At 40.2% G+C, this 267020-nt stretch overlaps 4 protein-coding genes across 5 annotated transcripts in view; 1 reads left to right on the top strand and 3 right to left on the bottom strand.

Moving 5' to 3' along the window:
- The window catches only part of ZBTB35 (zinc finger and BTB domain containing 35), a 20977-nt gene extending 8755 nt beyond the window's left edge, over nucleotides 1-12222 (bottom strand). Inside the window, exons 1-5 of one of the 2 annotated variants that reach the window (XM_086771144.1) lie at nucleotides 12142-12222; nucleotides 8286-8424; nucleotides 6702-6803; nucleotides 5719-5863; nucleotides 1889-2577 (exon numbers count right to left, since the gene is read on the bottom strand). In XM_086771144.1, the coding sequence (XP_086627270.1) occupies nucleotides 1889-2577; nucleotides 5719-5863; nucleotides 6702-6803; nucleotides 8286-8409 (1060 nt within the window). In that variant the 5' untranslated portion in view covers nucleotides 8410-8424; nucleotides 12142-12222. Of the gene's footprint in view, nucleotides 1-1888; nucleotides 2578-5718; nucleotides 5864-6701; nucleotides 6804-8285; nucleotides 8425-11191; nucleotides 11498-12141 lie in introns of those variants that run through there. The other variant, XM_086771143.1, reaches the window with a different exon arrangement.
- Nucleotides 12223-23671: 11449 nt separating this feature from the next.
- On the top strand, nucleotides 23672-31921 carry SELENOP (selenoprotein P). The gene is given in 5 exon segments (XM_010121001.2): nucleotides 23672-23878; nucleotides 25318-25521; nucleotides 27257-27469; nucleotides 29160-29277; nucleotides 30175-31921. Coding segments are annotated over 4 exon segments (1128 nt in total). The 5' UTR covers nucleotides 23672-23878; nucleotides 25318-25330; the 3' UTR covers nucleotides 30781-31921.
- An 89-nt stretch (nucleotides 31922-32010) lies between these two features.
- On the bottom strand, nucleotides 32011-45323 carry CCDC152 (coiled-coil domain containing 152). Its single transcript, XM_010121002.2, has 8 exons — nucleotides 45237-45323; nucleotides 44162-44267; nucleotides 36699-36767; nucleotides 35781-35845; nucleotides 34475-34577; nucleotides 33638-33765; nucleotides 32675-32761; nucleotides 32011-32134 (listed from the first exon to the last, which is right to left on the bottom strand). Exons 1-8 carry the CDS (start codon nucleotides 45321-45323, stop codon nucleotides 32012-32014), a joined length of 768 nt encoding a protein of 255 aa, XP_010119304.1. The 3' UTR covers nucleotide 32011.
- A 15933-nt stretch (nucleotides 45324-61256) lies between these two features.
- On the bottom strand, nucleotides 61257-191262 carry GHR (growth hormone receptor). The gene is made up of 10 exons (XM_086770495.1): nucleotides 190947-191262; nucleotides 146028-146112; nucleotides 129505-129584; nucleotides 77296-77425; nucleotides 74689-74849; nucleotides 73468-73646; nucleotides 68172-68343; nucleotides 67081-67171; nucleotides 64325-64394; nucleotides 61257-64065 (listed from the first exon to the last, which is right to left on the bottom strand). The coding sequence occupies exons 3-10, from the start codon at nucleotides 129572-129574 to the stop codon at nucleotides 63106-63108; spliced, it is 1833 nt and encodes a 610-aa protein (XP_086626621.1). The 5' UTR covers nucleotides 129575-129584; nucleotides 146028-146112; nucleotides 190947-191262; the 3' UTR covers nucleotides 61257-63105.
- Between the last annotated feature and the right edge of the window lie 75758 nt (nucleotides 191263-267020).

The following is a 267020-nucleotide window of genomic DNA, read 5'->3' as shown; positions in this document are numbered from 1 at the left end:
TAGCCTATAATTCTCACTTATACACCTAAAGGCTACAGAAAGATGTTAAATGGTGGGAACATTCCCCTTAATGGTTTAAAAAATGGTATGTTTTTGGAGACTGTTGTACAGTTAATGCAGAGGATGCTGAACTGCCATCAGTCTTGCAGGTCAAAAGTCATAGACTTTGCAACCAAAGGATATCAGAGAGCAAAACTCACACCACAGACCTTCACATCACCCATGATCTGGTCACATTTAAATAGTTATTTGGACCTAGGCACCAGTCAAGGGCAGATTTATTCTACTGCTACTCAAATTCTTCAGTAGTCTTCAACTTATTCTGGCAAAAGTGTCTGAAAGTGACAATTCAAAGATAATGGCAGCAATATCCAAAGGCCAAAAGACATTGTGTGACTTCTTGCACAGTGCAAATGAATGATGTGACTTCAGCTACACCTGTCACAGCAGTGATGGAAAACACAGAGAGTGTGCCAGGTGCCTTCTCTTCTCCGAGAAACACACTGGCAAGCTGGGGGCTAAACTCCTCTGACAGAGGTGACAACTTGCTTCTCCTCCCTTTCATGTGATCCAAGTATGAGTTTAGTCTCATACACGTGAGATTTTATGAAGATGGAAGACTCCACGTGTTATACTTGTTCTATGAATATGTATTTAGCAAGTACTTTGTACCCCCTGTGACATGCTAAGTTGCTTTGTCCCCAGACTCCTTCATCGCAACAGCAATCAACGTATTGTGGTATTTGGGTTATTCTGTTAATCTGCCACAAACTGTTCTCTGGAAGACTTTTGTTAAGTAGCTTGTATTTGGATCGTGCATAATGGAGAAACACTCCCTGCTTCACAGGGGATAAGGACTTGGCAAAGACTGTTTATAAATGGAACTTCTAAGGGGCTATTTGGAATAGACTGCACACAGTGTCATGTATCAGTACTCAGCAGTTCCATACAATGGTACAAAGGAGTTTGAATTAAAAGGCTTTAACAACAGTAAGAAGCTGTGAAAGAAATAGGACTGCTACCCTCCATTAAATTCTTACTGATGACTCACGACTGACATATTAACCAAAAACACCTGGAAGATCAGGACCGCATACATTCTACATTCAGTTATCTGTATAATGCTCAGTATCTGTTCAGATAGTAGACTTTCCAGTGAGATGAAGAAGGAGCATCTTAACCTCCCATATAATAAAGAAGGAAGAAGGAGCACAAGTCATTTTGTACTCAGAAGATGCTATCCAGCTTTCAAAGGGGCAGATTTCACAGTAAAAAAAAAGTGTACTATAGTCACTAGAAATGTTTTGCTGTGTTAATTAACAAAGAAAAATCACATAATAGATGAGCGGTCAAGAGCAAGGGGAAACTTTCCAAACAAGATGGTACAAGAGAGAATTGTTAGGGGATATTTTATGCCTGATGCATTAACAGGCATTTGCTCAGAAGTTCTGTTAGACAGAGAAACCCTCTAAACTGTATTCCACTGAGAAGCTCACAGTTCAGATCATATTTCAACTAGTAGAATTGTGAAAATAAAAGTAGTTCCTCGGTTTGATAATTTTGAAGAAGAAAACATGCCATAAGAACTTATTCTGAAAAAGTCTTTAAGATTTAGTAGATTTAAGAGAGAATCTTCATTAGTGCTTTTGGGTTTTAGGTGCCTGTATTTAACCACCTCAGTCCCTCAAAAGTTTACATTTGTGGGAAACAAAACAAATGAACAAACAAGAAGACAAACCAGCATTTTAGTTCTAACTAGAAGACAAGTATTTCTAGCACTCAGGACTCATGTGTTCTCTTCAGCATATTCTCCATTTCCCCAAAACATGCAAAACCCCAAAATGGTAGGGCCAAGGCCACAAAGACAGGACTATAGCAGTACTCTTACCTGTGTGCTTCCGGAGGTGCTCTTTAAAATGTCCAAAGTGGTCAAACTGCTTATCACAGTACTGGCATATATGTATTTTTTTGCCAGGCCTTTGCTTCTTGCTGGCACCACCTTCATCAAGGTGATAACAGGTGAGATGCTGTTTCAAAGCACTCTCTCGTAGGTACCTTTTATTGCACATGTCACACTTGTAACTCTCAGTAGAGTGTGTTTTCATGTGTTCCTTAAAATGGTAAAACAATTTAAATGAACGATTACATTTCTCACAGTGGAATAAATTGTTCACGTGTGACAGCTGAAGTTCCACAATTTCAATACCTTCTACCTGTTTGCACGAGGGATCAGTTGCACTATCACCTTCTTCTTGAATCTGGCATTTTCTCTCTCCCTGACGATACTTGCTGGTGATATCTGCCAACAGAGCCAACGCAGATTCATCTGATGTACCCGTTGTCTGTATGTACTTTATGGATTGCTCTGCAGAAGCTACTTCTTCAAGTGTTTCGATGCTGTCATCTTCCACTTCAATTGTCCCTTCAGCAATCTCAACCTCAATTTCAACAGGCTCAGATTCTGCAGATGGCAGTGTTTCTGTGATAACATTAGAGGTTTCAGCGATCTTCCTCTTTTTTGGTTTATTTTTGCCTTGTTCTTGATTTGATTCTAATGGTGATGAATTTTCTTTGTTCCTGTAAAGCATTTGCATAAACATAGTTAAGATCCATAAGCACTGACATAATAATTCAACGCCTAATACTGAGCTTCTGCATCCAACACTAGCTGCTTCTCAAAGAAGCTGAATGATGAATGACCATGTAATGTGTGTGCATGTCAGAAGCTAATTTCTCTGTCATCTATGCTCCTTTCAGCGTGAAACAGAATCATAGAATCAAAGAATAGTTTTGGGTGGAAGGGACCTTTAAAGGTCATCTTGTCCAACCCCCCTGCAAGGAGCAGGGATATCTCCCACCAGATCAGGTTGCTCAGAGCCCTGTCCAACCTGACCTTAAATGTTTCCAGGGATGGGGCATCACCACCTCCCTGGGCAACCTGTGCCAGTGTTTCACCACCCTTACTGTAAAAAAATTTTTCCTTATATGAAGTCTGAATCTACCCCCCTCTATTTTAAAACCATTATCTCTTGTCCTGCCACAACAGGTCTTGCTAAAAAATGTATCCTTGTCTCTCTTATAAGCCCCCTTAAGATACTGGAAAGCCACGATAAACTGCAGAGCCTTTGACATAGTCTTTGACATAAGGCTACTAAAGTGTTTTAAATAGCTCTGCTTGAATGATACAAAGCACCTACCAAAAAAAAGGCCAGTTAACCTAATCACATAGGTTTACCTAAGACACTTGTGAAATTCTCTACGTGGTAAAAAACTTCCCCGAAGGAAGGAGTTCTTTGGCCTGCCTGCTCAGAAATACAATTCAAGTCCTCCCTACGCTACTCATCTCTTAAGCTCTGGAGTGTATGCAACTGCCTGCAGCGCTTACAGCTTGTTAGAAAACATTACAGCTGTGACTTCACACAAGATCATTGTAACATCTCAGTTGTAACATACTTCAGGAAAGCACACAGCTAAAGCTGAGGTAAGATCAAAAGCTACTGGGATGTGGAAAGAGTATTCTAGTTTAACTTTTTAGGCATAAACACAACACCTAGCTCTGTTCCTGTTCTCCCTGCATCATACACACAGAAGCCCCCTCCTCCAAGATGTCAGGGATAGCATGCCATCTCAAGCACAGACAGAGCTGAGTAGGCCAACGCTTTCAAGTCACAACCTCAAGATCATCCGCAGCACTTATGTGCTTGGGGTTTGACTACTGATTATCAGTTTTGAAAATGAGTGGCTATCTTTCCCTCAAATCAGACTGACAGAAGTTGTGCTTTTACCTTCCTTTGCAGCCTGATGAATCCTTTCACGTAATCTACTCCCTATCACTTTCATGTTTTCTAGTAATAGGAGAGATAAAGCTTCGGCCCAGTATCTGTAAATCATATCTCAGAGATGTATAGCTAATGATCTAATGCAGTACACAGCTTATTAACTTGCTCAGACACAGGAAGACAGAGTAGCTAAACTCACAGTTTCATCTAGCCTGGAATAACAGATGGTTGTTTTCGTTCTAGTCTAGATTATGTGATGTGCAACTCCAACGTATTATACAAATAGTCAGGTCTATAATCATCTCTATTTCAGCTGAAGTTTCTGAAGTTTACTCCTTTCAGTCAAAGCTCTGACTGAGGCACTGTATTGCAATTCTTCCCCCTCTTACTGTGGAGGAGAAAATAGACACTGACAGTGGTACTCGTTTGCCTTTCTCAGCAAAAAAAAAAAAACCAAAACAAACCAGAGAAACCTCCACAAAAAAATCTTTTCAAAATCTAAGAAAAATGGAAATAACTAAGAATAGACTGGCTTGCATGTCTGTTCTTTAAGCAAAACATTTGTTTCCTTGTAACGTAAGAATTACAGCATTTACTAGTGATGCATAACCAACAAACTGCACAGACATTATACAACAGTGGGAAATAGTTACAGGCGGGATGGACCTGAATCCTTATTCAACAGCTCTACCAGTGCACACTGACTCAAAGTGATACTGAATAGAATGCACTTTTTCAGTTTCAATTTTCTTTTAAAATTCCTTAAGCAGACAGCTAAGGTCTGCTTTTTTTCCTCCTGAATAATAATAATAATAATTGAAAAATACATTATTTTGGTGGTACTATGCTTAATCCTAACAATGTCAAAAAAGAGTGTTTGTGGGGCTGGAGAGAAGGACTAGAAATGCACAATCCATATCTTTCCTATTAAATAAAACCCCATACTTATTCAGCTCTGCTGCCAATCTACAGAATAAGCACAGCATAAGTTAATTCAGAAATGAATGCTGATGTTGAAAACCAAGTTTCCAGTGTACCATGTCACAGAGGTTTTTTTTTAAATAAAAGTTAGCTTGGCTACTAAAAGAACTTGGGGCCAAGGCCACTCTCCTTGGCTAACCTGCCTATGGGGAGATAAAAAGGAAGCAACAGTATTTCCTTAGCCTGCAAAGACTTTTCAGCAGGTCTAGAAGAGAAAGCAAGAAAAACCTCAGTGCTGGGAGCATTTATTGCCCCTCCTTCTGCATCATGCCAGCAGAACAGTGTAGCACACAGAACGAATGAGAACGTGACAGCACTTTGTGAAGTGAAGGACGGGAAAGAAAACCAGCATGATGGGACTGGCACCTGCTTTTCTCAGTTTGGAGTTTGGTGATGGAGTACAGCTCCTGGTACTGGATAAAAGGTGCCACAGCAACATTTGATTAAGTATTATCCCAGGTAAAACTGATTATAACAGAGAAATTCATTCAAGAAGTTTGAGAAGTTAATTTTGCAGCAAGAAGTTTTAAGATCACTGCTTATTCTCTCAAATATAGCAGAAAGATGCATGAAATCAAAACACCAGCACAAGATTGTTAATGTGGTTTAATTACCTGAAGCACATTGTCACCGTACACCCAGCCGTCAATCAGGTGTGGGCAGTCAGATAGCACAGAGATCTGCTATTAGTTACCACAAAGTCACAGCCCTACTATGTCTGCAACATTTACCAGCCACGTCACTCGTCATTGAGTTCCAGCCCAAAGAATGTGACATTCATTTTTCAGCCTGTGTAATTTGGACCCGTGTCTTATTGTAGAAGAGTATATGGTCCCACACAAGTTTAGGAGGTGCCAGAATAAGGAACAGCACTGCAAAACAGCAGCCAGCTCTTTTAAAAGGATTCATGTGACTCTACATTTCAGTGACGGGAAGAAAAAGAGACTTATGTGCTTACCTGATTTCAAGTGCTTTGATCGCTTCTAACATCTGTAGATACTCAGCTGCTTTCCAAACATCATTTGCTTCTTCCTCACCTTGGACCATTAGTTTTGCTGTATAGGTGAACTCAATAAGGTGACGAAATGCCATGTTACTTACACCTGTATACAGGCAAGAAAAACAAGTTTCTTTTTAGCAGTTCCTCAGTCTCATCTATCTGATGAATCTTACACCCTTGCTAGCTCATTATTTTGCCCACAGTACTGCAGCTGCCAGTTTCATAACAATGACACCCTTAAAAGGCTCATGTTAGAATAAAAAGTCTATGATAGAAACATGTGAATCTGGAACAAGTACAGAGTTATGCCATGACGAAGATAAAAGGAAAGTTACGATGGACAAAAAGTTGTTTGAATAATAAAAAGTATAGATTTAAACACAAAAACAATATCTCTCTCAAGAGATCTCTGAGTGGCAAGTCACTGGAGACTGAAATATTCCTCTAGGAATTTGCTTCCTGCCTACCAGGCAAGTATTGCTCCATGTTTATCCTGTTCTTGCATCCCAGCCAAGGCATCTGCCATTGGTCATCACTAGCATCCTTTTTCATCTGACCAGAACGGCTGTAGTCAGGGAAAAATTGTATGTCACATTGCTAGTCCTAAAAATATACAGCACCTGCCTGACCTCCATTAGCCAGGTATTGGGAGTAAGAAAGAAAAAAAATAAAAATAAAAAAAGGGAAAACACCATGCACAGAACCTCACACTTTCTTGTCCAAAAGATTTAATTCAAGATTGTTCTTTTTCTTTTTAATTTTTCTTCAGGGGAAGTTTTTTTCCTAGTGGTGGTAGGTGCCTTAGAACAACTCAAGAGCTGAGATCTAGAAAGCTAAGTGATATGACCAAGTGTGTATGTAAGCCCATACCAAGTATACTACATTCATTTCCAGCTTGGGCACACAACTCTGAAGGTTTTTATTTGCACAAACCAAATTACCTTCAATCTCCACCAAGGGCTCCTGAGTGAAATCTTGAAAGAATTTGTAGAAGAACTGGCTACAGGCAGCAAGAACAGCCTTATGAGCTTTGAAATGATGACCTGCAAAAAGAGATAGAAATTTTAGTCTAGGATGACACCTTCCTCACTTATAGTGCAGAATAAGTGAAGACGCAGAAAACAGACCACCCAGTCTATAAATCTATTCCAGCAGCATATAGTTACTTAGTATGTGTCCTTGTAACGTGATACCACCACAGCTAGCCTGTCCTATCTCACACAGACCCTTGCTGACATCACTGACCTTGCTAAGGCTCTGTAACTCAATCAACTGAAGGACTCACTCTCTCCAGTGTTTCTCTTTTCAGATATTTAAGTTATAGGAAATTCCTATGCAAACTTTTTCCTGTATGTCTTGGGCTCAGCTGTCAGGTTTTATCTAGGTTTACCCTTGGTTTTTTTTTTGCTTTTACAGACTGATATATTTTATCACTACTTCCGCCAGCATAAACACCGCTGCAGAACAGAAGCAGTTCTGCTCTGTTCTTCCTGATTTCCAGACTGTGTATTCCCCATCACTTTGTTGCCTTCTCCCTGGCACAAGCGTGAACATTCATAAAGCTCCGTGGGACAGGGATAAGAAAAGCAACATAGATCAGAACTACACAGCTGCACAGGAAACCAGCTTTGAGCTCAACACACGGATTTGGTAAAAACAGAGCAGGAACAAACACTCAGGATAAGTTTCGTGCAAGCGCTGTCAGAGAAACTATGACAATTCCTAAAAAGTAATTTTTTTTCTTCATTTGCTTACTTTTTACTAATCCAGGCTGTGTAGGACCCTTTTCCTTCAAGTGAGTTCTTGCTATCCTTTTAAAGATCAGGTGGTACTCCTTTAGCTAAGTCTGTCCTAGCGGACACTACCTATTTTCCTTGAAGTCCTCACTGGTTCCAAGATATGTTTGGGATAAGAAGCAATATTAGCTGATTTATCAGACACTACCTTTTCTAACGAGATAATAAGCACTTATTATCATAAGTGCTTTTAAACTAAAACTTATGTCATCATCCTTTTAAACTAATACTTATGTCCTTAGAACACATACAAAATAAAAGTGAGTGCTCCTACTCTATTTTAACTATATATTAAAATAGTAGGCAGATACCAGAGAAGCAAGAAGTAAATCTTATTTCAACGTGGTTGGTTTTTTTTTAAAATGCAATATTTGTACAAGTTCTCTGCATGCAAACAGTCAACTCCAGTTAGGGAAAAATATTTTAACAGTGTTTTGGAAATCGTTAGACAACCTGTTAAATAAAGCACAGCAGTTTCAAAGTGGGCTTCTATCTGAAAATATTTAGCCCCTTGTCTAGAAAAGCAGAAGGAAAATTATTAGTCACTGCTGGAGACACTGTTCACTCCATGATTTAAAGTGAAACTCTGTGAGTAACTCGCACAGCAGTACAGAACCAAGAATTTGTTACCAGCCCAGTTTGACAGCTGACCTGTGACAAACCAAACGGCTTCCCAGCACAGCTTTGAAAATTCTCTGTATACCAACTGGTTCTCAGGCTTGTACGTACCATCGACAATCAGAGTGATATCTGTAAACTGATCCTGCTCACGTTGTTCGTTCAGTCTATCCAAAATAACTTTATAGTGTTCAGGGAATTCCTGGATACATTCCATTGTTTCTTCGGCTTCCATAGTAAAAGGACGAGTCTGCAAAAGATGTAGTATTAGAGTAAGAATAGCGTGCCACTCAGTACATACTATGTTCAGGCAAGTTAGTACACAAACATGAGCTAAGTCACACTTTTCAGGAACTACAAAACCAACAAAAACACTACACTGTCTTGATTACAGGTTTACCCACTTTTAGTTGACAGGTGGGAAACGGCAGGGCTAATGATGTGGAATATCGCCTCATTTATACACATGAAAAAACAACCTAAGTGAGTAAGTGTATTTCTTTATTCTACAGATTCAGCAGGGATCCACCCCCCTCAAAGCAAATACTGCAGGGCTGTTAACACCTCCACAGGTAAGTATACAACAACATCATAGCAGCATAATGTCAGAATCTTCATACAGTTACTTCTCTCAATTCTACCAATGCACTTGGCGGAAGAACAGTTCTTAAATTTTTTCACATTTGTCACCTAGTAAACACAAGATGTTTACTTCCTTTAAATAAGGATGTAATAAAGCAGCACTTTTCAGCTTCTGAGTACATAAGAGTTGCCAGTGATTTCCTGTGCTGTCACACCCAAGAACAAAGAGCATCTTATTCACACAACCTACTTACACTTCTCCCCCTGCAAGGTGAAATACTCTTTGCCAGACTTTTGAAAGAGACACATATATGTAATCTGATGGCCCTTCCTCCCTCACTTGTACCATAAACATAGATGGGGGTGGGAGCTGCAGAGGTTCTCAAACCTGAAGAGGGTTAGCAGAACTTTGCCTGTAGATGAGATGCAGATGCTAGTTTGCTGCTTATGCAAAAAGAACCTTCACAGAGAGTCCAAGTGCTTCAATGAAAGCATTTCACAAATTAACTCCTGGCAAAATGACTTCAGATCTGTGCAGCACTCATCTTAAACTCCCACGTTCAAACACCTCACACTGAGAATGCCACAGAAAAAGCAAAGACATTTCAAAGTCACATTAGCACAGAAACATTGTTTATTTTCACAGTCTAACTCACTTTGAAGAACATGTGGTTTCTGATCAGGCTTGAAGGAGTCTTAAAGGAATTTGAGACATACCCTTCACCATACTGTTACACTTAGTATGGACAAAAGGAAGAACGCTAGTAGAGCAGTTAGTATCAAACCAAACACTGAATATAGAGACGGAAATTTCAGAAGTGGCAAAGAAGCAGTTTTCTTCAGAATGCTAGAAGAAACTAGAGAGCAGGTGCTCCTTGATTTCCAGGGCAGATTCTTTTTGTGTGCGATTGGAATTGGAAAGTCCTGAGTGCAAAACGGTTCCTTACGTGTACTAACCACATCTGAGATGATGCCACCACACTGGCTAACTCCCCTGTGCAGCTGTGTAAATTCTACTTCACTTATAAGAAACACACATACGGGTATGTGAGCTTTGAAAGAAGTAGAGAGGAAAATTACAGAGTTAAGATAAAAGCAAAATAATTTTCTTACAACTAATAAACATCAAGAAAATTGTGGAATTCCTATTTTCACCACAAAACACACTCTTTTTATAATGAGGGTGGTGGAACCCTGGCACAGGTTGCCCAAAGAGGTTGTTGATGCCCCATCCCTGGAAACAGTCAAGGCCAGGTTGTACAGGGCTGATCTGGTTGGAGATGTCCCTGCTCCTTGCAGGGCGGTTGGACTGGATGGGCTTTAAAGGTCCCTTCCAAACTATTCTATGATTCTATGAGTCTTTCTTGCATCTCAGAGAAACCGACCCATGTAGAAGTCATTTTGCAAAGAGCATAAAAAAAGAAGAGCAGGAGCAACCTCTTATAGAAGTCTAGCTCTACCTGTTGTTACTGCTTTGCCAAGCAGATGCTAAAATACCTATCAGGGTCTTAAAGCAGACAGAGGAGACCAGCCTGTGAGGGCAAGGGAGAAGGTGAACTGGAAGGGAGTGGATATTGCTGCTGCATTCACTTCACCTCATCTGTCATGACGGTTCTAAAACAGATGACCAACAGCTCCAGCCGTTCTTCTGTCTTCTATCCCACATAAAGTCTCACACGGGAAGTTGTTAGCCATTTACCTGGCTGTTTAATTATTCTTGCCCATTTTTGACACATAGTGAAAGGACAGATGGCTTGCAGTTACAGCATAATTCCTTAAAATAACAAAATTTTGACCTCCTACTCTCATGATTTCCACCTACCCCAATACAATTTACTTCCAAATTGAGTATTTATAGGGATATATCACCAAAAAAGTTTCAAAATAATACAGTAACCTCCTCCCTACCAAAATCTAAGAAGTTTTTTAAAGTTTCTGTCTTTCTCAGAACACTCAAAAAACATGAGTAAGAAAACACACCTTATGATAGCTGGTTTATTGTCATGAATTAACATAGAACTAATAAAGAGAGTGAATTTATCTAAATGCAGTTGCAACACTCATTGAATATTCTAATTTTAAAACCTCAGTGATCCTGCAGAAAAAAACTCCAACAGAACAGCACATATTCAATAAGAATGACTACTTTGGAGGAAGAAGTGGAAGGTACAGTCGAGAAAACCAAGAAGCGAAGGAGGGCAGACAGAAGTGATCCACATTGCTACTCATTAGTAGGCTAATAGACGAGTGATGGAAACTGGACTACTTCAGTTGTTTTCCTTTATTTTCCTGGAAGATGCAGTCAACCACCAACTTAACCTCATCAGCTTGAAACACCGGATGCATCTCCCGTGATGCTACGTGCAGATCTCCTGCATACTATGTGCAGATCTGTTTTTATAAATCCACCTCAGTGAAGCCATCTTATTACCAACCTCCTGGACTACAACAGGAACGCCCTCTATTTCAGGCACTAGACATTTATTTTCTTTGCCTACACGGACCACACACCAATGCAGGCCGAGCAGCGCTACGGCAGTTCCGATGACCCGGCGGGGCAGACTGAGCGTCGGCCAAACCGCCGCCATCTCCGGGAACGGGGTACTGCAGAGCTGTCTGGCGGCCATCAGCTGTGGTACCTTCCAGGTACCACCGGAGCGAGGAGTTCTCCCGCACTTTGCTGCCTGCTTTTGCTCACAAACGACAGCGGCGGAGCAAGGCCGGCTGCCAGCCCCTCGGTGCCCCCCCGCCCCCGCCCCCGCCAAGGCCCAAAGCGCCGCGGGGCACGAGACGCCTCTGCCCCCCCCCCCGACAGCGACCGCCAGGCGGCACCGTCACCCGCCCCGCCAGCACGCGCCGCCGCCCTCTCGCCCCGCCCACCACCCGCCGGCTCCGCCCCCGCAGAGCCCCCTGCGGCCGCGCGCGCGCGCCTCCTCCGGGCTACAGCCCCGCTGCCAGCCACTGCTTCTCGCAGCCCAGCCGCAGCCCCATTGGCGGGCGCTGATAGCAGTTAGCGCGATCTCCGCCAATCGTAAGGCGGAGCCAGAGCCCGCCCTCGTCGGAGGAGCCAATGGGCGCCCGCCGAGTCCCAGGAGCGGGAGAAGCCGGAAGGCCTAGCCACCGCCGCGTGCCCGCCGGGCACGGGCGCTCCGAGAGCGGTGCGGGTGGCCGCCGGCGGGCGCGGGTATCCCCAGGGTGCGCCCCCGAGGAGGGCACCCGGCCGGTGCCGGCCCGAGTCATCCGTTTGGCAGCGCCACCGCCTCGTTAGTGGTTATTACGTCATCAAAGCGCGCATTAAATCGATCCCTTTTCAATTCCCGGCCAGGTCGCGCCCCAGCGGCGCAGCGCCCCGCGGGGAGGGAAGGCGGTTCCGCTAGGTACTCACCGCCAGGAGCCCCTCGCCCCGCCGCGCCCGCTCCGCCGTTACCGCTTCCTGCTCCCCCAGCACGCTGGAAAGCGGGGCGGGCGCCGGCCAATCCCGACTCGCATTCCCGGCCTGCACCACGCGGAGGAAGTGACGGCAGAGTCACCTTTCACACGACAGGGCGCGCAGGCGGTGGAGGCGGGGCTCTGCTGCCCCGTGCAATTCTGGGAGTTGTAGTCTCTCTACGTGCGTCGGTGCGGCGCGGATGGCCTTCGAAATGGTCGTCGCGAAGTGGTGGCAAAATGGAAGTGCTGCCCGGCGAGGCTGCCATTGCTTCCCGTGGCGCCTGGCCCTCTCGCTCTAGGCCCCCGCAGCTGAAGAAGAAGACGGGAGAGCAGCAGTGAAAAGCTCCGACGGTGCTGCTGGGTTGTGGGGCCGCGGGAGAAGGCCGCAGCCAGCCCCTCTGCTGTCCCGCCTGAGCACCAGCAACACGGAACTCGAGTTTCTCTTCTCGGCCAGAGGCCTCAGGGGCATCCCTCATCAGCCAGGCTCCCTGTGTTGCCACCAGGTGAAAACGTATTCATCCAGATAAGCCAGTACAATAATTTAACTTGTCAAAGCAGACACAACGGTCCCCCTTTTGACAGCCTGTGCGCCAGTCACTGCCGCATGCAATGGCTGTGTGTCCACATGTCGTTCTGTGAGTGAACGTGTTTATCAACCCCATCACTTTTCCCTGGTGCCAGGTCTACATGACTACCTCTGCAGTGTTCATCCTCCACTGAAAGGGTAAATGCCTATGAAGTTAAGGTAGCTGTTCAGCATATACATTGTACAACATCAAACAAAACAGAAATAATAGACATTCAGTCAAGTTCAGATTAATTTTTACATACTCTGTAATGCCTGAACTCCTAAGACTCCGCACAGTGTTTTATAATACAATAATGCAAGAAAATTTTATCAATACTGATGGTTTGTAATCTGAAAAACTTCTGAAGTAAAATCTGTGGCACTTTATTAATTTATTTATTGCTTAATGACCTTGCTAATGTAACCATATCATTGTTGTTGTTAGCAGCTCTGCTCAGACAATTGTTTTCAGTCTAGGAGTCTGCCACACCTATTTTTGTTTTCTGGTACACGGCAGACATCATTGTGAATGTTGATGCCTCCTGCATTACAAAAAAATAAAGGTTCGCTTTAAACCATTACAGATCTCATTTTTGGTTGAAGAACTGTATCTCCAATAGCTTTTACTTCAAATTTAAATGTTGCTAAAGTTACCGCTATAGGACCAAAATACTACACAAGAATTAAAAATTTCCATTCTAGCACCTTCGTCCTCTCCAGACATGGTTATTGGTTTGCTTACTTTTCATTAATGTGTGGGGTTTTTCTGACCATTTGTTTTTTTTCCATGGCGTTTTCCATAGTGTTTCTTTCTTTACTTTTTTTTTTTTTTTCCTGTGGCTTCACTCTTTTCATTGTACTGTCAGGTTAGATGGGAGCTTTTAAATGAACAGTTCATAATTTGTCCCAATAGCTTTTCAAATCTAAAATTTGACAGATTATAACTTTTCAGGTTCTCCTTTTGCTCTTAGGGATGAGTGTGGTGTTTCCCAGCACTAACTCTAGGATTTGTGACAGTTATTTTATGAAACAATACAATTTAGTTGTAAGTCTCAAAATAACCAGGTTTATAGTGGTTTTTTTTTTACATGAGTAAAAAAAATCTAAGGCAAGCATCCAAATTATCTTTATCCATATCTCTGGTTCAACCCATATTAGCCATTTGTATGGCTAAAAAATCCCTGTGCTTTTTTCCTTTTCCAGAATCACCTCAGTGACAATCTGGAGAAATCTGTGTTCATTAAGGTAGCCTGATAAGCCTTCTGGACACAACATTCAGGTGAGTTTGGGAATAATACCAAAGCACAGATGTTCTGCTCCAGCTGTGGACTTCTCAGGGCAGTGTTGAAAAAGGCAGACAACATCCAGCCAGACTGAGTGTTGGTAGCCTCTCCCAAAGAAAGCTGTAAAGTAGCAAACAAATAAAAATTAATAATAAACTAATAGTAGAAAACTGTGAATCATACATTTCGCTTCTTTAATAAAGAAAACGCCTCTTATCTGAATAAATGAAGGAATTTATAAACTGCAGATATGAAACCAAGAATTCAGAAGGTGTGCTTATGTGCAGGATTGAGTAGATCACTGTTTTCCAAAAGCAGTTGTCTCAGATTATAAATGAAGGCCAAAAAGGAGCATCAGCTCATCGAGTGCAAGGCTATCCACTGGCAGCCTGTGACCCAGCTTGCTGGAGAATTCTGGCTGGTTCCCCAGATAGTTTTTAAAGCTGCTTAGTGCACTCCTTACGCACCCAGATCTCCTAGCACATTGTCCCCCATCAGGACCAAATGATTCACCCAAGGAGGTGCAGAATTCAGATAGCTACAATGTCAGCTTTTCTGGTCTCTTCTATTAAAACAAGTCTCATGAAAGCAAGTGCTCATTCCTGTAGTGATATCAGTCATTTGCAGGAAATCTTCTCTGTTATCAGACGGCTCAGCATGTCTCCATTGCACAATGACTTGTTCTGTGCAGGAAAGGGCTTTACTGTCATGCCTAGAGCAAGCCAGATGTGTGCTATTATGCAAGAGAAAAACATTTCCGTAGAGCCCCTTTGACAGGTATGACTACTGAAACAATACCGGTGACTGTTTATAAAGTTTTAAAGGAAAATAAATATGGGTGTGCCTCTGACAGAGAGCTGTTCTGTTAATACTCGTCTCTTTACTACTCAAGAGGGAAGGGAAGATATAAGGAGTTAATGGAAGTCAAAAAGACAGTGGTAACTGTAAAATTAAACGCTTGAAAACTGTCATGTGCTGAATTGTGAATTTGTGTTAAAAATCCATAAACCTTACATCTGTGACACAAATACATCATCTTGTTCCTTTGTTATCTTTGTATATTCAGAGGAAATGCATAGCTAGGACAGGATGTGAGTTTATATCTACTTGGTATTATCTGCTGCCCTACAAGCTCCACACTAAATCTTACGTACTGTGTGCAAGTTTCATACTTTTGTGACCCCGTGAAGATCAGCTGACCAGTGAAATCAAGAAGATCAGCATCCGGCGAACACTGCATGAGAGGGTGGTTGAATTCTAGCATTGTTATCCAAGTATTTTCTTTTATATTATTTTAAATATCTGCAAGAAGCAGCAAGTCTAAGAACTTATTGTCTGTTAGTTTCATAAACCATAGTGGTTTTGGATTCTGCAGATTTATCGGAAGCATGCCTGAAAGAACTATATAGTAACAGTAGATGTTAAGTACTTTGCTATTTTTCCTTTTATCCCAGAATATAAAATCATGGGATTACAGGATCATAGAATGGATTGGGTTGGAAGAGTCCTTTAAGGATCATCTAGCCCAGCTCCCAGTATAAATTCAGCAGGCCTTTTCTAGGTCAGTACTTGTCTGGGAAACCTCTTAAGGAAAACCTCTGTTAAAAAGTTACCTGTGTTACTTGTTAGAATAGGTATATACCATGCTTCTCTGTATGGTTATGCATTGTGCATCATGAGCAGAAATAGCAAACATAGACATTGTTTATAAGATTTCCTCTATGTAGATATTAATTGTTCAGAGGTAACCCAGATTTTTACAAGCAAAGCTTCTGTAACCTGATTTGCAAAAATGTTTCTGTTTTTTTTTTTTTAATAAGCAACAGTGAACATAGCATGTAAGTGCATGAAATGTGTTAATTTTTCCATCTCTCTTTAATAATCCATGGAAATCTACAGAGTCTGGAAAGGATTAAAGCTAAACTGTCAGAAAAGGTTTTGAACTAGCCCACTATCAGTGCTGCAGTTCCCCGTATTATACATGCAGAAACATTAGCAGATAATTTTAGATTATACCTTCTTTCAGGCCATGTGATCTTCTTCCTAGAAAACTGTAGACCTATGGACCATATTATTGTTGGGACAAATAATGTCTGACTGACAGGTTCATGAAATGTTCACTATAAATGAAAATTTACCAGAACCTGGAGACAACCAGGGAAACGTTCCACATGCAATTAAGATAATATTAAGAGCAATAAAAAATTGGAAAGTTGGGCAACCTAGCATGAATTCTTCCCAGTACCTAGTGGAAGATTTTTTTTTCCCTCAAGAACTTCTTTCTTTCTGGCACAGAAAGTGCATCTTCCATCCATGTGTGGCCATGTGTTCTCTGTGGCTGACTGTAGCTGCGCTGATTTTAACAGCAACTTCAGCGCTTCCGTTGCAGACACACAGATGGAGCAGCTACCAAAGCACATGTGCTACTGAAAGAGCGCCTGGACTCTGTCTGTTCTGCCATTTAAGTTCTTAAGACCAGGCTCATGCATGATCCACACTGTAAGCCTCAAACAGCGCCTGAGCTGCTGACTGCACAATGATTTGCCTGAACAATGGAGAATGAAGTCCCCCACATTTGGCTTCAGGACAACTAGATATCTGAAATCCCACATGATCCTTTAATTACATATTTTGTGATTTACCTTGGGCACATGTCTGTGTTAAAGAATCACCAAAAATGTTATCATTAACTTAAAACATTTACAAGCAAGACATCATGAAGTCTTTGCAAAAAGAGGAACATAATTAAAAAGCATTTATTGTTAATTATTACTGTTATTGCAGTCATGGGACAACATATGCATTTAGTTTTCTGGTCTGTCTCTCCTTCTGAGTGACAGCTAGCTGTGTTGGAGGGAATGTTCTGCAGCTTTATTGCCTTGATTTTTAAAGTGCTACAAGTTTTTTTTCACTTCACATTCATATTTTGTTTCCTCTTCTAGAGCTCTTACAGGAAATCTGGCAACGACTGTGATGCAGGATCAGCACAAATCCTTACTTTGTTTTTCTTCTTTTTTTTCTTTTTTTTTGCTGACAAGAAAAATTTCAGAGAATTTCAGCTTGCAGTTCAGAGGGCTGGATATAACGCTGATGGTCAAAGACGGGTGTGGGAGCTGCTCTGCTCTTGCACCATGAGACACTAACTCTGTGCTCTGCCAGGGATACTAGCACCTCCTTAAATGCAATTCTTAAGACAGTCATATGCTTGATATGTAAATAATAACTAATAAATAATACAAGGTATATATGAGTAATCTTGTGAACATATCTTCCTGCCAAGAGACAGCCATTAAAAAATTAAAATAGAGGTCAGCTAGAGATGAGGACTTACCAAAGTAAAATGCCAGCCTGGGACTCACCTCTCCTGTAGTTCTGCAAAAGTCCTTATCTACTGACTGGAGAGATGTTGAGGCATAGTGGGATGACTTTATTTTCTGGACCGGGACTCATTCACTTTTCAAGTTCCACAAATTCAGCCAGTGCTTCTGGAATGGGATGAGGAGACTCAAGAGTATTGCTGTTATTGCCTGTAATTAGAGAACATGATATGAAGCCTGTTCAGTGTGAATCCTCAGGCAAGCCAAGAGGTCCGTCCAAACACATGTGAACATATGAAATAATGGCAATTTCATAGAAGCAACCAATAGTGGCTGCTTGAATTTTGCAGAGCAAAATTTTTCATATTTTTGCTATTTGAAGTGATGTGGAGTAGTGTGATGGCTTATGCAGGTGACTTCCAAAGGTGTCCTCAGACAAAATCTCATTATACCTTCTCTACTCTCACTTCTCTTTCTATCGAACACTGAGTTATTTCCTCTGTGTTGCATTCTGCACCGTTTATTCTGGACTGCTATTACAGTTCTGCTACTCTGATTTTGACTTTTCCCTCAACCAGCCAAAACCTAGAAGACCAAACCCTCAGGGAAAATAGGAAGACTGCCAGTGTTAAGGTAGGGCTAATACGTTTGTTAGATATAATGGCCTCCAATCTTTGTGGCCCATTGTCAACGTAATACAGAAATAATATTTTGTATTGAAAATTCTACTTTGCCTTCATTGTTACCTTCAAGAACTGCATCTGTGGAAAATAAAATACAGTAATTGTAATATCAGAAGATTGGGGACTTCTGTTATAATATTTCATCCAAACACAAAAAAAAGAAATGTATGTTAGTTAATAATTATACTTTTGAGCAAAAATGTGAACTCTTCAGGACAATAGGAAATACTTGGAAATCTGAAGCTAGTATCTTTTTTTTTTTTTCACTAGTTAGTATGAATTTATGACAGCTACATTACATTGCTACTAGAGATAGTAGTAAAGCTATTCCAGTCTATCCAATCAATAATCAATTAGCACTTCCAGAAGCTGTGCAGTTATCCACCTGACTATAGGCCTACCCATTACATTCTGTGTGTGGATTTAGCTCTGTATCAATAGCTGGTACTGTAGCTGCTGAACATTTGATGAAGTACTGCCTGCTGAAGGCACAGCTTGTAAGCCAGTGTAGCTTTGTTAACAGAAATCAAGTCTAGGCAGGGGCTGAATGCTACTCACTATTGCTGACTTTTAAAATAATGGCACTGACAACAACAGGAAAGGTGTTACTGTAAAATAGCTGCTGTAAGTCCTCCTCAGATCAATTCCTGATATAAATCAGATAAGGATCTGACTCTTCCAGACTTTCATCAGCATACAAAAAACAGGAGGTAGCCAGTCTGTTCAGGATTTGACTATTGCAAGTGTCTGCATCAGCATAGCTCTCCTCCTCCTATTAAATGTAAATAGAACACATTTAATAAACAATTCTGTTCTCCCACCAGTCCTCAGAAGGTCAGTATTGCTCTGCAGTATTTCTTTATCTAAAGAGACTACTTGAGGTACTTACATTTGGGGTTCATTATGGTACTGGAGGCCGCTTTTTTTTTTTTTGTGAAAATAGTTTTTATTCATGATAGGAGTAGATGGTTACCAATCTCAGCTTCCTGTGTGCTGCGGCTGCAAAGTATATTTTGTTAAGTGACCAATCTACATTTGTATTTCATCTGCACATTGTTTCAGCAGTTCACAAACAATTTGCTACTCAGAGACTGTTTTGATGCTGACATTGCAACTGCTTTTGAATTTCCAAGATGGACAGAACAGTAAAAAATGGTTCATTTAGCCAGTTATACCTTTATTACTGGTGCTGGTGTCACATTCACATACTCTTGCCCTAAGAATGGCACACAAGATTTTTTTCACAGTTCAGCATTCCAGGACTATGCTCTATGAAAAAGTTTCATCAACAATCAACCTTCGGTATCACGTGTTTGAAGCCGTAAGTATTTTAGTTTGTCAGACTCCATTTCATAAAAACAATCTCCATCTTGCACTCAGCTATCTGAATCTGTGCCTAAGCTCTCTTAACATCTCTTGCAAACCAGGATCTTTGCAGCCACTGCTGTACTCAAGACAAATAAAGCAACATACAGCCACAAAAAGAAATTTAACCAAAAATATGTAATCCATTTTTAAATCACAATTCAGCAGTTCTTGAATGAGAACTTTTTCATACAAATCCCTCTTTTTCATTAGCTGGACCCAGTTTTCACTTCAGTTCTCATACATTTTACAACAGAAAAGCAGAGAATAGACTTGAACTTCCCAAAAGGTTCACTGTATATTGCCACTGAATCTCGTGTACTGTGCTGTTGTTAACTTCAATTCACTGGCTTGGGTTCAGTGCAGTGAACTATGCTTGCATGACCTGTTATAAATGATTAACAGGAACTTGCTTGTACAGGTTTTTCTGGTGAGAAGCCTTTGAAGTCACCTGGAATGAACTGCTGTGGATTTAGCTGATGAATCATTTGCCTCCACGTCTCCTAAGGAGACTTATTTGGTATAAAGACTTCAATGGGAATTGCGTGTTTTGCTGATGATACTTTGAAGTTGTGATTACAGTTACACCCTCTTGAAGACCTGATCTGTTAATGTAAAGAGAACTGTCTGAATAGAGAAAAAAACCCAAAGTTTCTGTTTAACTTTCTTTGTATTCATTGGTCCAGATCCTCAGTTACTTTAGTTATGTGTTGACGCAGTGTGCTGCACTGGAAAGTCTAAAGCTGCCTGCTGAATTCCTAGTGCAACTGCATCATTCTTGTAGGAGAGATCAGAGATCATTGTGTGGGATATGAGGTCCATGCAGGAGATCTATACAGATACCCTAATTTGGGCATTGCATAATTACGTTTGCTTCTTCCTCATTTACTGTCCCCAACAGCAGGAGCCTAAGCAGAGTCACTCCAAACTGAAGGAATTTTCAGTTTTATTCTGTAGATCACAGGACTATCAAGTGTTACTATGTACATTGAAAAATACAAAAATACAGAAGATGTCATACAGCCATGGACTTCTTAACCTCCTCTTGGCTATCATCAGGTAATTTGTCCTTCCTCCAAATTACAAGAAGGCCATTGGTTTTAGGTCCACTGAGGTGACACGGAGAACTTGGAGGCTGATAGAATTACTGCAAGATAACTGCAGAAAGTAAACAGAGTCAATAAGGAACTCAGGATACATGTAGGTATTCAGCAACTAGGGTGAGTTTTGTAATCTGTGCAATGATTGTGACTTGGGACAGGTCTGATAAAAAAACATTTTCCTTGTTAATTACAGTGTGCTACAGATAGGTTCAAGTAGAGAAAGATACTTCATTACTGTAAGGAAATTTCCAAACAGAAAACCAAAACATTTTTTACTAGATCAGAGCTCCTTTAAGTCTCATTTTGTTTTTATTAGACAATTGCATATATCAACCTTTGTTCCCTGAAACAATCTCCAGGCCTATATCAGAGGATGTCAGCTTTTGTTGCATCCTCTGATTTCTGAGAAGTTTGCATCTGGTTATCTCACAGTGCTCTGGATCTCACATGAGAGGAGCATGAGACCACTGTCCTTCTTTCTGGGGTTACTTTAACTAATGAACTTGTGGTTCTAATTATTTTGCTCAATTTACTTTACTTTAATATATCTTCTTAGTCTTCACTTAAATTACCCTAATTTACAGCATTAAAACAGAGATTAAGGCCTGATAAACATTGTTTATGTAAGCACTAAGTAAACCTCAACAGCCTGTTGTTGCAGTTTATTTCACTATAAAGTATGAGTAACCCCACTGAGTTGACACAGTTGCACTGTTATAAAATGAGAAGACATGAGAAGAATCAGTAAAGACATAACAATCTGCCAGTGGACTTTGAATTTCTTGTTTGTGACATCCTTCAGTCACAAGAGCAAAACAAACACTGAAGTCCTAAGGTCTCATGATAGAATGAATGCTGGATCCATGCTCTGCCTCTGTCCTCTCATTATTTGCACATGTTGCAAATAGCTACAGCAGACTCCACCAGAATATAATTACTGACAGCCTTATAATTACCTGTCCGTTTGAGATTTTATTTAAAGAAATGTATACGTTAACAGTCTAGATAACAGAAATAACAAACATCAGTTAATTTCCAAAGACACTGGTAGTTCTGTGCTACGATGGTTTGAAAAGTTTGAAAGATGTCAAAAAAGGGGATAATTTATGTTAAATAATAAGAAGGGAAGGGGGCTGTTATTTCCATCAGGACCATTATTACCCCCAAATAAGAAAGAAAGTGAGTAGAAGCAGGATGATAATTATAAAAATTATTGTTCAAAACTGAAGACTTGTCCAAATTAGAGGTCATAACTGCCTCCTGCAGTGAGATTGGAACATACTCAATGACTAAGAAAATACTTGCAGTGGAAAGCAAAATTAAGACAATTATTTCTTTAGAAGCTAAAGGACAAAGAGCTACAGAAGCCTATGAATGCAAGGGGGATTAATATAAGAAATGCAATGCCTAGACTTAAGAGATTGTAAATTTAACAATTATTAACATCTTTATTCTACTGTTTATAAAATAAAAAAAAAAAAAGTGGAAGTGGATTTTTTTCCACTCAGAAATGGTAATGGTTCAGACTGAAGTTTAAACATATTTAGGGTTTATACATTTCTAAAACAACTTAATTAGATCTATCTAAACCCACAACCAACAATATAATATTCCCTACCACTTGCTTTATGAGAGATGAACTTTTCTCCTCAATAAATCTTGAGTCAGAACAAGGACCTCAGGTAAGGTGAATGTTACAAAGCAAGATGCTTATGGCAAGTTAGCTGCTTCAGCTCAGTTTACTCTGTCTGGACCTTTTATTCTTCAGCATTTGTGAGCTGCTAGTTTCAGCAGCACTCGGTAGTATTACATATAATTTATAGGCCCAGCACTTGTTAATCAAGCCTTGTGCACATCCCTCTCTAGAAAGCTGAAAAACAAATGGGAATGGAATATTGCTCTTTATTTCACAGTATCTCCACCTATGTTGCAATAATTGGCAAGAGACCAACTATCAATTGCTGCTGAGCTGCATTTTATTCCTCTCGCTATTAATAGATCTGTACCTGGTTCATTTCTTTTTTTGGCTGCTTCACAGTGCTCATTTAGGAATTGACAACTTATGATGCAGACGAAATACTTACTTCCAGCCAACCAATAATCTATTATTTGGAATAGTAAGGGACATCATCATAGTTATAAGGGCTTGGTCTCAACTCGGCAAAGAATACGAAGATGTGTTTCCCTAACAATAGAAGGAATGTGAACACATTCCACCTTTAAAAAAAAAAAATCAGTCCCAGTCTGATGCCCATCTGTTTTCTGCATCGTGTCATCCAAGACTATTGAATAAAACTTCAGATCTTTGTCCTTCTTTCCATTTACTTCAGCACAGAACTTCTACAGGATAAACCCCAAGGTCAGCAGTTCCATTTCTCACAACTGGAAGCATAAAGCTCATCTGTGCAGGCGACAGAGTCTCAGCCCATAGAACCAAGCAAAATAAATCTCACCACCTTAAACTCTGAGGGCACACCAATTTTTTAAATGTTTATTTCTCCATGAACACACGTAACATGTACATTGAAGGAAATAAAACTTGGGCAAACTGCTGTCAAAATAAAACACACCATGCGTAAACGATTCTCTCACTGAGGAAAGAGAGTAAGGAAACAGTTTAACCGCATGTCCCCAAGATACCTTAGGGATGATGGTGTTAAGAAAATGGAACAGAGTAACACAAAGAGTTAAGTGGCTATTGCCAGTTGGTGAGCTTCATGGCTTCATGGCTTTCATGTAGCTGCATTAATTTAAATGGCTGAAGATCTGGGCTCGAACCTTCAACAGAAATTGATAAATTGGTAGGTTCTACAGAAATAAGTGTCAAAGCTGAGTGATGTAATCAAGAGCAGCTGTGCAAAAGGAGCTCTGTACTGCACATGCCCTCAGACACAGTACACTATTCTCTAAGGCAAATACCAGATAAAGCATAAGAGAACAAAAACCTGCTAGCTCAGCATTTTTATAAATGGAGAAGTACCTTCCCCCTTTCGCGGTGGTTACCACTGTGTTCAGAACATAATGACTCTTTGGCCCACCCTCCTCCTCTGACCGTACCACTACGTCCGTCTGACTGGGGTGACTGACTAACTGCATAACCTGATATTCAAAGTCCTTATATTAAAAATACCTTGCCATTCTGCACGATAAATGGTTTCCACTTGGAATTAGTCAACAGAGAAATATTTTGGCTATTTTTGCTAAAGGGGTTTGCTTTGCTTGCAAGGTCGTTCAGAATAAGCTCCCTGAACTTTGAACCGTATCTGCAAAGTGAGATAAACAAGAGCGATATAAATACCACAGCCCTCTTCCCTCTACTGTTTTCTTCTGCAGCGGAGTTAAGCAGCGCTGCCAAGGAGTGGGGGGAGAAAAGGGTAAGTGTGCTGGTTTTGCTATGAAAGAGCTTCATGACTTAAGATTTGGCAGCGTGTCTGCCTGTTTCTTTGGCTGAAAAGGCTGACTGTGGAAATTTCCATTGGAAACCAACTAGAAAGTTGAAATGCAAAGAGAAGTATAATTCAGAACATAGCTCTCATCTAGTTCACAGGGCGAGACAGCTGTTGCTGGGCGCTGTATGCCAGTGCTGCAGAAGGCTGTAAAGGCATGGAAGGATCTCAAGATGTCATAGGAGTTTTATGTGTTTATAATGGATATAAAGGCGGGCAGCTTTCCAGATACATGGCAAGAGTAAAAAAATGTCTCTGTTGGTATCTATTGGATCGCAATTTAATCTTCAAAGTACTGTACCTGAAGTGCTCTTGGTACTGCAGGGAAGAAACATTAGGGACAGATGGATTTCACAAATGATGTTGGCTTTGCAGCAACTGACTCTTGTTTTAAAAGATAAATTATTAAAATGTTTTAATTTTTTTAGAATATAACAAGATTGATGAAGCGTGTGTTATTTATCAGAGCTTAGTGTTTCCAAAACATTCTGTGTTTACTGTTTGATTTTGACGTGAGTGATGAAATTATACAATTCCACAACCTAGGACATGTTGGGGATCAGTTTTATAATTTTATATATTCCTCAATAATGGCTGTTTTCTGAACATATTAAGCCAAAATTATTACATTAATGCAATAAAAGGAGAAGATAATGACAGAATTTCTCATATGCTTTGATTTTCATAAACATTACATGGGTAGGAGATTTTGTAACATCTGAGGAATCCTGAAACTCAGTTTTCATTTCCTGTTTTTGCAAAATTGTTTCTAGTGCCTGTCTTCTTAAGAGATTTTTCTCCATGGGGTCCAAATACTACAGACTGACTTGTAAAAATCTTTAACTCTTTTTTTAAATTTCTGCCAGGTTCTGTAATACTTGCTGTGTACCAAAATATACCGCTCACTGAGTACTTTCAAGTCAGTGGAATCACTCTGGAACCTGAAGTGAACTGGTCTAGAGTCTTAGTGGTGTAAGCTGGCTCAGCAGAACTGGTTTCAAAACACAAGAAATGAAGCCACTTTAAATTAACTGTAGTGTTGAAAACAGTCAAGAAGCAATTACAAAGGGGAAGGAACAACATAGTTGATTAGTAGCATTAAAAGAAATTCTGAACACTTACTTTTCAGCTGTTCACATACAACAACAACAAAATCCTGCCTGTGTATTATAGGGGGAAATCCACTGCAAAATGAAAGAAATATCATCAAGTAGCTAAAATTTGTTATTACAGGTTGTTTTGTTTTTGTTTTTTTTTTTTTTTAAACTGAATGGAGCCAATATCCTGCTGTATTTTGTTATGAGAATTTCAGAGTCCGAACTTGGTTTAGGCGTTGATCTCATTTTCTTAATTTTATCTCTTTGCAGATAAAGCCTAGCCATGTGGGCAGGGCTGGGGCTAGTTCTGGCTCTCTGTCTCCTCCCAGGAGGAGGGACAGAGATCCAGAACTGCAAGGAGCCCCCAGAATGGCATATTGGGGAGGAGAACCCAATGCTGAACTCTAGGGGTTCGGTGACGGTGGTAACTCTCCTCCAAGCTAGCTGATACTTGTGCCTGCTGCAGGCTTCCAGGTAAGTGTAAATCTCTATCCTAGTTTTTGTTAAGACATGACTGGTCAATTTTTTAATGCCATGTGAGGGTAATACATGTGTCCAACTACAGATGCACTCAATGAACTCTACTGTCCCAACTGGCATGTGTGACCCAGTGACCAGGTTAACTCTCAGGGGGAGCATTCTGAGCCAGTGGCTCAGATTATTTCTCTCTTGACTTAGTCCTGACTGACAGATCATCTTCTCTAGATTGTATTTACAACTTAAAAGTGTGATCAACTTGACATTAATGAAACCAAAAAAACACATGAAAACCCAACAGAAACAGTTCCTTAAGACTATGCTTCAGTTAGCATCAGATGCTGAAGCCAAGAAACACCATAATTCTCTGACATGGTTGGAATACTTGAAACAGAGCAGTCCATGATCACTCATTTCCTATGTAAGATCTGTAGGGGAAAAGCAAATGAAAACATGTGCTTTTAATGTATTTTCCCAGCCCCTGTTCAGAGGTGCTGGATAAAAAAAAATCCAGAAGATAAGGTAAAGACTGGGATTTTGAAAAATAGATTAAGCATTCAAGGATTCATGAGTGTTGTATTTTCATACAACACCTGGGATATTGGTGCCCTGTTTTCTAGAACCAACTTCTATGCAAACAATTAGGTATCATGACAGTAACAGCAGCAAGAAAATAATTTTGAGCTGACCCAAACAGGAACTGCATCCAGACATTATCTTGGATTCATTTAGTGATTGTGAAATCATTTTGGTTTAAAAATTCATAGTACTGGTTTCAGAGCTTGATTTTAATCATTGTAATAAATCTTAGTTTCCCCCTCTAGGTTGCATAACTTTATGTTATTATAGTCTGTGCAGGTTTTTTAAGAACTAGTTTTGAAAAAGTGGTGATTAATCTCTGGCTCCATCAGAGTGAAAAGTGGGCTTTGTGGTTGCCTTTCAAGGTAGTTGGATTTGCTTGTGTACATTTTAGAAAGGTTTTAAAGAATCTTTCAAGCCCTAGACCATTTCCTGAAACTGAAAAAAAAAATATTAGTTTTCTAGAGCAATTCAATAGAAAGGCTACAAATGAAAAGGAATAAAACTTCCACATTGTATAGCAAGAAAGCAGCTTTCTGTAATATAGAGCAAAGAAAGACTTTCGTGATAGGATGCCCAAGGGAAAGACAAAAAGACTTAGCAACTGCCAGACAGGTCCTGCTTACATTGTACAACCATCCTTTTGTCCCAGTTGCAGTAATATCCCTTTTCTGGCTATTATAGTGAGTGGGAGAGCTATTGGCCTTTTACTGTAGATTTGTTTTCTTGATTATTCACCTTCCTGCTGTATTTACGGAATGCATTCTTTAACCAGCAATGTGACCAATACCTCAGCATTTAAATAAAGACATCAGGTAAACTAACTGTGTCAGACTATGAAGAGTGTGAAAGAACTGAAACAAAAATAACACTGAATTCAGTCTGAAATGAAAAGTCTGCTTTACTTAGTACTGCATTCCACTTACAAGGACAGGCCATTTGTATTGTAGAGTCTGGTTTAGTGACAGTATAGTTAATAGTCATGGCAAGTGGCAAGAATGTTCTAATAGTGTTAGACTGTTGCCATTAAAACTGGGAGAAAATAACACTCACTGTAGTAAAAGCGAGATGGAGCACATTAACTTTTGTTGAGCATGACAAATTTACAGTTCTCTATTGATTTATGGTCTTGCTTCTTCACGTTCTCCACTAGATTGGAGGACCTGCGAGTGAAGTTAGAGAATGAAGGACTGGTCAATATCTCATATGTGGTTGTCAACCATCAGGGACCTTATTCCCAGAGGAAATTTCACCTACTGAAAGAAAGTGTTTCAGAATATATTACTGTCTACCAGCAAGATGAACAGCAAGCCGATGTCTGGACTACCTTAAATGGAAACAAAGATGACTTTCTCATCTATGACAGGTCTGTGTTTAGAGGGGAACACAGGAAAATCTTTGCATGTTTTTAGAGTAATGCTTCGTAAGTCTCTATTATTTCATTGATTTGCAAATAACCTGATTGCCTCACAACAAAGACATCATAATCAACTTCTAAGTTGCACTAAGTAAAGCACTTGCATTTACTGGAAAAAGGAAGCTACAAAAGAAAAGTCTGCTTTTACTTAATTAAGTTTGGGCTAAATAATTTTTTCTTTATAATTAGTGTGGATTTAGAGTAATATATCTGAGTTTAGAATTTAATAGCCTGATTCTGGTCTTACACTGTTTTTATTTTCAGACAACTTAATTAGATCCATGCATGTGAAAGCAGAGTCAAATGAGAAAAGCTATGTGGGTTCTCACGAAAACATTTTGACTGGAGTTGTTGAAAATGTCATGTAGCCATATGGAAAAATTAGTCTTTAGGTGAAACTTAAAACTTTGGAAGAAAATAGCTTTTTGATCATAGGATTCTGGACATGTATCTTTGGGCAGAACCAATAATAACTTTAATTGAAATCCTGATTTTTCAGTTTTCATGGGATGGAAATTATTTGACAAGTCCTGCACTTCTAACAGGTTCATCCTACATTCTCAGTTCACACTGAAGCATGATTAAGTTGAATAAAGAATTAGAAAGTTACTTAACTTTTTTTTTTTTTATAATATGATGGAATTCAACAAATTAGCTAAATTAGGCTTGTGGGATGAAACTAGCACTGGAATGATCTTCAGAAAGTGATTGCACATAACAGCAGCAAATAGACCTGAAGTATGGAAGGTTGCTGTCATATGACAGATGATCAGAACAAGGCTGTTTGTAGTCCATGGAAGGGCCCCAAAGCTGCCGCCTGGCCCACGGCAGTTGAAAGGTTGAACAGTTTTCTGTGGTTGACACACAGGATACACCCACACTATGAATTGGTTTGGCACTCATTTGGCTATGATCCATTATGGTTCTAGGAATGTATGTCCTTATTGTCCCTTTAAGGGCAATGAAGTCTTTGCCTGTTGCTGGTTCTAGACGTGCACTGTGGATGCGTAGGGAGCTAAGGCTGGAGGACTGTGTGTTAACATTGCAGGTGGGGTACTTAACAAGGTGCCCTTATGTACGAGTTCTGCATTTACTCCAACTCCTCTGAATGTACCAGTTGTGTACTCAAGTGCATACGAGAACACTCAAGTACAGACATGGGGCAAAGAGGTGCCATTAAAATCCCCTCATGCACACTAAATCAGTAATACAGATGCACTGCAATGTGCGTTCCAGTCAAAATACATGTTATGTTGCATAAAAACATTCTCTGTAAGGATGCAACAACCATGTGACAATTTATACCACTATGCAAACAGCCCTCCTTATTAGCAAGATAGGTCTGTAATGAGTGTACCTGTGCTAGTCTAAATGCCACTAAACTAGAGGCTTCTGCCAGTAGAGTTATTGTGTCAGCCAGAAATCATGCTTCACACTACTGACCGAAGCAATTGAATGGGCAGATGTTTGTAAGGCAGATATTGTTTTTGCCTGTAAGCTCCTTGGACCGAAGCACTCTGCATCAGATTGTACAGCGTGTGTGGATTGACATGAATAAAATAAGGTGTGATAAGAAGAGAGATTTAATTTTAGGTATATGTTTATGTATATGTAACCATGAAGTTCTCTCTCTCCTTAGATGCGGCCGTCTCGTGTACCATTTGGGTCTGCCCTATTCCTACCTGTCTTTCCAATATGTAGAAGAATCTATTAAGATTGCATACTGTGAAAACAAGTGTGGAAACTGCTCTTACATGGTATGTTCTTGTTTCATTCTATACATACTAGGAAGGGAAACTGGATTGGACTGGTACATAAAAAAAAAAAATTTCAGGATGATTAATTCAAAAAGACATGATTTAGAATTTATACACTTCATGTGTTTTGACAGAGAGCTTTTAAGCATTTTTCAAAGTGAATTAGATCTAATTTATAATAGAGAGATTACCAGAATTCCTGCTCTTGATACAAATGCAAATAATTTCCAGAAATCTAAATGCAATCTTCGAGGCTAATTCTGTTTCGAGTTACATACAGCTAGGGAGCAATTAGCTACTCTAGTCTTTGGGGATGGGTAGGTACTTAAGCAAACAGTCATTTTTAAAAAAACCTAGGAATCAAATCCAAGCTGGTTTTAGTTGGCATTCCTTTTAGTTTACAATTAAATACGGTATACAACAGTGACTTTAAAAAAGTGATAATACAAGGTGAAAAATTATTGTTACTGTTATAAAAGAAGGGTAGCTTTGTTTTACCTACAACTAAAGATCAGAACTACTTTAAGGATCAAGAAATGTATATACATGGTCATGAAAGTTCTAAGAGAAGAATAATTTTTGATCCCATCATACAGTTTTCCAGATAAGTGTAGGCCTCTGGCAGGTCAGATGTGGGGTCCTAGAAAAATAATACCTTTTATTAGCAATTATGTGAATCATAATTCCTAAAATTTTGCATTAAGAGCCCTGTATAGTTATCAGTGGTGTTGTAAAACAAGATTCTTTTTGATACATTCATATTTTTCTTCAGCAGAGTAGCACAAATAATTTAAAACTGGGCTTCAGGTTCTGCAAAAATGTTAAGATGGTTAATATTTTACAGCTAGTTTAATTAAATAGAATGCTGTGTATTTAACGCAAGCTTCTGTTTTGCAGGAACCTGATATTGATGGTATATGTGAAAACATCACTAAAAAAGCAGATGAAAAGCTAGCAGAGATAGAACTCAAACCAGGTGGTCAACATTCACATCACCACAACCTGCACAGACACAGACACCACCACCACCATCACGAGGGCAGTCATCATTCTGAAAACGAGAACCATCAGGCTCCTTCTGAAATTCAAGGACATCATCCTCGCAGTGGTCGGCGTCATAGAGTTTTTGGCCACAACAGACATGATCAGATAGGTAGTCATGAACAAGATAAAAAGCTATGAAAAAAAGGGAGAACCAGCTGTAAAAAACAGTTAACCTGAAATTGGCAGATAGCATCAGACTCAGCTTCTAGTAGCTGATGCTGACATTGTCGACACCTTTTGTTTGAAGAGCTAGGAAATTCTGTCACTTGACAGTGTCGTGGAGCACTTCCAAATTCTTGCAGGTGACATGGCCAGCTGTCAGCAGAGGACATCACTGAATCTTGACAGTGACGTCTGCCCACTGCTGCCTGACAGTCACCAGCAGCAGGAGGAACTGAAACTAGCGACACCTGACAATGACAGGAAAATGCAAGAAACTGAGCCTGAAAAACAAACTAAGCACCTTAAAAATGCAAGGGAGTCCTACTACCTGAATTCAAACAGTTGCAAGAGCGGAAAAATTAACATATTAAGTGTTTTTATTGCCCCCAATTAAAAATTTTACTGGCAGGTGTGTAGAGTTAAATATTGCAAAGAAGTAGATGTTTAGAGCAGTGCTCTTAGAATTACATAATATCTGTCAAATTCCATCAGTGGAAAGCTTTGTAATTCAAAAGGAATACAATAGACCCATAGTTTGTTTTTCAGTTGCACTAAGAAGGTGTCTGCATTCTTGATTAATTTGTCTTTCTTGTTTATCTTCTACCATTTCTGCTTGCATTTGTGAGGACAGGAGCATAAACTATGACCTAGGGGCTCCTGTCTGATGTTTTGCAATCAAGAACAGAAGATAATCAAAACAGATATTTTAATCCTTTTTTTTTTATTAAGAAGATTGAATATATTCAAAAGTTGTTTTTTTTTTCTAACCTAGTGTTACAAATTATGTACAAGAAAAGCTTATTCCTAAGCAATGTGCCAAAATAACATTTTATCTCAAATGTAAGATACAAGCAGTAATTGTACTGTTTTAAAGTAACAGATTTATATGCTTAACTTTTGTGGCTTAGATATGGTATCAGGGCCCATTAATACATACTACTACAGCTTGTAAAATCCCACTAAATGAGTAAGATCGTGCCTGAAGTGAGAAGCAGTGTTAACAACTATACAAGCAGAATCAGTATCAAAAAGAAGGAGGCGCAAAACAAATTTAATCTTGGCTTAATGTTTGTCTTTGTTTATAACAGTGCTGAATTTGATAAATCTGTATTGATTAGTAAGGTAATATACCACTTAAACTTTTATAACTTCTCTGTGTGTAGCTTAGCATTAATAATCTTTGATTAACTGAGTTGAAATAGTTGTTTGAAGGATTCCTGGATGAAGAACAGAATATTCAAGAAAGGAAAACTGCTTTGAAAGTGTACACTATAATTAATGATGGTTTAATAGGGAAATTATTGCTCTACAAAACCTGAATCTTTTTATCGTGAATGCTGATTAGCAAGAAAGTAGCCCTGAATATACTACACAGAATGTATGCCTTTGGAATATCTGACAAGAGCATTTTCAATAAAAAATACTCCGTATTTCTTCACATCTTGTTTTTACTTTCAGGTGTGCAGTTTGAAATATACTGTTTGTATTTCTCATTGTGTATACTACTGAAATACTTCATGTCATTTGCTCAAAATCGCCTCCGTTTCAAGTGCAAGTCTTGGCCTTTATTAAGACGTTGCTCTAAGTCTCTTATGGTGTTCCGGAGAATTTCAATTTCCTTGTTTTTCTCCTCCTGGAGATGCTGCAGCTTCTGTAAAAACACAAGCAAAGCCTTTATTGTTAAATATTATATTGAATTATTATCTAACAATACAGTAGGCTATTACTGGTGAGAAATATTCTAAGAAGAATATTTTTCTCTGTATTTTGTATTACAAAATTACAAAGATTACTTCCCCAGAATCCTTTTTTTTTTTTTTTTGAGATCCCAAAGTCCCAAGCCTACAAAAACAATAATGCATATAAATAAATATCACCATCGTTTATGTCAGTTCTATTTTAAATTCCCAGGTTAACAATTCTGTACTAACACCACATGTGGGCTTTTGTTCTTGAACCCCATCTACATCAACATCTGTGAAAAGAGACATGAAATTAGTTTTCTAGAGGTGGGAGGGATGTGTGATAGAGTCTGTAAGATGGACCCGTAAAGCATGAAACTCCATCCCTCCACACTCCCCCCCGAAGTGTTGTTGTAGTACACATACAGTAAAACCGCAGGGAACTGCTGTTTCAAATATAAGGTAACAGTATTTAGTATCTGCAGACTACAGGCTATTGAAGCACATACCCTTCGATAGATACTTTGTGGCAACACAGAAGCATCTGAAAATGATTTTGTTGTTTTATTCTGAACTCTTGCTAATTTAGCATTGAACTGAAAGAATCGGGAAAAGACAAATCACTAAGAACCAACAGGAAAAAAAGTATGTTAAATAATACAAGGATAATTTTCACTTTTTAAAAATTGGATTTTGTACCTCAAAGTAGTGATAGCAAGCTTATCTACTATTTAATCCTAGGACAATATAGCTACTTAAGTTTATTTTAAAAATAATGCAATTACAAGTTACGTTTCTTAAAAAAAATCGTAAATAGTACAAATACAATAAACCACATATATTTAGATGAACAAGACTACTATTAAAAAGAATTTGAAGGCTCCACAGCTGCTTGTCTGCAGGAGAAAATGCAGAGGATGCTGAAAACCTCTGAAAGCAGCACCCTTCCCTCACATTCCAAGAATAACTCACGGGCTTTCAGACTTTCACACCTTATTCATTTTTGATATGTGAAAGGTGTGAAGTATTGCAGTAATTGTTTCTGTAATCAGAGTGGCTTAAAACCTGAGCCATGAAATACATGTTGAATTCTGTGACTCAAATCTCAGCAGGATTAGAAGTCTTTAAGCTCCTGAAGTTCACAAAAAATATATCTTCCCAGCATTCAGAAATTAAAAAGAATAAAAATAAGCAGAAAACACTTTTTTTTAATAGCTCAAAAACTAACAAATTTTCAAAATAATTAAATTTAAAACAAGAACATCGCAAACTTCAGTCTCCCTATACAGCAGATAGAACGATTCCTCAGTAGAAACAACTCAGATACCATTACGGAAGGGAGCACATGCCACTGGTCTTTGTAAAGACAAACATTTTTAAAGTTTCCTAGATTCCATCACGTTATATATTGCTAAGTACTAATTAACATTTTTTTTCATTACACAGTCTCTTCTAAGTTTTGTAATGCATACCTCTATCTGCAGTTTAATTATTTCATTCTGCTTCTCTTCATTTTGAATTTTCAGCTGTCTAGTTAGCTCTAATATTTCCAGTTCTTTCTTCTCTCTCTGTTCTCTATACTCCACTTCTTTTAGTTCAACTAGTAACACAGTAACACCAAATATGTGATTATAGAAGATGCTTAGGTGGAAAAACAACATAATTTCCCAAATATTAAAAAATTCTTGAACAGCAGGTCAGTATTTCATGGGAAAACAATTTCATTCAAGCAAAAAAACCATACTTTAAAACTATGTGAAAACCACCCTGCTCCACTGTAGCAAGATGGAGTCTCTTTAAAGAAGCATCACATTCTATGAGTTTGTCTGGCTTTTTTTTCAGGTAAGCGGATGACCAAAACATCCTACTATTGCAGGCTATGCCAGTAATAGAAAAAAACTATCTTGAAATCACTTTTTTTTTTTCTCATTGCAGTATTATTTATTTGTGAAAATAATGTTCTACTCTCCTGAGCATAGCTGGAACACTTAATAGCAGTCTACCTTACAGTTCAAAGCAATTTTCCAGTCAATACTTAACAGAAAATTTAATTCCTTCAGATTTTTAGGTTCAAGTTCCCAGTGTCTGTTCCACCTGTGTGGGAACTTCTGCTCTTCCTGTGTTGCTGTACGTTGCCACTGTCTACTCTCTTGAGCAAAGATAAAATTCAATTAAACGCTGTCCACTTCCAGCTTTCATATGTTTCCACTAAGAAGTGGAATTTGTACTTAACCTACATGAAGTATAGCTCCTACAGGTGACAACATGTTTTACCCAATGCTATAGTATTCAGGCTTTAGAGAACTTACATTTTTTTCTTATATCGCAATTCAACTGTGTTATCTCTAATTTGTGGTCTTCCTCTTTGTTTTTAATTTCTATCATAAGTTTCTCAATCTGATCTTTATATTCCTGCAAATGTAAAAAGCTTCATACAAATATTGAGTTTTCTGTGCTCTTAGTCTTCTGTAAAGGATAACATTCATATAAAAATGTACAGTACTCTATAATTCAGTACTTGTTTTATCTCAGTCTAGTAAATTCGAAATGCCTAATTACTTCTTATACAATCTGGCTGAAGTCCACAGATTAAAAATGTAGTAGATTTCATTGTATTACAGTTATCAGTTATTACAAAATTAGCAATTCTACTTATGAGGAGAACGGGCAAATAGAGAAGTAATCCAGGATCTGATACAATGCTGTAGTTAGTTAAGTGACTACGCTTTTACTTTTGTGGATTTTGACTGTAAGACTGTATAACAAAAATCATATTTAAAGTATGAATTTTGTTAATATTGCTTATACCAGCAATTCCACAACTTCACACTAGCAGCAGTAAAAACATCAGTGATAGCAGCAGCAGCAATGCTGGTGGCAATGTAAATTTAATTTATACCAATTAGTATAAAGACTTCATTTTAACTCAGTACAAACACAGGCAAAGAATATCAGCAGTGAGATTTCTAATCCTACACAGGTAACAGGTCTGAAATCTTTGCACAAAGAACTAAAACAACTTGTAACTAACCCAGTTGGTGTAACCTCCTTTCCAAAAATGAGTGGCATAGATAAAACATAGAGAGATGTTTTATCTATTCTATTCTATTTATCTATTCTATTTCTATTCTAAATAGAATTTATCATGTGATACAGATCAAAAATAGACACCTATTATGTTTGTAGCATTTAATCCCAAAGAAACAACAGACAAAATTCAGGCAGTTCTTGATTCTCTGACAGTACGGCAGGCATCATGAATATCAAAACCTGATTTCCACACAGAACTGTATTTAAGTGCAAGGGATTAGATTTTAGAATGTAAACTTGAATTTAAAGCTAAATACAGCAAAAAAACCCCAAACCCATAAGTGCCTCTTAGACTGAGCCAGAGTTCTCAGCACTTGACCTCTTAAAACTTCCCAGTTTTGACCTCCTAGTCCTTCTAGGGACTTCTCACTGTCGTAAGAACAACTCTTCTCTTTTTACATATGATAAATATTAGAAAAAGTGTAACAATAATGGTATCAGTAACAAACCTAAGAATATAAAGATATACGAACTGCTACAACAGAGATAAAATATTATTCCTCTGTCTAAATAATGATGATGTACCTGTTCACAAGCCTTTAACTTCTCTTCCAAGATGTGAATGGTACCCTTCAGTCTACCATTTTCATCTATGTAAATAAAAAACTATATGATACACTAAGAAATACTTTTTGACAGTATTAGTAGCATGAAAGCAGAATAAAGAAATTACTTTCATTTTTTGATTTGTCTGAACTTTAAAAAAATTTTTTTGTAGACATAATCACCATTTACAGAACTACATAATCTCAGTCTCCATTTATTTTTTAACAAGAAAATTAATAGTTTAATAATAATATTTGCCTGATATTACTACTTTAAACTGTTTTAGTCTTCTAATAACTGATGCATTCAAGAAAACCTACATGCAAAGTCCTTTGACTCAGAAAATAAAAGATTGTTATCATGGCTATAACAGTTTCAAATTGGAAGATGCAACTTTTTAAGTACTTGTTTCCCAAAAACTAGAAAGCAGTACCTCAAAAACAGAATTTAGAAAAAGCAGATAATGCTTTTTTTATTATTAAAAGTCACTTTAAAAGCAATGATATACTTCAATTAGAGGTTTATTAATATTAATAGACCAACTTTATTAGACCAATAATAGTCCAACAGTTGAATGATACTTTCTTATTTTTTGTAAAATTCCCTGTCCTGTGTTGAAATAAATTTAAAGCCCAATATTGATTAAAATACCCTCACTGAGGAAGAACTTTTACATGTGAATCTAAGTCGGATAATAGCAATAGACATTCATTAAGCATATAGACCACCAAAATCTGCACAAGATTGTTTTTAGATACATTTTTTACACTGTTTGGCTGCCAGTGAGTATATCTCTCTGAAAAAAAAAAAAACAGCAAATAAAAGAAAAAAAATTAAATGCCTGCTCAGCCTAATTACAGTACAGTACCTTGTATACAAGAACATTTTTTCTTTTACCTTTTAAATTACACTGGTTTTCAATGGTTTGTGTTAGACCCTTTATCACATTCTGTAGAGTAGTACATTCTAAAAAAAAAAAAAAAGAAAAACCCAGTATTTTTAAAGAATTTATTAACAATTCTAATTTTATATTTTGCTTATAAACATTTATAAAATATTTTGTAATAATCTTTATTAAGTATCAGTCTAAGTCTTCTACCTGAGTATAGAAACAACTCAGACGATTATTATTACATGGTTACTGCTTCACTTCAGCTTTTAGTTGAAGATAGTTTAAAAACAACTTTATGAAGCAACACAAACAAATTCATAACACTATCACATTTTTGTTTATAGCCAGAAAACAAGAATGTTACTGTTCTCTGGGTAATAATGGAAGTTTTCCACATCAGCATTCCAGCAATTTGATGTAATTAATGAAACTGAGGCTTACTTTCCTGACAGCATTTTTGCCAAGATTTTTTTTTAACAAGACAAACACTATCCACTCACTGCAGTTTCTCACATCCTTTTTAATGCAGTTGGAGAGATTCAGAACATGCTACTATATATCCTTTTAAACAAAATAATTCTGTATGTGTGGATGTATATACATGCAACTTGTTACCAGTTTACATATTTGTATTTCATAATTTTATTTTTTAAATGATATTTTTAGTATTTGAACACCATATGGACTGCCCGTAATATAACATTTGGTTTTCATTAAATACTATTTTTATCCCTTATGTTCGCTTTAGACTTATCAGTAAAGTTACAAAACATTTGAAGATTGGGAAGACTGGGGACACTAAAACTGAGGTTGCTTACTCTTAAAACCTTTCTCTCTAATTCCAGAGTACCATTGCATTTCTTAAGCGGCTTTTAATTTCCACAACAGATAAAGTACGCTAAGTAACAATTAGTCATCTCAAAAGACCAAAGCTCTGTTGAAAATTTTAGATCATATAATTAAAGACTATATTATAAATACTGGAATAATGAAATTAATAATCAGGAAGATGAATTAAGATCCCAGCTCGGACATTCAGTTTTCCACTCAACCTTTTTGACCTTTAGTTTATTCTTCCATCAAGTCTGCTTTTCATGCAGTCGAGTACTTTAGCCAGCTGTATTCTCACGTTCCATGCTTCCAAAAAAACAGTAGAGGGAGCACGAACAGCACTGAAACATTGCCTGGCCTGAGTTCCTGTACTGGATGAAAAGCGTTTGTGGAAAGATCCTATTCAAAGTTAGAAGCACTAGGTTAGCATGCCCATTTGTACCAACTAGTTCTACTATAAATTTTCTCTCACTTGAAAATGTATGGAAATAAACCTAAATTCTTGTAATTCATACAAAAACTTGAAAGGTATCTATGCATTTGAGTAAACAACAGGACAGCAACTAGTCTTACAATGAATCACAGCTACTTAAATACAACTCACTCTTTTGTCCAGTCCCAAGAATATGTGCTTATCTTTCTTATCTTTAAAGGACATATCTTGGGAAATGCCTTATGTAATTACAGTTGTAACTGGAAAAAAATTACTGGAAACACACAAGTTTTGCTTGCCTACATTAAGGAAGAAAAAGCAAAATTTTGCTAAGTGGTTGGAGCTTTGTGGATCACTGGCATAACATGTTCTGTGCGGTTCCTTCACTGTAAAGAATACTCCCTACATGCAGAAAGACTGAACAGCCTAAGTGCTCTTTTTTTTTCTGTGTTTTTGTGTTTAATATCTGTAATTTATTGCAGTTTCTTCCCTCTGCATTTATAATTGAAGCTATTGGTGTTTCTTTTTTACAGGGCAATGACATAAACCATTTTTTCCTTTAACACTTTTGAAACATTACATCAACAACTACACAATCCTGAAGATGCTAAATAGAACCACCTTAAGTGTTCTATAGACAGTAACGTGATTCCTTTATTTTTAAAAACGGCAGCAGAATTTAGTTCAGAATTGTAGCTTGCACCACGAGAGTCCTCTTAGTCACCACAGAAAAGGTTTAGGAGCAGAAAACAAGAATGTCAGGCTTGTATCTGTCTTATGTGGATCTGCAATTACTTACACTAAACAAAAAGTGTGGTCCTGAATCTCATCTTTGTTCAGCAAAAAACATATTAAGTCAAAACAAAGTTAATTTATGACCTTTCAGAATATGTACACACTTGCCCAGTTGCTCATTTTTCCCACCTAATCTTTGGTTCAAGAGTTTCACTCTCCTCTCTTCTTTGAGTTCCAGAAATTTTCTTTCTTCCTTTGCGTTTCCTTCAGAATTCTCAGTCTTATTGCACCTTAAACAGTTCTAGAGACTGTCTTGTGGCAATCAAGGATACCAAGGAGCCCTCAGGTTCTCACTAATCCTTGGAGTTCTCTTCAGGTGTGGAATGCTATTCCTAGTTATGTTTCTCATACTAACAAAGAGTTATTCAGCCAGGATAAAATTCTACTTCCTCCACCCCACCACCACCAAGGGTTTGTTGTAGCCACAAACCCTTCAGAATAGGCAAACAACAGCTTTTCCTTGCATAGTGCTCTTACTCTGTTTCTCTTTTGTAAGGAGTGCATGTTTAATTGGAATCATATGTGAACCATTCATGAGCATGTGGTCTCTCATGCTCTTTCCTTAACTGTTCTGTGAATTACTTTGTGGTCTACTGGTAAGCCTTACATTCCATAAAGGCCAAGTCGTTTACCTATCTTGTAAATTCATTTGCTTTTGTGTTAAATTTGTAATAGGATGAACTTCAGAATGCTCTTCAACTTGAGAACGCACATACATTAAGATTGTGTGTTGACACTGTTCATAAAAAAAATTGATGCAGCAGTCCAAACCCAGCAATTTCAGTTGCCTTTGGACCAACTCTTCAAATGCTACTTTCAGAAAATGTGGCTGAGCTGGGTTCTGGAAAGCAGCTTGGGACACAAGGCTAGGAGAAATTGTTTTTTCCAAGCCACAGTTGGCAGTATCACTGTATAAAAGCCATTCTCAAAACTCGAGTCTGTTAGGATAACAGTTGCCAGACTAAGAATGGAAGTATCAATGCTGCATTTGGTTCCTTGCATCTTTTCCAGTTCTGCACAGGATTCCTCTATAACCTCATCAATAATAAAGACTAGTTTTTTAATCCACAGTGCTTTGACTTTCAAAAAGGTTTTACAAAGACCAGAACTATCAGACACAACACTTTTAGTGCTCCAATTCTGAACACACCATATGCTATTACCCCTTCTGAAGGGTGAATGTGATAAAGGTGCAAAGACCATTTCTATCCATTTGAAAAAGAAAAAGCAAAATGCTTTAGAAACATTACATACTTACTAAAATGTATAATCACGACACCAAGTGCAATGTCCTTCTGAAATACTTTTAATATTACATTCACTGCTGATCTCCAGTAACATAGCACCTGTTTACCTGAAAGGTCCTCTGTCAGCACCCGCTGCAGATTGTGGCAATTTGCTGCTCAAGATGTTTTGTGAAACTCTGCTTTCTGATCACCATTGATGAACACAGTTAAAAAATACAAAGTTATAAGCACTTCAAGCCAGGATACCTGAAGTGTTTACCTTACTGGTAAGCAAGTTAACCTAACAGAACTGCCATAACAACTTAACTTCTAAATACATTCTATCCCTTTGGCATCTCTCATTTACCTTTTACTTCCTTATCATCAAGTAGCTTTCAGAACCAACTCTTGGATGTCCCACGTTGTTCCAAGTTCCTGATTTTCACTTTTTTTTTTTGTTACTGCTACTAAGAGCTCTGCAATTTGTCTTACACACTGACAAGAATCCCTGGCTTCCAAAACTTCTTGTCCAGTCTATATCCACACTAATTTGTACAACTACTATGACTTCAATATCATTGAGAGTTGTTTTTTTCCTGACTATCCCTGCTGCTAAAAATTTTAGTTCATACTTGATGCTGATTGCTTGGCTATTTTCACTTGGACTTCTGCCATCCACATTTTTCTTTTCACCATGTGTTTCAAAACAGCTCCAGAGGTCGTTTTCTTCAGTTATATTAGCATAACTATCTCCTCAAATAATTTCATTCTTATCTCATTGAAGGGAGGCACTACTGTTTGCAAAGCTGAAATCTCTCTTCTTACTTTCATGTGTTTTCAGTCCATTCTACTTCCACAGTCCTTGCTGCAGTCATCCCAGCTGCTCTCATTTCCTGAGCTGTCTCTTACACTTTCTCTGCTATCTTTAATCCCATAGGGCTTATGGTAAGAATAATTTCTTATTTTGGTCCACTTTTTCCTTTCCTTTTTAAAAATCTATTTGTATAAACGCCTTCCTCTTTGTCTTTGTCATTAATGAAGCCTCCAGATCTGCTTCTGAATGACTATCTTGCATTTTCTTTCAAGCTTAATAGAAAAATAAATTGCTCTAATGAGTCAGACCAAAGTTCCATCCAGTCCACTACCCCACCTCACAATACTCAGTAGAAGATACTTCAGGAAAAAAAAAAAATGCTGGATAAGCACTACCCTTAATTTATCCTCTCACCTTCCAAAACACACAAAAAAGGGAGACCTGGTTGACAGGTACTGTCTCTGTGTTTAACAAATTTGTTAAGTTCTGTTATATGAATCTAATATTTTTGGACTAATCTATATTTCTGTTATATACAAGCTTCTGTGGAATTGATTTAAAAACTTTTAATTTGTTTAGAAAAGTTCCTCCTTTTGTTTGCTTTAAATCAATCAACAAGTCTGATTTCCATCTAGTTCTCTTATTACACTAAACATGGAATATTCATTCCCTAGTCACTTTCTCTATGCCATTCATAATTTTACAGCTATGAGTCATATCAGCTCTTATTCCTTCTCTTTAGGTTGAAAAGTTTCCAGTCAATTTAAGTCTTTCTTCAGATGTTCCAAAACCGTGACCAAACCTGTAAGGGCCCCAAGTGCATTCTCGTCGACTCACCTCCTGGGTGTTTCACTGGGCTCAAGGCCCATTTAGAAAGAACATAGCCAGTGACCTTGAAAAAAGCTCTTTGAAGAAAGCTGGAAGAAGACTCAGGAATGGCTGCCTCTCCTTCCCTAGGGAGCTGCCTTTAAACTGAGGATTTTGCCCTTGGTCTACCTTGAGTTATGCTGCAGCTGTGTTGCAGCCACATACCATACAGAATTCGACCCTGGTGACAACCTAGGGAGGGACTTCCTGTCTTGATATCAGACCTGCCTCATCACTAGGGACCTGCTAGTGATCACTAGACCATGTTTGGCCCTTGTTACCATTTTTGAACCTGATCCTGACTCAGCCTCCTGTCTTGACCTTTGACCTGTTCCATCACTATGTACTTGTTTGGTAATGCAGACTTTTGGCTGACCCTGGCAGCCCTCACTGGACCAGTCCTGCATGGGTATGGTGGGAATGAGTCTCAGCTCTGTAGGCCTTGTTACATGACTGGTTCCCAATTCCCTGTCACTTGCTCCTCCCTGAAAATACCAAACCTTGCCTTGTTCTCTGTTATCTTTTCTGGTTCTGGTATGTCAGTTTTGAAATGTGGAGACCAGAACATCACACAAAAATCACAGACTTCACAGGGTTGTGATGTTTTTTTCTCTATTTCTTCCATAATCATGTGGTTTTGCTTCTTTGACTACTAGTATTTTCAGAGAATTGTCCAGAAGGACATCAAGATCTCTTTCCTGAGAAGCAGCCAACTAGGGACAACCACTGTTTATATAAAATGCCTCCCATATGCACTGCTACTGGTTTTTATCTCCCTTTTTTATCACTTGTCATTCTGTATCATGAGATTCTTGGTATAACCGAATGGATTAGCATCATTAGCAAACTTCACTCACTTAACAGCTTTTCCAAGTCTATTCTGTTCATGCTAAATTATTTAAGTCCTAGTGAAGATCTAAGGGAAACCAACTGGCAATCTCACTCCAGCATGAAAATAAGTTTATTCCTACCCTGTTTCCTAATTTTTAGCAAGTTGCCTTGTCAGAGATCAAAGTTCGACAAAAAGATGCACCTTTCAGCAACTCTGCAAACTACAGAACAATAAGCAACCACAAACCTACGCTAAGTACTAGATATTATTTCCCTTTTCAAACACCCATTTGAAAAGATACACTTCTAGAATTAAAAAAAAAAATCTTAATTTAATAGTTTTCCCTTTAATTCCTCCTTTATTTTTTTTAGTTATGATGTAGAGTTATAATTATTATCTTAATTGAATTCAATCTTGAAGGATTATATGCTACTCCTTACACTTTATAACCAAGTTGGAAATGTCACAGAGAAAAAATCTTGATGGTGACATTATAAACACAAAATTGGCTGTAACATTGTTTAATCTGAGATTAAATCAGAGATTAAATCTCACATAGATAAAAAGTATAATCACTTTGGACAGCTTTTCAGTCCTCTAAAAGTTAAACAAATGCCTAGGCAGAACAAGACACTGAGATTCCACCAATACCCGAGGTTCTTACAGAAATAATTTAAGTGAGCAAAATTCTGAGAGGAATACTAAAACTACAATATACCAGTCAGCATAGTACAGGGAAAATATATTCCAAATCCCAAACTGAGCTACCAGATTGTCCCTAAACAAACTAAATCACACAAGCAACTAAGAAATATAATTATTTATGCTATCTCAGAGCACCAGCCCCACCAGTCTGACATGCCATCTCCAACTACAGGCAAGCTTTGACATTTCAGAAGGCAGCAAAATATGTATTAAAAAATGCACCTGGCTCATTTCTCTTTGGGCAAAATGTTTCTGGTGACCAGGTGAAACATAACATTTGGAATAATTCAGATAGGGGCATGACAGCGTCAGTGGTGACCTTACGGTTCCCAAATGTTGACCCTGTTTTTCTACACTGACATGTGAGTTGCTTATTACGGATTAATATAAGGCAAAGGCTAGCACTTTAAGTAAAACTACTGAGGTTGGTTTGCTTATAAATGCTGGCTTTGTAAACCATGGCAGTTCACTAGAAGCTCAAGAGGCCTGTATGAACGAGAAAGGTAAACATTCAGGTACAATAACATCACCAGGCATAGCAAGCTCATCTGATCCTTTCCCTTGTTCCATGCCAACACGTTTCCTTGGAAAAGGAGATAACACGATCAAAAGAAAAAAGAAGAGGAGGAAAAAATGATAGAAAACACAAAAGGAAAGTTTTTCTTTCATAGGTACTGCATGTACTCAAAAATCTTTTAAAGTGGATGGATATTAACATCAACTGGAAAATAGTTACTTCAATGCAGTTCTCAAGAAATGTTTGTGGATTAAAGTTACCTGGTTTATGCAAATGAGATGGATTCCATTACACGACCCAAGATTAATCATTACTGTTTTTCACATAGTATCTTAGATCCTCGCTATTTTATTTTTGTATTTTATATGACTGAAAACAATGGAAATATTTCTCAGAACTTTCTGAATATATGCAAAAAACCACACCATTTTATAAAAAAATAACTTACCTTCTTTTACTGATTCCTCCTTTGATTGGCTTAATGTTAACAACCTGTTACATTTTTCCAGCTGAAGAACCAGTAGGTTATTTGCTTCATTAATTTCTGATATTTTCTAGAAAATTGGAAAAGTACTAAAATTATATTAGTATCTTTTTATTTAAGCTTTAAATATTGAGGTTTACATTAATATAAAACCTAATAATTTCACAACACTGCAGTCACAAACCATTATCATCCACCGTTCTGGAAATTGTTATAGAGAGGAGCGATGCTAGATTTGAGAGCCTGTGCTATTGCAAGTTTACCCTGCATAACTAAGAACGCCAACTTACATCACTAGTTATAAAATGGCTTCTTCTCAGTTCTGTAGACTGCAGTCTGGATCAATCCTCAGCAAGGTTCTTTCTACTGCTTTGCATATGATCCTGTCAATGCTCTCGCTAAGCACCAACACGAGTAATGGATGTGAACAGGAATTGGTATAATATGATTTTTCCACGAGAAATGCTAAATGTATTTCAAGTGCCCCTTTTATATTATCTCTAGTACGGATTTACTCATCAGGAAATCACCAGAAAGCTGGCCAACATGGGTCTAACAAGAAATACAGTACCAATTTTCCTTAGTTGATCAATCTTGTAAGAACTGACATATACATAAAATAGAGCTCAATGCATACAGAATATAAGAACAGATGCTACTGCTATGGAAATTACATTTATCTAGAACACGGAACAATTTCTGAAAGGATAGTCCAGCAAAGCTGTGTGATACTGTTATCTCCAACAGCAGCTTCTGATATAAAGGGACACTTTGATACTTTTCCCAAAAAGCTGAAATTGGCCTCTGCACCATTAAAATTCTAGCACAGAAACAAAGGCTTCGCAGACCCCACAGAAGTCACGCCTATCACTCTGAGATACAGTTAACACAATCACTTTCCAAACAAAGTTGGTATTACAAGGCATGGTAATAAGAATAAGCTGATACTATTTAGAAGAAATTTGCACTTGAAAAGCTTATTAAAATGTCACAAAAGATTTACAGATAAGTTTCAACATTTTTTACATTCTTCACTTACCTTTTCTATCTCTGAGAAGTTATCTAAAAGTTTATTAAGGTTCACCACGCTGATTTTCTTCATAGTTTCTTCATGGCTGCAATTCATTTATTTCTGGACAATATAATCCAGTGACCACTGTATATATAAAAAATAGATAAATGAATTCATATTTCTCATTCATACCATGTCAAAAGATTTCATATGTACAAATGTAAGCAGAACAAAGAACACTAAAAAAAAAATTAAAACAATTTTTGCATGTGAAGCTAAACTTCAACCAACCTAAGATCTTGCATTTCTAGGAAACAGAAAGAATGTCAGAAAGCCCAAGCAAAATCTATCAAACTGCTAGATTATATAGCTGAATTTGGAATTTTTTTCTGCAATGAAAAAATAAACCATAATTCTACTTCCATAGACACAATGATGCAATTTTACTTAAATGTATTAATAGTTTGCTTTTAAAACGTATGACCAATTTATCTTTAGATATGCTGCTAAAACAGACTGGTCTTCCTGTCTTCACTTTAAAGAGTAGGAAATTTAATCAATTGAAAGAATTACTCATTCTCTACTGTGTGTATTTTAGAGGCAACACATGAATTTTTTTTAAATTTGATTAACTTAAAAAATGTTATTTAAGTAAACGAGATTTTACCAGACACATATTAATGCAGGATCTAGACCTTTCACTTGTGTAGATGGCCTAATACTTAACTATCCAGGCTTCAAGTTACACATTTTCTTATAAACAATTCGCATTAATATCAGTGATGAGATGCTGCAGCACATAAACCTTACCATATGAGTAATAAGACAGTATCTTCAAAAGCACCTATATAATTCCAGATAACAAACACAATTCCTGTTTTTAGTAGAAATTCTACTTACAGAATCTTCAACATAAACTTGCAAAATGGATCTGAAAGACACAGTATGAATGCTCTTAAAAATACAGAAATTATGTCTGAACATCAGGCTCCATTAAACAAAAATTTCAATACCAGATAAACCATGTATCCTCAACAAAATCATCACTTCTACGTGGTAGTGTATGAACTGTCTTTTTATAAATAATGAGCAATTGCAATGACAGAGATGAACCAGAAGTTAGAATGTGTGCACTACTCAGAAATGGAATTACTTTCGGTAAAGTTAGGTGGAAATAGGTATGTACACAAAGGGCTACTGATCAGGAACCAAAATTACATAATAAGTTCTTTTCTCAGTCATTCAATATCTACATTATGTAACTTCTTTACCAAAGCACTAACATAAAGATTATTAGTTCTGTGTGTTTAATGCTCATTTTTGTCTTGTATCTACTGTTTCCCCCGAGAGACTAGAGACCAAAAGTAATTCATTAGCTAAAGATAATTTTTGTTAAATCAGTAATCTTTAAGATATATGCAACATTAAAGAACTAATGCTTCAAAGTTAGTGATTTTTACTAAGTTAGCAATGTTAATGACTTCTGTTACTATAATGCAATGATTTGTTAAAATGGTGTTTAAAACATTTACTGAAGACATTCAATTTTGTAAAACAATTACATATCTTAATATTCTATTAATTTACAATCTGAATGTACACTATGAATGCCAAACCCTGATCTTTCCAGTCCTTATCACCGACAGTATCTTATCTGTTTTCAATCACCCTTTATCATGCTCTTAAAACTATGGTTTACTCTCTAAATTTTGACTGAGGATGGGAGTTCAGGGACCTGCCATGTCGTGTGCTGTTTTGTTTGTGTGTTTCTATATTCCATGGCATCACTTGTTTTCTCAGAAGACAAGATGTGCTCAGCACTTGGCAGCATTTGGCAACAGTGCCACTGGGAATAAAACTCCTGCTGAACTGAAATAGTAAATTAAAAATAATATGTTGTATTATTAATGTTGTATTTCTCCAGCAGGAAAACTCATCACTTTTATTTTTGTGTATATTATTACTCCATGCACTCTGTCTTCCAAAGGCATTTTTGCTAAGCCTCCCACCCCTGTTTTGAACTACGATATTTATTTCACTAGGGGGAAAAACTAAAGATTTAAAATGTATTTTTGACTGTAATAAAACTGGCACCTTTATTTAATCTCTCTTTAACCCCTTGCCATCCATGCTCTCTCAGTATCTTTTAAAAAGTATTGTAGCTGATGACCTGATTTTGGAATTTCAGGTTTTATTTTTGCTTCATGTAAGAGTGAAACCTGTATTTCTAGAATCACAGCATGGTTTGGGTTGGAAGGGACCTTTAAGGGTCATCAGGTCCAAACCCCCTGCAAGGAGCAGGGACATCTTCAACCAGAGCCCCGTCCAACCTGGCCTTGAATGTTTCCAGGGATGGAGCATCAACCACCTCTCTGGGCAACCTGTGCCAGTGTTGCACCACCCTCATTGTAAAAAACTTCTTCCTTATATCAAGGCTTAATCTACTTTCCTCTATTTTAAAACCATTACCCCTCATCCTGTTACAGCAAGCCCTGCTAAAGAGTTTCTCCCCTTCTTTCTTCTTAGCCCCCTTTAGGCACTGGAAGGCCGCTCTAAGGTCTCCCCGGGGCCTCCTCTTCTCCAGGCTGCACAGCCCCAGCTCTCTCAGCCTGTCCTCACAGGAGAGGTGCTCCAGCCCTCCGATCGTCGTACCCGTTACAACCAACATAAAATGAGCAGATATTAATCTTTAACTGTATGTCTCAATTGAATACAGTAATTATTTAATAACAGGCACTTCAAACAGTATAATCCTTCTTCTGAACGCCACCCTTCTTTAAGATAGGCACCTCACATTTGCACTGAATACAACCTTGCTTTAATTATTCACTCTTTGAAGACCCTGAGTACACTGAAAACATAGCTTGCAGATCAAAATTATCACCACTCAAGTGGCACCCACAAGTGGGGTGAACCCCATCCCCTCACCGGATTTCACAGATATTCGCGGGAGAGGCACCAGCGGCACCACTGCCAACCTCGCCGAGTCGTAACGGGCCCCGCTCCCTCTCCACCTCGCCGTTTGTCTACACAAAGCGCCCTGGGTAGAACCAAGACCCTCGCACAGTCCCGGGTGCAGAGGACGCGCAGAGCACACTGCCTGTCACTCCTCAGAGCGCGGGCACAATCGACGGGCGCGCACAAAGCCGCCGCCGCCCCGCCGCCGGCTGAGGGAACGAGGGCGCGCGGTCACGCGAGGGCGGGAACGCACCTCCGCCGGCGGAGCGTACCACTACCGGCCCTGTGGGGGCTCTCCGCCCCACCACCCCCGCCGGCCGGCTGGTGGGCTCGCCCGCAATTGTAGCGCGCTGGTGGGGGCTGCCGCCTCTCCCTGCGCGGGTCGTCGCGGGTGCGCGGAGCTGAGACAGCGGCCGTCGGTCGTGGCCTCTTGGTGCCTGTGGCGACGTCTCCGCCGGTTCGCCGTCTTCTTGGAGGCAGGGGGTGACAGGGGAACTGGGGACAGTGCACCCCTGTGCTGTCTTGATGTGACCCCAAGGCAGTGCAAACGCTCGCCGGCTCGCCAGAAGACCCGAACACCTCAGGGCAGCACCTGTTGAGGCCCTGATTTCACTGCTCGGTGTAGTGCATGGATTGTTTTCATAGAATCATAGAATGGTTAGGGTTGGAAGGGACCTTCAAAGGTCACCTAGTCCAACCCCCCTGCAAGGAGCAGGGACATCCCTGACTAGATCAGGTTGCTCAGAGCCTCATCCAGCCTGGCCTTGAACGTTTCCAGGGATGGGGCCTCCACCACCTCTCTGGGAAACCTGTTCCAGTGTTCTATAACCCGCATCGTAAAAATTTTTTTCCTAATTTCTAATCTAAATCTGCCCCCCTCTATTTTAAAACCATACCCCTCGTTCTATTGCAACAGGCCCTACTAAACAGCCTTTCCACATCTTTCTTGTAGGCCCCCTTGAGGTACTGGAAGACCGCTATCAGGTCTCCCCAGAGCCTCCTCTTCTCCAGGCTGAACAGCCCCAACTCTCTCAGCCTGCCCTCATAAGAGAGGTGCTCCAGCCCTTTTATCATCTTCGTGGCCCTCCTCTGGACCTTCTCCAACTGGTCCATGTCCTTCTTGTGCTGGGGGCTCCAGAACTGGACACAGTACTCCAGGTGGGGTCTCACCAGGGCAGAGTAGAGGGGGAGAATCACCTCCCTCGACCTGCTGGCCACGCTCCTCTTGATGCAGCCCAGGATGCGGTTGGCCTTCTGGGCCGCAAGGGCGCATTGCCTGCTCATGTTGAGCTTCTCATCCACCAGCACTCCCAAGTCCCACTCCTCAGGGCTGCTCTCAATCCATTCCCCGCCCAGCCTGTATTTGTGCCTGGGATTGCCATGACCCAGGTGCAGGACCTTGCACTTGGCCTGGTTGAACTTCATTTTGTCAAATAGCTCCTCACATCGGCATTGACATCAGCTGAGGGGGGACTTCACCTGTGAACAAGCGCTCTTTTGAACAGCAGCAGATAGATGTTGGGTGGGAGCACGGACCAATTTATTCCCTTTATCTCTGGTTTCTCTGTATTTGCACTGCGCATGTAACTATGGCTACCAAGCAGTGACACTCCCTGGCCTATCACTCCTTTTCCTGAGGGAAATTGCCACCAAGGGCTCCTGAGAAGTTTCCCAGACATCCCCCGCAGTGTGGGCGCGCACCCCAAGGCCCAAGGCCGCTAAGATGGAGGTCAGGGCAAGGAGTGCGATGCAGGCAGGCAGCTCCACCTGGGCGCTGTATGGAGATGCCGCTGCAGTGCTGGTGGTGACAGGGTTGTGCTGCTGCTCTGGGTGGGCCGGGAAATCTATCACTCTGCTTAAATATGAAAAAGAACAAATTACACCATTTTTTTTTCTATTACTGAAATTTGATAGCAAGTCCTGTTACGATTACCCTGTCACAACACAGTTAGTATCCTGCCAGGCATTTTTTTTTAAGTAGACATGAAGGACTGGCAGGGACCCAATGGGTTGCTGAATAATATCCCTGTGAAATCAGAGGCCACCAAGCCCTGTGGTCTCACAGCAAAATAACTCCCCCTCCGACAGCTTCTTAGTAGGTATAAATGGCTTCTTTTCTATCCTGAAGTTTAGTTGGTGATCAAGACATACCACCCTCTCTTTAATCCTGCTAGACGTGTCTAACGTAAGGTTTAATATCATGCCTTACCATGGAAACAAACTGTGCTGAGGCAGTGGGGGACTCTTCAGCAGTTGGGTTCATATCAGTAAATGTTGTAACTGTTGAACAAGCTTCTTAGTTAGATACCCTTGCTGAGAAAGTCATAGAAAAACATTAGCCCTTTTGTCATTTAAATTATCATTGCTAGGTTTTGCGGTTAGTAGTGCCGGGTGAGTGACTGTTTGTCGTATCTAAGAGAATCACCAAATAATTTAGTTTGGAAGGGACTTACCAGGTTCACCAGGTTCAAACCCCTTCTCCAAGCAGGGCCAGCTGCAAAGCTAGAATGGGTAGCTCATGGCCTTGTCAAGTTGAGTTTGGAATACCTCAAGGATAAGATTGTTTTATGGCATAATCTGAAAATGAATTGTTTTATAGGCTTAGACTTAGACAGAAACAACTGTTCATTACTTAATGGACATAGATTGTTTTTTCAGAAACAGACTGTAAAATTACATTCCTAGAGCCACATCTGCATCCTAGAATAAATGGACTTGTTCTCTGAAATGCTAAATATGCCGTAGCATTCTCAGATGGTCCGGTTTTGTTTGTAATAGAGAGGGAAGATGTTACATCTTGAATGCTTATTAATGCTGTCCTCAAGGGAGAATGACCTGCTGTGCAGATCAGAAGCTGTGGGAGCATGCAGGACCCTTCATGCCTAGAAATCCAGAGAATGTGGATGTTTCTGACCAGTTATGGACAGAAATGCTGCTTGCAGGCAATTGCTTTATCAGAATGTCTGAGGGTTGGTGTCCACTGGGACATTCACATAGACAAAGTGATGAAAATTTTTGTGCACAGATTTGCAACTGAGATACAGGTGGGGAAAGGACACACTGCCAAGTGTGCCATGATGACAGAGAGTAACAAGGAAAAGAATACTCCTGCCATCTCCCAGGGAACACAGTACATGCTGCTCATGTTTTCTAGTTCACTTTCCCTGCTTCACTGACTCAATTTTACAAAATCTATTACATACTTTCAGTTGTTCATGTAAATGGCAGCACCCTCAAAAACCTGTTCAAGAAGTTTAGTACTTAAAGAAAAAAAAATCCAAGTTTAATAAAGTTATTTGTTTCAGAAGACTAGATGAGTGTTTTAGTCAAAGTGAAATGTCACAACAATGAGTGCTCATCTTAGACCCAGAAAAAGGTACACAATCACTGTTGACTGCTGTAAATGTTAAAAAACCCAAAAACTCTAAGTGGTGAAAGTTTTGATGCACAGTAAATGATAGTGTATTGCACAGATTGTTTTTTTTTTTTTTTGGTGTTAATTATTTAGTGGTGGTTTTATTTTATGGATTACATTCAAAGGCAGGGAATGAAGACTGAAATCCAATTCTCATGATTAGGCAAAAATGTTACTCTGGGGCCGTATGTTATAGTTGCAATAATACGATGCTAAATGACCCATATGTAAATATGTCATTTAACCTCTGGGAAGGTGATTACTATGAGCAGACTGGGAAAAAATGCAGAAAAAAAAAACTTTAAGGGAAAAATGTATGACAGATTTTGACACAGAAATACATGGAACAAAAAGCTATAAGGCAGGGATAAAACATTTAACTTATAATAGGTTTAGCAGTCAGCAAATATTATTTTGTTTTAGCTTTTAAAATGTTGCTGCTAAAATAGTAAGCAGTTTAGTACAGCAAACTTCCTAAACAAGAGAGTTTTTCTGTAGTTCATTTTAGAGTTCATTCTAATTTTTTTTTTTGCCTTTTTATAGGGTAGTAACTTCTCTGGCAAGACAGTTCAAGAGGCTGGTGGTCACTGCGTATTAGGCAAGTGGGGAGGTCTCTTTCTGGCAGAAACCAGCAGGTAGCTGGTGATGCTGTATTAATACAGTGCAACCTAGAGAGGGTTTCTAACACAAATGGAAAACACAAATGCCTTTTATTGCCATTATGAGCACGCCTGTAGGATAAACTTCTGTGCTGAAGACCAATGCCATGACAGTCCCAGTCATGTTTCCTATTCTATTTCTCACAAACAGCATCATCTATGTGTGTTTAAAATCTCATGGCTAGGCATAGGCTTGAGTAATTTTTTACGGATGTTCATGTTATTATTACATTTTGATGGTCTTTATTACCCTTCCTTATAACCCCAGCCATATCAGAGGCAGTCAACTGCATTTACAGAGTTGGAGTTTGCAAGATTCAACTCAGTTTACAAAATTATTGTTTTCCTCTTATTCTAAAGCGTACATGGAATGAAAAACATCAGTTTTAACTTGATCTAGACTGCTAAAGCTATCACTACAGTGTTTAACATACTATAGTGTCAGGCTGCACACGAGTTCAGTAAGATGTCGGATAAATTGTACTATCATGCATCTTGTATTCCTTTTACTAAAAGGATTCATTTTTCTGGTTTTGGAGATGAAAGCTGTCTGTCAGGAGGGATTTTTGGTATAGAAGGAACCATTTCTGTTGCATTCTCCAAAATGTTCTATATTTGTCCAAAAGATGAAAACATACAAATACACACAAATACGTGTTTATTAAGTAGGTTAATATACTAGAACATATTTAAATATAGATATTAAAACATATAAATAAATATATGTGTGTGTAGGCAAATATAGCTGTTAAAACAATATCTGTAGCCATTGAAGTAACCTCAGTAAAAACAGTTGATTGCGTGTTGCTGTCACTCGTGCATGTTTGTTACGTAAGTCTTGGAGTGGAAGGTTTTAGGGAAAAAAAAAAAAAACAAAAGAAAAAAGACAAAAAAAAAAGACAATGTATTAGACCTTATCCTCATAACTGGAGCCATCAAAGAACATAAAAGGCCACTTAGTTTCAACATGTGCTTGAGCTGTTACTTTGTTCACAAACACAACAGCAATATTCTTCCACAAATTATTTTTTTCCTCTGTACTTGTGTCTTTTTGCTTGGGAAAGGATGACCTAATCTTTACTTTATGGCTTCAGTAATTGAAAAAATAATGGCTTAGCATTAGTGTTTACGGTATGTATCAAAATACAAGTTTAGTTATTTGTAAAAGGACATTGGTAGGAAGTAAATTTCTGATATTGCTTATATGAGTTCCATATTCTTGTAATCTCAAGAGGCGTGTTCTGCGATGCAGAATGAACTAAAAATAAAAGGAAAGTAGACAGCAGGTAAATTGGAAAGGAAAGCTCCTAAAATGTTTATCATTCTGTGACTCTGTAAAAACTTAGATTTTGTAATCTCCAGAAGTAGTCATTAGAGTCAGATCTAAAAGTCACACAATCTTCTGCGTTAGCCGTACCACATGCTCAACTTAAAATGGCTTTGGTTTGCCTTCTGCAATAACTTTCTAAGTAACTGTGGGTAGAAAACGAGCTCACTGTATCATGCTGTCTACACATCTGGAATAGCCTTGTTTGTCTGCAGCATAACTTTTAATAAAATATTTAGCCATATGGTATTGAAGGTAGACAGCATGTTCCAGCACTTTGTTGCATAGACAGACTGGTACATGCTGTTTCCAAGAGGAAAAAAGCCCCTCGTGTTATTAGAGCCTAAGAGACCTTTGCAGTCATTTAGCTTGTCAGAACAATATTTTTGTTTTAAAAGTCTCAACCATCACCCAAGCAGGAGTGAAAACATTAATTTGTAGCACAGCTTGTGTGCTCTTTGTCTGTCACAGATGCTCATTTAGGTTCACCTCATTTAAATTTTCTCAAGCATATACATACATATGCAAGCCTAAACAGAAATCACATACCTAGACTAAGTAATTTAACTACATTAATAGAAAAGTTGAATCTACGTTACAGGGAATAAAGTGTCTATCTGCACACAGGCAGGTTCAGATATTCTTATGCCCTGAGTTCTTCAGTAGTCAAGTATTCTTCATTAGAGTGTACCAGTATCATCCACTTGGAGTCAGTTTCAGAGAGCTTGTAATTGTGCAAAAATAGATTGATTTTGATGGTTTGCTTTTGCTTCTGTAAAACTTGAAATCACAAGAATAATTTTCTCCTCAAAAGGTTTTCACTTTACAAATTACTATTTACTGTTTTTACTGCAGCCATCTCAGCATTCCAACCATGCCAAAGCTCTGTCCTGCAAGCCAGAGTAAAAGCCTACAAAAAATATTCTTTGTGTGGAAGCATTTAACAGATATTCTAGCTGGTTTAAATAGGATGTAACAAAGACGACTGACGAACCTTAGGGATGAAGAGCAATAGAGAAAGAAGGACAAAGTCAAGAGAAGTAATTGTATTGCTTCCACTGGCTTCCCAAGTAACACAGCCTGCATTCCTTTGCTTTCCCATTTACATCAGATTGATCTTTCTGTTGACATACTGATGGGTCAAACTGTTATAATTTCAATTTTAAGCACAATTACAACAATTATATTCTTATAATTTATTTGTAGTTCTGGATCTCTTGTACCGTTAAAGTAGTCCTGAACTTCTGACCTAGTTTTCTTGTACTCCTAAAAAAAAATCAGGGTTGTAGTGAGTATTTGAACCACACGAATGTGTGTGTACTTGTCAGATCGGCAAGGAGCATCTTTTCTTAAATGCATCTAGTACACCGTAAGATCTGCTCTGTAAGGGACTACATTTTCAAGAGACTATAAAATCTATTTGGACAGTATTTTGTTTTCTTTTGTTTCTTACTTTTCTCTCCATTGACTATTAGCCCTTCTTCTATGGAAGTTAAACAGTTGGAGGTGGTCTTGTGAGAAAGGAATGCTTGTGACTAAAGCGTCATTTACGACACTATGGAAGCAGGAATACAACTTATAAAGACACATACAGTTCTATTTTCTTGTATTTCTGTTTAGGACAGTGCTCAACTATCAGTGCCAGGCTAAAAGCAGGCATTTTGCTTCTAAATAGTCATTTAATACATTTCTCAATTAAGTAAATTCAGAAGATTGTTATAATTGATTGATTGCTGATTGGTAGAAATCAGCTAATTAATACTAATCACATTGTGAAGAAAGTGACACAACTTTGCCATTATTTACACTACAAAAGCAAGAGACTTTGTGTCCCTAGAACTTTTAACAAAACATGTCATTCTTTGGCTAGTCTGTTCTTGCAGTCTCACTACTACTACAAATTGTATGAACTACATGTGAGAAAAATTTTGCATTTTAAAATACTGCAAGTTTACAAGTCTGATTGCAGTTAACACAGGTCCTTGCCCAGAGTTGCACATTCTTCCATCAGCAGTTTGGCTCAGAAAATTTCACTTAAAAGTTTTCATGGCATTTCAAGTCACTAGCAAATCTTTCTGACTCCATCAAAATATATGCCATGACAAAGAAATAATTCTAACTTAGAATTAGGTAAAAACATACCTTAAGGAATCCCAGGCAGCTAGGCCAGATGGAGGACATGGTGCTCATCATGATTGTAACACCTCTGGGTAACAAGCAAACGGTGCTCAGATGGCTGCTGGAGAAGGGTTGGACCCACTCATTTGGTAGCGCAGTTTCGCTAGGAATCATGTTGTCTTTGGTAACTTTCCAACCCTGTGCCTTACTCTTCCAAGGAAAGTACATTTAGCTGGCTTACAGAATTAGTTCCTGAAGAAGTTTTCTGTTCAGAAGGGCAAGGTTGGTATTTCCTTTGTTTGTAACTTGAGATTGTAGCACTGTATGTGGTACACAGATAGCTGCTGTGAAATAGATTAGAAAATTTAACTTCTTTCTTAGTATGAGAAAGTTACCTGACAGTGTGTGGTTCTATACTTTATGTCTTTCTTGTAAAATATAGTAAGGTTTCATATGCAAGTGAAAAAATTATGTAAAATATATGTTCTGTTAATTTTACTACCGAAGAAAAAAGTATTGAATCAGTTTCTGGCATGCCTAGGCCTCAGTGTCTCTTATGGAACAGATTTTATTTTCAGTAGTGGAAGCGTCATTTATAGCATCTGAGACAGGAAGATACAGAAAGTTGTCAGCTCCTCAGCTTTGCTGTTACTCCCACTAAGCCTTCTGCAGACTTTTATTCCTTCCAGTTTGGAAGAGAGGAGTTAGCTATGTTCTCTCACAATTTGCAACATGAGGTAGAATGATCCTTCTGCTTTCTCAGACTAATTTCAGGAAGCTAATATGTCATTAATCAGCTAAATTACATATATTAGGATAAAGAAGTTCATATTATGCAAAAGAAATACCAAAGCTTGTAGCAAAAAAAAAAAAGAAAAAAAAATTTAAACCTCTCAAAGGTTTTCATCACAACTCCTGACTACAGTTGTCATCCTCACCACTGCTACAGCTCCACCTACAGCTAACTACCCTGCGCATTGCTGACTCCTGGCAGCTGCTCCACTGCCCCTGGTTCTCGAACATCACTTACTGTTTCTCTTCTACCTGTTTCTGAATGTTGCCTACTCTTGCTAATAGCCCTGATTAGAGAAGGTGAGAAAATGCTTGCTCAATACAGTTGTGCTAGTGGTTAAGTAATAGGCAAAAATGTAGAAATGGATGTGGGCTGCATCTTGCTTCTGTGTGGCCTGAGGGCATGGTTTCTATGGTGGTTAAAGCACTGACTGTGTGTGCAATTAATAATGATTAGTCAGAAAGAAGAATTTATACTGATAAATTACATTTAAATGGAGGGAGTTCCAAGAGCCACAGTCAGTTGGCTGTAAAAGCTGGTAAAATTCTTACCAATTCCACCTTCTTGGTGAACAGGGATATTTTGAATTAGAACTGGAAAATGTGTAATGAAAAAGTGGTGTTCTGTAGTATTTACCTCTTTGCCCGACCCCAAGTTTGCATTGCTTTTTAAAATAAAAATAACAACATGCTCTAAACTTTTTCTCCCTCTTCCTCTCAAATCAGGCAATCTGAGTCACTCATTTTTACAGGGTGTCTGGTAATAAGCCCCTGAGATAGCACATCTTAGTGCAGGGAAAAAAGGTTGGCTGTGGCTACATGTCATATAGTTTTAAGTTTCTCTTTGAACCAGAGCATTATTTTCCATTCTTGCAACTGTGCTGAGGCATATGTAGTTGTATATACTAAGCTGTGAATGCAGCAGTGTTCCCAGAATAGATTGATATTATTAACTTGAAGCATTTCTAAAAACATAGCAAGTCTGTAGTAGACTCATCTCTTCTGTAATGGTCCTACTATTTTGAAATACAGAACATACCTTTATAATGTTAATTTTCATTCAGAAAGACTGAAGAGCTCTCATAATCCACTGATCTCACCTCCTGTATCATAAGTCAGGAAAAGTATTTAAACTCAAATAGTAAAGAAGTGCAAGTCATTATGTTTGCCAAAATAGTTTCTTAGCTTAATGGAAACTGACATAGATGGTGCTGTTTCAGGCTCTTCCAACACTAACTTGAAGCCTTGGAAATGCACATTGTCTTTGACGGAAATAAAAGAGACTCAAAACCAAACTCTTCCAAACCAAGGTGTGCTTCTTGATGACACCAAAAGGCAGCCAGCAGAGCAACTTGAGTCCTCCTTGCTTTTAAGAACCAACACAGTTTCCGAATACAGACATTCATATAAACTAGCCTCTGTCAGGTAATATATGACTAAAGTGTCATTCCATGAATGGGAACTAGTGCAGCCAGTTTACATGCCAAAAGGTTAAATGCGGTGAAAGTTACTGGTTTTCCCACCAAAATACTCCTTGCTTACAGTATCTGTCTGTGATGTCTGTTTCTGTTCACCTTGTGCATTTGTCATAGTTTAGCCTCACTCAGGACCAAACTACACAGTCTCTCACTCACTCTCCCCACCCTCCAAGGGAATGGGGGAGAGATAATAAAACAAAAAGCTCGACGTTCGAGAGGAGGACAGGGAGAGATCATTCAAGCTATCGTTATGGGAAAAACAGACTCGCCTTGGGGAAAACTATTTCAATTTATAATTACTAAAACCAAAGCAGGATAACGAGAGAGAACAAAAACAACTTCCCCCCACCCCTCCCCTCCTCCTGGGTTTAACTGAATTTCAAATTATCTTCACCACCTTTCCCCTCTGAGCAGCACAGGGGGAAGAGGGAACGGGGGTTATGGTCAGTTCATCACATGTTTTATGCCACTCCTTCCTCCTTGGGGGAGGAACTCCTCACATTCCTCCCCTGCTCCAGCGTGGGATCCCTCCCACGGGCTACAGTCCTTCAGGAACTGTTCCAGCGTGGGTTCTTTTCCCATGGGGTGTAGTCCCTCTGGAATGGCTGCCCCAGCACGAGCCCTCCACGGGCCACAGCCTCCTTCAGGCCTCCACCTGCCCCGGCGTGGGGTCCTCCCCGGGCTGCAGGGGGATCTCTGCTCCTCCGTGGGCCTCCATGGGCTGCAGGGGCACAGCCGGCCTCACCATGGGCTGCACCACGGGCTGCAGGGGAATCTCTGCCGGGAGCAGTGTTACTCCTCCCCCTCCTTCTTCACTGACCTTGGCATCTGCAGCCGTTCCTCTCACAAGGAATTCTTCACAATGGGCTCAGGCAGACGCCTCTCAGGATCTCATTCACATCTCATCTCCTCTCCACTTCTTGCAGCCGGGCCAGGCCCAGTCAGGCCCAGTCGGCCGCCCGGCGGGAGGCCAGAGGGTGAGGGCTGCAAGGCCCACAAAGCTCATGCCTCCCCCTCTCTGCTCCTGCTTCTGCTTGTTTTTTTTTTTTTTTTATTTTCCCCTTCTTAAATAAGTTATCACAGGGGTGTTATCACCATTGCTGATTGGCTTGGCCCTGGCCAGCAGCAGGTCCACCCTAGACCCAGCTGAGTCCACCGGACCAAGGGGAAACTTCCCGCAGCTTCTTGCAGAAGCTGCCACCGTAGCCGCCCCTGCTATACAAAACCAGTACAACATTTTAGCCATTGATTAAATTCAGAAAGTACAATTTTAATAGGCATTTCTAAAAGAATTAATTCTGTCACTTTGACTCATATAACTGGCTTTGGGACAATATCTAGCATTATTTCTTAATATGAAGATGAGAGAAGATAAAATATTACTGGTCCAAAGGCTTTTTCTGTAGAGCAGATATATTTTCCCCCACTTCAAAGAAAAGGTGAAAGTATATAAAGTATATAAAAGTGTAATATAAGCTTTTCTGTATCTGGCAAGTACATAATACCTTGAAATAATAGGTTGCTGTGTTCTGTAGGAAAACAGTGAACTGCCAGTGTAAAATGTAAAGTTCAGAGACAACTCAAGTCTGATACTTGGATTTCTCTTCCAAACACCCACATGCAAACTGTACACAGACTGCAGTCATTAGGCTTGTGATTACTTAAGCTGCACTGCTGCTGGAGGTTGGAAGGAGCTCAAGCTGGCTTTTCACAGTCCCTTTAAGCTGACCTAATTATAGTAACCATCAAAAGAGGTCACTAGATTATGTCTCTGCAAACGTGCATCTACCTTGAGCTGTGTATTCCTCCTGTTTCTTGTCTGCATGAGCTGCATGAGGGAGCTGTTTTTGTTAAGAAGATATTCCTGGGAAGATGACTTTAGCTACTCCCTCCTTTGCTTTTAGCCATGTGGTCCTGCCTTTCTTCTCTGGTACTTATCCAGGTCTTTGCTCAATCAATTTAACTTATTAATCAACAGAAAGTAACTTCTGATACCAACTCATGGAAGGGCACTGGCAGAGAGCACTGGAACTGGCACAGGTGAGAGCAGTGGGAGCTGAAGTTCCCCATGTGGCAGTGGTGAACCAGTCTTCACTGCGGTTTCTTAAAGTCCATCTGTGAATCCTCCAACTCCCACTGGAGCTCAGGTATTTTTAGAGCCTTATAGAAGGCACAAGCCTTCTGAATCTTAGTTCTTCAAGCAGGAGATAGATAAAAGCAAGCATACTTACTGATAATGATAGCCCACTTGCATTGAGTTCTACAGACAAAGTTGTTTCTGCAGGCAGTATAAACGAGAGGAGAATACCTGGCTTACCTTGTCCAATGGTTCAGCTACGGTGGATTTTACATCAACATAAAGACACCTTAATTTAAAAATATATCTGGTATCTGAATGTGAGCAAGATGTCCACGGTCCCATTCTAGTCTGACGAGTGGAGAGCCCCAGTCAGCTCACCTAAAGCAGACACCTGTATCTGGTCAGCAAAGTAGCTCTTTAGACTGTTAACTATAATGGTAACTTAGACATACTTGACACAAAGATGTTTACATTCCTAGAGCTGTTTTCTTCCACTGGGTATCAGTTCAGCTGCCAAAACATGAGTATCTACCATCATTCAAGTTTTTCAATAAGACAGAATCTACACAAGACCTGTGCTGTTCTGGACCAGCACCTGGATGCCCAGTGACATACCTTAAATGGCACTGGATGTCTCTGTGGAGGAACTGAATCACACCTGTTTCCCTTAGGAGGAAAGGGCTTACCCTTGTCTAGTTGGATTCCTCCAAAAGCTCCCTCCCTATGTCTAGAGAGAGAAGAGAGGCAGTAGTACATTACTAAGTTACATACTGGGAGATGTTCAAGATACAGCATTTTCCATGGAGACAGACTATCTGACCCTGCTAGGTTTTAACTATCACTACAAGTAAATGCCAATGTTGGTCAGAATACCTGATTTGTAGATTCAACTGTAGGCGTAAATCTTGACCTAGTGCAGCTTATTTATTTGCAACCACAGGCTGTTCAAGCCAAAGGTAAACTGGTCTGCTAAATTAGTAATACATGTCTTGGCTAGCGCTGGGTACGGCATGTCCTATCACCATCTATAAATTTAGGTCTGTGCTTCTATTTTTAGCTATATACATATTAATCAGTGAAAGCACTGATCTCATTAGATGTTGCTTCTATTCTAAGGAAAGCTGCATTCTAGTTTATTAAATGAGAAATATTTGATTTCTCCTAATAAAATCTCTATTTAAAAAAAAAATCCGCAATAAACCACATTGTGTCAGGACAGATCAAAGACAATACATTTATTAAACTTTGAGAAAAACAAACAGAACACTGACATAAGGAAAGTTAAATAGAAACTGAAAGACACATCTTCTGACCGGCGTATAATGGCTTGTGTGACCAGTAAAGTACCAAAATGACATTCTGAGTTTGATTGAGGTATTTTACTATTTTTGGCAATAGAAACAGAGTAAGAAACTTCTTCCAAACACACACATAGGCATTACTTGCATTAGTGTCTATCATCTATGAATTTTTATATGAAACTAAATAATGTAGCTGTTAGAAAAATATAGCAGCAAATGAGCAGAATATCTAATGCACATTTACCATAAAGTACGTGCTAAACTTAAAAATCACCCCCAATATTTGGGCCCAGTCCTGTAGCCCTTGGTCACAAAGAGAGCATCAGTGAGTTCAGTGGGAGACATCATGAGCGAGACCTGCATTCACTGCACTTCATACACTTCTGTTCAGATCAGAGAAAGCAAATGAATTTGCTTTCTCAGAAGAACCCTGCTATGATGAAACCATGGCCTAGGCAGGTAGCTTGTGAAGCAATAATAGTTAATTGCAAAGCTCTGTCAAGTTCTGAATATACATAAGAACAAAGACAGCTTTCCCACTGAGTTTCAGTTTCTCTCCTTTCCTCCTGAAAGTCTGCCTAACGCGGTCAGAGGAGATGCTGTTAGGCTGCAAAAAAGAAAAACACTTTCGAGCAATACTGTATTCAATCCCCCTTTTCCACTGAAGTCTTTTAATCCTGTTATATCTTTAAAAATCAACTGCTGGCTAACTCCTGAAGTCCTTATTTTATTTTTTTTAATCAAGACTTTATGTATCGCAAACTAGTAAATGTAGTGATACCTTTGGCTGCAGGAGGGCTTCAGAAGTTGGTCAAATGTGAAGAGATTATGTTGCTGAGTCACCAGAGCTTATTCATGCATTCTCAAAAATTTTCAGTGAAAGTACAGTTGCACACTGTTTAACACTGTGGTCAACAACATTTTGCTTATAAAAAAGTATATTATTAGCATTAACCGGAATCTGATGAAGAAGAGAATAATTTGCCCAAATACTTTGAATACTTTGAAGTTTTCTAAAAAAACTTTAAATTGAATGTCTATTTCTATATTAGTTACCATAAGAAAGTAATAGAATCAGTTACTTTAAGTTTCTACAATATTTCAAAATTTCTCTACAGGTTTCTTTGGAGGTATAAAATGGCTCTGTAAAAATCTATTTTCTCTTTTTGCTGTGAACAAAATTTTTATAAAACAGAAAAATCCTTTTTAAGATTGCAGCAATTACATTCGTTAGATGGGTCATCATAATTGAACTACACTATGTAGTGTAATAGAAAATGTTTATGTTTTTATGACTAAAATATTAAAATATATTTTATTAATTTATATAAATCAAAATAGATGTGTTATTTAGTCAATCTACTTTTGTTTTTTCACCTATATGTTCAGTTCCCAATTATTGATATAAAGATCTCTGCCAACAGTATGGTTTTTACTAAATTCTTAGACTTTAAACCACCTGATTTTTAGCTTTATCAAAATGCATGATTTACTGTACATTAAACATAGTAATTTCAATGTTTAGTATCACAAAAATCAACACCCACAAGAACAAGACAGTCATTGCTAGTAAAACAGTCTCAAGACGATTTCATAGATAATATTTACAGAACACAATAGGAATATTCTGATGAATATTTTATGTTGCAACATTTCAGATAAAATTATAAGAACCACAAGAAACTTTTAGACTTCATTTTGGTTTCAGCATACAAGCCAGAGCTGACTCTCTGCTGTGAAATACTGCACACACCTAATCAAAGAAGAGCTACGGCATGATTTTGTTCAGCTGGTCTGTGCTCACATAGCCACAAGACATGTTGAATTCCTTGTCTGGCACAGGCAGCGCAGTTGCATTGAGTACAAGGCCTTGTGGAGAGTGAACGATATGAATAGATGTATAGTCTGGGACAGGCATCTCTGAACTTGGAGTTTCTGCTGTTGAAGCTCCAAGATTGACACCGGTAGTGGTAAGGCTCTCTGTGGTGAAGTAAGCGTCCTCGTCACAGCTTTGCTCCTGAGCATGCGGCTCATCCTCTTCATGGGAAGTCACAGCAATACATTTTTTCACATCTGCCTCACAGAAGTAGGCATTGTCCATGGTGAAGTTTTGTTCTGTGCAGCCTTCACACTGTGCTCTCTCCACTTTGGATTTCTGCCCTGGTGAAAGTACAACACTGCCTGCTGGAGTAATATCACTCACTTGCGCGTAAAAGTCAGTATTTGTCAATGAATTCTGGTTGCTTAGCTGGGTATGGACTGATGGACTAGCTGAGTCAATGCTGTCTGCAAAAGGTGGCCATGGCTGGCTATTTTCGGACTGAGTACTCGTATGCGGCTGTTGGGTGTCAGTGTCGGCAAGGCTTGGAACTGACTCGTTATCTTTTCTATCAAGGCACAAGAGATCCCCTTCTTTTTCAGTTACCTTTTTGAACTGATCAATATCAGAGATGGCATCACATGTGTCGCTTGCACTGAAGTCTGTCTCTGGAATATCTGGTTCACAACAACTGGCTCGTCCAGAATCATCATCCTTTGCTCCCAAGCAACTGTGTGATTTCAGATGATCTTCACTCAGGAGCCTGTCGGTATCTGAGACTCTGTTCTTTTCATCAGGGTCTTCTATGTCCAACTCAATAAACTCAACCCACAAGTCGTCATTGTATAGCTGTGTCTTGTAGTTGTCATGGCTGGCTAAGATGGAGTTTACTTCATCTAGCTTTCCTTTCTGTGAAGGAAGAAAAAATGAATGTTGTAAAGGAAATAATAAAAATGCTTGTGCTTTTTGTGATGTTAACTTAAGAAAAGGTAAGGGTAGCTGATGTAATAATTGCAAGGAATTTTTTTATTATTTTATGAAAAATAATTCTGTGGCAACTTCTCCCATGTCTTAACTTTTTCCTACAAAATTTTTCTGCTTGAGATAACAAGTGTGACCTGCTACTACTACAGTGAGTCCAACAGTAGATTTTAGAGTGCAGTATTACCTTCAAGAGATCTGGGTCAATCCCTTTAATCTTTGGAACTGGCACAGGAGGAAAAATCAGCATTTTTAATCTGGAAAAAATAAATGATGTCTTTTAGTTGACAGAGGTCCTTTTTGAGGAAGTTAGAAAGAAGAGAACTTTACATTGTGTTTATATATAAATACTTCAAAATTGAAATGTTTGAAAATTCAATTTCAAATAGTCCTTAGGAAAAGAATGACTGTTTTCTCTCATTCCAAATAACAACTTTTCTGCAGCCTTCCATTGAAAACACATACATTTATGTGGGAATCCATGTTGGAGTCCTGTCTTTGATAATTTAATGCCCTATAGAAAGAGAGTAAATTCCTAGAGCTCTGTCAACAGTTTCCCTTTTTACATAATTTTCAAAGGTACCTGATACAAGCCTCAGTGTACAGAGTGACTTCCCAAATTTTTCTTTCAGGGACACAGTTGTCTTGCATAAGCCCAATCAGTTTAAATAGGGGAACAGAAAATGGGAGTTGGTGAAAAGAGTCAATTACTTTAGAAATAATAAATAACACAGAAACACAACTGCAAAAAATTAGGCTAGTACTTTGCCATCTCTGTGATACTTCTGTTTTCTGAATTTTTAATGTAACAAGTAATATATAGTAACGACAGGGTTTTACCCTTGTAGAGACAGAACTAGTACCTTGCTTATGCATGTACATACTGTGGAAATACATATTGCTCTAATCCTTCATAAAGTGAATTTCTGATTCTTTGAGGAGACAAAACCAACCCAACCCAAAAAGAAGGATGATTTTCCATTAATAACAATCCAAGAATAGCAGGTCATGCTGATCTCCTCCATTCTGCCTCCCTGCTTCTTTTGCAAACATATAAACTGCAGTTCCCAAAAGGAAAATTCAATATTCTCTTTATACTGGATTACTTGCCTATTTTAGAAAGTAAGCTGTGGGAATGGTAGATTCAAATCCGTATATTAGTTTTGCTGCATTGTGGGTGACCTTGGTGAGGTCCAGAGAGGATCAGAGGAGTCTTACGGAGTGCTAGATGGAAATTTAGGCACCTTCTGCTTAACTATGGAAGGCCCAAATTCCCCAGCTGTTTTTGTTTTTGGCAGACCCTCAAAGTTCTGCCCAGCAAGCCCCAATGAGTACCAGAAATCCAGTAATTTTCCACCTGATCCCTGGAGGGGCTGTGTTAGCTGTGCACTGGCTGGGCTCTCAGGGTACCAGTTTAAGACTTGTGCTTACAGTTGAATCCACAAATCAGCTATTCTGACAGGACTGTACATTGCTTCTAACGAAACAAAGGATTTTATCACTCGCTGCCTGGAGAAATAATTCAGGAGGGAGAACTATGCTCTGCTTCTTTCTTAGCCTTGCATAATTCAAGCCTGCATCTCTCAATTTAAAAAGAATATGGCCTAACCTTATGAAGCCTGGTTCAGACTTTGTGAGATCAGACTTGAGGAAAATATTAATTGTTATCTTTTCAGATACAGGAGGAAACTGAGCCTGGATATTTTGCATTACGGGAAATCTATGCTCTCTGCTCCTCTGCAGAAGACACTGCCACTCCCACAACCATGTGCAGCAGTTTGAAGGAAAGGGTGCAGGCCCACAGGTCCAGAAAAACTTTCTAGATGGAGCATCCTCACTGAAGAAAAGCCTCCTCCAGCAGTCATGATTAGCGTGGAAGATATTAATAAGCTCTGATCAGAGACATGCTTCAGCCCTCAGGGTATTCTGTGATGAAGCCACTCCTTGCTCAGTGTGCTGATCTTAGTGAGCTCCTAGTCCTGCATGCGAGTTGTTCTTGCCTCATTCTGATACATCAAGCTTTTGTCATGCATTTTATGAGAAGCCTTGCTCTTACTCTGGGTTCAGGATGCTATTGCAGGGAGCGGCTTCCTGAAATTAAGCTCTGCCAAAGTATAGTGCTGCTTGCCTAAATTATTTTTTTTTAGAGCTGCTCCATATTGTTTTCATTTCAATGACTTGTCTTTATGCTGGTATGTGCAAAACACCTCAGCACTAATTTTCTAAGTAAATGTATATAGAAGACCACTGACAATGTGCAGGTGTGCACCGGGACTTGACCATGGTGTTGCTCCATAGTCTAGGAAAGTAGTGGTATGACATCCAAGCTGAATTATTCTGCCAAAACCTATCCCTAAACACAGATAGTAGGGGATGAATTAACTTTAAGACTATGTTGTCATTTTTATATATGTGTCAGTTTCATTTTTGTAAGTGACACAATTTTATATTTTTTATAAATAACACAATTTTATGCTTTGTTTTATTTTATTCCTGTCATTTATAGGAGGTGCAGTCTATCCACAGAGACCAAACACTCAAGCTCTTCCCCTTGGCTCAATGAAGAAGCAGTGGAACAGTCCAAGAACAAAACCAAATACATAGGCATATGTTTGTCTGAAACTTTTGAACAGGATGTGGATAAAACCAGTATTTACAAAAGTTGATGGACTAAAAAAACAATCACCTTCAAAGCGTAAGTAAATAAACTATGTAAGTACTGTAGAATAAAATGTTCTGCAATCCAAAATGAAGAGCAGCTTTCAACATTATCAGAGTCCCACTGCTGAAGGCCCAGTGCGTACATATGCCAGTGTCCATGTAGCTTACGAGAATGGACAACAATCCTCAAAATAGTTTCTAGTCCCCAAGATTTGAAACAATTGAAACACTCTTGTTTTTAAGCTGCAAGTACACAAAATCTGACAAATAAAACCTCTCTACCTTGGTTGTTTAGACAGCAGGATTAAGATCACTGTTACAGCCAGCCCACATGCTCCAAAGATAACAACTAGGAACCATGGAAACTCAAGTTCTGAAACAACAGAACAAAAACATGTTAGCAAAAATCTGCATCTGTTACATCTTTAATTTCAACTACCTGAGGATTCCAAAGTAGTAAAAATTGCTAGGAGAAATTTTGGTTACTTAAAAGTGAAAGTTCAGTGTTAAGCAGAAACAAAAATACCCTTTTGGTCTCAACAATTTCCATAGTGCATCTGTGAATCCACTGAGACTCCTTGCAAAAACAGACTGAGTTTTTAAATGTAAACAAGATCTTAGTACAGACAATATACGTAGTAAAACCAGCCGCGAGGAACATTGTGCCTGCTTGGAACATGCTACCAGTAGTCCTGACAGCACAGAACGCCGCAGACCATGCTACTGCTTGTTCACCATGAAGTGAAGCAGCTTCTTAAAATAATTTACTGAAGAGCTCATATTTTGAAGAGTTAATTTAGTAGCTCAGATCTGAGAATGCTTTAGGAAAAGGCACCATCTGATTCTCTTAATAGAAAAAATGTGGTGTTCAATGGCTGCTTCCTCTCCTGACTTTAATAGTACCTTAAAATGTAGTATGAGACAAAAGCAAGAATCAGAAAAACACTCACTGTCCTTGATAGTGTTGAGCAGATCAGAAAAGCACATCATTCGGTTAATAAACTTGACCAGCAATGTAACGTTGTAATAGAAGTGACAATTCTTTTCTTCACTAATGGAGTGCTAATTTTAGATGATGAAGTATGAGATTTCGCTGTATTTTAGGCTCCTTAAGATGAGCAACAGCAGCTATTATTTCTGATTCTTAAATCTATATTTTTGCTCTCTGATGAACTGTGAAACAGTCATGCTGAGTTTACTTCTGAACTTGTATATGGAACTTGGGCATTCTTAATGATTTTAACGTAGTAGGCTGAATTACCAATCTATTGAAGCATAGAACATCAACAGTAAGGAGAAAAAAAACCCCAACATTGAAAAGATAAAAAGACAGTACGGTTATAAAAATATTTTGCTGCACTTCACTTATTTACCTTCAACACAATGAACAAATTCAACTCCTGCTTGAGAAAAAGACACATAAAGGATTTCACTGAACTCCCCAAATTTTTCGGAGGTACGTTGTCTTGATCGGACTCGTATCTCATAATCTCTTCCTATCTTCAGAGAGTACAGTGGAACCATTGTTGAGAGCCTGGGTTCTAACTGTAAAGACAAAAGGACTGTGATTTATTTGTTTAAGTTCTACTGGCAATTTTACACTGCATCTTGATTTTAGAAATAAATATTTGAAGGTGTTTTTGCAACTTGGAACTGTAAGGATACTACAAGAAGAGTTCAGAGAAAATTCACACCATTTACTTCCAGCTTACTAGCCATCAGGCTTTGCTGTGATTCAGGGGACCAAAAGTGGAGGATCCAAGCTCTCTGTAAATACAGTCAGTGAAGAAAGGTAGCTACCCCCAGTTACATGCTCTAAGTAGGTGGTGTGAACTTCTCCCACTGATCTTACCAAATTGTAAATCCTTTTTACTGTTATAACACAACATTACTGACTTCACAATGCCAAAAACCTTGTTAAAATAACACAGGAGCCTTAAAACTATTGCAATCTCCACTACAGAATTAATTTTAAGAAGAAAAAAGATTTAAAGGCCTTCTAACCAGATACATTACATCTTACAAATGTCTTTATCTGGGGAACACTGCATAGCTCCAGAAGTCTTCAACTGCATATAAAATGGGATAATGGAGACTCTGTGAGAGCTGGCATCAGATTGTCAGTCTTGAGATTTCTATATTAACTGCAAGATACTTAGATACTGCCACATAGCAAACTACGTAGGAAGTCATATTAGACATCTTAATATGTCAAATCTCTCTCGTCTTCTATTCCTTCTCCAAGAATATGTATTTTAGCCTCAATGACCCAACAAAAGTATATAAAAATAAGGAAGATCAAGGCCAGGTTGGATGAGGCTCTGAGCAACCTGATCTAGTTGGGGATGTCCCTGCTCCTTGCAGGGGGGTTGGACTAGATGACCTTTGAAGGTCCCTTCCAACCCTAACCATTCTATGATTCTATGATTCTAAGATATGCTCAAAATAGAAATCCATGTGGCAGATGTTGTATTCTACTTTTACTTCAGAATCAAGGATGATACTGGAAAAACTCATCATGGGCTAAGAATTAAAACACTTGGAAACCAGCAGCCATTGGGGATTTGAAGTAAGCTTTGACAATACAATCCTATAATCATTGTAGCTGCATAATCTAAACTTGAGACACATTCTGTTGGGAGCTACAGTCTGTGGAGTTCTCTGATCCCCAGTGGCTCCAGACTCAAGTGTTCTGAGAACCAACCAGTCAGATTTTGGAGGAGGCAGGGATCCTAGACAGACTGCTTTTCTCTGCTAGTGGATGAGCACAAGATTGTGGAGAACCATTTTTCTACACCACAAACGTTTTTAACATGTGAAGACTATCCAGTTGGAAAGTGCTGGGAACAGAATACAACATATACTAGTCCAGTTCACTTATTTTGTGCTATGAAGTCACAAAGAAATAGTACACTAAGGTTTTACAAGTAGGTTTTTTGTTTTGTTTTGTTGTTGTTGTTTGGTTAGTTTTGAGGTTTATGTTTGTTTTTTTTTTTTTTGTCTGGCTGGGTTTTTTTTTTTGTTTGTTTCTTCCTGACACAGTTAGTGCAGATTCTTAAGAATGCTGGACCATACAAAATTTTATGTACCCCAAATAATGGTGGCACTTGAAAAAAGCAGTATGCACGCTAAATTAGAGCCCTGAAAAATATGAGGTAAAATTACTGTAGCTGTGTACTGGAAACTGCAAGAGCTGCTAAAGAACAGATAATTGATTATTGGGCAGGATGTCTCTAGTCCATCAGTGAACTAACAAAACTTCACATAAGACACTTGGATGGAGCAAGATGTATAGACTGGGGAAGGTTCAGCCTGAACTAAATAGATGAATAGCATTTTTCATATGGATTAAATAAATTAAAAGCCATATGAGAGAGATTATAAAAGATAACTAATAAAAATGCAGGATAGCATATAGCAAACTAACTTCAAGTATGTGAAGGGGAGCCTGGAACCAGACCGTTGCATTGCTGGACTTACTGCAGGCTGTTCAGTCAGTGTACAGGGAGTGATTCCCACACTAAAGAAATGTGTGACAAACCTTCTGTCACGCTGAGCCGTGTGATTGCACTGCCTGCATGAGGCCAGACCCCCTGTAAGAGGCTGTTAACATAGACTGCGGAGCCATTTTTTGTAACTAGTCAGCTGAGAGTGCCCACTGGGATGTGGGTACCAGAGGCAGAGGCTGGTGCAGGCACGACAGGCCACATAGCAGCCAAGGCAATGGCTTTCACCAACTTTAATAGAAAAATGGTGAAAACTGGGAGATGGGTAGTACCAAGGAAAGGTTCAGAAGTACCCTGGGTAGGCATAGCACAGGGTTGGGCACCCATACCACACATGGAGATATTAGGCTGTACATCCAGTGCAGTGCAGGGAGATGAATTTTGCATCCCTTAAATTGGTAAGCCCTGTATCTCAGCCACAGTGCTTTATGTTCAGCTCTGGAGTTAGTGCTCCATGCTTCCCTGCCCTAAGCACACTTCACCGCAGTGTAAAATGGACCTTTTCTAGAAAAAATTCGGCAAGATAATGAGAGCCAGTAGAGCCCTGCCAGCCCAGCCCTCTTCACTGAGGGTTGAGCTGTGATCACCAATTTCATCCCATATTTGGTGGATCTAGGCCTGGGTTGTTTTTTTTTTTTTTAATAACTCAAAAGATCAGGCCAATCTAAAATATAATAAGTAACTAAAAGAAAATTAGGCTTTCAAGATTCCCTTTCCCATGTACATTTTAGGCACTTCACAGACAGACACTTCCCTGTGAAGTCATCATTCTTTATTACTCCTCAGATAATGTGTGTTTGTTTTCACATCTTGTTTGAAAAACAAAGCAGCCTCACAAGGGTCTGTGAGGCTAGGACTAGCTATTCCTAGTCATGACTAGTAAACTGAGATAGATCTAAGAGGGGATAGAATTTTAGTCTAGTGAATGTAATGGGCAACACTTGAAGATAAGAGGGTAGAATTTTTAAAAGATACCCAGCAAGGAGCTAATAACAACAATAAAATTTTTTCAACCTGTGAGCCAGGTAACATTTGGCTCTGTCTCATGAACACTCACTATATGAGAGTGGGGACTTAATTGTTTTTAGGAAGTTTCTCAGAAAATAATTTTGATCCTCTTATCACTATAACGTACTGTTTTAAGATTTTACTAATTAATGTTTTAATTAATGTTATCTATTTTCAATTAGTAAATGGATTGAAAAAAATGAATGCTATGCATGAAAAATCAAACAGGTTCTTCTCAAAATATATAAAAAGTTACAAACAAGTCTCAGTAAGGGGGAGACGGTACAATTTAAGTACTAAAAATTAATTTTTGTATCAGTTTTTTTTTTTGTATCAGTTATATGTACAAAGCTTTATGGTATATTTAAGCAAAGATTATCCTTTGTGTAAAAAACTAGTAATAACAGTATAACTAGACATTTATCTCTTTACTGCTTCAACACTCATTACAAAGATATTTGCTGCAAAGAATGCAAAGAGTGAAATCATTGCTCCAGTGCTGTTATTCAGAGTTTTGCTACTGTCTTAGGCCAGACCAAAATTTTTTTTTCAGAAATTCCTCTTTTGTACTGTGATAGTATCTCAGGGAATTATGCCATCCATGTTTGTGCTCTTAAACTGAAAGGCACAGAAACATACAATATATACAGCTACAGTAAAACATAATCTATAGTACTATTTTTTTTTTGAGGCAAGTATAGTATTCAGCAATTCCTTATCTGTTTTCTGAAAGAAGAAACACTGAACTTCAAACCTTTGCTCTCCTGAGAAGCAGTGTTCTCAAGGCATGCTGGAATTATTGATGATACTGGAGCAAGAACAAAGCTTTATTAGGGTATTTATATGATGGATACCTAAAGGCTTATAAAAAATTAAAAAATGTGCATTTTTAAAGAGGTATCTGTATTGCCACCTGCTTTTGTAAATCCCATAAATATTCTGCAGATTTTCAGGTTCTTAAGGAGTATTGATTTACTGCCTGAACTAAACTCATTTAGTAGACTTTAAAATACAGAGGCTGTACAGTAGGTATAGCTTAAACCAGTATAGAGAGAAATTCAGAGAAGTATTAGGAAAAACTATAAACATTATAGGCCTGATTGGCTGTAGACTTACTAATAAGGAGTAAGATAAACAGAAAATGCTAACTTTGAGTAGGATCAGATGTGAGCAGAGGTCCAAGGTCTTTCACAGATGAAGGCAAGCAAACCAGTTTGAATATGTTTCAATTAGTAAATTTGCCTTTTGTAGATTAAGACAAATTCGTAACAGTATCATCTACTTTCCTTCTATTACTTAATTCCGTTCACAGTAATAAAAAAGTAAAGGAAAGGTTCTACTCTGAAATGATATTCTTATTGCACTGAACTGTATTCAGGAAGAGTCCTCCATATGCAATAATGCCACGACACACTGGCACTTAGCCTATGCATTCAGGTAAGCTGGGTAGACTTTCTTCCCCATAACAGAAAAACTAACTATGTGAGAAATTAAGCCATTTATAAAAAGATGTGTGGTATATATATTTTATATTTTCAAGGACTATCCATATAGTCACAAATACCGCATTTCTGTCTGTATGTCCCATGAAATCTGTATGTCTTATCTACGTTGAATTATTTTTATTTGCTTATTGTATCAAATTTTACATTATAACTTAAAGCTTTTACTTATTTTTTTTTAAATCTACTGAAATGATAATTATAAATAGCAGAACTTCAGAGGTATCCTGAAGAATCTAGACCAACATAGTGACATTTTCCAAGGAAAATATTCATGTTCCAACTACTGAAAATACCAGGCACTGTTTGAAATAGGTGAGGTTTAGGAAAACAATGCAGACATATTTTATCCTTGAAAAAAATTGTATATATCTGACTATTGCCATTCTTTCTAATCTAACACAGGGATTTCAGGGTTTGTTATCATTAACCTGGGTGCTAACTGTCTTCATAGTTATATCATATCTTGACACATAAAGTTACAATGTTTGCTAGAAAACCTCTGAAGAATATGGGTATATTGTTTAAGACTCAAGGTATCATCTAATTAGCAATTACAAACCTGCTGCTTTTCAAAGTAGTACAAAAGTGTTATGGACAGAACAAGCCTGCACTGTACTATGACTGTTGTATAATAAATATTTGCTTCATACCTCCTTCCATTTTGTCTCATTAACTTCTTTGTACTGCAATTCATACTCCAGAGTAATCCATCCCTTCTGAACATCTGCTGTTGGTGGCGGATCCCATCTTACTTGAATATCCCCATGGATCCCAGTTTGACTAGTATTTAGCAGAGTCCAGTTAAGATGGACAGGGGGATCAGGTAGCACTGTTTAAACAGAGTATTTGGAATAAAACAGCCAGTTTTCAATATGAAATAATTATTCATATTACACGCTGTTAAATTACTTCAGGACTAAAAAGTATATTAACCACATTATTTGCTGGTTAAAATCTAAACCGATGAGTCAATGACAAAATCACTGTAAGTCTCGTAACAAGAAGGCACCCTGCCATTGGCAGCAGACATGCTCTGCAAAAATCTCATCTGAGTGACTAATAAAGAAGACTAAGAATGTATTATGTGTTACCCTACGTTTCCCAATAGCAACTTATAAAACACTGAGATATAAACAATTCTCCATCAAAATTTAAATTCAGAGTTCTCACTAGAAATAAAAACAATAATTTAGTAACACAGAAAGATAAATTAAATATTATTAGTAACTAATACAGAAGTACATTGAAAAACTATGGTATTGGAAAAATTAATCTAGTTTTGCTCAGCTGAAGAAAAGAGAGCAGTGGGTAGTCACTTGCAGGAATAAATTAATTGCATATACATACACCTCCACTCTGTACAAGCAATAACATCTGCAAAGTCCCAGACAGTCACAATTCATATTGTAATAAATATAAACTCTAGCTTAAAAGTGCTGACATCCTGACATCCTGACTCTGCAGATTAGTGTTGATTCAGAAACAAAAAACTATTTGGTTTCAGAACTTTGCAGAGTCAAGATTTTAACACCATCCTTGCTCACACTGAAAAAGCATCCATTAGAAAGGACTCAGAGTGACAGTAAAGCCAAGCTCATCTATACATATTTGAGAGACCACTGGTATTCAGAAAAAGAAACCATGTATTTGCTTTTATCCTTTTAGCTTTCTTCCAATCTGGGCAATATTTTCTTGGTGTGGATCACATTACACATATTACAAAACCAAATCCCTTCCTATGTATCATATTTTTTAGAAACTAACGTTTCTAGGAGGGAAAATTTAAATATAGTATGAATAATATGAAAGCTTATAGCATCAAACCTATTGTGATATAAAATACAGAGGTAAAATGCATAATGCAAGCATACCTATTTCATCAACACTGAAACATTTTTCATCAAATACTTCATCTTTATTGGCAAGCTTAACACAATATGGTATCCAAATAGAGGTGTAGGACGTGTTGAAATAACAGCTGTTTTCTCCTGCAGTGATATAATCAGGGCATTCTTTCCAGTCTTCATCATTCCTAGAATGACAACAAAAATGTAATATACATGAGGGAGAGATTTATAGATCTTACAAAGCACAAATTATAGAGGCTTCAACACACACTGTTGATAAATCATAACTTTTACGGAAGTGAGAAAAACATGTCAATATCGATTGTGATTTACAATGAAACCAAGCTACTATGCAAGCAACCTGCATAAATGAGTTCAGGTTCTGACATGCTGTTAGTGGTGTTTATATGCTTTGGATGCTGCTTCCGAAAGATCGGTCAGAGAGCACATCCTGCTATGCTGGTAGGTGCTCATGACTACCAGCGAGTACAAACTTAGGTTAATGTGATATGCATTTAAGCAACTGTTGTTCAGGGAAAGTTAAATTGCAGTGATGGGCCCATCTGCATAATGAGGTCTGAAAGACTGAAAGCCAGTCCTTAGGGCAGGTCAGTACAGCACCACCTGCAAAGCCAAGGACAGAGGAGTGTGTTGCCTGGGGAGCTGAATTAGGATGTGGGCACTGGAGCATTGATTGCCAACATGGGAAAGTGCCCTGGGGTGGATGCTGCAGGAGATCTGGCACAAATCAACCCAGGACTGCAAGATGTGAACAAAGGGAAGAGAAATACAGCCCTGCGAGCGAGGAAGGGCTAAATTCCCTGGGATACAGAACTTCTACAACACAGACTTGGAACCTCTTATGTTTTTCCATTCTGACTGTTCAAAAATTCATAAATGTTCTTTGTAAATAAAAGAATTGCAGCAGGAAATATCACATTCACCGTCTCTTAAAAAAAGACAAACCAGCAGAGTTATAAAGAGTGGCATGAACTCTCAGACTGACAAACATTGCTACTTGTGTAGGGTCATTTTCCTACGGCCAAGTTAAAACTATTCAGAAGGTCCAAAACCAAGAAAGTCTTCAGTTAAAGCAAAATGAGAACTACCAAATTGTTAGAAACAGTCTACAGGAAAAGCGACAGACATTTATTTAGTATTTCTGAAGTCACTTTAGAAAACCAAATCTCATAGTGAACAGATCTGCTGCTGCTGTTCTTTATCTTGATACTATCTCTCAGCCCAAATATACACTGAACAGGGATCTTTTAAAAAATTACAGTCGCGGTTTGTTGAAAATATACCGTAAATGCCTTTTCTTACCAAAAGCCATTGAAGCTGTACAGAAGGAGGATTAAGCTAAATCGGTTATGCTAGGTGCAGCCTTCAATATTGGAGTGTGTGCCTAAAAACTAAAAAGGCAGATGCTACATAAATCGAGGAAGAAGCATTTCTGCCACTAAGCACTGGTTTTGAGCTTAGCTGATGAGACCAGACACTTTCCTAAAGGAAATGCTGTAGCTCTGCCAGAGTCAGGACTTGCTAAACATGCATGCAGTTAGATACTATGGCTTATGTTAAATAGGAGACTGGTTTAGACGGTAAGAGTTCAGTCCTGAGCCTTAAATGTTGCTTGCACGTTGAAACAGAAATATTTTTAATGTGAATGTTCAATTCACATCTTTTATTGCAGTATTCTAATGCAAAGATGAAATATGTGAACTACTCAATGTACGCAGTACTGCTTCATCGTAGTTTAATTAATTTTTAAAGTTTGTACCCTCATGGTACATGACACTGACAACGGTCAGCTAAACATTTACAATTAATTAGTGGTTTTAACGTGGCTCCCTGTATTTCTGAGCGGTCTCAGAAGAGTAAGAAAGCAAGCCAGTCTTGCCATTAGGCTTCAGTTTGCTAAGCAAATGTATCATCACCATTAGAAAGTGTCTGTAGATCAAAAAGGTTGAAACCCAGTACACTACATGGAACAGAAACTCACATCTTCCTGTTCCTGTGAACAAAAGCCATTATTGGTAATGTCTATGTCCTCTTTCAGGCTAATCATTGTAACAACCTGAAAATTACAAAAGCTTAAGTGGAATATGAATCAGAATTTAACAGGGCTCAATGAAACGTAATCTCCAGTCTCAGAGCAGCCTTTTCACATGGACCTGCACATTTAGACTTCAATCTAGCAACTGATCCATGGGAGCGTTATAAAATTTTAATAAAAATTTGAAAGAGGCTTGTCTCCAAGCTCCACAGATATATATATCTGTGCACAGATATAACAAATCTCACAGCTGCATGTTAGGTTGATAAGGAATAAACTGAAGTTCCCTATTAAAAAGCCTTTCCCACACCATCCAGTGTACAACCTGGACCTAAATTTATTAAGAATGTGTTCTTAATTATCTGCCAAGTAATGCTTGTCACTGTAAATTGCTTAATAATTAACAACACATTTTGACATTGAAATATATGCACTTAAACCCACAGTTTTTTGCCCTTAAAAACAGTATGGCTTGTATCATAGCAAAAAAAATAACAGCAATGAGCTAACAGGCATAGGAAAATATATGAGTTCTCTCCCTTTTCCCCTTTCTTTTGTTCTTTCCATATTATTACCTTTTCATGTACAATAGTTGTATTGTTCCTGGAGCAGTGAGGTTATAAAAATTTCCGTCAGTCCAATAACATGAAAATGTCTCCAGTTCAGGTGATCTGCACTTGCTGATTTGTGGCCACCGGAAAAGGTCTGTCAGGAGAAATAGCAGGGGACAGAACAAGACACATTAAACAAATCTGTGAGCCAGACTAACATGCTGTTAAAATAAAGCTCAGTATTTTTAATAAATAATTAAATTTTCTTCCAATTACTTCTGTATAATGAGGCAAGATTTAATTTCTTCTTATATGCATAAATGCATAGGACTATACCTGTAGGAAGCCAAATTTGAAAATCAGGTGCAGTGTAGAAGTGTTAGTATCACAGCCTGACGCACAGCGTAGGGATCTGCCAACCCTACAGCTATAGTAGAACAGAATAGAATAGAATAGAATAAATAGAATAGAATAGAATAGAATAGAATAGAATAGAATAGACTGTTTCAGATGGAAGCGACCTACAATGATCATTTAGTCCAACTGCCTGACCATGTCAGGGCTGACCAAAAGTTAAAGCATGTTGTTAAGGACATTGTCCAAATGCCTCTTAAACACCAACAGGCTTGAGGCATCAATCGCTTCTCCAGGAAGCCTGTTCCAGTGTTTGACCACCCTCTCAGTAAAGAAATGGTTCCTAATGTCCAGTCTAAACCTCCTCCAGCACAGCTTTGAACCATTCCCATGTGTTCTATCACTGGATACCAGGGAGAACAGACCAGCACCTCCCTCTCCACTTCCTCTCTCCAATGAGGTCATCCTGAGCAACTGGAGAGCAATGAGGTCACCTCTCAGCCTCCTTTTCTCCAAACTAGAAGAGCCCAAAGTCCTTACCCACTCCTCACAGGACATGCCTATGGTAAAGGGCCTTCCAGACCTTTCCCCAGCTTTATTGCCTTCCTCTGGACACATTCAAGGACCTTCACATCCTTCCTAAACTCTGGGGCCCAGAACTGCATACAGCACTCCAGGTGAGGCCACACCAATGCTGAAAATGGTGGGATGCTCACCTCTTGTGACCGGCTGGTTGTGCTGCGTTTGATCAGTTCAGTACAGATACACCTGAATTAGCCCTGCACTTGCTTTAGAGAAAGCGTGGCACTGCAGAGCTCAGCATTAGACTAACCACAGCTTAGTATTTACCCAGCTGAGAGGTTTTGCAATGTGTCTGCTCATTGGAGTGGCTACCTTGAACTGAGTGAAGGTTTCTGTGCGACACTGTGTAGGTATAACCTTGCTCCGAGAGAGATAAGGACAGCTCTAAGCACGTGCCTGTTCTGCTACATTGTGGTGGTGCAGCCCCTCCGCCCCTGGCTCCTGAGCCGCTCGGTGCTTGGTGCGATTCCTCCCCTCCTGGGCCTCAAACCGACCGAGGGCAAGCCAGGAACAGACTGTGAATACGGTGAACTGGAGCATTAAGGCACCCCCTTGACACACCTGGCTTCTGTTTCAAACAAGGAAAATATAATAACTGACAATTTTCTCCTGGCAACCTAGCGCATCTTAGCCCAAGTCAAAACTCAGGAGTGTGATACCAGAAAACAACTAGTGGAAAGCACCAGAATATGTCGCCATCCGAGTCAAGCTGAAATGGAGAAGTACCTGACAAAAGTCAATTATCTCAGACCCTACAAATAGTGACCCTATGTGAGACCCACTGAGCTCTCCTGGATTGCAGGTGGCTGGGATCAGCATCTCCCCTGAACTGGGATGCCTCTCGGGCATAGCTTCCTTAGACCAAAGAGGTTTAAGGACCATCTGCCAGCAAAGCTGGTGAAAGGCCAGGGCGAAGTTCAACTTCTTGAGGCTCAATTATGGCCCATTGAGGAATGTCGCTGTGTTGTACCTACTCTAAACTCAAGGAGGTAGAGGGAACTTTTAACTATAGGCTAGTCTCCCCTATCCACGTCTCTACTCATACAGAGAAAAGGAGGAAACTTTTAACTACAGGCTAGTCCCCTCTACACAGATATTTCACTAGATCCAAATATCTCTCTCTGTGTTTTTGTGTTTTGTGTTTATACATATATATTGACTGAGGATACCCTGTAGTAAGTTAGTGTGAATCTTGTAATTCTTGAATCTGTAATTAAGTCGCTGTTTTAATAATAATATACCTCACTGGATTACTTTCTTAATCTTTAAATCAGTTAATGATTATGTGCTGCTAAATTTAATCTTTGATTTACCTCACACTATCAATAAATCTTAAGCTGTTGCTAAATCATAACCATGTGAAATATTTAATCTGTGACACACATGCTGCTTCTACATTCATAATTTCTGTTCTTTGTCAAAACTGAAATGATGTAGGGCCATGAAATGACTGCTACAGTTAGTCAGACTCATCAACCCTTGTGAGAAAAATAAAAGCAGAAGTTGCAGGTATGACTCACTGCTTTCAAAGTACTTAACTTTTCCCTGATTTTTAAGGGTCTAATGCCAATGTTTCCTATTTGGCCTGGAAAGGTTTCCAGAGGGAGATTGCATGCACATGGAAGTGTCTACCTCCCTTCACTGACTATCTGGGAAATGTGATTATTTGTTTAAGAAAATTTCTTCATAAGGCACTTAAAATGTGTTACTCAGGTGTTTATTACAGGTGAAATGATCCCTGGCCAGGGAACAACATGATGTTACTGGACCCTGTATGCAAAGTTCTTTGCAAATACTTTTGCAGTATCACAACTGTGAATATCAGACTTTCAAACTAGGTATAAGGAAGAAGTTTTTTACAATGAGAGTGGTGGAACACTGGCACAGGTTGCCCAGAGAGGTGGTAGATGCCCCATTGGAAACATTCCAGGCCACGTTGGATGGGGCTCTGAGCAACATCATCTGGTTGGAGATGTCCCTGCTCCTCGCAGGGGGGTTGGACAAGATGAGCTTTAAAGGTCCCTCCCAACCATTCTATGATTCTATAATAATATTTGGTACAAAATATTTACACTAAAAGTCAGAAAAAGTATTAAGGCACAAGACATTCAGACACATCAGATGCTTCCTCCTATGCATGAGGATTTTGTAGCCTGCCTGCATGTTGACTCCTTTATTTACAGCTCAGACACAGCCACTGAACACCAGAGCAGTTTGTATTTCCTGGGCTTAATTGTTCAAACTGTGTGCTTTATAATACACATTTCCAAGCATCCACATCAGGCAGTAACTCATACAGAAACATGAATTTCTCTTTTGCTCATCCCATAGCATTGCTTCACTTCACACTTCGGACATTGAACAAGTCTTGAGCATAAGTATGCAAATAAGAGATTTCGTAAATTGGGTGGCTTACACTCCCCTGCCCCTGCCCCCCCTTAAGGATTTAGAACTCTTGCCAACCTAAAACAAATGATGTTTTATTGGAAAGATTTAAACAGAACTTTTTTTCTCTCTCTTTCTTAGCTAGTATGTTCCATTTCACTGAACTTTAAATAAATTTATTTTTTTTAAATTGAAACAAATTTTGAAATGAAATGTTGCAGCAAATGGAAAAATCACACAGTTCTTTTTCAGATAATATTGAAACAAAACATTTTGACTGTTGCAGTTTGGTTTGGTATGGCATTCAATATTTGACAGTTTTGGCCTAAATCTCAAAATGCTTTTGACTGACTTTGATTTGAGCTTTTACACATATATATACATCATTCATCAAACAACTTTCACATGGTGGAAGTCTTTGTTAAAATCAGCACATGATCATGAAATTGCAAATTGTCATAACATGGATGCAAAATAAAACAGAATAAAAGATTCAAGAACAGTATTATAACTTTAAAAATGTATGAATGTTTCAGCTTTCAAACTTGAACTTTCTTTTCTATTTAATTGAAAACCAAATAATTGTTTAAAAACAAAACAAAGAAAAATAAGTGAAATTTTGTGCCTTTTCTTCAAAGACATGAGTAATTGCCTCCGTTGCATAATACCTATAATCAACAAGACATGAGTTTCTCCCTTCTTCTATAAACAGATAGTGTGCATGGAAGTACATGTTATGGCTTTTCCTGTTTCTGTCCTCAACTACGTGCATCAAGAACAAATATAGCTATTTTTACTGAAACAGGTTAAGAATTTGAGAAAATTATACACTATATACTGGAAAACCCTCCTAAATTAGAATATTTCTGTTTATGCCTGCACCATTTTTTTTTTATAGCTAGAACATACAATATTTAAAGCCTATGCAGACCATGTCCTCATCTCCAGAGGTACATAAAGTCACACTGTCACTTCTCAAGATGATGAAATGAACTGAATGGAATCAAATATAGATTTTGAAAGGACCAGCAGGATCTTAGATATAGGCTCTCCAGTGTCTTAATAATGAATTCTGTTGAATTCACCAGCTTTATATACAAGCTAAATTAAGGACTGTAAGATGTACAAACTCTTCTAGGAAAATGGATCATAGCACAGGCAGAAGTGACATCAGTTACAATGGAGAGGACTAGCAATGCACACAGAATACAGATTAAGACTTCGTTTCTTACACCCTAACTTCAGGCAAATGTATCCCTAAGGTACCACTTTCTTTTCCACTTCCTCTTCCGAAGACTCTTAATTCTTTGTCTCACAGATGTTCCTTCAAAAGGCATAAGAATTTTTTAGCAGGGAGCAGTTTCATTTGGGATTCATATACTCTCGGTTTACCAGTTTTTAGATAAATATATAAATGAAAAAAAAAAGTGTGTGTATGTGTATGTATATTCTTTATGACTAGTTCCATTGTAAGAAAAATTAGCTTCTGATTGATTATTTCTAGTTTCTGTGTCAAGTTTCCAGCCTTCAAAACTGCAAGCTTTTGTGACTGACTGGAGAAATCTTTGTCATACTGACTTCTATAAGGCTTGGCACTCTCGGGGTAGATCTCCTGAATTCCTTGTTTCCCACACAAATCAATTATCAGCGTTATATAGGATCCTGTGTGAGCTCCATCTCCTCAACAAATTGTACCAGAATGTGATAAATGAACACAATAGCTCAGTTGAATGCATTTAGGCATAAATGCAGCAGGGTACTGAAAGTAAAGGCTGTCAAACTGAGATTTTAAATAGACTAGAAAAGCAAAACAAAGCACGGATACACACTTGCTCTTTTCCTACCCGATCCAGTGCTTTCTAGTCAAATTGCAATGAATAAAACCACTCACTTCATTCAAGATAATGGCTTGGCTGAATATGCTGATGCAACAGTAGAAAATATGGGGAAAAAATGGCAAACCTGTGGCTTTCACTGTGGCTCCAAAGAAGGTTTGTAGAAGAGTTTCTAGTCCTGTCCCTGGGTTTAGCTGCCACAATGGTGATGCAAAAGAGTAAAATCTCTTCACACTCTGCTCTCATTATATTATGACCACAGATTAGCCATGGTCTAAACTCTGGCTCAGCCAGAAGAAACTGTGCCAAAACAGTAGCTAAAACAATAGTGTGGTTTATGGAAAGAATCAGGAATGTAGATGTGCCATCTCTTCTGCTCACATTTGTTTGTAGGTCACCAGCCTGCAACTTTCTATCTAGTGTAGTTTCAATGCTATATATTCTTTACCATTTTAAAAGAGGATACAGTACAGTAATTACAGCTTACTGGGAATTATACAGAGATGGACTTCAGAACAAAAAAAAATCCTAAAATCTAGAGGTGTCAGAACACTAATTCCTTTCGAGACTAAGCTCCCTTGGTTTTTTTTTCGCTTAAAAATCCCTCTAATAAAATTTCACTTTAAAGGGAGCTAGTTTTGAGCATGGAATAGTAAGGAACTGAAGTTTATAACTGGGGTGTAATGGAATAGGTGATCATCATCTTGGGGAAAGCCCTGCTGCCACCAGAGCTCCAGTACTTCTGCAGAACAAGGGTGTACAGAAAAGTCTCTTACTAATATGGGACTTCGGTAGGTGAAACAATAATAAGGATATGAATGATCAAAAAAAATCAAGCTAACTAACCAGCAAATTTTAAAAAGTGGATGTATTTTTGCCAAACAAAAGCAAGTATTTATGACTGTGGTAATTTTTTTACGTAGAATTATCAGTTATCGGAATGTTACGATACCTGCCAAACTTAGAGCAAACTTACAGAAGAAAAACATGTTCTAATATGCAAATCAATGATAGAAGAAACCTTATGCAACAGTATGTATCTTCATATAATCCATCCTCAAAGCATACACAATGCGTCATTGCTAGAGCAATACAGAGAAAGATAGAAATAGAAATGGAAATGTAAACAAGGGAATTAACTAAATTTAAAATTGGGAACAGTTATGAAGACCTGGAGCATTATTTACTCTCACTTAAATTTGTACATTGAAAGTAAATGCTCTATCAATTAGGTTCTGTTCCTGAATCCACCAAGCTCAACAAATGTTGGGCAATTTACTTTAATAAGGGCAGGTTTATTTCTCTGGTACCAGGAAATTCTGATTTGTTCAAACTGTGCAGCAAAATGAGCATTTGCTGTCAGTGAATGATATTTTAAATAGGTGCAGTCCAGTGCTAATGAATTGTCAGACATAAGATATATGAGGAGTGGGATGCAGTACGTGGAGACAACAGCCACGTCTCTTCCTCATCAGGCTGCCTGCTAGTCTGATTCAGGTTTTGCTCTAGGTACATGGTCCATGAAGGGCCAACAGTACAGTTCTGGAACAATCTTCTGTGGAAAATAAGATAATTTCCTTCATATCAGTAACAAGATCCTCTTGCATAAAGTACTGAACAGAAACAAAGTGAAGTTTAATAACTCTTAAGATGCTATATTGCAGTGAAAACTGAAGGGAAATGCTGAATAAGAGAATATTTTGCCCATGGCATAACTCTAAATATTGTAATAGTTCTTGATAAACACAGGTGTTTTGCTGAGGAACATGAAAGAAGCCTTCACCTCTGCACTGAAGGCTAATTTGGTGACTGCTACTTTGAGCAATAACATGTAAGCATTCCTGCCTAACAGATGGGGTGTGCACAGTGTTTTGGGGAATGCCAGAAGGGTTTTTTTGGCAAGTTTGCAATGTAATAAATGAAAAAAACCCAAACAAACTAAAACCCAACAATCCTGGAGCTTGGTAACACTGAATGTAGGGACAATGGCTTCTCTTTTTCAAGTTGGCCTCTTTCAGAACAAACTTCTCTCTTTTTTAAGTCAAGTGAGATTCACACAGTTAAAAGAATAAAAGCCTTGCAGAAGCAGTGCACTTCCACAGCAGCCAAGTCCAATGGCTGTGCTGGTGTCCCACACCCTCTGTGCTACTGAGCATCCACAGAACAGAAATGGATGTGGCTCACTGATGTGGTGTCCATAAGGGTACACACAAAAATTAAGTAAATAAAGTTCAGGAATTGGGAAAAAAAAAATACAGCATTACTCAGTACTACTGCTCAGGAGCCAGTATAGGGATGAGCGGGGATGTGGACATGTGCCACAGGTTCCATGGTCTTTGGCATGTGCTTTCCAGATTACGCTCTCCCATGTGCAGCGGTGGAGTCACATAATTTCTGTTACAAACAAGCTGCATCAACTGGTCTGCCCACATATATAATATATAAAGGAAAGCGGAGCCAGAGGTCACAGTATTTGTTAAGGAAAGGCCATTAATATAAGAAACCCATTTCCAATTATCTCTTAATTGCTTATATAATTGTAACTCAAATTGAAATTAGATTTTCCAGAAAGTATGTATAAAAATAATAGTGAATAATGCTTTTATCTGTTATGGCCATTGCTGTAGATGTTCAGTATTGACTAACATTATGTGGTAGGGCATATGAGGAAATATGAAAGGACAAATTAGGTCCCACAGACAAACAATATGTGCAGTAAGCAAATATCACAAAAGGTCTTCCATGCCCTTCTCAGAGCAAACAAATCCAACAGCACCGACAAAATCTCCAACATCCTTCTTTCTCCTGCACAGGTACTAGCAACTTCCAATCTGAAGCCCAGCTCAAAGTTAATAGCTGCCTAAAAGCAAACCCATTGTTCACCATCATGCAGCATAATAAAGCCACCAGGCAGTGGTAAAGGGATGTCCCAGCTGAGACACAGCCCCTGTGAAGCCACCAGTTCCCCACTAGAGATGGGTGCTCAGACCCAAGACCAACATTTTTCCAGAAAGACAACCTGAAGTACTATCCAGCATCCCCAAACCAGGCTGCAGGGTGACACTCGCCTCCCCAGAATCTAAGAGGAAAATACTCAGAGGATCTGGGGAGTAAGTCTGTTAGGTGTGAACCCTGTTTAAGACAGAAGTTCTACAATTACCTTCAGGGAAATGTCATGCTAGGGCATATCTTGATAGTCCTGGCTAAACTTACCTCTCTTGTTTTAATATTAGCTCATTTGCTATAAACAAGAAGCTGTGCAGAGATGCACGTTGACAGCAGTGAAAGGAGTACCCACAGGGGACAGCCATGCTCCGGTCTGACCGGGGGACAAGGAGGGGACCAAGCCTGGAGCACCAGAGCCAGGGCGAGGTGGCCAGGGGCAAGCGGAGCCCTGCGGCGGGCAGGGCGCTGTGGCGAGCGCATCGCTGCGTCGGGCGGCAGTGAACGGCTGCACAGTGGCGACAGGGAAGCGAACAGAAGTGCCAATGTGAGAACAATATGGAGAGTGTTTTTACAAAGGAAAAGTTGCAGCAGAGCTAACATCTGCAGTGGGAGTGGACAAAGGGAGCAAAAGCAGGGAGCACAAGATAAAGGAGGACAAAGACACAGGAGGAAAAAAAGATGAGAAAAGAAGACAATATGTTTGTAAAGAAAAGCACAAGAGGACACATACGTGTGTATGAGAGGAAGATAGAAAAGGGTAGCAAAAGACCTGAGGTAAAGGCAGAAGAAACATAATATTGACAAACTGCAAATGAAACGTGGGAGCTGATGCAAACCTGCAATCACACTGTCACTCAGTTTAAATAGTGAAGATGACAATTTATTGGTTTGGCACATACATATCCTGATAGCGTAGAGAAGAAATTGCATGGACCTGGGATCACCCAAAAGAGATCTTGAGGTAAGAGACTGGAGGAGAAAGTAGGTGGCTGTAAGGACAGTGTGAAAAGAGAGAAGCAAGCAATGACACAGCACAGCTCTGTTTAACGATATCTGCAGAATATTGACAGCACAACAGAAAGACCTAGGTCTTCCTCACAAATCTAACAAGGTTTTGATCATTAGGTCCACTATAGTCAGTGCTCCATAAAAGCAGGGCTGTGAATTTGCCAGGTTTCATTAGACAGACACAGCTGTGTATTGTCAATTACCAATGACACTATGTCCCAAACTCTGTATTTCATCATCGAAACAGTGCTGGTCATGCACAAATGCATCCTGATGTTTCTTGTTATTTATTCCCACTCCACACGTTGCATGTGAATGAAGTAACTCATGAAGATACTGGCCCTCAGTCTGGCCTTGTTCCTGACATTCGGTGCTTTTCATTCACACTACTTTTGGGAGACCAAAGTCAAGCTGTAAATTCTTGTACTTCCCACTGTTTAACTTTAAGCTACTTCTGGCTTTTAACCATTCTTCAAAATAATGACTGCCTAATTTATGTGCAATAACACTTGTGTACATGACATAAAAACTGTACCTTGTACTCTACAGAGACTTTCACGCAGTACAAATCACTAATCTCCATTTGAAACTTGAAGTACTAGAATTTGGTGTGGTTTTTAGTCATGTGAAGTAAGTGAAGGAAAAACTCCAGTTCTATCCACAGAAGAACTATCTGAATGCCTTTGAAGGAAATCCCCAAAAGTCAGCAGGATTCTTGTTCTTCACTCCAGAGGGAAGTTCCCTGTTACAGATACCATATATCGATATAAAAACTAAGAGGACAAAAAACATCCAAAGGCTGTTACTAGGAGGATTGCTTGTTACCTTCCGCACCTGAAGTGAAACTCCAAGGGTCATTACTGATCTGTCATTTAGAGATTCCTCTGAGATGTCTTGCTACAGGATCCACCTGACACAACAAGGGCATGTGCACTGAACAGAAATTGAGCCCTCAAAGCAATCCAAGGAGTTACTTCCCGTACTCTGATCAGTGACAGTGACAACTGAAAATTATATGTGGCTTTGAATACCTGAAGACTGATAGTCATGCTGATTCTTCATGTCTTCACAATAAGAACACCCAATTTCATCATTACAGAGACTGTGAAATATAAAGGGGCTTATGCAGTATTTTCACTCTTTTTGCACACCTGGACCATAATATCTTTTCTTGTGTCCCAAAAAGGATTGAATTGATTTGAGTATTTTAGAACACTCTGGCATGCCATATTTCTCCTGTGCTTTTTAGAGTGTCTGTTTTATTACTATAGCCAGGATGTTTACACATTCGGTAATTCAGAGCTTTATTATTGCAATAAATTATGAACTATGAGTTGCCAGCTTCAAAGAAGATCCAATGAAATTTTAAAAACAAACTAGGGAAGAATATAAGTATCGTTTCCTGCTTTATTTATCCTCAAACTTAGCAAGAACCTGAGTCTTTGCAGTTTTGCAGTGTTCTTGTAAAAGCATCCTTTCTAGTGGGTTTCAAAAGGAAAATGACTGTGACAACAGTCCTGCCCCCTGCTGAAATAGAGTTCTTGTAGACCTACCAGGATTGTCCTTTTAATAGCATTTGTAAGGCAACAATCTCCACTCTTCATTGTCAGAAATGAAGAAAATATTGTGATATATAATGTAAAAATCCTGCTAATTTACAAACTAGTTTTCTTTGAAAGAACCAACCAACCAACCAACCAGAGCACCAGGCAGTTCGCAAGGCCATGACTTACATACATGCTTCGGATCCCAGCTGGACTCTTGCACACGAAAGGAAATGTATGTGACACATTTAAAGCTACACACAGGGAGTATCTGGTGTTCTTCCCAAAATGGGAAAGTCGCTGAGCTGGATACATTTTAACTTACTCTGAAATTCAGGATGACGTAAATACCAAAAGAGAGAGAAATTATGCCAATGATATTAGACTGACGGAATTGAGTTAGCAGTGGAAAAACAACCCTCTCCAGAAGTATTGGCCAAGCAGCACCAGGATGAACAAAGCACTACATACAGAACACGCAAACGAGGAGCACTCATGACTCAGAAGGGAGTTGAGCTTAATAGAATAATACATATTTTCCTTCAGCTTTTATTTCTGTGATCTGGATATAAGCTTAAAAGAATCTTCTGATCATCTGTACGGTGCTGAGTGGCCTCCAGACTCATCTTTATTTTACTATTGCAGAGGAGATCTGGACAAAACAATCATATTCAAAAGCACAGTGGACAGATTTATAAAGGAAATATTTTTTATTTTTTTTTCTGACAGACTGCCAAAAGTGATTTAAGTTTTATATATCCTCTGCTGAACTTGACTTTCCCTAACATCCATTCTCTCTTTGTGAGAAACCAGGGCTGTCAGTCCTGGGCTTCAGAGCTTAGTTAAGGAAGAGTCACAGACAGGGGTGGTGGGGGTTCTTCTTCTCAGTACTCAAGAGATATAGTTGAAGTTTGATGATTATTAAAAAATCACCCTTTCTTGCTTGGCTTGTTTCCCATCTTCCTCCAATGTCTTTTTATAAACTAGTCTTTTCAAATAACCATAGGAGGAGTTTAGGGGGAAGTCTTGATTTTTTTTTAAATTTGAAAACACAGTCATTTCCTGACTGGACAAAACAAAGAGCAAACATTCAAGTTAACTAAAGACCAACTTAGGTCTCCAGAATGACTGTTATATTAGTCTTTAGCATGCCTAAGAAGACTTCACTTCTGACAAAAGCATCGACTTAAGGATACTATGCCAAGGAGGGGCTCATTCCCCTGAGTGACGTTCATGCAGAAGCAAAGTGGTTTTTATGGTTTATTCAGATTAACAAAAGATTAACAGGCACTGTCAATAGAGGTACACCAGTACCATCAAAGAAACATAGGTCAGTTGAAAAATGCTCTTACATAACATCTATAATAGTACTTCCTTCTCCTCTAGAAGCTTTCCAATATGCACTTAAAGTCAGCAGGTTCTGGACATTCAACACACAATATATTAAGAGCTTTGTACATGTTCTCATTCAAGCCATCATTCAAAAAAATCAGACATAATCTTCCTGAAATTTTTTGTGACATATGCTTTTCTCTGCTTTTTGCAGTGGAGAAACAGGGAAGAAGAGAGGTTCATTATCTGAACCCCAACTGAGCTGAGAAAGTGGGAAGGAAGAACAGTTGCCAAAGCCAAAATGATTACTCAGAAAATCCTGGCACCAGCTTGCTTTAATGTGTCAGACACTGCACTGCCAGTCAGTTAGGAAGCTCCATTTATATTCAGGTTTCTAAATGCAGGTATTAATCACTGTTGTAGATGGACACTAGGTATTACTACAAGATACACCTTTCTTGCTCTGGAGACCCCATAGCTTTGAAAAACCTGAAGGTAGGTACTCTAGAACATATATCCCACAGCAATCGTGCGTCACCTCACTTCTGGCCCAGCTTTCCTTGTTCTCTTCATTTTACTCTCAGTATCCCTCTGCTATTCTCTGAGTGTCAACAAATGCACCATTTAAGCTGGCAGCTGTTCGGCTGATTTTGCTCCAATGCCTTAGTATGAGAAAATTGAGCTTGCAACAGCTCACAAATCACTTGTGTGCATTTATCTTGACTATGCTCTCAGCAATTGTGATTCCATCTACACCCCTGCACAGTGAGAAAAAGTTTGCTACTCAGACGGGTCTCAAGAATAATGTTATAATCACACCATTTCCCCAGCAACAATTACACCAAGCTGTAATTATACAAAATGACCAAAACTACATTTTGGGCACACTGAAGCACACGGCATTAAGTGATTCGTTCACCCCCTCTACAGGTGAGCAGAGAAACATGATGAATGCCATAGGTGTAGTCCTGTCTTTAAAAGAATAAACTTAGAAATACTTATGAGGATAATTCATGCGAGAACATCCTTGAGTGATGATATCAAGTTTTACTTCAGGAAATTTTTAGGCTTCGGTGAAAAATTCCTCTCTAATTGGTGCTGGTTTTACTATTGTATCAATCAACATCAGCTGCTAAAATGGATTTACACAAGTGTACGAGAGATTCAAAACCAAGATCCAGTTTAGTTTTGGGTAGAAAGTTATTCTATAATTTCCTAATAGATTTAATGTCCACACTCTTGTTTCACCTTCCATGTGGTTTACCAATTTTACTCACAATATTTAAATTTTTCTAAGAAATTGCCTCAGAATGTATCTTTAAGGAAGTTTCACTGATATTATCCTGATGCCACATAGTCACAGGTCTTTTGCATTAGTCCTGGTAGGTCCAAATGCAGAGGACCTGAAAAAAGAAGGTTGTTATCTTCATCAGGAAGACTTTCATAGCAATATATTCCAAATTTTTAAATGGTAGAATTTTAGTAATTTACAATTAAAATGTACAATATGATCATTCTTATCATACCATTTGTGAAGGATCTTTGAATTTTCCTGCATTTTTTAAATCCAGGTTTTCACCATCACACTAAGTGTGGAGTTTCCATGCTACAAACTGTTAGATATTAATCCCTACGGACACATATCCACTGTAATTTTTTTTTATTGCTTACAGAAGTCCAGGACACCCTCAGCAGTAATGTATAGAAACTGTTCGTGCGATTTTGCTAGTTGTGATTTTTTTTTTTTAAACAGAATATGCTGTCTCACAGGTCTCTTAAATTTGAAATATTATAGAATCATAGAATAGTTTGGGTTAGTAAGGAACCTTTAAAAGTCATCATATCCGACCCCCCTGCAATGAGCAGGGACATCTCCAACCAGATCAGGTTGCTTAGAGCCCCATGCAACCTGGCCTTGAATCTTTCCAGGGATGGGGCATCCACCATCTCTCTGGGCAACCTGTACCAAGCTTCTACCAGCCTCATTGTAAAAAAAAATTGCCTTAAGTCCAGTCTGAATCTACCTACCTCTGTTTTAAAACCATTACCCCTCATCCTATCACAACAGGCCCTTGCTAAAGAGTTTCTCCCCATCTTTCTCATAAGCCCCCTTTGCGTACTGGGAGGCCACTATAAGGTCTCCCCGGGGCCTCCTCTTCTCCAGGCTGAACAGCCCCCACTCTCTCAGCTTGTCCTCATAGAAGAGGCGCTCCAGCCCTCTGATCATCTTCATGGCCCTCCTCTGGACTCTCTCCAACTGGTCCACACTTTATGTTGGGGGCTCCAGAACTGGACACAGTACTCCAGCTGGGGTCTCACCAGAGCAGAGCAGAGGGGGAGAAATCACCTCCCTCAGCCTGCTGAACACATTTATTTTGACGCAGCCCAGGATGTGGTTGGCTTTCTGGGCTGCAAGCACATATTGTTGGCTCATGTTGAGCTTCTTGTCCATCAGTACCTCCAAATCCTTCTCCTTAGAGCTGCTCTCAATCCATTCTCCACCCAGCCTGTATTTGTGTTTGGGATTGCCCTGACCCATGTGCAGGACCTTGCACTTGGCCTTGTGGATATGCCTTATGGATAGTATTTTTCTTAGCCATGTAAATTAAAAAATGTCTAAGGGTCTATTTATTTAATTAAAGAAAACAGACACTGAATGGTTAAGACTAGAATTAGAAAACATTACGACAAGAAGTAAATGCAAACACCTAATTTAAGATATGTGAAAGAAAATGAGAGGAAAACTAGCAAGCTTTGGCTCATTGTGAGTAACATGCTTAAATAACACAAAATCTGCTAAAATAAAAGACAAATTACATGTTTTATCAGATTTTAATGATAAAGTAATATCAGAAGTGGGAAAAACTAATGTTTATGATGACTCACCTAGCATATGTCCCACTGTATACTATGCTTCTTGATTGCAATTCTAATCGGGTTCAGAAAGTCTTCTTAATTTTTCCCGTTCCTTCACCACACAGAGAACTGCTTTTGTTACAGCAACAAGAGTGACCTTGGGAAATGTCATCCTTTTACGTAGGCCCAACTCTTGAATATACAGTAAATCATACTGTCTGAGTTTATTTAAGCAAACGCTAAATCAGAGAGACAGAGGCCCCACTGGTGACACGGAAAATTCCCTCTGTATTTTACAACTTCTCTCTCAGTTTCCTTTCTTACCAGCCAGCCAAGAGATGCTATGGCTTCAGGACTTGGAGAAGAGAGATGTGCAGACTCGCTCTTCATATGCTTTGTCTTGGTGAAAGTCTCCAGATGTTAGAGCAACAGAGAAAAGGCAACAGCTGTGAGGGGAGGACAATTGAGCTGTGAAGGGTGGTGATCCTGATGGCAGTGCTTGGGAGACACGTTCCCTGTGCTGCAGCACTTGTGGCCAGGATCGGCTCTGCAAGGGATTTCTGAGCACACACTGCTGCTCTTGGGCAATGCAAACATAAAACTAACAGTGGAATTACAATCCACAGCTCACAAAGCTCTTCTTCACACCAACAGGACCAGCAATGAGTTTTGATACAACTGTCTGATGCATTTTTATCATTATGTCAGACTCCTAAGAACCTCATTTACACTGACCTTGCTCAGTTTGGTTCCTTGGTTGCCCACGAAGGATCCAATGCTATCAAGGATTTCTTTAAACATATCAAGATACAGCTAAGAAACCTAAGCAGTAAATTAAATCACATCCTAAACCAGCGTATTTACATTAAACACGAGGGACAGTACATACAATGGCTGCAGACTGGATAATCCCTTCGTGGGTTCCCCACTAGTATCAAAGCACGAGAGCAGAGGGAATCTTTCCATGCTGCGGTCTGTTGTGTTTGATCTCTACAAAAAAAAGCCTGGCAAAAAGGCAAAAAAACCTCTTCTTTGGCAATCCCAGCACAGTGTTGTCAAAACTCTCTCCACTGAACGCTTCCAGGGTGCTATGGACACATGTCAAGACTGTTGCCCTGAAGCCTTCCTTGTTCTGGGTGGGCTTTTCTTCTCTCTGGGCTCCTTGGCGTGCTTTCTGGGTGCGAAGACATGGATTCTTGCCTTCTAACTTCAAAGAGCTTAATTGATGCCCTTAAGGAAGGAGCTGAGGTGCTCTGATCTGCCATCTGGAGATGCTGATCTCTCCTCCTTGACTGCAGTTCAGTCAGCTCCTGCAGCAGGAGGCACAGCTGGCTGTGCCACCAGAAGAAGGAGGCTTCCCAGGCCACTCACTCTCTTCTGCTCCAAGAGCCTGTATGACCAGGTTGTATGCTGGGCTGGGGAAGGGAAGCTGGTGACAACTAACACTGGAGGGGGAAAAAAAAGGAGCATTTTCCAGCCAGATTGGTTCGTCAAACCAGCTTCCCGTGTGACTACAAAAAAGCATGTGTCAGCATGTGCGAGGCAGCAGTGAAGGTTTGGGAATGAGCAGCCAGGCACAGATGAGCCCAGTTCCTTCACTGGCAACAAAGTGCTTACTTCAGGAAAAAAAACAAAACAAAACAAAAAACCCACACTTCCTCCTTATGAGGTGCCTAAAGCTGAGTGGCAGTGATTCTGCACAGCTTAAAAATGATGCAGGGGCACAGAGTGTGCAGACGCTCAAGCAGAAATTCAGCTGGTCCCTTGTCTTGACTTGTGATGAGATTCCAGCAGCAGGAATGAGCATAAAAGTCAAAAGAAATCACCTTGCATGGTTTGCACTTGCCACACATGGACTTATGGAGAGTACTTTATATTGATTAAATGAACCTGAAATTTTGGGTAACATCTCTGTGTTGACAGTACGACCAGCTCCAATAATTCTGTCTCCAACAATTCTGAGATACATATATATTAAAAAAAAATAAACAAGGTAGTTTAGGAAATAACAATAGCATGAAGTTTTATAAATGCTTACTACTGAGCTTTGCTTTGTTTGAAATTTGAAAAACTGAAGGTATTTTTTTAAGTATTTTGGTTTTTTTTTTAAATTCTTTATCTATACTTTTTAGTTCTAACAGGAAGAATAAATGGAAATGTCAAATTATCATTAAAAAGATGAATTTCAAAGTATAAATTGTTCCAAAAAACCCAGGAATTAAAGAACATGGGAAAGACCAATGTACACCTTATAAAATTTCCAGGTTCATTTCTAGATGATCAAGCTTGAGGTAAGCATCCAAATTATATCTGAACATTCCAAGGGAGAAAAAAGGAAAATAATGGCAGTCAAGAGACTGAAGTTATAACTGTAAAGCAAAACTCAAAAACTTTGGTAGTTTCTGAGACCTTATCTTAGCATAAGAGAGAAAAATTGTTAGAAGATGGGAAGAGTAATGACAGTAGAGTGGGTAGACAGAGTATCCACATGACAGAACAGAGATACAAGATGCCAGAAACTGTGAAAGTAAAATACTTATCAGTAGCAGACCTAACAATGCCATCTGCTAAGTCTTCCTTACACCTCCCACTACAAAACCTGGTATTCAGTTGCTTGACACTTTGCTATAATTTATTCATTTGAGGTGACAATCTCGGTATCAGATGCCTCTTACAGAAATCTCCATCGGAAACAGTTCAGCTATTCCTAAGCAGGTGAGAGAAAGTGATTTGCTCATGCTAAGTACTCTGGTGTTCTTCATTTTGAGAATAGCTTTTCAGTTAGGAACACTCCATCATCTTGTGGAAATCTGCCCGAACTCCATTATGAACCATACTGAGGGCTTCAGACAATGCCTAAATTTGCACTGGCCCCTTGTATGGGGCATAATTTTATCATGAGGCGCAGACAGACCTACTACTTTTATTAAAGCCACTGCTTGTATAACGCTATTGTAGGTCAGCATAGGTCTCGGCCTGTTGGCAAGATGTTTGTGCTGTTATCTGAGCTGGGAAACCAAACCCAGGAGTGATCCCTTTTGAGTCCCGAGGGCACAGAACATGGTGGCACATGTTGGAAATTCCTACGACAGTGGCAAAACACTGACAGATTAATCTACACCTGGCCCCTGAGCGTGCCTGGTATGTCTCACCAAACTATAAATCAAATATGTTTTTACAAGTTTTCTTCTTTTAGAAATCACTCAGCAAATATGTTTAGCTCAAATCAGGATCCTTTTTCTCATAAAAGTGCCAAGACCTTTTCAAACCATGTTAAATGAGGAGCAGATTAAAGTATCAGTTGCTTAAGCATCTAGAGGAGCAGCACTTCAAAGGAGTAGTATCTCTAATGCTACCTTGCAGAAGGTAAGTCAAAGAGCCATCACCCTTTATCATTGCAGAAAGCCTGTAAACTTTTTCCAAACAGCTGTCACACTGATGGGGCTCTCCATGCTCTCTGGTCTCTCCTCACCCAGTTGGACTGTGCAAGTCCTGCAATGGAGCTGACCTCCGAGGACTAAACCACCACGGTGTGGAAGGTAAGAGTGTGCGTATGCATGCATGGACACACACGCACATCTCTTTTTCCCCCCTTCAGCAGTGTTGGAAAGGAAAATTATTTCCTATCCTAAACTGTTTTCAGATAACGCTGGAAAAAAAAAAAAGCTAAAGAACAGATTTTTTAGGATTAAATAAACTAGCACTTTCCAGCCTGGAAAAAAAGACAGCTCAGTAGGGAGATCTACAAAACTAGAAAAAACAGAAGAGATGACCTGGGATTGACTATTCACTGTCTCTTGAAATAAAAAAAAGGGTAGCTAATGCAACTAGTAAGTAGCAGGTTCAATGGAACAAAAGGACACATTTCTCCACTCAACTTGTAGCTGAGTTGTGGAAGTCCTTACATGGCGTTTAGGATCCCAAAATTTTATACATCTGTATGTTCAAGAGGACAATTGCCAACTTTACAGGAAAAAATATTCAAAGGTAATAAATATCAGTGCACTACTTCTGGCTCCAACTCCGCCCAAGACCCACATCACTGTGGGAAGGCAGAATATTCAGTGCTTCCTCTATTCTTATGCTCTTCACTGTGCATTTGGTAAGGAACCACTGAAGATACAGGAGACAGGATCCTAGGGTAAAGGAATTTTAGGACTTCCTTGGCACAACTATTACTGTTCTACAATGCTTTTGAAAAGAGAAGATAGACATGAGTATCAACCAACGGTGGTTTAAAATACTTTTTCTACTACAAAACACTTTATTTGATCAGTCAGCTGAGTTTTGTCATCCCTGGTCAGTAAGTGACAAACTTAATAAGACTTGCTATGTAACACAAACACAATACAAACTTTCTCTTCTACTTTTATCAAAAAATACTGGGCAAGCTCATGTCAGTTCACAGCTCTGTGCAAAAAAATGCTATTCCATTTGACTGCTGCAAAGAAACCCGAGTTACATATGATGTATACATGGAGAGCTCAGAAAGAGGAGTATGGCATGGATAGCATAAAATTCACGGTTTAGAAAGGTGTAAAGTCCTGTCCTCTTCTCTCAAACTCTACCCTGTTTTCTGTCTGTAAATGACACCTCTCAGGCTGGCTTACAAGTTACTATATAAGCACCAGTCTGGGAATACAGCCAAGCATGGGGCAGCCTAAGCTATATCCCTTGTTTAGTCCATGGGCAAAGTAATTTCTTCACTCTTGTTTATAAAAGAAGGCAGAATGTCCTAAGGAAGGGTACACCAAAATGTAAGGAAAGGCAGCTTAGTAAAGCCCTTCAATGTGTAGTCATCTAGTAGCAATAAAACTGATACTTCTGGATTTGTGTATAAAACTCCTATTAATTTCTCAGCTATCAGAGTGCATACAGCATTCATGGTGGTTTTTAGCTTGCTCCCCAGGCAGAGCTGTGAAAAGGAACAGTAGCTTGAAGAACTGAAGGAATAGAATATTTCCTGAACTTTTGCCACGTGCTTATTCTGCTGCTGAGATTGTACCGGGGACAGAAAGAAAAGAATTTATTTATTGCAGGCTGTGGTCTTTCCCCACCACCCTCCCTGTAAATCTTGCAGAGCAGTTAATACAGCATTAAGTCCCTCTGTGACTTCTAAACTACACTTGGAGACAAGGCAGAGGATGGATAGCTTTTGTGATTCAGGCCCTGATGATATACCACAATCAGTTTGAGAGATGAGTAAGAGGGCTCAACAAAGAGAAGAGGCCATCATGCCTTGCAATTCTGTCAAAAATACCTCTCATTTTCGAGCTCTGAAGAATCATATCCGTGAAATTGTTTGTGAGTGATGTGTGATAGCGTGGCAGGGCCAAGGACAGTAAGAAGGAAGAGAATGTGAGTAGAGGAATAATCTAATCCAAGCACGCAATTAACTTTCATACATTTCAGCGGGAACTGAGCACACTTGGTGTCAGGCTCCCAGAAGCATGACAGTCAAAGGAAAGGCAACGTTGGGATTTTTTAAGTCCAGTTTGCAAAAACAGAAAAACTAACATACATGTGATGGGAAGATAAGAGAACAAATTCCTTTTCCTGCTCCTTTAGACCACTGAGGATCTCAGATTTTACCACTTAACCTAGCAACAGAAATCCTTTTGCACTTTCCATTTTCTCCATTTTGTCTTTTCTCGCTCCCTCTTTCCCTCCCTGTGCACTTTGCTTCCACTGATGAATTCCCTGCCTCTTTCCTCAAGGTGCTTTCCCTCTACCCTTATTTTCTTTCCTTTCCCCTTTGATATCCCACACTTTTTGACTGTGATTCTGAGTTCATTTTCAACTTTCCATGATGGGTGAACGTGGGCATGTGCGATGCACCATTGCTGAGTGCCCAGGGGAGCGGACTGCTGCAGAGGGACAGATCCCAGCACCGTCCCAGGCCACAGCTCGGTTTTCTGTTTGGGGCCAGGAGTTCCCAGCAAACATCATGAAGTGGGAGGGTGGAATCCAGCTAGTTCAGCTCAATTCAGGGGAAAAAATGATTTACTGAGGGATCTACTTTGGCATCTTGAAGTAGTACAATTAGGGCTCATCTGACAATTGTGCTGCTTGCTCCACAGGGAACACTGAGCTTTTGCTATCGAGACAACAGAACTTAATTACCTAAAAAGTCAGAAAACATATTTTGGCAGACATTTGTGTGCCTTTTGTTTTGCAATTTGAAGTCCAGAAGGGCCCAAGAGAACTACAGCTCTGCTATGTGACCATGAGCACTTACTGAAGTGTGTTTAAAGACTGCAACAATAAACACATCAAATGAACTTCACAAGTATTACAAATGAAAAGGTATCAAGTCCCTAAAATACTCCAAAGCTCCCTCCCAACTGCTGCTACAGAATCCTCGTCATCCTTGCTAAAAGCCTTGCATAATGCAGCTGTCGCAGCATTTAGCCATTTGTTACAGAATTTATAAATGGATTTACTTTTTGTCACAGGCGTCCTGGTGAGAAACCTCTTGTTGACACAGACAATGGCAATTTCTTCTATGAAAACCATCTTTTTAAGCTCACATCAAAGATACATTGAATAGATATTAACATTTCAACAGCTTTTTAGAAAGCGTCCTTATAAATTAAAAATGCCAGGATCACAGTGACTCCTGAGCAATTTAAGTCCTACCACGCACACTACAAAAGACACAAGTTCATTATGAAATGAACAGAGGCTAGGACTGGCCCTGCCACACTTACTCAGGCTGAACAGGGTGTACCTAGACAAATTCCCCATGGGACTCTTCTGCAAAATGTAGTACAGGCGTGTTCATATTAAACTGAGAAAATAAATGTAATAAAAAGTTCCCTTTTTCACATCTTAAAATGCTGATCTGTTGCCTCTAGTGAGACCAAGCTCTGGTGCGCTTCTGGTGGAGTGCCTAGAGGATTCTCAGTCACCAGTGGATTTATGTTTTCTATGTATGTACATAGGAAGAAAATATGTAGTAAATATGAGCCAGTCTTCCTGAATGCCAACTCTGACAACACTGCCTGGATGGGAAAGGTCCAATTGCTGGCTCTCTATAGCCAGCTCGGACATGTGCTTTGCCACTGAGATTTGCATCTTTTCAGTATGAAGCAGCAGATCGATGAGAAGAAGAAGTCCAGTTCTAATACAGGCTCTAAAAGAAGTAAGCTGTAGGGCTTATCCAGAGCTTTTCTGTGCATTTCTTTGCTAGTATGATCCCTGGTGTCTCAGTATCACAAGCCTGGCCTTATTTACTTCTGACTCCTTGTCCTTACCACAGGACAAGTGCTCTCGTGCTCAGTCCCACTTTTTCCGTTCAGACAACCCTCATCTTTTCTTTGCTGGCCACAGTGGTCCTCCAAAACACAGCAAGCTGCTGTACAGGTTCCTTCTCTCCCACTCCATCTACATCAGCCTGACCCATCTCCTTGGCTGCATATCCACCACACCTGGTGCCCTGCACTGCAGCACAACCCTGTTTCTTGTTGTCAGCAGAACGTGAACTCTGGCTGCTTCTTATCACATCTGCCCTGATGTTAAGCAATGCCAGACCACCTTTAGGGAATATCAGCATGATGTTCTCAGGACAGCAGCAGGTAACACAGGTAGAGGCTGTTCAGAGAGCTGGATCCACTTGCACTGTTGGTAAGCTTATTCTAAAGGACTATTCAAACAAAATTTCAATAATTTCAGGAAGCTTCTCCTGGAATATGGAGAGGGTCACTCCAGGAAGGAGCCCCAAAGGTATGCAAGCAGATAAGTAAGGCAGACAGCTATCTGCAGGACCACTGAGACTCCTTCAGCTCACATCTACACATCTGCATAAGTACAACCCTTGTCCACATCCCTTTCCCCCAGTTTAATCCTTGTCCCCACTAAATTTGAACTGATTCCCAACTCCACGCTGTCCTGGCACCAACCAGGGGGTCACTGAACGCACACAGGAGACAGGCTTCCTGCTCTCCTTTCCAGGGCTTGGCCATGTCCCAGCAGCAGCTGGCTGCAGCCGCTGAGAGAAACTCCGCTTCCTCTCTGCAGCCCCAGGACAGAGCGTGCTCAGACACCCTCCGTCGGCAGCACGCGCGGGCTCGTCAGTACTAATTGCTAGGAGAGCCTAAGCAAACTGTGATGTCAGGCTCTTCGGAGATTTTAGTTACTAAGTGTAAGCAAGTTTCTACCGAGCGCACACACACGAAACTGAGAATTCTCAAGGGAGTATCAAAATCTGAGCGCATTTTCACAAACACAATAAAAGACAATTCCCTGGTGAGCTAGAGGCAACTGAGAACATTTCAGTAGGAAAATTTAGGCAATTGTAATCACATAAAGTGTTAGCAACACTGCCTACAGTCGTTCTATCATCAGTGAGCTTGCAAGCGCAGAGGAGCACACAAAGTTCTGTTTATCTGTGATTCATTTACTTATGAGAATGACAGAATAATTTAGGAGGGACCTCTGGGGGTTATCTAGTCCAACCTCTCAGTCAAAGCAGGGTCATCCCTGAAGTTAGATCAGGCTGCTGAGGGCCTTGCCCTGTCCTGCTTCGAGTATTGCCAAAGACAGAGATTGTGTGCCCTCTCCAGCAAAACCTGCCCCAACGCTTAACCTCTCACAAGGGAAGAATTTTTTCCTTACGCTCAAACAGGGTCATCTGCTGCTGCGATCTGTGACCACTGCCCCTTGCTATTTTGTGTGTACCTCTCAGAAAAAGACAGCTTGTCCATAAAAGCTCCTGTAGGTAATGGAAAACAAACCCCGTTTCTTCGGCTTTTCCTTGTATACCGTGCACTCCTGTCCTCCACCCGTCCTTGTGACCCTCCGCTGGACCACCTCCAGCTCCACAGTAACTGCAAGTATTTATAGCGCTCTCCAGATTGCACAATCCCGCAAGAACACACTGACTTAACAACAGTAAAATAAATATTCTGAATAAATTTTATGGATCCTTCATGATTCATTAAAGAAAATTATTCCTAGTGAAGTAGTAGATCTGGGCAGTTAAGTACAGCGGAGTACAGGGCAGTTTCTGCAGGCATGTTCTACAATAAGGTTAAAAAATAAGGCTTATGTAAGAATATAAATATTAGGTAGATAATCTCCTGAGGAGTTTGGTAACTTTAAAAAGAAATAACTGAAAATACATTTGGTGTAAGTACAGGTACAAATTTTCAGTTGCAATTCCTTTTTGTTAGAATATTCCACTTACAGCAAAGCCACATATTTCTGTGAAGTGAGATTATTTTTATGCGCTTCTGAAATATTTTTCAGAGAAGAAAGCCTCATTAATCACTTTCTACACTTAGAAACTGGAAACACTCCTTGTGACTGAATGCTGGTCAGTTTGTTCAAATGTGTGTCTACAGAGAAGCTTTCCAAATTATCCAGCCCCCGTCAGCTTGGGAAACAGCAGCTGACGAGAACTCCTCCAGCACAGCAAAAGCAGCTACCTTATCCTATGGCAATATTCTGTAGCCCTCACAAAGAGTTTTATGGATTTTTCAGGCCACAGTTGAGTTCTCCATGCCCTCGTGAGGCCTGTCTCCTCTCCTTTCATTATGCAGAGAAACAATGGGGAAAGCTGAGACCATGTGGCAGCAGTTATGACATTCCCAAAGGAGAATAAAAATGATGTATTTCTGACAATGCTTGCCATCACAAGTAGTAGGGCTGCCAATCTCATTCCCACATTCCTAACACTGAAAACTGTGTTAGCGGCTTTGGGGAAATGCAAGGCCAGGTTTCCTGGAAGCTTTCTTCCTCCACAGAGCACTTTAGAGGGGGAAATGGACAGAAGAGCTGCACCAGTACTGCTTGCAGCTACTTATCCGGACGACACCAGAGATGCCACTCCACTCCCTTGGTCATGCCATTGTGGGTCAAGTGCCCATCGAAGGCACTGCACTCCAATGCTCATTCATCACCCACAGGATTGATCCTACTTCTCCAACTATATTTAAAAACACATTTTCAATGTCTTTTCAGATACTAAAATTAAACTACTTTGGATTAGGCTACAAAGGCTGGTTACAATACACACTGAAAACATTAGTATCTGTAAATCACAGTCTATCTGGTACATAAAGGACTGTAGTCATAGTGTTGAGTGAGACTGACAGAAACCTTGCAATGTAACTCCAAATATTTATCAGCACTGCTATTCTAAAACAATAATAAAAAACACCAAACAAAAAAATACTTTTGAGAATTAGCATTATGATGCGTTTGAAATTGAAGGGCTAAGTAGGTTGAGATTGGTGCAAGTACATTTAAGGGCCCAATAACAATTTTAATTAAACATATACTAGCTGTTACTGTATTTTTAACATCATTAGAAGTAATAAAAATAATAACAGTATAGTGGCAGCACTGCTAAAAGAGGTGACTGAAAAAATACTTTCTCTTTAATTCTGTCTGCTTCTATATTCTTTGTAGCAGGAAGTTTTGTTGTCTGTCTTGGTACAGTCGTTAATATCTTCACAGCTGGTCTGTCTCTTTTACATGACAATGTGATAGCAAGAGAAAAAAAGGGAAAATGAAAATGTGGACTACAAAAAAATCCACCGCTAAAATCCACTTCTGGATTTGGGGACAGGCGGAAAATCTGTAAATGTTTTAAATATATTTTTGAAGAACAGTTATGGAGGTGTCTCTTCTAACTTCTATGCATTTCTGAATATCTAAATAAGTGAAGACTGCTACAGAAAAGAAGCTGGGGTCATGTGCTTGATTTGCAACATTACCTAAAAGCCCGTTAACAGCTGTCCCGTTTCCCTTCCTATCTTTACAAAACAGCTGTCGAACTCTCCGAACAACTCCCTGTTTCAGCTTCACATACTCCTTTCCTATCTGGCACGGTACCTTCTGCTATGATTTCCAAACGTTCTCTTGACACACACTTGTGCACGTACTGCTGCATCTGCTACTAATTAGGGAGGGATATTTAGCCCCGTTTGAGAGTGAGGCTCTTCGGCAGGGAAAGAAAGCCTGCAAGTTAAAAACATCTTCTCACTCCATTTCTATTAATTTTTACACAGACCAAAACAGAAAGAAAAGAATCTGTGAATGTTCTCCAGAAGGCCAGCATATCTGTGCAAACAGATTCAGGTTTCTTCCCAAAATGCCAGAAAGTGATTTCTTTTGCTTTCCTTTGAACTCCCAGTCAGACTGGCATTTTTCCACATACCTGTCCATGACGGACCTTTTCTATCAACAGCTGTTAAAACTCTGTCTAGGCTTGCACAGACTGAACAACAAATTCATACTGCTTAATCCAGTCAAAAACTACAGTATGTCACTGTGGAACAGAAACAGCAGACACAGTTATCAACGCATCAGCAAACGTGCACAACGGACAAGGGAGCCCTTATAACCTAGATTAATTTAAGAGGTTTTGCAAACATTCTGGAGCAAAGGAATAGGTTATTTACTGCCAATAAAAGTGTTGTGCTAAATTAAAGTACATTCTTCTGGATGTTAAATCAGTAAACACAGTGCTGATGATGCCCAAACAACATTCCCTTAAAGACAGGTACTGCAAAATATAGCAGCTATCACATTCAGTAAGATTGTACCCTAGTTTGCAGAATGGATTTCAATACCCACAAACAACAGAAAGATATGATCATCTATGTAAAAGTCAGCAAAGGGGAGATCAATTTCATTCCATTTGAGATATCCATGACGTACATAGTACAGTCAGTAGCCTTTACCATCAGTGGAGAAAACCAGGCACAGTTCATTTAACATTTTATGGTCATCTACTTCAGAATGAGCTGAATCATGGTTGAAGTGTGCCCATCATTCTTGTGTTACTGTCATTCTATCTTCCAAAGCTTCTCTAGCTACAGATGTCTAAAATTTCCCTAGAAATGTTACTTAAAGAAGATTTACTTTCAAAATCCAGGCAATCTGAGTCCCTCAGTGACAATTTTTTGCTACAGGCCAACTGAAGGAAACGCTTTGTAGGACCTGCAATTATGGAAGAGTTGGTAGGGAATGCGAAGATCTACAGCAGTTTCAGTTGTGGAGACTGTGAGAGTTTCAGATCTGACAGTGGCAAGAGCTGCTGTAAGGGAAATTACGTTGTTTTTTTTTCTCCACAGGGAGGGTGGTCAAGGACAGCAACAGGTTTGCAAGAGAATTTGAGGAGTCTCCATGGTTGGAGACATTCAGAACTTGACGAAGCCCTGAGCAACCTGATCTAACTTCTAATTTAAATCTTCTAATTTAAATTATTCTGTGACCAAACGATTCCATGTCTCAATAGGGACCATGCAGAACAGCTGCTTAACTGTTAACTAAGCAGGCTGTGGGTGCTTCAGTTTAATAATACAGGGTTTAGAGATTCAACTTTGGATGAAAACAGTAATATCTGGAGATGTGGTGAGAACTTCTAGGGCTTTTCAGAAGCAAAGCTTCCTCACAGAAAATAATTCCTGACACATTTAAAGACCCAAGATGATTTCTTTTTTGCTGCTGCAAAGGAACACAAAATTAGTAAATGCTAAAGAAAAAAAAGAAAAGGCAGTCTTACAGACTCTGCCCCTCTTGATGAGCCAGTATTATGCAGCTTTTATGCTATACAGCATTTTTTAGAGCTTTCCTGAGTTTTATTTGCCTCGTATTGGTATTCTTACCCTTCCCCTTCTTATTTCAGCTCATATTTATGCATTTTTAATCTACTCCAGCCATTCTCTGCTGTCTAGTTCATTCTTGACTTGGACTGCAATACTGCAAATTACTTTATTTACTCTCTCTATATTCATGTGAACAAAAGAGATTAAAATATTCAGGTGAATATGCAAAAATGTATAGTTAACACACGCATATACACACTTGCTGCTTCTGTTTCCATCTAGTGGCCAAATGATGTTTAAGTTTTCCTAATCTTCCATACAGTAGTCTTATTTTTATCTTATTCCAAAGAGTTTTTACACAGTTCACAACAGAGCTAGAGAACAGATATTTGTAGAACAATGTATGAAATTCTGCTGATTCACTGCAGGTTTTTCACCATAATAACATTTGGAAACAGGCTTCTTAGACATCTGGCAGCAAGACTAGGAAAATGATAGTTGCACATCTCTAAACTCACCAGAAGTGTTTCCAACAGTAAATCCTGCTGTCTCCCTGGAACCTCTTACTATTCCTCACAAAAGAAAACAAATCTGGAGAACATTATGTTAAATGCTTGTGCCTCTGTTAGTAAAAAATGGTGCCGCTCATTGAGAAGGAAAGGCCATAATTATGAGAACTCTTAAGTCCTGTTGACAAATGGAACAGCTTTTCACATCTAGGACAAATGTTATAAATCAACAATTAGTTATGACAAGCAGAGAGTTAGGGCTCACTACTCTGACACAGGAACAAACATCTCAAATTTCCATGACAATACTGCATGTAGCTTCCAGTTGCGTCTGCTCATAAGATCACATCAAGGCATCACAAGCCTGGTTGACTTAAGCCATGATTTGTTTTCAGAGTGGAATCACAGAATCACAGCATGGTTTGGGTTGGAAGGGACCTTTAAAGGTCATCTAGTCCAACCCCCCTGCAAGGAGTAGGGACATCTCCAACCAGATCAGGTGACTCAGAGCCCAGTCCAACCTGGCTGTGAATGTTTCCAGGGATGAGGCATCCACCACCTTCTCTGGGCAACCTGTTCCAGGGTTCCACCATTCTCATTAAAAAAATGTTTCCTTATGTCTAGTCTGAATCTGCCTCTCTCTATTTTAAAACCATTACCCCTCATCCTGTCATTACAGGCTCTGCTAAAGAGTTTCTCCCCATCTTTCTCATAAGTCCCCTTTAGGTACTGGAAGACCACTATCAGATCTCCCCGGAGCCTTCTCTTTGCCAGGCTGAACAGCCTCAACTCTCTCAGCCTGTTCTCACAGGAGAGGTGCTCCAGCCCTCTGATCATCTTCACGGCCCTCCTCTGGACTCTCTCCAACAGGTCCACGTCCTTCTTATGCTGGAGGCTCCAGAGCTGGACATAGTACTCCAGGTGGGGTCTCACCAGAGCAGAGCAGAGGGGCAGAATCACCTCCCTTGACCTGCTGGCCATGCTTCTTTTGATGCTGGCCAGGATGCGGTTGGCTTTCTGGGCTGCAAGCGCGCATTGCCGGCTCATGTTGAGCTTCTCGTCCACCAGCACTCCCAAGTCCTTCTCCTCAGGGCTGCCTGCAGTATATGGCTACTTTTTAGAGAATCATCTTAATAAAGATCCTTAATTGTTCTCCAAAGCATAAACAAGGCTGTCCAGCTTGTGACTGCAGACAGAAAGGTCGAATCACACACTCAGTGTGGTGAGAAACTTACTGCTTCCTAAATCTGAATGGAGTTTGTCTGCTTGTTTCTGGAGGCAACCTAACAGAGGAGTATTAATACATTTTATGTCTTGCAATCTAAATTTCAAAAGCATAGGAATGGGTTCCTGTGCTGACAGTGGTATGTATAGAGCTCATATACAGACCTCCGGATGTTCATCAACTGAAAATCTTGCTTGCCTTGTTGTCACATTGTTTTATGGTAAAAATATGTGGTTGCTACAAATTCCCTTTTTCCACTAGAAAAGAAAACGTCTAAAATACATTTTGCTGGAACCCATTTTGTATTCATACACAGGGAAAAATAGTATCAGCCTTCTTCATTTTTCCCTCCTTTTTTCAGAAGTTTCATACTCAGTTCACCTTTCTTAATTGTTAGGGTCTTCCAGTATTTTTTTTGGTTTGTATTTCCACGTTTTGCTCAGTGAGCACTCAAAGCCATGGATCTGGCAGAACCAGCATCCTTCAACACAGCTTACCATTTTCTAGTGTTAGCTTCCCAGAACTATTTAACAGTCCTGTCAGTTCTCCCCCAAGCAGTAAAATAAGTCCAAGTAAAGCCTTTAATTTTCAGTGTTGTTGACTGCAAAGGGTTCTCAGCTCCTTACAGAATGAAATTAGGGCCTAGCAGCCATACTTAGTCCCCTGAAATGTAAATGTTCTCTCAGAGATTAATAAATTACCTTTGTATGACTATAACCTGTAGTACAGAGCACTTGTGAAAATTTGCTCCTACAAGTATTTAAGTACTAATGCAACTGAAAATCAGTAAAATCTGAATGTTCTTCATTCAGAATACAGATTTATGAAATGGTTAGGTATCAGGTCCTCAATAGAGGTTACCTCTGACCACCCACCATCTCAGCCCGTCTAGGATCACACAAGCACAGAGTAATTTGACTGGGAAGTCTCTTTGGTGGCTATCTAGTTCACCTTTAAAACAAGGCCAACTTCAAAGTTACATCAGGCTGCTAAGGCCCTTGTCCAGGCCCACGTTGAGTATCTCCAAAGACAGGGTTCTGCAGCTTCTCTAGCATGCCCCAGTGCTCAACCACTTTTCTCCTTGTGTCCCAGTGGAAGTTTGCTGTTGCATCTCGTAACTACTGTCTCTTGTTCTTCTGCATGTACTTCCAAGAGGAAACTGGCTCCACTTTACACCTAACCACCCTTGTTGTACTGTTGATTGCAGAAAACAGAAACCTGACCTCCCTTCTTCAGGTTAAACAAGCCCTGTTTCTTTAGCCTCCTGTAAACCAAGTGCACCATCCGTGTAGTGGCTATCCGCTGGATCCTGGTCTGTCATTATGTCTTCTGCGGGGATGCCCCACGCCATAAGAAAACCAGACACAACACATCAGTGTGGAACAGAGCGGGAAGACCTTGTCCCTTGACCTGCTTGCAATGCTCTCAATAGTGCGGTCCATTGTGTGGCTAGCCTTTAATTTCACCCATCATCATCTACCTCTCCTTTTCTGTTTTCTCCTCTTTCATGTGGCCCTGAACAATCTTTCAAGAAGCACCTTGGTGTGAGCATTTGTACAGAGCACGCCCTCATGAATTCACCATTGTTAAGCACCATGATCCATGCCACACGCTTTTTTCCTTTGCACATTTTGCCTATTTTTTTCAGGTTTCAGACATCCGTCATGTCATTCCATAAACTCATCTGTTTCAGAAAAGCCAAACTATTCTCATAAATTATATATGGTAAATAAGTAAAAGTGTCAAGATGTTACTTGCCAGGAATTTTTAATCTCAGTGGACTAAGAGCTATTAAAATCTGAAGAGTGATACCAGCATTACGAACAAAATCTCTCTACTTCATGCTTTCAGTGAGGGGAATGGCACCTGAAGTTAAGTAAAACATTAGAATAAAACAAACACAGGAGAAATTTTCTTCCACCCCTTCCCAAAACACCAGATTTGACTTGTGTACACAGGAGCTATTGATGTTCCCTTCCAGGAACTGAAAAGTCAAAAGAGGTTGTTCACTGGACCATAATCTACCAGTATAGAGCATACTTTAAAAACATCACCTTTATTACTAATACAATAGAAAAATGCAAACCCCAGTAAAATGAGAAATCTGGCTTTCCATGAGGGTTTTAGTTTTTCTCTCTGCCAAGCCACCATTTTCTCAACTGTTACATTCCCTTATGATTTCTGGAAAATTACTGTTTCTCTGTATCTGTTTTCATCAGTAGTTAAATGAAAATAATACTCATTCTGTATTAAATCTCTATTAAGTATTCTGATATTCTCAAGCACAAGGTCCTCTATAAGAAGCGTACCCTGTGGGCATTTTTATCTACATATATGGTTCTGCTACCAAGTCTGCACTGTATATGAAGACACCCAGAGCTTTCTAAAGATCTCTTATCATAACACATATTACTACCACTACTAAACTATTCCATTTGCTTTAAATCAAATTGTAACATGCGTATAGGTCTGGAATTTTTTGTTTTTAAATTATATTGCATCTTGCCTTGCAAGGCACCAAGGAGGGTGAGCAGCTCATAATCCTCCCACAGCTGCAGCTGGTGAGATTGCTTTAAATTAATGGGCACAGCAAACAATTATTTGAAAGCAGCTCGCCTTGTTAAAACAATGTGGTGTTCCAAACTCTGCAATTATTTTTTTTCCCCACCACATCTGTTAAGGTTTTACTGATAACTATTTATCCAACTCTATGGTTAGCTGTACAACTTTGCTGTTAACATAAATGAAGAAATTAGAAAATAAGCCAAATACCCTAGGAAAGAGTGAAAAACAAAGACTGAATATTGATTTCAATGACTGAATTTTTTCCACATAAGTCAAAAAGGCATAGAGAGAATTTGGGTTTCACAAGTGACAGCACATTTGATACAATTCACTATGTCCTGTATTATCTTTGTGGGTAAACTGTTCAGCTGTTTATTTTTGAGAGGAAAGAAAAAAAAACAACATAAAAACCCACCCTTAACCCCCAATTCTCTAATCACACAAAATATACTAAAAACTAACAACATTAGATAGCCATGCCTAAAGTCTTTTACATGTGAAGTTTTTCCCTTAGAAGAGTTATTTTCAGTTCTCCAGCTACATCAGACAGCACCAGCTTGCTGCCAAGAGCCTGTGTTCTTGGACGTGGCTGCAGTTCCCGAGAAGGGATAAAGCCTCCTCAGCTGGAAAAACTTGGCTGCAGAAGGGACTACCAGAAGAGACACCGAGTGCTGCCCATCCTTGTTCTGAAATGTTCTAAAGTTCTTCTTCTGGTGTTTTTTTCCCCTGTTTTTTTTTCCTGTTTTTTTTTTTTACTCCAACTGGAATGGTACTAATTTCATACCAAAAGCAGAAAAGGAGCCAAGGACTCCCTCAAGCTGACTAGGGACTTGACTATTTCCAGTATTTTCTGTGGAAATAGCACAAATACCAGAATGCAGGAGGACATACCAACACAGGAGCTGCCCCAATTCTGCACTATGTTTCCACTACTTCTGCTCAACAACTGAACTTTCATTTGGTCATAACGTCTTTAAACTCTAGCACAAGGTTGCCAGATAAAGGAAACATCCACGGAAAAGTAAGACTTTCGAGACCCTTACTCCTATACTGCTTTCTTTTAAAAACTGGCTGTGTAGTATTTGTCTCAGTTAATGTATTTTTGACCATGTTACTCCAGAAAGGTTGTATCAGATGCCGTAATTAGTGTAAAATGGACTAGACCCATCCAGAATTACTTTCACTATTCTGAACACACTGGTACACAGTGTAAGTTCAGCTGCGCCAGCGGGCTTCCCTCCAGGGTATGGCTTGATGCAACCTGTGTGATGCCATCAGGTAGCATGGGCATCCTGCATCCTGGCTGTCGTCTGTGAGAGTGCAGGTGAGAGACACCTTTGTTGCTGAGGCTGTCGGTTCTTCTTTTCAGGACATTGATTTTAGGGGCATCTGAAGAAGAACAGCTTGGGGAAGACCATACTGAGGAAGACCTCCACAGAATCTGTTCCAGAGCTTTGCTCATCCCTGTTGGCCTTCTCTGCATTTTTCCAGCTCTGCTGTACGTTTTTGGGGTGGGGACAAGCAGAGCCGTGACAAGCAGTGAGCTGACCTTCTCAGGGGACAGCCTGCCACAATGGCAAAATCCTAGCTCTGAGTAATAACATTTGAAGCCCGTGAATTTATGCGTCACGTTAGGGTTGTATTTTGCTTACAAGCACCGTTCTATGTTTACCTACACCCTACTATCATTTGCTGTTTATTACCCAGGCACTTACCTTGTAAGGACTTTCTGCAGCTCTTCAGTTGGCCCTTCATGGTTTAGAGGGGCACTGGCAAACCTCGGCATTCGCCTCCTTTGCAGAGTGGCTTATGAACATGTAGGAAAGAACATGTCTTGGCACAGATGCCGCCTCCTCTCACTGACTCCTGCTCTCTGTTTTCTATCCTGCTTGTCCATGCAAGTACTGCCTTCCTTACATCTCTAAGGCAGCAACTTTTCCTTACACAGATTTGGATGGATTCCCTTTTACTATGCTCGCTTCTTAAGTATCTACTGTTTTATGTCTGCACATGAATAATAATTCCAGATGAAAAAAAAAAATTCCAACTAATCGCAATCAATCAACAACATTTTATATACTTTCCTGAACTGCTCTACTCTCCCACACGGTTTTGCTGGTTTGGCACACTCTGCCAAGAAGAGCTGTCAGCCTCCCTCCAGAGAGGAAGCTCTGTATCTGGCACAATAAATGTAATTTTTTGGGGCTTCGTAAGATTTCTAAACACTTTTATTCACTGATTCTGCATGCAATGTGAAATTAAGCTGGAGGTCTTTGGAAAGAACAGAAAGAGGTGAGAAACTGTTTCAGCAGGAAGACAATCCTGTTTCGTGAAATGGTTGTGATCCAATGCTGTCCTGGAAGCACGCGTTTTAAACTTTCCATACTATTTCATTTCTGAATATTAAAGAAAGACTTCAGTTTCTACAGCTTTTGACACACACCATTTCATGTACATCAAAACAAATTTTAAATAAAAATGAAAACACACAAATGGAAAAAAACCTAGCCCCTTCCAGTAAGAAATCTCCCACAACCCGAAACTGGAATGCCCAATATATACTTCTGTCTCCTCTACAGAGATTTAATTTGCTGTATTTGGCTGTGTTGTGTGAACAACAAACTATTTTAAGCATCTAAATGGCCACATGATTCACACTGATGATAAAAGCCAGCAGAACACATTTGAACTTTGCACACATCCATCTTCTCTTGTTTTTAATGGTTTAGAACTGCCCTAATGTATTTACACAGGTTAGGCAGCTTAAAAAGCTCGAACACAGGAAACCTTTGGGCTAAGCTCAACACGATTAAAGTTCACAGTAATGGATAAAAAAAAAAATCAGAATAAGCTACAACAAAAAAATTCAAAACAACTGTTTTGCAAACCCTTTAAATAGCAGAATTTTGTTGTTGAAAACACAACTAAGTGCAATTTTCTCAGTTATTAAAAAAAAAGACTGGTTTATTACAAATTTTTCTTCATGTTTCGAAAGATAAGTTTGGCAAAAGAATTAAATATGACATCTAGAATATTACATTTCATGCTTTAAAGTAAACCATGCTTCTAAGAATCCATCTTCTTCAGTAAGGTATTTTACAAAGTGAAAGAAAAATGCAGTCAATTAGAAACACGCATTGTGCCCACGGTTCTACAATCACAACTATAACATGACAAGTATCGGGATACTTTTATGCAGTTTCAAGGAACTGAAATCAGAGAATTATCTACTTAGAGATCTATAAAAAGGAAAACATTTTAAGAGGCCCATGTAGCACATAGAAAATATTAAGGTAACTCATCAAAAATACAAGTAACAGACAAGCTACCTTGAGGGTGGAAAACCAATTAAAATTATTCCTCTTTTAAATCTGCAATATTGATATTTCACTGAGAAAGACACTATCTAGGGCCATTGAAATATTTTGTAGCTTGAATTGTCTTCTTCCTGGATTTAAGTAATTCTGTTTAACTAATTCTTAAAATTCTTTAAGACCATTTAAAAAGAGTAAAACTTTTATAAAATACATTTTATATTCACATGGTTTTAGTAATGTCTTTTCTTCAATAATAAATGACTCAGACTAGAAATGTGAGGAAATGTGCGAGAGGCAGCTACCTAAGGAGATGATTAATTTGCTACTTTCACTTTCAGTACTGTTGTTACTTTCACAATGATAGGTAAAGGATTTTAGTTTGATGTGAGATATCCTAGTTTAAATTAAAATTGTAATTTAAGGAAATACAAGCATACAAACAGTATGACAGTTAGATGCCTATCACTTCTCAAAATCCCTCTAAGTATTTAGTCACCTTTAGTCATCTTCTTAACCTTGAAAATCCAAGTTACATTAGTACATCCACCATAGTAAAATCAAATTAATAATATGTACAGTCTCCATATTTTCAGACTTTAAAAAAAACCCTCAAAACAAAAAAAAAAAGAAGGAGCGCAGTAGAATAACCGAACAGAAGACACAATGCCACAGAGTTAAGAGATCACTTGGCCCATGCTCATGTGACACCCATGGCTCATCCTTTATTTAGGAAAGGACCTGCTGGTGCTAAAGGTGCTCACGCACACCACAGAAGTGCCAGACAGGAACAAGTGTTTGCTTGCTGTCCTAAATGATGTTATAACTGACATTTACATTGATGCAGTCACTGTTTGGGTACGCAGAAGGAACTGGCAGGTTAGACTGTTTTGAAGGCAGGGAGGAAGCCAAGCATTGTACTCTGCCGCTGATGTTTCTTTCATCTCACTGAACAGTGCCAAACTCGCAGTCCAAAGCAAATGTGCAGCTCAGGCAGTGACAATGCAGCCTTTTCGACAACAGTTAATCAATGTGCTTCACACAGATCCTGTCTAAAAGGACAGTAGTGCAGCTATGCTTAGAGAAGTCCTTGCTCTGCTGACGCACTAACAGCAAAACAAGTGCATTTCTTGACTCTATGATTTTCTAACACAGCTTGCTAGCAAGCAGCTTGGCTTCAAAAGCATATCTAAAAGCTTTCATAAACTAAGTAGCTCAAAAATAAGTCTAATTTAACCTGTCAAAGAGTGTATCTAGAACTGATACAAGCACTTGCTTGCCCAAGTGCCCTCCACAAGTACCTGCTGGTTAGCAGAAATCATGGACCAGCAGCATTGTTCTCCTCTCCCAGCAGAGATGCCTCGGTCACCACCTGCCATTGTGGGCGTCTGGGTCACTTACAGCTTCTCCAAACTTTAGTCATCTGAGCTGAAATTTTCTAAATCAGGTGTATGTCTTATCACAGAAGTGTTTTAGGAAACTTCACACAGGACAATACAGCCTTTTCTGAGTACAGGAAAAGGGGAAAATAGGTTCATAATTCAAAACAAAATACTTTCATCTTTGAAAATCTCCAGTATTTCCATTTTCATGTTTGGATCATATTATTCCGTGAGGAGAAGGGCTGCAGGGTGACATGGGCAACAACTAAAGAAAGAAAAATGAAAATTTCTCAGGACTGGCTATGGCTTCCTATATGCTCAGAGCACATCAGTGAACCGAAGCAGCATGACACGGTACTCTGGGCATCACAGCTACCTGAGCAGCCCCCCAGACAAAGCGTTCCTGGTGCTGCTGACACTACCAAAATCTTTTAATATTAAAAGAAACCTTTTGTATCTCAACTTGATCATGCTGCACCAGGGAAGAAACATATATAGGCACTGTGTGCATACATTGACACACAGACTGAAGGGTATGTCTGAACACAAGCTCCACTCAGACACAAAAGTGTGGGTGGCCATTTCAGAGTTGCTCATGGCAACAATTAGTTGTGGGCCCACATTAGCACAAGTCCTTGCCTGTTGGAAGAAAAGCACAGGTTCTGCAAGTCTGAAGATTTATGCAGAAAACAGTATGTGCTGGAGGAAACGTCGGTGTTTTCTCTGCTTGCTGGTGGTGACCAGCCTCCTGACAAAACACACAGCCACCTTCCCCTGCCTTGGTGGAGGAGGCAGCCTGCCAGCTTCATGGGTGCTGGAAGAAGAGATATATTTTTCTATCATTTTGCTCTGCACAATAAATGCAGTGCTGTTGACAGAGTATATTGCACAACCTCAGCAATTTTATCACCATAATACCTGATTGACTCAAATTGATTAAGAAGTTTCTCCTTAAAGTGCCTTCTCACTTTATAGCTGGAGAGCTAGGACACAGATATTAACCAATTTTCCAAGGACACAGCAGCTCTCCTGACACATCCCAAACTCACACTCAAGCAAGGCTTTGAGTATGCCAGCTCTGCTCCTCCTAGGGACACCTCCATTCAGTAGCCATCCCAAAGAGGGAACATTTTTTATTCCTTATCTATGACCTAAGCCTTTCCCTGATTTAAAGGAAAGAGGATTTCTTCTTATCCGTTTTTGTAAAAATCATGTGTCTTTCTAACATGCTGCATTTAGAAGCTGTGGTGTATTATGTTAACAACCAGGAAATGCTGTGGGACTTCCCCACCTCTATAAGAAGTCAGGGCAAAGTAAAGTAGAGATATGATGGATTCAGGGCTTTTCTGAAAGTAATTTATTAGAAGACTACAGCAGCTTTTCATAAACTGCAATTTAATGCATGATGATGGGATTCCCACAGGCAAGTAGAACAACATACAGAGGCCATTTCTTTTTTTAAATCCAGGAGTCCTATCATTTGTATTGGTCCCCATTTCTGTTCTTAAAGAGGCTTAAGAGTCACATACTAAGTCTAATATTTTCTTTCCTTTAAGGATAGCTATGACTTCAGGAAAAATAATGCTGTTTCTAGAAAGCCAGTCAATATATACAGGTATCTTGGGGTTACTGGAGGTCTTAATTGTATTTCACACATCCTTGCAAGTTGCTGAGATGTCAACCCCAAGCAGTGCAGAGCACTGTCATGGTCATAACTCATATTCCCTAAGGCATTTCAAGGGGACACAATGAAATTAAATAGTAAGACTTTTAACTGTTGACAGTTCTCTAAACAAGAAGAAAACAATCCAATTCTCTTAAGAAAAACTGTACTTTTAGCTTACAAATTGGAAAAAAACCATATTGAATTCCAGTGGTAACTGAAAACATTTAACAATAATTTACAATCAAGACTTCTGTTATAAAGTTGGACAACACTGACCAAACGCTAACCGTGATAGATGTAATCCTTGCACAGTCTTTCCTGTAACTAGAACTGCTACTTAAGTCTATTAGCTAGATAAACTGGTGCAGCTGAATATCAAGCCTGCTGTACGGGGGGGATAAGATAACATGTCAGACTGGGAGCTCTGCAAGAAGAATATAATTATTTGAGATGGTCAGCACTTCTGGAAAGAAGCCCTTACCTCCTGCCGAACCCCAACTGGAAGCTGTCACTCACTTATCTCAAGAAAACATACACAAGATTGCACCACATGCAGACGTGCCAGATTCTATAACACATATTCCTTGTGGTAAAAAACAAACGTTTTTTGAAGAGGAAAGAAAGGGTAACGGAGAAAAACCTACTTCAAACAATGAACAGTGTTCATGGCCTTGGGAAAGTAGATAATAGAACCTGGATATATTGGGCAACCACATTAAATTCTGCTAGGTTTGTCTTTGCTACCTCTCTTAACATGAAGTCTCGTTCAGGAGGGTTCTGCAATATTATTGCAAGTATTCTTGTAAACAAGGATGTAACTCGACTTAACTGGCTTGGCCAGGAATGGGAGGTTAAACAGTCTCAGCTGTGACAGCTGGATACCCTGAGGAGCTCCCAGTGCATCCTTTGAAGAGCAAAACCTTGCCTTCTACCTGTGCAAAGTATGGTATAATCCAGCCAGGACTTTAATTTAGTTCTGAAAGGCTCTAGGTGTGTTGAGAGGCATGTGCCAAGAGTAACAGGAGATACCTTGGGTTTTTCTGATTAACTTCTACAGCTTCCTATTGTGCAAATGCTATAGAGTCAGAAAGGAAAGATAATAAGTTATTGATCTCACATCCAGTTCATTACTTGTGGAGCTGCCCTAGATGCAAGTGTTTTTCCTGTGAAGTAGCTTGATAGATGTTCACAGCACGAAGAGCTGAGCATTGGAGCCAAGTGGAGGCATCCTTGGACATCAGGGCAGCTTCTGACTAAAACAGACGAGGCAGTTACATTCAAAGCTAAATAAACTAGTTAGCAAGAGCAACTATCCCCTATAAATCCACTGAAGAATACACTGGAGAATTAAACAGTTCATTAGAAAACAAATTACGTTATTTATGTACACACCCCACATTTTTCACCAGTGTTTTATACCTCCTTTTCAATAAACCACTCATATTTCCTCTGCCCTATGAAATAAATGGACTTAATGAGTGGTGGAGAATAATCAGACTGATGACTTATACTTCCAAACACCTCACTGGGATGAACCCCAAATATCAAAACATAGCCTATGACAGAAAACACTTCTGCGTCGCACTCCACCCTCAACCATTTCTGGTGCAGAAGTCCTCTAAAAGAGACACTAAGAACTTTAAAAGGCATTTCTTCTCCTTGCCAAACCATGAACCACTAATAATTTCCATTCCTTTAATAATTACTTTTAACTTCCAGAAAAACACTTCACTGCAAGCAAAGATCAACCTGGGATATATACAAGTGGATTAAAACAGATGGTTTGAATTAAATCCTGTACAACAGTAACTAGAGCTGACATCAGCATTTTCACTGAAGTAATTATACTGAGTATTAACTATTTGATCATTAACAGTAAATAATAAATAGATCACATTAACATTTATAGGTATTACCTACATTTGCTTCCCTAACACCTGCAATTTCCTGTTCAAAGTTAAATTATCACATTATTCTTTGTTTCGTGCTTTAGTGATGGAGACAGAGCACAAATACAAAGGGTGTAATGACATTATTTTACTTTGTACATGTTCTTGATAAAAAATTAATATTTATTAGATGCTAACACAGATTTCCTGTTTTACAGTAGGCATGGGTGGCAAACACTACATGCCTTTTGCAAGAAACATGACACACAGATGGTGTTTGCCAGCCAGGCATGTAATTGTTATTTTGTCTTTACAAAGTGAAAACCAGAGGGTTCTCATAGATAGGGATTCTAGGGCAAACTCTTGATCCAAGTGAATTTTCAAATTTGCTTCTAAAGTTTCTGTGTCAGCCCTAAAGCTAAAACTACACATTGCGGGGGAATAATAAACAAACAAAGTCCCAAATACAGATGAAACATATTTCCTTTCAGCATGTTTCTCTGAATATGTTCCGGGTAACAGTTAGGGATAGCCCGCAGAAGACACAATTCTTGGTCTGGGTGGATCTCTGGCATCTTCCCAGGCAGACCGCACTCCATCACTCCAGCTGTGCAGTGCTGAGCGTTTGCACGCACGCACGCGGGGCTCCAGCAGCCCCCAGAGGGCTCCTGCCCATTCCCATCCTTCTCTTTCACTCCCTTGGCACCATGCAGGACTGCACTGATTTCTCTCTCATCCTGCCATGGAGCTTTCCAAGCAGAAGAGATCTTGTCAATTTAATTTCTGCTTGTACGATCTGTAGAAGGGAAATACCCTTGGATGTTTCTGCTGTGGAAGCTGGTCATTTGTTCCTTTGTTCCCTCTTTTGATTAATTTTTAATCCATGGAAATGCTTCCATTTTATCCCCTGACATTTGGCTACGGTGTTGTATCAAAGGCTCTCTGAAAATCCACATTGTAGAGACTGAACAACCATTTTCTGTGTGCGTGTTGAAATCTTTTTTGAGTCAATAGCTATGGTGACAGACACCAAGTGTCTTGAAAGAAACATGACTTACATAGACTCCCAAATATATCGTATTTATTGATGCATTTATCAATATATGCTTTTTTTCAAGTTTCTTCCAACTTGCCTTGCCCAGAGGACAAACATTCTGATCTGCAATTTCCTTGAGTCCTTGTTTTATAATTGGTGTCAGGTTTGTTACATCCCACTTTGTTGGTGACAAGGCTGACACAAGCGATAAATTCCCAGCTACACAATATTTAACAGTTTCTCATTGCATTCTTTGAAAGTCCCAGGAAAATCTCCTTGACCAACTTAATGAGAATTAAATACAGGATGGAACTGACATTATACCTGGCTCTTTAGATAATAGACCAACTCTATCAGCCTACCTTATGGCTACTCTACACCCTCTTGCACAGAATTACCTACTTTGTAAAAGATTTTTAATGATTGGTAAAAAAAAATAATCCTGTACTTCAGAAAAAAAAAGAAAGTAATCACTGCATTATGCAAGAAGAATTAAAAATCCCTAGCAGGGTGACAATTTTCTAGAAGTTCTGCAGAAAACTAACCATTGCTGTTACTAATTAATTTTACAGCATGCTTTTACAATGGGCGGGAAGAGAAAACAAAGTAGAGAAACCTCTGTCTCATTAAGTGCCAGGACTTCTTCCAAGTTCAGAAGCTAGAGAGTCCTTGCTGGTATTCTGTAGCTCTGCCTCCCACCTACAGCATCATTCCTAGGCTATTCTTCTTCCATAGCTCATTCTGAGCACCTCTCCAGCAGTGAAGAAGGGAAACAGCCTAGGCCAAGTATTCTTATTCCCCAAAGGGAACCATGCCAGGGTCTTGTGGAGGACCAAACGATGGCCAAGCTTCCCAGCACTGTCTCATTCTCATTCCCCTTTCAGTCATCCTCGGAAGCAAACAATCACCTGGGTACCAGTACCCTGCTGGGGTGTAACAGGGAAGACTGGCAGAGTAGTCAAGGTTGGAAAAACTTGGGGACTCTCTGGAGTCCATTTGACCAGGTTTTCTGCAAGGCTGGACCCAGCCATCCTGCAAATGGTGGCTCCAGTTCCCAAAGTACCCAACTGTGCTGGAAGTGCTGCTGCCATGCTAAGAATCACCTGATTCTGCTGAGGGCGGTGACCAGCACAAAGCTTTCAGAGTCACTCTGTAATTCAAGGATGGCATCTTGTGAACTCCTACTCTAAAATGTTTGTCTTTCACTTCTGATCCCTTGAAACAGCTGAAGAGAACAGTCAGATGAGCCGAAATATTGATGGGGTGCACACAACGCTCCCTTACTTTTACTGGTAAGAACCAAGTCTGTTCAATGACATGGAAAGTCATACTTTTCCTGTGTTTCTAGTCTGATCTTGACTGTCATTTTTGAAGGGCACAGCATGGAAAGACAAGATGCAAGATTGCAGACAGCCTCTTCTAGGGCCTCCTGTGATAGAATGAGGGGTAATAGTTTTAAAATAGAGGCAGGCAGATTCAGACTGAATATAAAGAAAAAATTTTTACAATGAGGGTGGTGGAACACTGGAACAGGCTGCTTGGAGAGGTGGTGGATGCCCCATCCCTGGAAACACTCAACGTCAGGTTGGACGGGGCTCTGAGCAACCTGATTTAGTTGGAGATGTCCCTGCTTCTTGCAGGGGAGTTGGACTAGATGACCTTTAAAGGTTCCTTCCTTCTCACCCAAACCATTCTATGATTCTATGATTGTATTTTAAATCAGGCAGTGTAAGTTACTGCACAATAACTGCATCATTGTCTAAATTAATGAAAAAATGTTACCCTCTCCCATGGTCATTTCATTGTATGCTATGAATGTGCAGTAACAAGAGTTTCTTTTTCTTTTTTTCTGTTACAGCTGTGTGGTAGCAGTTTGCTCTGTGTGCGCTGCACTGCATGGAATGATTCATTATAACTCATGCAATATGCTTTTACAATATGGATTAGTATTTATTTGCTTCACTGATGCACAGTCAGTTTATTAACTGAGGTCATTTGGCTAGTGCAGTACCAACTGTTTAAATGATTCACATGAAATATAGACCTATATTCAAAATATTAAAACAGGAGTTAAAGTAAAAACTGTAACTTGGATTGTTCTCACTTGTTAGCTTCTTAGATAGTAGTTAACAATCAGCTGTACACATTTTTGCATTATATCCATCATCTGATCTTCCTCTTTAAATACACAGACTTAATTGCATGTGTGGGCAGAAGTTTGTGTTTCAAACTGGCCTCACTGCTTCTCCTCCAAAAACAAGCCACAAGTGGTCACCTCCAGCCAGCAGTTTTGGGTACAGCTCAGCCCTGGTAAAGGAGGACCAATACTGGTTCACAGAAGGACCACCGCGTGAGCTGGTGGCTTGGCTGTAGGCTATAGGTCTGCTTGGGAGAGCAAAGACGTACGCTGGGATTACCAGATTTGCAGCCGAGAGGCAGAAAGACTAACTTCTCCTTCTGACTACACCTGGCACTAGCTACAGAGGTGTGGCTAATTCTTCCAGATGACCTCAACACCCAGCAATGAGAGGACAGCAAATTGGTGAGTCTGTGTTCAAAAGACAAGAAAATATGATGACAACTAAAGTACAATAAAGGAAATACACACAATAGCAGGAATGTTAAAGATAACTGGAGAGATAACTGGATGGGATAACTACGGCACATACGTTATTTTGCAGGGTGTCTGACTGAAGCTGATTGTCCATGAAGTGTTTTTGGCAGGCTTGTGAGTGAAGATATCCAAAGTCTTGAAAGTCTTAGTAAATGCTGGAGTCACAAATGTGGTTTGGAGGAAAGGACAAAAGGAGACAAGTCTCTGGCAACCCAGGTTATCATTTGAACCACTGGACCTACTCACTTACAAGCCCAATCAGGGATTTTTAGGGGCATAATTTAAGGCTACTATACCTGAAAACATCAGCATTATGTTTTTATTTTCTGTGTTTTCTTACAAAATATAGGCCTGTCTACGATTCACTTCTAGCATGTGTCCTCCAGTCTTAGAAATGCCAAATCCCTTCCTGTTAAAATACCATGTATGCTTCCAACACAGAAGAAAGGCAAGGTGAAATCCTTTCTTCTCCATGTGAGAGCATAGATACTGTCACACTGGCCCAAAGGGCTTATCTGAAATATATACTACTGGCTAGGAAGCAAGAGCCGTAAAAGTAACTCAGAAGTGCACAGACTCAAGGCCTTCCCTTGGATTTTTCTGCTAGCCATCAAAGCCATGCCTAATTACAATGGAAAGTGATGATGGAAATACTACATCACTCTGCCAAAATGAATCTTCCCTCCAGCCAAAATGGCTTAGCCAGATCAGAGTGGTGTAACTTACACTTGCCTGTGCCAAGCTTTCTGATCCTGGCTCCAGGAACAGCTCTATAGCAATTTCTTCTACATAACAGAGCATATTTCTTGCTCAGAAACACTTAAACTTCTGGAAGTAAGGCAACTATTCTACAGGATTTGTCTGCAGGTAAAAGTTTTAAATCCGCGCTCTCAACAGTTCTGCCCCTGTCCATGTAAACCAGGTTGCGCTAAGTTGATCACAGTTTTGAGCTTTTCAGGTTTTAGTGGCAGCTCTGCTTTGGCTTGTGTTCTGTACTTAGCTGCATGCAACTGAGAAAGTAGGTAACACAGGGAAAAGCCGTAGCAAAGACACACTAATTAGAAGAATTAAGAAGAGAAAATTACCACAATAATCAAATGACTACCAACTATATTATGGTACTACTATTTACCAAGAGGTGGGAAGAGAATTTGCAGCTTAAGCTAAGGAAGATTCTTCCCTTTCTCAATTTTTGGTCAGTTCCTAACAAGATTAGGATTGTTATATACGCATATATGTCTAGTCTTCCTGATCATCAAAAGAAGTTAAAAAAAAAAAAAGGAAGCAGAAGACCTACAGCATGTGGCTGAGCAGCAGAAGAAAGCACGCAGAATTATGCATATCTAAACAAGGTGGCTATAAGGGTGAGGCTCAGTTCAAAATGAAGCTACCTGTATTTGTTTCTCTTTATGCAAGGCAGGGCAAAATCCTGTTGCTTAAAAACATCTGTAGCTATCTCAGACTGCCTAGGATATTCTGCCTGCCTTTCATTCTTTGCTTCAAAAGGCACAGATGTCCTAGCACAAGTCTCATGCAGATTTTTTGAGTACCTAGAGGCTGTCCATATGATGCATACATGGATGAATCTCATTCTTACGTGTCCAAGCTCCCAATAGTCAATGGAGAGCTACTCAATACAGTCCCTGGAACAAAGAATAGCTAATGGAATTGATTTAATTGCCTGAAAACACATGTTGAGGTACACAACAGATGTCTGGCCTTAAGCTTTTTATAGACCCCTTTAAGCTTCTGACCATTCCAGAATGATGCAGATGTCCTGCAGGTCCTGTGTTATCGCTGTGAGTCCCATGCAGATGTTTCAGGCGCCCAGGGGTATCTTTAATGACACTAAAGCCCGATGCATGGGTTATGGATTCAATCTCTAGCTCAATAATTGGGAGCTTTGATATCCACTGCACACCTATACTTACATGGTTTAATCAGGATATGTAAGCATGCAAAGCATCCAAAGTGAGCAGACACCAGCATAATGAAAGGATATTTTGATGGAAGTAAAAATTAGATTGGACACATCTCAGACGGGAAAATAATTGATCATACTTCTTACATAAAAGTGAAGAAAACAGAGAATTTGAGCATAACAGCTTCTTACAATAATTAAAAAAAGTTGTGATGAAAAAAATAAATACATTTTTAAAATCAGATGAGATAAAATGAACAATAAATTCAGGCTTGTAGCTCTTAAAATTATCATTGTACAAAACCAGTTCACTCAAAAATATTTTTATTGTGCTAACATTAAATACAAACGCCTCTCTAAACCTGCTTCAGAGGATGAATTAGCATAGCTGTAATAGTCTGGAATGAACTTTGATCTAGTATAAAAAATGATAAAAGACATTTCCCACATTTCACTGAGAAGAAATTAGTTTTGGAACTGCTTGAGCTTATGTATTGTTTTATTAACTGGGACTAATTCCCAGTTTATTCCTCTCTGTCCTTATGTGACCTACACTCATGAGTTGTAGAGAACGAACAAGCAGACAACGTTTATTTTGCTTCCTAAATATTTTGCAATCTGTGGCCTGAGCAGTTCCCCTCAACCACTTCTGATGTCAGCAGGTAGAGCAAACCAAAATACCTAGGTGTGTGCTGGATATGTATTTGAAACACCACAGTTATGTTAATATAAATACCTCAAACACAAATTGTGTATGTGTACATGAATATAAGCTCTCATTTTTTTTCTTGAATGACAATTAATACTGCATAGATGTAGGTGACCTACTCATGAAGCAGTACTCTTTCTTATTCATGTACCTAATTAACTAAATTAAACTAAACTTCCAAAATCACACAATTCCCCACCTTCAAAGGAAACTAAACTCTTAGAAGTATAAGTTCTGTTGACTTAAAAAAAAAAAAGTCTTAATTAGCTGTGAAAATGGGCCTTATGTTTTCCAATTCCTAGGGCACAAAACCCATTTACCCATGCTAATAACAGACACCTTTTAGAAACTACCTTCCTGTTATTGTGGGCTTTACACTTTCTAGCACTGCCTCTGTTCTGTCTTTACCGTTGTACAGCAGGCACCTTGAGACACAGACAGCGCATGGGTCAGCGTCCCCTGGTAGGAGGCTGCAAGTCCCAGACCTGCTCAGCTCTGAATTACACTGGAAGACCTGGTGCAGTAGACATGCTTGGTCACATTCAGCATCTCCATCTCAGAGATGACAAGCACCTCTGTCACTTCACACTAGCCACAGCCTCAGTTTTAGCAGCCAGCAAACCACCTTCTTTGCGAAAGGAGAGCATGAAAATGAGCTAAATCAATGGAAAGCCTCCAGCAGAACTTGGCACCAACCTGGAGAGAGCAAATAGGTGACTAAATGTCCAATATCTGGTCTCCAATGCTGTGCAGTTGCCTGGCCAACTGCTGGCTTCACACTTGCTCTCCAGCCAGGAGGAAACACGTATGGGATTTCACCGAGTGCCAAGGGCGGATCTGGCCCCACGGCACGGAGCCAGCTGGAGGCACAGACTCTTGTAAGGCTGAATGTAAGCTTTACTTACTTTCAAGACATAAAAGCCTTCCATGTGCAAATCAATATTACACTGTCTCAGCAACGTGCTTTGGTGCAAGATTAGCAAGAACGTGTAAATTTTTAGTGTGCTGCCAGAAGAAATACAATTACTGAACTGGATTTTTTAGGGAACTGTGACACCAGAGATCCAGTCCATTGAGCAACGTATCAGATATGGAGCACATACAAGTAAGTTTACAGGATGGCCTCAGCAAGACTATGTTGGGCTGAGCTCTGTAACATTGACAGGATTCCTCACCTGAGTGGGGCTGGATGCTCACAAGAACTTTTGCAGGTACAAGCACACGCGGGGAAAAAGAGAACAAACCAGCTAATAAACAGGTCTCATCTAATACACTGTCCTAAATCATGCAAGAACGTCAAATGGCTGTTCTCTCATGTTGTTATCTCAAATACTCCTGTTTGACTAATCTAAAAACAAAAAGGAAGCCTACAGTGAGTGGAAGCAAGGACAGGCAGCCTGGGAGGAATACAGAGAGATTGTCCAAGCCGCCATGGATCAGGTAAGACAAGCTAAAGCCCTGACAGAATTAATCTGGCCAGGGACATCAAAGGCAATAAGAAAAGCTTCTTTAGGTACGTCGGGGACAAAAGGAAGACCAGAGAGAATGCGGGTTCTCTCCAGAAGGAAACGGGTGACCTGGTTACCTGGGACACAGAGAAGGCTGAAGTGCTTAATGACTTTTTTGCCTCAGTCTTCACTGGTGAGGGCTCTAACCACCCAAGTTGCAGAAGGGAAAGGCAGGGACTGGGAGAATGAAGAATCACTCACTGTACGAGAAGAGCAGCTTCCAGACCATCTAAGGAACCTGAAAGTGCACAAGTCCATGGGACCTAATGAGATGCATCCACGGGTCCTGAGGGAACTGGCAGATGAAGTTGCCAAGCCGCTATGCATCACATTTGAAAAGTTGTGGCAGTCCGGTGAGCTTCCCACCAACTAGAAAAGGGGAAACCTAACCCCCATTTTTAAAAAGGGAAACAAGGAAGACCTCAGGAACAGGCCAGTCAGTCTCACCTCTGTGCTTGGCAAGGTCATGGAACAGATCCTCCTGGAAACCATGCTAAGGCACATGGGAAAAAAGGAGGTGACTGGTGACAGCCAAATGGCTTCACTAAGTGCAAATCATGCCTGACCAATTTGGTGGCCTTCTATGACAGGGATACAGCACCGGTGGACAAAGGATGAGTAACTGATGTCATCTACCTGGACTTGTGCAAAGCATTTGACACTGTCCTGCATGACATCCTTGTCTCTAAACTGGAGAGACATGGGTTTGATGGACGGACCACTTGGTGAATAAAGAATTGGATTGATGGCTGCACTCAGAGAGTTGCAGTCAATGGCTTGATGTCCAAGTGCAGACCAGTGACAAGTGGCGTTTCTCAGGGGTCAGTATTGGGACTGGCGCTGTTTAACATCTTTATTGGTGACAGGGACAGTGGGATGGACTGCACCCTCAGCAAGTTTGCCAATGACACCAAGCTGTATGGTGTCCTTGACATGCTGGAGGGAAGGGATGCCATCTAGAGGCACTTGAACAGGCTGGAAAGGTGGGCCAGTGCTCATGAAGTTCAACCAGGCTAAGTGCAAGGTCCCTCATGTGGGTCGGGACAATCCCAAGCACAAATACAGGTTGGGCAGAGAATGGATTGACAGCAGCCCTGAGGAGAAGGACTTGGGAGTGCTAGTGGCCAAGAAGCTCAACATGAGCAGGCAATGCGTGCCTGCAGCCCAAAAAACCAACCACATCCTGGGCTGCATCAAAAGAAGCGTGGCCAGTAGGTCGAGTGAGGTGATTCTGCCCCTCTACTCTGCTGTGGGGGGATCCCACCTGCACTACTGTGTCCAGCTCTGGACCCCCCAACATAAGAAGGATATGGACCTATTGGAGCAGGTCCAGAGGAGGGCCACAAAGATGACCAAAGGACTGGAGCACCTCTCCTATGAGGACAGGCTGAGAGAACTGGGACTGTTCAGTTTGGAGAAGAGCAGGCTCCAGGGAGACCTTGTAGCGGTCTTCCAGTACCTAAAGGGGGCTTATAAGAAAGATGGGGAGAAACGCTTTAGCAGGGTCTGTTGTGATAGGACAAAGGGTAATGGTTTTAAAATACAGGTAGGTAGATTCAGGCTTGATATCAGGAAATTTTTTTTTATGATGAGGGTGGTGGAACCCTGAACAGGTTGCTTAGAGAGGTGGTAGATGCCCCATTCTTGGAAACATTCAAGGCCAGGTTGGACGGGGCTCTGAACAACCTGATCTGGTTGGAGACGTCCCTGCTTCTTGCAGGGGGGTTGGACTACATGACCTTTGAATGTCCCTTCCAACCCAAATTATTCTAGGATTCTATGACTTACACTTTCTTGTCTGACTTTCTCAGATGAGCATCTGCCCTACTCACAATAAATGCATTACAGCACTAGAAGCAGTTCAGTGGTTAGAAATTTATTCTCAGGACAACAAAGCTCTGTTCCCTTCACACGCACAATTCTTTAATGCAGCAAATCAGGACATATATATTTAGTATTGTGTCTTGGATTTAAGCACAGAAACAGAATTAATATGTTCTTATTTTTTTGATTCTGAAGGTGAGCTCATGGAAGTTACTATTTCATCAATATAGACAAAGCCACACAAAGGTGATGTTGTGGTTAAGTTTTATTTATAACATAGATTTTTGCTGAACTAAGGACATTTAGATCACACCTCATCTGCCAAGGATAAACAGATCCTCATGTGCTCTTAAACCTCGAGATAGAAATCAATTGGTCCAGTAGACTGCATCTGGACAGGGATTATTTTTGTCTATTGAATGAATGTGCCGTAAAATTGGAGGGGTAAGGATCAAGTCAGGACACATTCATTCTTGTTCTACTGACCATTCTGTACAAGGCAATGAATAGAAGCTGATACATGTATCATATTTCACTGTGAAATACTGACTTTCCACATTTTGCCAGAACCAAGGAGGAATTTGCAAATTTTATTTCAATTCATAGGTGTAACTAAAGAGATTCGTACACAAAGAAGTAAAAATGAGTATATAGCTTTATTCTGCAAATTCATATCGGAAAATTCCTTTTCTTTTAACCAAATCAGAAGACAGAGAAGGATTCAGAATACATTAACTAAAGGCCCCACATTGTTTCAGCCCAATTCTAAAATAAAAATAAACACTTCACTGCCCCCCCCCTTACACACTTCTTACATAGGCACATTCATTTCCCATGGGACATGCAGGTAGCAGAATGAAAGTACTTCTGCAAGTAGGAAATCAAAGTAGGGAAAAAAGTTAAAACTTGACCAATTCATTGCTTTCAGTGGTCAGATACATTAGAAACTTAAACCAAATTTGGTAAATGTTAACGAAAAAGCCTTATCTAGCAAGGCAGAAGAGAATCTTATAAGTTCTCTTTCTTATAACACAGAGGACAAGCATCTGAGCCGCACAAGTAGAAGTAAATAAAGAGAAACTTGTGTTTTCCCTATCCAAACACTTTGTTTAATTAACAAAACGAACTTTATAGAGGAATTCTCTGAAAACTGATCATCTGAGTTCTAATTATGTCTTATTTCAGCTTAATGTCTCCATTAACAACAAAGTAATATCCCCTTGTATCTCTCCAGCATTTCTGCAAATGTGGATATCTAGAAGTTTTACATATGCAACTCCAAGAAAATATAGAACTGTATCAGGGCAAAGGCGGATGATTATACCTTTAAACTGTAGGACAGTTATGACTACAGGCAACTATGCCACAGCCCTTTGGTTTAGTACCATATCCTAAAACTAACAATGGGAAGGCTAATGAAACATGGCTTACAACTCTGTAGGTGTTTAATTTAAATTCAGTAGCATCTAAATATGGAGCTAACAAAAAAAAAATAAAAGAAATTGAAAGATGTCAGAAATTTTCACTGAAAATTTTATCAGTTTATTTACAGTTTGTTGTGGAAGCTGTTTCCACTCCAATTTTTCCAAAATTACTTGTCAAACTGCCTCTCTGAGTTTCTTTGCTAACACCGATTTTGGCTGGGAGGTCGGGAGGGGCACCTGCTTAAGGAGCCCCCCTTCTGCAGCTGTTCCACAGCTCTGGGAGAAGTGGTGACACGTTTGCATAAAATTAGGGAAAACTGTTACTGCTCTCTCCAAAGACCAGAACAAGACAGAGCAGACGAGGTTAAGTTCCATTTGTTTACAGGAGCAGATCATAACCGGCGTAAGCAGATCAGTCTGACACAACGTAAAAATCCCACTGGAGTTAATAATAATTTTTTGTTCTAAATGAATAAAGGACCAGTCCCAGAAGACCCACCAGAGTCAGGACAGGCCTCTGGGTGATACAGAAAAGGTCCTAAATCATTGCTAGTTGCAACAAGAAAAGCAATAAGAACAACAGCTGTGGAAAGCCGGAGGTACCTTCAGTGGATGTGAACCCTGAGCAGATCTGTTGAATCATGAACACCACACAATGTGCATTCAGAGCTGCTTCTTGCTAAAAAGGCTTCTGCTGGCTGCCCCCAGCCAGCTGGCTGCTTGAGGGTACATGTTCTTTTCAAACCCGTTTTATAACCTCTGCTCAAGAATTTCTAAGTGTATGTCTTACGAAACTTGTTCATATTGGCCTCAGACCCAAAGCGTACAGTCTTAAAATGCTTCCTCTGTACTTCCAAATAGTTCTACACTTAACATACGACTTGTTGAGGAAAAAAACTACTAGTTTCTGTAAAAAAAAATTAACCCCATACAATTATTTCATTACTTTAGTACCTGAGCAAAGAAAATCCAGATGTCTAATACTAACATAAGTCCAGCCTGTTTACACATCACACACCTAATGCTGTCTATGAAATTCACGTTCATTCCACAACACATCTCAATCTCATTAACTACCTTCACAACAAGATTAACTGATGTATTTTTAACATTTCATATTACGTACCCAGGTTACTGCAATCAAGGAACTTGTACAGTCCTGACAAATACAACATAAAAATACTCTTTATATAAAGCTATATATATATATTTACACACAAAGGCACAGAAAGGTATCATAAAACTTACCATCACTTGCAGAAAGTGAGTCATTTGCACAAACCAGTGCCAAAGTAAACAGCAGAGGCCGGAGATCCATACCTCTAATTCTGTAATAACAAAAGACAACAAGAGAGTTTCTTTGTAAGTTAATATTACTAAGTAATATGACATGACATTTAAACTATTATGTAGTTTTATTGAATTTTTTATTGGATTTAAATCAGAAGCGTATTTAGTTTACATTTTATTGCCTCATAAAGTCATACATGATCTTGCAGTCTAGAACAGAGAGTAAATACGCATTTTAGAAGAGAACTAGCTTATGGGTTTCTAGTTAATCTAAAGTAGAGGGGGAAAAAAAAATCAAGTATTGTAAATCTCTAGCCTGCTTCCAGGGAGTAGCCACAGTCTCCCCAGAGCAGCCTTTGGGGGACATAACCCTATGACTAGCCTAGGTTAAATGGGAAAGCGGGAAAGGAACAGCGTCTCTTTCATGGAACAAAGATGCAATGATCCCACTTCCAGCTCATCCTCCTTTGAAGCTGAATTCATCTTTGCATGCCACGAAAGCTGGGAGGAGTGATGCAATTTAAGAAGCCAGGTCCCACACAAGATAGGCAAATGGCTGTTAGCAGAGAAACATCAGCTTAGTACCCACGGCACTGCCTGCGGCAGGCAGCACACCAGGAGCAGAGAGCATAGCAGTAGCTGTGGGGCTGCGAGAAGGAGAGCAACCCGAGCTGATTCGCTGGTCTGTTTCCCATCAGCACCCTGCAGAACCCTGAGCACGTGCCTCGGTGGACTCTGCTCCGCTGCACTGTTCTTCAGGGGCTATCCCATGCTGGAAACTTCTACCTGTGTCATTTCTGAGAAGGCACCCTCCCCTGGGCCCAAGCACATCTGCACAAGCCTTTACAGCCTCCTAGCATACAAACCTTTACGACCCAAGCATAACACAACAAGCCTTTACAGTCTCCCCAAAAAGCACACTCCTCCTTCTCTCTAATTCACCTGCACCACACAAATAGCCTACAAATCCATCACACGATCCTGTTTGAGGGCGACTACTTTGCTCCTGCCATTATCACCAGCATCTGGTAACAACAGAGAAGGATGGGAGCTGGGACATGGGCAGTGCAGCCTCCTGCGCAAGACTGTACCATGCCCCAAAAGCTCATGAGGTCTCCATATGCAGTACGGGGAAAACATACAAACCATGGATTACTACGTAACCACTTACAACCATGCCACTGGAGCACAGACATTACCAGAGACCTTCAAAACCAAAGCTACACCACCAAGACTAACATGAACACTGAAAGAATAGCCAGGCAGCAGTTTCTCATTCTGTGGCACAAAACTGCCAAGATACACCCACACCCCAGCTCAGTGAGGCAGTGGAGAGAGAAATAGCTCCACTTTCACACTTCACTGTAAATTGGTATGACAAACCTTGATTCTACACTGGAGTGTTTTCAATTAGACATCTTCCTTCTTCATCTAAGAGGAGATTAAATCCCAAGTGTCCAAAAAACCAAGCCTCCTAATGAGTAACAATCTCTAAGTAGGTGTTACTGAATAACAAATGATGCGGCCAAACCTGGGTATCAAAAATTAGTCATTCTTCTAGCAGAGTTAGCAAAGTCTGAATTTAGTCAGAAACTGAAAAACACAAGCACATCAACTATGTAAAACAAGGGTAACACTGAGCTTAGAAGATAATTACCTCCTTAATTTTTTTACCCCAAGAGAACAGATTGAATCACACTACAGCAAAAAAAAAATAAATTATTATCAACTCCAGATTTCTCATTGTTTAGTACAAAACTTGAAAATCAAAAGGTATTTCTCACACCCTCACTAACACAACTGCTCAGTAATCCTCAAGTATCAGGCTCAGTACAGGAGGCATCTCTTCCAAGTGCTTCAGGCTAGCAGAGTCTAAGCCAGACCTGCAACAACAAGCCAGGAGATGCTCCCCACTGCACCAACCCCACCGCGGGGATGCCCAGCTGCTCCACCCAAGCAATTTGACTAGTAAGGATTTGGGGCGTTCTGAGCGCTCAGGAGCCTGGGGAGCAGGACCAGGAGCAGCGAAGCCTGCAGCTGCTGGAGTGTACAGGGCTGGGAAAAAGTTCATAAAACAAATCACAGGCCAACAATCCTCCTGCTCTTGGAGAGGAGCTACACTGGCACAGCATGAGGTTCATCCGAGATCAGCTACGTTTTCAGCTAGCTCAATTGTTCCCCTGCTCCATCTGTAGTCTTGTTTAAAGGACTCTTATTGTCTCTTATTAATAAATCTTCTACAGAAATGCTTCTCTGTACTTGCCAATTCCTTTCCTCTTACATGATTTCTACCCCATGGAACAGCTGCCCCTCCCTTCAGCCCTTCCACTTTCTCCCTAAACTTTTGTTTTCTCTTTCACAGGCCTGAGCACAATGTCACTTGATTTACAACCCTCCTGCTCTCTCCCTGTCGCAATATTCAAGCATCCTGTGCTGCCTCCATACCCACACTTCCCTGTTCTCCCGTGTCCACCAGCCTCTGCTGATCTTCCCACCACTCTTCTCCAAGCTTTCCTACTTCCTCCTGCCTAACAGAAGCCACAAGGAAAGCCCAAACCCTCGCAGGAGTTCTCCTGTGAGAACACATGTCATCAACAGAGTCCGTCATTCAGAGCACATCTGTGAACACTGTTTTGTTTTTCATAACCACACCAAACAACTCCCTGGTGGGACCAGGATCAGCCCCCACAGGCAGCTGTCAAAGGATGGCTATCCTCTCCATCCCTGCGCTGTGACCAGCAGCCATCTCAGCTTCCTCCCACGAAGAGCCGTTTGACAGCTGGAGCACCAACCCAGGAGCCTGGAAATACATTCCAGAGATCAACAGTCATGGTGAACCTTCAGTAAGGTCCTGCTGCTCCAGATTAAAACAATCCCATTCCAGTACTGCTCTTCCTCTTGTGCTGGCAGACTTGTTTACATACCTGCACGCACTGAACTCCATCAGGAAATTGTTCCAGTTAAAATTAATCCATAAACATTTATTGTGACAAATCTGTTTGCTGACCTGGTTTATCAGTACCCCACAAAAACCCAACCCAGGAGCAGAGCTGGGGCAGTATAGGTATGGGAGTAAGAAGCCAGGGTGTAGGGGAGGACACAGCTCCTCATCCAGCAGCAGCTACTACTTGTTTTAAGAGCAATTCTCTAAGTATTAGGAAAGTCCCTGCTGAGCCACAGACTGAACTTGACTGAAACATCTAGCTCCCTGAAACAGGGCAAAGGATTAATTCGCATTCCTAAACCTCAGAGGTGATGAAAATTGTGGCTTAATCCCTTGCCTTTTCACTAGTAACATACAGTATAGGAACAAACAATGCTCCTTCTGTGAATTCTCACAAAAGCCACTATTTTAGCAAGGCAAAGCAACAATGTCTCTGGTCTGCCTAAATCCACTCCACCGAGTTACCCATCCAGACAAGCTGCATGTGGGAGAAGAATCCAACTGGTGTACTCTGAACTAGTACTCAAAACAGACAGGACTGAGCTAAAAAATGGTAACTGCTCTAATCTGAAAATACTGATGGGCCGTGCTCCACCCTTTGTACAACAGCCTCTGAAAGGGGCAAGTTGTGCTAACGTCCTTGGAGCTCAGACCCAGAGCCCTCAGGACAGGGCTCACACTCCAGTTCTCTCCCAGGCAAAAGGAGCTCTGCAAGAGGTGTGAAGCACAGCGACTACATGACCTTTCTGTGCCCAGCTTTGCTGGGCTGCAGGCACGACTACCACTTCTAGAGGTACCGGAGCCCAAGGGAAGAGCTACACCCTCATGGTTCTGGTCTTGTGGGAGAAAAGCTGGTGCAAAGTAGGAACCGCTCCATCATGATACTGCTTTTGGTGGTACAGAATAAAATTTCTGAGAGAAGAGTTCCCTGAAGCACCACTTGCCCCACTGTCAGACAAGTACTGCTTCTCACAAATCTGCCTTGTAACCACCCACTGCTGTTCCTCTAAGATGCTCCTGCAAGCTCACTGCCAACAGGAACAGTATTGTTCAGAGGCTGCAGTGTCAGCCTCGCAGGAGACAGCTTCTCTGCTGGCTTTAGGACAAAACAGACTTTTTACTATCTAGTAGTATCTACCTCCCAACACATACCCTGTATGTGTATGAAAGACTAATAAAGTCACTGTTATTTAACAGAAAAGAAATTCCAGTGTCTGTAACATACACTATTCTAAGGAATAACATTCTATATCTTACCCAAATCCAGCAGCTTGTAAGAACGAAGAGGGCTAAGACCAGAAAAAAAAAAAAAAAATACAGCAGCTGACTGTCCTCAAGGCAGCTGAAACTTGACCACAGGAACATTTGGCTAGAGGTCAGCTCAGGCTAATTGCTTCAGTACAGAATGGGAGCCAGGAGTTATAAAAAGGACAAAAAAACCCTCTTGGCCCTTTTCTATAGCAATGTTGGAGTAAGGTCAATCACAAGTGAACTTAAACACGACATCTCTCCAGTGGGTCGTGAACACAGTCAGCATAAACAGGCAAAACTGGGCTAAGAAAATCTCTTGAGAAAAGAAGCAGTTTAGTCACAGCAGAAGGAGCAGTTTGCATCCACTCTGGTCAGGTAACAGCACTCGGAGGAAACCTAAATGAGTTTTGCTTATAAACAAAACTGTTGTTTGAAGTGAGATCTTTATGTTTAGACAGCTCCTGAACCTGAAAGGACCTAAGGGAAGGAGAAGGACATTACACTTCATTACACTTCTGCTTTTGCCATGTCCATTAACTCGCCGTACTCCAAACATGAGAGAGTTTTTTCCACTGTAACCTCCTCCAGTTCAGCGCTGCTTGCAATAGCGGCACAAATGCAGCTACTCCAGAACCAACGGTGGCCTCCCTGCTGCAAAGGGAACCACAACATCACGGAGCAAAAGATTAATCTGAGATTTTCTGTACATTGCTGCCTTCCATCATTCCATCAGATCAGAAGCGGGCAAAGACACAAGAGCGCACAATACACAAGAGCGCAGATGAATACATCCCAAAACATCCACCACCAAGTAAGAGCAAGTGCTGAGCAGGGAATGTAGCTCCAGGCTCTCCAGATCTGCCCTGAATCTTGTTCATGCAACTACCAAACACAGATGTACATTCCCCTGCAGAGTTTTTCTGAGTTAAAGGCCTTTATTTTTCATAGCGCGGATATTCCTTGCAAGCTACCTCGCGACAAGATCAGTGACACCAAGAGGAAATCTTTCTGCACCTGCGTAAAAACATTCAGGCTGCTTTGGCAGATCAGGCATAGCTGACATCACTTTGCCTGCTCACCCCCGTTCGCCCGAATGCCAACAGGACAGACTCATTCTGCAGACGAAATGAGTTACAGCCCTTCCAATCAACACAATCTAAAACTGCCATGGACCTAAAGACTTCTTCGCTTGCTTGCTGATATTTCAGCTTGATTGAGTCATCACCAGCGCTTGGATGAATGCCTATTTTTACAGAACCCTTGTCAGGGCTGCATACTCAGCCGTGTTAAGAAACAGAAATAACAAATTGTCACAGTTGATATGAATAACGCACCATTCACCTAGTGTGTGCGGTTATTCAGGATATGAGAAGAATGAAGAATAACACCATAGAGGCAGAAATTATGCACTACCAATTAAAAGAAAAAAATCATAAAGGGCACATTTCAGAAAAAAAAAAAGCAAAAAAACCTAACAACAAAAGACAGCACCACTGGAAAAGAATGAAGGACTCTGGCATAAAGCTGCATTTATTATGCACAGTTTGATGCTAATTTAAGGATTATTAAAATGATTACATCATTATGACAAGCTAAAGCTATGGATTAGAGACAATTTTATATTATTAATTACAGCTCTATGTAAGCTAAATAATTTACAATGGTTTTAAGCATTAAAATTGAAAATGGAATATATTAAAGTAATTGCACACCTTTGGATTTAGAAAAAATATTTATTTTTTCTAAACAAACTTTCAATTTTGAAATAGACACTATATGAAAGCTTCATTTTAACAGCAAATGTATTTGCATCTCCATTGTAATAGACACTTTCAATACTTTTACCGGAGATGATTTCTTTTTCCCATGGGTAGATGTGTCAGCTAATTACTCTGATTCAAACTGCTCTGAAACTGGCAACAGGCCAAATGGTAATCAGTTCTTGGATGTGGTTAAGGAGCCCTTTGGTGAATCTGGAGTCTGGACTGAAAGCTGTTCTAGGTTAATCCAGCTATAAAGTCCAAGAACTGGGCTACAAAGTCCAAAGATGGCTATGGCATACGGCTTACCAATTCTTTATCTATGTCCTGGTTCTGGCCAGGATAGAGTTAATATTTACCTGAGCTGGGTGGAGAACTGAAGCTGGTAGCCCCTATGGCTGGGATAGTTAACTAATTAGCTAACAGCTGGGGTTAATTTACCCAAATTAGCCAAAGGGCTATTCCATCCCATCTGACATCATGCTCAGTATATAAGTGAGGAGGGTGCTGAAGGGAGGCCCTGCTAGTTGGAAGAGACTGGATGTGGAGATCTGTTGTGAGCTATTATACTGTATTTGTTTTCCATCACTCTATTGTTTACTACTGTCATTATTGTTAAATTTACTTTTTGTTCAATCTCAACCTGCGTGTTTGGTTTTTTTTTTTTCCTGGTTTTCTTTTGTTTGTCAAATCTCCTCCTATTCTCTCGGAGAGTGGGGGGGGGAGTGAGAGAGAGACTGCGTAGTCTGGTCCCTGTTGGGGCTGAACTACGACAATCTACAATAAAATCTGTTATGCTTTGACAGCAGTAACCTAATGGACTAGGTACATAGAGGGAGGCTCTGAGCTGTAAGACCAGTAGATTCCTCTCAATCAGAAGACAATCACTAAAAGAGAATTGAAATTACAGTCTTAAGTTCCTGTCTACTGCATAGACAGAAAATTTTGAACTTGGAAAACACTGAATTGCTTTGTTTGCTTTGCAGCCCCTGAAACACATCAAAGCAGCAAAACAGATGCATTTCAGCTGAAAGAAATGGCGACATTTAGCTGCTATGGTGCAGGTGTGAATTGCTGAGTTGATACTGAGCTTTACATGTACTTGTATCACTAAAGAAGAGAATCCAGGTCTGTCTATGAGAGTGGTACTTTTTTTCATGCTATAAACACTTTTGTCAACTACAACAGTAATTTTTCGTAGGCATTTTTGTGTGTTTTTTTTTAAATTATTATTACTACCTAGATAACAGTCATCCAAAAGACAAAATTCAGCTCTTTGCTTTGTTATTTGTACAATCAATTGCAAAGAAAAGTAAGATAATTTCTCTATATAAGCAAAAAGTATATTTCAGTTCGTTTGAAGATGTGTAATGCATCTATTTAATGTCAAATATAAGGACAAGAAAGGAAAAAGAAATGTCTCACTGTATCTAGAACCAACACCCTACTAACCTGTACTAAAAAAAAAATACAGTTTTACTTAAAGAAAAACATTTCTCTGAGATAATTATTCACACTTTACACAAAGAGATGGAATGATATTTCCAGTCCTGCAAAACATTTCTGGGCCAGTGTGGAAAAAAAAAAAAAACCCAAAGCTCTTCAGTGCCTTGCTAGCACTAAAACTTAAATCCCAGGACTCGGCAGCGTGGTCCCAAACCAGCAAAGCGGTTAAAGACATCTGACTTAAAGCAGGCAAGGTTATATATTTAACATCAGAACATGGCTAAGTAATTCCCCTAGCACAGCCACAGTGCTTCGCACCCTGCAGAAAATATGAAGAAATAATGAAGCACAGGAATCATGGTGGAAAGCAACCTATGGGACATTACTGGGAGTTCAGGATGGAACATGAGGGAAAACACATAGGATTATTCACATGCTTAATATTAAATCACCTTCTGATATGTGCAGCTGGATTGCCACTGCAGAGCAGCCTAGTGCCACTGCTCAAGTTGGCATTTCCTCTGCAAGCCTTCTCCTGTGTGCTTGTATCTGCCTATCACTCAAATTAGAAAGCACACTAGCCAGTACCTGGGCAAATGCAGTCAGTTAGGGTTCAGCTCACATTATAAATAAATCTGACCTCTTAGAGCTCTTCTGTAACACGACAAAATCATCGAAACAATGAAGCTCCTGCTGACCTCAGGTGAAAGAGGATTTGGTTATAGCCTAGTATTTTTGAACAAAGCATCCTCAGTTCTAATCACCTTGAACCCAAACCTGCCTTTCAGACCTCAAAGAGCAATTTCAGGAAACCAAGGGAGCAGGGTTTTAATTTTAAATAGTATTTATATATATAAAAAATTTTCTTCCTGGAAAAACATCTTCAAGAAGCTGTACAACTTAAGTTCAAGACCCTGGTATTTATCCTAGACTAATGGAACTACTTAACAGTCCATTACCATGGGACAAATTAATTACATGGTTTAATCACATACTAAATTATTAATGTGCTCCTAATCAGATTAAAGACAACATAACAAAGCCTGTATGGCATTTAGGAAGTCATTAACTTAAATAGCGGATTAAGTGAAAGCTGGTGAATGACAGACAAAGGACTTAAGCAGCATTTCTGGACGGTCATTCATGACTCCAAATACTTATTTATTTACTATCACTTGGTCAACACACAAAGATTAATCATCTTGACAGAAAGTATAGCTGTAAACAGTGCATTTTAAATTGGTGCAGTTTTGTATGTCCTGAAGTTCTTATCAGTTTAAGATATGATTCATATTGATTTAATTTGCACCTGTAATTTACAGATTGAAGCTAACTTTAAATCTTATTTAAACTGATGCAGTTAGCATATGAGCATATCTATTCAACACAACTGTTTTTCAAAATAATTGCAAATTAAATTCTCTGTTTAAGTTCTCTGTTAATGAGAAACAACGACGACACCAATCAGCTCATTTCACCAACTGAATTTATTCAAAATCAATGTAATGTATATACTGCGTACACAGCTTTATTTTTAAGAACTTCAAGTAACTTTTATTCCAGATCACATTTTGAATCATAACGGTATTATTTAGCCATTTCAATTATCACAGGTTCTGAAACAATTCTTCAAAAGGAAAGAACAGAAGTGGAGTTTGGTTTGTGCAGACGTGCCTGCATGCACTGAACACACACATATGCACACATGCATATTGACATTCTGCTGAAACGGGAAGGTGTAACTTTACAGGTAATCAGCTGATTACTTGCATTGCCCCGAGAGAGGGACATTCCATCCCATGAGGCAGGTGCTCCTAGGGTAGAAGAGAAAAGATCTGATGAGGAGGAAGCACGGGAAGACTTGAGGAAAGCCTTTTTCTGCACATTGGAGAGGTCAGAGGATAGGAGACATGGAATCCAGGACAGGCTTGGACATTGGGTTGGAGCTGAGGGACTGATTGATAAGGAAGTGGAGGCAAGGGGATTGCACAGTGGGTGATCAAGCCAGTCTGACTTTCAAGGGGAATCAACTGAGCAGCCATGCCTGGTAATCTCTAGAGTCAGTGACCTGTTAACAGTTATAGTTTAGTGAAGATGAAAATCACCCAGTTAATCTTCCCAGTGGGCACCTCAGCTAACATAGCACTGCAAGGAAGGCTAACTTCTGGAGTAAGCAAGGTGCTGGGTTGCAATTAGAAATTCACACTGGAAACAGAAACAGCTCAGTCAGTCTCAATGCCCAACATTTCCTCTAAGAAAACCCTGCCAACGAAGAAATTAAGAAGTGTCTGCAAAATAAGCAAAAGAAACAGCCATATTAATTTTAAAGGTAAATATCCAAATCTATTTCTAAAGAGGTCTTTTAATGCTGTCAGACAATGTTTTTCCTCAGCAAATTCTGAAGCGGTCTGCAGTGGGGGGTCAGTGGCACCATGCATTTTACAGATGGAGACACTGGGAAGAGGAGCAGCTTGCCTGCTTTTACAACCACAGCCCAGCAGCAGAGTAAGGCAGGGACTGCAACTCTCTCCAGTGTCTTACCTACCACAGAACATTAGCGTCTTGTGGATTTATTGCCAGCCATCTTGGCATCACAAGATTAAATCTGTAGTGGATTAAAAAAAGGCCTCAAAACAACAAACGAACAGTTTGCGTTAAGAGAGAAAGAACTGCAATTAAGACCAGCTCATCTGAAACACTCAAGCAACTAGCAAAATCTTCTTAATGAGTGTATAGCTGTATTGTACAAACAATCTGAATGAACCCTGCTCTTTAGCTGTGGTAACCACAGTGTAGTGGATGTAAACCTCTCCCGCCGTGTTTACCACACCTAAAACGTCAGAGACTAAAACAATCACAGTTATGCATTTCAACCCTGGCTTTTAGACATCACAGACAAAACAGAAGAACTCTGAACTGGTCAACTCAAAACAGGATACTCGGCAATGGGTGCTACAAACAACAGAGCTGCTCAGCGCAGGGCTGGCTGGCTGGCTGGCTGACGGAGGGCGTGTCCACCTCCACTGATGCTCAGACTCCCTCCTCTGCAGGAACCCCATCACGTTACCAACGATCTGATTAAGAAAGTAACACTTTGGAGTAGACTTAATTTTTAAAAATTACAATAGACTAGTGCATTCACATTGCTCCATTGCTGCTGTTGTTATTTCACACAGGACCATAAAGAAATTGATGTTTAGAGACAAAATTCACAAGGTATCTGTCCTGAGGAGCAGCTGGGAGCCTGAGCCTCCACCCATCACTACCACAAGTATTGGTCAGACTCAAACCCATTTCGTAAGGGCTATTCAGAAAAATAAATCCCACACCAAGCGAGATCTCAGGACTTACATTAGACACACATAAAACCAAGCAGACTAAAGGGGAGGACAATGCATGGCAGCCACAGAGGGTTTCATAACACACTGCTGGGGACCCTCCTGCTCTAGCACTATACCCAACTCTTCTGAAGCTTGACCAGCAGTCTTGCCTCAGTACCCATTTTTATACTGAAATAGGGAGCAAGGCTGCTCGCACAGGAGCCTGTCAGAAAAAGTCTTAGCAACTGTCTCTCTCCTTTTAATCTGCGCATCAGTAATCATCCCACTCAACACTGGACCCTGTGGACTAAACTACAGTCTTTTTAGTCTCACTTGTGTGACCATGTGTGGAAACCGTTGGCGTAGAAGGGGAACAGTATGACTGTTCCTTTTTGTGGTTCTTACACTGAATAACTTTAATATCACAGGGAACTTTATTTTTGGACAGATAAAAAGGCTTCAATTTTCAGAAAAACTACCATGTTAAAAAAATATATATATTTTAAGGAGTCATTAACAATGATATAATCTGCTCCTAAAATATGAATGACATTTTCTAATCACACTTGAATCCTGTGTAAGCAACCACATACACAATAAGCATGATGAGACTGACTGGTCTTAGGTTCTACTACAAAGTGTAGTGTATCATTAGATAAATCACCTCTCCATAAATTATAATTTTACCACATTATTAAAACATATATATCACAGCAGAGGGAGCTTTGAGTTTTGAATTGCCCTGATGCATAAAATAGTCCTGATTTTTAGTTCACTTGTTGCATACAAGTTTTTCTTCAGCAATCAGACTTGATAACAGGTGACTGGACTCACAGGCTAAAAAGAATAATTGCTCAGTATAGTTCATTTAAGGAAGATATTTTTCTGTTGCTGCTTTCAGAGATTTAAAAAGTGATAGTTGCAAAGACTTCTGACAGCTTACCTGTCAGTTAGCTCTGAATATAAATTGAGAGAAGGTGCTTTAATCACATATTAAAAAAACCCAAGCCCCTCAAAGTCTGTAGTCCTTTCATAGCTTAGAAAGTGAATCCAGATGTCAGCTGTTCTATGGGCTGCAGAGAACAATTAATTGCAGGATTACTCAGTGGTCTATAAATTAGTTTCTTGGCTAAGAAGGGTCTGGTCTTGGCTGGCTTGGAATTGAATTTTTATCCCCCTAGGAGAGCAGGCTTTCTTCCAGTCTCAGACACTCTATGGTAAACATATAAAACTCACAGAAAAAGCACTTACTGTGGGTCAGCCAGGTTCCTCTTGAACAGCTCAGCTGGTAGGGAGGTACCCAACAGCTGTACCCTTGCAGAGTACAGAAGTCCTCAATATGTAGAGTTTGCACTTGTGTTTTAATTTCCCTGTGTCTTCTTGTTCCACATTAGAGGAAAGGCTTTTTAAAAGATTTTAAGTCTTATTTAAAATATATGCATTCCTTTGACAGATATACTTGTTCTAGATTTTGCTATAGATATTGCTAGGTATACTTACATACATGTTTGACAAAGGATCTAGAGAACAATTTTGAGCCTGAAAAGTTGAAAGATCATACTACAGAAATGGTAGGAAACTCACATCACACGATGTGTGATTTTTTTAAGCAACTATCTTATTTAGAACAACTCAAAAGCTTTTTTTTTTTTTCAAGAATAATTTGTCCTGATGGAAGCAGTGCATTTAATGTCCTGGCGTGGCTGAAAGTCATTTGATATGGTAACAAGCAGCTGTACTAGGAGCTGTAGCACAAATTAATAGGGATGGTGGTATAACTTTACAGAGAAACATCTGAAAAAGAGGACTAGCATTTATTTCTTTAACAAAAACTGGATTACTTAAGTAGTTTCTTATTTATGGCATGTAATTCATAAACCAGATCTGGCCTATGAAATTATGTCATCCAGCCTGTGTCACTTCTGCCTGGAGGAGATGAGAAATGGCTTTTAAAGCTGTGAAGGCTGCCTGAACCCTCGCAGGTTCTTCTGCCAGCCACAGCCCAAAGGGGAGCTTGGCTTCCTTTCCTTTTTCCCATTCCTTGATGTCTGCTAGTAATAGAAGTAGGGGGCCAACTGCCTTCATGAGGAAAAGAGATGGGAAGAGGAGAGTTGCTTGCAAAGCACGATGAAAGGGACAAGCTGCTTCCTCTGGGAGAGGGCACAGAGGGTGGACGGGGTGAGATACAAAGGGTGGATGGGGTATAGTCTGATGTTGCTGAACTAACAGAGAGACCACTGCATCTAAGTGGGGTTACTGATCTTAGCCTTTCCAAAATCCGCTTTTACTTCCCGCATATAACTGCAAAGATTGGACCATATGGACACACTTTTACTCATCATGTATAATAAACCCTACAGCAGTATGTACAGTGTAAGTCTTGATTTGCTGGAGCGCATTTTTAAAGCACACTGAGCTTTGTGTGGGAGGATAGGTTTCCATAGATTTATTGACTCTGATTCAGTGCAGTATATTTAGTCTGGAAAATGTATTTTTCACAAATAATTCTCAAACAGCATATTTAGGAGATACTTTACTCATCAGCAAGAGCCAGAATAAAGGTGGCTACCAATGAGTGCAGTGTATTGTCTTTTAAAATCAAAGAGATCATTTAGCAAATACTTTGTGTAGTATATTTCAATGTTAACATTCCTAGTTTCCTTTTCATTTTATGCACAGTAGTTAATAAAATGTGACTGCCTGTAGCCCTTTGCCAGGAATTAATACCTGACTTTGCCAGACTTGGTCAAACTGAATCTTAACTTTTATTTCAGATCTGCAGTAACATGTGACTCAACAGTAGCAGAACTTAATTTATTTAACAGCAAATTAAATTGTCCTACTGATGGCTGTATCATTAAATGCCAAAAAGCAAACTCTTCAAATTATATGATAAACTGATAAAGCAAAAGTATGAGGAATAGCCACGAAGCTAAAAAAAGTGGTTTGCGTTTTGGTTTTTTGTTTAGTTAAGTATACATGTCTCTGATCTATTCATAACACTACTGATCTAAGGATTTGGATCTGGTCCGAACCACAAACTAGCAGACACAACCCATACATAGTTTGTGATAGCCTAACATCAACAAGCAAGTTGCCTGACGAGAAAATTATTACAGCATGTTGGTACTAAACTGATGGATATATTTATTGTATTATTGACATTTCCAGTGTAGGCAAGTCCTTCCCTGAGTTTAAAAGGCTGTTCAAAAGGAGAAGTCCTGTATTTGTGTAAGTTTTTTCAAATAGTTGAGGAACAGTTCATTTCGTTTCTATACTCTTAGCTTTTCTCAGGCTCCCACAGCACCATAAATAGTTTCCATACTCTGTACGTTGTGTTCCACAGCAAGCAACTTAGTAGAGCTTTATTTAAAGGACAGAGAGGAGTGCTGACCTCGTAGCTGGATAAGTGTTAATAGCTAAAGAAATTATGGTTACTGGAATATTTTACAGCAGTTATTATACAAACACCTCTGCTACTTTTGGCCAGATCTTATTTTTTTTTCCAGCATATTCAGTAGAACTACCAGCACTGTCAAAATCTATTTAAAGCTGTGCCTCATATGTTATCTTCCATTGGGATTGTAAATGTCAATGAGGCACAAATTACTCTTGCCACATCTATGGGTCACTTTCAGTATCCCGGACTTGAAATAACAAGGCATCTATTTAATTTTTAAGGAAAGAATGCAACACATTCATTTAGGATAAACAAAAACCTCATTCAGAGTAGAACACTTTATTAATCGCAGCCTAGAAAATGTGCAGATGAACATTTCCCACTTTGCATAATGCATTAAATGTCTCAGTTTCACAGAAGAGCTGAACAGTAAACTTGCCTCCAGATGACTGAGTCTAGGGCTGGTATTGCCAAACGTGTACTGGAAGTCAAATATATGAAGGCTAAGCCAAAACTGATCTAAATGGGGACAGTTATCACTTTTCCAGTTCTTAGTCTAAAACTCACCTGACATAGGTAATATAAACTACAGACACGTCACTTTCAAGATACCTGATCAGCATAATCTCCACTCCCCTATGACCACGTTATTCTTGGATTAAGTTAGTTGCTCCTCCCTGTGCCAAAATGTTCTTTATCTCTAGTTAGTGGAAAATAACAACTGAGAAAGCACCACAGAAATTATTTTTACCACCTAAGGATCCACTATCAACTTCCAAGCCCAGGGTCACACTTAAATGCAAAGGGTTTGAACTCTCCCCTGGTAACACAGCATCAGTATCACATCAGATATGAGAGGAGCTGTGCGAGTAGCAGCATTTCCTGAGGGATGCTTTGGTCTCTTCTGGAAGTTAGGAATTATTAGCTTTCATTTACAAATAGGGAACTGAAACACGAGGTTACCAAGGGTGGCAGAGCCCCACAGCAAGCCTGTGGTGGAGCTCAGAAATGAGGCCAGACCCCGCGTCCAAGCTGTCTGCTCCCAGAGCTGGGCACACTTTGTGCACCGCTGCTTGCAGAGGAATCGGGATTGGGCCACTTAGCTAGGGATCAACCAGCTCCCTGGGCATGGAAAGCCAGGAAAACAGAGCACAGAGGCAGCCTTCTGTATGGTGTGCTGCTGTGCTTCAGCTGCAAAATGAGAGAATTCATTCATAAACTATTTTTCAGGTGTGCTTAACTCTGTTTGAGAAGGCCCAGTAACCACAGCAAAGAAGGCTTTGCTTGAGGAGGTCTCTAATGACTCTAAGTTAAACCTACTTTACAACTATTTTTACAAGTAGCTTTTCACTATTATTACCCTCTTATTTCTTCGTGTAATTGGTATAACCTTAGCCAAGTCTCCCAAGTAGAGATCCATGGTGCAATGAATGCACCTAGAGTTCCACCATCGGGTTTCGGAAACATTAAAAGCATGGCCATAGGGTGGCAAGTTTTACCTCTTGTTATTGCAACCAAAGCGAAAAGTCACTAGAATTTATCTTCTATTTAATGACATTACATTTGTGTACACTTAGGAATAGCCAGTTAATTCTCATAAAACTGCTATCGTACACAGGCAGCAGCTGTAAAGTCTCATGCAGCCATTTAACACCAGATAACAGCTTTCCAGTTCCATGGCACCATAGGTCTGAATCCCTTATATCACAGCATATTTCTGTGATGTTTAATTCAAATTTACCCCATTGTAATCTCATTAAGCTTTCAGTAATGCACTCCAGGTATGAATTAGACCCAATACATACATTCAACTAGATGTCATTTAACTGTCCTTTAAACCAGGATTTGTTATCTACAACGCTCTGATATGCATTTTCACGATCTCTCTCCCTGGAAAAAAAATAGATTTTTTTCTCCATTTGTTTCAATATAATGCATTTAAAAAGTCAGGTGATTAATACTTTAGAACATTATAAATGAGAAATGGCTCATTAAAATACAGTATAATAATTTTTCTCTGACAAGAAAAAATGTCTTTTAAGCACTTCTACCAACGAGTTACCAAGCCTTTTGTCTCACATGCTGGCTACTAGAGATTTGTAGAAATGGGCTTGCAGCCATCAGTTTACATTGAGATTTAATTCAACAGCCTTAATTCAAGTATCTCTATTGTTTGGGGTAATAAGACTATTGCACTCCAATCAGAATTCTGTATACTGCATATTATCACCTTCTGTAGGAACAGATCAAGGGATCTGTGAGGATTATCTGCAGAGTGCTGCAGGATACTATTGATCACTCTGCTTAGCCAACATTGGGAATAAAGTCAATTGCAGGTAAGACAAAAGTTATCACACTACCTCAAATGTCAGCAGGGGACGGATGATGCTTCAGGCCTCCCTCAGCTCAACTGCAAATCGCCACCTTCTCCAGCCATCCCAGCACCTGCACAAAATCAGGGGAAACAGAGACAAGAGGTGAGTTTTGGAAAAGCAAAGGTCACTGGCGGCGGGTAGGCGATGTAACAAAATCCGAGCGGGCATGCTGGCACAGTTGTCCCTCAGGGAAGGCCACCAGCTGGGCAGCCAGCACCATGGCCCTGAGCCGGCACCTGGGCTTCTCACTCACAGCGGCGGCTGCCTGAAACCCCCTGTGCCACTGGGGGCTTGCCAAGCCACAAGATCCCATGCTAACCTTGACATTAAAATAGACGAACACAGTTCTAAATGGCAAAGAGAAGTCAGGGTGACTGATCAAGACTTGTTTTCAATGCACATCCGTGGTGGAAATCAGCTGGACTGGAAGTAAACTCCAAATCACTATGAGGAGTATGTGGGTGAGCAGTATCTTACTACTACTGCTTTAGACAACAACTGATAGTGGAGTAACTCACAAACTGGTAATTTTAAGAAAGTAATATTTCCTTTTTCTCTAAAAGGACAGTGTGACACGCCATCAGAAAGATGGCATGCTGTTAAAAAAAAGAAGTACGTCATTTGTTCTGTTCAGAATTCCTAAGCACATTATCATTGCTATGATATGTGGCACAACAGCAGCATCTGAAATGGTTCTGAATTAGTAGTACTTCTATATTTGAATAGAAATAACATTAATTCAACATGGCAGGTTACTTCTTCCCAAGGATGCAAGTGAGCTTTTTTAAGCATTTTAAAAAGTCAGCTGTGGTGCTCACATTAACTGGATAACTGATAATAATTTGGTGAAACTATGAAAAGATAAGTAGATTTCACAGCATTGGGGTCTTTAAATAACCAGGAAAACAAAAGTAATCTGCAAAATCCCACAAATAACGTCTAAAGAAATGCTGTATGCATTCACACTGAATGCCTAGGGCCACACTGCCCTAGTCTTAACAAGAAGAAAATAGTATTTTAAAAGAGAGTTTTCCTTGACTGAGTACTAGCACTGGCTTAAGAAAGAGCAGCAGCAGGAATCTTGATTTGTATCCATAAAATTGGATTGCAAAAGAAAGAATAATACACAATAGGAATCAAGGTTAAAATAAGTCTTCCTGTGTGTGGTTAGTTGAAGAGAAACCCATAAGCAAGGTTCTCTCCTGGTTCACATTATGAAACAAGAGGACTATACAGGTCCATACATGGTAAGCCTTTACCTAATCTATCCCATAATATGCACAGCTAGGTTCTAATATCCCACTTTTCAGAAAGAGCCTGCTCACACTTTATCAGGCAGAGACTCTAACTGATTGCGTGCCCCATTTATGTATCATTCTGTAAGGAGTCTTACATTGATTTAATTGCTGATTTTCAAAAGAACTCTTAATCTCAGAGAAGAATTGACCAGTGAGCCAGAACTCTCTTCTCCAAAAATAAAGGGACAGCTTAGACTGAAACAAAGTTGTAAAGTCTAAGGCAGCTGTTGACTAAAGTGAGCTACCAAGGACTACTGACAAATTCCTGTTTCAGAACACTTGGTAGGGTATCAGCAAGTGGAAAAGTCTCGATGTGACAAAGCCAGAACCCTACTACAATAGGATAGGGAAAGTTATTCCAGTAGTCTTTCCAAAATATTTTGAAATCCTGCTCAACAGCAGAAAAGATTTCTTAGCTACTTTATGGGCAACAAAAGGGAAATGTCCTAACTACTGATTACCTAACTGTACTCAGAACATTTTGTTTCACTCTTGGTAGCATGTGGTGATAGCACAAAGACTGGATGCAGTGACACTCTATTTGCAACACTGCAGTTTAGAACAAGCCACACAAAGACAGTTATATTTGCACTTGGCTCTTCATTATGTGTGAAAAAGAGGCGCTACTGCACAGAAGGGTAGCAAGCTAGATGTTTAAATGGCAAGCAGCCACCTTTTAAATGATTTGTGGAAAAACCGCAACTTCAGCAAAAGGAGACCATAGATTTGTGTGAATTAGCTATACAGATGAGGCTTTCTGAGAGACACATACTTTCTTAGAAACACACTTGATTATTCTAAACTATGTGCCTAACGAAAGGATTGAAACACAAAGTTAAGATAGGGCCCATCCAGGACTAGTTTGCTTCACAAACTAAGGAACAGTCTCAGACTCATCCCTCCCTTGATTGGGATGTGAGGATCTGTGCCCATTATATCTTCTCAGTATGTCCCCATGCTAACCTACCCAAAATAATAAACTGGAGAAGATGAGATGGACCCACCTGGCAGGGGGAAGGGTGAGCGAGCGGCTGTGTGGTACTTAGCTGCCAGCTGGGGTTAAATCCCCAGAATGGATTGAGAGCAGCCCTGAGGAGAAGGACTTGGGAGTGCTGGTGGATGAGAAGCTTAACATGAGCAGGCAATGCGCCCTTGCGGCCCAGAAGGCCAACCGCATCCTGGGCTGCATCAAGAGAAGCGGGGCCAGCAGGTCGAGGGAGGTGATTCTCCCCCTCTACTCTGCCCTGGTGAGACCCCACCTGGAGTACTGTGTCCAGTTCTGGAGCCCCCAGCACAAGAAGGACATGGACCAGTTGGAGAAGGTCCAGAGGAGGGCCACGAAGATGATAAAAGGGCTGGAGCACCTCTCTTATGAGGGCAGGCTGAGAGAGTTGGGGCTGTTCAGCCTGGAGAAGAGGAAGCTCCGGGGAGACCTGATAGCGGTCTTCCAGTATCTCAAGGGGGCCTACAAGAAAGATGGGGAAAGGCTGTTTAGTAGGGCCTGTTGCAATAGGATGAGGGGTAATGGTTTTAAAATAGAGGGGGGTAGATTTAGATTGGAAATTAGGAAAAAAAATTTTACGATGCGAGTTATAGAGCACTGGAACAGGTTGCCCAGAAAGGTGGTGGATGCCCCATCCCTGGAAACGTTCAAGGCCAGGTTGGATGAGGCTCTGAGCAACCTGATCTAGTCAGGGATGTCCCTGCTTCTTGCAGGGGGGTTGGACTACGTGACCTTTGAAGGTCCCTTCCAACCCTAACCATTCTATGATTCTAAATCACAACAGACCCAAATGTGCCAGAATATCTTTTGATCTTCAAATCAGCCTCTAAGCAAAGGGCTAGTGCTGAAAAAAAAAAGTTAGAAAGGCTTTGGATGCTGTCCCATGTAAAATCTTCATTAACAAAGTGATGAAGTATAAAGCAGAGAAGTGGACAGTGAAGTAGACTGAAAACTAGCTGAAATGTCCGGCTTAAAGGGTTTCAGTCAGTGGCATAAAGTCCATCTGAGGGCTAGTCACTAGTGAAGTAGCCGAAGGGTAAATGCTATTTAATACCTTAATTAATGACCTTTTTCACTGAAGAGGAACAGGTTGCTTAGAGCAATTGTAAAGTCTGGAGATACTCAAAACCCAGCTGCGGGAGTTGGCCCAGGACAACTGCATTAACTCCACTCTGAGCAGGAGGGTTAGACTAGATGTTCTCCAGTGATCCCATCCAACTTCAATGATTTGGCCTAAGGAATTCAAATTTTCTCTTTATTGTTTTTCTCCTGTATTTTACTTCTTTCTATGTCCAGTTAAACAACCCCTCTACAACTAAGCTCAAAGGAAGATAAAACATAATTTGCCTGAGTTTTATTCTGATTGTATGTGGCACATGTTTTATTCGTCTCTCCAGTTTCAGTCAATTCTGATGCGTGGCACTTGCCAAACTACCTTCTCCTGAACTGGTTTTGAAAATATTTGTTTTGAACAGAAGGAAAAATGGGCTCTTCACATGCATTTTTTTAAGATTTCTCCAATAAAGTCATTCCATCCATCTGATGGCAAGTTGAATTGAATTGAGCCAACAGTGTGCTCTGGAAGCCAAAAAGGTCAACCATATCCTGGGGTGCATCAAGCACAGCACAGCCAGCCGGTTGAGGGAGGTGACTGTCCCACTCTGCACTGCACTGGTGAGGCCTGACCTTGAGCACTGTGTGCAGTTTTGGGCAGCTAAATATAAGAAGGACATCAAACTATTAGGGTGTGTCCAGAGGAGGGCAACCGAGATTGTGATTGGGGCAAGACTTCAGAGGAGCAGCTGAGATCACTTGGCTTGTTCAGCTTGAACTTGAGGAGCCTGAGAGGTGCCCTCATGGCAGCCTACAGCTTCCTCATGGTGGGCAGTGGACAGGGAGGTGCTGATTTCTTGTCTCCAGTGACCAGCAACAAGACACGAGGAAATGGAATGAAGTAGCATCAGGGGAAGTTCAGACCGGACATCAGGAAAAGGTTCTTCACTGAGAGGGTGGCTGGTGACTGAAATAGGCTTCCCAGGGAAATGGTCATGGCACCAAACCTGTCAGAGTTCAAGGAGCATCTGGATGATGCTCTTAGTCATGTGGTTTGGCGTTCGGTAGCACTGCGAGGACCAGGGAGTTGGACTTGATGATCCTGATGGGTTCTTTCCAACTTGAGATATTCTGTGATATTTCTTAGGTTCACACTTCTTACTTTCAAACTCTACTTCGCCAGTATACTGAGGTTTCACATCCTCAGCTGAAATATTGTTTTGTAACTGTGAATTCTCTTCTTAAATTCCCTCGTCAACTTTTTTTCTCTGCACAGGAATTCCCTAAATTCTTTCAAGGAAGCACCAATGAAACCCATGGGAAACTTCCATCATTTTTATCTTTTTTCCTCTGTTCAGATAGCTAAGGGCTTTTTTTCTCTTTTTCTCCCTCAACTCTTCCACTCACCAGCATACTCTGAACAAGGAATCATATTTTAGTTCCAAATCAAAGCCTGTTTTTCCCCTTTCAATCTCTTGATATCCTTAAGAGTCTAACAATAAATCTTGCCCTTCATGTTTTAAATACTTCACTGAACCACATTTCTGTTTTTGAGATTTGGCAGTCTTTGCCTCTTTGACATAACAATAACCGGAACATTTTCTTAGCAGCACTAAGCTGAGTAACAATTGATATTTGTTTTGGCACTCATAGTAGGGATGAAAGGTGAATTTATGTTTTCCACTGCATTATGCTTACAAGTATATCCACGGACAGGATAGCTCAAGAGGCCTGGACTACAGTCCAAAGCCAAATACAGGAATGAATACACCTCTTTGGGTTATGAAAGAAATCATCAGCATTGTAAAGGATGCAAACAGACATGTCCAAACTTTTTAAGTAGGCAGCAATTTCATTTGACATACAAGATAGCTCTTGTGGTATCCAGAAATTCGGGCTGTCTTCCATGAGTGAAACATGTCATTTTTCCAGCTACAGTTAATTATCTACTTGAGCTGGAGCAATGTTATGAAGAATAGTTCAGTCAATGTTTATGTAAAGTATTTTGAGCTCTAGGCAGCTGGAAATTCAGAGCTCTACTAGCTGAAACTGTTGCTGACATATCAGTAACTTAACAGGGAAATTTTCTTGACAAATTAACAGGGAAATACCAAGTATAAACTGAGAAGAAAGATGTATTACTGGATTATTGTAGCCAGTTCTCATGGCCACACTTAAAGAGACTAACAAAACTTCAAAAGAGCAAGGACCTAAAAATGTTATTAAATGTCTGGAGCATCTTTTTATAATCAAGATAATAGCTCCAGTTTATTTGAGAGAAATATGTAATAGATTACTCAGTTGTACCTGAGCTATAAACACTAGATTACTCTTTAATGAAGCAGAAATTATACTGAGGAATGCAGAATAGAAATTAAGAAAAAAAAGTCTTTTACAAGGTTGAAATAAAGTGAAAAATGTAACTTACTAGAGGCTGAATTGAAAAAAAAAAGTTTTAAAATCTCCATCACTTCAACTTGCTTTTCAAGCAAAACAAATTACTGGTACAAGTAACCGGCAATCTGTGTAACAGAAATGCAGAAAATACGTCTGGGCAGGACTGCCAGACATCGTCTATTTCACTCCCACTCTTCACAGCCAAATCAATTAATTCTTGCTTGACTCTCATTTCTGCCTCCTGGATTTTCCTAAAGATCAACAGAAACATGTAAAGATTTTGCAGCCTCCCCAGACAATCTATCCCAATACACGACTACCCTTGCCAAGGTTATTCTAGTATGCACCTCAAGTCTCTCTTGATGTCATTTAATTCCTCTGCTTCTTCTCCCCCCATGAGAATGAAAAACAAGCTATTCTTTACCCTTTTTCATAGTATTTTACCTACCTGAAGACTGCTTTACTTCTTCTCTAGATGAAACAAAACAAATTTTTCAACCAAGTTTTCTGCATCACTGATCACTCTCACAGCTTTCCTCTGGACTCTATCCAATTAGACAACGTCTGAAATAGTAGTCCAGCTGAGGCTTTATCAAAGCTAAGCTGAAAGGACTACCTCAGATAGTTCTCTTTCAGCTTTACACATCCTACTACATCTATCTTTTTCTAAAAGGATGGCATTGTTGACTCTTGATCAGCCAGCTCCAGATGATTTTCTCCAAAAGTGGAAAGCCTGCCTTCTCAATAATGTGACTCCCTTTCCAATCACCATCTCTCACTCCTTTTTGATTACACAGTTCTAAATACGCAAATAAAATACAAAAGGATATGGGAAAACAAAGCTGTAAATTTTAACTAAAGACTAAAACTACTGCAAGGATAAAAACTGTGGTTCAAGGAATTAGTTACATGAGAATGTACAAGAAAACATTTTTTCCAAAAGGAAATACAGATTAAGAAAATCACCTATTAAATGCATGTTGCCAAAATTGTCACTGCTCTAAAAAAAACCCATAGTGTACAAGATGATTTGGCAAACTGTTAACACAGAAACACATAAACAAAATTTATTGGATCAAAAAAGCTCATGACTAACTAGTGGGCGAACAGTTTAGTGCTTTAAAGTACAGGGCTTAAAATTCAGAGACATAAATTTTATTTTAGGCTTACTGGTGCCTTAGGCTGTAACTTGGGCAAAGTTAAAACCTACATGGCTCTCATTTCCTCCCGAGTTTCAGAAATGGTGTAACCTACACCTTAGGACAGTGCTCTGGAGGACAAAGGAGGGAGATCTAGAGGACAGCAGCAAGTTTACCTAATCTTCATCACTGCTATGCCTGAGTTTAATTTGGCCATTAGTCGCATGCCGCGTTGCAACTGCTATCCTAAGCACTATTAAAGAGCTTCATTTTTAAATTACTAGTTTTACAAGTTCCACAAATGGCTCACATTCAAACAAAGCATTACCTATGAACTAAGGTGGTGGCCACTTTCTTCTACCTTCTCTTCCCTCAACAGCAAGTCCAAGAAACCCAGTTGTTACATTCCAAAACAGCTACTCCATTTCCTGCCTCACTGACTGCCCCCTGAATGCTCCGTCACTCTGTTTCCCCAAAAAGCTAACATTTATCATTGTATAGGTTCACTTGCAGTTTAGTAACTTCTAAGCTTTGCAGTCCTGAATTGCACTTCCTTCACTCTTTTGCAGAACCAGAGGATCCAGTCATCACTTGGCTATGCAGAGGAATGCCTAAAACCTACACCTCTGAGCGCACAGCTCCAAGGTCAGCATGACTGGTGCTATCACTAAAGACTGCATGTGAATACATTAAGCATTAAAGAAAGGAATTTACAGAAGTTTGCTAAGAAGGAATATGCTGAAGTCAGGCAGGAGTGAAAAGTGCAGCAGGGAGGTGTGCAGACACAGAGGGCTGAAGGGCTAAAACGTAGTCCCTCCATCCACTCTAGATCGCCAGCCACGGGCTGTTCCTTGAGTCAGGCATCCAAGCTTCACCAGCTGTTCCTGCAATATGCTGAGATATCTGTGGCTTCAAATACTACTGGAATATAAGTGAATGTAATAACCATGTTAAAAATAAACATTTTATTAATATCAAATATTGATCTTATTTTTGTTCATCCACAATCATTAATGCAGTCTCATACAAGAGGCAAAAAGAGTTACTGATCTACATTTTAGTTGTGGCTTTTCTGTTGCCTTCTGCTCGTCTTCTGGGATGAATTATTTGCAAGCTACACGCGTACTTTGTGTATTTTCATACTCTAAATATATTTCTCTTCTGGCTCCTTTCCACAAATTTGGATAACAAAGAGCCTTAATGTTAGAGAGCTCTCTGTTTAACAAAGCTGTGGGAGCCATATACACCATGGCTTTTAATAGTCACTTTCCAGACTCAGTAAATTTCCTAAGAATAAACATTTCTTGTTGACTTCAGTCTTCCTTTATGCTTTCAAACATTTCTAGTTTCTAAAATCTCAATCTGAAGAATGACCCTACAAGAAAAAAAAGATACTAGGTCAGGAAAAAAAAATAAATCTTTTAAAGTTATCAGCTGAAGACATTCAGCATTTTATTTCAGAGTAAAAAAATTCATCTGGGGAGATCTCAAAATCCTGCTCCTTATCTCAGTGAAGATTATACATGGCATTACTGGCCTATAATACCCATGGAAATAGAGACTCAGAAGATGTTTCCCATGTCATACATTTTGGACCCTATACAGCAATGATACTATATAGTCACTTTCGTATTTTTCTTCAGTTCTGTTTTAAAAGCAGTCCCCATTTGCTTTTTGCTAATACTCAAATCAATAAAAAAAAAAAAAAAGGAACACAGTTCCAAAACACTTCTCTGCAAGTCAACCATAGTGAGGTGCCCAGGGAATCTGAGCATTTAATCCATATCCCTCCATCCATCTTCCATAAGACTGCATTGGCTTGCACATATGTATACATCTAAATTACAGGATTTATGCATATGATATGTGTTTGTAACACATGCCTATTTCATGTTGTGAGTTCCTGCCAGAGTTGTCATTTATTTTCTCTTATATCCTACTTCAGATTTTCATGTGTATTTTGCATCTGCAGAGACTCTTTAACTTGAAGTCTTTTTGATATATTCCAGGAAAGGTGCAGGATAATGTGCTGCCCATCTGGTGCAAAACAGAGTCTAACTATAAGAGCATTGCTATCAAAAATTAAGGTTTCTTTACACATGGCTAACTAGGGAACAGAAGTGGCAGGAATTTTTTGGGGTGGTCAAAATTAAGACAGGAGTAGGCTGGAGAATTCCTCCAGAGTGTGTTTTCCCTGAGGCACCAAGTAAGAACATGTATCTTGTGCAATTCACATTTTCAGCCAATTACTTCTCCACTGATTTAGGCTTGTTTTCTCTTCTAAAAATATTAAATCAACAATCTTAAATCAGACTCAGGAATTCAAAGAGGCCTATTTTCAGGGGTTGGCAGGAGCACCACTGATGGCAAGACTCAGACAGCTTCCAGCCTGTAGCCAGTAACAGACTATAATAGGAATATAAATGTACTTACACATTTACATATAGACACTTAGGTAATATAAGTATTTCTCAGCAATCCTGTCGTGTTTGGATATACGGTACATGACAGAAATGCCAAGTAATTGCAAAAAAGAACCAGATAAACTCACTTAACAGTTTAAATGAAGAGAAATGGAGAGTCCTTCCTCTTCCCATTTAAGTATGCAGATATCACAAGGGATCCCTGAAGACATCACCACATACCAAATCAGATAATCTCTAATAACTTCCTTATGAAACACTTATAACTTGATGGTAAATGACATCATTAAAAATTAAGGCATGTGCAGTTTTCTTGCATTTCTAAGGTATGCTTACCAAGGCGTTTGTAAATTTAATCGCCTCTGTATAAAAAGAGAGCTGCAAGTTATCAATGCCTCCTAGCTATTTACAACAGGAAAAAACCTAAAGCAAAGCAAATTGGGTTTTTCATTTCTCTTTAACCTCTGATCATTTCAGAAGTTTTCATCATAAGGGACTAATTGATACTGAGAGTAACTGAGTGGGAGACATTACAGAGAATGCTCCTGGGCATAATAATTACTGTCTCCCCACAGAAAGCATGTGCATTTATACAGATGCAATTTATGATTCACTGTTCTTCCGTGTAATGATAAGTTTAAAGCAGAGTTCATTTATGCTTCATCCATTCTTCTAAGCCTTTCCTCTGAATCCTCCCTTTTAATTATTGAATCATTAATTTAATGAAGCTCTAATTTATCTTGTCAGTGTTTAAGAATCTAAACTAAGGGATCAAGGGTTTCATTTTGTTAAACTGTGAGTCTTTGAAAAGATTACTGACAAGTAGTTATTTCTGTAAGCAGTTCTGTACAGGGTATAAAGAAAAATAAAGTCAATTTTCTGGAAACAGAACTTGTGATTTAAAAAAAAATAAAATACCAAACTCAGAATAAAACAACTGATCTATACAGATAAACAAAAAATAAGTTATATTGAAGAGAAACATTGCCTTAAAAAAAAAAGTATTTTAAACACATTTCAGTTCCATTTGTTCTCCATAACGCTGGTGCACGCTACCTCGCCTTGCCAAAAATAATGAATCAGAACAGAGGACAGCAGTTCGATCACCAGGGCAGCAGGAATTATACAACAGATCACTGTCAGACTGAAAACTCACAACAATGGTTATAAAGATAAGAGAAAAGTACCATTTCAGCATTTGGTCACAGATCTGAAAAAAATGCGTAGATAAGCTAAGATTTATGCAACCTGCAGAGTGCTTTGTTCTCTTCTAAATCAGCACTAAGTCCTCAGACCATGTGTTATCAGAACATTTTGATAATTTCGTGACTTGTAACTTTTGAGCAATCAACGATCTGAGCCTTTTATGAAATATATGTGACTTTGGTAGCTGGTTACCCAGAGATCTAAAAAAAGAAAAACTGCCTCCAGCGACTTGGATTGCAATAGCAGCGTGAGAAGCTGTGAGTGCTTCTTACCGCAGTGAGTGTGCTTTTCTCCAAACAAGCTCATGAATTTCGTATGAAAATTATCACATAAGTCAGACTCAAATACCAAAGCAAGCTGTTGTTACTGTGCCACAAATCTGTTGTTTCTGAGTATTAGGCTGCTATACAGAGCCCAGCAGAGAGACTGAACCAGCTACACCTATCCACCTGTGAAAGCCAGTTCACAGAATATTGAAGCAGAATGAGATTTTTCCTATGTTAGTTCTTCCTGCCAGAAGCAATCCATTCCTGTAACCACGGCTGAAGTGAGGACCATGGGAAGAAATCAGAAGAGTTTCACCCCACCGAAGAACTTAATTCCTTTCATAATTTACATAGGCAAGCAATCTTCAAGCACCGGGCTAACAGCACATCCTCTTTTATCCTAAGCATACCACGGACACTCTCCTTCAGTATGTCCGAGCTGCCACAATGACTACAGGATATGTCAACATTGGCAGGTACAGTTAAATATCATGTCGCTCAGGCCTGCCTTTCAAAATGAGTTCGTACTCTTGATGAATGGATCCTAAGCATCTTTCAGCCACTGGATGAACAGGACGTGGAGGGTAGGGACCTATCCCATTTCCAAGAACTACATCTGCCGATAGGAAAGCAGTGCAGGACATACTTGAGTGAGCACAGATGGACTGAGCTGTGACAGGGCAAGATCTCAGATGACACGTGCTCTAGAAAAATTAAGAGTGGAGGTCTAAAATAGCCCAGGAAGAGGCTGGAATGAAACATATGGAGAGAAGTCAGGAGATTAATAAGACATTATTCACTATGTACATTTAGTTCAAAGGGACAAGGATGACTGCACAGGCAGGGTGAGAGGGAACACAAGAAAAGCCTGGTAGGGTAGAAACATCGGTGAGAAGGCTGGATGTCACGTACAAAAGTCTGCACATCTCATTCACCATGAGCCAGCAGAAAACCTATGGCAAAAAATTTCAAAATAACCAAGAAAGATCCAAAACAGAGCAACAAAATTTGCAGGATGGCACAGCCTGTACCAATCAACAGCCCGTCTCCAGGCCTACCCACAGGTCAGCTCTCCCTGTGGGGGCCATGACTCAAGGACAGCATCATTCCGACAGAATGGGTGGTGCTGCTCTGCTGAAAAGTAAGGACATCTCCTCTGCCAGGCCACCCTGTAAGAAGCCTGGCTTCTTTTCTAGATATCCAAAAAGTGTTTCAGGGGCATTAGGCAGAGCAGTGAATGAACTTGGTGTTCACTTTATGTCCCAACACTCAAGCAGAGCTCAGGAATGAGGAGGTAATTACCAGCCACATCAATCTTCTGCTCACTGAGAGATCTGCGAGCAGCACAGATAAAAGATCCTAGGGAGCTGCCTAACAGCCTCTCCAGACGGGCAACCGTCCCAATGCGGCCATGCGGTTGCCAGCCAGGAGAATTCATCTCTGCTTTCTTTTATTTTTGAGGTAGGAAGAAAGGAGTGGTTTAATGCTGAAACAATCTGAACATTTCTCTCAAGTATTATGCGGATGCACATTTTTTTCTTGTCTACTCTTAACTCCTTCAGCTCCCTCCTCTTGCTCTCTGTCCTACTACTCCTCTCTTCCTCTCTTTCAGGCTTTCCTCTGACCTTCCACTATCGTTTGCCTCACTCTTCCCATTATGAATGTGCTCTGTATTTCTCATCTTACAAAATCCTCTGACCTCTCAGCACAGAACTATCAAGAGTCTTCCCACAAACTACTACTACCTCACACTCCTCAAACACAGTGCTTTCACGTGCTGGAGGTCTCATCCTCCAGTTTGGGTCCCTCACTCTGAAGGACAGATCTTTTACACCTCAACAAAGATCCTCAAAATCTGTTTTGGACAAAATTCAGAATCCAGATTCCACCCGCATTCTCCTTCACTCACTCTTCTAACTGTACTCCTAAAATCTTGTTTTCTGTGATTTCTTCCATGGAGCTTCTCACTTCCTCATTCACAGTGCTCCCACCTTCCCCCTTATCTTTTAGAAATCTCACCCAGAAACACCAGCTTCACTGATACGTAAAATCTTATGGCTGAGGATGCTCCTCCTACCTCTTACTCCAAATCCATTTATCTTGTCAATCTGAAAAATACAGTTTGGGGTAAGCTGAAGATAACTGTAAATTCAAATTGAATTTCATAGAACTGAGATAAAAAAATGTCTGCAAAAAGCTCTTTTTTTCTTCCTCTTGAACTTAGTACCCACTCCAGTGTTATACAAAAAAGGCAATGTTTTGTTTAACAACATTTTTTATATTTAAAATTCGACCTAAATCTAGTTTTAAAAGGTTGAAGGACACTGGAAAGTGAAAGATAACATTTAAAGGCCAAACAAAATTTAAATCAATCACCCCTCCCCTTTTTTAGATGTTTCAAGCAACTCGGATTTTTTTTTAAGACAACTCTTGCCAGAAAATAAATTACTTGAACAGCTCTTGAAGCTACACAAAGCAGAATGTCTTGAAGTTGGAGTCCATAAGCCACTGATCTAATTTTTAGCAAAAGACTTCATACAGCTGAAGCACATATGTAAATTCTTTTTTGTTACCATGTCAACACAAAAGAACACCACAGCAAATTTTGTTGGCATCATAATAGAGATATTATAAATTCAAAAAGTCTCTCTATGCAGAGTTCTTTACTGAAAGTTACTTAGTTACTTTTATTTGATGCCAAAATAACAGTAAGTCAGGACAATCAGAAGGGATTTCACCAGCACCGCGTATATTTTGATTAAGCACAAACAGTGAACACTTTTAAATGATACTAGCCTTCTCTACACTAAGAACAAAATTGCACCAGCTTCTGGTTATTCAAAACATATCAGTTACTGTACTGTCTACTGAACTGAGTTAGTAGCTTCTTTGGAAGCTATTTCTAAATATGCATTTATGAATATAAAACTGCAATTGCCTTGTTTTCATAATCATTTGTATTTACTCTAAGAATGACTGCTGTAATTTTTCCTGCGAGATGAACATGTTTCCATGCCATGTACTCAGGCAATTGTAAATTTCTGTAGAGTACCATTTTAATATGGATTTTATTTTAAGAAATCCTTAATCTTTTTCCTTCGTTTTAAGAAAAGAGGAGTGTGTACAGCACAAAGTAGAGTAGTGAAGTGTGGCAGGCAGAAACGAGAGTGGGAACCTGGGAACATTTCACATATTTGTGACAGATGTAGACACTGGCACCTCAGAAATCCTGACTCTCAGACACACACTTCACGGCCATATGGTGTGCTCCAGCAGTACAAATGTCACAGGAAGGATCAGGGCAGAGTTAAGCACCAGGAACGTCTTGTAACTGGCAGGAACCACCAACCCAAATACCATTCACTTCAGCTGCAGGAATAGTGATTTTGACATTACTCACACAAGTGTCCTTCATTTTTAGACAGTGAAAACAATGTAGTAGGGCTATATGTTGCACCAGCAATTCAGTAACTTACCAACTAAATTCTTCCTTTTTCTTAGGTTAGAACTCATTAATCAAGAACTAATTATCTTCCAGTGCCGCACTGTGGACCCCAAAAAGTCACTGTACAGCAAGTGCAGATATCAACAACAGGAACAGGGCTGCCAGGGAAGAGCCCACACCTTAGTGCTACGGAGAACAACACCACGGACAGTGTCTGAAGACGTAAAATGAAAAGTTTGAAAATTGAAGGTATTAAGACTTCATTTTTAAAATAACACTTATTTTCCTCTACACACTGCTTAAAGTCTTTAGAGCGTGACGCTTTCCCCTCCTGATTCTCTGAGGTGTTTCCACAAGTGGCTCTGGGGTCCTGTTCTGCCCACCAATGACAGTGCAAAGACAGAGAATATATTAGTTGAGGTATGCTGGAGTTGGATTCTGCTTTTTAAAGGTAAAAAGGAGAAACATCTGCCATAGAGCAGCACACATAAAATGTTCTTCTGGTTTCCAGTGCTGACCAGCTAATCATGCACTTGTCTAACATATGCACTGTTCTGAACATGGAAAATTGCCACTGCCCCCTTAAGCAGCAGTTAGATGGCAAGGTGGACTTGCTTCGTCGCTACGAATCTGAGTAGTAAGAAGCACTATGATCCCAAAGACACTGCAGGCATGTTCCTTCTTCCCTCTCTGACTCCCCTGGGGTGCGGAGAGTCTGTATACACCACCGCAGCCGATTAGTCAGATGGCTGTGTGTTGCTCTTCCTTAGATCACTGGACAGAAAATGGGGATTTGTAATGAAAAGCTGAAAGCTCTATTTCCCACAATCCCCTTGCATGATTTACAACAATCGTGATAATTTAAAACTGGCAACCGCAGACTGGAGTGCTTGACTACTATTGTTTTAGTAGCACAATCAAATTACCCATTTTGTGCTTTTACAATTAACTTGTTACATGCATATGTTATCACTTCCTAAAAAGTAATATTACCAGACGAAGAAGTTCAGCAGGGAATAGCAACAGGAACAATATTCTGAATATAATTCCTAATCTGACCTCCAGTGAGAAGGCCTTTATCAGAATACATATTTAGGGCAATCCTTTCTTTCCCATTCCAGTTCTAGAAGAGAAATGAAGGAAGGTCGGTCTTTAAAAATAAACATATAAAATTCCTGAACACTAAGATAATAGCATGGATGTTTAAGTAATCCCTTAGGCCATTAAAACTTTAATTAATACTCTAAGCTACAAAGATACCTATTGCCAAAGCTAACAGCAGCCAGATAGGTGCTTCTTTCCCAAGTTAGGATCCTGAATTACGACAAGATCCCTTTGCAAGCATGTGTGAGCATTCAGCCAGAATTGCAAAAGGTCATTCCTTTCTTACACTTATCTTACATTCACTTTTGTGGAGAGCTTTGTCAGCAACATTAATAGGTCAATTCCACACGACTGACATGCAGCCACGAAGCATACAGAACATCACGATAAACACTGCTCCTGTGCACTGTGGCATCACACACGGCAAAAGGCATGCAGAAGAAAATTTGCTTTAAACATCACCTTGAGGAAAAAAAAGACTAAACCTACCAAGTGTGTAGCCTAGCAGTATTTACTCTGTAAAATAACTTAAAGAAAAAAGGAGAGTCTCCTGGCACTTCTACTAAGGAATTTGGATGTTTAATGAACCACAGATTTAAGAATTTCAATGAAGAAAGTTGACAGTTCAAAGAAATCAGATTCTTTCCTACCTAAGCAAGGGTGATCCTCAAATGGTATCACAGCACCGGCAGACATCAGCTGTGTTTACGCACTGTCCCGTGCAGCTGTGGGTGAAAAGTGAGCTGAACGTCGTACGTAGATCCCCCCTCACAGCTCGAACCCTGCCGTCACAATGAGGTTTTGTTTACTGCAGTTTTGACCCTGGAGAGACACCAGCTCCTCAGAGGTGTACTGGCTACTTGTTTACTCTGGGCTTGAGATTTCATCTGGCCATTCTTGCGGCTTTCTCTTGTTACTCCCAAGTTACATGTGCCTAAAACATTGAGGCAGCCCAGACCACTAATCCTCATGTAAATACAGTTGCAGAAACGTGGCTTGTAGTAAAATGAAGATTTTTGCAAACAATATCACTATTAGCTACCACTTAAATGCAGAGGCAACTGTATTTCTTGAAAATTTGCCTTCTAATTAAATAAACTATGAGCAATCAAGAGCACTTATCTGACTGCCATGAGAAGTTACCCACAGCCAGGTGAGCAGAATGAGCCCCTCCAACCACCTCCCTGGCGCTGATGGCTGTGTGAGCACGGTGGGCTGCTTTACCATAAAAATCAAGTAAGTACTCAAACTCTCCACTACTGCAGCCATAGTAGTGATTTAAAGAGCACTGCTATCTTCCAAAGCATCAGCAGAAACGGAATTTGGCCTTAACTGTACAAGAAGCCCCGAATGGTTGGCTTTACACTAGAGGGCAAATGTGCTGTGACCAGATCCCTACTCAGCTGAAATCATAATGGAGGCATACACCACCACACAAACCTCGCTGTCTTTGCTACAACAGTCTTAAAGTGAAGAATGAAGAATTCAAGTGAATTTTCCTTGTTTTCTCTAAAGTTTAAATATATAAACACTTGAGCAGTTCACATGAATGTCAAATTTAAATAAACCAAGTCAATATGGGAAAAGAAGAACAATATTCCCAGCGTTCAGAAAAAGATATCATGATGAAGATAAGCTTTCCCTTTTCTTAACAAAACATGAACACATCCCTCGCACTTTTGCTTCAGGGAAGAAATGTGAAGATGGTCACTTGGCATGGATGCACATGACTTTTCCTTATTGTAAGTGAGTTTAACTATTTATAAAATCTAATATAACCACAGAATTACAAGTTCTAGCTTAGAAGCTATCAGAATTGGCATGTAATAAAATATATTTAAAGCAGTCTGATAAATTACAGAATAAAATGGTTCCACATTAAAAAAAAAATAAACAATACAGTCTAATAATTTAGCATGGTTACTGGCAACATTTATCCGAATATGAGGTCTGGTGGGCATCTTACCAGAAATATATTTCAAATTCAGCATGCTCCTTTGCCTGCAGCAGTGTAGCACACTGGTTATTCACCTGAGCAGACATAGGCTCGTCTATGGACTGAGCCTGCTGTGGCCTCTCGTATCATACTGAACCACTGGTCTTCCTCACCTGCACCTCGCTCTTCTCCTGTGTCTAGTCTGTCCTGCTTGTCCCAAGTGTGCTGAGGCTTGCTATCCCTGACACAGAACAGGTGGTGCTTAACGCACTGCAGCCATAAAAAACACACATCAAAAGCACAGCATGAAGACCCCTGGGTCATGTTTCTCTAGCCCTTGCTCAAAAGGGTGTCAGACTGCACTACCATAATTCTGGACCCAAAAAAACCCCCACCAAAAACCAAAACCAAAAAGCCAACAATCTGCATGGCCATGAAAAACTTCCGTAGTTACACAGCACTATTAATCCAAACTCTTTCGAACAGGCATAGCATCTTCTAGGACTTGTCAGCAAAGGCACAGACATAAAATTACGCATCGGAAGCAAATTAGATAATGAGTGCAAATATTACATTATGTTTCTGCATTAATAGACGTTTAAGCAATCGTATCACTGTAGTGAACTTTCAGTGAGGTTTAAATAATCTATTATCCCATTGTTGAAATAATTAACCACTGTCCTCTTATTTAGGAAATGGCATTTGATTTTCTGGTTATGAAAAACGTGGAAGGCTGAAGTTACCAGCCACAGAGGCTTAAGATAAAGCAGAGGTCTGAATTTCTATTAGTTTAAGATGAACAGGATCAGGCCATAAAGTATGTGAATTTAACTGGTCTCTTCTTGTTCTTCTGTCTGTCATACTCTTGTTATATCCTGACTAAGAATGTCAGAGATTTACAATCTCCTTAGTGTTTAGCTAAAAATAAGAGTATATAATATTAAAGAGGAGAACATCTCACAATTGTAGGCATTATACAACTCAGATACAGCTCAAGAGCCTGACAAATAATAATAAAAAAAAACATTTTTAGGCTTCTAGAGATAAAGCTTTTATGCCAACAGAACTATCAGTGGTTTTCTAGAACACCACTTGGCAATCGCTGGGCTTGTTATTTCTAGCCAAAATCTTGAAGAACGTCCTGGTGTTTACTCTTTGCTACGAAAATATATTTCAGGTATTTCAAAAGCATATGAAAAGAAAGCATTCGTCAGAGATGCAAATTATTATCCTTTGGTTTCATATCAGCCACAATTATTTTCAGGTGTATGCTCTTCCCTCAAAAAATCCTGGTATTTCAATAACATATTAATAAAAATTAGGTTATTTTACTTAGTCTTTTCCATTTAGGCCATTCTGCTTTGAAAGTGAATTACTTGCTACTTGCCAGCTTTAGAAACACTGCTTACAGAAAATCGCAAATTAACTTGAAATTCAACGGAGTTAAATGCAGACAAAAAAAAAAAAAACAAACAACCCGTTTCTATTTAAATAGAGAATTGTTCTTTACGTGTGGGTCTTCAGTGTGAACACACTCTCAGCCTTCATATCTTGTATCTACCTTCTGTGCAACCTGAACTTACTGAAAGGCAGAGACCTGTCACCATCTACAGAGACTGGGCTTGTGGTAGCCAAATATCAGTGGTAAGAGAAGAAACAAGGAGAAGTTACACCCTTTACTTGATGCAGCGGGGAATGTGATCACTGAGGATAAGGAGAAGGCTGAGGCCCTCAACGCCTTCTTTACTTCTGCCTTTAATAGGCAGATCAGTTATCCTCAGGGCACTTTATGCCCTAATCTGGAAGTCTGGGATGCCAGGCCAAGTACACCTCCTGTGGTACAGGTGGAGACAGTTAGAGAGCTCCTCCTCCATCTGGACTGCCACAAGTCCATGGGACCGGACGGGCTCCATCCTCGGGTGCTAAGGGAGTTGGTGGGGGTGATTGCCGAGCCGCTCTCGGCCATCTACCAGTGGTCCTGGTTATCTGGGGAGGTCCCGGAGGATTGGAGGCTTGCTGATGTGACTCCCATCTACAAGAAGGGCCGTAAGGAGGATCTGGAGAACTACAGGCCTGTCAGCCTGACCTCAGTACCCGGGAAAGTTATGGAACAAATCATCTTGGGTGAGATCACTCAGCATATGTGTGGCATCCAGGGGATCAGGCCCAGCCAGCACGGGTTCACGAAAGGCAGGTCGTGCTTGACCAACCTCATTTCCTTTTACGACTGGGTGACCATACTGGTGGATGAGGGAAAGGCTGTTGATGTGGTCTACCTGGACTTCAGCAAAGCCTTTGACACGGTCTCTCACAGTATTCTCCTAGGGAAACTGGCTGCCTGTGGACTGGGTAGGTATACCCTTCTTTGGATAAAGAACTGGCTAGGGAGCCATGCCCAGCAGGTAGCAGTTAATGGAGTCAAGTCCAGCTGGCAGCCTGTTACAAGTGGTGTCCCCCAGGGGTCGGTACTTGGGCCCATCTTGTTCAGTATCTTTATTGATGACCTAGACGAGGGGATTGAGTGTACCCTCAGTAAGTCTGCAGATGACACCAAGTTGGGTGGCGGTGTTGATCTGCCTGAGGGTAGGGAGGCCCTTCAGAGGGATCTGGATAGGCTGGATCGCTGGGCTGAGCTGAATGGCATGAGGTTCAACAAGGCCAAGTGTCGGGTCCTGCACTTTGGCCACAATAACCCCATGCAGCGCTATAGGCTCGGAGCTGAGTGGCTGGAGGACTGTGAAGAGGAAAGGGACCTGGGGGTGTTGGTTGATGCTCAGCTGAACATGAGCCGACAGTGTGCCCAGGTGGCCAAGAGGGCCAACGGCATCCTGGCCTGCATTAGAAATAGTGTGGCCAGCAGGAGCAGGGAGGTAATCATCGCCCTGTATTCGGCGCTGGTGAGGCCGCACCTCGAGTATTGTGTTCAGTTTTGGGCCCCTCACTGCAAGAAAGACATTGAAGCCCTGGAACGTGTCCAGAGAAGGGCAACAAAGCTGGTGAGGGGTCTGGAGCACAAGTCTTATGAGGAGCAGCTGAGAGAGTTGAGACTGTTTAGTCTGGAGAAGAGGAGGCTCAGGGGAGATCTCATTGTACTCTATAGCTTCCTGAGGGCAGGCTGTGATGAGCAGGGGTTTGGCCTCTTCTCCCAGGCAACAAGCAGGACCCGAGGAAATGGCCACAAGTTGTACCAGGGGAGGTTTAGATTGGACGGGAGGAAAAACTTTTTCTCCCAAAGAGTGCTCAGGCACTGGAATGGCCTGCCCAGGGAGGTGGTGGAGTCGCCGTCCCTGGCAGTGTTCAAGAGGCGGCTTGATGAGGAGCTAAAAGATATGGTTTAGTAGCTGTGGCAGCAATGGTACTGGGAAGACAGTTCGATTAGATGATCTTATAGGTCCCATCCAACCATATGATTCTATGATTCTATGAAATACCTCCAACAAGAACCCCATGATTTCTTTATTATTGCTCCATCTTCCCGATCACTTAGGAGCAAAATTTAGCAGTTGCACCACCTGCACCAGGGCATGGCCATCTCTCCCCTCTCTGGACTGTGCTGGGGGACAGATGCTGGCACCCCTGGACCATACCTGGAGACAGCATCTGGACCACATACCAGAGAAGGCATCTAGAGTGTATTGGCTTCCACAGCAAGTGGCCTACAGCCGGCCTAGAAGTATGTGAGTCCCAGTAAGGTTTCTTCACAGTCTTCCAAGGAGTTTTGATAGGTCTGCTCCAAAAACTTGATTGATTTCAGGTATTTTCCCACTGCAAACCCATGCTGCCGAATACAGCTCACAGTTGATGCAGCCATGATGTTTTAAGGAGCAGCCTGTTAAGTTCAATATAAGCCAAAGTTTTTTTTCATATAAACACTATACGTGCATACTCTATTAGTAGCAGTAGTAACTGATGATGCATATGTGTAAAGACAATTACAGACCCAAAAGCTCACGTACTGAAATACTGGTCCATTAAAGCCAAGCATGGAGATTTTTAGTTTGGATGTTATTTTATTTTTAATATAAGTTGGACCGCCATGAATCTTCTGAGGAAGCTGCTATGTATTTGTAAGCTTTTGAATCCTATTATGATCAATAACTCTAGATGTAAGTACTGCTCAATGACACCGTGCTGGTAACCAGAAGCTGAACTGATGCAAGCACTAGGTGTTCAGATTTGAACACATTACTGCTTCGAGTGCCAGAAGCACTGCACAGTGCCAAAGCACGCAGACAATTCAAGGCGTGTCATTCTTAAATATGAGGTTCTGGGAAAGCAGACCTTGCTAAGACTGAATTGTAACATTTAGAGATTAATTACGTTACTGAGAGAGATTTCTTGGTGGTTTGATACTACCAGAAACCAATTATACAACATAATAAGCACAAGAAAAGAAAAATAAAAACCTTGAGTGATGTCTCTATTGGAAAGCCATTTAAAACAGCCATTTCGTGTGATTATGAAATTGTTGTATAACATCTTACTTGCAAAACTGTAGGTAAGTTTCTACACTACTACAAAAAACAAACTTGTTGGGTCATAATCACATACTTTACAAGCCCTTCGTAAATTGAAATACTTTATAAAAGGAGACTGAGCCATGCCTCAGCGCTATAGAAAAATATAATTTGCATACAAGATGTTAGAGATTGCTGTAAAATGAATCTAGGCAGGATTTTATAGACCTGGAATTTTTAACTTGATCAAGAGGAGGAGTGTAGATGGGATCAAAGAATTGCAAAAAGAGGGTGAAAGTTAGGTGAAATTAGGTATTAGGTGAAAATGCCTAGACAATCACAACATGCTGTAACAGAAGCCAACCCCTTCTTCTCTAACAGCTCCCTCAGTAGTCTAACCCTAATATTAAGCACACGAGCAAGACACATCAAGCAGCCACTAAGATGCTTCTGCAGCACACCTTACGTAACACTGTTTAGTTGTGGATCACTTTCAAGTTTGGGCAAGAATGAAAAATTTTAGAAGTCAAATTATACATCAGTGAAGAGAAAAAAATATTCTTATTTCTTGCAGGTGATGAGTGGATTCACTGAACACTGAGTTAAACAAATTCAACACAGACATTCGTAGTATATTCAAAAAGCTAATTTTCTTTTGATGCTTTCTTACAGATACTAGGAAATTAAGAACTCTCAAGTTCAACTACTTACTGTCAAGATGTCGCTGGAAATTTGTAGATTTTCCTGTTTAATCTGCTTAACTTAAAAATTGTAAAATGAAGGGCCGTAGTAGTCAATCCAATTTTTTAAATTTAGCAAAGAAAATTTAGCAGGGACAGTTGGATCCAAGTTTCACGTGGAGTAAGTACTTAAAGCAAACCTTTGAAAAACAACAAAATATATTCAAATAAAAGGAAGGGCCATACACAGAATTAATAAGAATATTAGGCAAGTGTACTCCAACTACCTAGTTTCTAAATACAAACCTCCACTTCTTCAGTGCACTCTCTGACAGTGTTGGTCAGGCATGATCAGCAGTACAAATTGGCACCACCATACCACATGCCTCCATCCCAGGTCCCCACCCCACAGACTAAACCATAGTTGATGATTCAGAAAGGATTCAGAGGAAAAAAGATCCTCAGTATTAAATGATGTCATTTCAGCAGAGAAAAAAAATTACAGGCCTTTTAATTGCCTATAAAATCCCCAAGTTCAAAACTCTGTTTAGCATACTGTTGGATGTTCAAAAGAGCTACAAAATGTTCATAATTTTTTATTAAAGTACTTTTCTGTAAAGGACGGGATTTTTAATTAATCACATTTCTCACCAAATGTATTACAGACTAATATATTAGCCTGGAACAACGGCTGGGAAAGAAATGCTTAATAATGGCTATTATTTGTGCAGAGCAATGGTAAAATAGAAGCGTGTTGTGTAATTTGTTCTGCTAGTTTTATGACTACAGATGCCAGGACAAGACTTCTGAACTATACCGCTGTTTAATTTTTAATGGATCGGCTGCAGGCTGAATTATTTTATTGCACTCCTTGTCCCTTAGAACATTGACAACTGCAGCATCTCTCCATCGCTTGGATTAATCACTTGCAAAGCACATGTAGAGCTATAGATTTTGAACCACTCTAATCCTGTGTCCTCTTCAGATCCAGGGCTAACAGATTATTCCAACTAGGTCATAAACTTGTAACAAGAGATCCACAGTACAATTGTCCTGCCAAAATAAAGCTGGGATGCACGGAATGAATAAGGGCACAAACCAGCTTCCATGGCAGCACAAACAACCCCTTCTTAAGAGGTCACATTAAAGTCAGAATCAAGTTCACTAAAAACTGTTACTTAAGCTTAAGTTACACCACCTAAAATATCCTGCTAAACTGTATAGCCATTTTTTCCTATTTTTCCAAGGTGTATTTGTCTCCCTTGTTGGTGTTGTGCTAGATAAGACCATGCTATACACACTAAAAATGATACCAAAATGCAGTCAGCAGCATGAAGCAAACAACACCCAGCCATAAAGAGGGAATAATAATTATTTATTAATTAAATCTTTACTAAGAATTTAATTCTTTTTCATGCATTCTTTTAGAGACTATCATTTTTCAGGTCATTTGTAACAAATCTTACCTTCCATTGAGCATTTGTACAGTGCCTACCTCAAATGACAGCTACATCGCTTTTGCAGTACAAATACACAAAGGAAAAATAAAAAGGTATCCCTTCAAAGGCCGATTACTTACCAAGGGTTAAGTAATTCAGCACTAAGAATCCAGGTACTGAAATGTATGCAAAGGGAAACAGGGAACAGAAAAACATGAGGTGAATGTCACCGCTGGGTGATTTATTTCTAACATTATCCATTCTCTAATAATGGCAATCCAATCAAAACTCTGACTTTAAGTAAATATTAAAGGTAAGAAGGATCAAAGCACAACTCCCATCCCTTTTGTAGACAGCAGCAGAGCTAGGTAAGGTCTGTGCCATGTAACAAGGGTTCATTACTTGATGTCTGTACAGCGCCGTGCAAATATAAAGTACTAATGGCTCTGAGAACAGAGGTGAATGCCATCTCAGCCTCACAACTAAACCCCATTTTCTGCACAAGTAAATAAACATACTTTGTTTACAAAGAACTGGTGATACAGAGGGTTAGGCAAATTCTGTGTCTCTATTTCTGGACAGCCTTTGGTCAAACTGGACAGAAAATTACATTTATTTACTATCCATATAACCGTAATTCCTGGGACCATAATCACATGTAAAATCAAAAGCACTAAATGCTTTACAAATAAAAAGGCAGACTTTAATCTTGCTCACTCCCTCAAATAAAGAAAAAAATTATCAGAAAACTGAGGCCAAGTTAACGTTGGTTTTGGTTTGGCTTTTTTTTTTTTTTTAAACTAAATTGATTGCAGCAATCAATAAATAAGTTTCAAAGAACTCTTTTAGTAAAGGCCAAGCCTAGCCAGCAGGTATTACATTAACTGTCATTATCAATTAGGACTCGCCAGGAACAGACCTTATTTACAAAACAAGAGTTCTGGGAATCCACTCCTGTGTTAAAAGAACCTCCATACTGCTCCAGAGTGATGTTAGCAAAGCTAAGTGCTGCTTCATTAAGGGCAGTGCACGTATTTCTTAATGGAGAGCAACTCTAATAGTCCGAGGAAGTAGCTCTTCATCTAGTGTGGGATATATGCATTCATGTTGCCAATTTCAGAAATTAGACAAAACACTGTTTGCTCAATTTTCTTCTTTTTTTTTTTTCTCTTTAAAAAAGGAAGGATATCATAAATAAAGAATTAGCATCAACTAGACAAACATCCCTCAGAGTTACTAAGCTTTGTCAGCCTTCAGCATGTTTAAATGTAGCAAAGGAAGGAAGAAGGTTAAAACCTGCAGAGTATTTCACCTTCTGAGAGCTATCTCACAACCTCAATCCTATTTAGACAGGCATTGATCACTCTGCAGTTTATGATGGAAATAGCGAAACATGGGAAAGAAAAAAAAAGGATAAATATTTCTGATGAGTCATTTTTCTCTTTCTCAATAACTCCTTCCGCTCCCTTCTCCAAATGCCTCTTCCAGTAGATACAAACATCAGAAACACATTTATTAAGTCAGCTGTACTTTCCAAAAGGTTGTCTTGTGATATTTGGATGATTACAAAAAGCATGCGAGTTACACAAACACAGAAATATCACTGCATCACCGCAGCTGCATTCAACTCAAACCCACAAAGGGAGCCTATTAGATTAGCTACCAGAGCTGACCGTTGAAACCAAAACTCTATTTTGGGTAACGAAGGATTTGGTTTTGGGTGCAATAATATAAGCCATAGCTGACAAGGAGATAAAACGGTACCACTCCCTGTGAGAGGAGAAGGTTCTGGAATGCTGTTAGCAATTGCACCTAGGCATGGAAAAAAAACATGTAAATGAATATATCAGTCTCTTTAAGGAGGAAAACATCTTAGGAAGTGCAATTAAAAAGGAAAAAAAAACCCTTCACTGTAATCAATTAAACATAATTGTATCTCTTTTTAACAGAGGCCATTTATCACCACCCTGAAGGTGGCTATAAACTGCAAAGGGCAAAACTGCTTTCCAGCTTGGTGTTCATATCTCTCCCAACTACAAGTGGCATTGAGAGCTGGATGGTTTAACTGCTGCTTAAACAAACAGCAGAAAGAACAGAGGGCAAGATGATTTCTTCACTTTTAAAAGCAGCTTAAGTCTGAAATGCTCTGAAATTCCTGTACTTTGGTAAGGTTTGGGTAACATCCTATTAATCAGGAGCACATTCTTTCTCCTGAAACAATTATTTAACTGAGAGAATGTCAGCAAGTAAACAAAACTGCTGCTTATTTTAACAAGAAAACTAACTTTTTATATATAAACAAGTTTGACCCGGTCCTACACAGTAGTTTTACTACTAAGAACTTCCTGTCCCTTCCCTGCACTTGAAACGGGCTGTCCAACATTTCCATGCTAAAACATGCCTTGTTGCTCGCTCTCAGCACTGCCCAGACGTGAAACAAGCCCTTTTCAGACAGATGCATGCCTTGTCGTCCTGCACCAGTGATTTTAACAGTGGCTTGTGCTTAGAAATCTCACTGCAGGATCGAGACCTAAGGGCTGTCCACATACAAACAACAGCTAATATACAATGTGTATATCTGGAAATCAGTTTGCTCACCAGTTGAGGAAGAGGATGTAGAGAAAGATACTGTTCCTACTCTCTTTGTTTTAAGTAGCCAAGGCATTCATCCACCAAAGACAGTGAATGGGATTGTATTAAGAAGTTACTTCACTTGCCAAGTTTACCACAGGCATTCGACATTTATGAGGCTGGCTTAAAACTGCGCTTAAAAATGAGCTTTCTTATTTCTTCTGGGGCCTCAGCCTTTAGGATTTACATTTGCAAAATTCTGTTAGGCAACATGGAAGCCTATGAGCTTTCATTATAAGAAAGAGAAAGGAATACTGCCCCTTTTTTAAAAAATGAAACATTTTCAGGCATTTTATAGCACGATGTGTAAGATCAAATCTCTAGCAAGGGATGAAATAGATGTGGAGATTTACAGGGAGTAAAATGGATAGAATGAACCTTCCAACATGCATTTACCTCTTTTCAGCCTCCCCACCCCAACCCTCTGAAGATGACATTACCAAGAAATAAGCAGGACCAACCAGAAAAGGGAGGCTATACCCCTGATCAGGCATTTTCCTAACATTACTGAACTTCACAATATTCAAGTGGAGAGTGTCTTTTTTAAAAATCAACCCCTTTACTACAGGCAACTGGCTGTAGCAGAAGCTCATATTCATTATCTCTCAAAAAGACACCAGCCTTCCCTGGATTAGCTCAAACATAAAGGCTAACATTGCTCTTGTGTACGCTCTTCCATCCTGCCTGGTTTGCAAATTTTTAATTAAATATAAATGCCATTAACTTTCTCCATGTGATTCATTTAGCAGGTCAAAAAGTTCACTTGAATATACAGTACTCATGTAAACAGCCCATGGTGCAGAGTAATTTTATCTGAGCTGTCAGAGTGAAAACGGAATGCAAAGCGATTAATGCTGGACAAAGAGAAAACATTATTCCTCAATACTGAACAGCCCCACCTTCAAAGTCTCTGTAAACCAGTCCTTACAACCCAGCACTGCCTTCTGTCCCTCCCATCCCCCCAAACCCAAGAAAATAACAATTAAGATAATCCAGCGCCTGGGCTGGGAGCCCAGCCAAGACAAAGCAGCAGGCCGCTGGACAGGAGCTTACCTTTTGACACACGTGCAGCCAAGGTCAACCTTAAAGGAAGAAAGAGGCTGTGATGTCCAGGAGAAGGAGACGGACTGGAGGGCAGGGGGGCCAGCTGTGCCAAGGAGAGCGGGTGAAGGTCGGGAAATCGCTGCTAGTACCCAGGGCCCGCCACAGCCCCTCCCAGCTACCACCCCTTCCCACTTGCCCTACAAGCTGAAACTCCAAGATGAACCCCGCACCCACCTCCTACCTGCCCATCTCCCTCTCTAGGTATGCACCCCATCCTTTCATCGCCGCTGGCATCTCAAATATTCCCATCCACAGTGAAAAAAAAACATCAGTAGCATGCAAAAGGTCCACAATCTGTCCCACCAAGAGCTCCTGGAGCTGAAGATAACAATCACCCTCAGCACAATTTGGAAACCGTGCTCACGTTCGATTTTCCAGGAATGAGCCCTCTGACAGAAAAGGGAATAAACAAGAAAATGTGTACAGGGATCATCCGGAAGTTTGAAGGCAAAACTGTGCTGAGTGAGAGCAACAGCCCTGTGTACCCAAAAGTCAACAACCAGATTCCAAGTATTTTGGAATATGAACTCAGTCTTTCTTTGGTTAACAAAGTTTACAAACCTGAGCTGATGCCAGAGACAAAGGGAACATTCTCATTTTGCAATAAACCTCAGGGAGAGCAAAAGCTCTTAGAAGGGCTCACCCTCTCACTGAAGAAAACCAGTCTGCCAGCCTGGGAGCTGTGTTTGCAGAGTTTTACCCATAGCAGTTCGGGCCAAAGGGGAAACTATACTGTCAGGAGCTTAGTTTGGCCACCACAATTATCCCCTTAATCCACGAAAAAAAAGCAGCGCCAGGACCTTTACCAACCAAAAAACAAACAGGACTTTGAGTGTTTGCTCTGACAAAGGACAGTGCCAGCAGCAGGGCACCAATGTCACGCTAAACCAGCCGTGGGACCTGTCCAGATCCACAGCAAAACCTGTTATGCCCACCCCTAACCTGGAGATCAAGATGGATTTTTGTGTATTTCCCTAAGGCATTTTTCAGTCTGAAGCTTCCTCTAACACACATTTATTTCAGGCAGTGTTTAAACAAAAGCCAAACAAACAAACAAACAAAAAAGTGATTACATCTAGGGATTTCCCATTATTCAAGACAGTTTTCTCATTGCTTTATTACAAGATTAAATGTCAGTGTCATATTCTACCACTGACCAATGTGGAGTAATAGGCTAAAAAAAAAAAAAAGGGGGGAGGGAAGAGGTGTTTAGGTGTTTGGGGTAAACCACAAACTGAATGTGAGTTGATGACAAAACGCCATTGTCTCACAGGCAGCGGGAATTCTGCAGCACATTAAGGGAGTGGCACAGGCGAGAGGGGTGATGAGCTGCCCCACGCCTGGGTGCCACTAAGCACCACCTTCCCTGTGGGCTACTGCTTCTCTCCAGCGCTGCTGCCAAACCAAAGAGTGCACAGAAGGGGTCAATGAAGAGATGTAGTTCAGAAAACCTGACCAGTCAAGAATGGTTTACAGTGGCATTTGGCTTACAGAGGAGACATGAGACATTTTGGGGAGCAGGAGGAGGGAGGTAACCACAAAGCCTTGCAGCTGGGAGAGGATGTAGCAGAGCAAGTGGTGGCCAGTGGCTTGCCGTGCCTGCCATGCGACCATGAGCACCGACTGCAGTGAAGACGACTTTTATTAATAACTTCCCAGCTAGCTAATTAAGAAAAGCAAAACAACCCTGTAGTGCTGCAGAGGCTCTGCAGACCCTGTGGAGCTCACTCGGCGGTGCCCAGGGGCTCCACTGTCCTGTCCACAGGAGAGGCGACAGCTTTCCCACCCACACCTCAAACTCTTCAGGGATGGGGAAATGCGCCCACTCAGTGCCCAGCACGGCATCAGCAGTATTATGTCTCCTGTAATTCTTATCAGAGATTATTATCTTGCACAATCAACACTCAGCATCAGTAAATAATAATTTAGTAAAATTCTCTCTTTCAGGGCATTTTAATATCTTCATGAACGTCATAAAAACACTGGTTTCTCTATGAAAGAGAAGTGACAGCAGTTAGCCTAACAGCAAAAACAGTTCAGTAACAGATATTTTCAGTGTGATGAAAATAAATTAGTTGGCTCCATTCATATTGATATATAATTGTACAGAAGGACTGAATTTTTATTTCTAGGCATTCATACTGTTTCATGCAATACAAAATAAAAAATACTTTTATTTATTTGAATACTCTTGAAAATATTTAAACTTATTATTCGAATTTATTTGAAATTACTTTTGTTTAGCTGTTTTCAACTCATTAAAATCATGCTTCAGACTGAAAAACTGATTTTTATTTAAAACGTCTTTAACCAGGCCAGAATTTATGAGCTGTATATTCCCAGCTACTCCTAAGAGATTAAGCTATTAGTTTAATTCAACCCAAAATTATTAACTGGCTTCATTTCTTGAATACTTTTTTTTTCAGAAAAAAAAATACTACTTTATATCATCCAGTTAGAGGCAAGCTTATAATGAAAAGCTTATATTCTCCATTGCACAGAAGAGACTAATTATATTAACTCTAAATTAAATATTGAAGGATTCCTCCACTGCATACCTCATCAGGCTATATTCAAAACTCCCTTAAAACCTCAGATTTCAGAAAAATATTTTCCTACAGCTATTTTAACAAGGCACAAAGAGGCAACTAGCATTGGGGATTTCAGCAGGCATACAGCCAACAACAAATATATTAAAAGCACGAGTCATCAGCACACATGCAGCCCCATCTGACTGCATTTGTTTTGTTCAGCACTGTAAATAATCCTGCCATTTCTGAATGCCCCCTGCCTGCTCTCCAGGGCAGGTATCTTCGTATTTGTTTAGCATAGTCGACTGAATTGCAAACTACGGCTATGGCACTGTATTAGTAATAAATTGTTGTCACCTGAGGCAAGAGCCTCTGCTCCCGTTTATCACAGCAGACAGCGCATACCAGGGAAATTCTGCGCATACCATGGCGGAGCAGGCACCAAACCTAGGCGGCTGAATTAAGGTCTTAGGCTTATCATAGTCAGCAGAGTCTTTACAGAAAGTAAGTAACGCGGGTATCTAGCACAGATACTTAATATCACATCGTGTGAGTAGTCTTCAGCAACTTGAACAAACCTACAGTGTTGCCCAGACAGACCAGCCACCATCAGGTCACCTTTCCCCTCTGCTGCTCCAGCTAAATCCTGCCCTCCCCTGCCTGACCAAGATTTGCCTTGGACTGCAGTGCCCTGGCTGCGGAGCTCTCAGATCCCTTCTCCCTGGATACACGAGCCTTTGGGTCACATGATGGAGGTGGGCCACCCTGCAGGTGATGGAGGGCAGATCCCACTGCCCCACTTTGCCCAGGGCCACAGTTGCCCCCGGGCTGCCTCCAGCCCTGCAACAGGGCTGGCAGTGCCTGGTACACCGGGCTGTCGAAAGGCGGCTTCGTGCCTGCCCAGAACCAACCTGGCTGTGGGCTGCTGCTGAAAGGAGCTGACTAGCCCTTCCTAATGATAAGGCAGCCCCCTGCCCCGGGGTCCCAACCTCTCCTGCTACCAGCCAGCTGTGGGACAAGTTGTACCAGCACAGCAAAAACCCTGCTCTCAGCCAGGGACGCAGCTCCAGCACGCTGCACCACGGCACACGTTGCAGCCCCCATGCCAGACAAACGAGAGCTTCCTCAGTTAATCAATCTTATGTAGAATATATTTGCCTCTGATTTCTGGCCACAGCCCTCAAATGTATTTCACCTCTGAATCCATCCTAAGCAGCCTGCGTACTGACGCATGTTGCGCAACGCTGTGTCATTCCTCGTTGCAGTGACTCTGAAGATTCACCTTCAGACTCAGGACTGCAGCTCTTTTGGGAGATCACAGGCCTCTGATATTCCAGCACATCATCAGGGTAGTCAAGTTGTCAACTGACAGTCAAGAGAAAATAAAATTCCAAGAAGCAAAGGGAGTGCCAACTGGGAAACTCGTTTTTTCACTGATGCAGTTTCAATTTACCACTAGCCTCAGGAGAATTATTGTAGCTCGCTGGCAGCCTATCTCAAGGGCCAGAACTACAAATCCGCTTCTGTGTACATGTGCATTTAGGAATTTGTATGTGTAAAGCCTTGTGTGCAAATGCTACATTTTCCATCATTAAAACACGCCACAGTATATAGAATACCTACAGGAAAAAAAAAAATCATACACTTACATGCTCTGAAAATAACAAAATATGTTTGAGGACTAATTTCCAGTTATGTAATGTAACAGTCTCATTCCTTCAGGACAGAACGCTTACCGATAATAAGAGACAAAACAAGTTTATCTTTTGGAGAGGAACAAGTTAATATGTCCACACAGTTATTTCTCCCAATAGTTTTCCACCTCATAGATTTTTTTGAGGTTTTTTTTTTTTTTTTTTTTTTTTTTTTTTTTGTTAGCCTAGTTATGGAGACATTTCAGCTGTGTGTTTAAAAAAATAATCAAATATGTTTTCCTGTCTACAAAACACCCCAGAACATGCCAGGAAGTAATTAGGAATGACAGGCATATAATGACATGCGAGCTGCAAGTATTCAGTTTTTAGTCTGGAAAATAAAACACTTAACAACGGATACAGAATGCTTTTGCTCCAGCTCTTTCATGCATAACTGGCATGACTAATTTGAAAAAGAAGAGAACATGTGCCAATCAACTTTTCAGGCAGAGTTCAGACAACAGAGAAATTCAAACGGGAAAGAAGATCAGACTAGCCACACCAGATACTTACATTGACTTTGCAGATGGAGAACCAGCATATGAGAGGGCCTGCGGGTAAGACTCCACAGAGACTGGTTTGCCCTTGGGGCCTGCCAGATCCCCATTTTTGCTAAAGCACAAGCTTTTAGCCATTCTGAGACCAGTGAAGAAGTGCTTGCTTCCTGCATATAGGTCATCACATGGCAGAGACCAGAGTCAGAAACTAATACCTAAGAGGGTAACTACTGGTGTTATTTGGTTACATTTTTCTGGATTTATAAAAATAACTTTTAAATAAATTTGACATCAGAACCCAAATTTTCGGAAAGTATGTTGAATTTTAAGCAAATACCTATGGAAAACTTCAGAATAAGCAGATTTGCTAGTGAGCAACAGGACGAGCCTATTGATGCCCTGACTAGAAACTCTCTCTTAAATCTTACCAGAAGCAGAGTTCCGCAGGCTCAGCTTGCTCCTGAACAATGCAGGAAGTTTTATGATGGAAAAAAAGTTGTTCTTTTTTCATGCAACTTGGCAACAATAGATTATCGAATACATATCTGTCCTAAATAATGCTGGCACCGTATTTCAACTGCTTAGCAAAGTTGCTGTGCAGGATATTATTGTCCTGTGCCTCACAAGACTGGCTTGCTGCCAAGTGGGTCATACAATAATCAACAAACCAGACTCCAGGAAGGATGCTAGATTCCTCCCAGCAGCACCTGCCACTGAAGCAATCACATATTTTTCATCAAGGTAGTGCTGGATTTTCACTTCTTTATTAATGAACTGCTCAAGGGGGTCTGATCAGAAGATAACTTTAATCGCCTGACTTCATACTCGGCCTTGAATCTTTAATTCATGTAAACCTTTCAGCTCATGCTACTGCCAAAGAGAATGGCTTGAAGAAAAGGAATAGTCTGTAGATTCCCTGGACTGTTGGGTTGGATGCATCACCCATGAAATACAAGCAGCACCTGGCTTATTATTAATTCCAAGACTGCATAAAAACTAAGAGCACAATATACTCAAAACAACATCTAAACACTCAACCAAGTATTCCCCTGTTCTAAGAGAAGAAAAAAAATAACAGAACAGCTGTAGTGGTTCTGCTATGGTTTGGAAACCAGTGCCATAAGCGCAGGCTCTGAAGGCTCATGTCTCGCTGAGGTCTTTCTGAGCTCACTGCAGAGCCTCCCTTGCAGTCACGGCCAGGATATGGCCCTGTTCCTAGCCACAAGCTGCATATCGCTTCCAGGAGCTACTGCTTGGGAAATGCAGACCAAATCTTTCACTCCCATCCTACAATCTATGCTACAAGCCCTTTTTCAGAGCTACGTTAAACTCACAGATAAAAGATGCTGCATGCATTCCCAGAGCTAACTGGATAGGTGAGAAACACCTTCCTCATAAATATAATTTCTACCTGCTTGCTTGTCATTCAAACTGTAGGGTACTCCACAGAGTATTAATAAACCCCTAGAACAACTGGACTGATAATTGACTTTGAGTAATTTCAGAAAACCAATCCCCCCAGTGGTGGCTGCCGTTCTCTCTCTCACTCAGCATCAGCATCTGGCAACAAGTGATTCCACTGAGTAATCTTGGCAAAACTTGTAGAGATTGTTTTGAATTTCCTTCACAATTTCTCAATACCCAGTTGTATTAATAGCTGAAGATGAAACACTACTGTTGTGGGTCTTCCTGATCCCATGATAATTACTTCTAATGGTCCATGTGGCACTTCTTTACCATTTCAACATCTGCTTAAATTTATTACAAGTAGATGACTGTGCTCTACACAGTGACTTGCTGGTAACAAGGGAAAGAAGAGCAGCCAGCATTTGAAGTCCAGGGATACATCTCTGAGCCAAACAACGGCCAGAAATACTAACACTACATAAAATATATCCAAAGTTGGTAACGCTATCTGCAGGAAGCTCCCTACCTATAGCCCAGTAAGGTCCCGTGTCCCTACTCAGAAAGCAGTTACCAGGACAGTTTTGAAAGCATCATCACTCACCCACCAGGCACACATGGGTCTGTGAAGAAAAAGTCAAGGGAATACCAGTGGTTCTGTTTAGTTTTACTGTTTTGAATGACAAAACAACATAATAAATGGCATTCATCCTTTTCTGTACTAACTGAAGTGCTCTGCTAAGAGAAAGACAAAGGAATGAATGGTAAGAGCAGTTGGGGTCAAAAGTCAAGGCCCAAAGCCAGAGCTGCTGATAAGCGCTATTTATCATGTAGAACATCTGAAAAGGTCCCTGCCATTCACGTAGAAGTACACACCCTGTACCCTACCATGTTGGAATTACCATTTGCTCTGCACGTCTCAGACCCTTGACGCATCCCAGAAAGCTTACCCAAGGTAAGGAATCAACACTAGCCTGTTCGCTGTGCTTTTTTTGCCTTTGCTTTTCAAATGTCTGAATTCCTCTGGTACTGCCTGTGTGATTAGAGCACCTACAAATGACTGCCAGCCAGCTGTGCTACAACCTGCACCACCAGAATGAAGCGCAGATCAACATTCATCTCACCCCAAAAGACTCCTTGTTTTCTGTCCAGCAATTGCCACAATGGATCCGGTGGCTTGTTCAGGCTTCCCGCTGTGCACCTCCATCAGCACCACGCTCCCACCAGCTTCTGCAGCTTTGCTCTCTGAGGGACACTTAACACGTGAGCTTTGTCATCTGCTTTTGTCATCATGCTTCTCCTGCGCTGGTATCAGAGGAAATAGAGTGCTGAGGTCACAGAGGTGAGCACAAGCTCAGAGGGACTTCGATTTCTGCTTAGCAGCAGCCCGGGCAGAGGGGCCGGCACGCAGGCAGCTGTGCTGGCAGGCTGCTGAGCGGGCAGCTGAAGCCCCGGCTGCCGTCTCCTCCGGCCGAGCACAGCTCAGCAGTTTCTCCGAGCTGGCTTCCATCTGTGTTGTCTGGAAGCGCTCCACAAGCCACAGCTTGTGAACAACTGCGCTGCTTCTGACCAGGAATTTCAGCAACATTTTTTAAGAGCCCCTATCTGTATTGTTAAGGTGGGAAGCAATAAGAGCATCTGGAAAATACCAGTCTAAAAGGATATGAAGTGACACCAGAAACACCGGGTTTTGCCAGTGCCCAGCAGAGCCACCCAGCCAAAGCACAATTATGTGGCAAGAGATAAAGATTGCTGATTCGTCCTGTAAAAGAAGCTTCTGTCAGTCCTTCCGCGCTTTCTCCCTAAGACATACAATTCAGAAAATCCTACCAAAAACTGAAAGCCAACTTTCAGTCAGAAGAGCTGGAATAAAGCAAAGGAAGTAACTTTGCTAGGTCTATTACACGTAACGATAACATGAAGCTCAATGTGGACTGTATAGAATAAAGAAACACACAGTTCAATAATCTGGGTGCATTTTTCTTCTCCATGGATTGTTCAGTTAAAGATCTGCTGACGTTTGACTATATGTCCAGTAAGCTGTGGATTACCATTCCAGTATTGGCTTTGTCAATTATTTAACACGACTGCTTAGGACAGTCAGAAGAAAGTAAGAAAACCCCCTGAGGAAGCCTCTGAAAGGCATCCACCATCTTCTCCGTCAGGGCTGGTGTTGACACTGACACAGCAGAGTTTAAAAGCGTTCCTCCCTCCCCTCTCCATCCTCTCTGGCAGGCTGGGTCATGGTAACTTTTCCACAGATTAAGAGTCTGTAACTCCAATTAATTTCACCCTAGTAAGTTATACAGGCTTTAAACCTTGAGATCCTATAAAAAATGACAACATAAATGATGTTTATATATACTGTAATACAAACATAAGACATTTCTAAAATGGTTTGTGCTCCACTAGAAAGCATTTAAGGGTTCAAAACTGAATTTAAGAAAAAAAAATTACTTGAGTAAGCCTATTCACCTCTCGCTCTCAGCTGAGCGAAGGTTCTGGCACGTGGCTCCAGGGGCAGAGGAACCCAGACACCCCAACGGAGCAAACGCAGCTCCCCAGGAACAGGCAGCCAGCTGTGACCTGCAGAGCCAGGAGACACAGCCAAGGCTGCTGCTCTGCAATACGGCTCAATCTGAGTGGGAGCGAGCGTACTTCTTGTGCCAGTTTTCAAGATATCTGGTCAGTGCAGGTGTCTGAGATGTAAAGCGTGGGAGAGATGATTGCTCTTTTGCCCATAAGGGCACCTTCTGCTTCATTCAAACAGGATTACCAAGCCACAGCCTCTTGTCAGATCGGGCTCCTTGGCAAGAACCTTTTAAAATCAGTTTAAAAAATCCAGACAAATAAATAACTAGTGAGAGACACCTCTTATGTTTCAACCCTAACAACAAATGGTGCCAGTCACTTTTACTGACATCTTACTTTTTTCTCCCACACTTCAGCATCAGTAAATAAAACAAAAACTGCCATATAAACAAACAGTATGTGTACCAACTGCTCACATATAAAATGAGCTGGTGAAAGACATTAGTTGTGTGATGTGAAAATGCCATCTTTCTGTTCCTGGTATTTTTTACGAGCTGTTGCACTGACAGGCTCCTACAAAACACTGCAACCAATATGCCATTTGGAATGCACAGCAACGCAAGCCTCTGGCAAAATGAGTCCTACAGTACCAAAAACATTTCTGCCACAGCTCTACCCATAAAGTGGCATAATCTTTATAACAAAATATATATATATATATATATATTTTTAAAAATCAGTATGAAAATATACGTCTGGGTGCAATTCAAGTTACATTTAAATTTTTAAATAATTCTGAGAGTTTTACATTTTTTTTTTACTGTGTTTCAGTCCAGCCATCTCCAACATTCTTAAACAAATCATTATGCTTAGTCTTAAACATATTGTTTTGATTACTGGTCACATAATGTTCAGTTTTCCCCTTAAGACAGTGGAACCAAACAGTTCAGAGTCTGTAACTTCAGTCTTTCCAATATCATCCAACAGTTCCCCAGGCTTTCATGTTCTGACCTCTTTCTACTTACATATATTCCATTTTCTTGAGAAATTATCCACAACCTGGCTCTTGATCCCTTGCACCGTAAAACCTCCTCACCTTTTCTGCCTGATTTAGCAAACAGAAACACCTGTAGAACACGTTCACCCACTGTGGAAAACTTCTTCCCTCTTCTGCTCTGAGATCTCTTGCAGCTAACCAGGCTCTCAGGTTCCTTAGCCTTGAAATAATATTCAAAACGATAGGCCAAAACTCTTTAAAAACTTAATTGTACCGGAAATTCATACCTCAGCATACAAAACAGGAATACGTCTACAGAAGCTTCTGTGTGAAGATTTCTGTTATATTGTTCAATGTCAATGTGAACAATTACTCAGGAGCAGTCTCTCTTCCTAAATCCCATGTTCTTTCTTTTTGACGGATGGACTTTTTATTCCCACTGAATCCATAAAGCGCCCTTGGGCTCTTACAGAGAGAGCCCTCTGCCTGCACTAAGAGAACGGGAGAGGAAAAGGGACCTGCAGTGATTTTCACAATACTTTTGGTTACTTTAATAAAACATTAACTTTTTTTATAACTGGAGAGAAGCAATAGAACGGGCTACAACAAATGCATGGGCGCAACAGTAAACAGCATTACTTTTTCCACCACGGCATTAAGTGCATTCATCTATGCCACGAGCTGGATCAGAGATACAAGGACACAATGTATTGCTTATTTCCCTTGTATGTCGGATACAGGTTCTACACAGTTATACACAATAAGCCTGAAAAATCAATTACATGTAAATATAAAGCATCTTTGTGCAAGTATTCTTGCTCTCCTCCTTGCTCCGATACAAATTAAGCAGGCCCCTTACACCACTTAAACAGCGAATGCCATCCTTCCTAACCGTCACCACCAGCATCCCTGTGGTCAGCCAAAGCCTGAAGAACTATCACGCAGCATCCAGTGCAATTAACATGCTGGTGTGTGCTTTGTGGTGGATAAATTACATGCCACTGGAAAAACTGTGTTTGGACCCAGTACAACCAAAGAAATTCATTCTCTCAAAAGTACCTACTATTCCAAGGAAATTAGCTATTCAAGCAAAATACTTAACTAAGAACCAGCAGTAACAAGGCACAGGCTGCTTTACAGCAGTGTCTGCTTTTTCTGAAATGGTTTCTGAACTGATGTGGCCACCCTTGTTAACTGCAACTTAGTGCTGGAAGATACCAGAGCTCATCACACAGCTCCATAAAAATAGCCCTCCTCACAGGGAGGCGGAGGGGCCATTTCTCCCCGTCCTGGGCCACAGTCCCTCCGTGCCGTACACACTGTCCTGCACCAGCAGAACTGGCCGGCATACAGGAGGCCAGCAGTGACAGTATCATGTAACAGGCGTCTCTCCTGTGCAGTGTTTGTTACCACCAGCTGGTACCAGCAGACGCTGAGACTCACTGCTGCTCTCCAAAGGTCAGAAATCATGGCTAAAAAGTGTAAAGTGCTGTCTCACACTCTCTCTCTGATCCTGTTGCAGTAACGTGCCATGAGTAAGAACAGTTCACCCACACATACTGGACCAGCAGGTTGGCGCTCTTTGGAAGAGGCACAAGTCAGGTCTGAGAAGTTTTAGCTGCATATGTTTCAGTCACATGTCTGGGTGAGCCAAAAACCGCAAATGGACTCAAGGATAAAAGAGCAGGATTTCCCACTGTGTGCTGCAAATCATTCCTCTGGTGGCTCAACGCACTGCGGCAACCACGGCCCTATAGTGTACGTCCTACAAAAGCCAGCACTCAACCTGGCAGACCAAAGCCCATGCCATGAAGTACAAACGGGCTTGTGGAGTCCTGACCATGCTGTATTCTGTATTCTGTTTACTTAACATCTGACTTAGTCCCCAGAGGTGCTCTGTGCCCAAATTCTGAACTGATGTGAACTGAACTCTGTGCCCAAATTCCAATGGTCACAGTCATTACAAAAGCGATGGTTTTCTTGGGGATTTCCTTTGTCAGTAGAAGTTCCGTAGCGGTCCCCAGACACACCTTACTAGGCTCAGCCATAAAAAAGTAATCACATCCAAAGGTACAGCAGCATCTAATTGCTTTTCTCCTCCCGATCCTCATCCCAAACCTTCCTTGCTCTAGGTAGAACAGATAAAGCTTGGTCCCTAATGTAATCACAGTCGTCGTCAGACTCATGCGAAGCAAGGGACAAGAACCACCATCTAGAAGGAATCCTGCTTTCTTTTAACTCACTTTTTACAGCACCACATAAACCCACCAGCAATCTCATGAGCAGTCAAAACACCAAACAGTTCAAGCTTTTTTGGCTGAAAACAGTATACAAGGCATCGCTTAAAACAATTATAAAGTAGGTTCATAAAATGGTTCTTGAGCAAACACAATTTAATAAGCATTTGGTACCAAATTCAAACAATATTTGCAGTCATGCGATAAATGACAGCCCACTGCACCAATTCATTCTCAAGGTAGCCCTGACATAAATTCCTATGTGTGTGAAAAAAGCGGGCCAAAAAAGAAAAAAAAAAACCATTAAATATAGCAGAAATCAGGCTGCTAGTTGAACATTTCAGAGCAGCTGGGAATAAGACATGCAGTTTGTGAAGTCAAGCAAAAACTGACAAGCATGCTGATTTAACTAAGACAGCTGAAATAAAATTAGTTTCTTCCCCCAGTCTGTTTCTCCTGGCCTATGGACTCTCTTTCATCATTAGACTACCCAATCCCCAAACTCCAACAGGCACCAAGGTTGTTTTTTGGCCCTAGCAATAAAGATTAATGCTGTACAGATTAAAACCCAAGACTGCTGCATACTGGTCAGGCACACAGACATCTGTTCATAGAACTAACACAGGTACAGTTTCTACCAACAGGGTACTACCAATGCATCCCAGATATCTACTGGACCATGGAGCCAGCCCACTGGGATTTGAACAAACCCAGCATTTCATAGGTGCAGCACATTTTCAATGCTAGAAACAGCCATCAGATGTCTCTACTTGGAGAAGAATGGCAAAAATACTTTGGTTCTCTCCAAATTCTAGGTTGGCCCTAGGCAGCACCACTGCAAGAGCTGGGGTACTGGGTGACTGTATTGGGCTGCCCCGAACCGCGATGCCACTACAGCCTGGGTTGCAAGCCAAGAGCCAGTGAGCATGGTGCTGGAACAGCTCCTGGTAGTAGGTCAGGATTTGGTTTTTCTCCTACTGAAGGTTCAAGTTTTACCAAACTCATTTTCTCCCAAGGCCGTAAAACTTCAAACTCAATTTAAGTGCTTGAATGATGCAACATGACGGCTGTTATTAACGACCTAACTCTGTCCAACTGCCCCTCAGAGGAGTTGTGTGTTAGCTGCTGACAAACCTGCATTGCACAAAATTACTTTGCAGAGCATCTGACATATTACATGCAGATTGACTAATTATGAGTTTGAAGACTGTAAGGGATTTATGACAGTATTTAAACAGCTTTTAAAGTTCTAAATGTTAATTATCTCCATCACTATTATTGTTCAGTGTTTAAATGATACCCAAACGCAACTGATTATTCATATTTATGTCTTCATGTATCGTCTTTGTTCTCGGATTACAAGCAGTAATCTTATTAAGTGATCAGAGAGAGAAATCTTTTGCCTTAATGAGTGTAAAGCTGGTGAAGCATCTCCTCTTTGCACATCCTGAGTTCAGTTTCCCACATTATGCCCCCACCCTCGGTAGTCTCTTGTCCTTGATGCACAGGCCTAGCAGGTCTAGCACAGTGGTACCCTAATGCTGTCTGTCTCTCCGAACAGCTACAGAAAAGGAGGGATGGGAAAGTGGAACTCCTTCCACATCAGAAGAATGGGTGTTGTGTTTACTCTCTCAATGCAGAGAGGTTAAAATTTTCTGCTAAATCTACCAGAGCTCCATATCCTCCCATCAGCATTCCCTGCGCAGAGTTCGTTATCTCCACCACACCTCCAGCATCCTCCATGCAGCCCTGTACGATCTTCCCCCATATGACCATGATCCCAAGCAGTGAATCCCTTCCACAAAACATGACAGCTAGTTCAGACACATAGCAGGACGAAAAACTATGTTGCAAATTGTATCACTACAAATAAGAGCATCTTAATAACTCAAAGTTACAAAACTGAGCATGATTTAGAAGATACAGATGTCCACATTGTGGTCAGTGGATTTTTTGGAAAGTTAAAAGACTAACCTAAATGTGATTAGCATGGTAAGTAGGAATAGCATGACAGATGGAGTTTTAAAGCTCATAAGTGCTTGATTATTGTTATAATTCTTCAGCTACTGACTACAAGGATAACAAATGAAGTGGGACCTTACACCTGAAAGGTTACTCTGAACCGAGTGCCTGTGCATGTGCATCCACACATTCAATAGAAATATCTCAGGCATCAGTGACCATTACTGCTTGAAGCAGAAGACTGGGCAAGTGTGTTTTCCAGCAGTTATTCCTTCAGTAAAAATAATTTTAATTGCCCTTTACCTCCTCACAACACTGTACCTCCGAAATGCTCAGCAAACAGTGAGGAACATTACCTTGCTTAGGTAAGACATTAAGTCTCATCCCACTGCAAACCACCCTGCTACTGTGAAGCATTTATGAAGTTTATATTAACTTATTAATAACAAAATAAAGTTTCTGGTAATGACTTTCTTTTCAATAGAATACTTGCTTTCTAAAAGTCAATAAAATACCACACTTAAAGGTATTTTCATTTCATAATCTGCAGTAAACATGATATGGACAACATCCATCTCTGTCAGGAAACAGCCTTTACAATTTACTGGGAAAAATTGTTTCTTGTACATTGAGAACCAGCTCTTTGGTAAGAGGATGCTTGTTACATCTCTCACAAATTAAAATGATGTGGAAATAAACACCCACCTCATACAAAGAGCTCAACTTGGGATTCATATACAATAAAGACAGGTTTCCCTTGTGATAAACAATTTGAGCACAAAGTGTTCCTTCAAGTCCTGACATAAATCTGTTCCTGCCAAGCTAGTATCTCGTTGCGTCAGCCTTTCGCCTTCACCACAACCATAGTGGCAGCTCTGCCGCCTCTCTGCCTGCTTTCCCCACACTACCCTCTGCCCAGAATTACCATCCCAGCTCTGCTGGGCCAAAGATTCGTCTTTCCATCAGACAAATATTTGGTGAAAAAATAAGTAACATCCTTTTAGGTAAAAGGAACTCAACTCTCTAGTGAACTCATCATTTAGGGACACCCGTGTGGACCGAGGGGACTTGTTATTGCACTGCTGGTACCCTTGCCATTCCTTCTCCCACCAGCTTTATGCCCTCTTCTTGTTATTCCTATCATTTTTATTTATTTGCAATGTTTTTAAAATGTTTTGACATCTACCTTAACATTACAAGAGCTTCAACTGGGCTGAAAGCAAGTGCTGCCGTGTCTGATATATTATTATTTTTTTTAAATCAGACCGAAAAAAGATAAATAAATCAAAGCATCTCTGCCTACATTGCTTTCTCAATGACAAATATTCACAGCTTCTATTTTGTCCATGGAAATCTGGTATTTCAAATAAGATAGACAATGTTATATTTATTCAGCTCAATGTTCCCATTAGTACTGCAAGATAAATACTAGCTTTGATAAGAAACAATTTCTGCAGCAAAAGGAAGCTTCATTTGATAGTGGCAAGGTCTACCTCTAGTTTATATACACACTAACAGAAATGTACACATAGTCAAGGGAAAGAGACCCCGCCAGTGAAAGTTGTATCCTAAAAGGGCCCATATATATTACACTTCCTCAGCCTCCAGATCATGGAAAAGAAAGGCACCAATCCAGAAATAGAGGAATTGCCATCAAAGATTTATTTGAGCTTTCCCTACGGGGAGCAGGCACAAGAGGTCACATACAGTACCACATCCTATTTCAGTTAGTAAAAACGTGCAGAGTCGAGCTCCATACATCTCCCAAACACACCCAGCATGGCATAGACACCCAAGCGCTCTCTGGGAGCAGTGCTGCCAGAGGAAATAACACCTCATAGAGCCCCCAGGTTGATATATCTGCATGGTGCTGCACTGTGCTGTGCAGATACATCGACATTGGGAGACAATGAAACAGTCCCTGGTAATGAAAACAATGCTTGACCATACTCGGAGAATTTGACTTGAAAATATTTGGCGGGGTATCTAACTTCTCTGTAATTAGAGTAAGTTTCAGCAGTTATTTTCATACGTCTAATAAAAGTATCACTAGGATTTACTAACAATTTTATAAATTATTCCTCAGAAGCATTGCAAGCTGTCTTGTTTGTCAGTCCTTTATAATTATTTTAACATGCTAATGTCCTGAATTAATACGGCAAGTGGCAATTCTAGTAATGCGAGACTGGGATGTGGTGGAGATGAAAGACACCATATTCTATTTAAACAGTTCAAGCTGTTTGAATAACTTTCAGTAATACTGACATTCATCACTTAGAGCCACAAAACATCTCAATTGTAATCTACTGTAATCTCAACATTTAAAATAGCATCTTTTAAATAAACGTTGGTATTTAAATAAATCTTACCAAGTCTCCTTATATTGATTCTATTCCCAACTGCATTTTCATGACTGATGTGAGCAACCAAGTCTATGCTACAGCTAAGAGTCTTTCAGATTTAAGTTAAGCAACTCTTTACGTGGTAAATAACATTCAATATTCCTATCAGTAAACACCAGCTTACAGCATTTATGAAACAGGATCCAACTCAAGCGGTGGGCTACACCGCTTTTTAATTGCTTCATTCTTATTTCTGATTTAACCACAAACAGAAAGATGACCAGGTGTGGGTCTTTTGTAGTTGCTACACGAGGAGGAGAGTGAAGCTGTGACTGAACACAGTGCATTACACTAGACTCCGAACGAGATGTACACTACTGAAAAGATGAGTAACTAATGCATGTTGACACACTTGATCTCCAGAATCAGCCCCGTGAGAGTTTGCAACAAATACCGCTGAAAACGTCGCTGTGAGAAAGCACCAGTTACTCCTCTGCAGTAACACTGTTTTCTATACTTCTGCTCAGTGTTTGCAGTGTCCGTTTTAAAAAATATTCTCTTTCCCCCCGCCCCCCGTGCAACACTTACAGTAGACCACACACTAAGACATGCAATAAATTCTAGATGGCACAAAAAGTTTTAAAAAAATAAATAAAAAAGGAGGGGGAGGTGTGTGTGGGGGGTTTGCTGTAAACTAGAATAACCAGGCAGAAGGGACGCCCCGGTTAGGTCCCTTACAGACGGAAGGCTGAGACGCTGGCAGCTCGTCTACCGTCCTCCCTCTGCTTTTCACATCCAAGCCGAAAATAAGGTTTCTCTGAAAAATGCCGTTTCTCCAGACCGCCGAGGCCGCGTTTCCCTCCCCCGCCATCCCTTCTTCCTCACCCACAGCACGCGGGGCCACACAACTTCTCGCCCGCCTCCGTCCCCCCTGCCAGCCCCACGGTCGGAGCCCTCGCCCGCTGCCACGGCCCGGGGCCAGCGGGGGCCGCCCACAGTCCCCTGCCACCCCCCGGCCGGACGAGAGGCGAAGCCCGAGAGGGTCCGGACCCCAGCCCGCCTGGGGAAGCCGCCCGAGCGGAGGGCGGCCGGCGGGGAGCGGCGCGGAACCGCCGCCCGGTACTCACCGACTCGCTCAGAAACTTCCCCCAAGTTTCGGCGGGCGGTGGCGGGAGCGGCCCCCCCCACCCCGGCGGGCGCCGGCACCATAGGAGCGCCTCAGCGAGCGGCGGCCGCCGCGACGGCGGCAGCGGCACCGCCGGGCATCGAGCTGCCTCCGACCGGGGCCGGCCCCCAACTTCTGAGGCGGCAACGACCGATCAATGCCGAGCGACGGCTGTCGGGCGCGGGGCTGAGCCCGCACCCCTCCCGCGGGGCGGAGCGGGGAGGTCAGGCCGGGGCGGGGGACCCACCCCGCCTCCGCTGCCCCCCCCCCGCTGGCGGCAGCGGCAGCCTCAGCGCTCCCTTCCCTCACCGCCGCGCCGCAGCCCCCTCCGCGCCTGCCCTGCCCTGCCCTGCCCGCCTGGGCGCGGGGCGCTCAGCGGCCGCCGCCTCCGCCTCCTCCCCTCCCTCCTCCTCCTCCTCCTCCCTCCCTCCCTCTCCTTCTCCTTCTCCTTCTCCTCCTCCCATGGCCGCCGCGCCCCGCTCGGCCGCTGGCCGGCCGCCCGCCGCGGGGAAGAGGGGGTCAGGGAGCGGGGCTGGCGGCGCGCCGGGGGAGCGCGTCTGTCTCTCTGTCTGTGTCTGTTCGGCCCGGCGCGCCCCCGGGAGCGGGGCTGGCTGCCCGGCCCCGCCGGGGCCCCGGCCGGTGCCTGTCCCTGTCCCTTTCCCCGCGCCGCGCAGCTCCGTCTAGGGGAAGGCGGCGGCTACTGCAGCGCATCCCCCTTGCCCAGGGAGAGGAACTGACCCCCCGACAGCCTGGAACCCCACCTCGGCGCTGCAGGGGTGGGTCATCCCCCCCCCACCGGGGCACCCCCGCCGCCATCGGTGGTGAGGGGCGGGGGCCCGGGCTCCCGGCCCCGTGCTATGCCCGTATGGGCAGGACCGGCGCCCGGGTTTGTCTTCAGGCATGCGATGAACCCGGTTTTAGGGAGAAGGGGGTGTCGGCGGGCGATGAAGCAGGTTTGAGCAGCTCAAAGCGCGGTGATGGGCAGCTTCCCCCAGCGGGTGCGTACATGGCCAAGCACTGCGGGCGCAGGTGTGAGGTAGGGCACACGGGAGAACAACTGACCAGACTTCTCTTACAATAACAAAGATTTCTCTTCCAAGAAACACCTTAGGAAATAAAACAGTCCCCATAAGCATAGTGCGATCAGTTTGTTTTATTTAGGTATCACGTTGACACAGTACCAGCGATAGACCCACATCTGCAAAGGTGACTTCAGCAGCCACATTCCGATCTTGAAGGCCCTTGCAACGGTCCCCCCGTGCTGGCTCAGCATCTGGCTGCCTCCTTCAAGGGAGGTGGGACAAGAGCCACACAAGCCAACGTTGCAAGAGTTTCACAATTTTGGGGTAAGCCCCCTCTGAAATTAACCCAGAATAGAAGAGAGTTATAGCTCACCCGAGTTCCCTGCTTTGCTTCGATGAATGCGAGCGCTGGTGCCATGCAAGATGGTGGGTGGCTGTGCCCGGGGTCAGTGCAGCTACAGGCACCTTTTGCTGCTCGATCTGGTGCCGCCCTTCCCTTGCTCTCGCACCCAGGGCTGAGCTGGGTGCTGCTTGGCTTCAGGGAGCTGGTGTACCTCAAAGACTGACCTGCAACCAGCAAGCAGTCAGCCCTCAGGCAGACTGTCACTCCAGGCTGGCTCTCTGCCCACTCCTGTGGGTGCTAGACCAAACTGTGGTGGGGGAGGTAAAAACACATTGCTGTGGCAAGATGGACCATGAAATGTGACCTCATCCATTTTCGACTGGCTTAAGGGAGTTGAAATCTGACATGTCGATAACTATCTGCCAGAAGTGGTTTTAAACTAGGGGCACACAGGTACACCTTTCCTACACCAGAACCACCTCTTGCCTTTTCCTTGTTTGAAAAAATCACAGAAAGAGAACTTTGTATTCTTTCAACACTGTCAAGCAATACCATAGCATTGCCATTAATATACATGCAAAGGACTTTAAGTTTCAGTCCTTACCGCTGGTTAGGGGATTCATATCTGCATCTCCCTGGAGATGCCTGTGCTGCCAAATTAGTGGTTGTTCCGGCCTTTCATTCTTACCTCCAGCTACTGAAGCTATGGCAAAGCATGATTAGTAACTCATTGGGTTAGAAATTGCAACCACAGACCTGATCCTGACTCTAGTTTTGTGGTTGCAGCACGGTGTTAGGAGAGAAAGACTTGTGTTCCAGCTCCAGAGATGTTTATGGCATTTGTTTAATACAGCATTCCTCTAACACAGTAAGATCTGAGATTATTACAAACTGGTTTTTTTGGCTCAGTAGCAGTGAGAGCTGAACACCGAAAATATCACATAGAGAAACCAGGGAAAGTACTTTACTGCTCCCTCATTACATAGATAACAATAAATCAGTAGAGCAGTTATATATTCTGGATTTATACCTCCCTGGACTTCCTGTATACTAGATAGTGGTTTTTACTTCTTCACACAGCAGGTGGTTTCGTTCAATGGGGATTAATGTCAAACACAGCTGGCCAACAAGACCAGATTTAAGCAAAAGCAAAGTAATTTTCAGTCAGAAGATTGTTGGGGTGTGGATGGGGCTGGGAAGACAGGAGATAGGTAAGAGTGTAGGTAGGTGCTGCTTTGGGATCCTGGCTTGGGACCCTGCAGTGAGGCTTTGAAGAGGTGAAGGTCATGAGTACAGAGGTAGGAGGGAGTTGAAAGTTTGTGAAATAGATTCTCTGAAGCTGGAAAACAAGACAGTTTGACTTGTTGTTTTTTTTTTTTTTTAATTTTTTTTTTAAGTAATTAGGACTTCACCTCTAAATTAGATTTCGAATCTCCACATCGTCTACAGCTAGTCCTTAACCTGCAAAAGCACAAGGGAATGTGTTTGTTATGTGTCTATAGAATAAATATTTTGAATTTTCTTCATTGCTTCAATAAAAGTAAATAATATAGGTCAGGTCAGGGCTCTCCTGGCTTCTCTCTTACTAAAATAAAAAAAAAAGTCTAGTTTTTTTTAATAACTAATATTATCTGTTTAATTTGAGGATTTGGAGGGATATGATAATACACTTATTCTGAGCTGTGAGCCCATGGTAGTATTTTTATCACCAACAGAAATTAGCTTCAGAATATCTAAGTCCGATACCTTATGAAGCATGGATCTTAAATTTAGCTCAGTGACAATGTAGGAATTGACTATATTCTTTAAACATCTGTTAGGAAACATTTATCTTTCAAACTATGTATAATGTCATGTATGCCTATGTACTTCTTTTTCTGATTCACTCTGTATTATCAGTCTTCCAGATTCCCTCCAATTCTTTTTAAAAGTCTGGAAAAGCAAGTCTGGCTTGAATATACTCAGCAAAGATAACTGAATTCTGACCATTTGTTCTGAGATAATATGCAATAATACCAGCACCAGCTAATGTATGTACTCTTTTCTCTGTACATGCGGTTCCCACTTCAGCTCGTTCCAAACAGCTCATTGAAAGCTTCTCCTTGCTGAGCATGATGCTCTGGAATCAGGCGCAGAGGATGAAGTGATGACTGATTCTGCTTTTGCTCTCTGTTTAAGTTAGTTTATAAGGCAATGTTTATCAACAGGATGTCAAACGGGATTCCAGCTGCCCAGTCCATAATAGTTCTTCATCTGGAAGAGGTTCCCTCGCTTTAAAGTGGCTGCAGCTAGTGCACATTGTATTAGGATTGGCAGTAATTTCTGCAAGACTAGCTGTGAATGCCTGTTGTAACCAGGTTTAAGACTGGCTTAAGTCTGTGCTTGCACAGCATGAAGGTAGCTGTATTGGTAAAATCTGCCGTAGGTGGGGTCACACGAGTCAAACTCTGGTTGCTTGGCTTAGCAGGCAAAAGTTTCCCATGGACAGCAGAAGCTAAGTTAATAGCATTTCTAGATCAATGTAATGGGGTCCATATGCAGGGTCTGTGCTTGGAAAAAACAGGGGTTTGGGCTGGTAGAGTTTATACTGGAAGGAAATAAAGTGACTTCTTTGTTGCTGGGCATTTTGTCAATACAGTGTTGCAAAATGCACTCTTAATTGATGTTGCTTTACCTGCTGAGCTTTCAGACAAGTCCTGAGTAGTTTGAAATTCCATACTGTTTGCAGTTTAAGTGAGTGTGAATGTGTTTCTCTTGAATGAGGAACTTATGTTAAATTACAAAACCCAGCTTTTATTTTTCAAAACTGCGTTAAAAAATGCAGGAGACTGAAATCAAATCAAGACATTGTTCGTATTCCATATTCTTATCTGCAGCTTAAATCTATGTTTTTATCTATTTTCTTTGCCTTGTGTTTAACACAAACATAGAATCACAAGAAAATTCACTTGGAAGGGACCTCAGGAGCTCCCTAGTCCAACCTCCTGCTCAATGCAGGGTCAAACTTTGTTGCTCAGGGCTTTACTCAGTTGGGTTTCAAAAATTTTGAGGGATGGAGACTGCACAACATCTTGGGGCAACCTGTTCCACTGCTGCGCTATCCTCGTGGGGAAGAAGGTTTCCTTTCTTCTCCAGTCTGAACTTCTCAACTTATGCTTATTGTCTCTCCTGCCACTAGGCACTGCTGTAGAGACCCTGTCTCTGTCTTCTCAGTGACGTGCTTGTAGCAAGGAGAAAGCTGCTCTGAGGTGCCAAAGCCTTCCCTTCTCCAGGCAGAAGCAGCCCCATCCCTCAGGCTCCCCTCACAGGGCTGATGCTCCAGCCCCTGAGCATCTTGGTGGCCCTCCACTGTGCTTGTTCCAGTTTGGCAATGTCTCTCTTGTAGGGAGGGGAAAAAAACTGGATGCAGTATGCAAGATGTCATCCCATGACTGCCAAGTGAAGTGAGATAGTAACTTCTTTTGATCTCCTGGCATTCACACAGCCCATGATGCTGCTGACCTTCACTGCTGCTGGGGCACATGGCAGCTTGCTGTCTACCAGCTCCACCAGATCCTTCTCATCAGGACTGCTCCCCATGCACTCTGCCCTCAGCTTGTATCACTGCATGGACTTCTTTCTTCACAGGGCAGAATTTGGCATTTGTCCTGGCAGAACTTCACACGGTTCCCATCAACCCTTTCCCCCAGCCTGTCTAGGTGCCACTGGAAGTCAGCCCTGCCCTTGAGTGTATTGACTCGTCTCTCCAGTTTGGTATTATCTGCAAACTTGATGAGAGTGCACATTACCTCCGCTCGGTCATTGATACAGATGTTAAACAGTACAAGTATGGATCCTGTGGTACTCCACTTGTTACTGACCTCCAGGCATAGGGACCATGAATCCCTATTTTTTCAGTAATAGAACATCTTTCTCCAATTAATCTCCACTGACCTTATTTAGATGGTAACAAAAAAAAAGGAGGATGTGAAAGAAACATGTTAGTGCTTTAGCCATAAGACTGAAAATCGTTCAGATAAATGTGTGTTTCTCCCTTTATGACTTCGTAAAACTTCAGGAAATAAAAAAAAGTCCACTGGTGGTGTATGAAACTTAAGTGATAACCTCTATAGGGAGTAAACAGTCTTTTAAAAACGTATTGTGTGTTCTATCAAAATTTCTATTCATAGGATATGAACAGAAACAGTCAAAATTCTGTGCAGTGGGTAGGTTAATGCCTCCTCTTTCCTCACTGTACATTCTCAATGTTCTCTGTTCATTTAAGATATAAGAATAGCTGAAAGAAGAGAAGCACTCTTTTAATCTAAATTTCCACCATAAATTGAACTGCAGAAAAAAGTACCATTTATGTTATTTTGTTATGGCACATGGTTGCTTGCCACAAAAAGAAACCACACTAATAAAATGCATATTCCAACCATGATCAGACTTGTACCAAGAGCTGGGAATGCACAGTGCTTGCTGTATGCAAAAATAAAAACAATATTTAATAGCAGCTCTGCTCTCAGCCTCTGAATATGTGGAAAATTTTAGGTTGTGGGTTGTCTGGGTTACTTCCTTTAAAGCTACAGAGCAAAACTCCCCTGAATATTTTACATTAAAGCAGAATAATTATCTAACCAACAAATATCTGTGGAAACAGAGAAATTTTTTTAAGGAACTAATCTCCAAGGAATCAATATGAACATGCATGCAGGAAAGAAAGGCAGAGTGAGAAATGAAAATGAAGGAACACCTTGCCACAGTCCGCAGTCTCTTGCTCTCTCCGTGGTTTCCAAGGCATCCATCATGTCTTTATCTACAGCTAATATGAAACAAAAACCTATCGGGCTGTGTAATTAATACATTGACTTTTTGGTTCTCTGGGAAAAGAGAAGTGACAATGGAGGTATTTTGCTTCCTTTGTTTCTGAAGAAGGGAGATGGAGGAGAGTAGAAGTGAAGGTTTTGCTTCAGCCAGTATTTTTAGTGCTCTTTTTTTTTTTAAGGCAAGGAATTTCAAACCTAGTGTCCTGGCCTGCTTCCAGCACTACACAGGCTGTCCTGCATCCTACAGGTACATTATGCAGAAGAACTACTACCAATGAACAATGAAAAACATAAACGATTTTAAAGATAAATAATGTGCAAGTATTGCTCTGCGGATCTTAACTGAATCCCATCCTTAGTCTTTTCAGTGCTTATTGAAAATTGAGACCAGGAACATGCTGCAAAACTGAAATCCAGAGCCTGAGACCCCTTCCTACACCTATGTGTCCACATTGTCCTCCGTTTCCTTCTGCCAATAGCACACGTTTAGCTGTCCACTGAAGATTCTGCCTGAAATGCTAGCGTCTAAAGTGTCTCAAAGGCTTAAGCACATTAAACAAGGCTTTTTTGGACTGCTTTCCTGTGTTTGGATTCCTGAAGTCCAATGTTAGAGGCCTAACTGGTTTACATTTCAAAGTATTTTACATTTTATTGCTCAGAGCCCGAACTCGTTGTGTACCCACATTTTATGAGCATTTTTCTGCACCTTTTCCTGCATATTCCTCCTCTCCACCCCAAGTTCTCTTGTCTGTCAAATTTAGGTGGAAAGGGGATCACAGAAGTGGGAACAGAGACTGTGCTTGATTATTTGGGTACTCAAATTCACTTTAAGCTAAAACCCTAGTATTGCCATGCAAAAGACAACAGAAAAGAGTTTGACCAAGGTCACAGTGCATAAAGCAGGAGATTTAAATTTCTTGGGCTAGTTGAAGAATGAAAAGAAAAAACCCCAGAGTAACCTTGTTTGTTGTTTTCGTAAGTCTGCTAGTTCCAGGAACAGTAGCATCCTTTAATTTATGATTCAGCTCATAGACTGTAATTGACAGGTGTTAAGTTTGTGTGACAGCAAGGGATTCGAGTCAGAATTCATGTTATTGTCTTCTGCTTTCTATTGAGGGTGACATTAACCCTTTTCTGAAGAGCTTGGGTTTTTACATCAACTCACCATTTTGAGGAAAAATAACATCAGTAGAGGAAAACCTTTCTTAATGTTATTTTATTGGAGTATCATTCAAATGCTCTACAGGGGAGTGATGTTCAAAGCAGGATAATATTATATCCACTGAAGTTCATAAGATGATGTAAGGTAGCACTTTGACTCTCTCAAAGGACCTTGTTCCTTCACATGCTTCCCAACCGTCTTCTATATTACCTATTCATTCAATCAGGTCTAAAAGTCAGACCCACTGGTCTGTAGGTCCCAGGTCTCCCTATTACAGAGACCTTTTTGCTGATGGGATTACACTGGGATTTCTCCCTTCGGAGATTTTAATTGAGCCGTAACTGCCTTGCAGTCAAAATGCAGATCTCTGGACTCTTATTCTTGCTTGACAAGTCCTTCTCTCCTTCATGGGGTTCTCCCATGGATTTTCCATTCCATTCATAGAAAAAAAGGTTTGGCTGTCCATCCACATGATCTAATGTCCTTTGGCCCTCAACCACTGCCTGGGTGAAACTCCTGCATAAGATTATTTCAAACCCGTTTCAACCTGCCTGCTCGTACTTTGATGATTCTCAGCGCTCATAACAGTACTGAAAGGCAGTGAGGGCAAAAGTCAGCTGACAGAGAAATGACCTCAAGAGTCATCCATTTAGGGGAGCGTCCAGCCTTTCTGATTAATGGAGCTGCATAACAATGTTTTACCTTGGAGAAAAACTATGTAATGCACACCATATGCCTTTAAGAGACCAAGGAGCAAGAGTCCTGTGAACAGGAATGTTCTTGCAGCACTCCAGAGCTCCATCATGGGATGAGGGGCAAGCTGAATATAAAGCTGCCTTCCAGGAAAATAGGTGACTTCCCTCTAGAGAGGACCCGATGACTACTTCTTTTCATAGGTGTTTCATAGGAGTTTCATAGGTGGAAACTCAGATTGAGCAATAGCTCCCATACCACCACAGACCACCTGCTCATCATGCACTTGACATGCTTAACATGTCATCATTTTGATGTGGTAAACACATTTTAATTACTGAGGAGCCAAATGCAGCTGAAACCTACAGGTTACCTACTCCTGATGTAGTTCATTCATGTGTGCCAGAGCAGGATTAAACATCCCTTCTTAATTCTTGATATTATCTTGACTAACTTTTTAACAAGTCTCAGTGGTAAAGACCCCTCTACCTACCAAAGCAAATCATATCAGAAATTCACAAGTTTATTATTAGAATGTTTCCCTTAATTCCTAGCCCTTGTTCTTGCTACAGTTCAGATTTCTGAATTCTTCTATCCATGGTGGAAATTGTGGTTAAATTCTTTTCTTCTGTGTTTGAAAAGAATTGCCATGTACTCTTCAGTCCTTTCTCTTTTCTAGGCCAAATAATCTCTGTTTTAAAAATCTTTTATCACAGATCACATTCCCTTTACCTGTAATCTCTTGCACTGTTTTGGCTTTCTCCAATTGGCTCATGTATTTTCTGAAGTGTAGCGCTCCAAAGCAGGGACCAAGTCTTCTACTCGAGGCCAAGAAAAGAAAGGCTTGAGGGCTATACTGCTATTTATAGATCACAGCATAATCATTGTGTCCTGCATTTGCAACAGATTGTTATTTTTGATACATCTTCAATTTGTGACCTATTACCTCCAGGTAATTCTCTGAAAAATTAATTCTTAAATAGTTATTCTCTAGCCTGTTGGGTTTTTAAATTATTATTATTATTTGATTATTCTCACCTAAACACAGTACATCATCCTTGTTTCATTTCATCCATTTTTCATTCCACTACTGCAATTTCTTAAGAGAATTCTAATTTGAATTATGTCTTCCAACACATTTACGTGTGCACTTCTTTCCAATTTTGTCTCATCTGCAAGTTTAATAAGACTGTTATCCAGATAGTTATTAAAAATGTTGAATAAAGTCATGACAAAGACAGTTCCCTGTAAAACCCTAATTTTGTGATATGACAGTATCAAAGTAAAGCAAATGGGTTTAAAAAAATATGCATTAGCAAATTAGTTTTTATGCTATTACATTTTTCTGCTGTCTTTCAAGTGTTTGCAAATAGTTTGACTAATTCTAGGTATTTTTTTAATGTGAGTTGAAATTAAATTGATTAGTTTATTCTTTCCAGGCTCTTCTTCCTCTGCTCTCTCCCTTCTTTTAAAAGGCAACTGTTATTTTTGTCCTTTTTCAGTCTTATATCTCAACCATGTTTCATGAATTCTCAAGTAATAGCTAATCTGACTAACTCACTAATTCCTAGGTAGTCTGTCTGGTCTGGCTGATGTGAGAATATTTTGTAATGCTCTCCTGTCCTATTTCTTCCCTGTTTTAGACTGAGTTGTTAAGTCTTTGTCATAAATGTTAATTATGCTAGTCATGTGCCTGCAGCTGACATGCAAAAAAGGTTTAAAATACTCTGACCTTCTTGGAATCATCAGTTATATCATCACCTTCCCCCCTACTCCCCCAAATAGGCAGAAGAAACAAACATTTTCCTTGCTTTTCCTTATTATTAATGCACGCTACTTTTTGAAGTGTTTTCTTGCTGTATGTTGGTTTTGTGCTCTAGTTTCCTGACTGAGTTTTATATATACATGCTGTTATTTTATCTGTTTTAGAATTTGATCTGATTTCCACTTTCCAGGTGGAACTTGGTGAGCTTGAGATCAGTTAAAAGCTTCTGGCTTACCTAAACTAATCTCTCAGTATGTTCCCCTTCTCATAGGGATAGCTTATATTTTCTGCCACAACTTAATTACATTTTCCTTTGACTTGGTTGCTGACTGTGGTTGGTGGATGTTTGCCTATTTCAAGTCCATGATTTTCCACTTCTCCCCTATTTTCTTTCTTAGGATTGTGAACTCTCTAACTTCATATGCACTGTCTTTCATCGTCCTGTCCTCAAACAACTACACTTCATTGGCTGGAACCACATCCAGATGAGCCCTTCCTCTATCTGTTTTTTTTTTTCCTACTGCACCAGAAATGATGACCAATACTTTCCAATTTAGAGCTTGCTAATTGACCTCTGTCCTGATGTTTTCCTTTCCTGACCATTCTTTGGACAGCTAAACTCTCTTGTTACCCTCTTGTCCTGTGCATTGAATGATTTGTTACGTTACTCATAAAAAGGCTTCCACAACAGATATTCTCTGTTTCAGTGGCTTGGTCTGACAACAGTAGGAGTCATGTCCTCCTCTTCTTTCACCATTACCCAGAGGCTTTCAATGAGTCCAACCTCCTACCTTGTCTGGAGTTCAGGATCAGTGCAGAGCTATACCCGTTACTATTACATAGTGGTATTAGGTGAGTTATCATACTCATAAGTCTATGTTTTGTCAACAAGGTCACTTCTGGTCGTGTTATAGGTTTTGTTACTCCTCTGGTTGATTTATTGCATTTTGTCACACTTTTAACTCGGCTTGTCGCAATCCTTTCTGCTCTGCACATTTTTTTCTTTTTAAATCAAATTTGTTCAGATATGCTTTATGCACTTGAAATGACCACGTACATACAGAGGGACACACTGTACATAAAATTGAATCTAAGTGTGTTACTTTTTTCCTGTTCTTTCTCTTTGAAGATTTTTTTTTAAAAGGATTTTTATAATATTGACCGAGTGAGCAGAAAGAACAGAAAGAGCAAACAGTTAAACAGCGAAAAGAGGTCTTTTATCAAACTTCCACACCTGTCCTGTGTTTCTCTTCTCTGTGGTGGTGGAGTTGAATTGTGTGTGCTTTTATTTGTCATTGTTGATTTGAGCCCAGTGCACTTTAGATATCAGCCCTGAAGTCATTTGCAAATGCAATGTTTAAATGGCTTCACACAATGGCAGTGACATTTACCTAGGTGTTTTTAAATTTTATTTTATTTTTAATCAGAACAGTTGTAGCCCTGAAGTGGAGCACGAGCAGTTGTGTCCTTTCTAGTCCCCTGCCTGTACTTCATAACATTCCATCCATAATGACACTTGTAAACAGATGCTTAGATATCCAGCCAGCCGAAACCTCTGACACAAGCCTCATCTAGAAATAGCTTGTACAGAAATAATCCCATAAAATATTTGACACAGCCAAGAGGAGAGCCCTGTAATGTTAAGAGACTTGTGCTACTGGCATACATGCTGTTTAGCAAGAACACCACCGACCTTCACCCCAGCGATTGTGCTCGTGACTTCATGTTTGCTGTATTATACATTCACTACATGACAAGCTGATGTGTACTTCCTCTAGTAAGAAACTGTCACAAAAATGCTGTTTCTCAGTTTTGTAAATTCAATCTTTTACTTTTGTAACTGGGGCAGATGTAGACCTGACGTGACGAGGCTAGCAGCCGGGGACAAGTCTCTGTTGCTTGCTGTAGGTTGAAGGTCTGTTTGCCTCTGCCTTCACTCCCAAACAATCCATGCCTGGCCAAAGCCTCTGCACAGGAGAGCCACTGGAGTATTCCTGTTCGGATCTTGAAGTTTAATTTAAAATATGAAACAAGCCATTAACTTCCCTAAGGGCACGAAAATGTAAGGGAAGTTTTTTAATTCTGGAAACATATTATGTGAGAAAGTATAGCTTCTGTTATTCATGGAGCACAGATGCTGTTTCTGACACCCTACAGAAGTGGAACCTCAATGCTGAGATTTCATAACTGCCTAAAGGACTGTGACCTGCAAGCCCCATCCATTTGTCTGCAGTGGAGAAATTCAGAGTAATGTATCTGCACAGGATCAGCTGCAGCAGGCAGTGTGATTACTGCCTTTTGGTATGTACACATTTCAGTGGTTCCAGCACTGTTGGTTCACAACACAGCCACTATTGTGACTGTAGATCTACTTACATGTTGGGACTGACCCTTCCCCACCCCACCCTGCCCCGATCTGCCAATTTTAATGACGTTTACAGAGACAGCAAAAACAGAAATGGATAGAGAGTTTTGAGTAACTGCTGAAAAGTGAAACACAGACATCCCCAACCTATAGCATCAGGTATATAGCCTACATACATCCTGACAGCTGGGTGACATGAGATACAAGGACACACCACTGACTCCCAACTGCTTGCTTACATGGCAAGAGAGGGAAGCATGATGTTCTGCAACACTTCCCCTGCCATTTAGATGCAGGGGTCTAGTCCATTGTTTCCAAGTATTGTGTCATACAAACATCTCAGACTCTCTCAAACTCTATATTAAGCAACATGAGGTCGAGTTTGGGGCATCAGAACTCAGCTTCTGTAACGGTTATGAGTATTTGTCTCTTTTCAGCTTAAAATACATTCATGGCCTGCAAAAATAATTTTCTTTGTATGTCAAAATTGTCTTTTACCTGAAATTACTCACCTCCTCCCCAGTGCTTTCCCTAGGTTTATGGATAGCTACTTTATGCCTCTTAGCTCTCACTTTGATTTTATCTCGCTCTTTAGTCCCCTCTCAGGGAGGAGGCTGCCACAATGGTTGATCCTAGTAGGAATGGAGATTCCCTTGATTGTGCTTTGTACTTCATTTTTCTAATAATCCTGCTGCTGAGCTGACCAAAAAGGAGAATTTCTAGTCCAGTGATAATACTTTTATTTTTTATTTCCTTTTTGTTTGCTTTGTTTTGATTTGGACCAAAACCTGAACATTTTGAAATTTCCAGTGAACTGAATTTCTGAGAATGTCCTTCAAAAATTGCCCACATGAATATCAGTTGTCGGTTTTGCCCAAAGTCCCAAGCCCAGGCTTTGGTTGGAGGAAGGGGAACTCAGGTGCTTTGCTCTCATATATTCTATCTGGCAACCTTGGAGTCACAAAAATCTGAAATCTGAGTTGCAGAGCATCAGCCCTGGTGTGGTCTGCCTGCTGAATCTAGTGTGAGCAAAGTGCCTGGTTTCTGGGAGGCTCCCAGAAATTCAACAGTGGCTTGGTTTTTGCTGAGGGTCCTCAGAGCCCACACAGTTCAGATCACACATTTCAGGGTTCAGTGAATTATCTTTTTTGTCTTATTAATAATGCCTGTCTCTGTACAAAATAAGTCCCTTGTCTGATACCTCTCTCTGCCTGTAGTCCCGCCTTTAGAGCAAGCAACAGTCCCTGCAGTGCTGGATGGAGCTGGTGGTTGCTGAGGGAAGAGAGGCCACTGCTGCTATGGAAGAAGAGAAGCCATGTCACATGAGGAGCAGGACCAGTGGTGCACTTGGAGGTCCTAACAGAATACATGCACGTATGTACCCCGATTCTCTAAGCATTGCTGGCAAAGCCACATCCAGTCATCAGTTCTGCACTCCCTTTTTCATCTTGTACTAAATCTCATCTTCCCTATTGTAATGAAAGTATTTTCACTGTATGCTACATAAAACAGGACCAAGAAATGAGCTTGCTCACCGGGCCATAAATCATCTACATCACTTAATACGCTCCTTGGCGTAGTTTTGACCTGAGTCAACAAGTTCTAAATAATGCTGGGGGCATAACACCTCCTGAGGACTGCTTCCAGTAGACAGTATGGAGATGCCTAAACCACAGGGGCTGGCTCCTTGCTCCCACACAGTCCTCCAGCGCTGTCCCAGCAGCGTCTGAATCCCCAGGTACACGGCGTGGTGCACGTCAGGGGTATGCAATGCACGCCCTCAGTTTCAAGCTATGAAAACACTGGTCTAGCAGTCTGAAACCTGAGCATTCACACAATTTTAGCTACCACACAGAAATAATCATTATGCTATACAACTGCTGAATGGGGGCCCAGAGGAAACCCATGGCCAAAATCTATGTAATGTAGGCATTGCCAATCTGTGGTTGGTTCTGTTTCATTTACTAGTACAGATGCAGCCATGGTAATCTGCCTCCTTGGGCTGTCTCTAATTAATTTCCATAATTTAAAACTCAGTAGGGTGAAAACAAGGAGTTTTTTATTATGCCCTATCCAAATATCTACCAGTTTTCTGTTTATGTAACCCAGCCAAAAGCTTGCTTTGAGCCAATGCACTCAGCTTTTAAATGGTGCTTTGTGTAAACTTCTGAAGAGTTTTCCTCCCAGCTGGTGATCTCCAACCACAACCCTCCTGCCCCCCACCCAGACACAGCTTTTGGAGATCGCAGCTCATAAGTACACAGTTGGAATTAAAAATACTACAGCAGCTATCCTCATTGTGTCAATTGCCCCTTTCAGCTGCTGCATCCTACATCAAGCCTCACTTTCTGGAGCTGTTCCATGTAAAAGGAAAACATTAACACTTATTTATATTAATATTCTTTCAAAATCTTGCCCAGCACTCTCACATCCTATCTGTCTCCTTCCCCATTTTCATATGCACAACTCTTCAGTTCAGCTTAACATTTTCTAGGAGGCTCAGGCTCCATATTATCATTCCCAGACCACTCTTGTAAAAGAACTATAAATTTCAAAGATTCACTGGAGAAAGAGCCTCTTATCTGGTCAGTAATCTGACTATTTGTCTCTGCACCCATGATTGCAATACCTTGGACTCATGGGCTTTTCTGTTATCACAAGTCAGTTAACTGTTGCGTGGGGGGGGAGTATCTTCCTTTCCTCATTCTCAAGATTTATTCTTTTTACAGGATTCTTAGAGATAACTGCTTGAAAGACCCATTTGAAAAAGTATGTTAAAGGAAAGGAGACAGTGCAGCACTAGAGATACATACTGCTCTGAACTCTGCTGTTTAAAACATTTGTTGGGTTTTGTCTGCCTGTCTGAACTAGTGGCCGCACCATGGGGCTTGACCGTTGACATATGCATGAGAGCTTTGCTGCCCACAGAACCAGCAGCAAGAAATGCAGCACCTGAATTCAAGCGAAAAGGCCACTACATGAAGGTATAACACTGAGCACTGAGACCTTTACCTCTTTTATCTCTTTAAGATAAATAATTACAGGGGTCCTTGCTTTCAACATTTGAGCTCCCTTTCCACAGCCTCCTAGGTCTGGTCTGAGAGCACCGACTCCAAGAATGGACTCGATATCTGATAACCAAAGCAGAGCTGGGAACTGTGGTGAGCTCTGAAATCACAGTGCAACAGAACTAGAGGGAAAAGAAACAAACTAAAACTTTTGTGCCACTCTCATTCACCTAGTATCAAGTCTCCAAGTCAGCTTGGTCATGAGTTATTAAAACAGAAGAGCTAGGTTTACAAATATACACAGTACTGTCTATAGTAGAGTCTAATCTCCATCTGTCCCCATTGGGTGGTAATCATCACACTCCTTTCTCCAGCAAAATGAACACCATGATTATTGTTACAAAAGTAAAAGTTGAGTCTAATGGGAACATTTGTCATTAAACTAAAAAAAAAAAAAGAGAAAATATTGCTGTTAAAATGTGCTTTCATTAATAGCAGAATTAACTAATGAATGTTCTTAGCTACAGTTTTGCTGCTTGTTTTCTCTTCTGTTTTATTGATAGACCTTGTGCTTTTGCTAAAACGGGAATGATAAACAGCTGCAGAGCGTCCTGGGTCACAAACTGAAATGGCCTCTTTCAAGGCACGTGAAGCTGATAAAACTGCAGAACCAAGTCTAAATCAAAATCCAATGCCGGCAGGCTAAGCCTGAAGTATACTCACTTGCTCATTTTTTTTTACTTAATTACATTTGATTACAACAGATGAGAATGACTTGATTCTTACTGATAGCACTAGAGCAGATGCACTGAATCATTTAGTCCTTTCTCCTGCTACAATAACCTGGATCATCTGTATGTTGCTCGAAGATGGTCAATTTACCTCTCAATAAGGATGATCACTTTTCCTCCATATTTCCTAGATTCTTTGCAGCATTCAGACATGCGCCACTCATCATTTATCCTGTAAGTGTTAAATCACTACACTCCAAAGACAAAATTTAGTATCATTATCTTTCTTCCCATTTTTAATATTAAGGTCTCATTTATCTTCTTTAGAGAAAGCTTTTGTTCCTTCTCCCTGTGCATGTTGCCAGCTCAGTTCATGGCTACTACCTCTTCTCGCCTTCTTCAAATACTTTGGTATCTGCAGACATTATGAAAGTCCCTCTGGACATTAGACTTGGAAGTTTCCTTTGCTGTGCTGATGTATCTCTTACTGCTTTTCCACTCTGTTTTAAAGTATCCAGCTAGTCTCCCCATAATCTAGCCTAGCAACACACTTATTTGTCTTGAGCTGTTGAGAGAAAGGTTTCCCTAATTTCTGCAAACGTTAGCTATTTATTTACCTGTGTGTTGGCCATTTATAGACAGTCAAGAGTGCAGAACAGCTGACTTTCATCTGTTAATGTAGAGGTTTTATTCTAAACCAAACCTTCATCCTTGAGAAGCATGAAGTTCTCCTCTCTACTTCTAAGGCAGAATCCAAGAAATCTGTATTGAAAGTGAAATGCAGCTTAGAAGAACAGAAATGAAGTGCTGCCATAACCATCACAGTACTCACGAGCATCAAAAATTGACTCTACCACTAGGGCTCAAGCAAATCAGGGGCTCAAACTGGTTCAACAACAAGGTGTTTACAGCAGTTATGTAGCTGTAAGTGTTGGAAGCAGCAAGACTTGCTAAAGTTGTGCCATGACCTGATAATCTTGCCTGCAGGGACAAAGGGGATGTTGGTCCTCTGTATCATTTGCTGATAATCTGTGCTATCCTGTAACATTCTGCTTATTTCACAATAATGAGTCTCGTGTGTTGCAACTTCACCCCAGAGATACTTAATTCACTGGGCTGGCAATTGTACTGTTTGCTGGAGTGATAAATACCAGCAGAGTTCCCAGGTCAGCAGAGTTTGTGGCATGACCTCCAATTACGGTCTAGGCAGAGATGGGAGCAGCACGAGTACAGCTCTGCCAGACTCTGCCTTGTGACCAAGGCAACTGAAGGTAATTTAAATGAGGGTCTTGTCCCTCCAACTAGCCACTTGTTGATTATCTCTCTATTGTTCCCTACCAGAAATTATTCCACATGACAGTCCTACAGCATCCCTGACAGTTACTGTGAAGGAATGGTGAATATAGTGATTTCATAGAATGGTTAGGGTTGGGAGGGACCTTTAAAGGTCCTCTAGTCCAAACCCTTTGCAAGGAGCAGGGACGTCTCCAACCAGATCATGTTGCTGCTCAGAGCCCCGTCCAACCTGGCCTGGAATGTTTCCAGGGATGGGGCATTTACCATGTGGTGAAGCAGAAAGCCTCAGAAGGGGGAGATGCTTAACCTTAACGAACTTCACATTTGTATTTGGCTTTACCAGCTTGGGTGATTCAGCTGATCCTTTCTCCTTTCCCAAGTGTTAAGTAACCCAAGAGGTGTGTCCTATCACACTCAAGCCTCACATCACTGCTATTAGTGTTTTGCTGTGGCCCGTTGTATTTCATCAGCATCTGAGCTCTAGGAAAAGTATGGGGTTTCACTGTATGATGCTGTTATTCAGACCACATTGCTCTGCTAGTGCAGAGCAGTCCATCCTCCCTGACCAGACAGATCTTTGAATTCCTCTATGATGAGGAGAAACCCTGGATCAAGATTCAGGAAGTGAAGCAGAATGGGCAATAGAAATGAACACGAGTCCGTAATACAGATCTTATGCCTTCCTCAGCTTGAAGAAAAATAAACAAGCAAAACAGAACCCGCAGCACACCAAAAAAAAAGCCTACATGAACATAAAAGTGAGGCACAAATGGCTTTCTAATCGTAGTTTTGGTATAAGACCACCCATCATTAACAAAATTATAGAGAAAACCCTTTTCTTCTATGTCCACAGAGGAGAGGTGCTGAGAGGTACAAAGCACTTGGGATGTGGAGGAGGTGTTAATGGGTGACTTGCTTTGATTAAGTCAGTCTGTGAGCTTTGAGCACTTATTTCTTAGGCAATCTTCAAAGACTACATTCCCTCCAGATTCCTCTGAGAGTCAGGCTATTATGCTGGGATGTACTTGCCTTTGTAGTGAAGAGCTGTTTGCTCTACAGTAATGCCTGCTTTCTACTCAGCTTAGTTGTTGCTGTAAACCCTCAGCAGTACCTATGATCAGGTGGCACCACCATTAATTTTCCCTTATAGTGTTCTGCTTGAATTCAGCTCTGTTTCAGAGCTGTGCTCATCTTGGAGCACAAATCCACTCTCAGTTCTTTGCTGGCTGAAGGAAGTAGTTACTTTCCTTACAGCCTCTGTATCTTCAATCATCACAGATGCCTAAGGAAATTTTAGAAGCACAGGCCAAGCCAAACTCCGTTTCTTATCAACAGTTACCCCAAAACAGTAAGTTTTCTGACCGTTTTTGTTGCGGAGCCTCCGTAACATGGTCTGGTTCCAGCACTGACACAGCTGTAGTATCAAAGTGCAAATGCCTTACATTCTTCAATGCATTTATCCTCAGAATACATTTCCAATGCAGAAAAGTGCTTTATCCCTACTGTAGATGGGAATTAAGGCCTCCAGAAGGTGACTTTTAAAAAGGTTCACCCTCTCAACACGTTTCACTATCCCCACCACCTGTGGAGAGACCTTTGATAACTGCAGAAACTAGAATATCTGAAAATGAGTTATATCCTGTCCCGAATTTCTCACTGAAAACCACAGAAGTAGTTGTTACTGATTCAGGGAATTGGACACGAGTATTTTGCAGCCCAAGATATTACTGAAAGTGTTGGGTAATTTCTCCTATTAGTATTTCGATGGCCTCTTTCATGGGAAGGAAAAAAATTAAAGTACTTGGTTTCAAGAGACAGCTGACATATTTTGTACTCAAGAAAAACTTCTTTGCCCTTCTATGCATTGCTAAAAAGCCAAGAAAGTGCAGCTTGTTCCAAAAGACGTTAGAAAGAGAATCAGCACATCATCTGAGAAATGACCAAAAGGGAGGACTGTGATTTTGCTAGGTTGTTTTTTTTTAGAATCGGGTGTGCTCCAAGCAAACAAGAAGCACTTGGCAATGAGGGACAGTTACTCCCACTGCACTGTCATTATAAATATAAATATAAATATAAATATAAATATAAATATAAATATAAATATAAATATAAATATAAATATAAATATAAATATAAATATAAAGGCAAAATTTGTAAAGATAAGCTGACACTAAAAGAGCAGCTGAGGATTATAGGTTAAAATCACAGGCAATCATCTCCAGCGCACCTTGAAAACCAATTGTTTAACATTTATCATCAACAAGACACAGTATTTGCCATTTAAATTGTACAACACTGAAACTAGGCCACAAACTGGTCCTGAGTACACCAGTAATTTTCAAGATTTAACCATTTTTTCCCATTCTGAGATGGATTTTGAGAGAACAGAGGCAAGGCAGATGTTCCTGGGCTCCAGCCTGAGGACTCGGTGCAAGGAAACCAACCTTACAGTGCCACGTCACTGTTGAAAAAATTATCACCGTAGTAATTCCCAAGGCAGCAATAGCATCAGTCTCGTGACTAGACCACAGTAATCTTTCCTGACTAAAAAGAGACAGCAAAACTGATTTATTTCTGATCAGAAGATCAAGACGGGGCAAATTGATCTCTGATCTTTTTTAACAGTTGACAGAGATTCTAGACATTTCCTATTGCAAATAAAATCAATCAAAAATACAGTGGTACAGTAACATGTCTCCTTTACAGGTGACCATGTTGGACACTGCTACTCAGATGAACAGTAAAGTTCAGAGTACAAAATAGAACTATCTCTAATTCAGTAAATTCAGTAAGTAAGCCTGTAAATGCTCATCTGGAAGAGACAGAAAGTTCCATGCAAGAGAAAGTATTTGACTGACTGTTGCAATGTTTGGCATTTGGGATTTTGTTGGATGGCATATACACGAAATGTCTTTATAACTGCTTAAAAATATTACAGAGATTGTTTAGCTTATTTTAAGACATCAGTCCCAAGGGCCTTTAACAGAAAACAAAAACAAAACAAAAAGAAAACCAACAACCAACCAAAAAAAAAAAAAAATAAAAACACAAACCACACTCTGGAGAAGTTAAAAGTTTACTTCAAGTCTGACTCGGATGTCACGTTTATTGAAACTGCAGGGAAAAAGAATAGACTGATCCTGTGAATTGAAGCTTCTGGAATTTTGCATGCCTAGTCTTTCAAGTCAGTAAAATTCATTTATTATTATTCAACTACTGGATTAATGTAGCAATAATCTCATAACTTTCTGATAAATGACCTTCAAATGGTGGGGGGAAAATATCTGTTAATTAGTCTGCTTGCAACCAGTTGCTAGAGAGATTCTACCTAAAGGCAATGCTTAATACAAAATTCAAAAGGTCCAGTCCTTTTGCAGGGGAAGGGCAGCAGGCATATCAGCCTTGCTATCTTGCTAGTGAGAGGAAAATAAAACTAATTTCTCCTGTTGTTCCTCCTTCACAGTAAAAGGCCTGGTAACAGAAAACCCTTATTCCTGTGTCATTCTTTCATAATTTCATCCTAGCTTCAGTCTCTCTGTGCCCCCTTCCAGTGCTTCTTGTTCAAAATACACAAGTGCCAGTTAGCCTACAATTTAAATTACCAATTGTCGTTGTTCATCCCAGCTCTTGATGCCTTTATCCATCCAGGTATCTTCCCGCTTCACAACCATAACCTCCAGACTTCCTATCTCCTTTCAGTCTGGTTCCCACTACCTTCAACTCCATCCTCCATTCAAGAAGCCTCACCATTCCCTGAAATTCTTATGTCTATAGCTCAGACTACCTTCTCACGCTCTGGGTTCCTGGTACTCTGAGGTTCAATTTTAGAATATGCTTCCTGGCCCCCAAGACAAACACGGCAATGCAAGAACAGAAACGTCTCCTGCTTTAGGGACAATAAGCACTAAGGCTTTGCTTTTGCTCTCACATACAAATCTAGATCTAGCTGCTGCTGAAACTGAAAATACAAAACAAAAAAAATGCAATTAAAAAGCATAAGCATGAGATTTGAAATTCACTCACAGATGTCCACATTATTCAGTGGCTTATCTCCCCTTATACCAATGCTTCTGAGGATACTTCAGTGGAACTCAGATGCTACAAGAGCACGAACAGACAAATATATTCACTACCACCAGATCAACATGCTGCAAAGCAAGAACTCCCTTCCAAGATCTTGTGCTAAAGCAGATTTTATCCTGTGGGAATTTCCACAGCCTCTGTCAACATTGCTGGGGGGGGGGGTGGCGGGGGATAAACTACACCTTGTAACAAGAGTGTTAATAGCAAATATTTAATCACAGAGATGCACAGTTGTTCCTGATGCTGCCTTCTTGTATCTTCACACACACTCTCTAAAAAGTCCTCACTAAACACGCTTTTCATTTTAATAACTTTCAATCTAGACCAACATTACTACTGCTTCCATATTGTTTCTTTATTTTATTTCAGAATTTCATTCCCCCGTGTACTACTCGCCCCCACCCCTGCCCCTGCTGTAGCTATCTGTAGCTACTGTAGCAGTCTGGTTGGGTATCCAAGCACAGCACGTTTGCTGTTAAACACATCCGTAGTACTCTGCTTTGAGGATCAATTCATATAAATAATGATTGAATGAACCAGAAAAACTTGTATAGGGGCAATACAAAACATCCCCATAAAAAGCCGTGAAGTAGTATTGCAAAGGGGTTGCTTAACCCTTTCATCAGAAAAGAACTTTCTCCCTGTCAGATTATTTCAGCTTAACTTAGTAGGCATTATGCAGTTACTTCAAAATACCTTGGAATTTTTTCATGTATATTTGACTAACTGCTTTCCAGGCTGCAAAATAAGATCCAACTCTTGCCAGTCAGAAAACCTCTACACTGATTTCAGTGGGGTTGGATCCCGCCACAAAACCACGCAGCCAGGAAAGCACTTTCAAATGCAGGGGAAAGTACCACAATGCCAAATACAGCTCAGACTAATGCTATATCCTGCAACAACACAGATTTTCTCTGAGCAGAAATGCAAAGAGAAGAACCATCTGTCAAAGTCCTATGCAAAAAGGGTTTCTAAAATTGCAAAGTAGTGAATTTTTAGAAAATGCAGCTTGGAAGGCATTGAACTGAACTTTAGGTCTTGTTATGAAAGATAAGGATGAGCTAGAAGTTTATGGCTGCCTAGGGAGTAACAATCATAACCTGATTATGTTCATTAACACTTAAAAGAAGTCAGTGTAACTCTATCAGTGCCTTCAGAAAGCTTAAGCAGCTGTGCTTTAAGCATCCCACTCAGAAACCTAGGAAATAAGGCACAAATTAGTGAGGGGTACCTCTACAGGTCAAAGTGGTTGTGAACTGTAACTTTAATAAGAGGATAAAGAAACACAATTAAAAAACCTAACCAGTAAGAAATAAAAAGTAAATCTACATAGTAAGTATAGCAGAAGGCAAGATTAGTAACCTTTTCTCACAGGTCTAGGGCAGCAGTGCAAATGTAGGCTAATCTCCTTATCCTAGCTAAGAAGTATCTGAAATCATCAATCCCTGAGGTATGTTGCACTCCAGAGAATATACTGATATATAAAAGGCAGCTTTTGTTATTTGTACTGCTGCAGCCTTGCTACCCACATCTGTCATCATGACCTCAGCACTTCCCCAGCTGTTGATTTTCAACATATGAGCTCTTTTAAGCCCTCCAGGAGACTACTTCAGTGCTTCACTGTTATAGAGTATACAAGCTTGCTCTTGACTTCAAAAAGGGACAGTATGATCTGTGATTTTTTCTTGTCTCAAGCTCTTCCATCCCACGGTTGCTGGCCGCAGCTGCAGTTAGGGTAACATTTGCCTGTGGGAATATTTCTCAAACATTTTGTTTCTGTAAGTTTCCAGACGTGAGCTGCAGTCCTGCAGTCACTCCAACTCCACAATTTATTCTTTCTCTAATACAAGTGTCCTAAGTTATTGCACATCTGGCCTGTAACTGATATCGGGTGCAGCTGTTCACTTCCCTCTTTGTGAGCAGAAGCTAAGAGCTCTTCTGTCGTGCAGGTCCCTGCCCACACTGAGTACTTTGGTAGCTATGGAGTATTTCTACCACTGTTTGCTTTAACAGAACAGCTCTAGAAAGGAGAATAGTGAGTTGAGCTTTTCTTTCAATGTTCCATTTTTTTCTAACATTAACTTTCAGATACTTATTTCTGAAGTTATTTTCTGGGTAATAGAATACAAGGGCTAGCATGGGCCCAGGTACTGCATTCAAGGTGGCACTTCCTTCTAAAAGCCTGAAAGTGCTAAGACTCAGGTACAATAAATAGGAGCATGGAATGAGTCTTCCAAGGGAAAAGGACATGGGACATGACGTTCTCTACAGGAGCTAGTCCTGTCCTTTGGGATCAGGTTCAGCATCAACTGTGGCATACCTGGGCTGCCAACAATTGAAATGCACTTGCATTGCTCTGCTAGCTTCCTAGATTAGCTGGACTCAAAACAGCCCAGCCAGGTCCAGGTACTCATACAGAGTTCCACTGAACCTGACAAGCTTCTAGGACTCAGGAGGGCTGAGCAGGGAGGGCTGACGTGGGGTGTATTTCCACACTATACTCTCCAGCAGTCCTGGTCTTCAAAATGAGATTGGGAGGCACCTGAACAGGCTAGCAGGAAAAAACAAAACATGAGAGTACCCAGACTATTAATAAAAAAATCACTCAAGTAAAAAAAAAAAAAAACCAACACTGAAAAACTCCCACCCACGGAAAATACTAAAATACTATCATTGTCAAAGGTAAAAAAATGAAAAGAATAATTTAATAAATCTTCAAAGGACAAAGGATGTGAAACATGAAGTTCTCTACCTGTCAGACCTGTCCCATGAGAAAACAGTCTCGTTTCTAATCTAACATTTATGATCTTTTTATAATTAAGTGCATTATCTATGGAAGTGATATCTACCACTGCCTAGATGCAATCTAATTATTCCTGTAACATAAAATGAAAATTTTCTCTTCACATTGGTTTAGTGCAGAAAAAAATCTTTATTAAAATATGTTTGTTAACCTTTGTTCACATAATAAGTAAATAGATTAATTACAGCCACTCTCTGGAGTTTTCTGGGAGTCGTCTTGGTGTTAAACATGAGGTGACTGAAATACTGACGTTTACTAGGGCGCATATGTAAAGAATTCAGCTTCACTGGCACACCCTGCCCCTTGGGAAGGATTGTGCTACTGTTTTCACTGTGAAGCTCATATATATATAAAAGAAAGAACCACGTGCATTATTTCAAAGAATGAGGTTAACAATAAGAATTTAAACAGATAGCTGCAAATTTAGTAAAGTGAGGATTAGTGCAGGCTCTGGTGGAAGCTGATTCCAGACTGCAGCTTTGTGGATTTCCATTTTATACTAAGAAAACAACCACACTGAACCACTAATAATATGTTCCCTGTTTTCTAGCTCCTCAGCCTGAGACAGCCAGAGTCTGATTTCATAGATGCTGACAAGTCACTACAGTTGAGGCCAGCAGAAGCCGTGAGTGGCTGGTAGCTGTAGAAGAAGTCTTGAGCATCTCAGGTGAAGTACACAGGTAATAAAGCACTCAGTTTAGACATTGCTTCTGTACATACTGGGATAAATATTTATGAAGTTTATGAAACACCATGTGAGGGAGCTGTAAAGGCCGACTCATCTGTGTATGTAAGCTACTCAGATTCTATGGTAACAAGCATCAGAGAGAAACCTAAGATAAAAGAATTAATGTCATTCTGGATACGAGGTTCAGCTTGCATGAAATAAGCAAGGTAAAGTCACACAGTGAGTGAGTAGAATGAAACTTTCTATTTACAACATTGAAGTACCTTTTCTGAGGGAATAGGTATATTGCTGTCTATAATATAAAGAGAAGGTTCAAGCGGCTTCCTCGGAGCATCAAAGTGACTTGTTCAGCTGAATGACAATGGTGCTTGTGCTTTGCCAAATCTCATTGTGTATCACTATACTGCAAGTATTGGGCATACAGACAGACTTCATTTTGGTATTCCCGCTGGTTCCTAACTGTCCTGGTTTTATTTAGTGAGGGGGGGCTACGGTGGCAGCTTCTGTAAGAAGCTGCTAGAAGTTTTCCCCTTTGTTCAGTAGACTCGGATGCGCCTAGGGTGGACCTGCTGCTGGCCAAGGCTGAGCCAATTGGTAGCAGAATGTTCCCTGATAATGCCTCTGCGATAATGTATTTAACAAAGGGAAAACAGAAAAAAAAAGAGAAGATGTGAAGAAACTGAAGCAGGGTCAGAGAGGGGGAGGCACGAGCCTTGTGGGCCTTGCAGGCCTCACCCTCTGGCCTCCCGCCAGGCGGCCGACTAGGCCCGACTCGACCCAGCCCAGCTGCAAGAAGTGGAGAGGAGATGAGAGGTGAAGAGAACCTGAGAGGCGTCTGCCTGAGCCCATTGTGAAGAATTTCTTGTGAGAGGAACGGCTGCAGACGCCAAGGTCAGTGCAGAAGGAGGGGGAGCAGTAACGCTGCTCCCGGCAGAGATTCCCCTGCAGCCCGTGGTGCAGCCCATGGTGAGGCCGGCTGTGCCCCTGCAGCCCATGGAGGCCCACGGAGGAGCAGAGATCCCCCTGCAGCCCGGGGAGGACCCCACGCCGGGGCAGGCGGATGCCTGAAGGAGGCATCTCCTTTGGATGTGGAGGGCCTGCGCTGGGCAGCCATTCCAGAGGGACTGCACCCCATGGAAAAATGACCCACGCTGGAACAGTTCCTGAAGGACTGTAGCCCATGGGAGGAACCCCACGCTGGAGCAGGGGAGGAATGTGAGGAGTTCTTCCCCTGAGGAGGAAACAGCAGCATAAAGTGACAAGTGATGGACTGACCATAACCCCCATTCCCTCTTCCCCCCTGTACTGCTGGAGGCAGGAAGAAGGTAGAGATAATGTTAAACCTGGGAAGAGGGAGGGGTGGGGGAGGTTATCTTGTTCTCTGTCTCATTATCCTGCTTTGGTTTTGATAATAAACGAATATTTTTCCCCAAGTCGAGTCTGTTTTGCCCGTAACAGTAACTTTAAGGATCTCTTCCTGTCCTTATCTCGAACCTCAAGCCTTTTTTCTTACATTGTCTCTCCCTATTCCCTCCGAGGATGGGGAGAGTGAGAGAGAGAGACTGCGTAGTGTGGTCCTGAGTCGGGCTAAACCACCACACTAACTTTTAAAGTTCAGAGTAGTAAATTCAGAGAAAATCAATATTGTCAAGAAATAAGAGAGTTGGACTCTTCCATGCAATCTCTTGTCCAAAAATTCGGTAGAGGTAACACTAACTGCCTAATCCACATATTATGTGTTAACTAGTCTATCCATTTCAATTAATTATATTTCTTTGTGATTTACATATATGATTCTATTCTATGTTTGCAGTATGTAATATATCTATTATGTACTGTATCCTGTATTAAACATTTAATGTTATTTTAATTTTTATAGAAATCAAGGAATAGTTACAGTTGGAAGGGACCTTTAAACATGCAAGGAGCAGGAACATCTCCAACCAGATCAGGTTGCTCAGAGCTCCATCCAACCTGGCCTTGAATGTCTCCAGGGATGGGGCTTCCACCAGCTCTCTGGGCAACCTGTGCCAGTGTTCCACCACTTTCATTGTAAAAAATGTCTTCCTTCTATCTAGTCTGAATCTACTTCCCTCTACTTTAAAACCATTACTCTTTGTCCTATCACAATAGACCCTGCTAAAGAGTTTTTCCTCATCTTTCTCATAAGCCCCCTTTAGGTACAGGAAGGCCACTCTAAGGTCTCCCCGGAGCCTTCTTTTCTTTAGGCTGAACAGCCCCAACTCTCTCAGCCTGTCTTCGTAGGAGAGGTGCTCCAGCCCTCTCATCATCTTCCTGGCCCTCCTCTGGATTCACTCCAACTGGTCCATGTTCTTCTTATGTTGGCAGCTCCAGAGCTGGATGCAGTACTCCAGGTGGGGTCTCATGAGTTCATATCTGTATATAGAGCAACTATGTGTCTGTAGCCATGGAAACTATTAGTCCCAGATCTAATTCTGAATGTACAATGTTTCTGAAGAAAATACAATGAGAATGTGAAACCAGAAGAGGGAATTTCAAGAAGAAGCTGAATTTAAAAAAATCCCAGGATTTCAGCTTCAAAGGCTATATTTAAAACTTTTTTTCCAGTTGTCCAAATCTTAGATAGAAGTTCAGCCTATGTATGCCAGATGTACTACTGTCACAATTATCAAAGTAACATTACTGATGATGGTGCGTGATAAGAGTTTTTCAATCATCATTTTGTTGGTTTTGGGTTTTTTTGTAGCACACGTAACAGAAAGGACTTGTACATTTTTTTCTAAAAAACATTTTGAGACAACTTCAGAGACAACACGCTGGCATATCAGTGGCACCAAACTGCCGCCTCCAGATGTCTGGGATTTTTGACACAGAAACACATTGTTCTCGTAAGAGTTTGCAGATGCTTGAGTGGTACTTAAATTCATGTAATAAAAGTAGTGTAAGATCAGCCATGGCATGTGTGTATTTCTCCTCTACAAATGTTTTCTATTCAGTTGCAGCCATAAATATTGCTGTAACAATGCTTCAGGCAGTGGAACAACTGCAGTGCTAATTAAAAGAGGGATCCTGAAGGGTTCTTGCAATCAATAGAAATGATTGCCACAGTCTGTTATTTAAACTCACACTTGTCAATCCTTTGACTTTACTCCTGCTACATGGCAAAATATTTGAATTCTGACAAATTAATATTTTGACATGTTATTGGAAGAATAAAATTTTCAAGCTGATAGCAAGGCAAAAGAATTGGTGTACTGCTAAGCAATCATGTCAGTAGGATTTTATTAATGTATTACAATGCACAGTTTGGCATGTCTCCTTTCCATCATCTTGATGACAACAATATTGCAGAACAGTTGTCTTGTCTAGCAGCTTAAACAACCACAAACAATAAAACCAACCCTGGAGAAAAGGATGATAGTCACTATCACTATCTTCTCTGCATAACCTACACTGTGCATATCATAGCTTTGTGCAATAAACTGTTGATGTGTTTCAGACATAAGAAATACTACAGAGGTCAGCAAAGAAATTTTTTGCACACAGAAGTATTTCATAAGCACAAGCTACTCCAAAATCACTCTTCTCTGTGCTAACACCAGTGGGAATTGCATATAATATTGGAAGACATAATTTGTTGTAATGTGTGGTGCGGTGACATAGTGATTCTTTTGGAGATACATGTGCTTGAGTCACTGTCATGTGTGATACAGTTGCTGCTGTGGATTGCTTACAAGGGTCTGACTCATTACAGGATCAACAGGAGAGATGCTCATAGGACAATTACTACCGTAATAAAGTGAGATTAATTTTTTTTTTCCTTTTGGCTGGAGATTTTATATCCTCTAAAATCTCAGCAGTGAAAATGTAAAAGTCAAGCTGTGGTTAGCATCGTAGTAACACTCAGTAGAAACAGATACTAGAAATAAGGCAGGGTAAAACTTAGAGCTTAGCACTGTGTATCAATTCAAGCCTGCAGACTCCCCCATCTTACTGGCAGCCTTTTGTCTGTTAGCGAAGGGTGAAGGAGTTCAACTCCCCAGTGAGGTGGAGGCTGCATAAAGAGTTTATCAGAATAGTCCATCGCTGCTGAGAAACACAAACACAGCTAACAGACAGATTAAATACATTTGTGCTATTTTGATCACTGCCCTTTGCTACAGTGTGTGGACCTCCCTCTCAAAGGCAGAGAGTAGCTGTCTTGTGGTCATGTAGGTGGAATGGGGCTGATTTAACTTCTTAGCTATGGGGAGTATAAACCCTTTTGTAGACCCCAAAAGAAGTTCCTTATCAATCATGTAGGCAGCACTATAAAATGAGCACCAACATATTTTCTTAACAACTCTTCTAGGAACAATAAACACTGATGAAACTGCAGAATGAAATGAAATTCTCTGTTATTGCGCTAGTTTAAAAATTCACCTCAAGGTTCTTCACAGATGCTAAAAATCCACACTGCATATCAGAAAAAGGTGGGTTTTTTAAGTACTTAAGATAATGTATTGTCTGGATGTACTTTGAAGCTGTTTCGAACTCTCCCAGAACACAAAGAACTTCAGATTGCAGATTTTATCTTCCAAAAGTTTGAAAGATTAATATCTATTTCTGTTTCTGTAATATGTATGTTCATATCTGTATATGTTAGAAATGAAGTTCAAAGACATTTTCAAAGTTGTTTCAAGGGACATAATTTTCTTTCACTGTGGATACTGCTTGAATCATTCATGCTATTTCATGCTATAGCTTACATGAAGAGAATAAGTGTGCTTGATATTTGGGTTTTTTTTTCTTTTTTTCTTGTATACCCCTTCTCAGCTACCATCTGCACTGTGACAGTGGAGCAAATTACTCCAGTTATCTGAGACAATAAGATTAAGTTTTGCATATTCATAGCCTTGGGAAGAAGGAGAGGTCAGAAGGATGACAAGTATTGCTTGTTATGAGAACAGGTAACATTTAAACAGATGACAACATTGTGCACAAATACAAATGAACTAAGCCACTGTTCTGAGTGAAGCTTCAATTGGAGCTGAAGAGAATTTTGCATTATAAAAAATAAGCAAGGAAACATTAATTTAGATTGCTGACATACATGTGCCATGTTTAAAATCGTAGAAGGTATGTACATATGAGATAGACCCTACTTTTTATTTTTTTTTAAATTTGCATTCAAAGAATTACAATAGAACAAATCACATTTTGTATATAAAATCCAAGAGAGTGTTTGCCCTAGAGCACACACAAAATGTTCCAGCAATGTGACCGCTGGAGCAAGCCAGCAAGTCCCATTGTGAAACGTAGCCATGTGTTATTCTGAAGTTCTTTCTCTGAACTCTGAGACAATCCTAAACCTGTGTCAGTATAATAATTCACACTACTGCTTCATCTCATTCTGACAATGTGCCCAAGCATGTACCTAAACAAATTGAAGCCCTCAAATATTAAACAGTCTAACCCATTTGGGACTGGGGAATAATTTTCAAAGGTAGTGAAATTACCTAGCAAGGTGGTCCTGAAACACTGCGACTCCTGCGGTTGATCCTGCATGACTGTGTAAGCTTAGGAAAGCATCATGGGGAAACCTCAAGCATCTTACTCTGTTTCACCACAGGATCAGAGGAAAGCTGGAGCAAGCCCCCAGGGAGGGGGAGGAGGAGCCATGACCAAACAGCACCCTGATTTCCTTGGTCATACAAACTGCTTCTGACTATCCTTGAACAGAAATTAGAGAGGAGCCAGGCAAGAGAGGCATAACTGAAGAAAACGTCTCCAGGTGTTTTATAGGCATTTGTCTCCAAGCAACAGAGAAGACCATATAAACTGCAATAAATTTATTACTGTAAAAGCTCAAAACCAGAAAGTGCCTGGCTTGAGGACTAACAGAACAGTAGAAAAACCCCTTAAGACAATAAAAAATGCTAGGTCAGTAGAACTGAGGACCTTGGATGTGCTTGCCTTGTGACTCGCACAGGTCAGTGTGAAATGGAAATGGAATTGCTCCCTGTTGAGGCACACAGAGGGATATCATATATTAACTTATTTCAGTTTTGTGTGTTCAGGAGGGGTCTATGACACTCAAATGAGAGGTGCTTTGGTGGCAGTAATGCAGTGATTTTCAAGTGTACTCCTTGTAGTCTATCAACTACATTCACGTGTAATAATAGAGGACATTATATAGAAAATTACAAGCAAAGGGGATTTAGTCATTAAAAAAAAAGAGAGGCTGCACGTTTCAAGTCATAGGTGAGTCACCTCTAGTGAGCTTTTTGACCCCTAAAAATGTGTCTCACATTGCAGTTTTGTAAATAGTGGCAAGATCCTCAGCTGTCGGTAGCCATGCCCAGGGGGACAAGGGAGAGGCTATGCTTTCCTGATTAGGCACAGAAGACACCAGAAATGGATTAGGCAAGTAGATCCTTTCTGTGACCTAACATGGATGTTCTGCTGTTTTTCTTGGAAGATTTAGGAAGGCTTCCACAAAGAAACTCCATGAACTTCGTAAGACTCCAGGTTCCTTGAGTTTTGAACCCAGGTTGGTGTTACTGGATAGGAACAGGTCAAGTCACCAGGTGGAGGGCAGGGGACAGGGACTGCTCCTTGTGCAGTCTTGCTTGTCATCCCTATGCGCCAAGGGCAGTGACTTTGCACTGTTTTCCCATTGGCTGGAAATCTGCTGAGAAACTGCTGCTGCAAAGGTGCTGGGAGGTGACGCTGGCCCCGGCCATAGCGTGACCAGCTGCATGCAAGACCTGGCCTGGTGGGTGTACTGAGGGAGAGCATGCTCCCAGGAAGGCTCCCACATGTCCCGATGGCTTGGCTGCCACGCTAGAGAATTAATATTCTCAAGTATTTTAAAGTTATAGTTTTCACCACACTGAGACTGTACATGCTAAAATTAAGCAAAGTTTCAGGTCTTATCAGTCTTGCTTTATTAGTATTAATGAAGAGGACAAATTTTAGCAATTGTGACTATGAGCTTTCAGAGAACTTTTCACACTAAGTTCAATAAAACTGCTTTTTCTTAAGGAATGAAATCAGAGTCTGCCCCTCAGAGCACTCAAATACCTGCAAACTCAGCAACATTATCCAATTTATATAAAGCTTATATTTGAACAAATCACACAGAAAAGTGTCATCAAGATTCTGCCCACTATTTGCCCTGAATCACTCCATTAGTAGGTAGCTGAAAATGTATCTTCAGGTCAGAGGGACTGATTTGCTGATGGAGCACACATGCTCTTCAGACGAGCATACAGTTGTTGAAAGTAATAAACACTGCAAATCTATTAATTATATAGATAAATAACTATACTCCTACCAGTTCTGCTGTTTTGAAGATTAAGCTCAGGCTGGTGTAGCACTATTTCCTGAATATTGAGGAAAATTTAAAAGGTGATAATTTCCTCTAAAATTAGGAAATGGTGATATATTTAAGTTAAGTTCACTGATACATATAAAAAGTAACAAATTGTTATTTCTGTGAAAAGCTAGCCAGCAATACTCTGGGTGCCTTTGTCTGATGCTCGTCAACTGCAGACCATTGTAACCTAAAACATGAAGCTCCTAATAAAAATCTTTCATTTTTGCATGACTAGTAGTACATCTTTGAAATATCCTGCCACAGTTACAGTATTTTCTTGAACACTGCAAGCAATTACAAAAATTATTTCCAGAAATGACACAAACATCTATTTCTCTGTTCAAACGATTCCACTCTTTCCTCTTATTCTCCCATCTCTCTCCTATCTCTTGATTATTTGCAATTAAAGTAATCAACTTTGAGGTATGTTCCACCTTATCAGTTTTTATTCTCAATTCTTTGTTCTTAGCAATGTAATAAATGGCGAGTTTATATTAGCAGGAGGGAAGATATAACTACATAGACACAACAGCTACATGGTGTAAAAAAAACTGAGAGCAATGTTCTGGCATTGACCATGTAGACAGAGAGAGGAAAATGGCATCAGATACTGAAAAAACAAGTCTTAGATTTAGGCAGAAAAATGGTTTCAGAATCAGTGATGTGAAAATAGCATTTCTCCCTCATTGAAAGGTGCTATATCATGTTTCTATACTATCTTCCTACCTCAAATTGCAAGCAAATGTTCAATTTTATTTTGGAATCAATTTTACCAATCAACATTGCTAAAGCTGCTAATACTTGTTCTATCTGATAACATTCCATTGCATACATTCATTTTTTAATGATATTTCAAGTTCACGTTTAAGCATCTCAAATACAGATAATGAGCTTAACAAAGCACTTAAGAGAAGGTTAAGAATGACAAGCTTTTCATTCATCCAGTACTCCTGTTTCAGAAGTAACTATGTTAAGTAGCAATAATAACAAAGATTATTCCATTTAAAAAATACTTAATAAGTCAAATAGGAAACTAGAGATTTACTCCTGACTTTTCCAGTAGGTCCTTACATGACTTTGGATCAACCACTGATTCACTGTTCTTCCCTTCCTCTGCTTTCAACATGGGTTCTTTAGGGCAGGGACTGCCTTCTGCTCGAGGTTCTTATAGTCACGATGAGTCTCTGTCATGTTGGATGCTGGTGGGCACTAAGGAGGGACCTTACAGTTTAAGATGTCTGAGCTGGCTGAAACTAAGCGCTACAGAGCAGACAGAACTGATGATTTACTAGAGACCGGTTTTTCTTACTTCCTAGCTGCAAGTGAATAATCACAAACATCTGATGATTTAGCAATTTTAATTAGAAATGCAATAATGTTATCACTCAATGAAAAATGTGATATCAGCTTGCTAAACACCACAAGTGGTCTTCTAATAGCATAGCATTAATTAGGCTTGTAGTTCAGATAAACTGGGATTCATCATTTTAATGCAAATTATTTTGCTCTGGAAAAATTAACCTACTTATTATTTCTGTTTTATGAGGCAGTAACCAAATCAAACATAGGAGTTTGAGCTCTCATTCTAGCCACTCAATAATCTGATTATTGCTTTACAAAGTAATCTAAATATCATCAATGATTTTAAAATAGAAGGAAGCAGATTCAGACTGGACATAAGGAAAAAAGTTTTTACAATGAGGGTGGTAAAACACTGGCACAGGTTCTCCAGAGAGGTGGTAAATGCCCCATCCCTGGAAACATTTAAGGACAGATTGGATGGGGCTCTGAGCAACCTGATCTGGTTGAAGATGTCCCTGATCCTTGCAAGGGGGTTGGACAAGATGGCCTTTAAAAGTCCCTTCCAACCCAAACCATTCTATGATTCTATGATTCTATCTGATACAACTACCTTGTTGTTCAAGTAGTTTAAGTCAAGTCTTTTGAAACCTTAGCTAAAGAAAACTATGTGTCAATGTCAGAATTCACAGCTGAGTGTCTTTCAGACTCGGGGATGTGGAAAGCATATTCCAATTGCTAAGATTCTTAGCAAAATTTTAAGGCCAGATTCCTTATTGCGGAGTATAAATAAGGACAATATATGTCACTGAAGCCAGAATTAATCAGAGTAGAGTTCATGAAGTTTTCAAAGGATCTGATAATCATAAAGGCATGAAAATGAACCTGATTAATTTTGTATACTTGTGTAATGTGTAAAAGCTCCTGTAGAGTTCACTTTTGGTTTTATGACAGATGTCTTTCAAAGGTATTTGACTGTATAGCCAAATAAACTATAAATAGAGCTAAAACTAGAACTCTGTAGAATATAGCTCTTCAGGAATTAGTTATTTCAAATATTTCAGATTTTTAAACTCTTCTAAAAACTAGCAAGCTCTGAGGTAGATGTAACTTAAGTTGTATCCCACAAAAAATATTTCCAGCACCTACAGAGAGCAGTGTTTACTTATTACTGTAGATTAATAATTTAAATTATTTTTTGACAGTGAATGAATCAAAAGTAGTTTTGAAATACTCATTAAAATGTGATTAAGTCAATAAACAGTTTTGGTTAGAAAAAGAAATATGGAGGAAATTTTGAAATTGCTGCAAACAAAATATCTGGTTTCAACATGTCTAAACCAGCCTTTTCAATTTTTTAAATTTGAAATTACATGATATGTTTACAAACTGATTCATATTTTTTTAAAAAGGAAAAAACAGAGAATGTTTTCTAAAGAGGACTAAGTATACAGAAGAGTAAATGAATCATTAAGTTTGTGGATATAGATTTTAAATAATTTGATGTTGATTCAAAACAAAAATTTTGTGTTTTCTTTTATTTTGTAAGAAGTCAGAAAATATTCTTTCACAGATTCACTCAAATAAAATCTCCTTTCTCCCTTTCCACCTCTGCAAATTTTCTTTCTGACATGGAAAGAAACTCCCATATATTAAGTAACTCAGATTCTTAATATTAAAGAAACCAATTTTCAAAATGGGAAATTAATGTCTAAAAAGGCCTAAAAAATATACTTGAAATTTTAGGCTGAACAAATAAACCATAAGACAATCATGAAACCCATGTACTCCTGTTTTCAGGGTCTAGAGAGACTACAGCTTCTGTATACTTAAGGTGAACTGTAAATACTCTATCAGTGATAGTTTTAAAATGTCTGGATATACAGTAGTGCAGCCAGGGTTTTTACAAAGATCTGTAGCTTTGTCTGAGCGAAGAAATTCATAGCATTTCTGAACATACCTCATGTTTCAACACTGACCCTTCCTGGAAGCACTGGATTTACCTTATATCAAGCACACCATAGCTGTGCAGCCCCAACACGGACCTTAGGACAGACAGCAAGATTCCCATAGTGTTACTGGAATGGTTCAAGATCAGCTGAGTCTTGGAACTAACACTGAGGGGGTCTCCAGAAACTGATTTAGAGAAAATAATTTTAGCATGTATAATGCTAAATTTATTCCCTCAAATGCAACATCATCATACCATCTACTTAACCACTGCTGGCTCTGTGTAAAGCGGAATGGCTGTAGGAGATAACTGTAAGGTTGCTTGTGCTCTTTACCTAGCAGGCTAATGCCATTTAAAATGGTATATATTTCATTTAGTTTTCTTTTCCAAGTAATACCACACATGCCACATCACATTTATATTTGCATTTTTTGCTGCTAATCCTAGGGTAAACTGTTGTGCACAAACATAAGTCTAAAATTATTTTTCAAATGGAAACTGAGTAGAGAAAGGGAAAAAAAATGAGATTCTAAAAATGAAATGTTGGATTTCTAGGCAGAATTACCATGGAAAAGAACATAAAGGCCTGTGTCTTTCAGCTTCCTCTATCCTTTAAAATGGCTTTTGAAAACAGAAATTATACTTTGATCTGCAGAGATCCTTTGCATTTTGCAAATTTGTTAAAACTTCCTCCCCCAGCCCCTCTCTCTCCTCTCACTATCTGAAGTGCAGAAGAGAAGGAAAAAGAGCATGTAGGAACAGGAGAAGGGAGAGGCAGACACAGTTGGTCGCCACACATCTATCAGCCTCAGCCCAAACAGAAAGTCAGACTGGATGTGGCAGTTTAGTTAGCTAAACTTCAGGGAACGCTGTCCCTCCTATTGCACTGGCCAAGCCCGGAAGATGGGGAAAAAAGTTTTCTGATGGGTCCGTGGCTCTAGAAATGCCAGTTTCAGACTTCTCATGCTTTCCTCCAGCTCCCAGTGCTGACGACCGTTAGGTTCAGATTTTGTGCCTTGAGCCTGTGTAGAAATCTCTGTCCTCCTACCTTAACGATGCAGTGCTGGGCCAGACTGATGGCGCATCTCCAGCAGCCGCTGCAGAGTCCTGTGTCTGTCCTGTGCCCGCTCAGGGACGGATGGACAGAAGCTGGCTCCCATTCAGAAGCTGTACTGCAACACTAAGAGTGCTGTTGGACCTAGACGGGATAAAGTGTATCACCTTGGGCTTGGTGGCATGTTTACAGGAGGTCAAGGGTTCCTGGTCTGTGTCCGCCTGGCCGGAGTGGGAGTGCTAGAGATATGGCCTGTCTGCACCCACCTGTGTCAACATGCCCCTGGCACGGCCTTGGAGGCCAGATCGGTTACAGGGCCTGACACAAGGTGATTATTTCGTCTAAGAGCACACTTTCTTTGGTTGCTTCTCTTTTGTTTTGAGGAGTGAGAAAAAGAAGTAATTTCTCTCCCAGGATTTAAGAATCCTGTCAGCCTTGCAATCAGTGTTTGAGTGCTCTCTGAATGACATCAGGATTTTATCTCTTGTGAGTGGAGGTATTGTCAATGCAAAAAGACTGGCCCGAAGGCCCAGTCCAAAAAAATGTTATTTGGGAAGGGCTTTCAATAAACTGTTTGTTTTGGTTAGCTTTCCACTCCAGATAAAGCCTTCAGTGGTCTGTTGAGATAGAAATGTCACGTTGCCAAGTTTAACATTTCCACACCCTTGAGAAATCCGAGACGCCGTGAGTCAAGTGGTGAAGTAGACGGCTTGTTTGAATCAACATAGACGCAGATCTCCAGTTCCAGGGATACCTACTGGCTTTACAGCTAATATATGTCAGTTGCCCACTACACTGTCTTCTGTTTTCAAGTGTCATCTGCTTTGTCAGTTTTATACAAAATGTGTCTCTTTCAGAGGCTAAGCTCTTCTGCCAGATCTTAAGTGCTAACAAGCAACACACTGTAAAAATCCTGTTGAAGTAAATGGTCTACGCACATATTAAGCACTTATTCTGACAAGGGAAGGCTCATTCTTTGATCAAAGACAAATCATTTTATACTTATGCATGTTCCCTATCACAAAAGGTTACTATTTTGAAAGAAGTAAGAGCACGTATCTCCCTAACACTTGGATCAGAAAGGAAAAGGAAAATGAAAAGTGGAAGTGATCTCCCTCAAAAGCAAAATATATCAGGCATGAAAATTTCTGGGAGGTGAGTTTTCTCAAACATTCTGAGCATGCAGGGGTAAGAAGTTCAAGTAATGCAAACCTCCATGAAGCCACATCTGTGAATGGCAGAGGAGTATTTGATCCTGATCCAAGTGGCTGTTGGAATAGAGTTGATTCACACACAATTTTTATCTTTTGGTAATGAATAAAGAATCATAATGTTATAAAAATATTAACATAGAATATCAGGGTATTAGTAGTAATGTCCGGTAGTCCCTGTTCCTTGGCTTTTTCAGTTTTTATTATTTGACTTCATTCATTCCTTCTGGATGTCAAAATGTTAAAAATTTACCTGGTTTCAGAATGGGGTTGAACTTTAAGAGAGAAGGGTTGTAAACACATCTTAGATGATATATCTTGAATATGGGAAAAAACAATTTTTCTTCTTGCAAGTTGTGGTTTATACATATTCACATTCAAAATTGTGGGTCCATACTTTGGAGAGATCTCAGGCTGCAAGATAGCCTTCCTGACAGAACAGAAAATCTACCTTTATGACAAAGATAGCAGAAGTATTTTGAAGTGAGTTTTGGTTTTGGTTTAATGAACAGATGAATTATATGCATGCAGATTGTTAAAAACAAAACAGCCCAGTGATTCATGTTTTCAACCTAGAGCAGCAAAGTTTTTTAACATCCGTCTTTTCAAAGAGGGAAAAACCTGAAGTGTAACAATTCATTGAAAACATTCTCCACTGATATTTATTACTCCATTTGAACATGGCCTTCACTGAACATTACTGGGTTGTTGCTAAGAAACACTGATATATGATACCCAATTATATACTGACATTGAATTTTTACTCCTTATCATGTTATAGCTTGCTTGAAAACAGCTGTAATTACACTATGAAAGGAAGGAAAGCTAGCTGCATCTATTCAGTACCTTTTGTATTTTAGTTACAGATTGAAGTCCATATCTTTTTACTACATGATTGTAACAGTTCTACAGTATTTCAGTTAAAAGGTATAATACTGAGATTATTGATGGTCTGCACCTGCATCTCCTACACAGCCACCCTGACAATAAAACAAATGTTCGCTTTAACTTTCACCCAAAATATGCCAAATTGCAGGAAGATCAGCCTCAGAGTTTCTCTGTTTTCCATCTTAATGTGACAGCCCATTTTGACCCGCAGGTAGTAAAATAAGAAGCACTCAAACCCGTAGCTAGTGTTTTCAAGGCACTTTGTATTTCACTTGTTTTGATCTATGGAATTGACCAGCGGAAAGCTGAAAACGAAAGGATGTTCAATACGTATTTTTAGGTCCCCTGTTGTTTTTCATGGCTTAAGAATATTTTTCTTCTAAAGTAATCCCTCATCCAATAGTTGATCTGGGAAAGTGTATCTTTAATTATGCAAACATAACTATCCAATTATACAATTTTTTTTTTGTATAACAGTAGAGCCCAGAATCGCCATCGCCAAAATTTGGATCTCAACGCAGCCAGTATTCCAGGAATATACAAGTGAAGAGAGCAGTCCTTCCTTCTAGGGTTTATACTCCAAATACCCAAAATGGTAAGGGAAGGAATGCTAGATTTATAAAGATTTTGCAAAAGATCTTACAATGCAAAACATCCTTGCATGTATGACCTTTAAGCAACTTGCCCATAATTTCTGTACCAGCCCATTTGCAGAAACTGAGATAAAACTAAAAAAAAAAAAAACAAAAACCAAACCCAAACCACAAAACAACAACAACAACAACAAAAAAACCCAAACCCAAACCATCACAGAGATCCTATTGGGATATCAAGGTCCAACATCTATAAGGCTTTTAGAATTTGCAAAGCAAGCTATGTCGTACATTTTAAACTGAAACACGTGGAGGGTGAACAAAGTTGTCACATCATGGTTGTGAAAAAAATCAAATTATTTTGCAGGACAGAAAAAAAACCTGAGACATGTAGACATGTAAAGATCAAAATAAAACATGAATGCAGAAAACAGAGGTACATGTTAGGTGGCCAAAAAAAAAAAAAAAAAAAGAAATAAAACCAGAAGGATGGTTGGCGCCTGAGAAAAGATGCAAGAAATGCAGAGGACTATCTCACATTGCAGGAATCTCTTACCATTTAATGTGGACTAAAAAGACGAAGAGGAGGATGCAACTCCACACACTCATTGAGTTTGTAGAAGGAAAATGGACTGCCTTGCAATGAAAGGCAACTGGATGATCAGGATGAAAACAGTAGAGTAATATGAAATTGTATCTTGCTATAAGCATGCCTGAAGAAATGTTATAGAAACTGGAATAAGTAAAACTCACTTTATGGTGACAAGATTAAACTTCCTTAAAAGCATAGTTAAACAACAGATAGGAAAAATGAGTAACAATAAAGGCTGAAAAAATACACTTCAACTTCATGAAGAGGATCAAAACCAAATGGAAGAGTTCCAGGATATCTTCTCAGGACTAGGGAAACACCAAGCAAAATAGAGTATAAAAATAAAGGAACTTAACTCTTCTACCATGACTTCTGGGAAATTCCCCAAAAATTGACAGTAGGAGCAGTTAAACTCATAGTGTTTGTAATCATAGAGCAAATAAAACCAAAATACTGTAATGAATAAAAAGATGGGCCATTACAAATTCCAAACACCAGCATTATCAGATCCGAGGTTTATTGAATTTGTTTTGTCTCACAAGTTACAGAAGAAGAATATTAAGGTGATCTAGAATTATGTACTCCAGTTGCTTTTTGTCCTTTTTTAGAATTGATTCCCTGACTTTGATTATGCATTCTTAAAAATTTCTTCTGAAGAGTAATATAAAGTCAATCTTACAGGTATGTACGGGTTCTCTTCTTCCTTAGACATAAGCACTACATTTTTCAATCAATAATACCTTGATTTTGATGTATTTGTTAAGACCCCTTACTACTGGAACTTGACATTTCATTTGCCATGAAAATAAGTTCTAGTAGTAGGTTCAGTCTAAGATTTGAAATATGCAAATGTTAACAAGGAAATGTGAGGTTTCTTGATTTTCTGAATAGGTTGACAAAAGGCACTGGGGAAGCTGCATTCTTTCATGTATAAATTTGGTGTTGTTAAAATAAGGTCTTACTGAATAACTAACTCACTAGTGATCAATGAAAACTGTATTTTCCTGCAGTGTTTGCTGTTGGAATTCGAGTAGTATCTAAACATTGCTCATAATCACCTGTATTTTCTATTTTAAAGATGTTTCCATGTAAAAATGTAGTGACAGGTTTCAGATGCATCCTGATGAGATGCACCCGTGGGTCCTGAGGGAACTGGCAGATGAAGCTGTCCGTCGTATTTGAGAAGTTGTGACAGTCTTGTGAGGATCCCACCGACTGGAAAAGGGGCAACATAATCCCCATTTTTAAAAAGAGAAACAAGGAAGACCCAGGGAACCACAGGCCAGTCAATCTCACCTGGCAAAGTCATGGAACAGATCCTCCTGGAAACCATGCTAAGGCAGATGAAAAACAAAGAGGTGATTGGTGACAGCCAACATCGTGGTGACAGGGCAAATCGTGCCTGACTAATTTGGTGACTTTCTATGACAGGGTTACAGCATTGGTGGAAAAGGGATGAGAAACTGACCTCATCTACCTGGACTTGTGCAAAGCATTTGACACTGTCCTGCATGACATCCTTGTCTCTAAACTGGAGAGACATGGGTTTGATGGATGGATCACTCGGTGAATAAGGAATTGGCTGGATGGCCACACTCAAAGAGTTGCAGTCAATGGCTCAATGTCCAAGTGGAGACCGGTGATGAGAGGTGTTTCTCAGGTGTCAGTATTGGTACTGGCCTTGTTTAACATCTTTGTTGGTTACAGGGACAGTGGGATGGAGTGCACCCTCAGCAAGTTTGAAAATGACACCAAGCTGTGTGGTGTGGTTGACACACTGGAGGGGAGGGATGCTGTCCAGGAGAACCTTGGCTGGAGAAGTGGCCTTGTGCAAACCTCACAAAGTTCAATCAGGCCAAGTGCAAGGTCTTGCACACATGCTGGGGCAATCCCAGGCACAAATACAGGCTGGGCGGAGAATGGATTGAGAGCAGCCCTGAGGAGAAGGACTTGGAAGTGATGGTGGATGAGAAGCTCAACATGAGCTGGCAATGTGTGCTTGCAGCCCAGAAAGCCAACCACATCCTGGGCTGCATCAAAAGAAACATGGCCAGCAGGTCGAGGGACCATCAACAATCTATCAAATCAGATTGCAACAAAGCCCTGTGAAAACACATAGAACAAAAGTACAGATACAATTTTTAAAGTCTGAATGAGTTTTATGAAAAAGTCACCTGCACTATCCTTCCAAGGTGTTTTAAGTTTGTCTTTTGCACTTAGATTTACTTTGCTTGCAGCTGTGTCAATGTGTGTTCTGTATTCTGCTAGCTAGGATGGAGTTTCCAGCAGCAAGCAATAAAGCTGTTGTGATTTTTTCCATAAAAGATGTTTGTGGGGTGTTGTTTTTTTTTTTTTTTAAAGAAAAGGGCTTTTCTGACCCTTCTTCACAGACACCTAAGTGTATAATAGAGCTACAGAAGGATTTTAACACCCTCTCTGCTAATTAAAATATTGCATATTAGCAACCATAAAACAGATCTGCAATTGCTCCAGAGCTGGGGCAGGAAGATTCCTGTTCCATTCACATCTATGCTGAGAAGTTCTGTATTGGAGCTACCTTTGATCCAATGTTGTTGTTTAACATTTCAGTAGATTTGCTATTAATATCCAGTAAACAGTATCTCTTGTGAATGTTTTCTTCCTTCTAAGAAAAACAAGAATTGTGGTTTTGGTCAAAAATACAACCATGATAATTTGTGTGATCAAGTACCATTTAATTTCAATTCCTCCTATATGTCTGCCTGTCAATCCTTGTATTTTCTGAAGAAACAGAAAGAAGGTATGCCTGTAGATTAGCACTGAATAATCTGCCCGAGATACTTTGTAGATTGAAAGACTCGTTATTACTTAGGAAACTAATGAAATGCTGTACTGCAGTTGCAAGGACACTACAATAATAAATCCAAGGGAGGCAGGAACTATCCAATTTGTCTCCTAGTATTTAGTTTTTCTGTTTGGAGGCAACCGAAATGACAGTCCTTGCACTCTCTGCACAACATGAAATGCTGTACTACAGCATGTAATTTGTCAAGACTTAGCTCATTAACTACCTTTCTTATAAATAATATTATTTGGATTCCTCCTTGCCTGCAAAGATCATTTACTGGTCATTTCTCTCGCAGCAATGGGAATATCACAATTTGTTTTAATAGCCATTATCATAAGAGATCTTAGAGGTTTTGAGTGTTTTTCTTGAGAGCTTAGATTTTTTTTTCCCTTTACTAATTTATTCTTGTTAAAACAGGTATATGGGTTTAATTATTAGCCTTCCTTGGGTTGAAATCCAGAAACCCTTTAAGTCAAGGGCAAAATTGTGATTAATGTAAATAAATTTTAGCCTTGTTCTTCACAGCTTTGAAACATGTATAGGCAGCTGTTACAGTGCCAGACGTTCCTACCTGATTATAAGGAGAGAGGAAAAAAAGCCTCAGAATTGTTTAGATTCTGCTGTGTGTTCTGGATTTCCCTTGAAGAATCTGCAGATGCCTAGTATTTAAGAAACTTGGGTAATCTACAGATAGGCTTCAATATTTTGGGGGGATTCTATGTTTTGAGACTACTGAATGTTTATATATGGAATTACATTCTTAGTACTTCCTGAGTTTGTAATAAACAAACAAATAAACACAAAAAACTCCCACATAAACCAAATATATATCCCCAAATCCCTCACTCCAAAATCAGTATTTTCTTTTCTCCCAGTCTCAGATTTCTCAAATCTACATAAACGACTAAACATCACAATATAAAAATGAAGAAACATCTCCACATATCAGGAATTAGGAGTCCTTGGCCTTAAACACTAAGTATTTCTCAACATAAGAAAAATACTAACATTAAAAGATTATTTAAAGAGTCAACTGGAAGTAAATAATGTATATCTTAAACAGGTAAAAGCATAGCGTGGAGGGAAACATTAGCAAGGCACTAGGTATTCCTAGACCACTGCAGTAATTTCAATATCGTTTACCTTAACTAAAAAAAAATTGATTTACAAAAACTGTTTTCTTTTATTTCTCTTGGTCCTGATATTAGACATCTTCTATTCATGTCAATGAGTATCATCTTGCAGTTTGCAAGGACACTACAATAATAAATCCAAGGGAGGCAGGATCTATGCAGTTTATTTCCTAGTATTTAGTTTTTCTGTTTGGAGGCAACCGAAATGACAGTCCTTGCAATTTCTGCATGACACAACTCAGGAGTCAGTGCAATTGGAAGACACTGCTCATCTTAGCCAATGTCTCCACTGAACATTAGGCTTCCTAGAGCTTTATTCAGAATGTGTCTCAAATTGCCTTATTTTCATTGGCTTAAATATTTCCATAGCTTTGATTTTTGAAAGAGAGGTTTCTGCACCTTGTTTTTCCCAAGGTTCAAGAATGTGTTCCTGTCAGACTAGGTTCCAGGCAAAAAGGGGCCAAAGAACCCTTGCTTGCCGTTTTCACTTGGCTCTGAGCTTGGACAAACATCCAGAAGGCAGAAGATTTGGATTTCATTCCTTGTCTTCCAGCACGGATCCAAACACACATATTCTACCTCCTGAAAGAAAAACCTAGATTGTAGTTGCTAGAATGGCAGTCCATTCTGTTCTCCCAGAGCTTTGTGTGGAGTTATTAAATATTCATTTAATATTTCACTATCTCTATTAAATGTTCTATGGCATGTGGCCAGGAAAGACTACTCTTCAGCTTCAAGAAGGAAAAACTAGAACTCTCATCATCCATTCAACTCTGTATAGCTCAAAGTCCAGAAGCAGAAATGTCAATGTGCTTTGCTTGCAACCTAGAGCAAGAAAGCATCCTCATACCAATTTCTGGAAGAAAGGACTATTTCTTCCTGACTTAGCAAAACTGTGACATAGGAACAGTGGAGGAGGGCTCAGGCCACAAATTCTTAGTGGACAGAAGCTCCTTCATGAAGATGACAGTAAAGTGCTGTTTTTAATGAACACTCTTTTCTTTTTTCTTTTTCTTTTCTTTTTTTTTTCCAGACTTAATCCAGTGTGTGAATCTTTTGATTATCTTTTGTAAACATCTTGTTCTTTTCACATGTTGTTTACAGAGACTAAAAGCCAACCACAGAGATGTGGAGTATTATGTCTAAGACCAGATACCTGCTATGTTCTGCACTGGGATGACTGGATCTCTTTTGACTGTAGAGCTTAAGTAAATCACAGATAGTTGAAAAGTGAGTGGTAAGCTGAAAAAGCCTGAACATAGTATCTAAAAAATTTCATTTCAATCATCAATAGTGGGTTACAGCTGGGAAGGGAAAAAATCATTTTAGGAGAATAAAAATGTTTTGAAGAGTATATCAAAACCAGAGATCTTCGAAGCAGAATGAAAAGGGAAGACATTTTTGGGGAAATGCTGTTTCCCTAAAATTTGCAGCTAGGCAGGAGGAGTTAAAACACCAAAGCCAAAATTATTTTATTACCTTTAGTGTTAATTTAGCATTGTGTTGGAGTAGCATCCCTGGCCTGAAAACGTCCCAGGTATCAGCCGTGTAATTCTTATTTTCCTCTTTATCTGATATTTACCTTTTATAGGTCTTCTATCCTAAAGAAGGCAGAAATAAATAATGAAAAATACCTTAAAAATCATTCTTCATCCTGGTTCTGGCCTGCGGAGCACTAAAGGTAGTCTGTCACACAAGGTGGAAATTTAAATCAAAGATCTCAAATATATACACACAGAAGCAAGCAAACAAAACAGGCTAATAAAGAATAAACAAACATTCAAAGTTTTGCCTAGGATTTTGCCTTTGTATTTGGTTATAGAAGAAAAGCACGGTAGGAACCCTACACAGAATGGTATGTGGATGTTTCTGCAAAAGAAAAGGCTGAAATACTGCATATGCATATGATTTTCATATGAAAACCACATCCATCATGGCAGGTGCCAGACCTGCTGAGATATTACAGTACACTCAGAAAGCTACTCAGGGTTGCTAGGATAAGGCATTTTGTTGATTTTGTGGAAGTGTTAACCTCATCACTCATTTTGTCTATGCCTAGTTTGAAACAACATGAATTCGTCATCTCCAGTTAATAACTTGTTCTCATCTGTTTATTTGCATGAATGGTTTTGGTGCCTTCTTATTATTTATTTCTTTGTCCTAGTCACCTAATCTAAAGGTGTTTTTTTTTTACAATCTTTCAGCAAAGGTAATGAGTTATTCTTTCCAAATCAGAAGCTGATTTGCTGATCTCTAGTAGTGATGATCATGTCTTCACAGGTGTTTTTTAACATTCTTACAGGTCAAGTGGAATACCAGAACCTTTGTTTTTCTCTCTTGGATGACTGGGAACAGATTTTACATCTTTGACCCTCTCTAGATTACATCATGCCATCCAATGACTCTGTGATGAAATTTCTGGACTGGCCCTTCCATTTATCAACAGTGTTATCCACCAGGCCCTACGAAGTGTTGTGGTTCCAGGCACTTTTCTTCTGGATCCTGTGACAATAGATGGTAAAGAAAAGAACAGGATACATACTCTTTTTTTTTCTTACAGATACCAGAAAAAGGCAGTGACTGACTATGCTGCTTCTCAGGCATAAAGCCTGTGTCAGAGTAAAGCAGTACAGAAGATCAGTCCAAAGGGCTGATGTGTTCCTTATTAAGCTGGGGCTGTCAAGATGCCTTCGGGTTGTACGCAGCTGGAAATGTAGTTGCTCTTGGCTTTGGGGCAGTCAGTATGAAGCTGAGTTTTCTGGAAGCTCTGGCTCCTCAGGAACCACCAGCTCCCTGGCTACCCACTAGCAAATTTGATAGATGAGTTTTCCCGGGGACTCAGGTTATACTTCAGCAACGGGAGATTTGCCCCTTATTACAGGGCCACATATCTGTAGAGCATGTAGCTTTTAATGGAGTGTTAAGCATATGACATTTGGCTTTCAACAAAAATCCAGTGCAAGAAAACTGCAAGCAGTTCTAATTAGGACCTAAAAAAAAAAACCAAACCGGGAAAAAGAGGAAAATAATTGACTCTCCCTTTAAGCTGGTTTAGTCATAGAATCATAGAATCATTATGGTTGGAAAAGATCTCTAAGGTCATCAAGTCCAACTGTCAGCCCAACAGTACCATGCCTACTAAGGTCCCAAAGTCCCAAAGGTAGCTGTTGGCATCTCCTGGAAGTCTGTATATTTCTGATGTTTCATCCCAATATAGGGAAATTAATTCCAAAAAGGCAGTTCCAGATAGGCAATATCTTGCTGGGAGATTTGCTGCTTTCGTGTCAAGCAGTCCACTGCCTTTCAGTGCCTTAGTTGATACTAAATTAAAGAACAGTTCAGAGAAAGAACCAGGTATGGGAGCCAGGCATTACAATACTCTGAAGCCCACATTTTCAAGAACCAGGCCTGGTTACTAAAGAGGCTCTGTTCCTATTCAGGCAACTCCATAAAGTGGAAGTTACATGAGAACTCAGCACCACAGATGACACCAGGGAAATAAAATATTCCTGTGTTTATGGGCATTGAACTCTCATGCAAAGGTGTGCTGTAACGCCACAAAGTGAATACGCTTTTACACTTTGGAAGTGTAAAATGATAGCAACAATGAAGTAGCCTAGTCATAATATTTTAAAACATTGTAGTCCCTTTGGCTGCATATGCTGAACATGCTTATTATTGTGGTTAAAAAGACACAGAAGAATGAGTTTAGTCTCATTCCACCCTTAGACATTTGGAGTAGTCAGCAAAATGTATAATGATTAATACGATGTTTCTGACATTTTAAAACAGGTTAAGTAGATTTAAATATTTTGGAAAGTTAAAGCACCACATGAAAAAATAACAGTTCTCACTACTGGTCTGAGGAATCTACGGCAGCATAGCAGTCATACAGAAATTGCAAATAATGTAAATTGAAGTAGAAAGATTGCTGATTTTGACTTCCCAGTATGTTTCCATCAGGTGGAATAGAATGCAAAATGAAATTTTACAGTCTGAGAGCCATCCTCCTTTTTTAGAGGGTGAAAATTTGTAATGAATATTTATGCATCCAAAATTCTGAGATGAGGCTGAAAATGTCTTATGGTAGAGTCTATACTACAGAAAAGGTGGGATTGGGCAGCACATGACTTCTTCCATACACAAGAGTGCCGGGTTATATTATTGATTCAAACACTGATTTCAACAACTCTTTGATCTTGTTTTCCTTCTCTATGTTGACTGAGGATCTTGGGAGCAGGAACCCTCTCAATGCATGTTTGATTAGTAGCCACCAAAATGAAGCCCACAACTCAACTGATATTCTTAGATATGTCTAGAACTAATACAATTAGAAAAGCAGCATTAATTTTCTCATACTAAACCAACTGGCATCCTATTCACTTATTCAGTAAAGTGTTCTTTGGGTCAGAATTCTGTTATTTGGTCATGTCTTAAAACAGAAAACTTTTTTTTAGGTACACCGTTACCGAGTTTCATGCTCTATAAGCTCCTTGTCACCCACACAAGCCTGCAGGAGCTGGCAAGAAAAAGTAGCTGTAATCTCATGGAAGTTGTGCAGAATGCAGGCAGCTTAGAAAATCCTACCTGTGCAAACCTGAAGGTTAGGGTCTGGTTGTGTCTGCAAATATACTCAAGTGATCCCAATTAAATCACTCTTTTAGACGGCAGAATATTTCACTAATTTACAGAGCTGTTGTTTTCTGGTAGAATCTGCTTGCCATTCATTCAAGATTCAGGGAGAGAAACCTATTACCCTTTCCCACTCTGTGGTGTTTATGGCCTTACAGTAAACATGCATTCCTTCCTAAGCTCCAACTACCCAAAAATCTCTTCAAAGTGCAGAGAGGTAAGTTTATTTCTGTACTTCTATCATTCTCTAAACAATCTCACAGTAATGGCAATATTCTTCCATGAGAAATACACTCAGTCAACAGAACAATATGATGTCTGTATCATAGGTGGAAGAGAGAAACTCGCAGGTGATATAAACTGAGTCTGCTCCATTTTGCCTTTAAAATGATTAGTATAGCCAGGGCTTTACCAAGGAAAAAAATATTTGGATATACTTATACAATCATCACTTGCTCACGGGATTGACATCTTATAAGCAATTGTAGAACATTAGTCACACTTGGGAGTTAAATAATATATTACTATATTTATCTGATGCATAACATAAGCACAAGCTGCTGTACTGCCTTCTACTTAATTTAAAAATCACAAGTCAAGTAAAATATAACAAAACAAATCACACAAACCTTGGAAGCGTGAGACATCTGGAAAACATGAGGTTTGGGAATTACATGTAGTATTTTGGTTTAGTTTTCAAATTTAATCTTCCCTGGAGTATATATTTTTCCCCTCCATTTTTCTCTGTCTCCAACAAATTAGTAACTCCACCAAAATTTGTAGTATTATTTTTAGATATTACTGATATGAATATGAGCAAAATTGATAGAGGTGATTCTAGGCATTTGGAGGATGTTCCCTTTCCTCCTTCAAGCCTTTTGTTTTCAGTCCTGCTTATAATGAATTATTCACACCAAGCTCCAAATCAGCTGTATCCTGGGGTCCTCTCACCAGTTCAAGTCCTGTATGCACTGTGGTCTTCTGTGTCCCCACCCCATGAACCTTCCATTGATTTTACTTGGGGACAAGGTCTGACCTCCAGTTCTCTCCTGGTTCACCTGCAGCCCCTGGAGCCCTACTCCTTGCTGCCCCGTCACTGGGATGAGAACGGAGCAATGCTCAGAATGGCGGAGAGCAGCTTTCCTCATCGCTAAGATAGGCATGAGCATTACCAGGACACTGCACAGATGTTATCACAAGACCTGTAATATTATATTTCATAAGGTGAGAATCTCAAGATTTGGTTTTGTATTATTAAGTTCATAATCCTTATGATAATGGAGGGAACCTTAACAATCTGGCCTGCATGTGCCAGAAAGAAAATTAAATGAATCCCAGATGTACTAAACTTCTAAAGATTTTCTGAGGTTTGATAGATGACTTTTAAAGTGCTTAGTATTGGCAGTACTGGATGCATATGGCTGGTTGGAATTTTTTTTTTTTTTTTTTTTTGGTGAAACATGTTTTCATTGGAAATGTTGATTCATATAAACCAAAATATTTTGTGGGAGAAGGTCACTTTCAAAAAGCTTCTTGAACATTTTAAAACATTTTGTGTTAACACTTTCAAACGCAAACATTGCAAAACACTCTGCTAAAAATCAAAACTAGTACACAGAGGAACTTGATGCATAGTTCATAGGGAAACCGTGACTCATTAACTGACCAAGCTGTATTACACGAAAACTATTTTTCCTGATGGCACTTCATTAGACAAGACAACTTTCCAGGTCTTCCTTTAGAAGTACCACTTCACTTTAAGGCGGGGGGTGGGAGGAAGCCATCAGTTTATTGGTAGTTTTGTAATTTGCATATAACCTTGACTTGTGGAGAAAAATGAAACAAGAAGGCCCTGAATTTCTAATACTACAGTCAGAAGAAAATTATTTCCAGTACTGTCTAATAGTCAAGTAAAAACCTATGATTCTGCCTTCCCCCTGCCACTCCTTAATATAAAATGTGCTTAAAGAAGAATTACAAGGAGCTAAAAGTAAAACATAAACAAGTGCAGGCTGCTTCATGTCCTGCTGTTACTTAAATTTGGAGCACATCTTTTCAGTAATTGAGCTTCTCATTCAATCAAATACTTTGCAGCTTATGTTATTTTTTTATGAAATTCTGCAAACACAGGGATGGAAAATGTCCCATTTTGAGTACAGTAATAAACTAGACCTGCAGTTTGTATTCAGGAAATAAAAAATTTGGAAGAAAATCAGAACAGTATAGGTGATTTGGAATCTCCTGTTCAGTTGATTGCTTTCATCCTGAGAAATTTTATCTGTTTAAAATTCTCCTTATATTCCAAACATAGGTTTCTTTGATCTCATTTGAAGAGGTGAAGAGCGAAAGCAAAACCAGAAAGATTGGATATGCTCATATGTAAACTATATAGATATTAAAGCCTTTTTTTCAGGAGTGGGGGAGATAAGATGGAGGTGATACTGTGTGACTGCATTTTAAAAACTCTAGAAATACTTTTATGAAAGAAGGCATAACTAGTTCTCTGCTGTCATTTCTATTTCTTGCATCTTGACTGCTGTTTGTCTGACCTTTCGAAAACAGCATCATTAGGTGCAAGTCCTGATGTTACTCTCTCAGATGATGCTAAAGTTCCAAGTGACCTCAAGAAGAGAAATCTCTATGTTCTAGTAAAATATCAGAATGTAGCACATCATTCTTCATAATGCACGTATCTATTTATTGCAACATATGGAATCAAAACAGACTCAAATACATAAATTAGCTGAGATTTATGTTGGCAAATATTGCTTATTTAAACATCTGGTGTTTTCGACAGCAGGAATCTGTGCTGTTCTCATAAGTGTAGCAGTGAGTGAGAGCTAAGAATATGTGGGAATGAAGGACAAACAGCCTTTTCCAAAATACTTGCCGTTGAATGTTAGCAGCAGCAATGGAACCAAATTTCCACTTCTGAACTTTCCTTTTTGTTGAGTAAAATGATGGAACTGGCAAGCCAGTCAAAGACAAAAAAAAAAAAAAAGACTATGAAAGAATCTGGGAGACAGTACAAATTTAGTTTTTTAGGAATTACATTGCAAGTTTTTCTGTCTACTTTCAGACATACACAGCAGCACATGGATAAAAAAGAAATCCTAGTGAAAGGAAGAAAGATGACATTTGAACCATGAGCAGCCATGGTGGTTTTTCACAGGGCAGTCTTCAAACCTCTGCAGTTTTAACCCTAGCCCCCATTCCTGGAAGCATTTACCCAGGATCATATTGGAATAGTGAAAATTACCTAAGATGGCTTTCTCTTCCACCAAGGTTGGGCTATTACCTACTTGTTAGAACTGAATCCATTCAGAGGTGGATTTCCCAGTAGAGGAATCAGCATACTGGAAGTGGAGCCCCAAAGAACTTCTGGGATGAAGAAAGGCAATGACAAAGGGCTATGTTAAATGGATGCAGGGGAACAGAGTGACACATGATGTTCCACCACCACATCATCTCCACATTCTTAAGTTTTACGGACAGGAGAAAAAGGGAATAACTTCACAGCTGTGACCGAACCTACTTGAGTTAGTTGTGAATGAGGAGTCTGCTACTCTAGCAGGGAAGCCATGGCAAGATGAAGTTTATCATACTTCAAATCCAATCATTTGCTTGCATTTTGGGGAAAATATTAAGTTACTCCAGCTTTCCAACTGTGCTGCCTCAGCTGCACTGCTGGCAGTAGCTCAGCTGGAAATTTTAAAGGTAGTTCAAATATGCTTACACAAAAAATAAACAAATGAAAACAGAATAGTAAAAGGTCCTGTCAAAACTGAGGAAAAAAATACCAGGATTTACTTGTCTCTGCTTTAGCTGCCTCTCGAGTGACATGACCAACTTTAGCCTCTGACTAGCCTCTTGAAACTTCTTTTTTAAGGTTATATCTCAGACGGCAAGGGTTAGTATGTGAGGAGTAGAAAGCACGGAACTAGTGCTTTCATAATATGATCTGGCTTTTATGCTCTGAGCTTAAAGGCTCACAGGTGATACTAGCTGATCCCCTCCTGCTATCCCCTCCAAACATTAATCTTCACACAGCACAACAGTCTCTGTCCAGATTTGTCTGTATTCTTCTGCTGTCTTCAGCCATAATCCTGTGAAGGTATTCAGAGGCAAATAAGATTTTCAGATTTTTTCTTGTACTAGATGTTCTCCAACTATACATTTCAGACACAAATATTTTTTGCAATAGTATTACGTTACATTTTTTCTACTTTTTTTTTCTACTGTAATGGTTTTGCCTTGGGCTTCTATACTAGATTTCAAAGGCTGGCTTTAATATATTAGAACATCTGGATAACTTGCATTCCTATCAGGATTTTTCATCTCAAAAGCAGATTGCTCCATCAAAGCTACTTATCAGTAAAATTTCAAAGACGCTTAAATGAAATCAGGGGTGGCGACTTAGATTTCCTTCAGCTCCACAGAAAGTGTAATAATTGTGCTCTCTGTTCTAATTTTGTCTTTAAACCTTTTTTTTTCACTGCTTACCAGAACAGCTGAAAAGAAGTAACCAGAAAAACATCTTTCCTATAGCAAAGCCAAAAAGTATGTAATAAACTGTTAGTCTGAAAACAGTTGTTACAGCCAGGGTGGACTTTCAACACATGAGACAATGTTTGTAAGGAAAGAGAGTATTTTATTAAACTAGTCAATAAAGGAGGTAAAACCAAACTTGTAGGTCTAAGGTTGTTTACATGTTAAGTTGAGGCTGAAATATGTAAGGAAAGATAGGTAGCCCAAATCTATGGTAAAAATAATCTCTTTAAAAGGCCTGAGTTCCTGGAATAAAGACTATAACATATGTCTCTAAACAACAAAATCAACCCATACTTAACTGGTAAACAGTGAGAACATAGCAAATACAAAACACATCTTCACAGTAGTTGGGATGGGAGGAGTGACTACCTATGTTTTAGTGGGAAAGTCTTCCAGCATCTTAAGTGTTGCACTTCTATTTGTATAACAGGTATTTTACCTCATGTGCGTTCTTCTTTATTTGATATATTCTGGTTCCCGAGGGGTTAATGAAAACATGAACAGAAACAACAATATGATAGGTTTGGTGTACAGTTTCATGGCTTTGGAGAAGTGTAAGTGGAACTTCAAGTTCTGGTATCACGTTAAATGTCTGGACAAATGAAATGACTGTTTTGTTCACATTTGTTATGTGTCTATGCTGGTTTGAGGTGGGATAGAGTGAATTTTCTTCGTAATAGCTAGTACAGGGCTATGATTCAGATTTGTGCTGGAAACAGTGTTGATAATACAGATATGTTTTTGTTACTGCTGAGCAGTGCTTACACAGAGTCAAGGCCTTTTCTACTTCTCACACCACCAAGTAGGCTGGGGGTGCACAAGAAGTTGGGAGGGGACACAGCTGGGACAGCTGCCCCAGCTGACCAGAGGGATATTCCACACCATACTGTGTCTGGCTCAGCAATAAGCTAGGGGGAATGTTGACCTGGGGGGCCGCTGCTCGGGGACTGACTGGGCACCGCTAGGTTGGTAGTGAGCAACAGTTTTCATTTGCATCACTTCTCTTTCTTGTGTTTTTTTTATCTCTCTGTTATTCTCCTTCTCATTACAATATTATTGTTGTTGCTGTTGTGATTATAATATTTCAATTATTAAACTGTTTTTATCTCAATCTACTCGATTTCTCATTTTTACTCTTTAAATTCTTTCCCCTTGTCTCACTGCCGATGAGTAAGTGAGCGGCTGTGTGGTGCTTAGTTGCTAGCTGGGGTTAAGCCATGACAGTGTGCAAACTGCATGTCTTATTTACACATTGTGTTGTAGGAGGTGGGAAAATCTTGACATGAATTCATCATGTCAAGGGGCAAAATTAATATACTTATGCTAAGGTCCCAACTTAGTTTCTTGTGGTTTAAAGACTCTTTCAGAATTCTATGATATGACTTTATGGTACATTTTTTGCTAGTTTCCTTGAATCTCTTGCATCTAGTTTTAAGGATTTTTTTTTTTCTGTAATGATTTATAATTTCATTTAGAAATCAAATGACAATCTACAATTCCAACTGTACACTCACATTTACAATCAATACCTAACTTTTCACTACAGTCTTGAGGAGTGCATAAGTAGTGCACTGCATTTTATGTGGAAGGAAATAAAATAGAAAATATATGCCATGATATGCCATGATTACATTACCACTTTTAAAAAAGGGCATTAAGAAATAGTTTTAGGGAAATACGAGCTTAAGTTTGTGAAACAAGTTAAGAATAAATTAAAAAAAGGGAAGCTGATCTTTTTTTTAAGCCTTCCATACACTGCATCTAAAGTAATCTTGAATTTCCTATGCACTTGAGATCTGTCTCTCCATTCCCTGAATAAATTTGTATTCATTGACAGGAGATGATTTTTCATAAAGGATCACTCCTTGTCTCTCCATGTGATACACAAAGAAATGTCATTAAGAGTTACATATAAGGTTTCAACATACAGGCAAATTACCTGTGATAAATTGCTTTATTGTAGGTGATACTTTTATGTCATTAAAAACATCAAGTACCTTGATTCGGCTTACCCCTCAATGAAAAAACTTGACAAGGACCTGGAGAACACACTTGCATGTGCTTTGCAGCAGATGTCACATGATAATTTATCATGCAGCTACATGTTGATGAGTCCAATTGCTGACACTTGGAGAGGGGATGATGGGTTTTTGTATCTTTTGGACTGTGTCAGAGGAAGCAGGGCTGTGTGAAATGGCGTGACAGAGTGTTCCAGCACCCTTCTACAGCTGTTCTCACACCACCTCACCTTGATCTGAATGCTGCTCAAATGAAACAAGGTTCCCTATAAATAATTCACTGTCACTGCTACTGCTGCCTCCCTTAATTCTATAAGGCAAAGAAAATGAAAAGAAAAAGCACAGAGCAAAACTACCTCAGAGAGTGGAGGTGACTTTATGAAGCTGAGGACTGATACCAGGCAGCGTAACTTCCTGTTATCACCAGTAACAATTTCTGCAAGAAGCTGCTTCAGGTGTAGAAATCAGTGCATTATTAAAATTACTTTTATTTATGCCTAGGAAACTCTCTCATGTTTATTTTCACTGAAACTTAGCTCCTTTCAGTACTACAGAAGCAAGCTTAAGCTTGACTCTATTTTCTATAGCCAACCATTTGACATGAAGTCATATATACAGGCGAGCCTTGCAGTGAAAATATATGAATATCTATTAAGTCCTACCTGAAACTATGTTGATTTTTTCTGTCTGTAGATTTTGTTTTCTTCTCAAACATGATGGCTCTGTCTGCAACTCAGACATTACTATTTTTTAGTACAGTATGTTCCTGTGCTTTAACTACTGTGGCAGAGGTATACGGCATTGACTTGGTGACTTAGCAAACAAAAGAGTAAAAGAATAATCAGACAGTTGATAAAAAAGATTGCCAGGTAGAGTAGACTCTGACCTTTATAATACTTTGCAAATACCAGTTCATTTAAGGTTACTTTGTTCATGCAAAGTGAGAACTTGTGATAAGGCTCCAAATCCAGCCTGTTTTTTGACAGGATGGATCGCCCTAGCAGCTTCATCTAAGTGAAATTATGAAAAATCTGTAATGTTACAATGGAACAGTGTTTACTCTGAAGTTTCCTCACCAATTTATCCTTTGGCATTCAAAGGAGAACAAATTGAGAGTAGACTAAACGAATCACCTCTATCATGGCCACTGTTTCTTTATATGAAAGCCACTGTAGTTGCTTGTACCCCTTAAAATAAATATGAAAATAAACTCATGGAGATCCAAAGACAACCTTTTAATAGCAGCTGACCTTTACAAGCTGCAGACATGATCCAACTTACCCCTAATCTGTTCCAAATCCAGCTCTTGGTACAGAATTACTACTGGTCTGAGATAGCTTCCTCCTGAAACATGATGACAGGACTTTGGGTCTCCTCTCTTACTAATCAATACCACTACAGGCCTGACAAAAACAATTTGCTCAGTAAAATATCAGCTTAATCAAAGCTTGTCTTCTCCAAGTGGCGTCAGTAAGGAAACCTAAACTGATGTATCTTTCTGCTGTGAAATGCTGAGAGATACTAATTCATCTGAACATAACCAAAAAAGCAGTGATAAAAATATCATTGGGAGAGTTCCTCAGTCTCACCGGTGGAGACAGGAAACACGTATTTTCATCAGGCCATAGGGAGATCAGAAAAGCTCTGAGGGATGCTCTAGGCAACACCAGGGCTAGCCACACCAAGATTAAGAGGAAGGTATATCAGAAGACAAATATTTGGACAGATATGAGGGCTAGGAGGGTATCCCACAGGATTATGAAGAAGATAGATTTTAGCAAGCAGGTGACAGGAGAAGAGCAAACAACTAAATACTAGGGCAGGGAAGGGACAGGGTCAGACACCAGGAATGAGGGAACTAAGGCAGCAGTGGGGTTGGGACTGAAGCAGAAGTGATCAAAGCAGCAACAGAGGCAGAGGAGTAGAAATTAGGCGCTTGAGAAAATGATGGTTGCCTACATGAAAAGACACCTTGAGCAGGAAAAAGCAGTCTATACAGTCCCATCATTTACCTTGTATTTACAACAAACCATCGGTCAGCCTCCTGGGCCAACCTGCAGCTGCAGAAATATTACACAATTGTCACAATAAGGGGTTGCAGGCAGGTACACACCCTTGGCAAACCTAGGCTTCCAGTAATCAGACAAGTGGTTACAAATCACATTATAGTCTTACACACACACACAGCGGTTCACTTTGTTCCTCTACACTTCCCCAAGACCACTAATGGGGAAGGAGAGCCAGGCTCCTACACATAGCATGCAAAGTATGTGCTATGAAGAACCTGGGTTTCCAAGGATGGATTTAACTGTGGGGTCAGAAGGAGGGCTAAACAGTCAGAACTGCATGGAAAAACTGTTTTCTATTTAAAAAAAAAAAAAAATCTATAAGTCAAACTGGAAATAAAAACTGTTACATATTTTGCCCAGAATTGCACTGGGTTTGGGAAGGATGTCCAACTAAATTATTAAATTATTTGTCACAAAAGACACTAGGATTTGATATATTTAAATAATAGTGTATTTTTCCTTTAACACTGCTGTTTCCATAATCCCTTATGGTTCAGAGTTGCAGACATTTCTATAGTAGGAAACTAAGGAAAACAGAAAACGTGAGGTACAACAGAAAAATTCCAGATTATGTCCCTAGTGCTGTGAGTTTCTGACGGAATTAATTAGGAATATGGGGATGAAATGCTTCATTCTCTGAAGAAATAGCTGGGCTTACTCATTTCCAAATACCAGCTAAACTCATTAATGTCAGCCATTTATACTATCACCTAAAATATGATTTTAAAAGGGATGGCAGAAAGAAATGTCAGGGGGTTGTTCAGCATACTGAGGAGTTAGCTAAACCTCATGTTAAAGTATATCACTGTTTATGGAAATGTGTGGATTTCCCAGCACCCAAACAGGTGCTTAACATTGAACTGCAAGTGAACTGATGTATAGACACGCATTTTTTTAGATGCAAATTCTATGCCTCATTACATTTTGAAAATTAATCCAAAATATTTATACCAACTTGTCATTTTAGTTATGGAGGCACTCTTTCTAAATGATTCGTATTTATTATTTAACAACTAAACAGTTTATAATATTTCAGAAGTTCACATAATCCTGCATGTGTTCATCTAACCATCCGACTGTTTTTGAAGTTTCTCAGCAAGTATTTATGTCCTCTATCTCTTTGCACTGCTGCCATCTGATCCTCTCAAAGACAAGGCCTACACATGCTTATTTCACATCTTCATCAGCTGAATTCAGGTAGGAGACACCATGCCTGCTCTTCCTGACGTTTTAGAATATGATAACTAGGATTAAAAATTAAACATAAGTAAAAGTACCAATCACTTTCCAAACTCTTTTGCTTTTATTTTGGGAGCATAGCACAGAAATAGTAGGCTCTATTCATAAACAGGAATGCATTTTATTTCTAAGCTCCCATATGTTTGTTGGTTTTTTTCCCCTTTTCTTCTCTTCCCCATCACGTTTCTCTCCCAGTGTTGCCAGTTTCCCAGAGTTCTTTCCATTTTGTCTGACAAGCAGTAGAGTTTTTAAAACACTTCATCCACCATTTCATTAAGAACACTTTTTTATTAGAAAATAAAGCATAAAACAAGGTTGTTGCACAACATGGAGATACTTTAGCCAGCTTTGAACAAGCTGAAAAGAGGATGAGAACAGGAATAGAGCTTTTTGTGCAAGCATATTGCCTGCTGTATGTAGCACTGCACTATGAGATGAAAATGCGCATGAACATTTGTGTTAGTTTTAGATTCAACCGCATGAGGAAATCCTAATTTTCTACCAAAGATTTACCCCTGGAGGTATCAAATACTAAAGTAAACAAAGCTACAGAAACTTCCATTCATCAGGCATGAGAATGGAAGGTGCTATGCAGAAGTAATTCTTGCCTATGAGAAGTCAATGAAGGTTTCTTGCAGGACTAATGAAGTCATTCATGCAGTGAGGACCTGAGCTGACCAGAAGTCATGAATCTGGTCAGTAGCATGCCTGACCCTTGACAAGTCCCTGCAGAGAATACTTGAAGAGCTGATAGAAAGCTGGAAAGGTCCACAGTTTGTTAAGAGTTCCTGAAAAAATTTACCTAATTTTGCATGTGATATATAGCAATACAAACACATGGCTGGAGAACAATATGCAAAATGATGAGGGAAATTAAGGTCACAGAAGGAAAACTTGGAAAAGAAGACAATATAAAATGTGAACAACCCCTTTTTAAAGTGGCTTGTCATAATTTTTCAAATAAAATGATCTGGATAGTTAGTATTATTGAAGGATACTATTAAGGCAGGCTGTATATGAACGTCTGTGCATGCTCAAAAAAAAATAAGTTAAAATTGCCAGCTACAAAATAGAATATATTTTTTTCTTCCTATATGACTGTCACCAAAGCAATATTTCAGATGTTTACGAGGCCAAGCCTGAAGCCTTTTCTGTAGGAAAAAAAAACATACTTGAAAATAAAAATTTTTTAATAACCTGAAAGTAGCAAAGCTCATGAAGCCAATGGAAAAAAGAAACAATCTGCCCCCCAGGAGTTATATATGGATAAACCTGCATTTAAAAAAGTTAAGTTCTCAATCCCAATGTGCAAGAAGTTGGGCAGGAAAGCCCAAGGTGGAGCAGAAAGCTCCACAGGGGAACACTGGTGGAGTGGAACTTGGCTAGGGAAGTGAAAACTGCCCATTGTACTCGAAGAGCAGGTTCGGGATCATCTAAGGAACCTGAAGGTGCACAAGTCCATGGGTCCTGATGAGATCCATCCTTGGGTCCTGAGGAAACTGGGGGATGAAGTTGCCAAGCCACTGGCCATCGTATTTGAGAAGTCGTGGCGGTCTGGTGAGGTCCCCGATGACTGGAAGAGGGGGAACATAACCCCAATTTTTAAAAAGGGGAATAAGGAAGACCCAGGTAGCTACAGGCCGGTCAGCCTCACCTCTGTGCCTGGCAAGGTCATGGAGCAGATTCTCCTGGAAACCATGTTAAGGCACATGGAGAGCAAGGAGGTGGTTGGTGACAGCCAACATGGCTTCACCAAGGGCAGATCGTGCCTGACCAATTTGGTGGCCTTCTATGACGGGGTGACGGCATCGGTGGACAAGGGACGAGCAACTGACATCATCTACCTGGACTTGTGCAAAGCTTTTGACACTGTCCTGCACGACATCCTTCTCTCTAAACTAGAGAGACATGGGTTTGATGGACGGACCACTCGGTGGATAAGGAGTTGGCTGGATGGCCGCACTCAGAGAGTGGTGGTCAATGGCTCGATGTCCAGGTGGAGACCGGTCACGAGTGGCGTCCCTCAGGGGTCTGTGCTGGGCCTGGCCCTGTTCAACATCTTTGTCGGCGACATGGACAGTGGGATAGAGTGCACCCTCAGCAAGTTCGCCGACGACACCAAGTTGTGTGGTGCCGTCGACACGCTGGAAGGGATGGATGCCATCCAGAGGGACCTTGACAGGCTGGAGAGGTGGGCCCGTGCCAACCTCATGAAGTTCAACCAGGCCAAGTGCAAGGTCCTGCACCTGGGTCATGGCAATCCCAGGCACAAATACAGGCTGGGCAGGGAATGGATTGAGAGCAGCCCTGAGGAGAAGGACTTGGGAGTGCTGGTGGATGAGAAGCTTAACATGAGCAGGCAATGCGCCCTTGCGGCCCAGAAGGCCAACCGCATCCTGGGCTGCATCAAGAGAAGCATGGCCAGCAGGTCGAGGGAGGTGATTCTCCCCCTCTACTCTGCCCTGGTGAGACCCCACCTGGAGTACTGTGTCCAGTTCTGGAGCCCCCAGCACAAGAAGGACATGGACCAGTTGGAGAAGGTCCAGAGGAGGGCCACGAAGATGATAAAAGGGCTGGAGCACCTCTCTTATGAGGACAGGCTGAGAGAGTTGGGGCTGTTCAGCCTGCAGAAGAGGAGGCTCCGGGGAGACCTGATAGCGGTCTTCCAGTACCTCAAGGGGGCCTACAAGAAAGATGGGGATAGGCTGTTTAGTAGGGCCTGTTGCGATAGGACAAGAGGTAATGGTTTTAAAATAGAGGGGGGTAGATTTAGATTAGAAATTAGGAAAAAATTTTTTACGATGCGGGTTATAGAACACTGGAACAGGTTGCCCAAAAAGGTGGTGGAGACCCCATCTCTGGAAGCGTTCAAGGCCAGGCTGGATGAGGCTCTGAGCAACCTGACCTAGTCAGGGATGTCCCTGCTCCTTGCAGGGGGGTTGGACTAGATGACCTTTGAAGGTCCCTTCCAACCCTAACCATTCTATGATTCTATGATTCTATGATTCTATGAAAAGTAACAAAAAGAGTTTCTTCAGGTACATAGGACAACGAAGGAAGATGAAAGAAACTGTACCCTTTTGATGCACAAAGTGGTAGGCCTGGCTACAACTGATGTGGAGAAGTACTCAAGAACTTTTCTGCTTCAGTCTTCACCAGCAAGTGCTCTAGCCACACCGCCCAAGTTGCAGACAACAAAGGCAAGGACTGGGAGAACAAAGAACTGCCCACTGTACGAGAAGAGCAGGTTCAAAATCATCTGAATGTGCGCAAGTCCATGTGACCCAATGAGATGCATCCGAGGGTCGTGAGGGCACTGGCAGATGAAGTTGCTAAGCCACTTCTCATCATATTGGAAAGGTGTGGCAGTCCAGTGAATTTCCCACTGACTGCGAAAGGGGAAGCACAACCTGCATTTTTAAAAAGGGAAAAAAGGAAGACCTGGGGAAATATAGGCTAGTCTCACCTCTGTGCCTGGCAAGATCATAGAGCAGATTCTCCTGGAAAATATGCTAATGCACAGGGAGAACAGAGAGTCAACTGGTGACAGCCAACATGTCTTCACTAATGGCAAATAATGCATAAGAAATCTGGTGGTCTTCTACAACAGGGTTACAGCATTGGTGGATAAAGGAAGAGCAACTGACATAATCTACCCGGAGTCGTGCAAAACATTTGACACTATCCCACACAACATCCTTGTCTCTAAACAGGAGAGACATGGACTTGACGAGTGGACCACTCGGTGAGTAAGGAATTGACTGGATGGCCACACTAAAAGAGTTGTGGTCAATGGCTCGATGTCCAAGTGGAGATCGGTGACAAGTAGAGTCCTACAGGGATTGGCATTGGGACTGACATTGTTTAACATCTTTGTCAGCGACATGGACTGTGGGATAGCAAGTTTGTCAGCAAGTTTGCCAATGATACCAAGCTGTGTGGTGCCATCGATGCCTTGGAGGGAAGGGATGCCATCCAGGGGGACCCTGACAGGCTGGTGAGGTGGGCCTGTGCAAACCTCATGAAGTTCAACCAATCCCAAGCACAAATACAGCCTGAGCATGGAATGGATTGACAGCAGCCCTGAGGAGAAGGACTTGGGGGTATTGGTGGATGAAAAACTGAATATGAGCTGGCAATGACTCTATGATTCTATGAATGAGTGCCAGCAGGCCAGAAAGCCAATCGTGTTCTGGGCTGCATCAAAAGAAGCGTGGCCAGCAGGTCGAGGGAGGTGATTCTCCCCCTCTACTCCACTGTCATGAGATCCCACCTGGAGTACTGTATTCAGCTCTGAGGTTCACATCATAAGAAAGAGATAGACCTGCTTGAGTGGGTCCAAAGGAGGGCCATGGAGATGACCAGAGAGCTGGAACACCTCTCCTATGAAGACAGACTGAGAGAGCTGGGGTTTATCCTGGAGAAGAGAAGGCTCTGCAGAGACCTTATAGCAGCCTTCCAGTACTTAAAGGGTGCCTACAGGAAAGATGTGGAGGGACTCTTTACCAGGGAGTGTAGTGATAGGACGAGAGGTAATGCTTTCAAACCGAAAGAGAGTGAATTTAGATTAGATATTAGGAAGAAATTCTTTATTGTGAGGGTGTTGAGACACTGGAAGGGATTGCCCAGAGAAGCTGTGGATGCCCCATCCCTGGAAGTGTTCAAGGCCAGGTTGGAAGGGACTTTGAGCAACTTGGTCATGTGGAAAGTGTCCCTGCCTATGGTAGGGAGGTTGGAACTAGATGATCTTTAAGGTCCCTTCCAATCCAAACCATTCTATGATTGTAAGTCTAATATACCTGTCGGTTTCTGAGTGTTGATCTGGGCATGCTGTGAAGATGACTAACCTTCAAGGAGCACTAAAGCACACCTTTAGAAATGCTCAGGAAGGCTCAAGTTTGCCATTCAAAGAACGATGGCCTCAAAAATAAATTCTGTGTATCTTGTCTCATCAACCCTGTGGCATTGAGTTCTGTGCAGCTGAAGTAATAAACAAAATGATACTTCAACAACAGAGAGCTAAAGAAGAAAAAAATAATCTTGAACTCCTCTGAAAAGAGAGCCCTATGATGTCCTGTTGAATTTTCACCGTGAGAGGATTGCTCTGAGTGATACGCCTGCAATAGAAAGGAATCTCCTATCAACATGAAACTGAAAAGAAAAACAATCTGAAGCGCAAATCACTGTTCATTAGTTACTATGATGAAAATACATGACACGACCTTTGTCAGTCCCTTGCTCAAAAACCTCAAATAGTGTGTTAATATATGGACTCTGTCTTCCTTTTGGAAGTGGATTTCTCAATGACTTTCTGGAAAGATGGACTGTAGCATGAAGATTCTTCATAAATTTCTCCTTTCTGACAGTAATTGGTGAAACAGTAATACTTCATCAGCTTTATCACATTCATTTGTTCATTTGATGTACATTATTAAATTTATGTAACAAAAAAATATTGATGAAATAAAATAATTTACTCCTGGTATGGAAGACAGCGTGTGGAGAAGCCTTTGCAGGACTACAGAATACCTTATGTGTAAAGTCCCACTCTGCAAGATTTGCTAAGATAGCTAACCCAGTAACTAAGAAAGACTAACCTCACATGGCAGGTTCACCATCACTGTAACAAAAAAAAATTATTTCAAAGACTAGCTTTTGACTTTTCAAGTTAAAATATTTTTTTAAATCTCATTAAAGCTACGCTGTAAACTCAACGTGTGGGTTTCCTCTCCAGCTGTTCTGCAAGAGACTACACACAATAGATCTATTATATGCTACTGAAAATTTTAACCTCCAGTTTTGTTCTGTTTTTTTCAAAACACCTCAAAGATCCTTCTCTTGCAAAAAATGAGGGACTAGATAGGGAGATAATAACACAATATCTAAACAAATCTGGATACAGCTGTCTGTGTGTTCTGTAGTGTTGATGCATTTGACTTTTAGAATACATAAACTATTTTTCAGAATTACTAAAACAGGCTACTTAATTAGCTACTTTGTGGCAATATTCCATCACAGCAACATGACTGCAAGAAAGAAGTATAACTGGGAAAAATTAAATGAGAGCTGAAACTATGAATTACAGGAGTTCAGCACAAACTGACCATTTCCCTTTTTCCTCCTGATACACATCAGGATCAAAAGGACAATATAATGAACGACAGCAGGTTCAGTTTTGTTCTCTGCAGAGTGCTGACTTAAGCTAAGGCCCCGAGTGTCTTCACTGAAAGGCTCTGAAGAGCTGATGCAAGTGACAAACTGCACCAACAATTTATTTGCTTTAGAAAATGTAAAAACTGGAAGATTTAATGTCTAAATCAAATACCTCTATTATAATCAGACATCTCAACACACAAATTTACAAAGCTTTCATATGCTAATAAGGTTGAAGTTTTTTGTTTCCATTAACCTGAAGGATATTGTAAAGACTTTTTCCCCTCTAGCTAGAAATGTTGTAATTTCCAGACTACCTTTATTCTCTCCCTACATAGTCTTTTGATATTCGCTGGTATGTTATTTTAAAGCAAATGCCATTTCTTTCTTCTTGTCTTTCTTATGAAGACTTTAGATTTATTCATGTATAGTTTATGACAATATTTTTGTCTCGTACTTGCTATTTCTTTTGTTCTCTAATGGATAATCAAAGATTTCCAACAGACTGAAGGAGCAGACAGCCCATGAAAAACAGCAATATATTTATGGAAATACTACAAACCGATCATTACAAAAGCCTTCATATTGCTTGACAGACCTCTTTATTTGCAAAGGAACAAGAAGCACTTACAGCAGAGCAGCTCTGTGTAGAAGGACTTGGAAGTGATGGTAGAGTGATGAGCTGTCAATGCATTCTTGCAGCCCAGAAAGCCAACTGCATCCTGGGCTGCATCAAAAGCAGTGTGCCCAGCAGGTCAAGGGAGGTGATTCTGCCCCTCTACTCTGCTCTGTGAGATCCCACCTGCAGTACTGTGTCCAGCTCTGCGGCCCCCAACATAAGAAGGGCATGGACCTTTTGGAGGGAGTCCAGAGGAGGCCATGAAGATGATCAGAGGGCTGGAGCACCTCTCCTGTGAGGACAGGCTGAGATAGTTGGGGCTGTTCAGCCTGCAGAAGAGGAGGCTCTAGGGAGACCTTATGGTGACCTTCCAGTACCAGAAGGGTGCTTATATGAAAGATGGGGACAGATTTTTTTTAGCAGGGCTTGTAGCAACAGGACAAGGAATAATGGTTTTAAACTAAAAGAAGGGAGATTCAGACTAGACACAAGGAAGAAATACTTTACAATGAGGGTGGTGGAACACTGGCACAGGTTGCCCAGAGAGGTGGTAGACCCCTCATCCCTGGAAATATTCAAGGCCGGGTTGGACGGGGCTCTGAGCAACCTGATCTGGTTGGAGATGTTCCTGCTCCTTGCAGAGGAGTTGGACTAGATGGCCTTTAAAGGTCCCTATCAGCACAAACTATTCTATGATTCTATGATTCAGTCAGGGTACACAACTAAGTTCTACTGGCTTGCACAGGGCCTAGTAAACAGGGACGCTATTTTCGCACTGATTCTCCAACAGAAGCAACCTAACAGTTTTCTACCTGAAGCAAAAGGTTTTCTACCTGTTTTGTAAAGAAATATTATTACCATCTTCTCATTACTCCTGCTGGCCTGCATGAAAGACAACATTAGATACTGTTAGTGGCTACTTACTCTCCTTCTTTAAACTAGTACTACTAGTCTGCAGCTTCGTGTTTTGAAATACACAAGCTCTAAAATTGGGATTGTAAACAAGCTACTCAAGTGTATTCCCTACCAGCAAAAATGAATTATTAGTCACCAAAACTCAGCTGTATCATTAATGACCCCTTTATACAACGCACTACTTTACAAAGGGTCCTGACACTGAAGTCTAGGGAAACTGTTGCCCTTTGAGAGCAAATATTTATCTGAAAATTGAGTAAGCAACCTCATAAGAACAAGCATCTTGCCAAGATTTTTGCAGCAACTATACTGCTATATAGCAAATCCATAAATCTTTATAAAGATCAAGATGTCTTAGTTTTTCCACAGCATGTCCTGGATAAACTACCAAAATAACAGATAAAATCCTGAAAAATCTTCTTAAAACATAGGGGATTTTTTCCAGTGATATCTCTAATCTCAGCTTACATCTCTCATTTTACTAGTGATGCCTTTGACTGAACATCCTGTTAGCACTAAATATAATCCTTCCAAAACTGTTTTCAGCTAAGGTTTGGAATACGTTTTAGCTGAGTCAATTTAAAGCAAACTTCTTGATCTACTGTTGCACCAGCAGTCTCCTGAGCACACCTACCTTGTGCTTAACACATTGCTGTGACCTTATCAGATGAAAAGTCAGCTTTCCTCTCTCAGTATTTGGCACAATAGAGCATAATGCAATTATTCTATTTAAAAATAGGACACTGTTAAGCCTTACTTGTTAGTTCAGACTGTGAACAGAGCGGCCATCCATCTGTCTGCACTGGACTGCATGGATATGGTATTGCACCAGCCCCGAGAGAAGAGCACAGAACACCAAATTTCATCAGCTTGCCTTGTCCAACTGCATGAATGTTTGTACACTTGACATCTGAAAAACTACTGTTAAAATGCATAAAATAGTATTTTTCCTATGGAACATAACTCCAGACTTTTAAAAGCACCCTTTTCAATAGTTTGCTGATAAACTCTAGGGGAGGTGAGGGTTGTTGATATCCACACAGTGAGTTATAATTTAAGTTTTTCCAGTCATTAACATGTGGTTTATCTGTGCTAATGGTACCTGTTGACTAGCTATTTTATGACAGAGAAAAGCAACTCTGATTTTCATCTCATTGTGGAAAGAAAAAAGCACGTCCCGTATCTACGACCACTGCAAAGCAGTCACTGTCAGGTTTTGCAGCTTGGCTGTGAAGCAAAAGCATAGTCCTCTCAGTGTACTACTTTCCGTTTGGAAATGTGTTCAGAAGCATAAGTCACATTGTGAAAAGTTAAGAGAAGAAACAGGAAAAGAAAGGGGAGTATTTTTTCTTGAAATATTGATAGTTCAGTAACCCAACAAATAAATCTGAGGAAACTACTCATTATTCTAGAGCAGGGAAAGCAAACCTCTGCTTAGTCATAGTTAAAACCACGCTATGACATGACATTCACGTTATTATATCCCTCTCTGTTAAGGTCTTATGCAGGGAAAGAAAAAAAAAAACATGCTTCGCAGAAATCTGACTAAAATTCTTTGTCCTAGGAAACTAACTAGAAAGATATCAGGATCTTCTTTTCAAGTAATGCCAAATTATACAAATTTGAAAAAAAAAAATTCAGATGAACTTCTCATAAAACAAACAAGCATTAAGCAATCCAAATAGAGACCATGGAAAGAACAAATAATCTGTGGAGCTATTTAATCATCTATAAGTAATGATATAATTTCTACAGGTGAACTAAGGAAAAAAGAGAAGAGGAAGAAATGCATTATATAAGTGCTGATGAACTGAAATTCAGAGGCTGCACAATGTCATCATCCTGGAGCTGGAGTGTTAGTGATGTAACAAACCCCAGGCATCTCCTTAAATGCTGGTCAACATATATTGGAATATTAATACACATATCAAGCTATATTTCTAAATTGTCTGTTGCAGTACTAATTAGATGTATTCTGAGAACTTAAAACTAAAGGATCACACAAATACCCATAGAGGCAAATAACTGAATTAATTTGAATTCTCTGAATTCTGCGTAACTAAACAGAATAGCCATTTCTTGCTCAGCAGAGGCTTTTCGTGTACAACTTGTTCTCGAACAGAAGGAAATATCTTATTCTAATAGGGAAAGAATAATTCATGGACTTCATGGACTTCATAGCTTTGGATCAGGCTAAATAAAAGCAATGAATACTTGAAGGCAAATTTGTTTTATTTTACTGATCTGGAAAGAATAGTAGCCAGGAAGTTCGATATCCTATACGCAGCAGGGGACCCAGGAGGAAAGTGCTGGTGATAAGATTTCACTGTCAGATGTGGGCAAGGAAAAAACAACTTTACAACTGGCATTCCAGAAATGAAGGTGAAATCTTGTCCCCAGGGAAGTGAGGATAAATTTTTTACATTATATTCAAGGAGGTAGCAGCATTACATCCTCAGTTTCTTGTCACAAGTCTATCATTGATTGTCCTGTGGTATGAAATACTTCTGCTGTTCCTTTGTTGATGGCACTAGCAAAACTCTCCATTAGCAGTGCTGTACATATTTCATCTATACTACCACTTGATCTGTTTTACTCGACAGCAGATGAAGGTAAAGGATTCTTAAAACAGAGAAAAATGACCTTAGAATGTACTCCATTACTCCCTTCCTACGTTCTGTTCTCTTTATTTCTGTAGACCCACAGAAGAAAGCTTAGAAGAAAAACAGGTAAGCAGGTCTAATATCTCAGTGACAGTAAGGTCTTTCCCATTTTGATCTTTTGCACAATCTGTTAGGACTTTATTCCCATATGGGATGGTTTCAGTGCCTGCGTCTCAACCCATTTTAAAGTGTTTCCGTGGCTGTTTTCTGGGTGAGCTCCACCCAGGAATAGAGCTCCATGTTGCTGATCTCTCTGCTGCGCTCAAACAAACAAAATAGGCTTTCAGGGTCTTTATTTTCTTCTTCACTAAGCCTGAGAATTTGGTTTGTTCCAGCTATATACCCTATGGCAGAAAAACAAGGAAATAAGATTTCAGCAGGAGAAAGCACACTGCACAACTGTGACAATTTACAATTGAGTGGGTTAGGATTTGTTGCCATCATATGGCTTAATTAAATAAAACCCTATTTTAAAAGCTTACTCTGTGTGCAGCTGTTAATATGTAAGCACTCAGTACTGCATGTAGAGAAAAGCTCCAAGGCAATTTATTTGTTTAAACATTAAAAAAAAATAGGCACCAAAAGAGAAAATTGGACTTAACCTTTTGATTCTTTTATTCTAGTTTTATTAGTTGTAGGCAGCTCCTTAGGTAGCTGATTTAAATCTGTGGGCAGAAAAGTCTGTTGTGAAGTCTAAAAACTCTTAGCCCCATTTTCAACAGCAGAGGGAAACAGAATAGGACAGAAAATATTCCTACACAGCAAGAAAAATCTGAATCTGCCAAAGACGACTGCAGTTGCTGCTGTGTTACTGCCAGCAGTGCATATGTTTCTTATGGGCAACTGAATGCTTTCCATTCAGTGTGTAAGAATCCTATTCTCTTGACCTATATTAATTGGAAATGCTCTAAAATTTTCTGAAACAGAGCCATACAGAAACCGCTCAGATATAATTATTCCCTGCTCTGTAAAATGTCTGTGTTATTTTAACAGATGTATATATGGGCTATTGCTCTTAGTGTCTCAGTGAGGAGATAGATACCGGCACTTAAAATTCAGAGAAAACAATAAACAAAAAATCATTCCAAATATGTCTAGATTGCATCCTAAGTGGACTTTTTGGCAAGCCCAGACAACCCTGATGACTTATTCTGTGGAAACACATTAGGGCCTCTAACACTCTCCTACGTGCCTATTTTTTCTCCTCAGAAAGAGAGTGTACATGTACATGTGTGTGTGGATGGAAAATTGCACAGACAGATTTTGTCCTACAGGGAGTCAACGTGCTCAGGGCAAGTGTCCAGGTCTGGAAACTGGGAATATTTCCCAGATCCCAAAGTACAGACATCGCCACGTAGAGCCAGGGTCTGGCTACCCAATTCTCTGATTTTTGTGCTCCATTTGTCCAAAAGGGCCTGAAAAAAGGTCTAAAAGACTTCACCTTTGTTTGCTTTTTCATAAAAGCTGTCTTCAAGGAAGGAAGGATAGTTGTGAATACTGATGTGAAAAACTTCAGATCTCACCTCTTAGATCCTGATGGATCAGTTTGATCAGAAATCAAAAATAAGGACCCAAATAAGGTGCTGGATTGAGGCAGAAGAGAAAATCTCCAGCAGTAAAGGATTGCACATAAGAACACATGTTTCTGAAAAAATGGTGTAGTACAGCTCTTGAACAACATCCTGTAAGCAGAACAAACCATATAATCTCCCAGTCATTCCCTCTGTAGGCTTAGGAGAGAGCATTCAAAAATAAAAATACAGTGACGGGAGAGAGCTACAGCCAAACAGATGACAAAAACTGGAAAATTCACATCTATGCTGGAAATCTATAGCCACTATGGACAGTATTTCTTCCTGTCCAGTGGATTTGTGAATGATGTAGTCTATGAAAATATTCCAATTCTTGTAAATCATGATTTCTGAGTTTCATGGGGTTTTCAAGCACTTTCCACAACAAAGATTAAATCACGCTAAAACTCAAGTGCAATTATGACAAATACCTAAGAGAGTGTAGAAGAAATATATAAAAATAAAGACTATCTCATCTCACTGAAACTCTAGAGAGGGTTTTTCTTAGAGGCTTTTCACACAAAACACTGACTGAACTTTGCTTACTCTCCTGATCAGACAACAAAAGAATAAATGAAAATGATATAGCAGTAACAACACGGTATCGTCCCATTTTCTTGACAACATATGATTAAAATATTTCAAAAAATTCTTAGGTCAGACTAGCTATATTTGGAGTTATAGCAATCTAATCCTCCCATTAAGGTTGCGCTTTTCTCTCCAAACTTCTGACAATCAAAAGATGATTAATGTGGCTGGTAGAAATAGAAATCTTATGTGTTGATCTCCTTCAGGCTACTAGTAACTTCATCCACTTCAGTGTCAGTTGCCAAGGGAACCAACAAATTGAGTCAGTGATAAACAGGGTAATCAATTTTAGTTATTTTACTCTGCCTTTCTGTACCTAGCAAAAATGTCCTTTTGTCTCAGTAAGCTGATCAAGCACAGGTTTGTTCTCTTATTCAATTAATATAGCTCATATGAAAAACAGTATTTCTGCTTCATCACAAGAGTAGAGCTTGACAGCTGGGTGAACCGACAACTAGCTATAGTCAGAAATGCCAAATCAAAGCTTGCAAAAATGGCACAGCTTTTAGTAACTGACTGCTAAGAAATGCCTCATCCTTGAAAGGATGAGCGGCATGGATATATACACTGGGATTAATTTGATCTTCATATTTCACCCAGAGCTAGCTAGCCCTGAAATGAGTAACATCAATTAATCAAAGCAGAAGGAAATAAATTTTGGGCTCAGACTTAAGATATACCTGAAAAAAAAAAAATAAGGCAAGTCTGTGAGAGTAGAATGGCAATAAGATGTGAGTCTAGAAAAACATTTTGGAGTAAAAAAAAGTGCTACTATAATCTTTATGTAGACAACAATGTAGTTGCCATTTGGAATCCTTAAAAGAAGCAAAGAGAGATTATGCCAGTCATGGCAGAACACAGTCCAAATCCCAGATGTTGCTCAGTTTGTGCGCACGGGAATGTGAAACACAGGTGTTCTTGAAGTCAGGCACCTAGACTGCAACCTCTCTTTCAATTGATATATCCCAGGCTAAAGCCTACTGAAGTCAGTAAGAGTTTTGCATTACATATTGTAATTCAAATCTGTAATAGAATGCACTGATAATAAATATAAATCATGTATTTAAAAGTGGAAAAAAGTGACAGTATAAAACTTACAGAAAGAGCTACACATATAAAAACAGAATGCTTAATATAGAATTCAGCCCCAAATCACTGATATCTACTTTTTAAAAGAATAAAAGTGTGCCTTAGCTTAAATTAGATGAGAAAAGGCATGAAAAAAATTGAAGAAAAAATATTCCTGACTAACACTGAAAAATGAAGTTCCTAGTACTACAGAGAAGTTCCTATCCATGTTTTTTATTTAATGGTACTGAGTTTCCACCACCTCTCTATCCCAACAATAGCTTAATATGCTTAGAAATTACAGGAAATTTATCTGTCCAGTCATTATAAAATCACACTAGAATATTTCTGAAGAAGCACCTGCAAAGGAATTTGAAATCAAAGGTATCTCTACTGACTTCAAAGAGCAGTTTATATTATTTCTATTTATGGGAAAGAGATTCATAATGCTATGTTGAAGGGTGAAAGTGAATACTCTTTGGCAAAAGAGTTCTTTTCTAAGAAGGTTTATTTGGCAGTTTTGCAGCCAAATTTTTCTGAGGTCCTAGGTGTTTTCAAGTAAGGATGCTGCAAAAGAGATAGCAATTGATCTCTGCAGTGGTGCACTGGGGTCATGCTTGATAATATTTTGTTACAGATGAACTGTATTTATATCGAGAGCTAACTGGGCCAGAAAATCTGCTCACCAGTCTCCTGTCAAAGACTGTTAACTGTGCCATGCTGGAGAGAGAACCTCTTCTTATGTTTGCTGCCTTGGTGAGTGCTGAGGTGACCTGGAGGCAGATAAAGGAATTGCAAAATTAGAAACTGGGAACAGCAAGGTTATGTCTTTGTCCTGGTTTCAGCAGGGATGGAGTTAATTTTCAGCCCTACCATTTGCCATGGACTGATCCAGACTGCACTGGAAAAGAATGAAGCTCCGGAATGCCTGCAATACATTGCTGACATCATTGTACGGGGCAACCCAGCAGCAGACGTTTTTGAGAAACGGGAAAGAATAAACCGAATCTTTCTGAAAGCCAGTTTTGCCTTAAAATGAAGCAAGGTCAAAGGACTTGTACAAGAGATCTAGTTTTTAGGAATAAAATGGCAAAATGGACATCATCACATTGCAATGGATGTGGTCAAGAAAATAACAGCCATGTCTCCACCAACTAACAAAAGGGAAACACAAACTAGCTTTCTTCGGCGTTCTGAGTTTCTGGAGAATGCATATTCCAAATTACAGTATGGTTGCAAGCCCTCTTTATGAAGTGACCTGAAAGAGGAACGATTTTAAATAGAGCCCTGATCAACAACAAGCCTTTGAACAAATTAAACAGGAGATTGTTCATGCAGTAGCCCTTGGGCCAGTTTGGACAGGACAAGATGTTAAAAACATGCTCTATGCCACAGCCAGGGACAATGGCCCTATCTGGTGTGTCTGGCAGAAAGCACCAGGGGAGACTCAAGGTTGACCCCTTGGGCTTTGGAGCTGGGGAGGTAGGGGATCTGAGGCCTGCTATATTCCAATGGAAAAAGAGATACTGGCAGCATATGAAGGAGTTCAAACTGCTTTGGAAGCGATTGGTACTGAAGCACAGCTCCTCCTGGCACCCTGACTGCCAGTGCTCGGCTGGATGTTCAAAGGAAAGGTCCCCTCTACACATCATGCAACTGATGCTACATGGAGTTGCACTGATCACACAGTGGCCCAAATAGGGGACCCCATTTGCCCAGGAGTCGTAGAAGTAATCACAGACTAGCCAGAAGGCCAAGATTTTGGAATGCCACTGGAGGAAGAGGTGATGTGTGCTGAAGAGGCCCCACTGTATAATAATCTACCAGAAAATGAGAGGCGATACGCCCTATTCACTGATGGATCCTGTCATATTGTGGGAAAACATGGAGAGTGGAAAGCTGCTGGGTGGAATCCGACACGATGAGTTGCAGAAGCCACTGAAGATCAAGGTGAATCGACTCAGTTTGCAAGGGTAAAAGCCATCCAGCTGGTTTTAAATATTGCTGAACAAGAAAAATGGGCAATTCTGTATCTCTATACTGATTCATGGATGGTGGCAAACGCTCTGTGGGGGTAGTCAGAGCGATGGAAGCAGAACTGGCAGTGTAGAGGTAAAGCCATCTGGGCTGCTGCAAGATATTTCTGCCTGGTTAGAGAAGCAGGTTGTAAAAGTACGTCACACGTACAGAAGAGTCAAGCCACAGAAGAACATCGAGACAACCAGGGTGTCGATCAGGCTGCTACGATTAAGGATTCCCAACTGGACCTACACTGACAACACAGGGGGTTGAATTATTTTTGTCTTGATGGGCCCGTGACACCTCGGGTCATCAAGGAAGAGATGCAACATAAAAATGGGACCTTGATCGAGGGGTGGGTTTAACCATGGACAGTATTGCACAGGTTATCTATGAATGCGAAACATGCACTGCAATTAAGCAAGCCAAGCTGTTAAAGCCTTTGTGGTATGGAGGATGATGGTTGAAACATAAATATGAAGAGGCCTGGCAGATCGATTACATCACACTCCCACAAACCCACAAGCACCGTGTGCTTACAATGGTGAAAGCAACCACTGGGTGTCTGGAGACATATCCTGTACCACACACCACCGCCACACTATCCTGGGCCTGGAAAAGCAAGCTCTATGGAGACATGGCACTCCAGAAACAACTCAGTCGGACAACAGGACTCATTTCTGAAACAACCTCAGAGACACCTGGGCCAAGGAGCACAGCACTGAGCGGGTATATCACATCCTCAAGCATGCACCAGCCTCTGGGAAAATCAAACAGTACAATGGACTGCTGAAAACTACACTGAAAGCAATGGGTGGTGGAACCTTGAAAACTGGGATATGCATTTAGCAAAAGCCACCTGGTTAGTCAACACTCGGGGATCCACTGATCAAGCTGGCCCTGCCCAATCAGAAGGCGATAAAGTCCCTGTGGTGCATGTAAGGAATATGTTAGGGAAGGCAGTCTGGGTTGTTCCTCCCCTGGGAAAAGGCAAACCCACCCATGCAATTGTTTTTGCTCAAGGACCTTGATGTACTTGGTGGGTGATCTGGAAGGATGGGGAAGTCCAATGTGTACCTCAAGGAGATTTGATTTGAGGTGAAAATAGCCAATAAATTGAACTATATATAATAATTTATATAGTTATTATATGTCACATCAAGGGTATTGCAACAAGAAACACCCTAATCAGTGAAGAACAAACTTCGATGAAACCGAGCCAGGTGCAGTGGTGATGGAATCAGAACTGGTGCCCAACAACTTCCTCAAGATCAACATCTTCAAATCGCAGACTGTGGACATGATACACCAGCCATGCCAGATGTACCAACTGTGAGCTCCAGATGCAGCATGTAACAGCCCCACACTACACACCATCTGTCTTGCCCTGAGAGATTGTTATGACAGATGGAGCCCAAAGTCTAGGACTAAATGAACTCAACAGACTTCAGAGGGATGGCCTGTAGATTGAGGGACTGATATCTGTGTGTATATATATAAGCATAAAATAGATGGTATGGAAAAAGGGGTAGATACTGTCCTGGTTTCGGGAGGAATGGAGTTAATTTTCCTCTCAGTAGTTGGTGTGTTTTGGATTTTGTATGTGAAGAATGTTTGATAAGCACACTGATGTTACCAATTGTTGCTAATGAGACTAAGGACACAGTCCAGCTTTCTAGGTCGTGCTAATGTGCAGGTGCAGGAAGCTGGGAGGAATATAGACAGAATAATTGAACCAAACTTGCCAAAGAGAGTATTCCATGCTATAAACGTCATGCTCAGTATATAAGTGGGAGTTGGCCAGGTCACAGGAGGGGACATCTCTCTCTCTTTCTCCCTCTCACTTCTTTGCTTGCTGCTTGGTTTTGTTTCCATGATGACTGCTCGGGATGGGCTGTATCGATCACTGGGACATTGGGTGGTGAGAAATTGTGCATTGTCAATTTTCTAAATTTAAGTATCCTTTATTTTGTTATTATTGTAATTTTTCTTTGCTATTGCAGTAAACTGTCTTCACCACAACGCATGTGTTTTCCTATCTTCCCAACTCTCTCCCCCATCCCACGGGGGAGGGGGAGGGCAAGCGAGTAACTGTGTGGTGACTAGGGCTAAACCACAATAGTCTTCCAGAAGTAATGAGGAAAAAGACATAAATAAGGTATTCTTCCAATACCTCTGTGAGGAGCTCTGCTGCTCTTTGTGCAAGCACATGCTAAGGTCCAGACTCTTGAATTTGGTCCCTGAAAGGAAATCTTAATCTCTTGTCCTTTTCAC

This window comes from Chlamydotis macqueenii, chromosome Z (assembly GCF_036417535.1).
Source record: "Chlamydotis macqueenii isolate bChlMac1 chromosome Z, bChlMac1.mat, whole genome shotgun sequence".
NCBI classification, from domain to species: domain Eukaryota; kingdom Metazoa; phylum Chordata; class Aves; order Otidiformes; family Otididae; genus Chlamydotis; species Chlamydotis macqueenii.
This window is presented reverse-complemented; position numbering and strand designations above follow the sequence as displayed.

Bases quoted from the DNA above. Each gene is read 5' to 3' on its own strand.
- GHR (XM_086770495.1), bottom strand. From the start codon at position 129,574: ATGGATCTCCGGCCTCTGCTGTTTACTTTGGCACTGGTTTGTGCAAAT. The intron at 73,647-74,688 runs GTATGCTTGCAT...CTGTTTAAACAG, and splicing joins TTTCAGTGTTGATGAAATAG to TGCTACCTGATCCCCCTGTC. The intron at 68,344-73,467 runs GTATGAAGCAAA...TTGTCTTTACAG, and splicing joins ATGAGACAAAATGGAAGGAG to TTAGAACCCAGGCTCTCAAC.
- CCDC152 (XM_010121002.2), bottom strand. From the start codon at position 45,323: ATGAATTGCAGCCATGAAGAAACTATGAAGAAAATCAGCGTGGTGAAC. The intron at 35,846-36,698 runs GTAAAAGAAAAA...TTATTTACATAG, and splicing joins AAACCAGTGTAATTTAAAAG to ATGAAAATGGTAGACTGAAG. The intron at 32,135-32,674 runs GTATGTGCTTCA...GTGTTTTTACAG, and splicing joins CACAAAGTATCTATCGAAGG to AAGCTGCAGCATCTCCAGGA.